The following is a 288,358-nucleotide window of genomic DNA, read 5'->3' on the forward strand; positions in this document are numbered from 1 at the left end:
GGAAAGCTAGAATAAGATTGAAAAATGAAATTTAAAATTTCTTAAATTGGATTAAAGGCAACCTAGAACTATGGACTGATGTAAGGACTGAGATTTTGAGTTTGAAGTAAAAAGATGTATTAGAATTGGAGTGAATCAATAATTAACTGAATGTTAATTAAATAAGACGACTTGTTTGTCCATAACATGTGAAATTTAAACTTTACTTAAAGGATTGAAATGATTTAAGGTTTGATATTAATTTATTAATTCAAAGAGATTGATTAAGTGAAGGATTAGATATCTATAGAATAGTTTGATAAATACATACATTTAGATGTGTCTAGGATAGATTAATATTTTTGTTTAAAAACGAGATATCTTTCTTTATAAGGGATTAAAGACAATTTAGAATACTAGGAATGTTCCTTTTAGAATGTTAGGTTTATTTCTATGAAAATAATGATGTAATGGAATGACGAAAATTGAAGAGATGTTTCAGATTTGAAGTGAACTAATAGTCAATAGAAATTTAATAAGATGATATGATTTTCTGATGATATGGACGTAATTAGTCATGATAATTAATTGGAGATTTGAATTTTGTTTAATAGAATGACATGATTTAAGACATGATATTATTTTTTTTAGCTTGAAGAGATAGATCAATTGATAGATTTGATAGGTATAGGATAGATTAATATTCTACTCTAAATAAGGGAGAGTAATGGAAGAAGAAACAAATAAGATTTTGATAAAATTAAGGAAGTAGAACATATGTGGAAGGGATATTTGAATTGAAAATGTTTTTATTTAAAGTTAATTTGATTATGGTAGAAATTGATGAAGCTTAAAAACAGGTTCAGGTTGAATAAATTTAAGCTAGAATTGGATATTCTAAATATATTATGCTATCCGAGGGAAAAAGAGATGGAATATTGGACATATTGATTATATTATGTATATATGTCTTGTTTTAAGAAGTTTGATTACCCCAACACCACGGTGTGTCCTGAACATGTTGCTTTAAGAACTTAAAAAAACAATAAAAATTTGTTTTTTAAAAAAGGCTGTTCTTATGCTCATATTCTGCCTATGAGCTTCCAATTGGCATTGATTAGCCACAGTAGGAACCAAGTGTTGAACTAGGAAGGCCTTGATCTGGTCTCCACCTGATCATGAAGTACACTGAATGAGACTGCCCAGCCATTCCCTAATCACTTAATCAATCTTACAAGATGTTTGGAATGAGATAAAGTGTGCAAAGAGTCCTTGCATATGCCACTTTGAACTCCCAGAGGAAATGTGGGATACAAATATAGTAAAATAAATAAATAAACAGAAGCTCAGAATCTATTTTGAGATGCAAAGGATTTGAGGCTGATTTTTCATTTAACAATGTTTTGCAGAATAAAAAATAATGTCTTAGAGTATGAAGATAACATGAGAAGAAGACGTTGTATTAGACTTACAACATCATCTTTTCATGTTATCTTTTGACACTAAGTATTAATGGCTTTCCTTTAGGAGAAGAAAATATTAAAGTGGTTTTCCTTTTTTCCTTTAAAAAAAGGACATTTGTTCTAAAATGTAAAGCCATGTATGTTTAAAAATAGCAAGCAGTCAGCTGAATATAATATTTTAGGAGAGAAAGTAAAAGAAATGCTTAGTTTAGAATCTATGGCAGTCTTGCAATAGATGGGTCAAAAACAGACCATGTTTTACAAAATCAAGCTGATCATGCGATTCTGCTCTGATATCAGATGGATTAAAGTGCCCTTCACACTCCAGTAGCTAACAGTGCAACAACCAGTTCAGAAGCAACAACTAGTTCAGTACCCTATCATTTTTCAATCATCTAGCTGCAGATTAACTATGCATATAATCAATATATGTGAACACTCCTTTAGAATGCAAATACTATGGTGCCACAGGCTGTTAATTCTTCCCTCTACTGAAATTATGATAAAGTCCTAGAGAGGCCTATGAAAGCATGGCCAGTTTGAGACCATGTCTCTATGGTTGGTTTGGTGCATAAGAGGTGCATAGGTGAAAAAGAAACAGTGACCTGGATAAGATCATCCCAGAGCAGACTATTATACACTGAAGTGGGCCAGGAGATGGCATTAGTTGAAATTGGTGGGACAATGTAAAAATATCCACAATAGTAGAAATTCAGACAGTTGTGTGCAGATGGTACATGGTGGTAAAATCAACTGTCTAAAAAAAGTATATGATTAAGTCATTTGTATTTGTATTGTAGTAATATGACCAACGTGGATTTTACAAATCTGATATCTCCTGGCAAGAAATGATGCCATACCCCTATACCAGTGATGGCGAACCTTTTAGAGACTAAGTGCCCAAACTGCAACCCAAAACCCACTTATGTATCGTTAGGTGCCAGCTGGGTGTGGCCCATTGGGTGGGCATGGCCCATTGGGTGGGTGTGGTTGTGGTGGTTACGGCAGACTGGGTGGGACTAAAAAGTTTAATCAATCAATTCCAACTTTGTGAGATCTTTTTTTTCCCATGAGAAGTTGGAATTGATTGATCGATTGAACCTTTTTTTTTTTTTTTTTGCACACGGTGGCAGAGACTTAAAATGAAAAGGTTTTATAAAACCCAACTGAAGGCCTAGGACTGGGGCGATGGCGCATGTGCCCACAGAGAGGGCTCTGCATGTCACCTGTGGCACGCGTGCCATAGGTTCGCCACCATGGCCCTATACCCTTCATTGATCATTTAGTTGAAGCCCTTCGTGGCATGGTTCCAGGTTACTTGAGGGACTGCCTCACCCCACTGGGATTGGCCCATACCACTTATACCGGCAGAGGAGGCATACTGCGGGTCTCATCAGCCCCATTATTCTGGCTGGCAGGGTCTAGGAGGAGGGCCTTCTCTGCTGTTGCTCCTACCCACTGGAACATCCTGTCCCCCAATGTGGGGTTAGTCCCAATCCTCCTATCTTTTTGTAAGGGCATAAGACCTGGCTTTGCCAGTCAGCTTGGGACCCCAACCTCCCCCCCCACTCCATGCCGCCCTCCCCATGTGTCTTTGGTTTTAAGGTTTGATTTTAACATTTTATGTTTTAACTAAGATGTAACCATAAGCCACCCAGAGTTAGCCTATGGTAAGATGGGTGGCCAATAAATTTTATAAATAAATAAATAAATTTGCTAGTTTCAGGGAACATGAAAGTTCCAAGTCATAATAATGATTACAAAGATAAACATCCAATCTACTTGGTTCAGCATTTTGTTTTATTCATCATTCAGCCAAAGCCAGTCTATCTGAGAACTGCAATACATTGGTCAAAACTTAGCATAGGTTAATCTACAATAGACAAAGCTATTATATAAACTGACTTGTATTTCACTATAGGTGATGGTGAGAATTACTTACTCACCTTGATATCCTTTGGAATTTCCAATCAATCTAGTTTCCTGGCAAAAAAATCAGCCGTCACTTCACCATAAGCAGCTCCATTATCGACACAACTCTCTGAATACTCAGATATAATTTGGAGTTTTGTCAATCAACCTTCCATTTGTTCAGTTCCAGATCATAGAGCAAGAAGGATTTAATCTGGGTCGTATACTCACCTGGTGCAAATTGAAGAAGTTATACAGATAAGCTTTACAGAATAGGAAAAAAAATGGCCTCTGTTAAGTGCCCAGCATGCTTAGATTTATTATAGGGGAGCACCTTATCTAATTCTCTTCTCCTCTCTCCTTATTAGTGACGGGCATTTCTGAAGTGCAAGCCAGCTGCTACAGGACAATGTGGATAATCTGGTTTCCTTGTATAATGTGCAGAAAGCTGAAGGGAGCATGAAGACATGATTCTCCTTTTCAACCTAACAGAGAAAAATCTTTTCATGTCAGGTTCTGTAATCACTTGCAAAGACAGGGAAGCAAGGAATATTTTGCCTGACTGATCCTAAATGTGTTCTACAAACTAAATAAACAGATTCAAGCATCACCTTAATACATTCCTAGGTACTAAAAACATTTAAATCACAGAAACAAAATTATAGTTGGAAACACTCTCTAGGCCATGGAGTCCAATTCTCTGCTCAGTGCAGGAATTAAAGCATACTGGAAGACAGATGGCTTTCCATTTATTTATTTAAACAATTTATATAGCTACCCGTCCCACCACAGTGACTCTAGGTGGTGCACAGAAGTTTAGAACCTACAATATAATTTATAAAATAGACATCCAAAATAATAGTATAACACTTCCTTGGGGTCTAAACATTATTTCATTTTCAAATAGTAAAGACAAGAACAAGACAGACCTAACTTTCAGGTCAAATGTAGAGGAAAATCTAAGTCTTTAATACCTCATGAAAACTGAAGAGGGTCAGGACCATCTAGATTTTCATGAGGATAGTGTTCCATAGAGCAAGACTATATCAGAGAAGAAATGACTCCTAGGTCCCACAAGGTGATATTTGTTAATAGAGGGATTTGGAAAAGCCAACCATACTGGTTCTGGTGATACAAGCAGAAACAAATGATGACAAATATATAGTTCCACAAATAACCTGGCCTTGTGTCATGTATATGACAGCCAACACCTGGAAGCTAGCACAGATGTGTTACTTTGGTGTGTTGTGGAACACCCAAAACTATCCACATTGCTTCATTCTGGAGCAGATGCAACTTCAGTATGTTCTCTAAGGGCAGCTTGATTTACATTACATTATAGCACTCCAGCCAAGAGGTGATTAAAGAATAAATTACTGTGAGAAGGACTCCTCAGTCTAGAAATACGCACAAGATAAATCTATACTAAAGCTTTCCTAGCCACCATCATGGTTGTTACTTTACATGAGTTTAGTAAAGTCTACAAACTGCGCACCAGTTCCGTCTTGGAAGTATCACCTTAATTAAAGATAAAGGTGTTTATTTGTTTATAAAACTGCCCACTTCTCAAATATGACTTTGGATGGAAAATTTACAGATCCAGTTGATCTCAAAACCCATGGACCCTTGAAGTTGATCTAAAAACTTTTCTTCCCCATCCAGACCCTCATAGCTTTCTGACACTCTGGCAGAATGAGTATTACTTAGTTGGTATGGGACAAAGAGGGATAGTTTGACATCACCAGAATACCTTGCTACATGTTGATAGAAGACTTCCCCAGAGGTTTCATGGAGGTGTTAAATAGGAGCTTGGAAAGACGAGAGACCTAAAGGACTTTGCAAAGCTGGGGTCTAGCCTTAATTTCTCTGCCTTTATCAACACCAAGTAGAACTGGCAGAAGGAGAGTCAACACCAAGTATCTGAAATGTGCTATCATATTTTCTCTCAAAGACAAAATTATTCTGTTCCCTCAATTGTTCCTTGTTTCCAATCCCTGTTGAACTGGGGAGAGCTGTTCAGGTAAAGATCCACATTGAATGGTTTTTGAACACTGATTGTTTTGTATTAGATTTATATCCCAGTTCCCTGAGCTGGTCTAAAAGGATATCCTGTGTCAACGCTGCTAACATTGGATGTTCCTGCTTTGACAACAGATGGAAATGTAGCCATCTTTTCTCTATCGCTTTTAGAGTTCATTGATGCTGGGAGGGGGAATGTGGATGAGAGTCTGGATAGTCATAACATTAATAATTCAGCTGTGAGAATCCAAGGTTATTGCGCCCAGAGTTGATAAAGATTTGGTGGGCTGGAGAGCTGGGGAGAAAGCCCGTGCTTCAAGCTAATTGGGAAATGTGATTTATGACTGTTAATTGGAGGAGGGAATTGTGCTTTACTACTTTGTGCCGAGGGGAGGGGAATTCAGTTTTTGACTTTAATTATGTAGTGCTGATACTTTGTTTCTCAAATAAAAGATTCTTTAAGGTAAACAATGCCTCGAAGTTCTTTTGAAGAGCTTCATCTGTCAGAACCATGACATTCTGATTGAAAGGCATTTAGAGGTCAAGGACTGCCAGAATGGACTCATTAACCCCAGAGTAATTGATCAATGCTATCTAACTATATGTGAATTTGCACCAAAAAGGATCCAGATAATCTATTTCTTCTCCTAAATAGGGAAGGTTGAAAACGGGATAAAATTGTCCAGTTCCATTGGGTCCAATGATGGTCTATTGAGGAGACTGCAGATAATAGGAGGCATCACCTCCTCTTATTAATATCACATGGATTGAATCACCTAGAGCAGTGGTGGCGAAACTTTTAGAGACCGAGTGCCCAAACTGCAACCCCAAACCCACTTATGTATAGCCAGGTGCCGGGTGGGCATGGCCCACTGGGTGGGTGTGGCCCACTGGGTGGGCATGGCTACGGTGGTCATGGCATATTGGATGGGTGTGGCCAGGGTGGGCGTGGCCAGCTCGATGTTGCTCCTGGGAAGGGATGACTGCTGGGGCCAGGCAGGGTTGGGGGAGATCCAGTGGGTCTCTGGCAGGTGGGGCAGTGGGCAGGAGGATGTCTTGCTCAACTGATGGCTTGAGGGGGAATGGGGCAGCTACACCCCTCCCAAAAGCAGGATGAAAACTCCAAAAAGCGAGAAGGAAAAAAACGTTAAAACAGAAGAGTGTCTTGCGATGGTTTTCTTCCCTGGGTGGGTGGGGGGCATGGGGAAGGCTCCTGAGTCCCTCAGATCTTCTGAAGGGGGGAGGAGGAGAGTGGGGAGGGGCTGTGCTGGGATTGGGGCTCCTCATGCCTTCGCTGCCCACCTGCACTCTTCTGCTGCAGATGCCATGAATCCACTTGCCTGGCAAGGCGGGGGCATGCTCACACTCAGGGATGCATGTGGGGCTGCTGTCTCACTTGCTGTACTGGGGCTGGACTGGGCTGAGCACAGAGCCTCCTCACTGCTTCTTCCCCCGTGGACATTGGCAGCGCCCATCTCGCCTACTGCTCATCTCGGGGCAGCTGCCACTGTCTGGCACTCTGCAGCCCATCACTGGCCAGCCAGGTGTGCCGAGCTCCAGCCTCGGGTGGATGGAGGTTGGAGGGGAGCGAGAGCCATGACTCCCACCTGTGATCTTCTGCCGCAGATGCCGCAGCTCCGCTTGCTTGGCAGGAAGGATGACAGCTGGCTGGGAACGGGCGCAGCGGTGCCCAAGGGGGAATCTGACCAGCCCCAGCCTGGAGGGGGGGAGAGGCTGAGGGAGCCTGAAAGGAGGCAGGTGTGGTGCTCGGAGGTAGCTGCCCCCTCCCCCCACACTCCCGCAGAAGGGCTGGCTGGCTTCAATGTCACCTGGGCAGGCCTGGCTGCCCATCTGCCCAGCAGTGCTGGTGGGCCTGGTCTTCCTTCCTTCCTTCCTTCCTTCCTTCCTTCCTTCCTTCCTTCCTTCCTTCCTTCCTTCCTTCCTTCCTTCCTCCCCTCCTTCCTTTCTCTCTCTCTCTCTCTCTCTCTCTCTCTCTCTCTCTGTCTCCCTTTCTCCAAAGTCCAAACTTCCCCCACTAGCCTTCTGCAAACAGACACCGCACCCTATTTGTCTTCTCCAAACCCACGCCCACCATTGCTTCCAAAGGCCGTCTGCTCGCTCACTTGCTCTCTCGCTGCACTTCTGCCAAAACCTGCTTTTATAGGTTCCCCTCTACCCACCTAGCTCTCACAGCTGTTCCCGCAAGAGCACTGCTAGATTTGGTTTCCCTGCCCTCTCCAGTTCCCACTAGTCAGGCGCACATGGGGAGGGGGAGGGGAGCATCCATCTGGTGCGCGTGCTGACAGAAAGGGCTCTGTGTGCCCACTCTGGCATGCATGCCATAGGTTCGCCACCATGGACCTAGAGCAGGCATGTCAAACTTGCGACATCACCAATTGTTCCTTGTCCTATCCCTGTTGGGCCTGGGGATTGCTGCAGGCGAAGACCCACATCTAAGAGGATTTTGAATACTTACTTTTTGTATTAGTTTTCTATTCAGTAAGACCCAACCTTCTCTCTGCCCAATGTTCCATTGACCCATTCTGAGGCACACTGCCAAGTTTTCATGTTTCATTTCTAGGGAATTCATTGCTTCCCCTCCCAGCCATGATTACAGTCTGAAATTGTGGAGTAATGCAATGCATCATTATTGGAACCTGCTATTTATCTCCATTTGTTATTATCTACTTTTTCCATGAATAATGGATGTTTTAAAAATTAGAGTGTTTAAATAACTGGTCCATACTTTTAAGTTTTAAGAAAGGTAAAATTACTGGATTAGACTACTTAGCACAGCTTATATCTATATTAACTGGGAACAAAGCCTCTCATTTTTAGCATATTTTTTTTTAAAAAAAGTTTTGTTAAAAGAAGGTATTTACTAAACTGGAAGAAGAGGGGGGATTAAGTATAACATAGCTAATGATAAAATCCAGGTACTGAATACTTAAAATAACATCTTCTTTAAGTCAAACCTGACTTCCAATGATTTCATGGTTATAGTCACATAATTTTCTTGGCAGCAACGTGGGAATGGTTGCCATTCCTTTCTTCTGAGAGCTTCCCAGTCTAGCATTCAGCCCTGATATTTCCGGGAAATTTCCCATCCAAGGACTACTGTAGTCCTGATTCTACTTAATTTCTGAGCTCAGATAAATCTGGTCAGATATTGCAGCAGCTGAGATATTAGTATATTCAAATATGCATTAAAACACCTACCTTTTTTAAAAAAATGAATGATGTGCAAACAAGTACTACACAACCGAAACATAGATATGCAATAAGATAGACTGCAAAACAGCAACCTTTGGGTACACAGAAGATTTCAGACAGGTTAGTGTTATTAGATTAGATTAACATTGGCTTTTCTAGTTCACTCAATCATTGTTAATACCACCAACTGTGGTATTTGGATATGATGAGTACTTCTGAACAGTGATTCTGCTCAATTGTTGAGAAAGAATGGCTAAAACAGGAATGAGGAACTTGTAGGTCTTCAAAGTTTGTCAGATTACAATTCTAATAATTACTCATTGCTAATAATATTGACTGGGCCTGACATCCAACAATATCTGGAGTACTATTAGTCCCTCAATTCTAAATCTGAGGAATATTGTTGCACTCCATGGAAATTAATCTGTACAATAATGCTAAGTCCCAATTTGTTCTGAATTGTAACACCAAATAATATTTTTTAAGGATTTGGCTGACATTGTTCCAGGCCATATCTTCTTTGAGACTGATTCCAGAAGATGGTGCAGGGGAAATCTTACTAGACACATAAATGGCATAGGTCAGTGATGGCGAACCTTTTAGAGACTGAGTGCCAAACTGCAACCCCAAACCCACTTATTTATTGCTGGGTGCCGGATGGGCGTGGCTGTGGTGGTCATGGCAGACTGAGTGGGTGTGGCCAAGATGGGCATGGTCACCTCGATGTTTGCCCGTGGGGAGGGATGCCTGTGGGGGCTGGGCAGGGTTGGGAGAAATACAGGGGGTCTCTGGCAGGTGGGGCAGTGGGCAGGAGGCTTGTCCTGCAGGGTGAGGCAAGGCGAGGCAGGGCGGGGGTGCCATTGTTGCAGGGCAAGGTGAAGCAGGGGCCTGGGTGGCTGCTGCCTGATACCATCAGCCCCCTCACACAGAGGCCAGCGAGGGCATGGGGGCCAACAGTGTCCATCAGCAGCCACAGCCTGCCGGCCCCGCGACCAGCGCACTCTGGGGCTCCACAGCACATCACCAGCAGTTCAGAGAAGCCGTCTCTGAGCTGGACGGCTGGCCAACAGCTGAGGAGGCAATGCAGTAGGTCGTGCCTGGGAAAATGAGAGCATGCGAGGCCAGAAGGGATGGGACGGGAGGGAGGGAAACCAGCCATGGTGGGATGTATCCGGCCACGTGGGACCTCGGTGAGTAAGTGGGCGGTTGATTGAAGAGGGATGGTTGCCATCTCTGGGGCATGGTGCGTGTGCCCACAGAGAGGGCTCTGAGTGCCACCTCTGGCATGCGTGCCATAGGTTTGCCACCACTGGAATAGGTGAATTATTGCAGCCAATTTCCTTTTCACCCTTCAGAATATTCTTAAGGGAATGAATGGAGCCAAGACCAGATGGATTACACCCCAGAGTTCTCAAGGAACTGGCAGATGTGATATCGGAGCCACTGAACTATATTTTTCAAAGATCCTGGAACACAGGGGAACTACAAGAGGACTGGAAAAGAGCGGATGTAGTTCCCATCCTCAAAAAAGGAAAAAAAATGGATCCAGGAAATTACAGACCTATCAGCCTGACCTCAATACCTGGGAAGATCCTGGAAAAGATAATCAAACAACGAATCAACGAACACCTAGAGGCAAACAAAGTCATTACTAAAAGCCAACATGGGTTTGTCAAAAATAGATCATGCCAGACAAATCTTATTGCATTCTTTGACCAAGTGACAAAATTAGTGGATCAGAGGAATGCTGTGGACATAATTTACTTGGACTTCAGTAAGGCATTTGATAAAGTAGATCACAACCTACTACTTGACAAGATAGAAAAATGTGGGGTAGACAGAACCACCACCAGATGGATCCGTAGCTGGCTGACCGGCCGTACTCAGCGAGTGGTCCTCAATGGAACTGCATCTATATGGAGGGAAGTGTGTAGTGGGGTGCCCCAGGGCTCTGTTCTGGGCCCAGTACTCTTCAACATCTTCATCAACGATTTGGATGAAGGGATAGATGGGGAACTCATCAAATTTGCAGACGACACCAAGCTGGCAGGAATAGCCAACACTCCAGAAGACAGGCTTAAGATACAGAAGGATCTGGACAGACTTGAACACTGGGCACTAACTAACAAAATGAAATTCAATGATGAAAAAAGCAAGGTTCTACATTTAGGCAAGAAAAACCAAATGCACAAGTACAGCATAGGTGGCACCATGCTCAATAGTAGTAACTGTGAGAGGGACCTCGGAGTCCTAGTAGACAATCACCTAAATATGAGCCAGCAGTGTGCTGCAGCTGCCAAAAAGGCCAACACAGTGCTAGGCTGCATTAACAGAGGGATAGAATCAAGATCACGTGAAGTATTAATACCACTCTTCAATGCCTTGGTAAGGCCACACTTGGAATACTGCATCCAGTTTTGGTCACCACGATGTAAAAAAGATGTTGAGACTCTAGAAAGAGTACAGAGAAGAGCAACAAAGATGATTAGGGGACTGGAGGCTAAAACATATAAGGAACGGTTGCTAGAATTGGGTATGTCTAGTTTAACGAAGAGAAGGACAAGGGGGGACATGATAGCAGTATTCCAATATCTCAGGGGCTGCCATAAAGAAGAGGGAATTAAGCTATTTTCCAAAGCACCTGAAGGCAGGACAAGAAGCAACGGGTGGAAACTAATCAAGGAGAGAAGCAACCTAGAACTAAGGAGAAACTTCCTGACAGTGAGAACAATTAATCAGTGGAACAGCTTGCCTCCAGAAGCAGTAAATGCTCCAACACTGGAAGTTTTTAAGAAGAGACTGGACAGCCATTTGTCCGAAATGGTGTAGGGTTTCCTGCCCGAGCAGGGGGTTGGACTAGATGACCTCCAGGGTCCCTTCCAACTTTACTACTACTACTACTACTACTACTACTACTACTACTACTACTACTACTACTATTATTATTATTATTATTATTATTATTATTAAGACCTCTTGCTGATTTTTTTTTAAAAACAAAACACATTTTTTTTGCAGTTGGGGATAGTTAAAAGGCAAAACAAGTGCCTTTAAGCTTCTGCAAGGAACCATACTATAGTATAAGTAATTTCTCTGGCAAATGATGTTCTACTGAGATTATAATTTGGAACGCATTGATATTAGTTTGAATGATACTCCCCTCAGTTATCTTTTTCATGCAATAGGAAAGAACCAATTACGGATATAAATGGTAATAGGTTAGGTGAGCACTCATTGCATTTGAAATTAATCCAAGGGAGACAGATTATGGTTTTGGGATTAAACCTTTTTTAAATGGAGCTGTATTTGCTTTGAAAAAATCAGGCTTGCATTTTGGACTTGCTCTGGGATGTAACTTTGTACTTGGAGTTTACCTGTGCTTAGGTAACAGCAACAACCAAGCCTGATTTTGCTCAATTTTGACTACTGTATTCTTCACCCCTGCTCCTGAGATGGTCAGATCTGGATACAATGTCCATACACAATGGAAGCACTGAACCAAGTTGACTGCTGCCCTTGTGTTTCTCCATATTGCTGCAGGGTTTCTCGTGGGCCTACCCGCTGAGCTTATTAAGTTCAGAAATTAATTGGCTTGGATACTGTTCTGAAGGAGATGAAGCAAAACAGCCTTTTTTGGAGTGGGGGTGGTGGGGAGATAGCTGTAGCTTCTTCTTTTGACAGGAATTTAGGAATTCTTATGAAATGAACATGCTATGATACTTTGCTATTCTTCTCTGGTGTTCTTGGTTACCACGATAGGCAGCTTTGCGATGTGTTTGCATGTTGACATTTGCTTTTTGTTAGTTTCCTTTTAATCAGAAGGGGGGGGGGGGCAGAATACTGGTTAGGTTTCATTTTTAGCACTCCCCCGCTGGCCAGCTAGAGAGAGCAATGATGATTCAGGGAAAAGGGGAGGAATTAACAGAGCAAGCCCAGCAGCATGCAAATGTTGCTAACTGTTGGGTTTGCATGTGAATCTGATGGCCATGTGGAAAGCTTTAATTACATTTTAAAAAGGGACTACTGAACTAAAAAAAATAGAATACACTCTATATGGGGGCATTTTACAAAAAGAGATTTCAGAAGTTACTTATTACAGTGTAACAACAAAACTGATATTCGGCTGACTCCCATGGGGTCATGTTCCAGCTTTTCTGCAATGTCTACATGGTCTACCATTTGCTTCTGGGCAAAGTTCAGAGTGTTGGCAGTTACTATTAAAATCCTAAATATCTTTTTCTAGGGACTTGGGAAATTACTCCTTCCTAGCACTACCTACACTACTAAAATAGTAGATGGAGCACTGCAGTGTCATCCCTACTCCTTTTGAACATGCTCAAGAGCTATGGTGGTGCAATAGTTAGAATGCAGAATTGCTGGCTAATTCTGTCAACTGCCAGGAATTTGATCCTGACTGGCTCAAGGTTGAATCAACCTTCCATCCTTCCCAGGTCGGTAAAATGAGGACCCAGACTGTTGGGGGCCAAATGCTGACTCTGTTAACTGCTTAGAGAGGACTGTAAAAGCACTATGAACTGGTATATACTGTAAGTCTAAGTGCTCTGTTGCTGATTTTGCTTCCTCTTCTATTAAAATACATGTATTTTTTTCCTCAGCCATGGGCTACTTACACCATTTAAAAGTGTTCCATCTAGGGTGGATGTTGGATAAAAGTGACAAGAAGGGACTCCATAGATCCTGTGAAAAGCTTTTCTGTCTTCCAACTAGTCTTTTTAACTGGTGAGGCCACTTTTATTCTGTCAGACTTCTGACGCTTTATTGAAATCTAGGTATTCATCTATGTTTTACTGATATTATTTTTTTACTCTTTTTATATTTTGGAATTTGACCAATGTGTGGTTTTCTGCTGCCTAAAGTTTTTCAATTATTGTATCTTTTTTGAGTAGTGCAGAGGAACTAGAACTAAAATAAAATAAAGTACACATTGTTAAATATATCATAGAATCATAAAATTAGAGAGTTGGGAAGGACTGTTTAGGTCACTAAATCGAACTCTGCCCATTGCAGGAATCCAAACTAAAACTAAACTAAAACATTCATGATTGATGGTTGGTTGGTTGGCTGGCCTTTACTGAGGGCCGGAAACCCATCACCACTCAGTAATTGCTTCCATTGCTTTCACCCTCTTCCCATAACCCATAGCAGAGGAAAAGGTGATATGGGAGTAAACATTACTGAATAGGAAGAGGGTGAAAGGATTCCTACGAATCTAAGAACTAATATTGAGAGGACAAGCAGGAGTATTCGAAAGAGTGATATAAGAGGGCTGAGTGCAAACGCCACAGAAACGACCAGAACACAGATTAATCGGCTAGGACCAATGATGCGTTCTAGGAGCCGGGCGCAAGCGTTAGCTAACCTTATTTAAGGCGTTTTCTCTAACTGGCTTTTAACCCTGACGATGTTGGGAGTGCCCAACGAAAGCTTGGTTTTATTAAAGTATTTTCTTACTTGGATCCTCCTGGTGGTCGTAAGTTATTTATATTTTTATTATACTTATATTTGTAAGCTACCACTAGATGTCAGCAGAGGACACCATTTAATTATATGTATACTGGCAGCCTGTCAGCTTCCCTAATTTTAAGAGCCAGAAAAAAACTGCTTGCGGTGTTATTTAGTATATTTTTAAATGAATAAATGCAACAATAAATTAACAGAAGCAATACATTTAAAAAGTATAAAATTAAAAAAATCCATAAAATTATGGGTACGTTGTTAATTGTAATATACTCAAGGTGCTTACTTGGAAACTAGATAGCCCACACTTGGTTGGGTCATCATTTCAGAGATATTACCTTATCCAGACAGAGAAAAAGAATGACAATGGATGGGCAAAAAAGCAGTGAGAGTAGAAGCAGCTTCTGACTTCTTCACTGCTTCCCCTTTGGATTTCCTTGTGAGAAGCTGGTAGAGATCATCAGAAATCTTCCTTCCTTCCTTCCTTCCTTCCTTCCTTCCTTCCTTCCTTCCTTCCTTCCTTCCTTCCTTCCTTCCTTCCTTCCTTCCTTCCTTCCTTCCTTCCTCCCCCCTCCCCCCTCCCTCCCTCCCTGTCATCTTTGCAAGGAGAAACCTGTGGGAAGCCAGCAGGAAGTTGCAAGTCCAAGGCCATGGACAGGCAAGCAACTGCTGCTGGGTGGGGGAGGGAGTGAGGAGATATGCAAGTCAGTGTGAGAGACGTCACATGGGTCAGGTCAGGGAGAGTATGCTGCTGTGTGCAAGAGAAACTGGGCAGGTTGAGGGCATGTGGGTGGACAGCAGAGATTCAGAAGAATGCCTGGGGATGTTTGGGAGTGCATAAGTGGTGTCATATTGGTCAAGGAAGGTGTGCAGAGGGCAGTGTGGATTGGGAAAAGTATGTGAAGTACATAGGACGTGCTGTGCAGGTTGGGAAAGTTGCATGGGTGTGTGTGACATGGATTGGGGAAGATGCATGAGGTGTGGTGCTGTGTGGGTTGGGGAAGGCGTGTTGGGGGGATATGGGTTACATGGGGCAAGGAGGGTGTACGGGGTATGCAAGAGGTGCTGTGAGAGGTAAACATGAAAGGAACAAACACAGACATCTGCGAGTACCAAAACTCTGTGAAAGGAGGTGCAAGAGGATGCTTATATAGACCACTTCAGGAGACCTCCATTATGAAAACTTTTCAAGGTATCTGCAGAAGAACTTCTGCTCAGCATGATCATATCTCTGCCCTGAAGCTGGGGATGGGCAGGTCTTGATCTGAATGTTCACATGTTGAGATTCTGCAGATGACTTTTAAATAGAGAACTTTTCTGTGGTGGCCCCCAAATCACAGTTATTGAAAAATCTTCTGGCACAAAGTTTCTCTCGAGCTATTATACCTTAAAATTAGAATACTTTGTAAGGTTCAGATGTCTCAAATTCTTTCCTTTTAATCTCTCTTTAATCTCTCTTTAATCTCTCTCTCTCTCTCTCTCTCTCTCTCTGTAAGCTTTATGTTTTAAAGCTCCGTTTTGAAATTGTCAATTACTTTGCTTCCTCATTGCGCATCTTTTCCTTTTAAAATATTACTGTTTTTATATTTGATTGTTTGATTTTAAATGATGTTACTGCTTTATTATTAATATATTCTTTTTTGTTATGTAGAGTGCTTTCAAAGCTTTGCAACAGGCAAATTCATTATTGAAATAAAGGAAGAAATACATAAATGAATTTTGTTACTAGAGGTTGCTCTGTTATAAAAATGATTTAATTGTGCTCTCTGCCTCATGTTCCTCATTTCCCCAATCTGCCAGAGAGTACTATAACTAATCACTGACCTAGCCTTCCAGCTTAATGTGCTTAATGCCCTTAGCTTTTATCACAGTTCCAGAAACCCTGGGAACTGTTTTATTTCTACTTCTAAACCAGAACTGCCAAGTTCACATATAGTGACCTCTCCTGGTAAATTTGCAAAGTGAGCACAACTGCTGAAGGGAGGGAGTTGCTTTTCTTTGCCTTTCCATAAGCAGGCCAGCATAAGCAACGATTCCCTTCATTAATGCACAAGGCCACCCAAGTGATCAGTTGTGGTGGCTTTTGCTGAAAGAGGTTTGATAGTCTTTGATTGGCTGGAGTGCTCCAGTCAAGGTGACCCTCTCTTTAGCTCGTTTTTTTGCTATGTGTCACAGTGAATGCACCCCAGAATATCTCAAGGCATTAGTTTCAGTGACTTCCTCTATGTACTCCCATGATACTTTAATCTTTAGAAGTGTACCTAACTTAAGTGATGATTTGATATAGCTGTACTTTCTAGCCCTGAATACAGCTAGGATGGGAGGCTGCTTGGGAATACCAAACATGTAATTACTTTATATATTTTCCCAAACTTGCCATCTTTTTTCAGTTTCATCCTTCAGGTTTTAAACTGGAAATTTGGATACTCATGACTGTGTTTAATTTCAGGATATATATATATATATATATATATATATATATATATATAAGCATCTTACATTTGTTTGCATTGCTTGCATGTTTGCATTTGACAAAGACTATAATGTGAATTGTCAGAAAATTGCCAACTGCTAAATCGCTGAATGTTATTTATCAAGAGTGCTGTATATTAAGGACATAATAATAATAGTAGTAGTAGTAGTAGTAGTAAAGTTGGAAGGGACCTTGGAGGTCATCTAGTCCAACCCCCTGCTCAGGCAGGAAACCCTATACCATTTTGGACAAATGGCTGTCCAGTCTCTTCTTAAAAACTTCCAGTGTTGGAGCATTTACTGCTTCTGGAGGCAGGTTGTTCCACTGATTAATTGTTCTCACTGTCAGGAAGTTTCTCCTTAGTTCTAGGTTGCTTCTCTCCTTGATTAGTTTCCACCAGTTGCTTCTTGTCCTGCCTTCAGACGCTTTGGAAAATAGCTTGATTCCCTCTTCTTTGTGGCAGCCCCTGAGATATTGGAATACTGCTATCATGTCCCCCCTCGTCCTTCTCTTCATTAAACTAGACATACCCAATTCCAGCAACTGTTCCTTATATGTTTTAGCCTCCAGTCCCCTAATCATCTTTGTTGCTCTTCTCTGTACTCTTTCTAGAGTCTCAACATGTTTTTTACATTGTGGTGACCAAAACTGGATGCAGTATTCCAAGTGTGACCTTACCAAGGCATGACTGCATAGCAGCTATATTACATTCCATATGTAATTAGCCATGGCTTTCCAACCATCAAATATAGTTAAATGTGATACATCAAGTGGAATTCAATCTGTTTTCTAAAAAAAAAAACAAAAAAACCCTGGGTTCTTCCAAAGCTTATCATAATGATAGAATTGTACTGTAGGAGGAGTGAGAACTAAATCTGGACCAAACACCAAATATAGTTCATTCCTTGTACTGGCAGACCTGATAACACCAGAAAGGACAGTTTAACATAGGGGAGCTCTGCCCGCCCATCCATTTCTCTGTGTGGGAAGAAGCCGGGAGATGTCACTCTTGAGGTCTTCCTACAAGGAAAAGAAAGACAGTACAATTCATCCTTACAGGGAACAGTTGCAGCAATTGAAAGAAACAGGCAAGTGTTCAATTCATATTGTGCCCTGAGATTGAAAAAAAGGCAGTCAAGAATGAGCTGCTTTATCTAGCAAAACAACTCAGTCTTGGATGAGTCTTTGGAACTGTCACTGAAAGAGACGACTGGCGGTGATTATTCGGATTGCACTAAACTACATGTTTTAGTGGCATTATGTATCTCTTTTGATCTTTTTGGAATGTTGTAAATGATCAAGAGTCTGTCGGGATATGATACTTTACAAGGTACTATAGATCAGGGGTCCCCAACCCTGGACCATGGCCCAATGCCAGGCCACAGAAGTGGTGGGCAAGTACGTGTGTGTGTGTGTGTGTGTGCGTGCGTGCGCACAGCTGCATTTGTAAAACCGGTGTGCACAGGCAAAACCATCCCCTCTCCCCTCCCTGCTGCTGCCGGTCCACCAAACTGGAAAGTTGGAGACTGCTGCTATAGATATATACATGCAGTATATACAGTATATAAAGTACCTTGCAAAGTATATACAGTATATAAAGTATATAAAGTACCTTGCAAAGAGTCTTTCAGACTCTTGGTCTTGGCAAAGCCAAGGATACAACATGGAAAAGGTTGCACATTAGATAAACAGCTTTAAAAACTGCATATTTTTTTTTCCTGAAAAAAGAAAGCAAATGGCAGAGAGGGAGGGAATGTGCAAAACTGACCTTGCAAGAGTTTGTCCTGGATGCATTTTCCAGAACGGGCTACTATGCTCAGTATTAGCCTGAATAAAATGAATGGATATATAAATAAATAAATGAACCAATAAAAATTAAATCAGCAGAAAAATATAGCTAGGTTAGTAGCAGTGAACCAGAGAAAGAATTTTTAGAAGAAGGGATATTGCTTTAACCCCTGCAGGATGTAAAGACTGGCCTGGCATCCTAGATTAATTCCATGACACAAAGGTTCTAAATCCTTGGGAAAAACAGCACTATAATAGCATATAATGAGTAGAGAAAAGGATGCAAGAAGATTCTTAATATGAAGCCAACAGTGGATGTTTTAGTAACTCAGGGGTTCTCAACCTTGGCAACTTTAAGACTTGTGGACTTCAACTCCCAGAATTCCTCAGCCAGCTTTGTTTTAGTTCTTCCTACCTATGAGGATCCAGTTTTTTTCTTTTAATAATCCTGTAATCACTTGCTTTGGGGTGGGGTTAGGGTGACTGAATGGAGCTGAGCGTTTACTGGATTCCTTTCCTATGCCTCTGCAGTGTTTGCAGCAGATATTTTCTCTTTGCACCCTGATAGAGAAACATCTGTCACTGCCTAGGATTGAACTCTCAACCTTCCGAGGGGGAAATGAGCGTCTTCACCTCTAGACCACTGTGCCTTTCACCTATGAGGACAATAACTTAGATAAAATAGATGCAAAAGTTCAGACTAGGTCCAGAAGGATTCAGCTGTGTTGGCAGGTGTGCAACTGTCTGCCTACAAATGTGAATTTGAGACATACACAAACCAAACACAACAATTTGTACAAACAAAATGACATGTGATAGAAGAATGTAAGGCTGAACATTAGTATATAAGGAGAAAGGTAGATGGAAGTATTGTACATGTGAATATCCATGTTATTGTACTGTATAAATAATCGATACAGAAATGAATGTAAGATTTACAGAGGTGGCATTAACATCTCAAAAGAGATAAGATGTAGGAAAATATCTATGTAACTTGTGGAATTGTTGAGATGTAGAAGGGAGTCTTTGTCTCCATGGAGATGAAGATCAGGGGAGGCTTAGAAAAAAAATTCACAGTACTTAAAAAACAGCAGTGACAGGGAAACAGAAAACACAACCTTGCATTATTGCTCAACATCTATTTAGCTATGATACCCTGGAGCCTGACGCAAAAAGTAGTTGTGTCAGGGGCATTATACTTTAGATCTCTGTCTCCCAACTGGATTCTGTATACAAAATGAGTCTTGCATTGTTGAGAAAATTAGTTTATGTTTTGCTCATCTTGACAAAGGTATTCATAAGACTTTCATCTCTACTTCTCCAGTAGGCTTTAGCAGAGTGAAGAGAGAAAATAACTGTTTACTTAACATTCAGTTGACTGCTTCTAAGGACTGTGTATGTAGAGGAGCAGTTTAACAGTTTCACAACATAATAATAAACATGTCTATTCTGCATTCAGTGGGTGTGCATAAAACTCATTAAAATTAATGGATTTACACACACACACACACACACACACACACACACACAGAGAGAGAGAGAGAGAGAGAGAAAGAGAGAGAGAGAGAGAGAGAGAGAGAGAGAGAGAGATCAGTCCAAATCAGTTTATTACAGAGTAAAGGCTTCTTCATTGAGTAGTCCTGGCCTACATGGAATTGTACTCTGAAACTTCTGGAATGTGCTAATTGCCGAGTGTGTGTGTGTGTGTGTGTGTGTGTGTGTGTGCATCTCTAATGTATCATCTGTCTATCAACTATCTCCATGTTTATATAAAATTAACATTCAATTTCTAGAAAACTTGTGTAAACGTTAATTATGAATACAATTTTTTAGTTTGGACATAGGTTGCACTCAGTGAGATTATGTTTCAGATTGATTGCATACTAAGACAAAGGTGGGAAACAATCCCTCCAATATTTGTTTCATGCTAATCCCATCCACACAAAACGTTGCCACTATCATTCTGGTAATACATAAAAGGAAGGGAATAATGCTGAACCATTTTGTGAAGGATTAAGTTGGAAATGATCATTTTCTGCTTATCCTGGATGGATGACTGCTCTGCATGCAGGATGGAGAATACTGGGGTTTTTTTTGTCTCTTCCTCTATGGAGGAATTGTAGTCTATGGGGACAGAATAGGAATCCATGTTCTCATGTATGGAAAACTTCAGTTACAATATAATTCCTGATTAGGGTCAAAGCAGAAGAATCCATTCCAATGGTGATGTTTCAATTAAGGAGAAATCTGCATTTCAGTTGTTGCAAATTTATGGATGAAGGTTTCTTTTCTGCTTCCAATCAATTTAATTTTAGACACAAGTCAAAGTTGCTGTTTTGTTACCTACAATGCTCCAAATGCCATATCTTAATAGGTTGCCTGTAATTTATTCATTGATAAGAAATTCACTTGAGAGTCTCCTCTGGGTATCTTTCTTTCAAAAAATATAGAAGTGGATAGCAATAGCAATAGCAAGATAGCAAGACCTTGGTGGCACAGTGATTAGAATGCACTACTGTAGGCTACTTCTGCTGACTGCTGGCTGCCAGCAGTTTGGCAGTTCAAGTCTCACCAGCTCAGCGTTGACTCAGCCTTCCATCCTTCCAAGGTTGGTAATATGAGTACCCAGATAGTTGGCGGCAATATGCTGACTCTGTAAACCGCTTACAGAGGGCTGTAAAGCACTGTGAAGCGGTATATAAGTCTATGTGCTATTGCTAATATTAACAGAACAGAATAATAGAACAACAGAGTTACAAGGGGACCTTGGAGGTCTTCTAGTCCAACCCCTACTTGAGCAGGAGATCCTATACCATTTCAGATAAGTGACTGTCCGGTCTCTTAAAAGCGTCCCGTGATGGAGCACCTACAACACCTGAAGGAAAGCCGTTCCACTGATTAAATGTTCTCACTGTCAGGAAATTTCTCCTTAGTTCTAGGTTGCTTCTCTCCCTTTGGAAAGGAAAGTCCATTATTACTAGGAATCATTGAATTACATGGGTAGAATAAAAAAAATAATTCTGTTTTACCAGATAGTACTATTTGTATAGAGTTATACAAATATCTCTATGGACACTTACAACCATAACATGACATTTTGCTAATAGATATGCTCAATGCAACCACAATACTACTGCCTCTCATTGTTATTTCTTCAGGGTTTCCTTTACATTTTGCTTTAGAAAATGACAGGGTAAATGTGGATGGGGAGGGGCACAATGTAATGTTCAAACTTTGGAGAGCCAAAGTCCATCCAATTACATAGTTCCATCACCAGAAAGAGTGTAGGGCCTTTTGGGGGAGGTAGGGCTGAAACACATAATGACTTGAAATGTGATCATTTTCCTACTGAATTTTAATGGTGTTATCTTCGGGATATTACAAATGGGTCTCTTGAACTCTATACGTGACTCATCATGTGCTTTTTGGAACTTCCCTTGAGGAGTATCTGGAAGCTGCAGCTGGCTCAAAATGCAGCAGTACAGGCAGGTGTGTGTGCTCCTTGACCTCTTCATTGTATAACTCTGCTCCATAAACTGCATTGGTTTCCCCTGTGCTTTCAGGTCTAATAATCACCTATAAAGCTCTACACGGCATGGGCTGGGTTATTTAAAGGCTATATTTCCCCAGTTGTGTCTATCTGCCCCAGAGTCAGATGGCAAGGCCTGTCGCATTTCTGAACCATTTGAGAGAGCCATCTGGTGGAACATGTTGATGTTGGATTTTGAAGTTTCTTTATAGTTTTATCTTGGTGCCAGTTATGTGTTTACTGTTAGATTGTATTTTTTTAATTGTTGTTACCTGTCCAGAATATCAACAATGAGACAAGGCTCACTCAAATTGAAATGAATAAATGAATAAATAAATATGCTGAGAACTGCCTGCATTTGACTTTTTTAAAATAACCATTGACATTTTACAATCTGTAAGTATTCTGCTTTCTTTATTCAAGACATTCCTAACCAGTATAAAAAGCATTCATTACCATCACTGTTATCAGATATAAAGCATTTTTAAAATTCCATTAGCTGAAACATTCAACGTGAAAGGCTTGCAAGGGTGATAGTTGGGATTAATCATATACAAAACCATACAAGGAAAAACTAAGTGAAAAAACAAACGCTAACTAATGTCAAAAATACAACATGGTAGGTACCTTCTAAATACCAGAAAAGATTGTTAATATATTCAAAATGATAATGATATTTATTTAATATTATTCTCAAACTATAAGCCACATTTTTAAAAAAAATTAGCATTATACATTTCTAACAATTTAAATCGCCCTGGCAATCATTCCTAAATAGATATAGTAATGTTGTCTAGAATTCATCAAATGATATTTACCATGATAACATTTAAATATGACTTTATCCATGCCCACAGTGATTATCTGTATTCATTGGTTGCAGTACAACATTTTTGCAAAACAGATTTCAGAAACCGAAGGCTTGATTCAGATTAAAATCATTGTCTCTGTGTTAAGGTGGCACATATGAACAGATAGGATCTAGTCTGATAACCATATTCATCCAGGCAAATGGGGAATGATTGTTTTAGGCAGCTTCACAGTTGCTGCAAAGAGAGCTTGAAAGTTTCGGTTCCCTTGGTTTTTTTTTTAAACCAACAAACAAAAGAGCCAAACAGACAAACATTGGCTTGACTTGAGTTACTGTGGACAGAGTCAAGAAATGGCTTCATCTCTTTCTGAAGTTACTGTACTTGCAACACAACGAGAGAGAACAACTTTTATTATTTTTCAATCCTTCATATGATGAGATTCCCATGGAGTAATTGTGAACAGGTCAAGTTTTTGTGTGTGTGTGTGTGTGTGTGTGGTGAATGCGCGCATGCATCTGCATATATGCCAAGGACTAAAGACAACCTCCTTTCCCATTTTAAGTATGAATCTGATTTAAGGCTGGAACTGTCTATTTATCAAAAAAAGAATTAGAGCAGTGTTTTATCGTGTTTTATGCCTTTGAGTCAGTGTTGACTCCTGGCAGCTATCCGGATCAGCCCCTGCAGATTTCTTGGCAAGGTTTTGCAGAAGTGGTTTGCCATTCTCCCCTGCTAAGAGAAAGTGTTTCATGCAGTGCATTGTGCCTAAGGCAGAACTAAAACTTACAATCTCCCAGTTCCTAGCTTGATGCCTTAACCACTACACCAAAGTGGCTCAGAAATATACAGTTTAAGAAATATGAAATTCAACTTCAAGGCACAAAAACTGTGTTCAGTTTTTTGAGTGAAGCAAAGACCTAGCATAGGTTAGTTTTTACCTTGTTGTGATGATAGTGTTTCACCTTCAAAGGAGTAGCCACATTTTTTGCTTCCTGGCAGCATCTCAAGTGCATGTAGGGTGAAGTCAAGATGGGAGAACCTTGGATAAACATTTGTTCAATTATCTATGTGGCTCAAGAGAATTGAAAGGATTACTGAATAACTTGACAACAGTGGCAGAAATTGCGAGAGTGCTGCATTCAGATACCAGGTGTCAAAGTATAGAATTAACTATGGTGGGTAAAATTTCACATTTTCCCCATGCTATAAAATCTAACAAGTCATTAAAATGTGTTCATATTACTCCCCAAACTGTACTGTAATCCTGATGACAATTTTTGTTCACTACACAGATCTAGCTGTGCAATGTTTTCATTTTCACCCATCCATAGCAGTTGGAATCGCAACCCCAATATTGCTTTAATGGATCTTAAGAGGGCTGTAAGGAGAAGGAAAAGAGAAAAAAAAAACCTACTTTGAATTTCAATCAGACTACCTACAGTAGAGGCATAACATTAACAAAAGATGCTTAAACAGCACTCTGCAAAGATGTTAAGAAAATATTTGTAGTGATTCACACACACCTATAGACAAAAACAGTTCTTGTTGCTGTTGAAGCAACAACACAGCACAGCCTTAATTAAAGCATCGTCTGACCTGTTTTTTTTTATGCTACAGTTGCAGAATCCTGTTAAAAGAAAAAAGGATTAATTACAGATGGGCTGTGTGTCATGATAATTAACAATTGCCGCTTCTCCTATTTGTCACATTCTGAAACTTTTTTTTCTGCTTTAGTTAGGTAAAGGGAATCAGAATTTTTATCACATTCTATGCCCGCAATCCCTGAAGGAATTGTCACCCATAAATTTGCAGAGCATATACAAAATATTGCGCCATCAGCATTATTGCACCATCAGTGTTTTTCACAGGAGAGTGTGCCCGTATATTGCCCTGCGTGAAGTGGTAAACACAATGATGGGGATAGCTAAATATGAATTAATAAAAATTAATACATGGCACTGAATACACCATTATTGACTATGCTATTGAACTGCTATATAAATACCAGCTAATAGAATTAAAATTATCCATTCATCCTGCTCTTTCCCTCCCATTTTTTATGATCATTAGATTAGCAGCCTGTTTCCCCCCCCATGCGTACCAAAAAGTCAAATAGTGGATTATATAAATATATTATATTGCAAAACAGCAGGAATCATCCCAATCCATTTCTAATTATTGGAAGTGAAGATTCACTGGTTCCTTCTTTCTTTAGCCAGAAAACTTACTATATGCAGGATGTCACTGTGACATGTCTTTTAACATCTTCTATATATTCCATTTTATATTTATTTAATTTAGAACAATAGATTATGGAGAAATGGAAATTAAGTTGCAATGGCTTTAAGACGGCGGTGTCAAACTTGCAACGTGTGATATGTCATGACGTATCGCAACTTTTTTTCCATTGCCAGCAATGGGGTGGGTGCAGTTTCGTCATGATACATACAGCTCGAAGACCAGCAGTTTGACACCCCTGCTTTAAGGCAATATACCGGTGAAGAGCTGAAAAATCCCAGGAGCTATTGTGTATTTTGCTCAGTTGTCTGGTTCTCTAGTCTAGCTCATCAACTATGTCGGGCACTCGTCTCAACTTTTAAGCAAAAGCTACATTTGTGATGTTGGAGGCTACACTAATAAACTTCTTCAGGCTCTAAAAAGAAACAGCTAATATTCCTTTCTGTATTTCTTTTATATCTGCTAAGCTTTCCCATAGTTCTTTAATCATAGCCATTATATTCTTCTTACCTAGCTTCTGAATGTTATCTCTGGTGCTGTTCAGGAAGGACTAAGAAAAGAGGATTGCTTGAATCTTTTTGGACATATACTTGAGTTTAATGAGACTTAAGAGAATTCTATTCAGACTGAAACAATTTGGCAACAGTTTTAAGATATTTAGTTTGGACTGTAGGCCTTAGGACAGTTCTCCTGCAACCATGCCCTGTCATCTTTCTGTTCCGTGAAACCAATGGTCAACCACTTTCCTTCCTATAGGTAGGACTACCTATTGAGAGATAGTGTAGTGTGTATGTGTATGCACCTCTCTTTCTCTCTCTCTCCCTCTCCTTCTCTCTTTCTCTGTATATGTGTGTGGGTGTACATGTGTGGCTGAGGAATTCTGGGAGTTGAAGTCCACAAGTCTTAAAGTTACCAAGGTTGGAGACCCCTGTGTAGACGACTTAAGATTGAGGAACCTACCACCCTTATGAATGAAAAGAGAATACACACACACACACACACACACACACACACACACACACACAGGTTTAAAGTGTTAAAATACAGAAATATGAAGGTACAACAAGCAATTTTAAAAAGCAACAATAAAATTCTTCTTTCATAATTCTACAACCATTATGATTTTTCATAAGAGGCTAGGTTTTTTAAAAATAAGTCCAGGTTTTTACTATCATTTTTCCAAACACTTGTGGTTAGAAGGATTTCATCCTTAGTTCCAAATAGCCTAAAACAAACGTATGAATTTTCCAGTATGGATTTGTACTGGACTTTCTAGTGCCTTCTGGACATTAAAAAAAAAAAGCTCCGGAGAAAAATAATCTTCTCCAGAAAAGAAACAAGTAAATATTTCTGCCAGCTTTCAAATTGAGAACTTCTGCTACACCAAACAAAGATTTTAACCACTGTGTCCCTCATTCTGGATAAATGAAAGGATAGAGTGCATGATAAACATTGGCTCAGTTGAAAAATGCTCAAAGTAGCCAAATTTTAGCATTAACCTACAGCAAACTTAAGTGAATAGGCAGTGGCACTTGAAGTGTCATAACAGAATAAAATTACTTTGGAAATGGAACAGAAGGTCCGTGAGGTTGATTTGAAGGTAAGTGATAGATTAATGTCATCCACTTTTGCACTGTCATTTCTGGCAGTGGATCAATTGGACAATGCAGGCGAACTCTCTATCTAGCATTTCTATAATGGCATAAACTCCCAGCAGTATCTAAGAGGGTTAAGGTTTAGTAGTTTCTCCTGCTCCAAAGCCTTTGCTACTGTAATCAGTATTTCATTTTATGGGGACTTTTGGTCAGAATTTCTAATTGATATTGATTGACAAAGCTTTGGCCATCGGAGTATAAATCAATTTCTGCTTCCCAACTGAAATCACAAATAGTCAACATAGTACAAGCCATTGATCACTTTTTGAGTGCAGGAATGGATGATATCCTCCTCCTTTCTCCTCAGTTCATTGCAAATGTACTCACATCTGTGTTTTGCAGTTTTGATTTAAAAATGCTACTTTCCAAGGCGAGTTGACTTAAGCTCTTCAGAACAGTTAATCAATACTTTGGTTTGTTATAGTGCCTGCCTGAGCACCATTTGGCTTGTTATTGCCCTGGGCAGCCATTTTATCTTTGTTACTGAACTGCTATGTTCTATGCTGGTCAGCATTTGGAAGGGCCTATAACAATCATCTAGTTCTATTATATGCAAGAAAATCAATCAAACCACAGTTGGAAGATGGTTGTCCAATCCAGGTGTTCCCAATCTTGGCAACTTTAAGATGCATGGACTTCAACTCTCAGAATTTCCCAGCCAGCAATGTTTTTATGGTTTTTCTATCAACAGTGCTGGCTGGGGAATTTTGGGAGTTTCCACACATCTTAAAGTTGTCAAGCTCTCAGCCTTAACAACTTTAAGATGGGTGGACTTCAACTCCCAGAATTCTCCAGCCAGCCAGCCAGCCTAACTCTAACCCTTGCCAGTTGGCAAATTCTGGGAATGGAAGTCCACCCATCTTAAAGTTGCCAAGGTTAACAAACACTGCGCTACTACATTTTGGTAGTCTTCCATGTTCTAAAGAGGAGAAAGAAATCTTCCACATTTGACTAAAAACTAAGCATGTCTATCATATTAACAAATTAAACTGACAAGGTAAAGTCATATAATTACACAACTTCATCATTCTGATAGGCTTACTTCAGTTTACAGTAATCTGACCATCCACTCAGAACCTTGAAGATGACTTGGTTTCATCTGTTCTGGCACTTTGACTGTATATTAATTAATGATGTGACCTCTGAACAGACACTGAGGCTTTCAGCATATGCTAACTAGCAGCTTAAAAAAAAAAACTGTCTCCTCATCAACACTCCTTCAGTTTTCTACTTCCGTAACTTTCCCAAGCATTTTTTGAATGACACCTTCAAGGATTCCTTTTCCTTCACCCGCTGAACTTTGCTTTCATTGGAACTTGCAGTGACAGCAAGACTGAATAATTAGCAGCCTTTTGTCATTGTTGATATCTCCTCAAAGCTTTTGTTGATGACTTCTTGGAACTTAGGGCAGAATGGCAAAGGGTTCTGGGAGGCATTACGGTCTCCAGCTGGATTGGCAGCAGGAGGGTGTGGAAGTGTTGCAAGCACTAAATACAAGAGGCTCAATATTGATGAAAATTACAGACCTCAAGTTGTCACATATCAGAATGGATCTGGACTGGGCTTTTTAATTTGATTTGATTTAGTTTATTGAATTATGTTATATGCTTCTAATATGCAATCAAAGTTCTGTGCTGCATTTTTAAAAAACAGTAAAACAATGAGAATCAAGAAAATCTTAATAAATAGCAAAAATTTAAAAAGATATATAAACATGGATTTATTTATTTATTTATTTATTTATTTACATACATTATATCTCACCACAATCTTACATCTCTTTGTGCTTTACAAGATGTTCAAAAATAAAATTAAAAAGATCCAAAGAACAATGAAGACAAAAAGAAACTAAATCATTAAATCATAAAACTCTCTCTCTCTCTCTCTCTCTCTCTCTCTCTCTCTCTCTCTCTCTCTCATACATCTGTCTGTCATCTATTTAGAACGGCACTTAAATCAAGTAAAGATTTTTTGAACATGACTGGGAGAAATAGAACAAGATAGCCCAAAGACATAAATACTGGCATGGTTTCCATAGAAGAATGTACCATAACTGGGACTTGACAGCTGTTTCTTTTAGTCATCTGCCTCATTTCACTTAGTAACAACACCTGGAAGACTGTCACAAAGGATGACTCTGGGCTGGTAGATAAGGAAACAGTTTAGCAGATGTCTACTCAAGTTTGTGACCACCTTGTAACCAGCTAAGAAATGCTACATAAGCATACCCTTGGATTCTATTTAAGTTACAGTTTTGCTTGATTCATAGGTTTGGGGATTTTTTCCCCGAGGAAGATCTAAACCCTTTTTTGCACAGAAATAAAAGGGCTTCTATCTACTGTAAAAGAGTGAGGTCATGTGAGGTCTACATATTGGTATTTATACACTGATTACTATTATAACATTGGCTTGATTCATTTCCTGTTGCAGCATTTGGAATAATTGCTAACTCTGGGCAAATGAGAGGTGGAGAGACAATAAAAGCTACCTGCCACAATGCAGTTTATAGGTGTCCCCCCCTCAATTGCAGGACAAGCATCACTTCTGGCCTGTGTTTCAGCCTCATTGCCTTTCCTTTTTAATTTGTTTCTTCATGTGTATGTCAACAATGAAAGAATGAAGTACCCATGCCAACTTCTTTTTTTCTGTAATATATTAAATCCAGATTGTTAATTTCTGTAATAGTGAAAGAACAGAGAAACAGTGAAACGTCACTAATATACTATCAATATATTCAGCTATTTATATGATTGAAATTATTTTTTTCCACTGGCAAGAGGAAGCAAATATGTTTTATGTCATTAAACATTTGATCTTGATGAAAACCAGTCCTTTAAATCAGGAATCCTCAACCTCCGGTCTGTGGACAGGCACTGGGCTGCGGCATGCCAGAAACTAGGCTGCGCAAACAAGTGAAGCCCCATCTGTGGGATGCAGGCAGTATGCAAAACCACATCCCCTCTGGTCCGCGGAAAAACCTCTCCCCAGGAAACCAGTCCCTGGTGTCCAAAAAGTTGGGGGCCACTTGCTTAAATGATAGAATATAATGGAATAGAGCTTATGGGTTTTTTTGTATGTTATTTTCCCATTCTGCCCTTTATTGTTGCTTTTGTTATTATATAGTTTTGTTACTATATACATAACTATGTGAAATCATAGTTTCTTTACCGGGTGTTGGCTTTCATATGCATTTAGTTCTTCCCAAGAATCTAGAATGTCGTAATGTATCAGCAAAGTATATGTGTGGATCCAAGAAGTGTGGTCTTTTCCAATTGACAGATTGAAATTTTGTTAATGTGCAGATTTTCTAAGTGCCATCTGATAGTTGTTTAAAATGGTAGCCAGTGTGCTGATAACCACAGGGACCACCACTCTCAGTTAGCAGGACTTTTTCAACTTTCATTTTCAGATTTTGATATTTTGTGATCTTCTCCAATTCTTTGTCTTCTATTCTACTATTCCTTGGGATGCCACATCAATTTCCCCCCACTTTCTTGTTTTCAACCAAAGTTAAATCTGGTATATTATATGCTTAAGACTTTATCAGTTTGTATTCAGAAATCCCACAATATTTTAGCCTGCTGATTTTCAACTACTTTTTAAACTCTATATCCCCACCAATTTTTCCTTACTGGCACATAGGTTTTACAGATGTTCCAGTGAATTATTTTGATGACTGTGTTATGTCATTGTTTACAGTTAAATTTATTAAATTTGTGTAATCTTCTTGCACAAACTGCATATATGATCTACTGTTTATTTTGCCTCTGCACAATCCACACTTTGAATGATTTGATGATTTTTCAATTTTACATTTAATTGCATTAATTTGAATAGTTTGCTCTTTAGCAGCCAAAATCAACCCTTCAGTTTCTTTTTTAATGTTCCAGTTATAAGCCATTGCCATTTGCCCCTCAATCTTTTGTAGAAATTGACCATGTAATGCTTTTCCTTGCCAGCATTTATTCTTGTTTTTATTACATTATTTTGAGGTTTATATTAAGTTTCCTGCTCATTCAGTAAGTTCCAGTTTTGCATCAATGCTTCTTCATGTCTGTCTTTTATGTAATTAGCCCAATGCATGCTTTTCTTCTTTGACAGTTTGTCTGCTTCCATTTCTGAGGAACAGGTAAACTATTTCTATCACTGTGAGGATGTAATGCATTGTCAATAGTCATTAACTTTCTTGGGTTTTTTTGGTGCAAACTGTTCAGTTTAACTTGTATCCAATTAATAATGCCAATACTTCAATATATTGCATCAGAGGTATGGCCCAGGTAGTGATGGCTTTAGCAATTTTCTCATTCTTAGGATATATTCTTTTACTAATCACAGTTTAATTTCTCCATGTTTGATGTTAACCAGCTGTAAAATGCTCAACATGTACAGCCTGCTAATAGAGTGAGCTGGTCAAAGAAAAATATGGAGGCTGCCTTTGTGAAGACCTGGAAGCTCCTTACAATGTTCTCACCCCAAGTCCAACATCCAGAGATTGTACACCAGTTGGAAAGAGAACAGACAGGATCTGGCAAATGTCAAAGCCACTATCCAGGACAAAATCCAGGAGTTCATCAGTAAAATCAGCAGACATGGGAGGAAGATGAACCAAAGGAAGTGCTTTGGCAAGACAAGATTCTTCATGGGCGGTATTATCAATAAATAGCTGAGATGGCAGACATTGGGAAATCCTACTAGTGGCTGGAAAGGGCTGGACTAAAAGACAGCAATGAGGCACTGATCATAGCAGACAAGAACAGTCACTAAGCTCCAGATCATATGACACTAGACAAGACCCAATGTGCAGACTTTGCAGAGAGGCCTCAGGGACAATCCAACACATAGTGGCAGAGTGCAAGATGTAGGAGAATAACAGGGAGAAGACCTTTTGGGACTTCCAAGTTTAGAAGGATAGGCAGGTACTGGCCAATCAACCAGACATCTTGGTAGTAGACAAAGACCAAAAGGCAGCAATGGTGATAGATGTAATGGTGCCAAGTGACAGCCATACAGGAAGGAGTATGAGAAGCTGGTACCAGGACCTGAAGGACAGTTTCAAGGGAATTTGGAAAATAAAGGCCAAAGTGATCCCAGTGGTGGTAGGAGCTCTCAGGACTGTGATTCCTAAGCTAGGAGAGTGACTCCAACATATCCAAGGAACAATATCAGAGCTCCCTGTCCAAAAGAGTGCAATGTTAGGAACAACCAAAATATTGCACAGAACCACTCAAACTCCCAGGTATCCACCCATCGGGGTGAGAAGGGAATTTTTATTCAATTCTATGCATATTCATATTCACCTTAAGGCAGCTGACATACTTAATACTTATGCCTCCTATTTAACCCACAACAGCCCTATGAGTTGAGTTGGACTTAGAGAGAATGACTGCCTGAAAATCACCCACCCAGCTTTTGTGCCAATCTGAAAAATCACAATCTCCTGATTTCCAGGCCAGCACCTAACTACTACACTAAGCTGGTTCTCATTCAATTTATTTATTTATTTAGACATTTAAATTGCCTCCATTATTATCTCCCACCACAATATAAAGAGCACAACACCTGTTCAGAAACCCATGCCAGAAAACTTAGCTTCTTCATTCCTCATTAAATTTTTTTTGTTAAAGCAATGTTTGGATCTGAGAGAGTAAGTTTCATGAAAACATTTAGATAGCTAAATGATTTAACTTTTAGCCAAATCACTTACTCAAATAACAACTTTAAGCATGCAAAGCAGGAAATGTTCAGAAAAAGAAAAGAATGATTAATTTTTCTCAATTTGACAAACTCTTATGTGCTGAAAGAAACAAATAAATAAATGTCAGAAGACTGTATTGTACCACATGCCCATTTTCCCACTGTCATCATTGCTGGAGATAGCACAAGTTTGACAAATAATAACTCTTCAAGTGTTAAGTGAATCTAAAATTGTTTTTTATCTCTCTACTCACCACACTAAAATATTTTGCTGTTTTCATTGCTAGTTATGTTACATGGATGAACTGATTTTCCATTTTTTGTATTATATAACTGGCCAAAGTTAATGAACTAGAAACTGTTCTCAGAGTACCTTAATTTAATACAGCCTAGCATATTTTGGACAAGGGACTTTTTCCTCCAAGCCATTTGGCAATCTGTAAATAACTTGGCAGTTATCTGATTTATAATAAGAAATCTAAAGAGTTTCATTTTTACAGGTTTGCCAGATGCCTTTGAAACTGGAATGGAAAATGATCTGGTACAGTTTTCTTCTGCTTCAGAGGATTTCCTTTTGGAAATTGTTCTTCTTGCTCTAAAATGTGGAAACAGGGTGGGTCTTTGACAAAAGCTCTTTTTATAATTTAGAAAACCACTATTCTAAAGTTTTATTTTCATTCAAATTTAATTTCATTAAAGTACAGATAGGGCTCGACTTACAACCATTTGTTCATAGCATGTCATTTTCCCATTTATTTCTATCAATAAAATAAATTTTAAAAAGTTAAAAATCCATTGAGGAAGCCTAGCCAGGATCAAGGTTGGTTAAGCATATCTGTGAACTCTGTTAACTAGGGACCTTGAGTCTAACAGGATGACTAACAAATGCAAAGCAATTTTTTTCATGGGCTACAGATTAAATATACAGTAAAGTGGGACTTATGCCAAACTATGCACTATGTATACACATAGATACTCTGTTGGGGAATATCCATCTAAATGTATGCCATTCAGATCTAACTAGGACATGCAGCATTATTAGGACAGCAGAAACAATTCAACTTACTGTGTTTGGTTTATTCATTAATAGATGCATGAAAAATACTTTAGTTGCATGATATCCTGCATCAACAAATTTGATTGTTAATTAACCAGATTCATACCTACCTTTCCTTAGGAGCTCAAGGTGGCCTGCTATCACTAAGTATATTTAAAGACAAATTCAGTCCCAGCCCAAGATTCTTTGAAAGTGCCCCAGCCCATCCATTCAAGAGATGGTGTATCTTATACATGACCAAATGATCATGTCGTCAAAAGCAACACTTTCCTAATTTGACTTTCTTAGTTATGAAAACATTAATCCACTGAAGAGCTCACAGTTTGCTACTTTTTCAAAATATGCCAAAGGAAGGGCTTGGATCAGCCATTTCACTCTAAAGGAGTGAGTTATGTGTTATCAGGTTGATCCACTGAAGCAGCTGATGATTTGAGCAATGACCAAGGAGACAGAATATTGTCTAGGCAACAGAGCATGACAAGAATTTGTTTAATTGCTTCCTTTTTTTTTTTTTAAAAAAAAAATCTAGCTGAAACTAGATCCAAGCTCAATACATCTTGTCTTCTACCAATAGAATGGATATAAGCATGTAGGACACCTTCCATGATTCAAGGAAAGCCCTTGGCTATAGATTTGGTAATTGTTTTCTATAGTGTTCACCTTTCTGGCATCTAGGCAAATATGTAATTGTTGATACTATTTTTAATTCACCTTCTCTTTCAAATGATTGCCCAATTAACTACTTCAATATGTTTTGAAATACCTAACTTAAGAATATCAACAGCACAACATTTGGTACAGATATTTTGATTTGAGCAGTAGCTGGTAGTGGTAATACAATAATAATTGCTCAGTCATTTATGGACTATTTAGCTCGTGCAGTGAGCCAGAGGAGAACAGCTAATGAGCACAGCTTCTTGCTGTAATTAGAAGAATAATCCTGGCTCACAGATGATTTACAATTTGGGATAAAATATCTATATAGTGACTTTGAGCACCTATATACTAAAGTCCAGAGGGACACATTTGTCCCATGTGATTCATCTTTCTTCTTTGGAGGGCTTGTTCTAGCATTCATACTAAAGACAAAATTTAGCCAGCAGTAATGGAAATACAATGCCTTTAACAAATGATTCAGTTTTCCTTGGAGAAGAAGGTTGCATACTTTAAATTAAGGATTGCATACTTCGATTTCCCTCCATATAATATGGGAGTTTTGACATGTTGTTAATGAAAAATGCAACTAAATAGGGGCACAAGGCCTGGTAGTACTGTTGAGAATTTGCTATTTATCTCTTCCTGCCTCTCCACCCTGGCTACTGTTATGGAACAGGAGTGATGCTATAGAGAGGAGAAAAACAAAAATATTTCATCCCTGTTTTGAGAAAACTATGAAGCAATCATGGGATGGAAATAGGCTCTGTCTAAGAAAATGGATGGTGGTATGCCAATGTCAAAGTTGCCTAAAGTAACACACAAATTCAGTTTGTCCCAGTATCATGTAGACATCATTAACACCAACATCCTTATCTCTGATATTCACACATTCTTCAGGAATTCTACCAATGATGGCATCGAAACATGACTTGTTTTACTTTTGTTGTTTATCTAGCTGTATTGAAATATTAATTAAATATTTGTCATGAGTGCATTTAAGGCAACAAGATTGTTACTAAAAAAAATAAAATAGAAACATAAGAAATGTATCTTTGTTTGTGTGATGGGTCAGAGTTAGCATAGTTATTTGAATAGATTGAAAAACAATCCAGAACATGTCTGGTCCTACACTTTTATGAATGAACCCTTAGTGATTTCTTTTCCCACTGAGTGATCTTTCCTGGGTCTGTTGGACTAAAACTCAGTAGGGAGTCTCTGCCTTTTATTTGTTGGGCAATGCTTTAATTTTAAGATACATTAGGAATAAGGTAATAATACTTTTAAGTAAGTGATGAACCTCTGGGAGAAAAAGAGAGATGTTCAGTTAAGCTATTTTTGTTAGCTATACAGATTCCAAAAATATTTCTAGAGAATAAGCAAAAGTCACCACATTCATGCAAGTAAATGTGCAACTAGAGCCACCAAAGGCAACATTAATCCTTGGTGACAACTACCCTTTCCCCAACTCTAGAGAAACCATTCATTTCTGTCTGTGTTTTATTGAAGCCATATTGGCTAGCTGTTCTGTCCAACAGATAAACTCAGGTGAGAGATGTCCACATGTCAGTTGTAGAAAGACAAGGATGGTTAAAGACGAGCCTGGGAATAAAATAAATAAATATAAGATTTATACCCTAAATTGAGAGAATCAGCTACAGCACATAGTCAAGGGACAGGTTGATAGTCAAAACTAGGAAAATGACTGGGATGAAAAAGTATTGTTTCCAGAACTCTACTGATTTCTGAGTGAAGGTGTATCTTTTTAAGAAGAAATGATTATAAATCACTCAGATGCATATGATAGCACAGGTTTCCCAAGAGCACTGAGAAGCCATTACACCCAAGGAATTTAGTCTTGAAGTTTTCCAGTCTTGTGCTGTTGTTTTGCTCTTCCTCTTCCTGGCAGTTCTCTCTCATGGACTTGAAAGCTATAATACTAGTCCAAAGTCAAAGTCCTAAGTTGTAAGGTTTGAAAAGGCAAAGGGAATTGACTCCATCCATGACTTAACACAATTAAATTTGACCTATCAGGTGAGAGAGATAAATTGCTCTCTTCAAGTAGAAGGACTCAATCAGAGGTACCACGATACCAGTAGTCATGGACCATTTCTCTTCCCTTTCTTTCCCTCATAGCAACTTTTTTTTTTAAAGTTTAAACTTGAGAATGATGATGATGGAAGAAAAAGGATGATGGGGCAAAAAAATCCTCATGGTTTTCCTCAGGTTATTTCTCCTTAGATGTGAAAGTCATAAAATAGTGAGTCCACAGAGACATGACAATTAATCCTAATAGAAGTCAGGATTCTTCATATGTACTTTATTCAATTTGAAAAGCACACCTATCACATCATTGACAATTTATCTTTTTCTTAATGGGGGGAAGTAATCAAATTCTTTCCTCTCAAATTGAATGAGATTGGCAAAAATGTAGCAGAGTTTTTTTGCCAGAGTGGTAACTACTGTCACTCTTCATAGAGAAGGATTAAAATTTCTCTGAGTGCTTTTGAATCTACTCTTATACATTAATAAACATTAACAATTGTTCTGCAAAAGATGAGGTTTCCTGTTTTTCTTGAAACTCCATTTATTTATGTTACATACTGTTTTGAAAAGTATTTTGATAGCTGATAGTATTCCTGCTTTGCGCACAAATCTTCCAGTGTATGAGAGAGATAGATTCCGTTAAGGAATCCTACATCGCCAGCATTGGTGTGTTGAGTGTAATTGGGGGCCCTTGTGCGCTCTTTCAAAAGCAGCTGGGGTCATGCAGTGTCCCCCTCTTTCCCTCAGGCATTCATTCATTCTCTCAGAAGAACTGTGTTCATAGGCATTCAACCTGGATTTGAAGCTGCCTGCCTTGTGTTTTCTTGTGTTTTCAAGGACATGTTAATGTCCAGAGGGAGCTTCACTCCACCCAATCTTTTGGACTTACAAAAGTGAATACTAAGTGTGTGTGTGTGTGTGTGTGTGTGTGTGTGTGTGTGTGTGTGTAAAGCAAGAAAGCAAATGGCTTACAGATGCGGAAGTGAAGGTGATATCTGGAGATTGGCATCTGTTACAACTAACAAGAGGACTTTCATTCAACTACCAGGACCACAGTAGATCCTGATGGGAGCCCAATAGCAACTAGAAGAGGAACAACTACACTGAAAGTAACTCATCACAACTAATGCAAGAACATTTGAAAAAGGCAAAAGTTATGTGTTAAAGACTTTGAGACTTTCAACTGACTTACAACAATAAGTATTAAGGACTAAGTATTAAAAACATATTTATCTGACAACATCATCTTGCAAAACCTAGAAGGGTGGAGTTGACCCAACAGCAATATTTTTGGGGAAGGTATGATTTGCAATATAGGTAGTTCTCGACTTACAACAGTTCATTTAGTGACCATTCCAAGTTATAATGGCACTGAAAAAAGTAACTTATGACTGTTTTTCACACTTATGACTGTTGCAGCATCTCCATGGGTAAATGATCAAAATTCTAGATGCTTAGCAACTAATATTTATGATGGTGACAGTGTCCTGAGGTTATGTGATCCCCTTTTGTGACCTTCTGACAAAGGAAGACAAGATTCACTTAACAACCATGTTATTAATTTAACAACTGCAGTGATTCACTTAAGAAAGCAAGAAAGGTCATAAAATGTGGCAAAATTCACTTAACAAATGTCTCACTTAGCAACAAAAAATATGGGATCAATTGTGGTCAGAAATCAAGGTCTACCTCTACAGTGTTTTGTACAGATTTACTATGCTGTAGCATGATCAGTCCTTGAAGAGCAAAGAATCCTCACAAGGTGTTTTTCAGAATAAACCTCCTCAGAGACCTCAATAATTTATTATTATTCATCAGAAGCAACATTTTATATCTTTCTTCCTTTTTTTTAGCACACTACCATTATATCAACACACAATGTATACCAGTCATCTGAATCACCTATTTGACCAGTTAGGTTTTCTTTACTGTAGGCTGTTAGATGTTTGAGTAATTTATTTCTATTTTTCCACTTTTTATTTTGAGCCAAGTTTCCTTTTTCATAAATATTTATATTTACTGACCTATTTAATGCCTTTTTCTTTTTTACACTTGCCTATTTCTGGGTCCATTTCTGTTGCGAAAAAGTTATTGAATTTGCTGTCAGAGAGAGGTAGTCATAATAACAAGAGTCCATCATACTGTTGAATTAAATTCTCAAAGCTTCAAAGAGAAAATACAATATTACTAACAGGATTGCACAGGTTCATCATAATTATATATATTATTTACATAGAAGTAGCCACAGCAAACAAAACTTTAAACAGTTAATTAGAATGTTTGGGCCTTTGACAGTTGCATACTGAAATAAACCAAATGCAATCATGCAAAGCATTTAAAGTACTGTGTAATTCCATGTGTGCAGAATTAAATGCAAATAGGTTGCATTTATGTTTTATTGTTTTCCCAGCCTTCGGCTTCTCTCATCATCTGCTTTGTATTTTTATTGTGGATTGGCTTGGAGTTATATTCCGAAACTGTGTGAAAACAATCAGATCAAATCAAAATTTGTCAACAATAGTGGCAGTTGAATTTGGTAGTTTGAAAAATATGCCAAAGAAATTAAACCAATGGTGATAACAATAGAAATATTCCCAAACAAATAATTTTCGCAATTTTAGAATATAGAAACAAAGCTAGCTGTTCTGCTTTTTGGGATTTCCAAAATAAAAGTACGACAACAATTTAATTTAGGAAGACCTGAGTTTTGCAGGCACATTGCTGATCAGTTGTTTAGTGGCAATGGAATACAACTAATTTTGTTTTTACTCGGAAACCACTTTTGGATTGTGTGCTTGAGGTGGAAAAAAATGAAATCTTATTTTAGGTTTTGCTGATTAGATAGATTTGTTGTTATAGAACTGGCTAGTATATATAATTATATAAAAGTAAAAACTGAGCTTTTATGCTTTCACCCAATTCTACTGCACCAAAAGGAGTTGAAAATCAATGCCTTTTTTTTCTTATTCCCTCTGCCCTACATTTCTTCCCCCTTCCCTTTTCCCTCCCTTTTTTCTATTCTTTTCTCTTGTATTTTTATATTTTATATTATATTTGAATAAACTAATACAATTTTGATCACCCAAAATTTTGCGTACTAGACTTTTTTTTTTTTAATGCAGAGCAGCAACAGCAGCAATGGATCTGGAGAGATTTCCCAGATGGCAGAGATGATAATGGTATTAAGATCTGAGCTGCAATTGGGTCTTTGAGGAGTAGCAGGATCACAGAAACAGCTGAAGGAGGCTTGGGGAGCTGATTTCCAGCTATTAATGTGGTAGCCGTAAGAAGGAAGCTTTTGAATGGAAGTAGCCTGCATCCTGTGGCTGCTATTGGACCACACTGAACAGTGGCTATTTTGAGGGATCCTTGATGCTCTCCGAGTTTGCTTGTTTTCTTGCAGACATTTTGTTACCCTAAGTAGTAACATCATCAGTGCTGTTTTGTAAGTCACAGCTCTTCCACTAGTTTCCTCCATTTTGGTTCAGCAAGTAGGCCTCTGAACTTTTATTTTAGCCATCTCTAAAGTGATCCTCCTAGGCATCTGGAGGAGTTGTGATTGTGGACGTTGGACTTTAGAACTTTGAATTGAGGAGTTTTGATGGGAGTTGCTGGGGGCTTTTTTTCTGGGCTGCTGCTGCCGTTTCTTCTTGGGTAAGAGACAAGGTAGTGGGAACAGACCTTAGGTTACCCCTGCCTGTGGATTGGTGTGGCTTTCCCTTACCTGGGTGAGAGAAGAATAGGTTATAGTGGGGCACATAAATGGAATGGATTGCAAGTTGATGTGAAGAGAGTGGTGGAGTAACTGGTGTCTGAACTAATGAATTCTGAGTGAAAGACATATTGGCTTGTGACAATCTCTGTTGGTATGGTTGGTATGTTGGAGCTTTTTGGCATGAGAATGGAACAGCTAGGGTTGGGAAGATTGTAAGGGCTGAGGAGGGAGGAACAGGTGGGGCTACTAGGCTGGTAACGGGCAGAGGGAGATATGATAGGAAATAGAGTGGGATGTTTTGGGGGAAAGTGATCCCCAAGTTTAATATTGGTATTGCCTTCCAGAATTGCTTATCCTTGTGTTGTACCTCAAGACAGTACCTAGGGCTGCAGAAATCCTGGTTTCTGGTTGCTGCTGTTTAATGTATAGTCAGCCTGTAATAAAGGTGATCTCATCCACAATTTAACTGTGGTATAACTATTAAATCAACTTAAATTGCACCTGTACTCACATTTCTGGCTGAATCTGAAACTCAGCGGAAGTGTTGATGATGCTCTACTTCAGCCTTTTGTCTCTGATTGAATTATTGTGGTAGAACAGAGCCAGAATAACTCCATCATTAAAACAAGAAAGTCCATTTAGGAGACCTGACATTTTGAACATTGCACACTGCCAACTGGTCTGCAAATTATGTTTGTTCTCTGAACTGTTTATTTATAAGATAAAGTGTTGTAATAAATTGCAGAGAGATATTATTTTTTCCCTAGGCACAACAGGTTAAAATGAAATTTCAAAGTTCACTTCTGGTGTGTAATCAATTCTAGTTCCAACAGAATCTGAATCCCACTGAATATATTTATCATGTTACTAAACACACCTTTTGTCATTTTTATAATACAAAGAAATCCTTAAGGATACTGTCTGTCTGTCTGTCTGTCTGTCTGTCTGTCTGTCTGTCTGTCTGTCTATCTATCTATCTATCTTTTTTAATGACAATATATGACAATATATGTAAGCCTGTTTATAAATTAAATAAAGACTTAAGATTCCAGTCTTCATTTTGACACACATCAAATTGGCTCTCTTCTTCTTCTTTTCAATATAAGCATATAAAAATTCTTACATGTTAGAAAAGCTAAACTCAGTAATTGCATATTTGTTTTAAATTAACTGCTGCTCTCTCTGACCTCTTGGTCCTTGTTTTCCAAAGACATAAATCTTTAAAACTCATGGTTTTGTTAATCAGTACTCAAATTATGAGAGGAAAGGTATGGGGCCTTTTATGAATTCTACAAACTGATTTCTCCCAATTTTGCTAAATCATATTCAATCTTGGCTGTCTTTCTAAAAACACATCTCTTAGAGCACTAACACAAAAAACATAAGGAATCATTCTTTCTGGTGCAATGCAAGAACTTGCCTTCTGAGTTATACTTATTAGAACAATTTGTCCATAACCTCTACTTAACTCCACATTATATATGGCAATAACCATAATGTTCAAATTATCAGATATATATCACTATTAATATAGACTAATGGAAAACCCATTTTTTGGTTTTTAGAGAATACTTTTTCACTTCTAGAGTTACTTGGAAAACATATCATGACTGGGCAGGTTTGTACTATCTCTTTGGCAATACATGTAAGCCAATAGTAATTTAACTAATAACAATGGTTATTTCCTCACAATAAATAAATTTTTGTAGGGCTAAGAGGAAAAGTCTTAGTTATTGATATTCAGAATCTCTTGGTCCATCTATCCCTATTTTAATAAAGACTCTCTTTCATTAATTACTTGAATTAATGTTTCTGATTAACTAAGCACGTTTTCATAGCCTCCAAGGTCACTTCCAACTTTATTGTGTCGTTATTATTATTAAATGCTTTGTTTTTAGTAATATTTAACTTTTTGTTTTTCCAGAACATTGAAATAATGAAAAATTAAAAAATGTTGAAAAAGGGAAAATATTTTTGTCAGATTCTAGTTTGTGATGCACGTATTGATAATACTCCTAGTGAAATATTTAGAACATGGGTTCTAAATGAACCCATATTTAGAACATATTCAGTCTATGGACATTTCAAAAAAGTATAAATTCTAGCTGCTAGAATGGCACCAAGATTCTTAGCAAAACTATGCATTTCAAAAAAAAAAAAACCCCAATCTATTGTATATTGCATAATGATACATTCACATAATTATCCTACAACCAGCCTACAAACCCTTCAGAATCCAAATCAACTGCACACTCAGCCAGAGAAGGCACTGACCCTCAACCAACCCACGCAAGCCATCCCACCAATGGTTCACCTGCCAATGACCTTGACCTGATATAACCTTCCCTTCACAAGACCCATCATAAGACCCTCACTCGACACAACCACACCTGAAACCCTTATAACTAGAATAACAATGACACTAACATCCCCTAAACTCTGTTAAAGATGTTACCTAGCCTGCTAATGAAACATTTGGAAACCAACCCACAACTTTGGAGAATGAACCTTCACCCCCATCCCACACCCGAGTTACAGATATTTGCCACTCTTGCAAACATTCACAGAATTATTAAATTTACCTCTGATTTGTGTTGTTGAGTAAGATATGAATAAGAAAGTCAGTGGCCCTATATGATATATATGGCAGAAAAATCCAAGATGGCAGTAGGAAAAATCTTGATCCAAGAATTCAAAGATATTGGATGGAATAAATTCTTTTAAATATAAAGTCCAAAATGGACATCAGGAGTATGCTTTCCAAAGCTACTTGGGATGCAGCAATTAGTGGTAACATTAAACCAGTTACTACTGACATCCATGTCCTTCTTTTGCCACCTATACTGAGATATTAGGAAAAGATAGTAATAGTAGTAAAGTTGGAAGGGACCTTGGAGGTCATCTAGTCCAACCCCCTGCTCAGGGAGGAAATCCTACACCATTTCGGACAAATGGCTGTCCAGTCTCTTCTTAAAAACTTCCAGTGTTGGAGCATTTACTGCTTCTGGAGGCAGGCTGTTCCACTGATTAATTGTTCTCACTGTCAGGAAGTTTCTCCTTAGTTCTAGGTTGCTTCTCTCCTTGATTAGTTTCCACCCGTTGCTTCTTGTCCTGCCTTCAGGTGCTTTGGAAAATAGCTTAATTCCCTCTTCTTTATGGCAGCCCCTGAGATATTGGAATACTGCTATCATGTCCCCCCTTGTCCTTCTCTTCGTTAAACTAGACATACCCAATTCTAGCAACCGTTCCTTATATGTTTTAGCCTCCAGTCCCCTTATCATCTTTGTTGCTCTTCTCTGTACTCTTTCTAGAGTCTCAACATCTTTTTTACATCGAGTGATTCCTAATGTAGTAGATTCAGTCCTGACACTTCCACTCATTGTTTGTCCATGTTTGTTTTCATTTCCTGGAATGGATGAAATAGACAAGATGACTGAAACACACTATTTCTTTTAAGAAAGCAAATGGCATAAGTGAAGATTTAACTTTTATATTGTTCTTCCAGGACAACAGGCCGAGCCCAAAAAAATATCCTTTTTGAAGGAATTTTTAATTGAAAACATATTTAAATCTAAATAGACAATTGGTACATCTAAGAATACAGTAAATGGACTGAATAAAAGTCTCATTTGGCAGGACATTCAGAACTGGAATATTTCTGGACTTCTGGAATGAGTAAAATGTACATACAATGTTTTCTCAACTGTTGTGTATTATGCTTTTAAGACTCTACGTGAATACAAATGACTTCAAGTCATAAGCATAAGAAAACAAAAGATAAATAATAGGATACAAAATCACATCTCTTACTGTGATAGTAATTATTTGTATTTCTTTTCTTTTCTTTTTTTTTTTTTGCTTCAGTGAATCTTCCCTTTTAGCCTGAGACATATGAACAGACCAAACAATTAGAGAAATAATTGATGATCAATGCCTTCAAACCTTGCAGTGGCCTAATGTATCTTTAAGAGTAAAATAATGAGCCAATTTTTTCATTGCTGATGAGTATGTTGTGGTGGGATTCTCAGACAGAGGTTGGGCGATACATCTGGATCAGATGAAATATATTTTTTTTCTAAATTTCTTTTCAGATAGTTAGCCTTTAATGAACTGAACTATTGCCCCTTGCTGGTTTAAGATTCTAATTAAACTTGTTTGAGGAGCAGGCAAAATAATTACATACATAGACAGTCTTCCAGTTGTTTCCCGATGGGACTAAATTTCAGTTGAAGATTATCTATTGCAATGTTAAAAAAAAATAGGAATCTAGGTTAGATACCCTGTTTTTCTGTAACTTGCATGTTAATCAGATAATTAGTCTGAATGTATACTAAGTGTTGGAATTGCCAGTGATTGAATTCTGAATGTAGGGATCCACAAAATCTTATTTTAAAGACTACAATGGTACACTTAGTTCAGTTCTATCTGTGCACATTGATTGTGGCTCTCTAGGGCAGGGATGTCAAACTCACAATGTCACGTGACATATGGCGACATATCGCAACTTTTTTTCCATTGCCGGCAAGGGGGTGGTGCAGTTTTGGCATGATGCATCCAGCCCATGGGCCAACAGTTTGACACGCCTGCTCTAGGGTTTCCAGATAATCACATTTCCATTCAATGTCTTACTCTCATCTGATTAACATCCAGGTGAAGAGTGTTATTGTCTTGCTGACATATTTATATTATTTTTATATAATACCAGTGATACAATATTATCTCCCCTCTTCTGTTTAAATACCATACTGTATCAAGAAAGTAAAAATAAATAAATAAAACCAAACCTAGATTAAAGGAAGGATTAGATTTTCCCACTTCTAATACATCCTGTTCCAGTCCAAGCCAGGTCACTCTATGCCTAATTACTTAAGGTTGGGAGTGTGGGTTCAATTCAGAGTGATTACATTACCATCTATTTCTGTTTCTATTAATGTTCTTACAAGACATTTTTGCAAATACCTAGATTCCTCCATTCACATTATCTATTGTCTTTTCCTTCCTATTAATTTAAATAATTTATGTGGTCACCCATCACATAGCAGTGACTCTGAGCAGTATACAAAGATTAAAAACTAACTGTTACAAACAATAGACCATGATGTCCAAGGTAAATAATACATCCTGATCATAAAAATCACATCAGCCATACAGCTTGCCTAACCTTCTGATCCAAAATTCTGGGGAATCAGCCAAGTCTTCAGAGCTTTATGAAAGGTTAACCTCAGCTTTGACAAGTATTAGAGTACTTCATCTGTTTTACAAACCCCCAAAATATGAGGTTTTTTTTTTTTGCTGTTCACTGGAGTATCCATTTTTATTTGGTCCAGGATTTATTGGTTCTTCTTGCAGACCAAGATACTTATATATAACTATCTCCAAATCCATCGTTCAAAAGTGTCTATCTTCTTTCTTTTGCTTTTCTACAGTCAGATTACCATTGGAAATACTTTTGTAGTGTTTACTGTTTATGAAGCTATATGTCTATATTATAAGCAAATCATTGTGTTTATTAAGAGAATTATGTGGTCATTAAGTGTATCTGGTTTCCCCCATTGACTTTGCTTGTTGGAAGCCAGTTGGGAAATGATGATCATATGAACCAGGATGCTGCAATCATTGTAAATGCATGCTGATTGCCAGGTAATTTTGTTCATGTGACCTTGGGGTTGCTCGTGTGAGGACTGGCATACTGGTCACTTTTTTCAGCGCAATCGTAACTTTGAACAGTTGCTAAATGAATGGTTGTAAATTGAGACCACCTGTAAGTGATATAGTGCTTTAATTGTTGCAGTGAATGATAATGAGGGCACTAAAATCAGCCATTTAGAGTAGGAGTCCATCACCATTATACATTTTTTTTTCTTAAAAATGACTCTACAACATCAGTATGGAATCTTGGCATTTTGGTCACTTCCTAGAGCAGTGGTTCTCAACCTGTGGGTCGGGACCCCATTTGGGGTCGAATGACCATTTCACGGGGGTCGCCAAACCACGCTGTCCGCCATTTTTTCCCCTTTTCCCTAGCTGTCCTACTCCCTCTTATTGGTGGCCACACCCACTTGGGGGTCACCACAACATGGGGAACTGTATTATGGGGTCATGGCATTAGAAAGGTTGAGAACCACTGTCCTAGAGAAAGGTAGTTGCCTAGGGGAGTATGTTGAGTAGCCTTTCATATGTTGCATTCATTCACAGTTGTTATAGTGCAAGTAAATTCCAAGCCACAAAATGCAACTTCTGGCTGAACAATTCTGGGGTTGCTAAAATGTGGCTAAAAATTCAGCAATCTCCTTTTGGAACAATCTGATCTCCATCAAATCACACCATTTATGGGCAAAAACTCTCAATGATCATTAACTTAATCTGCTTTGGTAAATCCTGATCTGGATAACTCTTTTATATGCCATTTAAAACAGGAGTTAATTTGGGAACCTGGACAATGGATCTTGCAATTTGATCAGCTTGTAGGAGTGGGAGCTAAAAGAGAAATTCAAACAATGGTGGCATAACAAATCCTAATGGCTAATGTGGCAGACAACCCACAACTTCAGTATTAGCTATTGTTCTTTCTGCTTTTAAGCAAGGATATAATTATAAACAATAAACAAATACTCATACATGCATTCAAAGTGGTGGTATTAAAGATATGGGGTTGACATTAGAAATGATTCCCCAAAGGGCTTTGTGATCAGTAGGAATTCTAAAGGCATGTCCATAAAGATAGTTGTAGAAGTGCCTGATGCCGTCTCTCTTACCTGTGTATAATTCTGTCAGCAGAAGTCCTAGCCTAGAACAGTGAGCTATAGGTGTCTCTGTCCCATCCTGCAACTTGCGGCTAAGCATAGCCCCAGTGCTATTAGAAGAACTATCAGTCGTATATACAAGCACAGAGTCAGAAATTAATAATTTCTTCTAAGAAGTCTCAAATTTTGAGAGATATTAACGACTATATAATATAAACAAAAATGCTTTCTTTTTAAGGTGTCCAGGAGCAACCATTTTAACACTGGATCTGTTCGAGTTTCCAATCTGGAGTTTATTTGTGACCAAATCTACTTAAGAAAAAGACCAAATTTCTTTCAGCTCTAAAGAAAACCCCTTTTGTTGCCCAACACTCTTGTGTTGAGAGCTATCACATCCAGGCCTAAAACAACTGATCTTTATTGTTATAACATAGGAGCAACAGAAGGCCAGCGCAAGAGATCAGCTCTCAACTGCATAAGTCGTAGCAAACAGAAAAACAATAAGAAATAATAAAACAACAAACAAGAGCAGAGATCTATTTTGCAAATGCAGGATGCAAAATGATTTCTATGTTCTGCTGCTTCTTCTGTTTTCTACCGCTTTCAGATTACTGGTAGTTGATTTTTGGACCAGAATGCCAGTGATTTTTTTGGAAATAACTTTCTGTATTCTGGGTTTCATTTCTGTCTTAGCCAAATTCTCATTTAAAACTAATCAGCCTTTTTTAATTAGCACTGGTGTAGAGAATACCAACGGAAGCTGATTTTGAACTAATCTGGACTGACCTATTGCCCTGTGATCTGGATGGCAACCATTTATGGAGGGCTAAAATGGACAAAGTTGTCTTCTAGCAATCCTTCACTCACTTTCAAGCAACTTCCATGTTTTTCTGCTTCAGTTCAAAAGTTCATTTTTCCTCCCTAGGAATTCAAGTGGTCCTGTCCATTTGGGCTGGAATGCTTCAGTTTGTTGCAGATGAACCTGTACAGAATATGGAGATGACTTTGAGGAAAATATTTGTAACATAAGCTGTAACAAAAGCAAGAAGTGCAGAAACATTCCTGGGAAAGGATATAGAAGAGATTCAGACTGACTCTTCCTCAACATACTGGGGTATAAGAGGGAAGGGAAGAAAAGTGTATTCAGACTTACCATTAAAGTAGACTAGACTGTCTCAACAAAGCTTACTACTAGTGCCATCTATCTACAGTGCTGACCCTTAACCTTGAAAATATAAATTAAATTTAACTCTCTCTCTCTCTCTCTCTCCCTCCCTCCCTCCTTCCTTCCCTCCCTCCCTCCCTCCCTCTCTCTCCCTCTCTCCCTTTCCCACTCCCTCTCTCCCTTTTCCACTCTCTTTCTTCTTTCCCTCTGCATTTAGAAGAAAAACATATAAGGAAATACTCCATTTGGGTTTTTTCGTACTTCTGAAGAAAGCTAGATCAGTTCTGGAAATTAATCTTTAACACTACTACCAAGACTGAAGAAATTGATGTTGCTTTTTTAGACTATTTATATCTTTTGTACAGAAGCTTTAGAGAACAGAAGACAGTGAAAACCATTTCTTTGGGTCCATAGGGAGAGGTGCTCAGAAGGGAATATTGTCTCCATGTCTTGCTTCTTTATATGGTCTTCTGAACATCTAGAGAGCTAGCTACTATTGGAAGCAAGGGATTTCTTCCAACAAAATAGGGTATGATCTTTATGGACATTTTTGTTATTTTAACAAACCAGTTACATTAGACATGAAAGTCACAGAAGTGTAAATATAGCTGTTTTCTGCTTTTCTATTAAATTGTGAATGTCACAGGCTTTTTTTGTGATTTTGTTTGCAGGCTTTTGAAAATCTGTTTGTTTTCTGCAGATTTTATCTAGAATTAAGCATTTTGGTTGACAACATGTTTAATTTACCAACTCAAACAACACAACACTGCCAAACAAAAACAAACCTGTACTATAAAGCTGTATAAAATTATTTCAAACTCCAAAGCTCAATTTTCAAGAACAACGACAGTATTTTGGAGAAAAAAATAAGATTTATCTTCCTCCTTTAAAGTTCTTTTTTATTTTCTGATTTGACTACCTCTTTCAATTCAGAACTCCCATGGCTTCAGTCTTTGCTCTATCACATAAAGACATGATACCATTTCCTATTCCTGAAGAAAAATGTGCCTTTGTTTTTCTTTGTTTTCAAAAACAGCTCTGCATATAGATTAAATCACATTACTGAATCTAGAACAGTGGTTCTCAACCTTTTTAATGCTGCGACCCCAACCGGTCGTAAGTCGAGGACTACCCAACTGGTTGTAAGTCGAGGACTTTCCCTGCCTGGGAGCGCCGCGCATGCGTGGCGCTGCCCCCTGCGCTGGCCGAGGCATAGCTGGCAAGGGGCAGCGATGGCGCAGGGTGACCACCGGCTGGGCACCAGCTGGCCCAACCCAAGGGAGGTAAGGCACCTACCAGGCCCCACGCGTGCCAGCAACCCTCCCTCCACCCGCCGGCCTCCCACCTCATACCCCTGGCCTTCTTTTACTTACATTTTTAGTAGTTGCTCAGCAGGAAGGGGTGGAAGCTTCCAGACAGCTCGCCTTCGCTGCAGACAACTTGCAGCACCGTTTGCAGACTTGGGCTTTTGGTGGGCTCAGCAGGGCAGAGACAGCCTGGACAATTCCTATTGGCTTTTGAAAGCCAATAGAATTAGACTCTATTCAAGAGAGCCTATTCTATTGGCTTTCAAAAGCCAATAGAATAAAAGGGAGTAGCACAGCTAAGGAAAAGGGGAAAAAATGGCAGACTGTGTTGTTTGGTGACCCCCGTGAAATGGTCGTTCGACCCCAAATGGGGTCGTGACCCATAGGTTGAGAACCGCTGATCTAGAAAATGCATGTGAAAGTTTCACCAGATCCTTATTTTTCTTCTTCAGCAGAGTAACTGCTGGTGTGCCAACAAAAACTGTGATAACAAAGAAACCACATCTATTTCTCCTTTGTGGAGTTATGGCAATTATGCAACATTATCCTTTAGAGAGTATAGTGTAAACAATAGCTTGTTCTACATCACTTCAAGCAACATCCTGCTCTTAAAAGCTACAGAATCACATAGAGCTGGAGGTATGTCTCTTTTCTAATCTTCTGTTAACTCTGTGCTTTTATAAACCTTGTTTTAATCTTTGCATAGATGCTAGGAAATCAGAATTATTTTTATGTACTGTAATTTATGGTGGCAGTTTTACATTTCTGTGCTGTTCCAAGCAGGCATCTTCTGTGAATGGAATCATGTTATACTGTAATATTGGCCCAAGGCTTTCCTTGTACTGGAGTTGCTGGGTTTTCCTTTTTAAGGACCAAGGAATTAAAACAAGGTTTTCATTATCAAATGGCAAAATGATAAGTGACATGGCAACAGTAGTAGTACAACTTCATTTTAATTCCTTAGCTTAAACAGCTTTGATAAGAGTAGTAAATACTGTGGCAATCTTCTAAAAGGGTTATTTCCAAGTTCCCATAATGTTGAAAAATAACTGTGCAGATCAGGTTTTAACAGGAAACAAACTCAGACACTTCATCCACAAGGTGATCTAAGGTATATGAAAAACAAATAGCTGTCACAGTTTAACAACTCAAAATGGCCTTCACGCTGTGAATGTGTTATGTGACTTTTCCCTCTGAATCTGGAATGGCATCTCTATATTAACTTTTTTTCCTCCAAGATATTATCTAGCTAAAATTACTGTTGCTTTTCCAACAAAATGTTTCAGTTGAAATAAATAGCAACTCAAGTAGGTCCCCATTTTTGAAAAACAATTTAAACAACCATGCCAAATGCTTTGTTCTTGCTTTGTCAAGAACTGGTATTATACAACACATTTTCAGGTAGAAATAATGAATCTCAAGTGACATGTTTTTCCTTTTATAAAATCCAGTTTTATTATGTCATCCTAGTCACTACTGCTGAATATTCAAAGTGAACAAAGTTAATTGCTGGAGAAATGAGGGTCACTACAGACTGAGCAAAAAGGAAGATACTTAACAGAAATCCATCATTTTATGACAAGATGTAATTTATTCACACTTCATAATAGGCATTGACAGGTCTCAACCCTGTCTTTGTCTTTGTGGGAAATTGCAATTATAATAATATATAGTGACATTTGACCTTAAAGGTTACAGCCTTATTTCACTACTCATGAAAGATTTTTAACTCTCAGGAAATTCTTAGCAACTGCAGATTGAAGAAAAAAAGACTTATGACTCTCAGTTGTATTTGTTCATCATCTCACATGTCTAGATGAGTTGTTAGTATGCACTGTTTCCTAAGCTTATTGATGTTATTGTGAAAAGGAATGACATTATATTGTAGTCAAATGTTGATATGCACAACACCAAACATTCAAATACGGGGAGGACTGGAAAACCTGTATATTGGATGTTGTGCCCATATATGTTGGATTATATATTTTATTTGCACAAGTAAGTTGGCGCTAAAAACGTAGACAAGTGTCCTGCCAATTGTATGTGTTTGTGTGTGTAGGTCTGTGTGCATATGTGTGCATCCACATGTACAATTAAATACATAAAATGTAACATCCATTCTCAATGGCAGTACCTTCATGAACCTATTTATGTGGTCTAGCTAAGCCACATAAAAGCAGATTGCTACTCCCTACCTTCCGCTTGTTCTTCTTGACTTTCTAATCTGCCATTGGAATTCCTTCATGAGGTTCCTGGTGCTAAGTTGGCTTCATCTTAGCTTCCAAGCCCAGCCATGGCAAACTAGGCTCTATTATCTGCAGAAACATATTGCCTGTTTCTCATTTGAATGCTGCTTCAATTTATGAAGCTGTTATTTATTTATATAATTTGCATCCCATTCTTTTTTCCTCCGAAAGAAGCTTGGTCAAGCAAGCTGTCTTCTCTATTACTCTTGCATTGAATCAATTTCATCCTATGATAAATTGATAATCGCACCGAAGGCAACCTAATAAAATTAAGGTCTCCTTGACTTCTGGGATATGTTTGTTGATATTCAACTATATGCATGATATTTAACAATGTGCCTTCTGTATGAACAGGGATTAATTTGTTGATCTGCCATATTGCCATGTGTTTAGTTTGGATTTTTTTTTAAGGTTCATGCGCTTATTTTGTTTTACATTTTTTAAAATGTGCATTATTTATTTTCTGGAATATAAATTTATAGTTGTTTATGTAATAGTGATACTGTAAAATAAGAATTAAAAAGGAATTAAGGAATTATGAATTAATTGGAAAAACCCATAAACCTATAAAAACCTATAAAACTCATTTTGTGTGCTATTACTTCCTTATTCCACAAGCCATACCCTTTATATTTAAGACTTTTGAAACTGATTAAATGAGTTGGGGATTTGCCATTTCTTGATCTGGGTTTATTTATTGGATACTGGATGCATTTGAAATATGAAACAGAATTGTGTAAAAAATAGCAATTGTTCAACTATTGACTGATGTAGCTTCTACTAAAAAAAAAAAAAGAATTTTCCCACAACTCTCAGTCATATGCTCCTGATTCACCCCATCCCATTTCTTAATTTTCTCTATCTGTAGCTTTCTTCTCAAAAGTTGGAATTAAGATTGCCGGGAGAAATATCAACAACCTAAGATATGCAGATGATACCACTCTAATGGCAGAAAGTGAAGAGGAACTAAAGAGCCTCTTGATGCGGGTGAAGAAGGAGAGTGCAAAAGTTGGCTTGAAACTCAACATTAAGAAAACCAAAATCATGGCATACGGCCCTCTCAATTCCTGGCAAATAGATGGGGAAGAAATGGAGGTAGTGACAGATTTTATTTTTCTGGGCTCCAAGATCACCTCAGATGGGGACTGCAGCCAAGAAATTAAAAGACGCTTGCTCCTGGGGAGGAAAGCTATGGCAAATCTAGACAGCATACTAAAAAGCAGAGACATCACCCTGCCAACAAAAGTGCGTATAGTCCAGGCCATGGTTTTCCCAGTTGCAATGTATGGCTGTGAAAGTTGGACCATAAGAAAGGCTGAGCGCCAAAGAATTGAGGCCTTTGAACTATGGTGCTGGAGAAGACTCCTGCGAGTCCCTTGGACTGCAAGGCGTTCAAACCGGTCAGTCCTAGAAGAGATCAACCCCGACTGCTCTTTAGAAGGCCAGATCCTGAAGTTGAAACTCAAATACTTTGGCCACCTAATGAGAAGGAAGGACTCACTGGAGAAGGGCCTAATGCTGGGAAAGATTGAGGGCAATAGAAGAATGGGATGACAGAGAATGAGATGGCTGGATGGAGTCACTGAAGCAGTAGGTGTGAATTTAAATGGACTCCAGAAGATGGAAGAGGACAGGAAGACCTGGAGGAACGTTGTCCATGGGGTCGCGATGGGTCGGACACGACTTTGCAATTAACAACAACAAAGCTTTCTTCTCTATGTGGAATGAGAAGTCAAAAAGCCTATCATGTATCTAATTCCATATGGTCCCAAAAATCAGACTCTAGCCATGAATGTAAGCTCATTTTTAATGTTTACATTACTTTAGATAGAATAATGATGTTAGTTTAGATCACCTAAGTTATTGAGAACTATCAAGATAGAACAGTATTATGCAGGCTTTTTGCTCTTCAAGATAATATTATCATATTACCTCCATAGTGTCCATATATACTCAAATTCTAATTGGCATGAGACTGAATCCCATGTGACCAGAGAATATTCAGTGAGGGATGGAGGCAATCTGGTTTCCTTAGCGCCGATGGAAAAAAAAATGACTTAATGGAATCTGACCCATTATTACTAAACCTTATTGTCCTCCACCACAAAACTTATTGGATTGGTCAAGGTGTCCTATTTTTTTTTTTTTTTTTTTTTGCTTTTGCTGGTTGCCGTTCAGACAACCAGCAAATGATGGTTTTCATGATGGTTTTCCTTTGCCAATTTTATAGTTTTCCTCCTTAAATCTTCCTTACCCCTCACCAGCCTTGCTCAGTATTTTGACACCTCATTCCCAAGAGTAGAGTGCAGCTGAACAAGGAACCAGCTACCTGTTCATCAGACCACCCGTTTTGCTTTTCTTGATAAGCAAAAGCTGGGTTTGCTGGCATGGTAAATGTCTTTGGTTGCCTCCATACTCTCCCAACAAGGGTTCCCTCCTGTGATTTAGCAATCTGTGAAGGTTTTTTTTTTTTTTTGCCAGAGATCAGATTAGATTAGAAGCCCATGATTGAATTTTTCATTCAGCATCACTTTATCCAATTAGTATTATAAATGAATAATTTCTTTCTTCTTTATTCATCCTTAACAAAGGAGATGCTCCTTTTGTCTCTGATCAGTTCTCAGATTTTTATTCATCTCTCCTTTGTTTACTGGGGGTGAAGAACCCTCACATACTCAATGAATTAGTCAGCTGTTTTCCTTTGTAATTTCATATAGTCTTTTTCCATAGTTATAAACTTTGTGAAATAGATTCTTAACAGGATAAGATTCATTATGAATTTGGGTGGTCTCTTTACATAATTGATACATTACTTCTTGTTCCCAAAGCTCTAGGTCCTGCAAAAATTGCTATCGTATTTTAATTTTTAATGTCAAAAGGATACAGTTATTAACATGGATAGAGAATAACTACATAAACTATGTTTAATTTTAATTCAATGTACACGTAATGTTTCCCACTCCTTTTTTGAAGTGCGGTCTCAGAAGATCTTTTAAACATAGCAAGGCTCTTGGCAAGAGAAAGATTACGTCGTAAGTAACCTGATCACTGTAATGATTAAACAACATTTTGTGAGTGTGAAAGACTGGAGAACAGCAATTTAATTCCAAACTTTTTAAAACTAAGTTTCCAGACATCTCAGGAATTAGCCAATGCTTTCAGTGCATCTTATGAATCTGTTCCATTTTCCAGCTAAATGACGTAAGTCTGAGAAGAGTTCATTTTATTTTGTTGCAGTCTGTCTGAACACCTCTAATAAAAAAGGCTCCTTTTCCCAAGACTGTCTTTTCATTAGGGCAGAAAGCAAAGGCCTTGAAAGTGATAGAAAAACATGGTGTAATAACTAAGGAACCATTATCCTGTCCCTAGTAACCATTAAGTGTAAGCTTTCCAAAGCCAGGAGAGTAAATTACTCATTTATTGTTACTTGAGCTGTCTATGGGAGATTGAAATCTGGACTATTAATGATTTTTCATTCTGTTTTGAAGAGACTCTGTGAGAGTTCGTGTGCAACTTCGGATTCTGACTGTCTACATTTTCTTCGGATGTGCAATAAAATAGAGTGTCATCTCTTCGGTATGAAAAACCCTTGTCTCTTAGAGTCGCTCAAATAATTTTTTTAAAGTGTAATTCCATAGCAACTCAGAAAAATATTAGCCTGCTTGAAGTCTTATGTTTTCTCAGAGCAAAAAGATATTACTAGAGTTTATAAATGATGAGAACATTTAATTTATGCTTGCCTTTTATTGGCTTTTCAGTGCATAATTTGTAATGACAATAAGTTTTATCTGAAACAGTCTTTTTTCTGGTACCACATGACCAATATCCTACTGATTAGTGCACAAGAAAATAACCTGAAACAGTAACTAAATTAATTATATTCAAAAGCTTTGAAATTTATGATTAAACACAAAATATCTTATTTGGACAAGACTAGTAGTACCAGGTATGATAAGTGTAGTATTTTCTGTCTTTTTTTTTTTTTAAATCACTTTTCTGGTAGCATTGCTTCCACTGTTTTATTTGTAGTAAACAATCCACCAATCCAACCAGGCAGATTCAAACAAACAAGGTTGGGAAAAACTGCAATGTAATTTACACCACAAGTTAAAGTATAAATATGAAATAAATTTGTTAGTCAGAGAACACAATTAATTACCATCCCATCAAAATGCAAGAAACAACTCACTAGAAACAAAATGTTCTGGGGAAACAAATAAGATAAAATTGAAAAGTAAAACATATGGCAGATTAGTTTCCTTCGGGAAAACATTCCAGAGGCAGGGAATTACCAGAGAAAAGTTTTACTTTTTTTTGTCCCTTCATAATGCATCTCTGTTGGAAAATGGCTCTGACATTCATTCTTTGAAATGAATGTGTGTTAGCCCAGGGCTTTTCAACTTTTTCACCCATTGTACCAATTTTAGGATATGGCAATATCCAAGTACTGCCAGTCGCCTAGCAAGGTGTCAAAAACTTGATGATCAAAAAAAAAAAAAAAAAAAAAAAAAGGAAAGGAAAAAAGTGATGAAGTACAGATAGTCCTCAATTTACAACAGTTCACTTAGTGACTATTTGAAGTCACAATGGCACTGAGAAAGTGCCCCCCAAGCCACAGCCAAGCAAGACACTTGCCTGCCCGCCCGGCCGTGCTCTTCCTCCTGTCCGAGGTTTTCATTGTTGTGAGCATTTCTGTTGAGGATTGGCAGCGAGGGTGGGGTGGGGGGAGTGTTTGGTTTTTATTCCTCCCCCATTTTCTGGGTGGTTGCAGCAGGTTTTGGTCACTTCACATGACCCTGGGACACTGTAACCATCATAAATATGAATCAGTTCCCAAGCATCTGAATGTAAATCACAAGAGCCTGGAGATGATGCAACATTCGAGTTGATCGGTGCTTCTTCTGGGCTCAGCAGAAGCGCCAGGATCAGTGCCGAGCTCCAGCTGGAGCCTGGTGCTGATCCTGGCACTTCCTCTGAGCCCTGACAGCCCTGCAGCTCCAGCCATCTCTCGCTCAGGCTTGTGCGGTGCTGCCACCGGTTCAACTCATTCCCCTCCCCGCTACCACTTTTTGAGGATGGTCACATACCACCTGCCAATGTACCACATGTGGTACCCGTACCACTGTTTGAAAAGCCTTGTGTTAGCCATTGGAAATGATAGCAGAATCTTCAAAAGACAGCTTTTAGCCTGCAGCTGCTGTTTTCTGTTTATCCGACCATTTGGATCAGTTTCCCAACTTCACCAACTTTAGGATGGGTGGATTTCAGCTCCCAAAATTACCCCAGTCAGTGTATTCTGGGACTTAAAGTCTGCACATCTTAATATTGCTAAGACTCTAGACCAGTGGTTTTCAACCTTTTTAATGCCGCGACCCCCAACCGGTCGTAAGTTGAGGACTACCCAACAGGTCGTAAGTTGAGGACTACCCAACCGGTCATAAGTCAAGGACTTTCCCTTCCTGGGAGCGCCACGCATGCGTGGTGCCACCCCCTCCGCCGGCCGAGGTGTAGCTGGCAAGCGGCAGAGACGGAGCAGGCCGACCACTGGCTGGGCCACCAGCTGGCCCAGCCCAAGGGAGGTAAGGCACCCGCTGGGCCCCCCGCATGCCAGCAACACTTCCTGCACCCACCGGCCTCCCACCTCCCACCCCTGGCCTTACATTTTTAATAGTTGCTCAGCAGGAAGGGTTGGAAACTTCCAGACAGCTCGCCTTCGCTGCAGACAACTTGCAGCACTGTTTGCAGAATGGGACTTTTGGTGGGCTCAGCAGGGCAGAGATAGCCTGGACAATTCCTATTGGCTTTTGAAAGCCAATAGAATTAGACTCTATTCAAGAGAGTCTATTCTATTGGCTTTCAAAAGCCAATAGAATAAAAGGGAGTAGCATAGCTAAGGAAAAGGGGGAAAAATGGCAGACTGCATTGTTTGGCGACCCCTGTGAAATGGTCGTTCGACCCCAAATGGGGTCCCGACCCACAGGTTGAGAACCACTGCTCTAGACTCTTCAGCAGAAGACAATAAGCTACAGTAGAAATGTCATTTCACTCATCCCTCCTCTCCAATATTCCAAAATGACACCTTGTAACCAATTCACAAGCTTGACTTACTGTTACTCACTTTTTACCCATTGCCAGACAATTCATCAGAATCTTATATTTTCTTGCCCTATCTTTACTCTTTTGTTTGTCAGATCTTAAAGCAACAAATATCTTCTGGAATAGTATGTCCTGTAGGACAGAGATCCCCAGCCTTTTGGGTACCAGAGATCGGTTACGTGGAGAGAGGTTTTTCTGCGGACCAGAGGCAGCATGGTTTTGTGTGCTTCCTGCATCCCACGGATGGGGCTTTGCTTCTTTTGCGGACTGGTTGATGTCATGCCGCGGCCTGATACCGGTCCATGGACAGGGGGTTGGGGACCCCTGCTGTAGGACATTTTAGGAAAGATGATCATGATATCATAGTAATAGTTAAAGAAGGGTCTTGATTACTTATGGGTAGATAAGACATATGAGAGCCAGTTTGGTCCAGTGATTAAGGCACCAGGCAACAAACTAGGAGACTGTGAGTTCTGGTTCCACCTTAGATATAAAAAATGGCTGGGTAATTTTGAGCCAATCACTTTCTCTTAGCCCAACCTACCTCACAAGATTGTTGTTGGGGCAAATAGGAGGAGGAAGGAGCATTAGATATGTTTATCTCTTTGAGTTAGTTATAAACATAATAAATATGGGATAAATTTGTACATATGTTGTGGTGTAATGAGGAATTATGGTCTGATAAAATGTGTACTTACCTTCTGTGAACTTCCTGTATTATGTTGCATATCCTACAGAGCTTTACATGTTACAAAGGCTGCCCTGGCAACTTTCCACTTATGATGTAGTATAGTCCTGTGTCCTTAGGTGGTTGAATTCTGACTATAAGATAGCACCATGAGATTGCAATGTAGCACAAGTTTTCATAAAAAAGAGTGTTGATTTTGACTGATTTTTCAGAGTAACCATGTCAAGAAATTAGGCAGAATGTACTGTTATTATTGGGTCTAGTGGAATTTCTATGGTTTTTCATGATGAGAGCTTGACAAAGATGGAATCCAAGTGTGTTACTTTTGTCAGGTGCACTTCTACTTGGGGAACAAATCACAAAGTCTTAGGAATTTTATGATTTTTAAAGGATTTTATTTTGCCTCCTCTGCTATTCAAGTTCTGCATGTAATGTGGGAGGACTGCTCAACGGATTTAAGTTGTTAATCTTCAGGAAGCTAGATGGCAGTGTGCTAGGCAAGGAGGGTCACAGGACCATGGATGGAGAGCTGCCAAAGGGCCACCAAAGTCTTTCCTTGCAGCTCCTTTCTGAGGAGTGTTTGTCAGTTCAAGGCAAAATGTACTGAATGCAAAGTAGTGTGATGTTCTAGAGCTTTATATAAATGTTGAACGTTCTCTTTGTTTTTAGTACACTGCGTTTGCCTTTTAAAAGAGGCATATTCAGACTTAAATGACATGGGGCTTCAGTGCAAAGCTCTGAGGATCTGACCCAAGAATCACTTCTGCAGAGGAATTATACTGGCAAGGAAGAGAAGAGGTCTGGGATGGTTATATCAATAGGGCTATACTGGAAGAACACGTCAAAATAATTACACCTTGCTAATATTTTACAAGCTGCAGCATTTTAAAAGACAAAATAAATACAGGGAACATCATTTGCTCTTCTTTTTTTACCTGACTTTGGTGGGTGTGTGGATGGCTGTGTTCAAAATGAAACCAGATTTCAGGAATTCTACAAGGTTGAGCAAATTCCTCCCTCCCATTATAAGCTTGGGTTTAAATTTTATTTTCTAATTTCCAATTAAACAGATATATTTGACTAAAGCATAGATTTATATTATTGCTTGATCTGATTTCTCTCTTTTGAATGGATAAAAATAAGCAGTATATTATTTTATTGCCTAACTCTAGCCCCAAATAAATCATTTATTTTATGAAATTCATAAATTCATTTAACATTTCATATTAAGGAGGGGCTGGGACAGATAGTCCTGGGCTTATGACCACAGTTCAGTCCAAAATTTCCCTTTCCAAACAGTGAAGTTTGTCCCATTTTTCAAACTTTCTTGCCATTGTTGTTAAGTGACTCATTGCAGTTATAAAGCTAGTAACACAATTGTTAAGTGAATCTGGCTTCCCCATTGACTGCTTGTCAGAACGTCGCAAAAGGAGACTGAAACTGTCGTAAGTACAGGCCAGTTGCCAAGTGTCTGAATTTTGATCACGTGACCATAGGGACGCTGTGACAGTCGTGTGAAAAACCATCATAAAACACTTTTTTCAGTGCCATTATAACTTTGGTGACTAAATGAAGGGTTGTAAATAGAAGACTAGCTGTATTGCAAAGTTCAAGATTCTTATTTCTTATTTCAGATTCTTAGTTTTCATACTTTTCTTGAACAGTTGATCATTTGTGAATGTAAATTACGAAAAGGGGTTTAAACCTTCAATTGGGCATAAGAACAATAAGGGAAAATAGAAGCACCTCAGTGGATCCGATCAAAAACATATTGAGTCCAACTCCTTTTGTTTGCAGAAACTGACTTGCTGGAGTGCCTGACTGCAGTTTCCAGAACAGTATATTCCCAGATGTAATTCAGCTGCTTAATTATTTAGATGTAAGTAAATTTAAACTACACAGGATTACTGACTTTCTTGCATAGGAGTTTGTCTATTTGTGTTTTCATTGAAACTGTTCTTTCATACACTATTATCACTGACACATCTCAGTTAGCTAGGTATAGCAAGTGTAACCTCTGTTGTTCTTAAAATTACAGTGAGTTATGCTTTCACTTTCTTTTATTTCTGTTATTCTTTTTTACTTCATGATTTTTGAAATGCCCTATGAGCTCATGTAAAAATGAAAGGCAGGTCTATACGTATTTTTACATTTCAATAATGATGATTAAGATCTCAATCTCCACAGGCATTAAGATCTTAATAATGATAAAGATTTTAGGCTGTATTGTAATTAAAAACAGTTGGACTGCTGGCTACAATAAATTAATTACAAACATTTAAAGATCACAGATGTTTGCTTGAATGCACTGTCCTTCTCTTTCCAGTAGATGGCAGATACAGTTCTTGCAATATTAAAAAAAAGAGGAAGAAAATATTTGATTTGTTAAGAACGTATTATATACTTTTACAGTGAGGAGCTGCAAATTTTGTTGCCATTATATAACATATAACAATGTATAAAATACATTAAAGGAAAAAAATAAATTTATTGCTAGAAAAACATAAAATTAAAACACTAAAAATGGAAAATAAATATGCATGTTGAGAAGCAGCTTCATGATTAAAATCCAAACAAAAATTACACTCTATATTATTGTATATTTATTCAATACACAGTCTCACCATGTTTGACAGGACATAAGTAAATGTAAATTTGGGAGTCTATATCCAAATTACACTTGGTGGGATTTAGTGGGCGTATCTTTTAATTGTCTAAGGTAGTAGAGTATACCTGTGGTATCTCAAGATTAAAATACTGGTAAAACTAAACCTTTCTGCTAATATGACAGCAGCAGTGTAATAGAAAATTGGATTTTATTCTATAAACATACTCAACAGGGGAACAAGGCGATTACAGATCTAAACTGGTGCCTACTGCTTGGTAAGTTAGAAAAAGATGGAATAGACAACATCACCACGAGATGGATGGCTGACAAACCATACTCAACAAGTAATCCTCACTGGTACTACATCTGCATGGAGAGAAGTAAGCAGTGGGGTACCACAAGGCTCCGTCTTAGGCCCAGTACTCTTCAATATCTTCATCAATGACTTAGATGAGGGAATAAAAGGGGAACTGATCAAATTTGCAGATGACACCAAACTGGCAGGAGTAGCCAACAACCCAGAAGACAAACTCAGGATCCAAAAAGATCTTGACAAACTTGAACAATGGGCCCTATCCAACAAAATGAGTTTCAATGTGGAGAAAAGCAAAGACTTACATTTAGGTTGGGAAAATCAAAGGTACAAGAACAGATTAGGCGAGACCTGCCACAAAGAAAAGTAGGGATCTTGGAGCTCTAGTGGATGATCAGTTGAATATGAGCCAGCAGTGTGCAGCAGCAGCCAAAAAAGCTAATACAATCCTGGGTTGTATAAACAGAGGCATAGAATCAAGATCATGCAAAGTATTAGTACCGCTTTATAAAACCCTAGTGAGACCACACCTGGAATACTGCAACCTATTTTGGTCACCATACCACAAAAAAATGTTGAAACTTTGGAAAAAGTTCAGAGAAGAGCAACTAAAATGATCAAAGGCCCGGAGACTAAAATGTATGAAGAATGACTGCAGGACTTGGGTTTGGCTAATCTAAAGAAAAAAAGAAATAGGGGTGACATGATAGCAGCATTTCAGTATTTGAGGGGCTGCCACAAAGAAGAAAGAGTCAAATGATTCTCCAAAGTACCCAAAGGCAGGACAAGAAACAATGGTTGGAAACTGATAAAAGAGAGAAGCAACCTGGAATTAAGGAGAAACTTCCTAACAGTGAGGACAATTAAAAAGTGGAACAGCTTGCCTTAAAGAATTTTGGGTGCTCCATCACTGGAGATTTTTAAGAAAAGCCCAGATAGTCCCTTGTCTGAAATGATATAGGTTCAACTGCTTGGGCAGAGGGCTGGACTAGAAGACCTCCAAAGTCTATCCTATCCTATCCTATCCTATCCTATCCTATCCTATCCTATCCTATCCTATCCTATTCTAAATTTTCCCTAATATATATATTCCAATTTCATTCATTGCTATGTATAGTGTGTGTGTGTGTGTGTGTGTGTGTGTGTATAAACACACACACACACACTGTACATAGCTAGCAATGAATGGAATTGGAATATGTCAAGTTCAAATGAACCATACACAAAGATTTTCCCCTTCTTTCCAAGTAGAATACAAACAAGTTTTAAAAAAACCAAGATTATAACCAATGGAAAGATTGCTGATTATTTAATGTAGTTATTATTTTCTAATTTTAGCACAATCAATGTGCTTTCCAATTATGTAACTTACAACTGGTATAAAGAAAGACCAGTTGCCCATTTTAAACATGTTACATGGTTGGAAACACTGATCTTTGAATATACAGTAGCAATGAATGTGTACAATCCAAAATGCTGGGAGAAAGATGATCTCGATGGAGGTAGCACCAAACCTACGATCTATTGCTAAATTTGATTTCTCAAAGCTCAAGATGTAAAGAGTAATAAGACACTATTATATTTGCATTCAAAACCATTATATTCTACACAGTTGGTACATGAATCCAGTCAATGCATCTATAAAGCTCATGGGAGTATGAGATAGAAGTAGAATGCTGTAATCTAGAGCAGATTTTGTTCCTTTGAGCTGCTTTGTTTTTTAAAGAGAGAAACAGAGCCTGGGAAAGAGATAGACATTATAGTACTGAAGGGTTCAATTTGATACCAGGCCTTGTCAGAGAAAATTGACACTTTTTTCGTTATACTTTATGGACTTGGATGTGACATCCAGGACAAGTCACTAGATGGAAAATTGGAGAAAACCCCAAATTACTACCAATCACCTGAGAAAAAAATGGAAAGCATTTGAGGTAGAAGAGGATCAAAACACTTGAATCAGATTATTGGCACATTTATCTTCTCAGTAACATTATCTTATTTCAACTGTATATATCTCTTTATGCAGCTCTTTTACTGTGATACTACAGCTCAAGATTAAATCAAGGTCTTCTCGTACACTAACAATGTGCCCTGCCACTGATTAATGATCAACATAGATTGTCTTCAACAGAGGCTTTGTACCCACATTTGATGCTGGAGAGACGGCGTGGCACTCCCTGTGCCCTTTTGAGATGAAATCTCTCTTCATGTCTCTCTCCTTGGTCATAGAGTTGAACAAGAGGTTGTCTGAGTTGTAGCAGTGCTGTGTTACTCTTTTCCCATGCAAATTTCTTGATTGTATTAATATACTTGACATGAGGTGATAGTGGTTTATATTTTTCCACTGAAGGCTCATTTAGGATTTTGAAAAACTATAATGGAATCTTTTATAAAATGGCTGCCATTTCTTAAAAGGTACAGTAAGCAGGTGAACCAAGCTAAAATTAAAACCTGAACTTTAGAATGCAAAATCTTTTGTCTGAATGTAATTTACTGTTTCAGCACAGGCAGCCACAGTTCAAAGACAATAACCTACCCTAGAAATCAAACTCAAGGCAGGCATAATATCTGAGCCTATGTGTCAAACTACATATCTGGCCACATTAAACCCAGAATGCCAATTTTACAGAAAACCAATTTTGATACTTAGAATAAAGTATGTTTGACACATACTAAAAGAGTCACTCTTGAGCTTATTGATTCAAAAGTGGATTTTGCTCTGAAATGATTACATGATATCATTTTCATGATAGGACTCAAACCTGTTTAATCCTTAATTTTCAACATATTGCTTGTTCCTGTTGAACAAATAAATCTTTTTTCTCCATATCATTTTTCTAACACTCACTCTCCATGATGGCCCTTACTAGAACTATTTCTACTTATAACATGATGGTCCTTACTAGAATTGCAGTATTTCTAGTTATAGTAGACTTTTGTTTATGATGTGACCAGTAGTTTAATGATCGTTCAAAGTTATGGTGGTCTAGGAAAGGATGCTTTATGGCCCTTAAAGCACTTGTAGCCATCATAAAATGTCATGCCGCCCAACCCCTGGTCACATTACTGCATTTCTGGCAGACAACCAGTTCACATTTATGTCTGGTCGCAACATGTTCTAATTGTCACATGACTGCGATTTGAAATATTTTCTGCTGGTTTCAGACAGAAAATCCAGGAAAATGGGTTTACATGATTTGCTCAATGATTGCATAATTTGGACCTATGACTGTATGATTTGTTTAAGGCCTGATGTAAAAATGGTGGCAAAATCAGGTGCAGACATGTGGGTGCCTCAACTTACAATCATCATTACTTACAACCAAAATTCCAATGTGTAAGTCAAGGACTAAATGTACACCACAATGGTCTTTACTAGAACTACTGTATGTATCAAGGAGTTAACTCTTTTCTACTTCTATCAAGTCAAGGCTGGTAACTAGAGTTCATTGCCAATTTCAGAAATTTCTTCAAGGTGACTACAATCTTGCAAATCTCTATTCCTCTTTTCCTCTGCCAGCCTATTTCTTACACTCATTCTCGTTCCTTTCTTTTGTCCAAGCACAATGCTAAACCATTAGAACATTTTTTAATATGATCAATCAATTAAAAAGATAACTGAAGGAAACTAAATCCATTAAAGATCTCTCATTGTGTTAAGGAAAGGGTTACAGAAATGTCCTTCAGTAACCTCTCAGCTAACTGCACATAAAGAAAGCCTTATTTCAGAAAAAAGTTGTGCACGTAAACTCCTCCTGCTGTTGATTTCTCATTAGACCTTTTTTTACCCACATTCCCTTGCTCTCATTTTTTTTTTGAATTTCTAACTGCAGATTTGGGTATAAGAAAGAAAAAGCACAAGATTTACATCAAATCTCTTGCTGTTCTATAACTGTGGGTGGACTTGAGGGAAGCAAGTAGGATAAGCAATATCATTTGAAACCATTTTGTAGGCTTTTAGAAAATAGAATATAATTCTAATGCGTCTTTAAAATACCCAGTGTTTTTAAGGAGTGATTTTATCATATAAATTATACCTTAAGATAATACATACATAACACCTACATTATTTCCATCTTCTATTTATTTAAGAACAAAAGAAAGTACTGGGATGGTCTACAATGCAGCTCTTTTTTTAATTCACCCTTTTAAAATTTATAACAGTTAACCACCTTCAGGAAGGAGAAAAATATTTATCATCTCCAGATTAAAGAAATGCAGGAAAATGAAGCATCAAACTGGGCAGCAAAGGTCATCTGAGAAATGACAGGACAATGTTTCTCAATTCTTCATCAATTCCAAATATCTATTTTCATTTTTCAATAATGATTGATCACAAATATGTTTCTCTGTCTTTTCTGATTGGTGGTATCCCTATGAATGCACGTATGGTACAAGGTGTTTTTATATTCCTCCAGTCAAATGTAAATAGGCTGCTTGGTTTAAGGAATTTTTACTCTGAAATACTGAAATATGATCCATGTGACTTAGAGTTTAGACTTCATTCTTCTTAAGCTTGGCTTCTGATGGGAAGGAAACACAAAGTGAAGCTAGACCTATGCAAATTAAAAAAAAAAAAGATGTATTCAAGCAAAGTTCATCGCACCATAGCCAAAAATGTTCAGTATGGAAATACTTTTTACACTTAATACTATCTTTCAGAACTGAACTGAAATGCAAAACTGAGTAAAAGATCCATTGAAACAATGATATGTATTGGGTTGTAAATATCATTGCAACTTCAAATTAAGGACTGTGGACTATATTCCCAAAGGCTTTAATAATGGTAATGCTACTGACAAGTGGATAAAGAAACCTTGGCTACCTGCAGTTTGAGGACTTCTTCTATTGAATATTTCTACTTTTAAGCTCTTTGTATTCCTGTTCTATAAGATTTATATCCTTATATATCATTCCTGTTTGTTACAACAGTAGAAACAGAAGTGAATCTGGATAATGTCTAACATCATAGAGCAGCTCTTTAACTGGCAGACAGTACTAATCTTGAGATAAAGGGGGGAAAATCTACCCCAGCAATTTTGTTATAAAATTGCATGTTTAGCTCAGCTAAATTGCAGCACCCTGGTGCAAAAGTAACTTGAGTTAAAGAGCTCTAACTCTTAAGCAAGAATTTTAAATTCCCTAATCTTAAATTTGGAAAGAACAGGTGCATAGAATTCTGTGTAATGATTCATGTCGTAGAAATTGTTATAGTTCTTGAATAGATCAGTTGTTTATTTTGGGATATTCAAAGGTCTTCATAGACATACTGTAATCATCCTGGACATAGAGGGCTAGATTCATTTCTTCTATTACTGGAACCATTTTTAAACTGAATTCCTTTAAGATTTCTGTTTAAAAAGAGAAGTGAACATGTGCATATTTGGTAAGGAGCAAGAGATCAATTATGTAGTGATTGATTAAAAGCCCGATTGCAATTTAGTTTAAAATTTTATAAAGGTCAGGGAATGAACAATTTTTTTCTTTTGAAGAATCAAATATTTAAATAGATATTATATGAAGTTTAAGCATAACACTTTAAAAGTATTGTATACTGTACCTGTTGATTCTGACCCAAGCCCCTTTCAGTTTAAAATAACCTCTTCTCAGATTTGAGTGACGGAAAAGATGTGAATCAATAAAAAAAACTAGGATGGATGATCTCAGGGGCTTACCTCCTATCACAAGGAACTTTTTCAGCTTGATGCACTTCAACTCTTACATGTTCTCAGTTCAGGGCAAATCACCTCCTGATAAATATAAAGTGAAGTTTTCTTTATAAGAATATTTAATTCTAATGCATTCTGAATGTATTGTATTCCCAATTTCAATTTTCATCCTACTTTCCCACCATTTGTCAGGGGATTTGCAGTGGAATTCAATGGCATATACTGCCTTTTTGCACCTATAAAGCTATTGACCATAAGGTCCAGCAGATATAGAGAATGTTAACAGATGGACTCTGCATTTTATTTAGTTTCCTTGTCTAGGAAACTTATTTTACATTTTCCTTCGCAACATGTGTCCTATTGATTAGACAGATATTCTGTCAGTTCATTTTTCTTTCTCTTCAGACACTGACCTATGCAGTCCAGACTTGCACTCTCTCCATAAAAGGACAGAATGCATTATAGGCTCTTAGCTAGGCAGAATTACCATTTTCTATTACCATGTTTTCTCCTAAATAAAGCTTATCATTGTTTCCTTTCATATAAGCACCAATCTTCTTACAAAAGTTGCACTCCTAATTTTAGTGTGTCTCTCTCCATGCATTGTCAGCTGCATAAAACTTTTGATTATCCAAGAATTTAAAAACTTGAATAGCAACTAAAAATATCAATTTATTATACTTAGTGACTGGAATGATTCATGCAAAGGCAAATAGTTAAATGCTAAACCATTTGGGACTTTAACAGTTGAAGCAATACCCTGATCCCCGCCCCTCCAAAGCAATAGATAACTATTTCAGGTTTTTCTATTGTTACTAGAAGAACTCAACTATTGTATTTTATACCAGTTGACATCTCTGGACACCTTTCAAGATAGCCACATGTGCAGGATGCTTCAGTATTTTAACCATGATAAAACACATCAAATTGTTCCTACCTGATTTGAGGAAGATGCTGCTCAGAAGAAGAAGGGCCATATAATCCTACTAAATCCTGTGTAGCAGGATCTAGGCCAAGATCAGTTTCCTGTAACTAAGAATTTTCTACTCTGACTCTGATATAGCCTAAACAATATGCTTTCACATCAGGATATAAAGGATTATACAGTAAATATAGGTAGGCAGAGAGATGCTGAATGCTTTTTTGCAGGGGAGAGACACTACAGGGATGAGCTCTTTGGGAACAAACGTCTATTCAAGAAAAGCTCAATATTCCTAGATGGCCTTGCCGTCTAGATCAAAGAGTAATGGCTGGATAGCAGCAGCCTTTAGTAGAAAGCTTTCTGAGAGCAATGCTATTTTTATTATTTGTGAGGCCATGTGACCAATTATCCTTGAGCCTTGAATACTTGTCTGTCTGTCAGATTTTTCTAATGTTTGATAGCTAATGCTATACGTCTGGGTCACAACTTTGGATCTCGTCTTCATCCTTCTTCTTCTTCTTGTGCCATATATGTTATTGGACGTTGGCGATCATGTTGGCGATCCTGTTTTTATCAGCGCAAAAAAGTGCTGCTGAGTTTTGTCCAAACCAATCCCTTAGATTTTGAAGTCACGATGTTTTTCTTCCACTGGAACCTAAAGAAGGACCCAAACATTTATAGACATTGTAGGTCTATCTTATTGACTACACATTTATGTGTCATTTTGACCACAAGTAATCATTGTTTGAATGAAACCTCATACGTTAGGCTCCAGGGCAGAACACTCAGAATACATAGGTAAAGCAGGTTTACTTTCTCTATGTACAGTACATATATTTTTCTGTTATATCTTCTGTACTGTATACTTTTACTGCCCAGAATCGCTTTGAATAGTAAGATGGGGGAGGGGAACATATAAATAAATTAAATAAATATTTAATATATACAATTGAATGATATAATACAGAAGAGTATAATAATATCATACCATGCTAGTGTTTATTTCAATTTGAATAGACTTCTCTGGATACCTGGAAGTAATATATGAAATGCCAAATATTCTTCTAATGTAACAATGAAGCTGAATTGAGTAATAAATTAAGCATGGGATGGAACTGGGTCCTAGCCAAATTTCAGACAGAAAGAATAATTGAAGTGATATATTTTTCCCTCCTCCTTCTTCTCCCTTTTAAAAGTACCGTACTGATGCATCAGATTCATTTCGCTTCTCATTGTCTAGTAATGATTTGCAACTGCATCTACAGTATCCCTATTCAGAACTGGGTTTGAATTGACAACAGGAGATATGGAAGTTCCATGCTTCTCAGTTTATTTGTGGTGGCTCATTTATATGTGAAAAACACAACTCCAATAATCAAGATGCTTAAATAAATTAACTGACAATTTTTCATAGTTCAGAAAATTATGGGAAAATAAACAGAACTCGCTACTTGAAACTCCAAAATTAGCAATCCCAAAAGTACTTGTTAGAGTTGTATTTCTTAACATAGCACCTTCAAATTATGTTAGAATGGACTACAACATGGAATGATAGTCCAACTCATTTGGATGATGCTATCTAACTTATCAATGCATATGATAAAGCAAGCATTGCTAGTATAAAGTTAAATTTAAGGTTTAATTCTAAAAATAATCCTTCAAAAATCAGTCTACTTTTCTCCTGAAATTCTTATATTGCTACTGAAAAATATCTGGAAATTGGTAAATGCACTTATATTTTTTGCAGAAGAAACTAGAAGCTTTTTGTGATCCCCATAAACTGTCTATATCTTGTGTTTTGAACTGAAATCAGACTAGTTACTGTAAAGTAGAAATAATGACTATATTTATGACTCCCTAACCTAACCTTGTTTAAAAAGATATGAAGCCCTTTTCTTAGTGTACATGTGAATAATGAGAAGAATAGAATCAGAATTCTAAGTATGATGAAAAACTGCTGAATTTTATGTGGAGGTTACTCTGTTTACCATTTTGAGTAGGCCGTATCCAAGTGTAATGCTGGCTTATTGGCTTGATTTCCTCCATCCTACATTTGCCAGAAGAGGTGACAGGGAAAAATAAAGTATTGTTAACATGCATTGGGTTTTGTGATTGAATTAGTTGATTACTTTTGTGGAAATGTGGAAAAAATATCTTATAAATTTGAATCCTTTTTATTTTTATCAAGCTAAAAAAATACATCCCTTTTTCTCAAAAAAAAAAGCCCAAGTCATACTTGCTCCAGAAAGTCTGGTGAAACAATTTCTGAAGGGTCTAAGATTCAGAACAGTTTAATTTGCTGTGCCTTTCAAAAGAGTTATTTTGTTTTGAAGTGGTGTTTATTTCAGAATAATTACATAGTGACTGTCCCACTCACACTGTATCATTTAAGAGTAGTGCAGGCTTCTTATATTACTTTCTCCATTTCACTTAAGTTTCTGTACAAACCTCTTTATAGCTATGACTTTGATGATTGGCTCTTTCCTGAAGAAAAAGTACTGGGAGAAATGTGAAAGTGTTTAGGATAACCACATTTCTAGTTCTTTTGAAAGAATGGGAGAATAAGTTCAGTTGTCTTCTGGTAGCTTTTCTTTTATCCGAACCCCAAAGGATTTAAACCCAGTTTTAGGTACTATACTTGATGTGCTCTTTTGGAGGTAGTTCATGCTGATTGGGGCTTCAAGGGGTTGCCATTCAAAATCACCAGACTGTTCACTCTATATTATGAGAACTGGAGATGAATGGGGCAATGGAAAAATAATAAGGATTATGAAATTTCCTAAATTCAGCTAAGCTGATGACAACATATTCTAAGTACAATATAACACAATATATCCTAAGCTGTGTGGCCATATCCTCTCATTTGGGGAAACATTACTCATCTGTTAGCCATAAGTCATGTCAATTCTACCGGAGAATTGCTTAACAGAAGTAAACTGACAGCAATTTATAAACCTGAAATTTAGACATGCATACTAGACTATCCTTTTTATCATCTGTCATTTGGTATTTAGGGAATGCAAATTATTTTGCATAGGCATGGGGGAGGGGCAGAGCAATTCTCAGAGTTGAAAAGTGATGACTTCAAACTGTTCTGACACTAATTTGGTGTATTTTCATTCTGTAAGTCACCTAAAGATGTCTGAAGTAATCCATTGGTGATTAAATACTACAGATAATGATCAAGAGAAATCAACCACCCATGACCTTGTGGAATGGAAAAGTGTTTACATTTTATGCAGTCTGGTATAAAGTCATTTGCCTGATATCAGAACTGTTTCAAATTAGATCCTAAATGATGATATACAGAAGGCAATAATCTTTTGATAGAGAGCACTATCTATCAGTTAGATAGCTAGTTTCCTAAGTGGCATGATTAGCACAACTATAAATACTGGGATCTAACCCAACCAATATTTTTGATCCAGCATTTGGTGCAAAGCTGCCTTGATAGAACAGGAAAAGATACTTAGTCTACTCTAAATTTCATATTTGAAAGAAAACATGACTTGCTTTCACAGAAGCCTATACAAGATGAGGAGAAGGATAAGAGATGCTATATATGGACTGGATGTTTCTGCCTAATCATGCCCAAGAGTTCTTCAGATGGAAGTGGAGGGAAAGTCCTCGGTCATAGATGCTTTAGTGGATCATGCATAGAACAGGTGATTAGAATAGATAACCCTAAACTATGATCCAGCTTTGTGATTCTATGAAGATCCTTGGAATAAATTGTGCAAAAGAGATGTATCTTTATGTACTTCTCAAGCTTTTGCATAATATATATATAGCCATCTGTTATGTTGTCTAGAAAAGGCTACAAATTGAGAAATGGGAAGCAAAAAAACCACATAACTCTGAAAAGTTGTAATTTACTCTTGCTATTACTTTTTAATATCACAGTTCAGTTGTTCCCGTAATTGTAATTAAAATAGAGCTGGAGGAGAGCAGGCTGGAGAGTTGGGGAGAAAGCCCACACTTGAAGCTAATTGGGAAATGTGATTTATGACTGTTTATTGGGGGTGGGAATTGTACTTTGTTACTTTGTATCCAGGGGAGGGGAATTTAGTTTTTGGGTTCAACTATGTAGTGCCGATACTTTGTATGCTGATATCCTTTCTGCCTCATGGCAAAAAGAAAATAAAAGTACTCTAAAATATTACAATACACATTCAAAACAAAATACAAGGCACTAAAAAGCATTGCAAGCATTAAATGTGTTTGCAGTTACAAACTTCCCACCAAAATGTACGCAATTTCTCCAGATGTTTAAGTCTATAAAAATATTTTGGTATTCTAAAAAGAAAACCACATTTTTAATCTAATATTTGCAGAAACAATTTGAAGTGTGAAATGTCAGGTGGGGCTGGATGAAGCATATCCTGTTTTTTTCCACTTTCTCTTAAAATACTTCTCACAAATAACTAGCACAGCTAGATTGCCACTACCTGACATCTTGGAATGCAAGCACCGAGTGTGGGCTAGACCAGATAGTTTCTTGGACCTGGGTAAAATAAGTTTGAAAGTCTGTTTAGTTCAAATTATTGCCTAATCTTTTCTCCCAGACATATTCCTAAGAGGTTTTCCAGCAATCTTTAGAGAAAGCATGGGATGCAAGTGTGCTAAACAAATGACAGTGTTTTATCCTCCCTTTATTGTTTGAAAGACAGGAATACATGCAGAAGTAGGCTTGTATTTGTTCCAATGATGGAAAGATAAACTCCTCCTTCTTAGTAGATGAAGGGCTTCTGCTCAGAAAATGACAATCACTAGATAGGATGTTTCCCTCACTTCATGTTTGGTAAATAGAAAAATGACAGGTGGTGGGTGGGATTCTTGCTAGTTGTTCTTCTGTCACAAATGAAGGGGGAGGTGGAGCAGCAGCAGCAGCTGAAATAAAGGACAGTCCCTAGAGCCTCAACTCTGTAGTGACAGCACACTCTTTTTCCTCTCTGCATGTGACTGCCTCTTGGTGGGGGTAATGGCATCACTCGCTGCTGTTCTGCTGGATGGGAGACAACTGGAAGGAATTAGCTGACAGGTTTAAGCTCCTGCTTACATGAAAATTGTAACCCAGCTCAGAAGCAGCCTCAAAGCAGGAGGTTTCAGAATTTTCTCTGGTTCTCTCTGCTAGTAGAGCTGTTGTTACCTTTCACTAATACAAGAGCATCAACTGTGGAAGAACCATTAGCAGCCAGGATGAAGGCAGCTTTGAAGGTACTGACTGAATCAAAGGGAACTTGGAGGATGTAACATTCTCTCTCTGGATCAACCCTTTTCAACTTGGTAGCCTGTCATCCTCAGCAAATGTGCCATGCGGGTTTGGGAAGATGGAAATTGTAGTTCCCCTCCCCTTTGGAAAGCACCTGGCTGGGAAAGACGCAATTACTGAAAAACCAAAGCTAAGTTGGGAGTTTTCTAAAAACAGAAAGGCTTCATAGGTAGCCTAGCAAAGAGCTAGGGCATACAGGGCAGGGCATAGGAGTTAGGGGAGTTTAAACAAAGTTAGGATTGGAAGAAAGGGTTGCCAACTTGCTTTTCCAAATCAGGCTTCTGTATCTTTCCTAGCTATGAAATAAGCAGAAGTACCCAGGTGACTCTTTCTCTCCAGCCAGAGTTGGACTAAACTTCACCTACTGCTCAGCTGTTCAGCGCACAAGAGTCTCACCAAGATACAGGCCAGGGCAACCGGCCCTGACCCCCAGTTAGGCCAAGGTCGCGTCCAGGAGCGCTGGTCGGGAACAAAGCAGGTCGACGCTTCCTTAAGGCACCGGAGCAAATTTGGAAGTCAACTCAGCGCCCAGCGGAGCGCAGCCGGAGCGGGGAGGGGGGCAAGAGGGGTGAGGCCAAGGGAAAAAAAGAGGGACTTGTTTGGGCTACCTGAAGGGGAGGTCCGCCTTCTTTGGATTTGGGTCACTGCCCCGCCACTTGGGCGCCTCAGAGCTGCTGTTGCTACTCAAGGCCGCCGGGTGGTGACTCCGGCGCCTACGCTTGCTTTCCCGCCCTTCCTCTTACTCTCGCAAAACGCGCTTGACCGCCCAGTGGCCGCCGCTACCGCCTCCTCCTCTTCCTCCAGTGAGTGCTGGGAGACGCGGCGGCTGGAGGCTACCCCCTCGAGGCTCGCCTTCCTCTCCAAGGGTAGCTGAGTTCCGCTCGGCGTCCTTTGCCGTCGCCTCTTCGTTGCCAGCCGAGTGGCATCAGGAAGTTTGCAAAAGCCCCACTTTATCTGGCAAACTCCACCTTACTAAGCCGCTCTCTCTCTCTCTCTCTCTCTCTGCCACATCTTTCTTGCTGCGGGAAGTTGTCGATGAGTGCTCCGCCGGTCATCCGGCCGCCCAGTCCTTCGCAGCCCGGCGGCGGCGGCGGCGGCGGCGGCATCTCTTTCCACCTTCAGATCGGCCTCAGCCGGGAGCCGGTGCTCTTGCTGCAAGACTCCTCGGGGGAGTTCAGCCTGACCCATGTCCGGGAAATGGCTTGTTCCATCGTCGATCAAAAGGTAAGGCGCCTCCGTCTCCGGCTTGATTTTTGGGAGCGGGCGACGTCAGACTCTCCGATTGTACCGTAGAGAGAGCATCTGGCCTTCCCAGCTAGGTAACTACCGCCGCCTCTTCTGCCATCCCGGCTGCCGCGGCCCCCGCTTCCTCGCCTCGTTTGGGAAAAGTCTGCCAAGAGAGCTGGGCGGGGGGTGGTGGTGAAGGCACCGCTTCAGGAAAGTTTAAATCCCGGCCCGGGATTCATTTTAGTTAATAAAAGCGAATTCCTTTTGACTGCAACGTCCTCGGACTAGAATATAATGTAGTGAAGTTGTGGTGCGTCTTTTCTTTGTTCCTTCCAACCGAATTCCCTGCTTTCCTCGCGTTATACTTTCCTTAGTGGCTAGTTGTATTTATTTGTTGCCTCTCGGCAGAGTTTGATTGCCACGCGCGGAAAAAAAACTTTACTTCTTCCTTCTCTCTCTCTCTCGCTCCCTCCCTCCCTCCCTCCCTCCCCCGTCCGTCTCCACCCGCGGGGCTTTCTCCTGTGTCCAAGAATGAGTTTAGTAGGAGGGGTTGGAAAGAAACCGAGAGATAGGGGCGCACTGGCAGCTGTCAAAATAATCCCTCGACCCTGCATTATGCCCGCTGGGGAAATAAAAGTTTCCACTTTGCAAGCCAGAAAGCAAAACAAGCCGGCACGCTTGGCAGCCTGTGCTCAGGCGAGTAATCCGATGCCTGCAAGCCGGTAGGATCTGGGACATGTGGAATGCCGGCTCTGACCTTACAGATGGAATCCGACTGCCAGCGCAGGAAAGAAGACTTCTGGGCTGAAATGTGAGGATTTCCATAAATCCGATTTTTTTTTTTTAAATATGTGATTTCCCAAAAGTATGCAGAGGATACAAAAGTGGCATTTTGCAATGCAACCCTAACAGCTAAACTCTGCTGAGTCAAATCCTGGATTAATTGTTCAAATTTCCCCAAAGTAGTAATCTTTGGATATGTCAGGAACTCTTAGAACATTGGGACATCTCCTGCAACAGAAGTAAACAAATTTGGGGAGCACCACCTGTGAATAAAAGTATAGCCCTGAGCCCTATGCCTATTTCACTGAAAAGATATACAGTACTGTATTTTTATGGATAAATGTGCATTTTGCAGCAGCCTTGTTTGCTCATCTATGGAACTGTCAACAACTATACCAAATTTTAAAAGTTATTTTGACTCCTTTTCTCACAGTTTCCCTATCATTTCCTTTAGCCCCATTCCTTCACTTTGAGAGTGGTATTACATTTCCCCCTTCTTTGCTACATCAATACATGCATTGATTTGGTGAACATGGGAATGAATGAATGCACGTGGCTAAGGAAAATAGGGTAATTCAAACCCCAGATTTGCTGACAGGATGTTATTTGTGCCATTTTCACCCAAGAGCACTATCTACCCCATGTGGTTCCCAGGAGTTTCCATCTTAGTTTGGAAGGTGGTAAAATTGCAGGGGCTATTATTTGGGGACATATTGCACCTTCCTCTTTGAAAGTGGTAATGTTCAGTTCCGAACATCTGGTGATTTCACAGAAAGCCTTTTAAGATATGAAGAAGTACTTTGTACTACTTTATAGACGAACTGGCTTGTTATGGAATGGGCTTTTCAAGAAACAGCCAATTTTCACAGATGCATAAAATGGATTTAGAAAGTAGTCCCTGATGACAGTTGATTAGATTTCTATTTATCCATATACCATTTGTTTCCCACAAGATTCAACTTCCTGTTTACTGAATGTTTTTTTTTTGCTCTCTCTCTTTTGTTTGTTTGTGTGTGAGAAGATAATAATGTCGTATTAATGAGAAATTAAGGCTTAAGGTATAAAGATGGTGTCCGTAAGGAAATCTTTTAATACTTCTTATGGGAGTGTAAAGTGATTTGCAAAGAAATAAACAAAAATCTTTTGTAATCGAGTACCCTAATCTACTTTCCTAATCAAGGAACCTTGGGTTTGCAGCTGAGGGTCAGAAAAGGTTTGCCTAATACTTTCTTACATATGTCTGTTCTACCTGTTTAAGAAGGAATGTTGACAAAATCAGAAGGCAGGTGTAGCCTGTGAAATGTCAATACCGTAGAAGACAATATATGCAGCTCAGGGTTGAACTATGGAGGCCTTGGTGCTCCCTGAGCTTGGTTGTTTACTTGCAGACGTTTCATTACCTGACTAGGTAACATCATCAGCACTGAATGATGTTACCTAGTTACGTAATGAAATGTCTGCAAGCAAGCAGCCAAGCTCAGAGAACACCAAAGCCTCCATAGAGTCCTTTATTCTTAGTTACTCTTTTTACTGACATCTTAACGTATTGTTGTTTTTGTATTATCAATGTGGTTTTGCATTGATTATGCATTAAGCTGCAATATACCCAATTTTTATTTGCTTTATTAGAGACTGAATAGACTGTGGAAGTTCATGAGAGTGATGATCTGCAATTCTGTGATGCCTTGTAGCTTTTTGACACCATCAAGCAACCTTCATGGTTGAGTGACTATTCAAACAGGGGTTTTCCACATTAAAACTCAACACACTGACTAATCACTGCACCATACTAAGTAGTTGGGGATGAGAATTGTATTGTTGCTGCTGGTGTTGTTTTATGGTGATTATAGTTTGCATAGATCTAATCCTTTTGTTTGTTTGTTTATGAACAAAGATGGATAATTTAAAAAGGTTTATTACAGCAAACAAATACATTCTTTCCCAGAAAACAATAAAACTGATATAGTATTGCATGATTCAGGTGGGATATAGTGAGGAAAGAGTGATGTTCACTGCTAGTAATTTTGTTTTTATTTAATTTTCCTAGTGGTAAAATGTTGTGATTTGAAGCATTGGTAACATACAAAATTGCAGTATCAGAAAGGTGTTAATAGTTGGAAACAAGAAAAAGTTGGTAGTTAAACTATAACGTGAAAATCTGTAAGGTACCAAAGTACTTTGTATTAGAACAGTGGTTCTCAACCTTTCTAATGCCGCGACCCCATAATACAGTTCCCCATGTTGTGGTGACCCCCGACCACTTATACATCACTGGGTGCCAGGGGCGTGGCCAAAGAAAAGGGGGAAAAATGGCGGACAGCCTTGTTTGGCGACCCCCGTGAAATGGTCATTCGACCCCAAATGGGGTCCTGACCCACAGGTTGAGAACCACTGTATTAGAAAATAATGAAGAGTGCACAAAAGCTATTAGAAATCGATTACATGCCCTAAAAATATCAAATCTTGTGAGCATAAGGACAGAAGTCTCAAACTGTTGCAGCCAAGAACTTGATAATAGGAGCCACAAATACTTTTGGATTTTACCTTTTATACTGGGGACTTCCTTAACTATATTACAGATATTTTTAACTCCTTGTTAAAAGAAATACCGTAGCAGAGGCTAAGACTTCTTAGGCACTGAAGGAAAAATGACAGGTGTATGTACAGTATCTGAAATAACAAAGTCTTATTTTCTAACACCTGTATTGTGCTCAGTGAACTTTTAGGTCCTTAAGGAAAGGTTTATGTTTGGTAACAAACTGAATTTGGTGCAAATGATTGGGATAAGTATGTCAGGGCTTTTTGTTCAGGACAAAAATATGATGTCAGAGTGGATAGGAACCTTTTAAAAGCATTGGTGCTGAATTTCAGCTGGGGGAATTTCCAGGTGACCTTTTTACATAATAAACTTTGAAAGGAGAACCTGATCACTGATCTATGGTTGCAAAGAGTTAGTGCTTTTTGTAAAAAAAAAAAAAAATCCATCAAAGAGATGCAGAAACCACTAACTCTTTGCAACCATCCAGTGATGGTTTAGATTTTTGCAGCCCAAATCTTTGAGATGAAAATATATGCTTCTCTCATATTCTTTCCATATTATTGACTCATTATTGATGGGGAAAGTTTGCAATAAAATCAGAATCAGAGCCAGTTAAATGCATCTTAGACTGTAGATAAAGTGATGGGATCAATTGTCCTTCAACCTTTTAAAAAATAAACAAGCATGCTTTATTTTTTTCATTGCCGCTTGTGTAGTAATAGAAGGAAAGTGACATAGGGTAGGAAGTATTAGGTTCTTAGTCTAAACAAGAAAAAATATGTCACCCCAGCCTAGGTGCAATCGTTTCCTTTTATATATTGGTGGTCCATTAAGGTGATTATATTTTCTGGGGGAGAAGATATCAGGGATTTTTGTCTTGTGGGAATAGAGTAATGACTGCAGGATTATGGGCCTTGTGCAAATCTGGATCCTTTCTATCAATGACATCTTGATGAGCGTTGGAGCTATGCCTTCTCAGTTACAGTGGCTCCCCTGTGGAACAGCAGCCCTCTGGAGATTCAGATGGCCCCAGCCCTGTTAGCTTTTCACGAAGCATGTTGTGGCTGTTTCCTCAGGCATTAGGGCTAGGATGTAGATGAACTCTGTTGTGGCTGATGTGTTTTTTGGTGAGTGGTGTTATTGTTTATCCTTGGTTGCCAGGTACTATATGTTGCGATTTTTCTATGTTCAATCTTTGTAAGTCACCCAGAGTCACTTGTGTGAGATGGGCAGCTTTATAAATTATATAAAATAAATACACTTGTATAGATTATTTAGATAAAACTTTTTGGGTTCTCAATGGGCTTAGAGCAATTTTGATTAAATCTAATACTTCAATTTTGTTTAGAATATTATAGGAAGAAAATGTGGATTCCATAGCACTGTTATAACATGTTTCCAAGGATAGCATTTTGAATTTTATCTTTCCTCTATTTTAATTTATTTATATCTATTATTACATAGGTTTTATGCCTTGCAAGACTGTAAGAAGCCTGCTCATTAAACCTGTGTCTATCCACAATATTTGGTGGAGCTGTTTCCATTATATTTGCTTGCATTTATATTTTAAAACCACATTATAGACAGTGGTTACAAACTTAACCTTTTCTGACAGCTTTAAAAAATAAAATATAACAGAATATAATCAAAAGCATTAGGACTGAAATTTTAAAACACCATATCCCATTTTCAGTGTGTTAGGATTAACCCATAGCAAGCTTTTCAATTACATCCAAATATGATACAAACACTTTTTATTAGTTTTAGTAGCTTAAATCCTTCACAATATAGAAGTATCTATTTGGACTTTATGGTTAAAGAGTAAGTATAAGAAATGTAGTTAGGGTCTGATTTTATTGGATGATCTTGTGTACTGACTTCCAATCTGACTTTTAATTTCTTGGAAGTTTTCTTTCCTTGAGGAAGTATCTTTGGTTTTGTATCTTAATATCAGAATGCTTTACCTTTTTTCCTGGTTTTTAAATTTGTTTATTATTTCAAAATGTGAAGAATGTTGATTTTTGTGCTATTATATGTCTTCCCCAATTCTGCTTATATCCTTCATGTTTTCTGATCTAGGAAAAAAATATATTGGGGGAAATCAGATGAAGCATAAGAAGTTGGAGATGCTATATATTTCTGGTGATGTGATTATGTAATGAATCAAATACTGTATAACTCTTTAGCTGAAATAAAGCAAGGAGTATCTTTGGCTATATTCCTCCTGCCAAAACAGGACTAAAACTTCAGCTGCAAGATCCTATACCACATCAATAGAAAGGTCACTGAAACTTCCTTAGTTTGTGAGCAAACTGCTATCTGCTTTTTTTTTTTTATTCAGTTACATTGAATGACTGACTATAAAAATCTAGAATACATTTCTTTACAGCATTCATTCCAACATAAGTTCCCTGGCAGCGTTTGTTTTTCTGAGAGAAAAAAGGTACTGCATTTTGCCCCTTAAAGAAAGGGTACCAGACTTATGCCTTGTGAAATTGTTCTGCAATTCCTCTCTCCCTGTATTCAGACGGAGTTGACACCCGTAAAGGAAAAAGCATCAAACTATATGCATTGAGTTCCTATGATTCTGTTATTAAGTATTAAACACTTCTACACATGCTAAGAAATGATTGGTAGCTTTTATATGAAAGAAACATGATTTCTTCATACACCTCTTACTTAGAAGCTATGTTAAGTGAGCCCAACATTTTATTTAAAGAAGAATGGACACCAAAGAGAGTATAAAATAAACAATTCCAGTAATTATTTTCAAACTTTAGGAACATGTAATCCTTCCCGCTAAAATCCAGGCCATTGCCTCCCACTCCTGCTAGTTAATTTAAATAGCATATAAATAGTTGAAAGCTAAATTGAGCTAGAGCTTTCTTATAGAACTAGAGCTGTGGTGGTGCAGTGGTTACAAAGCAGTATTGTAGTCTGACTGCCTACTGCTGGCTCAAGGTTGATTCAGCTTTCCATCCTTCTGAAGTCAGTAAAATGAGGACTCAGATTGTTGGGGGCAATATGCTGATCCTATAAACCACTTAGAGAGGACTGTAAAAGCACTATGAAGTGGTATATAATTCTAAGTGCTAAGTGCTATTATATTTATTATAACTGCATTCAAAATATGTATTCTAATAATTTCTGCTATGTAGAAATAATCGTAGCGAAGCTCTGTTTATGCCTGGAGGTGGAGTGTCTTCCTAGTTTGCAGACGAAAATGGGATTTCATTAGTCATTAGCTAGACAAGGTGAAGTTCATGTTGTTATTTTGTTTAGAAATGCATTAAGAAGCAAAAATCTACTATAGCAATATTTTCTTTAGCTTCACTTAGAACCTACAGAAAAATTTGGATATTGCTGAAATTTTTACATTATTATGGATCATCGCACACTCAGCCAGATGTTCAGACTGGATTTGGCATTTTGTCTACCTATCGAGTCCTTACCCAGGACCTGGGATAGGCAGATGTGAATGTTTGATGATATTACAGATATGGTCGCAGGATGGAAGCAGTTCCTAGTAAGACCGCCTTTTGCAACTGACTAATAGCGAATTTGTCAATGCCAATGATGTTCAAGTGGTGCTCCAATTGTTTTGGGATTGCACCCAAGCCTCCTATTACTATTGGTACTACCCTTGCTTGCTTTTGCCACAGTCTTTCTATTTCTATTTGTAGGTCTTTGTATTTTGTTATCTTCTCCAGTTCTTTCTCATCATTCTACTGTCTCCAGGCACTGCCACGTCCACTATCCAGACTTTTTTCATCTAATACCTACAGAAAAATTTGGATATTGCTGAAATTTTTACATTATTATTATTATTATTATTATTATTATTATTATTATTATTATTATTATTATTCTCTTAAAACTTCTGGAAAGCTGGCAGAGGATAATGTTAAATTATCCTTCTGTGTGTTTTTTGCTCTGATGTATCAGTTTAGGTAACCAAGTCAAATTTGTTCAATTATCATGAAGAAATTAACTTTGGTGTTTGGTTAGATAAGAAGTAAAGTCTAAAACTTTCAAGTATGCTTTAATGTCTAATTTATTATAAAGGAAAAAGGCTATTTTTTTCTCAGCTTCAGAGGCAACAGTCTTTTCTGTCTTTTCAGGAAAAAGGATGACTAAGTGGGAAGTCCTGTGAAGTTTAGACTAAGAAACAATGAGATTTTCCCCTTTATATTGGAGTTGTTGTGTGGGAAAGGGGGGGGGGGGAAGAAGAGAGAGTGAGTGATAGCTGGCTGCATCCCAACTAGAGTCTTTACCTAACTTGCTCTGCAGGCTTTCCTCCTGCTTCCTGAATTTGATGAACCAAAACACACACGGTGATGCAATTATCCATAGTTGTATGTCACTTCTTTCTTCTGCATTTAATCAAGGAGTGTATACCTTAATCCATAAGTTGTTGGTAATGAACAGAAAACAGATACAAATTAGAAGAAAAAAGAAAACTTTGGGGGCATGTATATGTACATCATGTGTAAGCCACAGGAGATGTGAGTTTGTGATTACACACCTACACTTTGGTTGTTCATGTGGACAAGGTGTTACTAGTTGGCTTCCTGGTGCACTCCACTGTTTTTGCATTTGGATATTTAGTGACAGGCTACTGATTCTATTTTCAGTTCCCCAGTGCTTGAGAATTTGAGTGCTGACAGCAGGGTGCATTTGGCACTTTTATTGGAACCATATAGAGCCATTTGCTCTGCCTACCCTGACTGCGATGCCCATTATTATATACTTACAATGTAAAATTCTTTATTATACATTCAAGTGAGTGTGAGGAAAAATATATGGTTTTTACTGAAGATAAAGCTGAAGTTTGAACTTTTTAGTGAATTTTTGCTGTAGGACAGCGATGGCGAACCTTTTAGAGACTTGAGTGCCCAAACTGCAACCCAAAACCCACTTATGTATCGTTGGGTGCTGGGTGCGTGTGGCCCATTGGGTGGGTGTGGCTCATTGGATGGGCATGGCCCATTGGGTCGGCATGGCCCATTGGGTGGGCATGGATGAGGTGGTAATGGCAGACTGGGTGGGACTAAAAAGTTCAATCAATTCCAACTTTGCGAGATCTTTTTTTCCCCCGCAAGAACTTGAAATTGATTGATTGAACCTTTTTTTTTGCACACGGAGGCGGAGGCCTAAAGTGAAAAGGTTTCATAAAACCCAGCTGAAGGCCTAGGACTGGGGCAATTGCACGTGTGCCCACAGAGAGGACTCTGCATGCTACCTGTGGCACGTGTGCCATAGGTTCGCCACCACGGCCATAAGATATACATCTGGGGAAGGTGACCAAATGAATCTGGAAGTTCTTTGAAGAGTCAGGGAATTCGTATTTACAATCAGAGTTGCGGTACATATGTAAAAGAGAGTCACTGATAGTCATGGAGCTGGCACATTTATAAAGGGTCTATGATAATTCGCTGTGGTCAACTCACCAAGGCCAATTCACCATGGGACAATTTGCTGAGGGACAAGTGTTCTAAAATCAAAGAAATGCTGGAATAGAATCATTAAAGGATGCAAAAAGGGATAGAATGAAATGTGAATGACAAATTTTTTTATTTAAAATAAATTTAATTATTAAATTGTCCAGTGGCATGTTTTCTTGTGGTAAGTTGTCCAATTCTGTTTATTGAGGCACTGTATGTATAGTATGTGTGCAGTGTACAATGTAATGACACTTACACTGATAAAAATTTTTGTATCACTTTTTCTATCATATTTTCATTCAGTGCTATTAACTATCTATGATATTTCAAATAGACACTTTCTAGTACCACTAAGGAATTGCGTAGCTTTTCTTTTTTCTATACACCTCTGTTTCTTTTTTTCTGGTAATAAGTAAGACAGAACATAGGAAGGCTCCAAGGGGGGGGTGTCGCTGGGGGTGGGGTTGGCCAGCAAAAGCCAAAGTGGCCATTATATTTCTGTGATTGAAGCCCCACCCTGTTTTACATGGCTCAACATGATCCATATTCCTTCTAAAATTCAGTCCAGCTAGTGTTCAGATGATACATTAGTGAATATTTTTAGAATACAAATTTTCTGCTGCTTTCTTGTTTTAATCCTTAGTCTTTTGATGCATAATTCACCAGGATGTTTAATCTAGCTATATTATGTTATTTTGAATGTGTGAATATACGTATATTTGTGAAAGAGAGATGGAAGAGGAACTGACAAGAAAATTTTACTTGCCTTCCTTGAGATCAGGTAGTTTCATCTTCCATTAAATGTCTTGGAAGAGCCAAGATTGGTATGTAGCACCACCAGTATCATGTCACTCATAATTTCTTCAGATAGCATCCATGGGATTCCCTCAAAAGTGTGAATATGTGTATTTCAGAGCAATTGTGCCCTAAGATTTCAAGAGAAGATCCTATGAGATTTGATAGTGATCATGTATTGCCATATTTTGTTTGGTGATAACAACACTATAGATGAGAAAGCACTGAACTTGTAATAGGTTCTTTAGCCATTCTACAAATAGAAGTGGCTAAAATAATCCACTTTGCACTTTTCAAATTTGAATCATTTTATGCATCCCTAATTCAAAGCATTATGCAAAAGTAGGTGACAGTGCCTGACATCTGACAGCTTATATGTGGGGTGGGGGGAAGATGGAAGAACTTCTAGCTACTGAAAAGTTTATTTCAGTTAGTGGATTCCAATTCACAAACTTGAATCTTAATTAAATCTCAGATTGCCTAGCTCATGGGAACACTTATGGTTTTAGACAGAAGCAAAAGACAGAAAGAGGAGTGCACATTTGTGCGAAGAGGCATGTAGCAGGAATAGCTCTGCTTCTTAAGTAGCATGTGGGCTTGAAGTGCCAGGCCTTGTAATTAGGTCTGATAGGCACCAACTGTGCTTGGCAGAAGCTGAGAGAGTGTGTATTTAAGGCTTTACTCAAGTACTGTTAAGTGTTGAAATAGTTTTCTGTTACAGCTCAGACTGTGTTGATTGACTTCTGGATTCTTGGGTTCTGCTTTACATAACTATGTTTCTGCCTTGTCTAGTGAACCTTGGCATCCAAGCTGTTACCTGTATACCTGGTCTCTCTCTCCCCCCCTCTCCTTCCCTCCCTCCCTCCCTCCCTCCCTCCCTCCCTCCCTCCCTCTCTCTCTCTCTCTCTCTCTCTCTCTCTCTCTCTCTCTCTCTCTCTCTTTGTCTGTGTGTTCTTCACCCTGACAATGAAATCTGCTTTTCTTCTGAATCTGGTTTGCTGTTAGAAATTCTATGTTTTGAAGTAGACTTGTATTTCAAATTAAGGGCTTCCTTAATTTATAACCTGCTGAAAGATTGTAGGCTAGGGCAGTTCTTTGAATCTTACCTCACTCTAATGATATAAAAAGAGATTCTACCTGTTATGTGAAATGTCAGGGACATGGGCCTAAGAAAAATCTAGAGTGACCCAAAGCATTTATTTCTATTTATCAGTGTGGAAATATTTACGAGGTCCTGTTTTATACAAAGTTGGGTCATGACTGAAGTTGCTTCTTCTATTATTGTTTTTAATGGGAACTTGGGTGTGCCAATCAAACTGCATATGGCAATGTATAGTTGACAATGACTGATCATAGGTAGGGTCTATTCCTGTTAGATGGGAAGTGAACAGGAAATCACTAGGTTATAGATTATAGGCCAGGTCGCCATCCAGATTACATGCTATGAATGAATGACAACAAGTATGTTTTGATTCTGATAATTATTAAAGCATATGGGTAGATGTAGAAAACTCAAATGCCAAACAATAGAGATAAATGCTTTATATTAATCACTACTGTAATATTTTAACTATAACAAATCTTTCATGTTTTCCAGAAGTTATTTTTGAAAAGGTTTTAAAAGTTTCAAATGTTTGCAATAGTTGGTATTCATTTTCTTTCATCACCTTAAGTGTAGCAAATCATCTAAGTGTAGGTGAAAAGGATTTAAAAGTCAACAAGTGACTTTATTAGCACTGGAAAAAATATCTCTCCAAGAGAGCGATCATATTGCAGTATGTAAATGTTATCCATAGCAGTCTATTAGTTTGAAATGTTAGTTTTTTACTGATGTAAGCAACAGAATGACTACTTCAAGTTAAAGATTAATGAAAAAAAACCAACATGACAAGACTTGTTGGCCAGATTAGGGAAAAAAATGAATTTTCACATTTTTAGCTCCAACTTTCATTTGTTTTCAGATAATCATTGCCCTGTTTCTTTAGTGACATCATCATAATGCAGTGAAAAAGATATTCACTTCAGGCAAGCTGACTTATTCTCTCCATCTGGTATCCTTCTAGTGGCAAATTCCCAAGAAAAACTAGTGCTGGATTACATGCTGGTAATTACTGGTTTTGAAAAACTTTTTACTGGCAGTTATTTGGGAATGGAGAAATGAAATAAATAATAGGTTCATCAACATTATATGAAAATTAGCAATCTCGCTTTTATTTGTCCTTCAGTACAATTTCTGTTAATGCCAATATTCTGCTACTCTCACAAATCCACACTGTTGTGTCCTGAGCCTTCAAAAGCAGGCTCGGGACGTTGCTATGGTCCCAGACTGTTGCAAGCTGCCCGAGACCAGACTAAGCGGCGCCAGCCTGCGCACATGCGCAAGGCGTGAAAGCGCGCCATTTCTCTTTGTAACCTTTTTTGCCCGGGGAATCTATTTAATGAGAAAGAGGCCTGTGAGCCTCTGAGTTGTGTTGGAGTGAGCAGAAGAAGAATAAAGGATTATTGATTACAGAATGCGTGCTCTTCTTTCGCCATTAACTCGAGGATTTAACACTGGCGACGAAGGTGGGATGGTTTGCAAGCTGAAAGAAGAAAAGTTGTAAGACTTACCCAAGGAGTCCTTGAGGAAAAGGAAGACGACGTTAAATTCAGCATCTGGCCTGCCAGTACAGTGTCGCTGGAGGTAAGCTTGGCTGATAGACCCCTTCCTAGACAGAGAAGCAAGGATGGCGAAGATAGAGCGTTTGTCCGAATTTGACATTGCTCACCCAGAGAAATGGGAGTCCCATGTTGCTAGAGTAGAAAATTACTTTAGAGTAAATCAAGTTAGAGAAGATGGCTTGAAGACTGCAACTCTGTTGTGTGTCTGTGGTCAGGACGCATTTGAAACTGCGGAAAATTTGGCGGCCCCTGTTCCTCTAGAGTCTGTAACATACACAGACTTAAAGAAGCTATTAAAAGAACATTTCCAGCCCAAGATGTCCGTCATTGCGTGGAGACACACGTTTGAATAGAGGGATCAGAGAGCAGATGAATCAGCCAAAGAATTCATTGCAGCTTTGAGAAGAGCAGCCAAACCATGCGAATTTAAAGATTTAGAAGAGAGGCTGAGAGACCGTTTTGTATGCAGTTTAAAGAACAGAGACTTGCAACAGAGACTCTTTGCAAAAGAAGATATTTCTTTCCAAGATGCTTTGAGAGAGGTAACGGCTGAGGAGGCAGCAGGTGGAGCAGTCAAGAACATGCGGCCCATCAGGAACAACCCAGAAGCAGTTTCCGTGCACCATGAAAGAGTCCAAGAAGGCTCGTAGGAAGATCCTGAAGAAGAGGTGGATTGTCTTTACCCGTCTACGGAAAGAAAACAGAAGGAAAGCAAAGAAAAAGCTCCAGCTGCGTCCAAATGCTTCGGGTGTGGAGGTCGCCATAAGAGAGCCGACTGCAGATTCCATTCTGCCATCTGCAGAGCATGTGGCAGGCAAGGCCACATAGCATCTGTCTGTCTGGGTCGCCAGAAGGTACAACCTCGAGAAGAATTGCGTCTGAAAGGTACCAGGGTCCCCAGCCAAAACAGGGTGGGTTTCTGCGCGTCATGCAGAAATATTTGCAGAACAGGCACACACAAACCACTTAAAAAGAAGCTGTCACTTAAGATGAGGTTGCAAGGAGTCCCTTTGGTTATGGAGCTAGACACTGGGTCCGTTCTTTCAATCATTTCCATTCATACATTTAGGAAGATTTGCATCAGCAGTGGGTTCCAGGCCAAACTTAGGCCATCCAACATAATTTTAACAGACTTTCAAAATTCCAAGGTGTGTGTAAAGGGGGAGCACAAGGATTTTGAACAAGTCTTATCGGACTCAATTGGTTTGAGGCCTTGGGAATCCAGGTTACTGGGCTGTAATATTTGCAAATGCTGGGCCTAACAGAAGTTTTCAAGGAGTTTGCAGATGTGTTAAGTCCACAGCTTGGGTCCTACAAGGGGCCTCCAGTCTCATTAAGTCTTGACCCTAACATCACACCCATTAGGATTAAAGCTAGGAGAGTATCTTTTGCACTAAAAGGTAAAATTGATGCTGAGCTGGATAAATTGATCCAGCAAGGTATTTTAGAGCCTGTAGATTCAAGTCCATGGGAAACCCCCATAGTCACACCTCTTAAGGCTAATGGGGACATATGCATATGCGCAGACTACAAGTGCACAATAAACAAGGCACTGTAACAGCATGTGTACCCTGTACCAGTAGTCAGCCATATTTTGGCCTTCCTCAAAGGGGGGTGAGTTTTTGCAAAGCTCGATCTGGCACAGGCATATCAACAGTTACCTGTTGATGAAGCAGCTGCTGAAGCACAGACCATTGTAACGCATAGGAGTGCATTCAAGGTCAATAGACTGCAATTTGGGGTAAATGTAGCCCCTGGCATATTCCAAAGTGTCATGGAGAGCACACTTAGGGGTATCCCTGGAATTTGCCCCTATTTTGATGATGTCCTTATTGCTGGAGAATCTACTCAGAACTTAGCAGAGAGATTGAGGGCTGTTTTGCTTCGTTTCCGAAGAGCATTCCAAAGAGCTAAAACTAAAAAAAGACAAGTGTAAGATAGGAGTCACTTCTATAGATTTCTTGGGATTCAGAATAAATGCCCAAGGTATTCACCCTGCTGAATCTAAATTGAAGGCTATACAGCAGGCTCCTAGCCCTAAGTCTAAAAGTGAATTGCAGGCTTTCTTAGGTCTCTTGAATTTTTACAACGTTTTCCTACCTCACAAGGCTGCTGTAGCAGAACCACTACATAGGCTTTTATACAGTTTAGCAGTGGACCAAAGTCCACGAAAAGAGCTTCAATGAGGTCAAGGCCTTGCTAACGTCTAATAATGTGCTTGCTCATTTCAATGAAAAATTACCTGTCTGCATCGCCTGTGATGCATCCCCCTATGGGGTGGGAACTGTACTTAGCCATTTGAGGGCTGATGGAACTCAGGTTCCTGTAGCATATTACTCCAGGACTCTATCTTCTGCTGAGCATAATTACGCTCAAATAGACAGGGAAGCATTGGCCATAGTAGCGGGAGTTAAGAAATTCCATGATTTTTTATATGGCTGGCATTTCACAGTCTACACAGACCATAAGCCTCTGCTGGGGTTGTTTACAACCAACAAACAAACACCTCATATTATTTCCCCTAGAATGCTGAGGTGGTCTATTTTTTTGTCAGCATATGATTATTCACTAATTCACAAACCTGGAAAGGAAATGGGCCACGCTGATGGCCTAAGCAGACTACCTCTGAAGCTGGTAGAAGCAGCTCCTGCCATCAATATTCTCTCCATTCAGGAGTTGCCTGAATCTCCCCTCAGTGCCAAGGATGTGGCTGCAGAAACAGCCACAGATCTCACACTTATACGTGTGCTTTCATGGGTTTTGTCTGGATGGCCTGACAGAAGTCCAGGTACTGAGTTCCAAAGCTTTTGGCTCAAGAAGCATGAGTTATCCACTTTTAAAGGTTGCCTGTTGTGGGGCAGCAGGGTAGTTATTCCTGCCTCATTGAGACCGAGAATCTTGGTCTCTCTCCATGAAGGTCATCCTGGCATTGTCAGGATGAAAGCACTTGCGTGCAGCCATCTATGGTGGTCTGGGCTAGACAAGGCTATAGAGGCCCAGGTGCACGGGTGTCACTTGTGCCAACACTCATGGCCAGAAATGTCTCAGGCCCCTGTGCATAGGTGGGAGGAAACATAATCACCTTGGTCCAGAGTGCATATAGATTATGCTGGGTCCTTTCAGGGGCAATTTTTCTTGGTCCTTGTTGATAGCCATTCAAAGTGGCTAGAGGTTGTTCCTGTTTTCTCCACTACTACTGCCAGGACCATCCAGGTGTTAAGAGGAATTTTTGCAGCACACGGCCTTCCAGATGTTCTAGTTTCAGATAACGGTCCTCAATTCACTTCTTCTGAGTTCCAGGCTTTCCTGCAGGCCAACATGATCCGTCATGCGACTTTGGCCCCTTTCCACCCTTCCACCAACGGTATGGCTGAATGAATGGTGCGCATCACTAAGGATGCCCTCAAGAAACTGACTTACAGTGACTGGCATCACAGGTTGGCAGATTTTCTTCTTGCACACCGCACCATACCTTGTACTTCCACTGGGAAGAACCCAGCAGAACTCCGCTGGGGTCGCAGACTGATAACTAAACTTGACAGGTTGCACCCTGACAGGATGGCGCCTCTGGTTTCACAGCCAAGGGCACCAAGGTGTTTGCAAGTGGGCGGTCCAGTTTGGACCTGGAACTACGGGCCCGGTCATCTTTGGATTCCAGCTATGGTCTGCAAGGTCACTGGTCTGTTGTCCTATGAGGTGTCCTTGGACGATGGCAGTGTTCTACGGTGGCACATTGACCAGCTGCGTTCACGACTGGACTCTTCCTCTTCTGCTCCTGGTTTTTCTCTGGGGGGGAGGAGGGTTATAGTGTGCAGAGGGAAGGTTGCTGTCAGCAGTCAAAGGCAAATGAAGAGGCAGGGGAAGGCCCCTCCCAAGGTTCCGCAAGTGTGCACAACAGGAATTCATGGGGACAAGGAACAGTGCACACACCACTACTTACTCCAGCCAGGGAGTCACCCAGGGGGTACCCGCACTATTCACAAACTCAATACAGCACTCCAGACAGGGAGAATAACCGGGAGTATCCAAACAATCCAAAACCTACAAGAGAACTGGCATCTACTCAAAGAAACTGGCCAAATGCTGCAATTGCTTCCAGAAGGAAATCAGTAAAAAAGGGGGTAGTCAGAGAGGCGAATCCTGATTCTGGTACCTCCAGCACAGAATGGGGGGCAATAAGGTATTGGGGCACCGCAGATACCCCGGACAACCCTGCTACTGGGCTTGGGAGTGCGGGACTGTGTTCCCAAGATAGGTCCATTGTGGACCTGGAGAATACCACAAATCCACAAAATACTGGGTGGGACTCAGAGGGTCCAGACAGCCTACACTCAGGCAGATCAACCAGGTATGGGGAGGAGCAAAGTCCTGGTCTGCCAAGCCCGGTGGGCGAGCAAGCGGACCAGACAACAGAACCCAGGTCACGGGGACCACCAGGGCATCAAAGAGGGGGCAACTCAACCCCCGTACTTGCAGAAGGAAACCAAGGAGGTTCCCAAGGTCTGAGGAGGTTGCAAAGGGTTAAACACCCACCCAAACACCTTAAGGAGTTTGTGACATTGCTGTCAAGTCATGGAAAAGACAAAGCAACTATACTATAACTGGATGGTGTAGTTGGAATTGGGAGTGTAAGGTAACATAATTCCAAAATGATAGCACGGTACCATACAAAAGGGTGATCCTGGAATAACATCCACAGTCCATGCATTTCAATGTTGGATTAGGATACCACGTCCTTTCAGAGAGGTCGCATGTATGTATAGAGTAAGCTTTATCTGGGGGGAAGAGGTGTTGTATCCCGAGCCTGCAAAAGCAGGCTTGGGATCTTGCTATGGTCCCGGACTGTTGCAAGCTGCCCGGGACCAGACTATGCGGCGCCAGCCTGCGCACATGCGCAAAGCGTGAAAGCGTGCCATTTCTCTTTGTAACCTTTTTGCCCGGGGAATCTTTTTAATGAGAAAGAGGCCTGCGAGCCTCTGAGTTGTGTTGGAGTGAGCAGAAGAAGAATAAAGGATTATTAACTACAGAATGCGTGCTCTTCTTTCACCATTAACTCGAGGACTTAACACACACGTTGCTTAATTCAACTGGAAACAGCTAAACTGGTGGATGAATGTCTTATCCTATGTGCTTGTTTCTATATTGTGATTTCTAGACAAACCTGTATTGTAGATAGTTTCTAGTCTTTGCAGATTTCCTGGGCTTAAGTGTGCAGGATTCCCCTTGTATCCTTTCATTGGTGCTATTTTTACTTATTGTTTGTATAATTCCCCTAAATGTAATCCTATAGGGGGGGGAATTATGCATTCTTTTCATTCTTTTAAACAAGGTCTTGTTTTTCAGTCTAATAGACAAGGACTTTGATATTCAGAAGGCCTAGGAGAAAAATTAAGGATAATAATTTATAAGAAAGAATGTGAAAACAACAAACAATAGTTGTCATTAATTTATACTGTTGGCTAGAAGTGAGTGATTCCTTAAAAATAGAATTCTGAGTCAGTTTTCATTAGTCGTCATCTATATTATGTTTACACTCAAAGTTATATGGATACACGCATTGGGTTTTACACTATTAATTTATTGCTGTTAGCTTGCAATAAGCAAAACAGTCTACTTGGTATTGATGGCAGTTTTATTTTGGGCTAGGAAGTGTTTCTGGAGGCCCTTTGCCCTGGAGAACGAGAAAGGAGCCACAGTTTGACTCCCTATAAAATTCTATGTTTCCATTTTAACAAATAATATATAAGAACTGAATATTTTGTGAGGGTTTTTTTAATTACAGATGGGCAGATCTGTGCAAGTATTAAGAACTGATGGACTAAATCACAAATTGTTGCAAGCTAGGGTTTTTTTTAACAAAAATATGCTTATTTTAAACTAAAATAGGTATGTCCAGAAACGCCTTCAAAAATTCCTATTTTAAATGTACTGTAACATCGATTAGTTTTCTGTCTAGTTTCAACTATTTGTTTTTTGCTGCTTGAGAGCTATAGGACATTTTTGTTTTCTTTCTTAATATATACCAGGAGTGATAATGCCTAGGTAGTGGTTTTCTTATTTTATGTAAAGATATTCCAACTTTATGGTCTCAGGAGAACAGCTTGAGAGTTTGCAGATCTGGAGCTTTCCCCAAATCCAGAAAACACACTGTAAGGCAGCTTCTTTTGTTCTATATTCAACAATGATTAGTAAATTCCTCTATCTGAATGATTTGAAAACTGTTTTTTCAGGAATATGCATCCAGATGGACAGTTTTTTCTATGAAAATCTGTCAATTCCTTATACTAATAGCTCTATATCAGTGGTTCTCAACCTGTGGGTCGGGACCCCATTTGGGGTCGAATGACCATTTCACGGGGGTCGCCAAACCACGCTGTCCGCCATTTTTTTCCCTTTTCCCTAGCTGTCCTCCTCCCTCTTATTGGTGGCCACACCCACTTGGGGGTCACCACAACATGGGGAACTGTATTATGGGGTCACGGCAGTAGAAAGGTTGAGAACCACTGCTCTATATGATGGTTTTAAAAAATATAGCATTTTTATTTCCATGAATAATGTAATGCATGAGCATACAGAAAGTTATCTGAAAACATCTTTCTTCCTTTCTAATATTTAATCATTCCTGGCATTATATATGTATGTGTTGACTTTTTGCTCCCGTGCTTACTTAGACTGATAGCCAATGCTAAGGCAAAATTAGGCTAAAGTAGTTTCTAATCATTAGAACCTCTGAACCTATGTGCTGTATGCATATATATATGTTTGTGTATGTATGCATTTGTGTACATACATAGAAAGCGAGAGAGGCAAAAGAGAGTATTAGGATTGGGTTATTATTATTATTGGTCGATTAAGCATGCCTGTGATCTAGTAATGTTGTTTGATTACTTCAGCTGCCTATGTATGTTGTAGTTCTTACAGATTCACTGGAGATATATTTTTCCCCAGAAATTCAAGTAAAGCACACAACAGAAAAATTTAGTCCTTACTGAAGTGTCTTTTATAAAATCATTATAAAAGGCACAGAAATAGTTATGTAGGTGTGATTGGAAAAAAAAGACTCTTAAGCCTAGCTTTATCTCTAGAGAAAGAAAAGACAGACTATGAAATAGAGGAAGAATTCTGTTGAAACAATGAGTTAATACAGAGAAAAAGAGCACAGTGTGGTGGCTGACTTTATTGGGAAGATTAATGGATTTGACAATGTTACAGATCCCTGGATGTTATAAACAGGGAGCCTTAATTCTTTTTTGGCAAAGAAAATACTTGCTGATGGGATAGTGTGGCTGGGGATCATCTGGCTTCAATTGAAGCTTGATAACACTGAGTGGCTTTGGGCTTTGAGCCCAACTGGTTCTAGGATTTTATCATTTTTGATCCTGGATGGGGTTGCACTGCCCAACAGACCCTCTGTGCAATCTGGGGGTCTTCCTGGAGTCAAGACTCCTGCCAAAAGAGCAGGTAGCAGTCCTGATTAGAAGGGCCTTTGCATAACTTCATATTGTGCACCAGTTGTGCTTCTTTCTAGATCCAGGAGATCTACTCATGGTCACTTATGCCCTAGATACCTCCTTGTTAGACTACTGCAATTCACTTTATGTGAGGCTACCTTGAAGAGTACCTGAAAACTTCAGCTGGTGCAAAATGCAGCATCTGAACATTTACTTGTGTTTTTGGTAGACCACACATTATACTTTTCCTTCATGAACTGCATTGGTTACCATTTTTCCAGGTTTAATTAATCTTTCAAAGTATAGAACATAAATCTTAGTCTTCAATGATTTAATTTTATTTGGTTATGTAAGTGTAAATAGCATAGAAAGCACTGCCAGTAGGACGAAGAACAGCTAAAAGGTCCCAATGGCACAACCTGATAGCTGCTGCCCAGGATGATGGACACTGCAAAATCATCCAACTGGGTCTCTGGCTTGACCCTGTTGCTTCCTTATGTTACACAGTTGCCCTAGTATTCTGGCACCACTGAACCACAGAAGAAGAAATATTTAGCACTAGTAGAGAATCACTTGCTGCCTTCAGTCTATAACCCAACATCAAACGTTGATGGTTTGCACCTCCATGCAAGTAGGCACAACCATTCAACAGCTGATTGGTGACATCTGTGTTTCTGCTCCTTTCTCCAAACTTGACGGAATTGCTCTCTGACTGTAGCATTTTCTTCAGCTCCTGGACAAGTTCCGGATGATATTAAAGAGGTTGAAAAACCTGTTCTTTGAAGTATATCTTCCCAGAGGTGCCTTTGTTTTGATTCACAGTACTGCAGTTACCAAAGTTTACAAAAGCTGTTGACAGACTCAACAGAACCAATAATATTGTGTAAGAGGTAGTATATTTGTATTGTGGAAGAGGTAGTATATTGGATTGTTATTCCTATTGGTTAAGTTCAGGGCTTTTTTTGTCATAGAATGCCCAGAACGGAGATCTGGCACCTTTTTTGGATGGAACCTTGTAGGGAAGGCAAGGCGGGTTGTATGACGTGTGTGTTCACCCCCCCTTTTTTTTTTTTTTTACAAAAAAAGCACTGGTTAAGTTTACCTGCCATCTAATAGTGTTGTTGATTGCCCTGGAGTGCCTGTTTTATTTATTTAAAAGATTTGTATCACTGTCCACAGTGGCTCACAACAGTAATATGTCTTGTAATTCTTGCAAACTTAAGTGTTTTTATGAAAGTTTTAGTAATACAAGCAATAGAAAATTTATCTCACTTTGAAGTGATTTTGATCATTAGAAAAAAATGTAACATATATAAAGCTAATGCTCTGCATTTTCAGGATGAGTTAATTCACACTAAAATACTATATCTTTGAATAAATATATCAACCTTTGTAGTTGATATCTTGCAAACAGAAGAGCTTTTTGTGGTTTTGATTATTTTATTTCAAGGTGAACTGATATTTTTAAAGTCTTCAAAAATAGCCCAATCTGAGACATACTGTGCATATCTTCTTTTCCTTCCCACTCCATTTTTTCCCTGACATCTGCAGGTCATGTGACTAAATATTTGATTTGCTGAAGTGAACGTTTTGTATCTAACTGTCATTGCTCTGATATTACTGACATCTTACAAATGCCTTGCAGCATAGGAGCAATTGTCTCCAATTCCCAGCATCACATTTTAAGATATTAGTATGCATGAATGCATGTGACACAGAACTGCAGCTGAAGGGTGTATGTGTGTGCGCTCATCACACTCTGCAAACTAATCTTGGTTTTTATTTGTTTCATGGATTGAATGGAATGTGGAAAGAATTCAAACTAGGGTTATTATCAGTTTTGATTGTACCCATTTTCTATTTCAGTTTTGGGGAAAAATGAGCATCCATTTTTTAAGGCAAAATAGTACAATGACAGGAGTGGGAAATGAGTTCTGTAAAGCAACTTATGGAATAAGCAAGAATACATACTTTTATACTGCAAAAGGAAAATATTTTTAGTGTAAAATAGATTTGATTCCCTAAGGATGTAATAGATGGAAAAAAATGAAAAAGCAGACGGAAAATGAAAGCAAAAAAGTTGGTAATTTCAAGACTGAATTTAATATCTGAAATTGCTACTGACTCATAAAACTGAAGGGAACAACAATGACACCCATTTTTAAAAAATATTGTATTTTTGGATAGGACCTACCATTAGATAGAGAAAACCAAAATCATGGCATCCGGCCCTCTCAATTCCTGGCAAATAGATGGGGAAGAAATGGAGGTAGTGACAGATTTTATTTTTCTGGGCTCCAAGATCACCTCAGATGGGGACTGCAGCCAAGAAATTAAAAGACGCTTGCTCCTGGGGAGGAAAGCTATGGCAAATCTAGGCAGCATTCTAAAAAGCAGAGACATCACCCTGCCAACAAAAGTGCGTATAGTCCAGGCCATGGTTTTCCCAGTTGCAATGTATGGCTGTGAAAGTTGGACAAACTCTGACTTTGACCGATCTGGAAAAACAGAGCAGGATCAAGTCTGGTTAGTAACTGGATGGGAAACTACTAGAAAATCCCAGGCTGTAGAAGAGATCACAAATTGGAAAAATATGCTGGATATGTGTGTCCATGAAGTTATCAGGAGCTAAAGTGAACTTGAGGGAGTATTTATTTTGATAAGTAAATTATATTTGCAGTTGGTAGCTTCAGAACCTATTCAGAGCAGAGTGAGAGTATTTTGCTCCATACAAAGCAGTTCTGGCTCCTCCATAATATGAACTGCTTGTTATAGAAAGGGAGATTATTTGGAAGAAGGACTTTTTTCTGGATGTTTTCCAGTCATATTATTTACTAAAGATAAGGGTAATCAACAGTGGGGATGGAGGGAGAAAATTGAATAAAACTGCCTAAAAATTTAGGAGCATTGTAAAAGGATTTTTTGAGATGATGTTCGGAAAACATTTGTGAATTCATTTCAGAATTGGCCATTGAAGAGACAGATGATTTTATATCTCTGTGCCTCATATTGTGCTCTTATTACTGCAGCTGTATCATGCATATATGCTTGAGCTTATTACCCTTTATTTGTCACCCTTCAGTAGCATTGGACTACAATTACCGTATTTTCCAGCGTATAAGACGACTGGGCATATAAGATGACCCCCGACTTTTGAAAAGATTTTCATGAAAGTCGTCTTATACGCTGGAAAATATGAGTACTTTAACTTTATATTTCATTGTTTGTTCCTGATCTGCTGAAGACAAATGTAGCTGGGTAACATCCCATAATACGCATGGGGGTGCACTTGTGAAGCTTTGCAGTATATGAGGAACTGCCTCACCCCAATGGGACTAGCTGGCCCCTCTCATTCTAGTGGAAGCTTGCCAGACCGCTTCCGGGACGACCCCGCGGGTGGATCGCTCTGTCATCTGCGCAGCGAGAGCACCAGCCATGGCGGCAGGTTGCCAAAGAAGCGGCCGAGCATGGAGGGGGAAACGCTGAGCGTCCATCCGTCAGGGTCCCAGGGCTTTTGGCGCTCAGCGCAATGACACCTGGTGCGGTCAACCCCAAGGAAGCGGCACCCTCTGTGCAGCCCGCCGGCTCCCACCAGCTGCTCCTGCTGCCCACCCGAGCAGAAGCTGGTGGCAGGGGGGTTTCCCCAGGGGAGGAAAAGCCCCTCTCGCACTGCCTCCCTCCACTGCCCTAGACTGGGAGGGGCAAGATCCCTGCCCGAGCGGCGGATGCTTCTGCGAAATCGTTGGCTTTCTGCGAGTGCTGAGCAGCACTTCAGCAGCAAGGGGGCGGGAGCACTTCTTCTCAGGAAGCCCCCGCCGCTGACCCAACACGGGCATTATTACTCAGCTGGCTCTCTGCCAGTGCTCCTCTCCCGCCATTGGGCTGCCAACGCTCCAACCTCGCCCCTTCCTCCCGGCTGTTTCCCGGAGGGACACTTTTCTAGGGCTATTTGGCTGCGTGGGTCACTTAAAACTCTTATCCCGACAGCCAATCCCCATGCCAAGGGATGAGGAACATGTGGCGCAGGATATGGGGGAGCTTGCTTTGATGTACCCGTATTTTCCGGCGTATAAGATGACTGAGCGTATAAGACGACCCCCAACTTTTGAGAAGATTTTCATGGTTTAGAAAGTTGTCTTATATGCCGGAAAATACGGTAGTCCAACATGTAGGGAGTTGCATAATATATAGTAGTATGATTCATTTGAACTAATAGCTATTAGTTCCTCAGATCTACTTTTGGATCTTTGCTTGCTTTTCTCCTGTTCATTTCTTTCCTCACATGTCAAGGCTGTTTGATTTGAATACTGTAGATCAGTGGTGGCAAATCTATGGCATGGGTGCCAGAGGCGGCACTCAGAACCCTCTCTGTGGGCACATGCATCATCGCCCCAGTCCTAGGCCTTCAGCTGGGTTTTATAAAACCTTTTTTGCTTTAGGCCTCTGCTGCTGTGTGCAAAAAAAAAGAAAAAAAGGTTCAATCAGTCAAATTCAACTTCTCGCAGGGAAAAAAAAAGGTCTTGCAAAGTTGGAATTGATTGATTGAACTTTTTAGTCCCACCCAGTTTGCCGTTACCACCGCAGCCACGCCCAGGCAATGGGCCATACCCAGGCAATGGGCCACACCCACCCGGCACCCAATGATGCATAAATGGGTTTTGGGTTGCAGTTTGGGCACTCTGTCTCTAAGAGGTTTGCTATCACTGCTATAGATACTATGATGCCAGTAATTTCTTTTTGCAGTACTTCAAAGTACTAAAAATAGATAAGGTTCCCATTTCAATATGGATTTGTTGATATGATCATGGATTTTCAATACAGTTATTTTTACTTTGCATACAATTTCAGATGTATCACTTAGGCTTCTGGGGTTTTTTAAGCATCATTTTGGGCTTTAAAATTGGTTCAAATGTTGCTTTATAATGCTCATTATGTGAATGAAAATACAGAAGATAAGTTGGTACAACATAGTTTTATAGCACAAAATTATATTTATTTAGTAAGTAAGTCTATCTTGGGGTCACAAGAGGACTACAAGGAGATTCAAATCAGCACAAAAGCCCTTGAACCAGACATTATGCTTTTTAGTCCATCATAATAAAAACATAGATCTGTATGCAATCCTGTAATGAGATAGCATTATTTGTATGGTGCCTATTGATTTTAGTTTTGTATGAACAATCAGAATTATATATTGTTGGCTGATGTTCTGCAATTACAGCAGAACAGAGTTAACATAATTGAAACAATATACCAGCTGATTTCAGTAAATTGCATAACCTTGTCATGTCAACAGTTTTACAATATTTGTTTTAATATCATTTGTTTTTATTTTAATACATTTGTTTCCCTTTTCAGCTATTCAAAACAACATACACTTAAAACTGTAAAATTCAAAATTCATTATAGAAATTGTAGGGTCAAGGATAAACAGAAACTCATGATAGTTAAAAGCTCCTTCAGTTAAGAAAGGCTTAGAAGAAAAGTTTTTATCTCTTACCTAAAGGATAACAAAGTAAACCTCCATAGAGAGAGTTTAATGAAATGGCTCTTTATTTTTGTACTGAGTTAGGGAGCAGTGATTTAAATCTATCACCTTGAACTTCCACCATAACTATAAAGCCTTTCTAGTCTATGCACTATTTATGCATTGTCCCTGTGCTCTATTGCTGCTGTGATTTTATTCTGGACTTTTATTTTGGCGTGGTGGTGATGCTATGCAGTGCACTTGCTTTTAAACTACACCATTGCTGATTTCTATGGTTCATTCCCTAAATGTAAGAACTATATAAGAAAAACTTAATTTACAATATTCTGAAAAGAAGCCTGTGTCAATGGTTTCCTGTACCAGGCCTTTCTCTAGATGCTACATTTTTATTATTACAACTTTACAATAAAACATGCATACACAGTCTATGTTTGCTGTATATTAATTCCTGTATTCCTTTATTAGGAAATTTTCTGACAAGGATGCTTCTAAATATTTATAAGTAATTAAAATTTTCTAATGACTTTTAACATGGAAGACAGAAATTTTGGATGATTAATTAAGTAACTATGCAAGAATCTAACATTATTGAGTAAGTTAAATTTAGTGAGAGAATTGAAGCTCTAAAATTGTGGGCATTACTTACTGTAACATAACTTTCTTTGATTCCTCGGGTTGTTGAAGAAATAATTGTTGTATTCCTTTGTTCACAAAGGAGATAAAACATGATTATATAGCAAAATTAAGGGGGATTAAGTATGAGCAACCTAAAGTGTAACAAAGCATTTCAGCTGAGGCAACTCTTAAGCCTCTTGAAAAATAATGGTTCATAATATATTAACTGACAATGGTTTTATAGGATCCATTTGTTGAAATGTCCCTTATAAAGAGCATTGTCTTTTAGCCCTGCAAGTTTGTAAAGGCTTCGTGAGATTGGTAATACATTCCTCAGGCAAATTATTACTTTAGAAAAATGAATAAGAAAATTAGTCTCACTGGGAGATCTCAGCTAATCCTGATTTTGGCGCCCCAGCTGTTTAGTGAACTGTATCCACTAGCATAGATAAAATACATTTTTTTTCTTTAAGGAATCTATTTATTCTTTTGTAAGGAAATACTCATAAAATCAGATCCAAATACTCTTCGATTGTTCAGTGTAAAATGTTACTTCTGAAACTGAAGGAGAAATTACAGGGGAAATTTGAATCGTGAGTTTTTCAAAGAATGTTCATCAATCTCTCTGAAGCTCCAATAGGATTTAGAAAGGCTGAAAATGATAAAACAAATACATTTGAGAGTAAGAATTTTACTTTGAAATTTATGATTTAAATTGTGAGGAAGATATGTCATCAGTTCTAAGAAGATGACAAGTTCTAAAAAAAATCATATTTTTAAATAAAGTTTGTAAAAAAATAGGGGTTTATTTCCATGTGTAAATTTGTTATTTGTAATTGCATTTTTATTGTTATCCCCCTGAAAGCATATATTTGTTAAATTAATCAAATTATAATGGTTTTTAACTTTGTTGTTAGTTGCGAAGTCGTGTCCGATCCATCGCGACCCCATGGACAACATTCCTTCAGGCCTTCCTGTCCTCTACCATCTTCTGGAGTCCATTTAAGCTCACTCATATGGCTTCAGTGACTCCATCCAGCCACCTCATTCTCTGTCGTCCCTTTCTTCTATTGCCCTCAATCTTTCTCAGCATTAGGCTCTTCTCCAGTGAGTCCTTCCTTCTCATTAGGTGGCCAAAGTACTTGAGTTTCAACTTCAGGATCTGGCCTTCTAAAGAGCAGTCAGGGTTGATCTCCTCTAGGACTGACCTGTTTGATCGCCTTGCAGTCCAGGGTTTTTAACTTACAACAACATTAATATTGAGTGTTAAACAGTATATTTTTGTTCTTCCTGGCAGCAACACTTGAAATCATATGCCAGCAGAAGAAAGAGAATTTCTGCCCAATGCTATTTTATAAGCCATCTAGATCTTGTTGAGCTACAATCAAGCCAGCATTGCCACTGATGCAGGATTTTGGGAATTAATCAACAGCAACATCTAGATGGCGAAAAGTTCCCCATCATTGCTCTAGACAGAAGTCCGTTGATCTGAATGGATAAACTTGCAGATATGTAGTCATGTCTCTAATGATGTTGGTACAAAATGCTACCATTTTAATTAAAATAATTTTCCTATTTATTTATTTTAAATTCAGTTTGAGATGCTATTTCATTGGACTAAAACATTTTGGGGATTAAATGGAATGTAGAATTAGCAACTAAACAGAGACATCCATATTGGGAAGTACCATTGATATCCATCAATTAATTTAACATGTAAGCAGAAGATATTATTAGGTGAATAGAACATGAAATTTGATTCAGATCTCCGTTCTCTGAACCATTCTTCTCCATCTCCTTCCAACAATCTGGAAAAAGAGTTCATTTCTTGTTGGACTGCATCTTGAGGAGCTTATTCAGAATCCTCTTGAGGAAAAAAGGTAAGAAAAGAAGGAAGAAGGAAAAGAAAATGAAGTTTATTTATTTATTTATTTATTTTTATTTATGAGACTTATATACCGCTTTAAGTGCAAGCACTCTCTAAGCGGTGTACATCAGTAAGCAATGTATATATATATTTACATTGCCCCCAACAATCTGGGTCCTCATTTTACCTACCTCGGAAGGATGGAAGGCTGAGTCAACCTTGAGCCGGTGAGATTTGAACCGCTGACCTGCTGAACACAGTCAGCTAAAGTGGCCTGCAGTACTGCACTCTAACTGCTGCGCCACCAAGTTGATTATAACACATCTTTTTTAGAAAGTGAAAAGACTGTTGGACATGTCTTTGGGACATTTCAGCAGCAATGCAGTTTTGGTGAATAAAAAGTTAAACTCTTTGCACAAATGAGTTTATATGCTCAGGAAGTCTTGAATTTTCCATGAAAATATGATCATAAGTACTGTGTTCTTATTTCTGTAAATAGGTATAAAATTCCTCATCGCATGAAAACATTCAACATTGACTACCACAGTGATATTCAATGGCACTGGCAACAGGGTGTTACAAGGTTTCTCTAATATTGATATGATGGAAGGAAGAAAACTAAAGCTCTCAATTTATGAGATTATAACATCTACAAGCCTGTTTAATATATGCAGGAAGGCAGATGTTGAAGAGGAGAAAGAGCAGAATATTGGATTGCTTCAAATATTTCTAACAGTTTGATACCAGAATTCCCACTGTGGCATTCTAAGATCTCCAAAGTACCTTGCAACATTCTGATTACCACTAGTCAGGTTCTATGCCTCCTCAGTATATGTGTGTGAATGATCAGCCTACATCAATCCACTGCAGAATGAATTTCTCACCACTGAAGATTATACTATAGATTGTACGGTAAATCTGCAATGCTGCCAATTATGGCTGGTGGATAGATTTTTTTCAAACTTCCCAATCTAGAGCTGAGAGAGAGTGTCACTGACTCAATGTCATCCAGCCAGCTTTTGTAGCTAAGAGAGGATTAGAATTTGGATGTTCCTGCTTTTTAGTCCAGCACCATTACACCACTATGCACATAAAGAGAGCCAGTTTCTTGTAGTGGTTAAAGAAACTGGATTAGAAACTGGGGGACTATGAGTTGTAGTGCAGCCTTAGGCGTGAAGCCAGGCGGGGCACTCATATTTTCTGTCTCTAGGAAGAAGGCAGTGGTGAAGCACTTCCAAAAATGTTGCCAAGAAAACTGCAGGAATGTGTCCACTCACCAGGAGTTGAATGCACAAAAGAAAGGTAAATAAGGCAGCTACTTAGTGAGAAGGTTTCATGAAGAAAAATGGCTATAAGTGGCATTCAGAAAACTTGCACAGGTTAAAGCAGGGTAACTGATGTATTATAGGACTTAAACATATAAACAAGACAATGAATACAAATGTCCCGAGGTCTTAACAGGATCTCTAAATAGTTTGTAGGTGAAATAACAAAACTCTTGATTACTGTATAACATCATAATGCTACTTTTGCAATGTTAAAGTCAAATTAGTCATACAAGATGATTCAATAGTTTTATCCATATTCCTTTTAAATAAAATATTTTTAGATTGACAGCTAATGTTTGCAGGTTGCTAAATAATACAAGCAAATACACAAGTTTCTACATGCAGCTCACTACCATGACTTTAAATAAATTTGAGATTACCCTTATTATCTAATGATATGTTTAGAAAGAAGAGGTCTTTGAGATTTTAGTTTTCCAGATGCTTAGACAATGTGCTTTAACTACTGCATTCAGAGGCCAGTCTTGTAACACATAAGAACTGCTATTTTAAGATTTGTATAGTGAATAATATGCACAGGATTCAAATACCATCACATCATTAGTACTTACAAATCTGGATAGCCTGAATTAGCAGTACTATCTTCAATTCTACGTTCTCTGAAAATTTGGATTTTTAGGTATGTGCATTTAAAATTTTAGCTTTGTAATATTGCTGAATTAATATTATCTGATCAATCATTCAACAAACATATCAAATATGTGTCTATATCATATTTTACCATAATTGAAATGTAGATAATTACTGTAAACAATAATATAAACTTCAGACAGTTCAGTCTTCTTAAGAGTTCAAAGCTGTTAATTGATTTGTAAACCAAATGCACACATTTTTTTATTTTGCCAAAACTTTTGCTTTCAATTTATTCTTATTCTTCTTATTATTTAATAAGTCATTGAAGATCTGAGTATGAAATAAACTAAGAATCAAACCCTTAAATATGTGTGTTGATTCACATTTTATATCTAAAAAACAATATAGGGGTTATATCTTGTAGGTAGAGTTCTAGAAATCAAGTTTCAGTAACCTTTGAGTGACCAAAGTAAGAAATAGAATGAAAATGAAAATATTTCAATCTTCTAGTTCATATATGCATCACAGGTGGTATTTTTCAAGCTGTCTGAAACATACTCAAAGACCTGTAATCATCAAGATACCATTGATTATCCTGATTACAATGAATGGTTGGATGGGTGAATATATCTTGGATTTGAGAGAACTTTGTTTAATCATTAGCTTGACACAGCTGATCCTTGCTATATTGGTCTATCTACTTGAAAGTACTGCATGTTTTCTATCTACTTGAAAATACTGCATGTTTTCTATCCTACACCTACCTGGACATTACAGTACTTTGTGCTGTTTAAATTTAGAAACCAGAAATAATACAATCATTTATAATATGATACTAGCAAATTCATTCATATATTTGTACCACAACTCCTAACACAGTCACTTCCATGAGATTCATGAAGGGCCTCCTTCCATTCAGTTTATACATAACCTCCTTAATTGACCTCTCAGAAATGTGGTATAAACATTTCGTACCATACAGTCAATTATCAAGTTGAAAAATTAATGTACTTTCTGTGCAATTTGATTTGCATCATACTCTTGTAAAGCTGTATCTCTGCTGAAAATTAATGCCAATAAAAATCACATCCATTTGTATTCTCCTGACAGAGAACGGAAAAACGAAGGTGCAAAATAAATCTGCCATATCCAGATTTATCCAGGTTAATTGATTATTTTTGAAGTGACCTGGACTGGATTTGGACATTTCTGAAGCTCTAGATTGGTTCTCTGAACCAGATGAATATTCTCCAGGCTGTTTTAATGAACATTACTTTCTTTCCAGATATGTTTTTATTTTGGTTAATTAAACATAATTACTAATTTTATACTTGTTTGTTTAAAGCCATAGTGGAAATCTATGATTCTTCAGATGTTACTGAACTATATAGTTCCTAACGGTTCTTGCTTATATGAATAATGGAGAAGTAATCTGAAAGCTGCAATTTAGCAATAATTGGAAGGCCACATGTTCACCAATACTGCTTTAAGTTGATTGCATTCCAGGTTTAGTTGTTCATCTGTGGCTTCCTGAAGGCCTGTTTTCAAAAGACAACACACATTTTATTTCTTATTTGATTTACACATTGTTTAAAACCCACCACTTTCTGATAGTTAGATTTTATTTTTGGATACACGGTTTCTCTAATATGAAACCAAGGAATAGTTTTGACAGTTGCAGTCAATGGTTTAAACCTGACCTGAAGCATTTTTCAAGGCTGATTTTGTTGTTGCTGAAATAAAAGGTGACACAGACCTTGCGTTGATCTGGATGACATTTTTTTGGAAGATTTATGTTGTAAAATATGTTGTGCAGAAAAAAGCCAGCTCAGCTCTGAAGACAATACAGTTTATTTATTTATTTATTTTTTAATTTTTTTAACCAATAAAACAAAGCAAAACATAACACACACACACACACAGAGTATATACTCCTCTCCCTTTTTTTAACAACGATTACGTAACAGTAATCTTCTATTATTTACATTTCCCCCCTTATTCTTCTTTAGAATATTTGTCCTTATTGCCCCATTGTTTCTTATTTACATTTTTCTTCCTTCATATTCTACTTCTTACTAAGAATAATTCATATTATTATTATTATACATTATTATACACATATTTTCACTTTTGACCTTTCCATATTTATTCTCCTCTATTATTTCTAGTCTCTAACCAGTCATACCACTTGTTCCTTATTATATAGTACTCTATGTCTTCCTTTTCTTTTATCTCTTTTGTTAATTTGTCCATCTCAGCAAAGCCAATACAGTTTAATGGCTAATATGAAATGAACCATGCTGGATTGGATTCAGAGGAAATGAGTCAAACTGGAATTCTATTGATTTTAACTGAAGAAAAACATAAATGTTACCTTTATATTCTTTGATGTACACTCTTTCAGTGTAGAACATAGACAAATTTTCCTGAAGAAAGCAATGACAAATCTTTCTATATTATTCCTGAGAAAACTATATAGCTGTGTCTGTGAAATCACCAGGACCTGACTCACTTTAAATTACCATAGTCTTAAAGTGGCAGAATGCTCTCCAGGATTTTGGGTCTAGCCTTATTATATTGGATGTTCACAAATAATATTTTATTAGTGTTTGGACAAATACAGTATGCTTTTTTTGGACAATAACATTCAATAAGTCATCCAATATTTGAAACTGGAGAATATAAAGGCAAGATTGGTATGTAACATTTTGTTCTACAGTTGGGTAAATTTATGAACAGGATTATAGTTTCCTGTTTGTGGGGTGTTTGGTGCTTTCTGAGCTTGGCGGTTTTCTTGCAGATGTGCCCTTATTTGCACTTATGATGTCACCTAGTTTGGTAATAAAACACCTGCAAGAAAGCCACCAAGCTCAGAGAGCACCAAAAAACCCCAGAGATAAATTCTGGGCTACAAAAAATTTCTTCTATCAGTTCACAGTGTCTCTTGCTTACAGTATCTATAAAAGACTTGTGGAATGAATTTGATGAATAAGCAGTTAAAAGGACATTGTAGTAACACATAGCCTATTTTATATAATTGAATTTGATCACATGATTAATTTTCTGTATCTATTAATACATGGCTGATTGAAGATATGCTATAAGTTTGGGCTAAAAGCTAGATGATTTTCAGTTATTGTAGATTTCAACTACCAACTATCCAGCTAGCATTGCCAAGGACCAAGATATATGGGTCATCTAAAGTCCTGGTAGCTCCCCATAAATAGGAAAATAATCAGGGAGACTTCAGGTAACACCTTGCCAGAATTGAATTTTTCTATCTAGTGTGGTTGTGTAATGGTTCAGGTGAAACTTTCTGCCCCTTGTAGGATTTACAAGGTGTGGATGAGATGCCAGCTTTCATAGCTTCACCATATGGAATTCTCCCCACAGATCTCACTTTCCCATAATACAGGTGTATTCCAGTGTGTTTTAGTCCCAGTGACTGGGAACAGTTGAATTATTGCTGCTAAACTTGTTTCGTTATTGGAGGTTTTTATTCTTCGTGATGCTGTTCTGGGTTCAGTTTTTTTACATGGCTTCTTTTTTTTGGATTTTTTTTTTTGATGTTGTATGCCACTCACACTTACTTGGAATTGGTGTGGATTACACATATTGCAAAATAATAAATGTTTACCAAGTAGATAAATGTGTTGTGCAGAATATTGGAATTTGTTTTTCCTAAAACCTGGAACAAATAATAAGCACAAAATTTCAATATAGTTTAAAGTTAAGAATTTACATAATAATAGGAAAATATCTCAAGTAAAATAGGGTCTTAATATTAGTGAATTTATTTTCAAAACATAATATGCCATTTATAATTGGGAGCTAGGCTTGAATACATTGATTAAATCCAAAGGTAAAGTATCTTAATTTTATTAGTATCGGTAACTTTCTTTTTGGGGGGGGGGAGAAATCAGAAAAGAATCCTGAAGGATAACAGTAGCATTTCCATATTGTTGCCAAGAAAATGACTTGGGCATATCCACTGAATCATCTGGGTCAAGGACATAACCTGCTCTTACTTAGCCAAACCCAAAATTTAATCCCATAATTATAGGATTAGAATGTGTATATATCTTGTGTGTGTGTTTATTTCTGATTTGGTAGCAATCTTGTAACCAGAAATTACCTTTTAACATTTAGTAGATACAGTCTTGAAACAATTTTGTTGCTGGGAAAAACTATACATTTATTTTGCACTGCTTTTAGGTTTTTCAGTATAACAGTCTAGATTCAACTGTTTCATGCAGTTAGTGAAAACTGGGGAATATTAATCATATTAATATTAATCTATTAATAATTTGGGTAAATTCTAATTGGTTAATATTTCTGAAATTATGCGTACATATGTACAAGAGTCTAATATTTATAATTCAGAATCTTTAGAACTTCAATTTAATTTTATATTATGCAAACTTAAAATGATATGTTAAATGTATTGTGTTGTCATCATTTTAAATTTATAAAAGCTGCCTATTGGCTTGTTTCCTTTTTTTAATGTAGCTATTTTGGAAGTGTAACAGCACCATCAATCAATCCTTATTTAAATCAATATTAACATAATTGCTACTTTAAGGCTTCAAACTTCTCAGTTTCACTTTTTTTTATTATTTGCATAGGGATTTTCAACTAAAACTATATTTTCTTTTCCAAAATTAGTTTCCTTCAGTTGTTAAGAAAGTTGGAATATAAACTTATTTAAATTTATCAAAATAAAGTGTTGCTTTTTCATAAGTAATTTTGGAAGTTTGTTGGCAAAGATTTCATTTTTATGGTTGTTTGCTTCAGTACATACCTGGAACAAGTATTAATAAAGTAAAAATATGAAATAAGTTTTCTAGATGTTAATGAGTGGTAGTTATTAAAGCTAAAGTTCAAGTTAACTTTTGTTTTTGATCAAATTTATGCTTTCGTTTTCTCTGCCGAACTCTTGAACCACATACTTTTTATGTAAATAATATAAATAATTTTATATTTGATTCTTCCACATTGCAAATTGTACCATTCAGACAACCTGATGTTTTTTTTCTCTTAATATATTTTTTTCTGTAGTGATTATATTATATATACAGATATTCAAAAAATGCAATAGTAACTCAGGTATTTTCAAAGCAGCAACTGTTTAGTGATGCTGTCTTGCAAATTTAACAGAATTTACAAGAAATGTTGCAACTTAGAATTATGAGAGCTTGGAACATTTAATAATGTTGAAGTTGAATTATGGATATGTCATTTTCTTTTTCAATAGCAAGTTCAAGTTCGTATTGATTTTTTTTAAAAGGGAACTGTCATACTGATTGCTTCATCTACAATCTGCCATTCTAAACTGTCACCAGAATTAATTGAGCGGTAATCTGAGTAATTCAGGCAACAGTGCAGTTTATTAAATCTGTAGTGCTAATTTGAAAAAAAGTAACTGCATTAAAAAGAGAGAATTGCATAATTTGCATTAAGATAAATTTCTACTTTATTTTTTTTGTAATTTAATGCTTATTGAAAGATATTGAGATTCTTCACAAGAAAAAGATCCCCTCACCATTTCCTAGTTTATGTATAATGATCGTTTAAAAAGCTTTCATTTCCTAATTTCCTTCCCACACTTTTTCTGTCTTCCTTTTCCTTCATGGAGACAAATACATTGTTTAATGCTTGCATATGCAATAGGTTTTAATTTCTGCTATTCTGTAGTTTGCTGAGTATTATTTAGAGTAGCAAAAAAGTAAAGATGACACCCAGCACTGATATTATAATGATAACCATTATGCAAGATTTTGAATAATACAAAGTTTTAATCAGTGGTGGGATTCAGCCAGTTTGCACCAGTTTGGCAGAACCAGTAGCTAATTTTTTGTTGCCCAGGCCCAGAACGGACTTCTGGAAGCAGCATCCACACAGAGAACCAGTTGTTTACGTATTTAAATCCCACCACTGGTTTTAATGTATTATTGGAAATCCACACACGTCCTATTTTCTGTGTAGCTGAAAGTATTTTGTGAGAAATCTGAATTTTTGTTTGTGTTCTTATGCGTTTTCAAGATTAAAAACCATTGTCATGCAAGTGTTTTGGCTAACATCTAGAATCAATTACTATTAATGGATAATTAAAGAAAGAAGATTAAATGAACAATAAAACTCTATTGTCAGATTTGCCGTCACGCTGCTATGGCCCTCCTTTGCTTTGATGGCAGTCTGCCATAAATGTGGGAGGGGAAAAAAGAAGGATATGGGGAATGGGAGGAGGTGACAGGAATCAGAAATGTGAACCAGAGACTCTGGTTGAACAATCTAAGGACATAGGCCTGGGAACGGAATGCGAACGCCTACCAGAAAGACCAAAACAACTAATTTGAACTCTATTGGACATTTGCAAAATGACCAAAGTGAGGAGGGCAAGGGAGAAGGGAAAACTATCAGCTTTATGTGGGAATATTCAGATCTGGCCTCTTTTTTTTACACTGTAACCACTTGGCTTTTGTAAAAGTATATCTTTTGCTACAAATCAAGTCAAAGGTCTTTTTTTCCTAAATGCCCAAGCTAGGACAGGCCTGACATCTATGATTATAGTAAAGCCCTATGGTTACAGATATAGTAAGACTATTCAAGATGGTGACTATGGCTCCCTATATATGCAGATATGCCATTTCAAATCTCAGCAGTGGGGGAAAATAGGGACATTTATCTGTGATAACTGTAGTTAAAGGAGAATAAGATTCAGCACAATTTAAATTCTCTGTCTCTTTTCATTTAAGATTAAATTGAGAAAAGCCCAGAATATCTATAAGAACATCTGTTGTTTTGCATACATTACAGTCCCTGTTTTTAATATGTAGCAGTTTTTTATGCAAAATATGTTATCTTTTTTGATAGTCTTACCTAATTAAAGATCCATTTAATTATTTAATAATGTCACTGTGTACAGAATCACGGGCTAGCCCGAAAGAGAGATTATTTCTCTTTTGGAGAAAGAATGAAGTTTTGTATAAAATGCAGATGAGGAGACCTGATTGATAATTTATCACAGAGTGTACAGTATCTATATATCTAGGTAAGAATCAAAAGGTGATTTGGTTGCTTCAGAGCATAATACAAAAATATGGAGGTGTTAGATATAAAAAGCTGTTTAGCACAAAATAATCCACACTGCTAAAATATCATTAGCCATTATACACTAAGATAGAAGCAATGGATGGAAAGTAATCAAGGAGAGAACCAATACAGAACCAGGGAGATATTTCCTGATAGTTAAAATAATTAATCAGTGGAACGACTTGCCTCCAGAATTTGTGGGAAGAGATTGGACAACCATTTGTTTGAAATGGTATAGCAGGGGTGTCAAACTGCTGGCCTGCGGGCCGGATGCGTCATGCCATTCCCGGCAATGGAAAAAAAGTCGCGATACATTGTGACACGTCATGTGACATTGCGAGTTTGACACCCCTGTGGTATAGAATTTCCTACTTGAGCAAGAGGTGGACTAGAAGACCTCCAAGGTCCCTTCCAACTTTGTTATTCTGTTATAGTTGTTGTCATCAAATTTATTCCCCATGGCTGATAACCAAGATACTTGGAACTTGGGAAGTAAATATGAACTTAATCAATTATCCTTTATTAAATCATGGCTAAACTTTTGTTTAGCAATTCGATAATTTTTAACTATGCTAGCAATTGGTTTTGAACACTGGTATTCTGTTCTATGCTGGTCCAAAATGGTTCATTAGAATACATTCCTGGTTAAAGCTAAGGAATGCTTTGCAATCACAGAAGTAAATTTAGAGGTGATATTTTATAATTATAATAATATAATTGTTATGATACTTAAGGTTAACATAGTAATGCAAACAATTGATACTAACAGATAATGAACAGATGGGAATCACTAATACTTCTCTTGGATGTAAGGTAACATGAGTTGATTCATGTAGTGCTAGTTTAAAAAAGAAATCTGTAGATCTCTGTAGGTTTCAAATGTATGCTTTGTATATGAGATGAGAGAAGGAGAATTAAAATGATATAACTACAAGTAATGGGTGATAATTTCACATAATATTGGCATTTATAAATCTACCTAACATAATAATACCATAAATAAGAGCTTCCGGGTAGTTTTGTTAAGTAAATTATGATTACAGATATTTTAAGATTCCATTATGCATTAAAACTCATTTCACAAATTCATATAATATAATGTAAATTTGATAATATAATGTAAATTTAAATTTGGTACTTACAGAGTATGAACTAGAGCTTCACTTCATTCAAACAGTGGTCCTGCTGAGAGCTTATAGTTCTGAAAGTTCCCCTAATAGAGTAGATCATAAGAACTGTAATTCTAAGAAATTGTATAAGTTTAGTTTTTTCTTTTTCTCTTCTTCTCATTCCATCCCTTTCTCTTTGTCTTTATGACACCATGATAGTAAAACTCATATGTAGAAACTCTTATTTTAAAATCAAATGTTTTCCAATGTATGAGTTGACCATTATAGGTAATCTTTGATTTATGATAGCAGTTAGGACTGGAATTTCCACTCCTAAGCAACATGATTATATAATGCAACATCATGTGACCATGTTGCTTAGTGGCAGAAATTCTGATATTCTGGTTGCCATTGTTAAGTGAATCATCTCAGGTTAAGCAAGGACATCAGAGGGTTGCAAACGGTAGTCACATGACCACAGGCACTTCAAACCAATATACTATGAGGATTGGTTTTAGCTAGTACCACCTGTTTAACACTGTTGCAAGTTTGAATGCTCACTGAATGAGGGGTCATTAAATGAGGATCATCTGTATATTTAAAAACAACCATTCATTTTGATGTATGTCGATTGGTGTACATTCAAAGTGACAATAAAGTTGTTGTTGTTGTTAATGTAGGCATATCAACTACAAAGCGGCTGTCTATATATGTATAGTTATCATTCAAATATAGTATTTATAATATATGTTTTTCAGATAATATCAAATCACAGTTTTACAAAATCCCAGATTACCTTTCCAACTAGGTGTTTATTACAGTTATAACAATATTACACAAGAAATTCAGATTAAAATGCATCCTGAAAACCCATAGCTACTAATTGCTTTACTGATATTGCTTAAGGAACACTGTGAGTCCATTAGTTGTGGAAGATATGCTATAATACCAATGTACTTGCAGGAAATTCAATATATTTTTCAGTATGAAGTCTTATTTTTGTTCCACTGCTTTATTCTATAGTGAGTATTGCATTGCATGGCATTATATTGTACTGTATTGTATTGCATGGGTGGTCTTTGTTCAGTGACCTCTTGTTCAGCAACTGTTCAAAGTTATAACAGTGTTGAATGAGGACACTTATAAGCAATTGTCATAGTTGTAGCACAGTGCCCCCATGTCACATGATGGTGATTCAGGTGTTTGGCAACCAGTTTGCAATTATGATGTAACAGAATCCCCTTGCTTCCAACAAGCAAAGCCAATGAGGAGCTAGCAGGAAGTCACAGATGGTGACCATGTGATGGCATACCTATTGACCACAAGGAATTTGCCTAATGATGGCAACTGGCACTGTCATAATTTGACATGGCCACAAGATACAAACCTGTCAATAAGGAACCCTGGTCCCAGTTATCATGATTAACTACGTATATTATGTTTCAATTTAAAATGGGATTGCTTGTCAGGGACTGTTCATTCATTTAGCTTTCTTGTCTCTAAAAAGGAATGGCGATTGCTCTTTATATGGACATTGCAATATCAAAGATCAGTTTTAGGATATCATATAAAAGAAGTCAAGGATGGGATCTAAAGAGCAGCTTAGGAGATTTATGCAATTCTAGCAGAATGTTTTAATTTTCCTCTTCTTCTTTAGATGGATGACTTTCTTGCGGTGTTTGAAAATATTTTTGAAAACTGCCATCTGTTTCAAAATCAATCTGTGCTACTACTATGGCTACTGTGCAAGAAAAAAACAACTACTTTATGGTTCTTTGGATACTAAAAATTGACAGCTGCATTCTCATACCTACCCACTATAAGAACACAAATACAATTATTCAGAAATTAATAATTACTATTCTAGTAATAGCCTTTAAAAAACTATTTCAGATAGAACAGATTAAAAAAAGGTAATTATTTGGCACATTTCTTGTTTCCAGTCCATTTAGAATTTTTCTCCTTCTTCATACACAATGCACTTATCTAGAATTCTACTATGACATAATTGTTCATTAAAATATTTCACATTAAAATGTTCAGAATTTCCATTGAAATGTAGATAATGTACAGGTGTCCTCATTTAATGATCCTTCATTCAGTGACCATTCAAGCTTACAGAGGCGTAACCAAGTGGTAGTTGTGACTGGTCTGCATCTGTATGGCAGGTGCAGTATTCTGCACTCATGTGATCATCATTTGCAACCTTCCCTGCTGGCTTCTGAAAAGCAAAATCAATGGGAAAGCCAGCAGGAATTCGGAAGTTACCATTACATGAGGTCTTTGCTTAATGATCTGCTCTGTCCTTGCTAAACAATGGCAGCAAGGACTGCTGGAATTGCCTTCTCTAAGTTGCATGGTCAGGTGGATTTTTTGACTTAATGAAATAACTTCTGGTCCCAATTTAGTGTCATTAATTGAGGACTACCTGTATATAAATATATACCTATTTCATGCATTGTATTTGACAACCATATAAAAGATAAATATTGTTAAATTATACAGGTGTATTTTGAGAAAGTAGCTTTAAGTGGCTTTTGAACATCTGTTGAATGCACACTTGGTGGAAAACTAAGTTTGCCTTTCTATAATATATAAAATTTAACCACTTCATGCACATTAAAACTTAAATATTCTACTGAAAGAAGTGTAATATAAAATTGATCTTTAGAATCAAATTATTTATTTACATGTGTGCCCTATCTTGCCTAAATAGTGTTTGGTTTGATATATTTAACACAAATCCAAGAGCATTTTAATATTAAAACTATCACACTTAAATGATATTTTCTTTTGATGTGACCTTATTCTGACTTTGATGGGTTGCTTATCAAGACAATAACCTTTTATTTCTGCAGTAGGGACTGGAACAAGAAATTTCTCATGGGTAAACTTTTAGAAATATTTTCTAAACATTTTATTGTATCCAACTATGGCTTTGAAACTGTTGAATGGCACTGGTCAAACTGAATATGTGGCATAGATTCGTACAAAATATCACTAGTTGCTACTTTTTTTTGAGCACAGTTCATACTAGTTTTAATCTTTTGAGCTTCATATTACCTGGGATTTTTGCATCTGAAGAAGCATATTAGGCTGTCTTGAAGATATTTACAGTCTTAAAAATGCTAACAATTAGACAGTGCAATTCCCCCAAGTTTGATTTACATTTTTTCTTCTTTGATATAATAGAATGAAATGGAAATCAGTCTAAAGGAAGATTGATTCCAACCATTGACCTAGATTTTGGGTAGGTGTGTGTGTGGGGGGAGAAGCTTACCAGTGTTGCAGAAGTTTATTCTTTAACAAAGAGAGAATTTTGATTAACATATTAAGAGCAATTAATGCTTGGTAAAATGAGCAGTCATCCATTTTCTAAGTTCCATTTGATGAGTTGCATTAAAACCTTCAGTATTTGTGTGTGTCTTACCCAGGCAGATGGGGTCAGACTGATTGCAGGACCCTGGATAGCTCCAAGCTGAAAATATCCTGAAAAATATCCTCTTCAGTCATTATTAAAGTATGTAACCTCTATTAGGTTTCGGCAGGTGTCAACACTTACTGTAGCTGACTTTGTTTGGCTTGAAGTTAAGCAAGATCCACTCCACTGAGTACTTAGATTGGAGATCACCATGGAAGGCTAGGAGAGCAGGCTTGACTGGGAAGTTGAAAAAAAATTTCAGAAAAATATTAGCAAATCTTTTCGCATGATTGTACACTGCACTACAATCACTGCACTGCATGTTTGTGTTGATATCATTATCAGAGGTGGAGTTTAATTTGAAGGAGTCTATACTTTTAAAGCAGGAGAATAGGATTTATATACAGAATGCATATAGACTATATACAAAGTCTTAATAGCAGAGACAATTTTATCTACTACCTTTTAATCTTAATTTTTTTAAATGTTGCTTATATAGACATCAGGTAGTACAGAGTTTAATGGCCTTACCACAAAGATAGAAGTTGCTCGTAAAACTTTGGAATCTCTAGCCAAGAAGTACCAATTTGTGTTTTTACCACATAACTAATAACATGACTCTTCTATTTCCCTCAGGAAAAAACAGTTCAAATTATCACTTTTAATGAAACTAAAAACTTCATCATTTTTAATGAAACCAGTAGAGGTACACCTCATTCAATTCAGTGTATCCTTTCTGGAGGACAGCTCACTTTTTGTGCAAAATGATGGATAATATAAAAAGGAACTTCTGACTTGCCAAGAATATCATGTAATGACTTTGGACATTCTAAATAAAGCAAGATATTTTGGTCTTACCTCTGAAATTACTAGTTTAAGTTATTTCTGAATTCTTACACTATTGGAAAGATGATGCACTATATTCTGAAAAGATATAACTTGGTGCTACTTGTATAGAATGATTGATATTTGCTAATTGTAGTAGTATATACTTGGGTATTTATATGTATATGCTATATATATTTGTATAAATACATAAATATTACTAGGCATAATAGTTTTATTATTTCTTTAGAACTTTGAATCATAAAATTTCAATATATGTTAAAATAAAAACTTAGTACAGGTTTTATAATTTGATTGATTTTTTAAAAAAATACGGTTTTCCTTTTATTTGCATGAATTGTTATGCATTGTTATGCAAATTTCTGAAAGCTTTAAAGAGAGCTTGATATTCTGAAGCCTTCTTGAAAAATGACTGTTATATTTATAGTAGAGAAACGTATGGCTTTATCAGCTCTATTTTGTTCAAAAGTAACACCTACTAGTTGGCTAAAATTATAGTGCTCTCACAATGGAGAAAAAATCCCATGCTTTTTTGTTAAGTTTACATATTTTTGCATGTTTTATATTATCCCAAAGGATCTTTTCTTATTCTTGGCAGAACATTTTATTTTTTAATATTTCAGAATTGAAAATGTTTTGCTTTTTAAAAAGGGCATTGGTATAATTTAACTCGTTATATACTCTTCCTATATAAGTATAGCTTCTGTTCTTTTATCTCAGTCCTGAATTTTTGGGTCTCTCTGTATAAATATAAATAAGGCTGATTCAAAATTCATGGTGCATTTAGAATTTCATGGTTTTGATTTGGGCACTAAAACTGCATTGCCTATCTTGTGAGTGACCTTTTCTGACCAAGGAAATAACATAATTTGAGACTATATCATATTGAATCTTTTAAACATATTCTTGGAAATTTTGTATGTGTTGAATATGGGCTATATAGCAGTTTTGATGCATTTTCTTGAATTTGCAGGTATAATACAGGTGAATTTCTGTTCAATATTGTGCTAACTTTGAGATCCTTAACAGTTCTATTTAACCTCTCACATTAGTTAACATTTGTGTGAAACTGATGTGTAAGGCAATCTGGAAATTAGGGCTGAATTCACATTTTATGTTAAACCAAACATAGTTCCTCAAGTAAGGCACAATAGATTGATTGACAAATAATGCCAAAATAGAACTCAATAATCTTTTTTAGTATCAGGCCTGACATCTCATGAGAACAATGAAATTTCATTAGATTTTCCAATGTTGCAAGATTTTGTTCTTAAAATAATTAAAACATAACGAACATCATGGTTACCATAGGTGTTAGATTGTTAACTAAGTACTTGACTATAAAATACACTTTTTAAATTACAGTGGTTAATAACTTATTTACCCAGTAAGAACCAACCAAACCAAACCAAACCAAAACAAAATTTTCACATGGTGGTGAATCCAATTGTGAATGTCATTATGATGGGCTCAGGTTCTCCAGAAGTGAGATTTACATAACAGAGGGATGCAGAGATCTCCTGGTTCCACTTTTGTACTCAGACAATCATGAAGTGAAGTAGGAAGTAAGAACATTATAAGGAGATGTGACTTTATCTGATATAATTATTTCAAAATACCAGCTCTGGCCTGACACGTGTGCTGAATAAATTAACACAAGTTAAGGCCTAGGACCTTAAAATACATGGAGCATTTTAAGCTGGCGTAATGATTAACAATCACACATCCTTCTGAAAAAGCATTAGCTTAAAAAGAATGCCATCTAACATGTGAGGTTACATATTTCTTGCCTGCTACATTATGATAATGTACAACAGCAAGCTTTCTGGTCAAAAATTAACTCAATTGCAAAGCAAGTAGAAAGAAACTGTTTCGACAGAGTAATGGGACATAATGGTGGACTGATGCTGAGCCAACAAGTGTAGTGGAAAGATGACCTGGTGAATGGATAATGAACATGTTAAGGTTCTTTGACTACAGCAGAGGCACCAGGGACCAGTTCCATGAAGAAAAGTTTTTCTGTGGACCAGAGGGGGGCATGGTTTTACATGCTGCCTGCATTCCACGAATGGGGCTTCGCTTGTTTGCGTGGCCCAATTTCTGGCATGTGTGGCCTGATGCTGGTCCACGGACCAGAGGTTGGGGACCCCTGGACTACAGGGAACCAGAACGAAATAAAGTTCATAATTAAAGAAATAGAGACCCATTAATACAGAATGGAGCAACATTATTTCAGTGTAAAAGAATTCAAGGATATTTGGGAACAATACAGTTAGAAATTAATCTTAAGATTGACTGCTATTATAAAAATGGATCCAAATGAAGCTATGGAAGAGGAACAGATTTTACTGGATAAAACAGAATGAGGCTGATTCAAATGTGGATTTGAATATAGTTTTAAATATATCAGAATAAGATTAATTTGGGAAAAAATGACTTGCTGGATTTAAACTAGTTGAAGTCTTGATAATTAAAGAAGATATAGAAATAAATCGGAAGAGTGACTTGGATTGCTTTCTCTTGGATTTACAAAAGGGAAGACTTTTGTAAACTAGTGAAGGAATTTTTGAGAGGAGATAAAGAGAAAATGATAAGTAATCAACTTGTGAGAAACTCTTTGTAGGGAGTAAAATTCAAAATTCTTAAAAGTAATGGAATGAATACAAAGTGAGTTTATTTCATATATATATATATATATATATATATATATATATATATATATATAAATAAAACTATATATATATATAAAACTATATATATATATATATAAAACTATATATATATATATATATAAAACTATATATATATATATAAAACTATATATATATATATATAAAACTATATATATATATAAAACTAGTTCTTCACCAATTCTTCTTGACTAGGTTAAATGGCGAGGCTTAAATATTTCTTTATAGATAAGATATAGGATATAATCACGGTTGCTGTTTGTACTCATTTATTATATGGATGTTTTCATTGTTTTAATTATAATTTAATTTTATGTTTATAAAATCTTAGAATTGTAAGCCACCTAGTTAAGTTGGGTGGGTATAGAAATTGAATTTTGAAAAATTCAAACAAAAAATTTAAAATCTAAGATGTCTGAGATCCTGCTAAGGAAGAATGTACCTGACTCATCTTAGTATAAATTACTAACCTCTTGCCTTAATCCTATGAACATTCATGTTCAAATTAGTGAATCATGCAGAGTGTTACAGACAATTCTTTTTGTTAACTCCAAAAGTGTTACAAACCATTCTTTTTGTTAACTCCAATCCCAATTTTATTTAAGAAAGAATAAGACATAGGCAAGAATTATAATTAAATAAAGTGCATAAATTATTTGAGGTGGTCTCCCATGGAGAATGAGACACACACACAGGTATCTTGGGATGGGAGCCCAGAGCTGACTTCAGCACCCTCTTTTATTGTTACTCAGGTTTTTACATCACACAGCGTAATCAAAAGACGTATATAGGGGTGGTTACAATATATCAAATAACAGACACTCTCCAGATGCAAGGCTACGCAGGTGTTCTTATCAGAGTCTGTCCAAAAGGCTGATGTATGCATCCTGTGTTTGGAGCAGTCCGCCCGCTATCTCAAGGCCCTTGTGGGAGATGCCCATGGACATATTTGTGCAATTAATCCCACATCTCCTTTTCTGTTTTTTCAATGTTACTCACTTCCAGTTTCAGAAGGGATCTTGATTCACTAATTAAGGCGTCCTTCCTAGTGGAGGGCGTAACATTTTTGCACATTTGCAGGAGGGAGGGAATACATTGAATGCAACAACATAGCAATACAAATAATATCAAAATGGTTACTATAATAGAAATCAAAGATTGTAGCCAGGATCCATCCGGTAGCCAGGACCAAAGGGCACCCCAAATATCCATGGTGCCTGATCCATCACTGCATAAGGGATTATTTTGGAGCATAAATTCCATTTTCCTAGCTGTAGCAGAAATATTAGGTTGAAAATCATGTATATACATACAACAATGAGAATGAATTAAGGCACATACACCGCCTTTTGCTGCTAAAATAATATCTAAAGCATACCGATTTTGCAAAACTACTTCCCTTATTTCCCCCATTTCTTGATTAATCATTTTAATGCTGTTGATTGTTTCATTAAACATATTAACAGTCCAATTGTTAAGCAAATGAAGGTCCCTATAGTTCATGGCAACTCCTAGATTGGGTAGAATCCCTCTGCTGATTTGAGTCTCTAAACTACCACCCAATGTTAGGGGTGGATCCGAGGAACCAGTATCACGTTTGTTCCGCAGGCGTCCATCAGGGAGATGAGGCAAGGCATATACAGCAGGGGTCAAAAGGCCCAGTGTACAGGTGCCTTTCCAATGGATAGGCGATAGGCTCTACGGCCACATAGTAGCCACATATCGGGTAACTCATAATAACCCTGGTGAGACTCATTAGCAAATGTTATTATGGATTCCATGTCAAGGCAAGCCATGTAGGTACTGATGTTTGTCCATTGATTGCTTCGATAAGTGTCATTTATCTTAGTAAGGTTGCTTTTGATGATATGCATTTCTTTGCTGAATTCCATATAATAACTTGTTGACAATTACTATAAGTTCCCAAATAAATGGCAGTATGGAATAGTCCTGTGCTATAAAAACAAAATCTGGCAGGTTCCATTATACGAGCGCCCACAGCATATGTCATATTCAATGTCTCTGTAGTTATGTCCCACAGCTGCTTCCATCCTGTTTCATTGAACGGGATGGCATGGAAAATAAGGCCACCACGACTGTCACCAGGAATTTGCATGCAAATCCAATAGTTCGTGACGTTAAGTGTAAGAGCAGTGTGCCTGGCATACCGTACAAAAGCATTAAAAGCCCACAGTCCCTGATCCTCATATGCCTGGCTGAGGTGGTGTATGTTGAGCCATATAAGGATGAACACAATGAGCTGGAATCCAAATGATCTCGCCATGGTTGTCTATTGCAGCATAGCCTCGACCCCAGGTAATGAGGGAGGCAGGCCCTTTCCAGGTGGGATCAGGCAAACGTCGATAGTATACCTGGGGGCGTGAAGAATCTGTGGGAGAAGCAGAAAATTGCCTGCTTGCGGCAGTTGAGCCAGGGGTGCCAGAAACATTCAAAAAGTTTAAGGTAAAAAGTACAAGATTAAGAGTGTTTTGTATCCCAGGCAAGCTGGGGGTATTTTCCCCTTTCTTTTTTGCATGCATAATTTCTTTTGGATTGCCCAGGATAGAAAAGGTACGAATACAATGATTAATAACATGTTTAGCAGACTCACCCCTTTGGGGGGTGGCCATAATAAAACCTGAATAGGTGTCAATGGAAACATGCAAATATTTCCATGGGGCAAATGGCAAATATTGAGTAACATCCATTTGCCAAAGTTGACAGCTCTGCGTCCCTCTTGGGTTGACCCCTTGAGGAACAGAGTGTGCTTGGAGGCTGCAGGTGGGACATTGTTGTATGATAGCCGCAGCCTCCGTAGCTGTTAAAGAAAATTGTTTCATTAAAGCCTTCTTATTTTGATGAAAATCTGAATGGCTGTCCCATGGGGTTATGGGAGATAAAACAAGGACAGAAACATCCTGGTGAGTCGAGGCGGCCGAAGCGGCAGCATCCGCCTTGGCATTGCCTTCGGAGATAATACCAGGGAAAGGTTGGTGACTTCTAATATGAGCAGGAAAAAAACAAGTAGAGCGGGAATGAAGAAGGGATTGGAGTGTGAGAAATAGACTGAGGAGAGAATCATCCAGTGAGGGTGACACATATGAGTCAGATAAAGAGGTGAGAACTTTATATATATAAAGACTATCTAAAATAAGATTAAAAGGTTCAGAAGAAAAAGTTTGTAAGGCCAGAATTGTAGCGGCAAGTTCAGCACGCTGAGCAGAAGTTTGAGGAGGAGTAATTTTTGTGTGCCATTGTTCACCCTCCTTCCATACACATGAACCATAAGTCTTGCTGCCATCAACATACAGGGTGACAGCGTTAGGAATGGGAGAGGAGGAAAATGGGAGAATGCAGAGAAATTGAAACATTATTAAGGAGTTGGAAGCGAGGGTCAGAGGGAATATGACAGGAAACAGATCCTGCCCAGTCAGCAAGAGAAAGTTGCAATACATCTGAAGAGTACAATTGAAGCAAGTGCCTTGGGGTTGATTCCCCTTTTGGATTGCAGCTGCAAGAGTGTCCATTTGAAAAGCATTGGTTCCCACAATGCGGCAGGCTTTAAGAAAGTCTGCCAGGGTGGTCGTGGGACTGGAAACAAGTGGTTTAAGAATGGACTGGCAGTCTGCATTTGCATGTTCATAAGCCAATTTTATGAGGATTTCATTTGCTGCATCTCTGTTTGAAATTTGACGCTCAATGGCAACTTGCAGGCGATTCACAAAGTCTGCATAGGATTCAGTTGCAGTTTGGCGAATGGCAGAAAAAGATTGAATCGGGGTGCCAGACTCATCAACACGAGCCATGGCAGAAATAACACAAGTATTAATAATTGAAAATGCAAAGGGAGTAAAAGTTTGAGCCTGAGCATTAAGGGTAGCAAAATTGCCTTCTCCAAAGAGTTGTTCTGCTGTCCATTGTGAACCTGGGTGATTAGCTCTGCTTTGTGCCTCTCTTTTATATTCAGATTCAAAAACTACGTATTGCGTTCCGTTAAGAAGCATGCGGAACAGATCTTTCCAATCTTGAGGCAACATTTGATATGCACTAGCAATTGAATGTATTAGTCCTCTAGTATAGGGACTGGTTATGCCATAATCTTTTGTAGCCTTTTTCAATTCTCTGATCATAGCCAAGGGAAGTGCTTCCCAATCAACTACTAAGCCTGCCGCAGTCTGTTGGTAAGTAACAGGGAACAACTCTGTCTCGGATAGTTCAGAAATGCTTAAATCACCATTGTTTAAAGCCTTTTGAAAAGCACCACGGATGATTCCGGGCCGGGAGAGAGGCGGCAACGTGGCAGGAACAGGAGAGGCTGTTTGTTGTTTATCAGGATCCATAAAATTTGCAGGGGCAGAAGGAGGGTTAAAACCTGCTCCAGGGGGCAAAGGAGTGGCCAACATAACAGATGGATTTTTATACGGTGGAGGGTCTAATAAAGGCTGATGAGGCGAGTCAGCATGGGTTTGAATCAGGGTATAGGCAATTTTCCAAAGGCATAAAATCTCTGTGGGGGCTCTCGGAGACTGATGGAGAACAGCGCCGATTTTCCTCCATGTATCTACTTTTAAAGATCCAGACTCCGGATAGGATGAGCAGTTAGCCCATACGTAAGCAAGCAATTTAACAGCCTCAGATTTAGAAAGGTGACGGGTTTATTTCTGTTCCTGATCAGTAAGATATTTTTTCCTGCCAAGTAGCCTCAGCTCTTCCACATGCTGCTTTTGAGCGTGAGACATTCCACCCCCCATACTTACGAAGAGGAGTCAGTTGCCAGCAACTTCGTCGGGTGCACCAAGCCTATTCCAGGCGATAAGTAAAGGGTCGGCAGGGACGTATCCCTCAGTGGATCACGTCGGGGTCACGAGATGAGGTGGTCTCCCATGGAGAATGAGACACGCACACAGGTATGGGAGCCCAGAGCTGACTCCAGCACCCTCTTTTATTGTTACTCAGGTTTTTACATCACACAGCGTAATCAAAAGACGTATATAGGGGTGGTTACAATATATCAAATAACAGACACTCTCCGGATGCAAGGCTACGCAGGTGTTCTTATCAGAGTCTGTCCAAAAGGCTGATGTATGCATCCTGTGTTTGGAGCAGTCCGCCTGCTATCTCAAGGCCCTTGTGGGAGATGCCCATGGACATATTTGTGCAATTAATCCCACAATTATTACGTAAAATCTCTGCAGAATGAAGCTATTTGGGGTGTTAGGCTAAAGTGTGTATTAGTGAATACTAAAATACAGTCATTCAAAATTAACTGCCTGAACTTATTTATTACAGACAATTTTAAAGATTCATAGCATGATTCACAAACAGTACGATTTGAATTTTGTTGTCAACTATTCTGAAGTCAGTGACGATTGACTGGGGGTGGCTGTGTTTCCACCCATTACCAAACTGAGTATAATATGTCAACAGTTTTATTGTATGAAATGACTCCATAGTCCTGGGGAGGAAAGGAAGACAAAAATTAAGTATTTGCAAGCCCCAAGAAAACACTGAAGGGCAGAAAAGAATGTGGCATGAATGTGCTGTTTTTGTAAAAGAAAAAGAATCTACATTATACCAAAAGAATGTGCTTCTATTCTTTTTGATAATCAGCTAAGAATAATAATTTCAACTGAATGCAGATGTGTAGGCTTGAATCTGTTCATTTCAGAATATTTACTACAAAGCAGCTCTTTAAAGGACTTTTCAATACAGTCTAAAGTTTAAAAACAAAACAAAAACTCTTAACAAAGGTGGTGACTAACGTAATATACATTTTGTTTCACAAGCCTGTATGAACACTTATATGGTGCCACCTCTCCATTCTTCAAGACTTTTCCAAATCAACTTCTCCTATGTAATTTCGGTCTTTTCCTTTTAAACTCTAGTTTCTACTGTTTCAAGCTTTAAATAGAGAGATCTATAAATAGAGATATAGATGGCCATGTTATTTCCTTTTTCTTAGTGTTGCTTCCTCATAGGTAGATTGTATCCTTGGAATCCTGGGAAGCAAGGATTTGTCTGTTCAGATTGAATGCACCAGTAGTCACATGATTAGAGAGGTTTAAAAGTCAAATAAACAAAACCCTCTTCCTCTTCAATTTCTTCTATAAAATATATTGGCTTGGTTTAAATCCAGAGTGAGTACAGGTGAGTACCTACAACAGTTCATTTACTGACCGTTTAAAGTCACAACAACACTGAAAAAAGTGACCATTTTTCACACTTATGACCATTGCAGCATCCCCAGGGTCACATGATTTACATTCAGATGCTTGACAACTGGTTCATATTTATGATAGCTGCAGTGTCCTGGAGTCATATGATCATCTTTTGCAACCTTCTGACAAAGTCAATGGGGAAGTCAGATTCACTTAGGAACCATGTTACTAATTTAACAACTGCAGTGATTCACTTAACAAATGTGGCAAGAAAAGTTGTAAAATGGGGCAAAACTCACTTAACAAATTTCTCACTTAAATTCTGGGCTCAGTTGTGGTTGTAAATCGAGCAGCACCTATAATCCTTTTTCCCTGTGGAAACCACACTGCCAAAGTGAGAGAGAGGTCAAGGTTAGGTACTGTGTGGGACCTCTTACAGTTCCTTTCCCAACCTCTTCTACAGCTCCTAAAGTTTCTTCTGCAGTTCTTCCCAGGATTCGGCCCTGATATTTGGTAGCAAACTGTGATTTCATGATTTTCAGTGCTTTCAAATCATTGCACTTGAGTGCAATTAAGTCTGGTTTTTTTTTAAGTGCAGGTAGTCCTTTAATCCCAATGGTGCAAATTAATGACATCATCTGCAAAAGTCAGCTCAGGCCTTTATTTGAACTTATTTGAACTATCGCACCACCCCCATGGTCACATGATTGAAATTCAGGCACTTGGCAGCAAACTCACATTTATGACTGGTTGCAGCATCTGCGGATGTGTGATTGCGATTTGCAATGTCTTTTGCTGGTCTCTAGCAACACCTGCCATTGGTTAATCTGGAGTCACACTTGCAACTGCATTACTTAACTTATGACCATGTGACTCGACTTATGACTGTTGTAAAAATGGTCTCAAAATTGGGTCTGGTCATGTGATGACTTGATTTATGACTGCAATGACTTACAGCAAGAGGGAAATCCTAGTCCCAATTGTGGTCATTAGTTGAGGACAACCTGTGTTTTATTTGGAGAGAGAGCATGAATTTGTTTTGTGTATAGTCTCAGTCTTGCAAAATGTTGTGGCTCTTAGCTGTATAAATCACCTTCCTCCTAATTCTAAAAAGCATGTGGAACAAAAAAGGGGTTTTACAGAAACTACTTCCACTTTTTAGAATCAGTCTTCTGTGTAGGAATAAAGTTGTTTCATCTCTGTTGGGCCATAAGGTAAAATAAGCCTACCAGTGATTTTCATATGGGATGCCTTTATTAGTCCAACCCATGTTATTTATGGGAGAGGAATTTATGACTAAAGTATAATTATTATCACTTTTGTCAATGGTGGCTTTTGTTAAGTATGATAATGTTTTTTAGGAATGTGGAATTGCCTTCTTTCTCAAAGAGGTTTTATTTGTTACCTGGAGCCACTTATTATTATTTTTTAGGTATGATAAATCACAATGCTCAGCTATTTTTTCAAGCATTTTGTCTATATTCTTAGGTTTACAGCATCTGAAATTTATTTCATGGTCTAGGACAGCGGTTCTCAACCTGTGGGTCGGGACCCCATTTGGGGTCAAACGACCATTTCACGGGGGTCACCAAACAACGCAGTCCGCATTTTTTCCCCTTTTCCTTAGCCGTGGTACTCCCTTTTATTCTATTGGCTTTTGAAAGCCAATAGAATAGACTCTCTTGAATAGAGTCTAATTCTATTGGCTTTCAAAAGCCAATAGGAAATGTCCAGGCTGTCTCTGCCCTGCTGAGCCCGCCAAAAGTCCCATTCTGCAAACGGTGCTGCAAGTTGTCTGCAGCGAAGGCGAGCTGTCTGGAAGTTTCCACACCTCCCTGCTGAGCAACTACTAAAAATGTAAGTAAAAGAGGGCCAGGGGTGGGAGGTGGGAGGCCAGCGGGCGCAGGGAGGATTGCTGGCACGTGTAGGGCCCGGCGGGTGCCTTACCTCCCTTGGGCTGGGCCAGCTGGTGGCCCAGCCGGTGGTCGGCCTGTGCCGTGTCTGCCACTTGCCACCTACGCCTCAGCCGGCGCAGGGGGTGGCACCACACATGCGCGGTGCTCCCGGGCAGGGAAAGTCCTCAACTTACGACCGGTTGGGTAGTCCTCGACTTACGATCGGTTGGGTAGTCCTTGACTTACAACTGGTTGGGGGTCGCGGCATTAAAAAGGTTGAGAACCACTGGTCTAGGATCATATGGTACTCTGGACTCATACTAAGTGCTCCAGCTATAATATAAAGGGTCTTGTTATTTGCAACCCTGACATTTGCTAACAGGTTTTCACCTCTTGTACTGTTGTTTTCCTGTTCTTGTCTGTTAAATAATCAGCACTTTGTTGATTGCTTTAATCCTCTATTCACAACATTATTTTATTCTTGTTTGTTGCACTTCTGCCAATCTTACATTTATGTAAATCATATGGTTACTTTGATACTTTTCTTTTTCTGTGCGAATAACATTGAGAAATACATATAGTTATCATAAAATATATGATTTTCATGTGACCTTATTGATCATCCAGAGAACCATTCCTGATAACTAGTCCTATAGTCCCTGTTTGAAAACTTCAAGTGGGGAGGTAATCCACCACTACTAGGCATATTGTCCCACTGCCTAATAGATCTTACTGTCAGGCAATTCCTTCTGAATGGATCCTTTCTGCATGTGATACCTTTTTAGATTCTCCCCCTTTACAAGATATACATGACTCATTACACCTCTTCATAAAGCTTGTTTTCCAGACATTGTACCAAATTGGCTGTTCTCTGAAATCATTATAGTTTCTCTATGCCCCTTTAAAGCATGATGTTCTTCATCTGGACACAATACCCTAAATCAGAAAGATCTGGTAGTACCTTTTCTAACTAACAAATTTAATTAAAAGCCTTAAACATTTGTGAGCTGCAGCTCATTTCATCAGATGCTTAGAGCAGGCATCTTCAAACCTGGCCCTTTTATGACTGGCTGCCTGGCTGAGGAATTCTGGGAGTTGAAATCCACAAGTCATAAAAGGGTCAAGTTTGAAGACCCCTGACTTAGAGTAGTATTTTAATGAGAGGGAAGGGAAAAAAATATTGGTTATGCAGATGTGGGTTACTTGTGAGACAGATTAGAAGTACCTTCTTCTTCTTCTTCTTGTGCCATATCTGTTATCGGACATTGGCGATCATGTTGGCAATCCTGTTTTTATCAGCAGCCACACAAAAAAGTGCTGCTGAGTTTTGTCCAAACCAGTCGCTTAGATTTTGAAGCCATGATGTTCTTTTTTTGTCTGGACCTCGTTTGCCTTCAGTCTTTCCCTGGAGGAAAGTACCTTATCAATTAACAATTCTACTATGTTAAAAAATAACATTGTATCTGTTGTGACCTTTTGATGAAATGTGTTAGTTAGAAAAGGTACTACCAGACCAGGGGTAGGCAACCTTGGCTCTTTTATGACATGTGGACTTCAACTGCTCGCTCAGGAATTCTGGGAGTTGAAGTTCATGAGTCATAAAAGAACCAGGTTGCCTACCTCTGTACCAGACCCTAGATTTTTTGCTACTATGGACTAACATAGCTTTCCTTCTAAGATTTCAAATATGGAGTTATCAGTACCAAGTACACTGGAACTATTTTAATTCTAATCTGAGTGCAGTTTTTTCCAGTACCTTGCCCAGTACAAATATTAACCAGGTGGTAGTTTTCCTTCTCCTTTCCCTTTTTAAATATTGAAACTCTGTTTGCTATTTTTTAGTCTTTCAGTGTTGATAGGCCAAGCTGTGGAATGTCCTTAAAAAAAAGAGAATCCCAAAATATTCAATTATCCTTATGCAAAACTGATACTTATAGACCTACAAAGAAAGGAAACCACAGTAAAAAATGGAAAACGAGGAAAAAGATTAGCTCTAAATCAGTAAAGGAAGGAGAAGAGATTAATGGTCTCATTATTTATTCAGTTTATATGCTAAACAGATATTGAGGGTAGCTTGGAAAAATGTTTTTAAAATTGGAGGAACAAACATCAATAAACTGCATTATGTAGATGAAACAACTCTGAAAACTGAAAACGCAAATGATCTGCAAACTCTGCTAATGAAAGTGAAGGAGAACTGTGAAAAAATGGGACTAAAATTAAAAAGGGACAGATAACAGAAATCAGCCATAGAACTGACAATTAAGAAATTGAAATAATTGACACTGAAGGTATTGAAATAGTGGATAAACTCCGCAATGTAACTAGCAGCTAAGAAATATGCCACAGACTAACATTTGGTGGACTAGCCACAAAAGTATTGAAAATGATGTTTAGGTGTCATGACATGCCTATCTCTACAAAGATCACAATTGTGCAGTTAATAATTTTTCCCATGACAATCAATGTAAAGAAGGAGCCAATTTGGAGAAAGACTATCCTGAAAAACACTGACAGAGTAAGCTACTGTATTAAACAGAGGGCTACCCTCCATTCTAGTATTGAAGATATTACCTAGTCTGGTAATGAAATGTCTACATGAAAATAACCAAGCTCAGAAAGCACCAAGGATTCCACAGACCAACCAAATGTTTCCAATAACTGTATGTGTACTGTCTCTATATATGTAGGTATGCATATTTGAAGTTAGAGAGGTTGTACTTATTTACATCTATTTACAATTATCTAAACTGAATAACGTTTACACTTGTCATTCATTTTAAAGAAATCCTTCTGGAGCCGTCCCAAACTTTTTGGTCGCTTTTTTTGATGTTCATTGGGCATGTCCATACATACACATACCTAGAAGATTTTGAGATGCCTCCCAAGAAACAAATCATACTTTTGAGTTTTGCATCTTTAGTAAGTGGAATGGTCTGCACAATCCTCTAATTTGTACATTTTTAATCAAAGGAGTTCATATAGAAATCGATACACATTTTGTACTTATTTTTCCTAATATGAGTGTTTTTGTTTTAATTCTTTGCTTAATAGATATATTTTCTAAGCAATAGAAAATTTGTATATATCAGTTTTATATATATCAGTTTCACTAACATAAATTTGTATGGCAATTCTCTTCAATATAAACATTTTTGAAGATATTTTTTGTTAGAGAATTGCATTTCAAAGCTCAGAAGAAAGTATAAATACTAAATAATTATTTAATTTACTGTTAAGAAGAGTGTACTCTTTCTCTGTAAGAATGAGTTTGCTATCAGCATCAGATATCGTTATGTGTTGTCTTCTATATTGTTTTATTACATTGTCTATAATTCAATTAACTGAAATTCTTTAAAGGAAAACACACGTACATTTTCTATTGAGTCTTTTCAAGTAATGTGTTTGGTCTGCTTTCAAGTGATGTGTTTGTTTGTTCTGCTTATAAATGTTTAATATTTTACAAAGCCTTTGCTTTGGTTTCCATGGTAACGAAAGGATGATTGGAAATCCACTGTCAGAATGACTTATCCACCTTCCACTTTATTACCATGAAACTTCTGAAAATTAAGGTAGACTAAATGGAATTGGAATTGTTATGAATGAATAGAGAACAGCTTTCAGCCAGGCCTGAATAGCAGAGAAACACTCTTATTTTTGAGTTTCTATATTTTCTATGAGGGTTTTCTGGAAGGTATGTCCCAGAGCACTGTTGCAACAGGATCCAGAGTGGGTAATAATAGCAATAGCACTTAGACTTATATACCACTTCATAGTGCTTTATAGAACTCGCTAAGCTTGCATTGAAGTAACACAGGGACAGAGTTGCAGACTTTAGCAAATAAAGGCAAAGACTAGGAAGCAGAAGGTTTTTAGAGAATAGATGAGAATAAATTCAGAAAAGACAGACTGAATTGGCATATTTCATTAACCTAGGTACGTGGAGCAAAAGTAATCTTACATAATGATAGGCTGCTGGAATAAGCAATATTTTTAAGACTGATATGCAATGCCACAGTGAAAGGGGAAACGTGAGCTGGGAGTTTTAGAATAGAATAGAATAGAATAGAATAGAATAGAATAGAATAGAATAGAATAGAATAGAATAGAATAGGAATTGGAAGGGACCTTGGAAATCTTCTAGTCCAGCCCCCTGTTCAAGCACATCTCAGACAAATGACTGTCCAGCCTCTTGTTAAAAATCTCCAGTGATGGAGTGCCCACAATTTCTGGAGGCAAGCTGTTTCACTGGTTAATTGTCCTCACTGTCAGGAAGTTTCTCCTTAATTCCAGGTTGCTTCTCTCTTTGATCAGTTTCCAACCATTGTTTCTTGTCCTGCCCTCTGGTGCTTTGGTGGCAGCCCCTCAAATACTGGATTACTGCTATCATGTGACCCCTATTTCTTCTTTTCTTTAGACTAGCCAAACCCAAGTTCTGCAGCTGTTCTTTGTATTTTTTAGTCTCCAGGCTTTTAATCATCTTAGTTGCTCTTCTCTGAATTTTTTCCAAACTCTCAACATCTTTTTTATGATATGGTGACCAAAATTGGCTGCAGTATTCCAAGTGTGGTCTTACTAGGGTTTTATAAAGTGGTACTAATACTTAATGTGATCTTGATTCTATGCCTCTGTTTATACAACCCAGGATTGTTTTAGCTTTTTTGGCTGCTGCTGCACACTGCTGGCTCATAGTCAAGTGATCGTCCGCTAGGACTCCAAGGTCCCTCTCACAATTACTGTTTTTAAACCAGGTCTCACCCAATCTATACTTGTACCTTTGATTTTTCCTACCTAAATGTAAATTTTGCTTTTCTGCACATTAAAACTAATTTTGTTGGATAGGGCCCATTGTTCAAGTTTGTCAAGATCTTTTTGTATCCTGAGTTTGTCTTCTGGAGTGTTGGCTACTCCTGCCAGTTTGGTGTCATCTGCAAATTTGATGTGTTCCATTTCAATTCTCTCATCTAAGTCATTGATGAAGATATTGAAGAGTACTGGGCCTAAGACGAAACCTTGTGGTACCCCACTACTTACTTCTCTCCATGTGGATGTAGTACTATTGAGGACTACTCATTGAGTACTGTTTGCCAGCCAGCCACAGATCCATCTGTTGGTGATGTTGTCTATTCCATCTTTTTCTAGCTTACCAAGGAGTAGGTTGTGATCTACTTTATCAAATGAAATCTACGTATACTATATTCATAGCATTTCGCTGATCTACTAGTTTAGTCACTTTATCAAAGAATGAAATAAGATTGGTTTGGCATGATCTGTTTTTAACAAACCTGTGCTGGCTACTAGTTATAAATTTGTTTGCTTCTAGTTGTTCACAGATCTGTTTTTTGATTATCTTTTCTAGGATCTTCCCAGGTACTGGTGTTAAATTGATCGATCTGTAGTTTCCAGGGTCCGTTATTTTTTCATTTTTTGAAGATGGGAACCACATCAACCCTTTTCCAATTCTCAGGTACTTCCCCGGTGCTCCAGGATTTATGAAAGATGAGGTACAATGGTTCTGAGATAACATCTGCTAGCTCCTTCAGAACTCTGGGATGTAATCTGTTGGGTTCCGGTGATTTGTACTCGTCAAGGTCAGATAGGTATTCTCTTACCATTTTCTTGCTTATTTTGATTTTTGTTTCTAGTTTGTCTTTTGTAGTGATTTTTTTTTAGTATGTTGAGCTATAGTTTCTTTTTGTGTGAAGACTGGTGCAAAGTATGAGTTAAGTAGCTCTGCTTTCTCCCTGTTGCTTGTTATTTCCTTGCCATTTTCTCTCTTTAATGGACCTACAGTTCCTTGACTTTTTTCTTGTTGTTAATATTTTGGAAGAAACTTTTTTTTATTATCCTTGATTTCTGTTGCAAGTTTTTCTTCATTCTGAGCCTTTGTTTTCCTGACTTCATCTTTGCATGTCCTGGCTGTCTGCTGATAATCAGCATTAGTTATGTGCCCCTCTTTCCATTTTTTGTATTTGTCCTTTTTGTCTTTCAGTTTGTCAGAGAGATCTTAGTGCAGCCATGTTGGTTTCTTCTTGAATTTCTTGTTTTTCTTTTTTAGTGGTATTGTGCTGGTCTGGATTTTTATGATCACATTTTTCAGAGTTTACCATGCTTCTTGGGTTGTTTTCCCCTTTAGAATTTTTCATCCATGGGATCTTTCCTAGGTTCTCTCTGAGTTTGTTAAAGTCAGCTCTTTTGAAGTTTAAGACACTAGTTGGGTTGTTTTCTATTGCTAGTGTTTGCATTATATTAAATTCCAGTATGACGTGGTCACTTTCACCCAAGGTTCCGGCAACTTCGACTCTCTCTATCACTTCTTCTCTATTAGTTGGTTAGGAATCTGTATGATCTCCCACTGCTGCAGAGTTTGTCTCCCAGTTGATATCTGGATAGTTGAAGTCTCCCATTACTACTGTAATAGTACTGCAAAGTACTATTGTACTTTAGGTAATTTGCAATATATGGATTAACCATTCAAATCATATTTAGAAATGTCCAGTGGAAATGAAGTCGTTGTACTTTAGTGATTGGATATCTTTTTTTACTTTAAAGCTGCTTCTTGTGCTTTACTAGTGTAAGAACTTCTGTTAATATTTTCTGTACTAGTCAGGTCATGACACAATATTGTGAAATCACAAGATCATTGCAAGAAATTAAAGCACAAAATGGTAGCTGAGTATGAAAATCCAATGTTGGTATTCAAGCTTAATTCTCTTTATGTGATTGCTCTGGGAAGTACCCTGACTTAAAAAGTTTGTATGAGTGAAGTGTTGCTGTGCTTTAAACACACTTGAGGCATTTTTAGTGTTAAAGTGAGAGAGAGAAGGCTTCTTTGCCACCTTATGCATTTAACAGTGTGAAAATAACCTTTCTTGCCACCTCTGCAATGTTTTAAAAAGAAATTCTTCCTTCTCTGGAAAAAAAAGGCAGTAAAAAACAATGTATTTTACAGAACCAAAGATTTGCCTGAAAGTAGGTGGCAAAATTTGTCACAGCACTATATAGAACAAAAGCTTTTCATTTTAACAAGCCAAATTCATCCTTGTCCTACCAAAAGAAAGAATTTAAAGGCTGAAAGAAAAGAGGTTGCAGGTTTTTGGCCTGCTAAGAGTGAAAGAAAAGCTATAACAGGCTTTGGCTCTGAAAGATTCCAAGGGAAGAAAGAAATTGAAAGGAAAAGAACCAATCAACAGATAATTTAAAATTTATGGAGGGGGGAACCCTTAAAACAAAGGAAGTACTATACCATCAAAGTATGAAGAATGACGAGAATTATGAAGCTTTCATGAAAACAGGGCAACAGCAGAACTCAGTGAGAGTAATTAACTTTAGAAAACTGAATGAAATCAGCAGGGAACTAATAAGCTAAGGTAGGTGGAAAAAGAAGAGGTAGAGAAAATTTGTAAGGCCAGCTGAACAGTAAAAATGAGTGATGGAATGCAGTATAGAATACTATCGCTGAAATCCCAGCAATGCCATATAAAATTGTAATGATGGGAAATCCTGTTGTTCTTCTGCAGGAAAAGAGCTGATCACTTATCCTAAAAGAGAGAACAAATTTTGTAAAGCCTTCCTGTCTTCTTACAGAAGGGAGATGTAGTTTCTATATGCACGCAAAATGAGGGGCCATTTACACTCTAAGTAATACACAGTGTCTAAGAAAACAAAAACTATGAAATCATGTCTCATTTTGAGTTGGGGGGAGTTTTCCATGTAAGTTCTCAGTTGCTTTTTGAAAAACCTTCATTGTATAATTCCATGCTAAAATATACTCCATTGAAAGTTGGAAGTTAATATTTTTAGAAATCAAATCTGTGTATATCATATCATAATGGAATCAACATAGACAGTATTTCAATTTTGATGACCGGAGGTTCACAAAATGCACTTTATATCTTTGAGCCACTGTTCGTAAATACATTTATGTGTGCATATCTATGCATTATTATTTGATTGTGTGATGATTAAAAAAAAAACCTTGAACCCCGGGCCTATTTACTTGGAAATAAATCTTAGAGTTCTTAATGGAATCTGCTTCAGTGTTGTTAATTTACTGTTTTTTTCAGGAGCTTTTTCCAAAAAGCAACTGGAATTTTTTCCCCCCTTTTTCCCCCTTTGAAAATGTTTTGCTTCTCAACAAAGAAGCTTCTTCAGTTCAGAAGCTTCTTGGATGAGAAGTGAAATGTTTTTAAAGGAAAAAAAAAAAGTCCAGTTGCCTTTTGGAAAAAGCACCTTTGATTGAAAATCTCCATAGATTGGTCTTTCAGGAGTGTTGTATGTTGCCCAGAGTCACTTTCTGTCACATGGGCAGCCATATAAATTTAATAGAGATACATGTACAATATCAAATCTAAAGGGTGTTTATTATCTTCTGTCATTTACTAATTAGCTTTTAAAGTATTTAATTTATTATTAGACCAATCATGAACCCTCTTTTTGTCATGATTCTAAAATATTTACCCGCAGGACTAGGCTTATAGACTCCATTCAAGGAGTGCAGAGTAAATTGTGTTCAAGGATAAAGTTTTGACAAATCTATTTTTAGATTAAAGCTTAGCAAAATAGTACCTATAGTCCCAAAAATTAAATTATATATTTTTAAAAGAATTAAATGACAAAAAACATAGAGGACTGTCATATTTTTTGATATTCAGACTTTTCATGATTCACACAATTTTATGAATGCCAAAATCATTGATTTATTTTCTAATATTGTGTGATGTAGAGCAATTTGGGATTGTGGGAGAATTAAGACACTTGGGGCTAGAGGTTACCAGGTTCTGGATGTAGAATAATTGGAAGATTTTTTATTTGTTTATTAAACAAATGTTTTGATGCAAAGATTTCTTGACAGATGTCTTTTGGGGATAAATTCAAGATCATATGTTATACTATGAACATTTAAGATATCTGTTTTGGCATGGGAAGTTCATTTACCACTTTGTGGATTTAGGATGAAGCCCCATAGATAACTGGGAAGAAAAAAATTACTACAAGGGAAAGCTCTTCCCTTTGCATATGTTCACTCTATTTCTGCCAGAAGACAATTATTACCATAATACAACTGGCTCTGGACTAGTTGCCAGTTTAACATATTATTATTCTTTTGGTCAGTATAAGGAAGTATCCCCATAATCTTTAAGACCTATCATTTATTTTTTGAAAAATTATGGAAGAAACACAAAATAGCTTCTAGATGGAAGTTTATTTGGCATAAAAGTATGAGTGTCAGCTCATTTAGCTGAAATGGAGAAAGTAGAATAAAAGGGATGAAATTAACAAATAACCCTCTTTACTCAACAAACATATTCTTCTCCTTAATTGCCATCCTTTACTCATGATTAACTATTTTATGTTACAACTTCTTAAGTTGGCAAGAAACTCAGTGACAACATCCTTCAAGGACTGTATTATTTTTCTATCAATTTGTATCTGCCAAAATTAGAGGTGGACTCTGCAGATGTGATTGTACATGGAAGGGAAATATGTTTCAGTGCTACTAGGAGTGATCCAGAATGCTACTATAGCAGATTTGAGAAAATACTGGAAAATACAGGGTGGAGAAGAGGAAAAGAAAGGACAAGGTGTACTGTGCAAATAAAATTTATGTGACTTTTAATGCATTCTGTAATATTTAAGATTAATAATTGAGAAGGGCTGTCAAGAAATAGATGGATCTATTGTCTGACAAAATATTACAGCTTCTTGTCTATGGAAATTCTCAGTCATCCAGATCATAGTTGTTTCCAAAGATGCTTTTTCAAGAGGCAACTGGATTTTCTTGTTTTTCTTTGAAGACGTTTCGCTTCTCATCCAAGAAGCTTCTTCAGCTCAGAGAAAGAAAAAACAAAAAAAGAAAAACAAGAAAGTCCAGTTGCATCTTTGGGATTACACCTTCTTTTTTTTTAATTAAAAAGTTTTACAAAAATTACAAAATATAACCCAAAACCCACCCACCCTACCCCCCTCCCCTCCCCCTCCCCCCACTTCCAAGAGCTGAATACAGGGTAACAAATATAATAATCATAATCTAACTAACATTAACCAACTATATAGATAAACAAATATAATGCGCTTTAACTCCCCTTTAACACAGAATAAACAATTTGCATATAAACTTAATCATTTGAACAAATTAAAATCCTAATTCATAAACAATACAATATAATAAAAATTTCACTATAATAAACGATTAATAATAATAATAACAGTAATAATATTCTAAAATTTATTCATAAAGTAGATGGAAGTTTCTAGTCCCATATTTATTCTGAATATAATCTATCCATCTTCTCCAAACCGAAATGTATCTTTCTTGTGAATAATCCTTCAAATAAGCAGAAATCTTAGCCATTTCTGCTAAATTTGATACTTTAAGCGTCTATTCTTCTATAGTCGGCAAACAATCCTTTTCCCAATATTGCCCTACCAACAGCCTTGCTGCTATTATTAAATTCAACATCAAATTAGTTTCCTTAACATCAAAATCTACAATAATACCCAACAAAAATAATTGAGGAGTAAACTTTATCTTTCTTTTAAAAATATTTTGAATGTTCCACCAAATTTTAATCCAAAAAGCTTTTATATTTCTACAAGTTATAGATGCATGCAAAGACAAGAAAGGATTTTCTAAATCTTCCAATCATGCTAAATTATCTAAAGTTTTTTTTTTGATTTGAAGGAGGACTTGGAACTCAGAGATATTTGGAGAGAAAGGAATATGGAAGACAGAGACTACAGTTTTTTCTCAGACAGGCATCAATCATTTTCTAGAATTGATTTTTTAAATTACCACTAATCTTTTTTCTAGGGTTAAGAATGCTAAGATTTTTCCTAGGACATTGTTGGATCACAGTCCTGTATGGTTGGAGTTACGTGCTGAAGAGGGGAATAGAAGACCTTGGAGGTTGAATGAGAACTTATTTAGATATGAGGGGATTTCGCAGAAATGTAGAGAATATTTGAAGGAATTTTTTGTTTTAATATGTATAAGGGTACTTCAATGGCTACGGTCTGGGATGCTAGTAAACCGTACATGAGGGGGGTCTTGATCCATTTGAATAATGCATATAGGTGCAAACAGGCGAAAAAACGTGAAGAGTTGGAAGAAGAGATTAAAGTGAAAGAGAAGGCTTTTATTTTGAATCCATTGGATAATAGGTTAAAGGTTTCTATAAATATGCTTAAGGAGCAATTTAATATGTTAATGGCAGATCAGACTGCACTTAATTTAAGTTATATGAAACATAATACATTTTGCAATGCAAGTAAGCCTGGTAGGTGGCTGGCTTACCAATTATGGAAGAAACAGAAGTCAAGGGTTATAGAGAAAATAGATTATAAAGGTAAAGAAGTTTATCAACACAATTTGATTAAAAGGAGTTTTTTAGATTTTTATACAAAGTTATATGCTAGTGAAAATATACAAGTTTTAGACATAGATAAATACTTACAAACAGCAAACTTTCCTATACTTTCAAATGACCAACGAGCTGAGATGAATGGCTTAATTACTTCTGAGGAAATTATTTTAGCAATCAAACAATTGAAGGTTGGTAAAGCTCCTGGTACAGATGGACTAACAGCAATTTATTATAAAATGTTATCTGAAGAAATGATAGAACCATTAAAGGAACTTTTTAATAGTATTTTGTCGGGAGCAGCAGTACTTCCATCTTGGAGAAGGGCTTTTATATTGTTGATTCCAAAGGAGGATCAAGAATTATAGACCTATATCTCTTTTGAATACAGATTATAAGATTTTTTTCGAAGATATTGGCAAATAGATTAATGCTTGTTTTGAAACAAGTGATTCATAGTGATCAATCTGGATTTATAACTGGAAGATATATGAAATAAATCAAATTGTTAATTTAATTGATATTTGGATAAGAATAATCAAATCTCTGCAGCTTTGATAGTCTTAGATGCTGAAAAAGCCTTTGATCAGTTAAATTGGCAATTTTTATTGAGAGTTGTAGAGAAAATGAACTTTGGGGATAAATTTTTATATGCTCTTAAGGCTATATATCAACAGCAATCGGCTCAAATTATAGTCAATGGGGGATTAACAGAGGTATTTAAAATTGAAAAGGGTATAAGACAGAGGTGTCCATTATCCCCATTGTTATTTGTTTTAACAATGGAAATTTTATTAATTAAAATTAACTATAATAAAGGGAATAAAAATAAACAAAAATGATTATAGTTTGAGAGCTTTTGCTGATGATCTGGTTGTAGCCTTATCTCAACCGACTCAGTCGGTTATGGATTTAGTAGAAATTATAACTCAATATGGGAAAGTTTCTGGTTTTAAGGTAAATAATAAGACTAAAATAATAACGAAAAATATGACTATGATGGAAAAGGAAATGCTAACTAAGTTAACAGGTTTTGAAATAGTGAAAAAAGTTAAATATTTGGGAGTATATATTACAGCTTCTAATGTAAAATTGTATAAGAATAATTATGAGACATTATGGGCAAAAGTGCAAAAGGACTTAAATGATTGGAAAAAGTTACAATTATCTTTGCTGGGGAGAATTTCAGTGATTAAAATGAATGTTCTACCAAAATTTCTTTTTTTGTTTCAAATGATACCTATTTTTTTAAAAGATGCTAATTTAGATGAATGGCAGAAGGGTATTAACAAATTTATTTGGGCAGGGAAAAAACCAAGAGTTAAGTTTAAGATTATACAAGATGCACGTGAAAGAGGAGAATTTAAGGTGCCTAATCTAAAATTGTATTATGATGTGGTGGCCTTAACATTGGTTAGTGATTGGCTTAATTTAACAAATAAGAATATACTTTTTCTTGAGGAATGGGATTTATTATATGGATGGCATGCATATTTAATTTATAATAAAAAAGTAGATCAGGTTTTTAAATCTCATATTTTGAGAAATGCCTTATTACGTGTCTGGAAGAAGTATTATTATAGGTTAAATTATAAAATTCCAATTTGGGAGATTCCTGGACACGTGATTGAAGGGGTATCTAGGGGTGTGAATCTGGATTGGATTTCTTATAAGGAATTATTCAATCTGGTAGGGAAGGATTGGCAATTAAAATCTTTAGCTGAGTTGAAGCAAGAAAATATTGTTTACTCTTGGTTTCAGTAGAATCAATTGCTAGTTAGGTGGAGTCTAGATCAACTTTAGATGACGTGAATTTGGTAAAACAGATTAAAGATCAAACTCGAGCCCATATAAAGAGAATTTATAATGTTTTAATAGAATTGGATTCTGAAATGGAGTTAGTTAAAGATTGTATGGTAAAATGGGCACAAAATATTCAAGAGCCGATTCTATTGGACACATGGGAGACAATTTGGGTTAGAAATGTAAAATTTACTCAAGCTCAAAATTTGAGAGAAAATTTTTATAAAATGTTTTATAGGTGGCATTTGGACCCCCAAAAGTTGTCCTGTATGTATCCTAATTTGCAGCCCAAATGTTGGAGATGTGGTAGTTTGGACGCAACTTACTTTCATATTTGGTGGACTTCGGATTACAGCTTCTTATATATCATAGTTTTATTTCACATTGAAATGACTTGTTGGATCTACTGAGACTGAACGACCTAATGTATAAGAGAACAAATATGTATCTGAGATAGAAAATACTTCTGGATTTTATGAGGAATATATGTGGTTGGGAAAGTGCTTTCATGTTTTTTTTAAAAAAATATTTAAGAGTATATTTCCATGATGAATATATAGGAATTGTGCTGTCTAAAATGTCTATCTGAAAATTGTAGAAATTATATTTGCAGCTTTATGGAAAGAGATACTTCATTGTTGAGCATCTCAAGTAATGATTGTATTACTTTTGATTTTTCTAGGTTAAAACTAATAATTAATAAAAATATAATATTTAAATACTGTTTATAATTGAGATAAAGTCTCGATACTATCCATTTACAGTTTCCTGAATGTGGCTTCTATGGGATGTATGATAAAATCCTGCTTTTTCGTCATGACCCAACTACTGAAAATATACTCCAGCTGGTGAAGTCAGCTGTTGATATCCAAGAGGGTGATCTGGTTGAAGTTGTCTTATCAGGTAAAATACTTATTTGTATTCTTTTTTCCTAAAAACTTTAAATATATATTCAATGACTACTAACTATGTGAGGGATAAAAGAGGGCAGCTAGGTGGTATTCTGCCCTTTCCTGCAGTGCAAGAACAAGTAAGAATATAAATCCTAAGTTGGAAATATTTATTTGAAATGTACTATAACAAATGCACGGCCATGTTAAAAAGAAAAGAACAATTTAGAAAGAGGTGACTGCATGTAGCAACCAACATTTCTAATAATGGAAAACATTTAGCCAATTTGATTTCAATTCTTTCTATAAGAAAAGATCATTTCTTTTAAAATTAGAATTAGAAGCTAAATATCCAGAAATAACCTTTTCATATAAATGCATATTGCAAAAGGCTCTATATGGGGCTGCTCTTAAAGACCACCTAGAAACTTCGATTGGTTCCAAATGCAGTGGCATGAGCAGCAATGGGTATGCCTCAGTATGCCTATGTCATACCTTCACCTTAGTGGTTGTTGCCTATAAAATTGACATGGCCTAGGCCTAGTTACCTGAGAGACTGCTTATCTCTCATATATCTGCCAGGTCAATTCAATTCATCCCGCAATATTAGTGCATACTGGGTTTCTGATTAAACAAGGTCCTAAAAGTGATCAAGATCCTAAAAGTGCACATTCTGTGTAACAACCCTTGCCCTCGGTTCTCCCAGCATTTAGATGACTTTGATTCTGTGTTATTTAGAAGAGTCGTGAAGACCTGGCTCTTCACCTGGACATTTGACAAGGGGGGGTATGAGACCCCTTGCTTCATTCCATCTGTCTGCCATGCTTGCCATCTTTTATCTTTGGTTGATTTTATTGCAATTTCTTTGAGGGCTGTAAGCTACCCAGAGTCATTGGGAGTTGGGTATGATGCAGCTTTAATAAATTATTAAATTATTATTAGGTGAGTCATATGAAGATTGTAAATTAATGAATATTGATATGATGAGGAAAATTCACCAACAATCATGACTAAAATGCTAAATCTAATAGGGGACCATTGTGGGCTTTATGCTAGGACAGAGAGTTAGCTGAAGAAGGTTGCTTAATTGTTCTTCAACCAAAATGATGTGATAAGTATTGGATGCCAGGGACAATGTCTTGCTGTAGAACCACATGAGAAGTAAAATTCTAATTACCTTTCTCTCACAATTTGCACAAGTCAAGAGTTTAATTAATGCACAATATATGATTGTACTATAGCCAGTCCTTCAATATCTGCTCCATAAGTTTATTTGAGCTTAGTTGAGTTATTTCCAGATAAATCTGTTTATTATTGTATTTTGAGTGTAATTGTTTGCAACGTAATGAAATGTAGTCAAAATCTAGGTAAGCCATTTGCCTATATATTTTCTTCTTTCCCTTAATCATTTTTGAGCATATTGTCTGGTGAAATTTAAGCTATAAATTTAGGAAAGTTGGTTCTATTTGTGTTAATGATATAGAATGTGATGTAAGACATTAAGACATTCAAATAATATGAAAATATGTTATTTTAAAATATCCATATTTTGATGTAGAGGTTATCTTTTCTTTCCCTACCAAACATTCTACTATGTGAAAGATTTTTATATCCTGAATTTGACAGATCCCACAGGGATAAGCATCTTCTTCTTTTCGAAGAGACAAAGAATAGCATGCTCTATATTTAGTAGCACATTTTAGTAAAGCTGGATCAGAACTCATGTGTTTCTTCATACATCTGTTCTTTTTTGTTCAGAAAGGAAAAGTACATTTAAAACGATGGTCTCTAAATCTGAATAGGCATTCAATTTGAGATGATGTCTTCCCTGGCATGTAAAATTACAGGTTTCTTATATAATGTAAAAAAATAGAATGCTGGAGATATTTTCACAAGTTTGTTCCTTCAGGCATTAATAGATTAAAACTTTTTTAAAAAGTTAGATAGATGCCACCTGCCAATGAAATTCACAGCATCACATAATTGAAAGAAATGAAAACTATTATATAATAGTTTTATCTGAAATATTAAATTTTATACCAGCACTGATTCAATATAAAATTACATTTTACAGATTTATCCTTGAAGACACATGAGAATCATTGCATATCAACTTAATGTAATCAGAGAGAAAATGAGATATTTCATACAGGCATTTTTTTTAAAGAAAAGAAACTGGTTAGAAGGAGTTATTGAGGTTTTGCACACAATTCCAACAGGGGCTCTTTTTTTTTAACCCAATGATGGAATATGATTTTTTTTTTTAGTCCTTTTCAGCATCTGAGCACTAGATTGGACCATATGAAATAACATTGCACTAGTAACTGCCTAGAAGTAAGCTTAAAAATCTAAACTGTTCAAACTATATCCCTCTAATGAGCAAATCTAATCTCAGATTAGAAATGGAAAATAGTAATTTGGTAGTTTTTTAGGGTTAGTAAGCATACCATTTACAACCTATGTATAGTCACTGTACAACAAATCATATACAGGATTACTTTTTATAAGCTTTCCTATGATGTTATTCTGTGGTGTCTAACAAATTGGTTATTTTTCTATGCATCTCGTTTTAAAAAAAAACCATTCTTCCATATACTGCCAAGAATGTACAGTAGTAATCGTTCTTATATGGAGGAAATGTAGCATTGATTATTGTATGGAAGAAAAAGTAAGAAATTATCCACCCAAATTCACATTTTGACTCAAATATAAGGGCATGTATCTGCTGACAGTTTTAAAAAGATCATTTTATTAATTCTATCTCTGTATCAGTTTGTGATTCATACTTATGTCAAACTTCTATGAACCAGAGATAGACTGGCAGGTAATTAGATGATATTCTTTTATTTCTTGGTAGAAAATAGTTTGTTGTGCAGAAGTTTTCAAAAAACCATTATACCAAAGTGGAAAGCATATTTATTGTGTAGCACATTAAAAAAAATCAAATTCAATGTGATGTAATCAGTCTTTTTATGATACCTATGTTTATATAGCATGCTTTTTGATGATCAATTTAAATATGGTCTCTTCAAATTATCATATTTTTTCTAATTTCACATGTTGTTCTGAGCCACAGGCTACAAACTATATACAACCTGATAGGCTATAAACTATATTTTGTTGGTTTGTGGTTCATTGTGTCATGTGAAAACAATTGATGTGTCCAGTTGAAAGTTCTTAGTATATTTTGGATTCTGACATAGCAGTTTAACTAGATTTGATAGACTGTGAAGGATAACAAGCTAGGAATCTTACTGCAAGTCTGACAGCCAGTTGTGGCAAACTTCATTTATTCATGATTATTCATCATCAGTTGATATTTCTGAACTTAGCCATAATGGTTGATGGCTGTGATTAACTAGGATGCACATTCCAATGAGGCCAACTGAAATGGATTGTTAGTGTGATATGAGCAAGGAATTAGTACATTATAGATATAGAGGATATTGCCAGCAAGAGAAAAAAGAAAAAATATTTTTGTTGTCAGGGAGTGCTTAGATCTCCAGAAGTATTTCACATGCAAGAATACTTGCAACTTCACATTTTTTATTTTCTTTAAAATGTCCTGTCCCTCTCATATTTTGTGATGATATATTGCTTTCAAAATTTTATAGAGCTCCTGATTTACTTAAGAGCACCTAGACCTTACATCTGTAGGAACAATATGTCTTACCACTTACTTTGGAACAGAACAAAATATTATCAATCAAACAAATCACAGAGAAACAAGGAGAAACAGGGTGGGTGAGTTACATCTGGCAAGTTTGCATTGAAAATGATCTTAATTCAAGGCTGATTTCAGTTCACCTCTTTTCAGACAGGGACTTTGATAGAGGAAAATGGTATAAGAAATATAATGGCTTTCAGTCAATAAAGTAATAAAATTATTTCTCAAATAAGGATTCAGGATATGCTCCCTCTTTAGATAAAATTAGACAGCCCATGATCTGTTGGGTCATCATTTCAGACATATTTCCTTACCTAAAGAATGAAACAGAATTTGATGTCCTGGCTTTCCTAGGACCCCTTCAGGAGCCAGACACAGCTCCTAGGGAAGAATTGCTTCTGCAAGTTCTAACAGCAAGGCAGCAGAAAACAGCAGTCAGATGTAGATAAAGACTTAGGTGAGAAATGTGAATTCCAAGTCAGCAGTCCAAAGACAAGCAGATGATTTACGGGGCAAGCCAGGGTGTAAATAACTGGATATCATGAGTATGGCATGGTATGTAAGCCAGATACTGGAGTTGCTTCTAGCAAGAGAATAATGTTTCAATGAAACTTAGCTCCTTTCTCTGCTGAATATGCACAACTGTTGTCATACTTTGCTAATGAGTGCAGTGTTTTGCTGCTTGTTCCTGAGTTATACACTTTGGAGAGATGCAGAGATCCTAGAAGGAATTGCTTGGGGAGGGGGGATGTAAGTGCCTGGAGCAGCCCATGTTGCAGCTAAATCAGACCATAGTGGGCAAATATGCATTGGGAGTGGGAATGGTTCCTGCTGACTTCCTGCTGGCTTCCCTATTGACTTTGCTTGTGGGAAGCTGACAGGGAATGTTGGAAATGTTCCTCCCTTCTTCACTTCCAGGGAGTGAAGGAATGTACAGATAGTTGATGCAGTACAAACATTGAAGGAATGGCAGAAATTACACAGGTGGGGAAAACTTACTTGTGACCTTCCCTGCCAGATTCCCATTGACTTACTCCCCCAAGCACTAATTTTGCTAGTGGGAAGGTAGAAAGGAGCATCATATTAGTTCCTTCTGGCTTCTGTATCAACTTCTGGGAAGCTGTCAGGAAATGTTGAAAACGAGAATAATCTGACTGCAGTTGACCATGGCAGTGCAGTGGTGGCACTGAACAGCAGTAACACAGTGGCATTGAAGTGGCAACAACTGTCCCAGATTTCATTCCCATGGGAATCATGGGTTCCAGCATTCTGTAAGTTAACATATTTGGATTTCCTTAGTTAAATAATTGTTGTCCTGCACCTTCCATTTTCACCCAATTTAAGGTTACATACAAACATGAAGTCTTTAATAGTATATAGATTCAGTGGCATAATCCTTCCAAACAATTGATTGTGGGGCATATGTTAATTAAACAAATTACTCAGTAACACACTATAGTGGAGTATTGGTAATGTTTTTAAGGTTTATATTTTATCCACATGCTGAAGGTAAAGCAACTAAAAATGTTAAAGGAAAAGTAGTGATTTACTGGAGTTTAGCATTCAAATGAAAGGGAAAAACAATTGCACTGCAATCCTATATATATGTTTCTAATCAAATTCAAAGAGCTTAGTGAGGCTTAATACTAATGAGGATACATTTATAGAATTAGTATTCTGCTGGTGTGAATTACACTGGTATGATTTAAACTAGAGATTTGGGATTCAAGAAGGGTCTTATTTAAATTTATAATTCAGGAATAAAATACTTTTTTTAAAAAAAAGATCCATAGGCTGTGATAAGGAAGCGTCAAAGCACCTGCAACTGCTTCATCTCTTGAAAGAGTAGGATGAGAATAGCTAGAGCAGTGAACTTGTTAGATGAAATTGGCCCTGCACTGTGGCATTGGATGTCTTCCCATTTTCCTTTTTAGTTTTTAAAAATATTCTATCTGCATCTCTTTTCAGGTAGGGATGTGAAGGATAGTATGACAACCTTTGAATTGTGCAGCAAAGAACCTAAATTATCCTGAACTAATGCAATGAGTTGTACCCCAACTGAATACTAAACCCTTTCAAAAACTGTTTAAAAGGTAATTTTCCCATTTTCTTTTCTAGGATACCTGACTTAACTTTGTGTGGTAGTGTAGTTTTGCTGCCTCTGAATGGTGACTTTTCTGGGCATGGCTTAGCTACCTGGTAAGGTTGGGCCCTCTGAGGGAGATCCTTCATCAGTGACAGGGTCAGGCTTGTGCCTTACTGACATTACTATATACAAATGTCCCCATGTTCATGAATGCGCTTCCCTGGAGTGATTTGATGGAAGCTTTTGGGAATCAAAGCAGTCCCCTTACAGCTTTGCACATCCCTTGAAAGCATACATTCAAGTATGACAAACTCCTTTTAAATATTCACCCTGGAATATTGCTGAGAAATTTTAGAACTACATTTTTGTTAAACAAAGCTAGGTTAAATTATCAAATGCATAGTTTGCATTACAAAAATATATAGGGCTAGTTAACATAAAAAAAACCTGATCTTTGTGTGATTCTTAATTGCTCTTAGATTATAAGGAATAATATTTCATAGATACGTTTCCACTGCAATTTCTCTGTGGTACTACATTTTTTTTGTCCTGTGACAATTAAAATTGCATTACAGGTATTTATGGATTATTGGTTTACATAGTTCACTTCTAAATGAATTTGTGTATTCATCATTTGTGCTCAGATTATTTTATCATTTGTGCTCAAATTATTTTAAATGTAACAAAAGCTGATTTATAGATATCATAAGTATTCTTTTGTCTTCATCCTGTTTTAATGCTGGTGTGTATTGCTCATTTGTGAGGAAGAATCACTCTGCATGCCTTCCAATGTACTGTTATTTTTATTTTTTTTGTCTTCACATGCTGCAGCTGAAAAAAAAAGCTATATTCATCTTGAAGTCCTACTTATTACACACCCTACTTAATGAGATAAATTAATAGGAAACATGTTTGATTGATTTAACATTTTTTTGAGTTGTCATTTTTGTTTGGGTTTAGTCTCAAGTCTGTTTACTCATTCTTATTTTATGTCAAGGATATGAGTTGTGATTTATTTATTTATTTATTTATGAGACTTATATACCGCTTTAAGTACAAGCACTCTCTAAGCGGTGTACACCAGTAAGCAATGTATATATATATTTACATTGCCCCCAACAATCTGGGTCCTCATTTTACCTACCTCAGAAGGATGGAAGGCTGAGTCAAACTTGAGCCGGTGAGATTTGAACCACTGACCTGCTGAACACAGTCAGCTAAAGTGGCCTGCAGTACTGCACTCTAACTGCTGCGCCACCTCGGCTCAATTAATAATCCCACAATTAATTTGCAGAGAGCTTTGCTGGACAAACAGTGGTTTTAATAAGATATATGTCAGTTATTTCCCCATCAACTGACTTGGAATATTAGGATGAAGGCTGTATAATAAAATTGTTATAGTAACAGAGGCTGCAGTATTGGGAGTTATTCCTATTTATGTTTACTTGTGAGTAAGCGTACATGGGATTGTGTGCCTATCATGAACAGAACAGTTTAATTTGAATCTCTGGTGCCTTAACACAGTGATGGCGAACCTTTTAGAGACTGAGTGCCCAAAAACCGGCCTCCTGCTCTGCCTGCTCCATCCTTGCCTGCCCCGCCTGCCCACAGGGCCACGCACCGCCTTCATGGCCCACTGCAGCAGATTGCCCAGGCAGCCCTGCAGCGCCATGGCAACCACGCCCTCTGCCCACACCCCGCAGCATTATCTGCATGCTATGGGGCACAAGGGCGGTGTCTTGTCCCTGATGCCCGGCTGCCATGTCCTTGGCTGTACTGCTCCGTGCGGACTCTCCTCCAGGGCGGCTCCTGGTGAGGAGGGGGCTGTGGGGGGAGGGGGGACTGGGGTGACAGCACACATGCCATAGGTTCGCCATCACTGCCTTAACATATTTGGAGTACACAGGTAGTTCTCACTGACCTCAATTGGGGCAGGCAACTCTGTTGCTCAGTAAACAGGTCATAAAGTGAAATGTCATGTACCACACCCAACTCATGTTACTTCCAATCATTAAGTGAATCACTGTGAGTCATTAAGTGTAGCATCACGTGACTGCAGCTTGCAGTTAGTTTCCACATGGACATGGAAATCAGCCGTGAAGATTGCAAATGGTAATTATGCTGTAATGGTTGCAACTGTGAGGATCATTGTAAGTCTCCTTTTTCAGTGCAATTGTGTCTCCAAGTGGTTGTTCAACAAATGATAGGAAAGTGAGGATCACCTGCATACCCTGTATAGTAGATTTGATACATCACGGAAGCACACAAACCAATATCTAAACCAAACCAAAACAAAACAATACTTTAATCAAGGAATTATCAAGGAGAAAACCACACCCCCAACCAATACTGGTAGGGCAACCTACTGCAAATAACAGGGGACAAACCTGATACTCACTAATGAAGTTACCTTAGTGGATAACCAGTTTGCATTTGTTTTCTGAGAAGACATCTAACATATATATTATTTCTGAGCCCTTCAATTTATTCACACTATCTTCCATTTAGTGGTTGACCTAAACATTTTTTATTCCATTAGGCTACCAAGTTTGTGTTGGTAGCCTAATATCAGTCAGGGATAAAATGCTGCTTTTCCCACCTTTTTAGCTATAAAGAATTAATCCTTCCATCTTCATTGGGACATATATTTCTCTATTCTTTCTTAATTTCTGGAACTAAGTAGGAAGACAAGGAGCCATGCCTTTGTTACTGGATTGAGAAAAAGCTTCCCTGTTAAATCGGAGTCCTGGATTTCTTAAACCTTTCTTATCCATTTTCCTTCGCTGCCATATCTTTTAGATTATAAATTTGAGGGAAGTAATAATATTTAAAATATTCTTTAGGAGCATGTTTAGCTAAAATGCTTTTAATAAATAATCTTTAAAAAGATTTCTATAGATGCAGAACTCATGCAAATGATTTGATGACCACTTTGGAAACTCTAAGTAAATTGTTTTGCATGCTCCACTCATTATTACTATCCTCCTAAAACTTTCATATTTCTGTTTAACAAAAGTCTTCAAATGTATACTCCTTTGGCAGAATGACTCAAGTATTCAGTTGTTTAGATGAGCAATAAACAGTGATAAAATATATGTAGCTCTTAAATCACCATCTTTTAAAATCTTCAATTATCTTTTATTTCACCAGCTTCTGCAACTTTTGAAGACTTTCAGATTCGGCCACATGCTTTGTTTGTCCATTCTTACAGAGCACCAGCCTTCTGTGACCACTGTGGAGAAATGCTGTGGGGGCTTGTACGTCAAGGACTTAAATGTGAAGGCAAGTGAAAGATCTACCTTTACGTATTTGGCATGCTTCAGAATGATATAATTTTGGAGCATATTATGGTTGCACATACCATAAGGCCTACCCCAAAATAAGCCCTAGTTTTGGGGTTAAGCACATGCCTAAAAATCAAGCTGGGGTGGGGGCGTGGAGCTACCCCACCCCGCACTCACTTACCACACAGCCAGGCCTCTCCTCGCCGGCCTTCTATTGCGGTGTCTTCTGCAGCCAGGCCTGCATTTCGCAGTCAGAGGCCTTTCTGGAAGGCCACTGCAGCCAAGAACCAAACTATGATTGAATCCATAGCTTGGTACACGGCTGCAGAGGCCTTCCAGAAAAGCCTGACTGCAAAATGCAGGTCAGAATGCAGCTGCAGAAGAAGTGGACCAGCTGGGTGGGGCTGTCGGTGCTGGAGGTGAGTATAAAAGACATCCCCCGAAAATAAAATCTGTGCTCTTTTGGAGGCAAAAAAAAAAAAAAAAAGACCCAGTCTTATTTTCGGGTATGGAGAAAAGACTTACTTTACTATTAAATATGATTATTGAGAAAGTAAGATGAGGGTGAGGAATTCCAAGTTGAAATAAAAAAAAGTTTTTATTTGGCCCAACATGTTTTGAAAAGGGTATTCCTTTTTCACTAGAATGACTTGCAACTTATATATAACAATATTTCTAAAAATGGTCAGTGTTCTTTATGTACATTCAAAATAAGTCAATAAAGGTCTAAAACAGAATAGCGTCATGTTACAAATGCAAGTCATTTATATAAAAAAGAATAAGGTATCTGCTTGCTGAGCTTAGCTTTTAAAGATAGGAATGTTGCTGTAACAAGTACAAGAACAGTTATCTACAAGTAACACAAACATTCTTAGAACATGTACCAAGCATTTACTTCTATTGTGAATAAAAAAAAAGACTCCCACAAACACAAAATTAAGCACAGGATTGTTTTAACTTCTGGAATGTCCATGAGCTTAATTGACTGGTGTGCTCTATAAAACTGACTGATGTTGATAGCAGTTGTGGCTGTTTGTAGTGCAAAGGAGACCAATGAGCTGCAAGGGCAAACTTTTAAAGAGGAATATGTTTAAATAAAAAGGTACTGAATGTTTACCTTCTGTAGTTAGGATTGTTCAGTACTAAAATATATTTGTTATTTTTTAAATATAACTGTCATATAAGCTCAATAGGGTTTTATTGCCCCAAAGTTAAATATGAGTGCAATTATTTTTCCTAGAAGGATTCAAATTTTGTGTTTGTTATGATGCCCAAATCATCTCTAATTTTGGCTTTGAGAATTCCAGTTGTTTGTCCACATAAAGTTCAGGCCACGGGCACTCTATGGCAAATACTATGTGAGCTGGAACTTGTAGCAAGCATAAGTCAATTAATAAAATACATTGAAAAGGTTGCTTTCTGTGTGCTTGCAGAGTATGAGGAATTCTTGTTTACACAACATGGTCATTGCAGGACTTGCTGTTTCTCAGGCCCATTTTCCTTGTGGTCAGTGCTTTTATTACAAGGATACCCCTCCCCATCTTTTTCATCAACCCTCTGCATGTACAAAGACACTCCATGCAAGGGACCACTAAATATGCAAACCTTGCTTGTTAGCTGGTTTCCTATAAACAACAGCTGTGGTTTTTCATGCTAGTTCACAGAAGTCCACAGAAACAGGTTGAAGGGTAGATTTTGATGGTGATCAATAAGTTAGCCAGACTCTGTGATGGTAAAAACAATTTTATAACCACAGATACTACAAACAGAACACTTTTTTAAATACATCGATAAAGCACTAAGAAAGATTAAAGAAGAAGAAAAAGGATATTAGGAGCCGTGATGGCACAGTGGTTAGAATGCAGTATTGTAGGCTGACTCTGCCGACCTCCAGCAGTTTGCTCCTGACATGGCTCAAGGTTGACTCAGCTTTCCATCCTTCTGTTGGATGAGGAGCCAGATTGTTGGGGGCAATAAGCTGACTCTGTAAAACTGCTTAGAGAGGGCTGCAAAGCACTGTAAAGTGGTATATAAGTCTAAGTGCTATTGCTTTATTTGTTGAAAAGCTGCATATTTATTTTACTTACTAAATATGGATTTGAATTTAGATCATTTCAGAAAGAAAAAAAATCTAGTTTCTATAAGGGAAACTAATAAAAGATGTGTTAGATAATCCCTAAGTGAAGAATCTTTTTTCAAATCTAATTGCTTTTTAATGCATGCTCTTGACAGCATAAATGGGATTCATATATTAGAGCTTCGTTAGTATGTTCTGGAGTATGAAAATTTGCTTTCATGAGAAGGACTGTTACAGAAACAAACCATGGAACGTTGGTGAACCTGTACATTTTTTTTCTTGATTATTTAAAAATGTAAACTTAAAAAAGATAGTAGTCTTTTTTATAAAGGTCTAGTATTCATTGTGCTTGATTTCAATTTTTCCATCATATTGTAATATGGCATAATACTTTTTTATGTTCTTCTCAGGGTGTGGCTTAAACTATCATAAGAGATGTGCATTTAAAATCCCTAACAACTGCAGTTGTGTCCGGAAGAGACGATTATCAAATGTTTCATTAACAGGACTTGGTAATATCAGAACAATGTCTGCTGAACTTTCGTTTACACCTGCAGATGAAGGACTCCAGGTACAGAATATCTAAATGTTAAAAATAGGCCAAGGAATGAATATTTTTGAATATTTTTTTTCTAGTGTAGATGAGCTTTTCACATGTGTGTCCCAACTGTTCCATAACTGCTTTTGGAATCCCATAACCAAACTCATTGTAGAAACAGCACAACAGTTATGGGGAAAAAAAATCTTAGTTACTTCTTATTTCTTCAGTATGGGAGACTTTTCCAAATTTTTGTATCAAACTGTTTCAGCAAGATAAACATGTTTGGGATCAAAAACATTCCTTAGCTTTTTTAGGCATGTGGAGCCTTCTACTCCAATCTACTTCCATTCTTTTCTTTTAAACTTTGAGAAGTTACAGTACTTCATTTCTGGTATTAAAGTTCAAATTGTAAATTACACAACTAAAACTTAATGTTTTTTAAAAAATAGCAAACAACATCCAACTTTGCGTGAGCAGAATTAATTTTCACAGAAGAATTATCTCTTTCTCTCTCTTTTATTGCAAGAAGCAGCAAGAAAAATAAGGAAATCTTTGTTGTTAGTTACTTTGTTGGCAGATGAGTTCAATTGGGGGCAATCCTGAACTTGATCAATAAATTTTATAGCATCTGTACACATTTTAAAAATGACCAACTGGGTAATGAGGAAGCCCATATTAAATAATTTCATGCAAGTTTCAGTTTTTTACTTTTTGTTCTAAACTTTATATTTACTTTCTAAATAATATTGCTCTACATTTTCTTTTTCCTTGTTCTGAATGTGGTCTTCATTTTCTAGATTCCTGCAAGCCCCAGTTTTGAGGTGGGTTTTTGTTTTTTTCTCTTCTCTCTCTAAAGTGTCATATCAAAAGACATCTGGAATTTGGCCTTTTTAGTTTTGCTGTAAATTTCATGTAAGATTACAGATAAATCATGATTCCTTAGTTCTATTCAACTGGAGGTTGTAATAATAATAACAGTATGATTAAAATATATATTCTCAGCGCAGAAATAAAACATTGAGAAACTCTTGTATCATTCCAGATGCATTATGCTGCATTATTTTAAGTGGAAAAGGCATATTTTAGCATGTATCAGCCAGAAGTAGGGATATGGATAATGTGTCAAGACTTCATTATGCTATATCATAACATAGCTAATTCCAGAAGACAAGGCTGGTAATGGAAAATATCGATGTTTTAAGAGATGGTATATTGCAGCCTAATTCTTCCAAAACTTTCATTTTCATTATCAGATATTATTTTATGTATGTATTTATTAAATTGAAACAAATCTTGTAGAAAATGATTTATACCTCTAGTGCTTGGAGAAAAAGATTTAGCTAAATGGAGAGAAAAATGAACTTGTGATAAATGGGATTGGAGATTAGGGTAGTTTATAGAAAGAAGGAAATTATAGTAATTTAGGGCAAAATTTAAATGTATAACTGTTGTCAAGAAAATTGGAAGCCACTAATATATATTTTTTTCTTTCTATTTCTTTTTTATCTTTTACTCTTTTCTTTATTTTATTTTATTTTTTTTTACTTTGTTAAAAATTTATTCAATAAAATTTAGTTTAAAAAAGTTTTAAAGAAGAAAATGCAATGCAAGAGGAAAAAGATGAAGCTCTGTGCTAAAAGGACTAAAATGCTTTGGGCATTAGAGGTTTTGCAAACAAATAGGATCAGTGGCAGTAAACAGAAAGCATCTGAAAGCAGATGTGTTGACAGAAATAGAAATTTGGAGAAAACTCTTTGGGAAGGTTATTAGTTTTGGGATTTCAGGTGACATTTCAGCTTTCATATCTTAAAACAAAACAAAAATATACTATGTCAAACTCTCTCTCTCTCTCTCTCTCTCACACACACACACACACACACATACACACACAACACGGATATGTGTGTGTCTGTATGTCTGTGTTTACTGAAATCCTTTGTATACCTTCATGAAATGTGGTTCCACAATAATAAAATGAAAATTCCAAGGAACAGAAAAGCCACATAATTAGAATAGTTAGCAAATAAAAGATGTAAAAAGTATTTTTTAAAACATTACTTTGAAACCCCAAAGAACTAGAAGAGTTTGTTAGGGCTCCAAAAAGAACACACAGTTTGTGCCCAGCATGTTTAGTCAGATATGGATGAAGCCACCATGACCAAAAAGGTTGCTTGTTTAGCTCTCTATTGTTTCATTTTAAACAAGACATCAGAAAACAACAGAGATCAGAGCAAATGGTGTGCTGCTGCTGCTGCTACTACTACTACTACTACTACTACTACTACTACTACTACTACTACTACTAAAGTTGGAAGGGACCTTGGAGGTCATCTAGTCCAACCCCTGCTCAGGCAGGAAACCCTATGGTGAGACGGTTTCAAACATTTAGGTTTCAAGACATTAGGTCAGTGATGGCAAACCTTTTAGAGACTGAGTGCCCAAACTACAACCCAAAAACCCACTTATTTATCGCCGGGTGCCAGGTGGGCATGGCCCACTGGATGGGTGTGGCTGTGGTGGTCATGATAGATTGGGTGGATGTGGCCAAGGTGGGCATGATCACCTCAATGTTGCTCATGGGGAGGGATGCTTGGGGGGGGCGGGCAGGGTTGGGGGAGATCCAGGGGATCTCTGGCAGGTGGGGCGGTAGGCAGGAGGCTCGTCCTGTGGGGTGAGCTGAGGCAAGGTGAGGCAGGGCGGGGGTTCCATAGTCACAGGGCAAGGTGAGGCAGAGGCCGGGGTGGTTGCTGCCTGATACCATCGGCCCTGCACACAGAGGCCAGCGAGTGCATGGGTGCTGGGATGCATCCAGCCATGTGGGACCTTGGCGAGTTAGCGGGCAGCTGGTTGAAGAGGGACGGTTGCCATCTCCGGGGCATGGCGTGCATGCCCACAGAGAGGGCTCTGAGTGCCGCCTCTGGCATGCGTGCTATAGGTTCGCCACCACTGCATTAGGTCAAGGGTGGATCCACAGCTTAACTCTTTTAAGGATTCATTTCTGAAAAAAAAACAACCCCAGCAATATTAAACATTGCCAGTTTGCATTATGGCACCGTTCTGAGAGCTTTGGGAGCCCAAAAGTGGTGATGGGAAGGCCACAGATAACTCAGAGGCCTAAGACTGCCTGTTCAGATTTAGCAGTTTCCACCATTTATTTTTCCTTTTGTGGCTGACAATCCTGTATTTGGGAGATGAAGATCTATGGATATTTTTATTTCACAACTTTGATTATAGTTGGCCAAAGCTGAACTGCTACATAGTGAAGTTTTGCTGTTGAAATGATAGTTTAGATTTGATCAATTTTTCTAAAACATTTGGCAATGTGGCACTTGTAGCATTTGCACATGTATGCAACCTCCACGGTATTTACAAAAGGTTCTTGAAGTATTTCAAGGATATTATTGCCCAGACTCAATATACCGTGCTGCAAATTAATGGAAGCAATTTGCTTATTGCCTGACAAACAGCTGGCTTCTGTAGTTTCCATAGTGTAATCTGAGCAATTGCTTCCTGGTCAGAATCCAAGCTTCCCAAGTCAGGAATTCTGGCTAGCTACCCCGGGGAGGCAGGCCAAAGAAATCTGTAGCTAACCAAAACATACTGGATTTAAAAAAAAAATCCCCTATGACTTTGATACAAGAAACCTGAGCTTTAGCAGATATTTCTGCAACATAACATAATTTTTTGTTGAAAACTTCAGACCTAGTGCTACCATTCATGTTAATGAAACATTTCTAATTTTATTTCATTTTGGGGAATTCGTGTTTGTTGCCCTGAAGAAAAAGATGTATTTATAAAAATAGGGACTTATATATAACATTTGGGCTCTGTGAAAATTTGGGTTCAAAAACAAAATGTATTATGTTGAAGGCGTGAATCTAGCACCTGTCTGCAGCTCCTGCATGCCCTGAACGTAGATTTCTAGAGCTTGAAAGGTTGAGAGAATAAAGGTAGTCTTGGACTTAGACCACACTGAGCCCAAAATTTTGGTGCTAAGCAAGATAGTTGTTAAGTGAATTTTGTTCCATTTTAAGACCTTGCTTGACACAGTTCTTAAGCGAATCACTTTCCATTGTTAAGTTAGCAACATGGTTGATGAGTGAATCTAGGTCTTTCATTGACTTTGCTTGTCAGAAGGTCACAAAAAATGGTTCACATGACCCCAGAACACTGCGACCATCATAAATATCAATGAGTTGCCAAGCATCCAGATTTTGATCACATGACCATGGGGATTCTGCAATATTGATAAGTGTGAAAAATGGTCATAAGTCACTTTTTTCAGTGCCGTTGTAACTTTGAATGGTCACTAAATGAATGGTGGTAAGTCAAGGACTACCTGTTGAAAGAATTAAGGCATTCCTTCATTTTCTTATGGAACATGTCTGCTTTTCATTCATAGAAAACATTGGCAGGGAGCAGTGGTGGGATTCAAATATGTGAACAACCAGTTCTTTGTGTGGATGCCGCTTCCAGAAGTCCATTCTGGGCCTAAGCAACAAAAAACTAGCAATTGGTTTTGCCGAACTGGTGCAAACTGGTTGAATCCCACCACTGACAGGGAGTATTCTAGAACTGCCTGATATATGTTACTGAGCTATTTGAAGGTGGATTTTCCTAAATGACATAAGGAAGCAGTGCCTATAAGTTATAACACATTAATTATGTTGGACTAAACTGTCCCAATATGTAAGAATACATTCAAAAATCATTCTAAATATTTCTATTTGATTAAACAAATTGATAAATTAAATAAAATGCAGAAATGTTACAGGTTTGAAGTTTAATTCCATTTTTCTTTTCAACTCATCTAGTCAGTTCTAAACAATGACTTAAGGATATCACTGTTCTGTATTTAAAAGTATACAGTTTTCTTATGCATGTATTCTATTGTATTTTATTCACACACACACACACATATATATTCATATTTACTAAATAATATGCTGGAAAAGTGATTGGATTTAAAATTAATCACATTTTTAAAATTGAACATGGAAGCCATAGGTCATTTGGTTAAGTGTAGAATTTTTATGTGTAGAAGTCTCAATTGATAATCCATTTCTGATGTTCTTTAGGGCTGCTTCACTACAAATGCTTTGTGGGTAAGGGAGAAAATGCAAGAAGGAATTCAGTAAAGAGCCTAAGAGACTAGAGTATTGATTTAAATTTATATATATATATATATATATATATATATATATATATATGGTTATTCGGGTTTTCGACGTTTCGACGAAGTCCCATTCGTCATCTTCAGGCTGGTGTTTTCAGCTTCGTGTTTTGAGGAGCACGAAGCTGAAAACACTAGCCTGAAGATGACGAATGGGACTTCGTCGAAACGTCGCCAAGACACTTCCAATTTTATGCAGGAGAAAACCCGAATAACCAAAGACCTACATACAAACACCCACGAAAACCTCAGAATATATATATATATATATATATATATATATATATATATATATATATATATATATATGTAGGTCTTTGGTTGTTCGGGTTTTCTTGGCGACGTTTTGACGAAGTCCCATTCGTCATCTTCAGGCTGGTGTTTTCAGCTTCGTGCTTCGAAGCTGAAGCTGAAAACACCAGCCTGAAGATGACGAATGGGACTTCGTCGAAACGTCGCCAAGACACTTCCAATTTTACGCGGGAGAAAACCCGAACAACCAAAGACCTACATACAAACACCATGCAAAAAATACCTTCCATACTAAAATGACTTTATGTATCTTATTGACCTATTGTAGCAGAAAACACCACCTGATTTTTCATTTGGAAGAGAGAAGAGGTCTAATTCGCAATCACACATTGGGCGACCTATTCAGCTTGACAAGATTTTGCTTTCCAAGGTTAAAGTGCCTCATACTTTTGTCATTCACTCATATACAAGGCCAACAGTTTGTCAGTACTGCAAAAAGCTACTTAAAGGACTTTTTAGACAAGGCTTACAGTGCAAAGGTAAGCAATTTAGAACTAAAACAAATATGTTACCCACTTGCAAGTATGATAATAATGCATTTGTTTAAAAAAAATTAAAACATTTTAATATTTTATTTGTTACTACTGTGTCCTGAATTATATGCTGATACAGTATATTTTCTAGCTGATGGGATACAGACAACAGAAAGATAGTATTTTGGAGAGCAAAGTCTTAATTGATTTGTTTGCAGCTGTGTTGAACTCTTCAACTGTTCTTATCATTAGCTTGGAATATTAGAGATATAGTAGCTTGCACTAAATGTCTCCAGTGTCTCTCCCATTTATTATACTTATCTAATGTATAAAGCTGAATAAAGCTAGTCTATACATTGTCTACGTTATTAAAAGCTGCTAGGTGAAGGCTTTGATTGGCCTATATTATAGCTGATGGATGGAAAATTAATATTGATGTGCCTATCCATTGATAACCATGTATGGAAGATTATGATGAATAAATGCTAAAATTATAAATTAGTTAATCAAATAAAATCAAATAGTTATGCTGTATGTTTGCCAAACTAAAAGGATGGTATATTTGAGTGAAAGTAGTCTGATTTTGTGCAATGGAGCTATGAAGAATGGTTGTGTATAAAAGTTTGGCTATAAAGTTATAGGTTGAATTATGAATCAAAGTGCTAATAGGTGAAATGATAATGATGTTAATAGTGATAATAAAAGGATGGAAGCTAAACTGTGTTTGTAGGAGAATTCATGGGGAAAACTCATTTTGCTAGATGTCATTAATGGATGGGGGCATAGTAAGACAGAGTGCAGAAAAAGAAATATAGGGGCCTTTGGGAGAGTCAATAAAACAGGAATAGTGATGGATTAATACCTTCTTAAGAAAAAAAAATATGTTTAAAGTGCATAGTTTAAACAATCTATCAGTGCATAGACATGTAAAAAGAATGAATTGACAAGCCTGATCTGAGTATGATAAAAGACTGACACAGTGAAAGATACAAAGATAATGAAAAGTTCTGAACAGGGACAGAGCATCATTTGATTGAAAGAATTGTAATAGTAAAGAGGTGTATAAAAATGCATATAAAAGAATGGAAATTAGGATAGAAGAATGATATATTATAATGTGCATAGAGGGGGAAAGATAGTTGCAAAAATGCAGTTAAGGACAGTAAAGAACAGTAAAAATATGTAAAAAATGTGGAGGAGCTTTGTTAAAAATAACAAAAGACTAAACAAGGGGCTTTCAGTATGGAATTAAAAATGGAAGTAATGAAATAATCTGGGATGAAATTCTAGTGAGGGGATGTAGAAGGAATATTTTAAAGAGATATATAGAGAAATCGTATATAGAGAAATATTTGAAACAGTAAAATTGAAATAAATCCTATAAAAGTTCATTTCATAAATTTCTAAAATGAAAGTTATTGTTATTCAAGACTGAAGGCGTAGATGTGGAAAATGGAGAAATAATAAAAAGCAGATGTATGTGTTTATGAAGTGATTGTAAGACTTTGACTGATATGTCAATCTGTTCCTACACAGGAAAAGGGTTTCCCCCATGCAAAGATGTTAGTACATCAACCAGGATTAGTATAACTGTGCCTAGAAAAATAATGGCAGAATTTGGAATAAAATGGTATGGTTAGAATGCAGTATTGGAAGCTGACTCTGCCTATTGCCAGCAGTTTGATCTTGACAGGGCTCAAAGTTGACTCAGCCTTCCATCCTTCTGAAGTCGGTAAAATGAAGACCCAGATTGTTGGGGACAATATGCTGACTCTGTAAATTGCTTAGAGAGTGCTGTAAAGCTCTATGAAGCGCTATATAAATCTAAGTGTTCTTGCTCTTGTTGTTTGGAAGTTGTTGTTGTTAATTGCGAAGTCGTGTCCGACCCATCGCGACCCCATGGACAACGTTCCTCCAGGTCTTCCTGTCCTCTACCATCTTCTGGAGTCCATTTAAATTCACACCTACTGCTTCAGTGACTCCATCCAGCCATCTCATTCTCTGTCGTCCCCTTCTTCTATTGCCCTCAATCTTTCCCAGCATTAGGCTCTTCTCCAGTGATCCTTCCTTCTCATTAGGTGGCCAAAGTACTTGAGTTTCAACTTCAGGATCTGGCCTTCTAAGGAGCAGTCGGGGTTGATCTCTTCTAGGACTGACCGGTTTGAACGCCTTGCAGTCCAAGGGACTCGCAGGAGTCTTCTCCAGCACCATAGTTCAAAGGCCTCAATTCTTTTGCGCTCAGCCTTTCTTATGGTCCAACTTTCACAGCCATACATTGCAACTGGGAAAACCATGGCCTGGACTATACGCACTTTTGTTGGCAGGGTGATGTCTCTGCTTTTTAGAATGCTGCCTAGATTTGCCATAGCTTTCCTCCCCAGGAGCAAGCGTCTTTTAATTTCTTGGCTGCAGTCCCCATCTGAGGTGATCTTGGAGCCCAGAAAAATAAAATCTGTCACTACCTCCATTTCTTCCCCATCTATTTGCCAGGAATTGAGAGGGCCGGATGCCATGATTTTGGTTTTCTTAATGTTGAGTTTCAAGCCAACTTTTGCACTCTCCTTCTTCACCCGCATCAAGAGGCTCTTTAGTTCCTCTTCACTTTCTGCCATTAGAGTGGTATCATCTGCATATCTTAGGTTGTTGATATTTCTCCCGGCAATCTTAATTCCAACTTTTGATTCATCTAGCCCTGCCTTTCTCATGATGTGCTCTGCATATAAGTTAAATAGGCAGGGCGACAGTATACAGCCTTGCCGGACTCCTTTTCCAATTTTGAACCAATCAGTGGTTCCGTGTTTGGTTCTCACTGTTGCTTCTTGACCCACATATAGGTTTCTCAAGAGACAAATGAGATGGTCTGGTACTCCCATCTCTTTAAGGACTTGCCACAATTTGTTGTGATCCACACAATCAAAGGCTTTTGCATAGTCAATGAAGCAGAAGTAGATGTTTTTCTGGAACTCCCTAGCTTTCTCCATGATCCAGCGTATGTTGGCAATTTGATCTCTAGTTCCTCTGCCTCTTCGAAATCCTGCCTGTACTTCTGGTAGTTCTTGATCCACATACTGCTGGAGTCTAGCTTGTAGGATTTTAAGCATAACTTTACTAGCATGTGAAATGAGTGCAATGGTGCGATAGTTTGAACATTCTTTGGCATTGCCTTTCTTTGGAATTGGAATGTAAACTGACCTTTTCCAATCCTGTGGCCACTGTTGAGTTTTCCAAATTTGCTGGCAAATTGAGTGTAGCACTTTTACTGCATCGTCTTTTAAGATTTTGAATAGCTCAGCTGGAATACTGTCACCTCCACTAGCTTTGTTGTTGCTCAGATTTTCTAAGGCCCATTTCACTTCACATTCTAGGATGTCTGGTTCGAGGTCAATGACCATCTCATTGTGGTTACCTGGGATGTTAAGCTCATTCTTGTATAATTCTTCTGTGTAGTTTTGCCATCTCTTCTTAATCTCTTCTGTCTCTGTTAGGTCTCTGCCATTTTGGTCCTTTATCATGCCCATCTTTGCATGAAACGTTCCCTTCATATCTCCAATTTTCTTGAAGAGATCTCTGGTCCTCCCTATTCTGTTGTTTTCTTCTATTTCTTTGCACTGTTCATTTAAGAAGGCATTCTTATCTCTTCTAGCTACTCTCTGGAATTCTGCATTCAATTGGGTGTATCTTTCTCTTTCTCCTTTGCCTTTCGCTTCCCTTCTTTCCTCAGCTATTTGCAAAGCTTCCTCAGACAGCCATTTTGCTTTCTTGCATTTCTTTTTCTTTGGGATGGTTTTAGTTGCTACCTCTTGTACAATGTTGCGAACTTCCATCCATAGTTCTTCAGGCACTCTGTCTATCAGATCCAGTTCCTTAAATCTATTTGTCACCTCTACTGTATATTCATCAGGAATATGATTTAGTTCATACCTGAGTGGCCTAGTGCTTTTCCTTACTTTTTTCAATTTAAGCCTAAATTTTGCAACGAGAAGCTCATGATCTGAGCCACAGTCAGCTCCTGGTCTTGTTTTTACTGACTGTATAGAGCTTCTCCATCTTTGGCTGCAGAGCACATAGTCAATCTGATTTCTATGTTGACCGTCTGGTGATGTCCATGTGTAGAGCCGTCTCTTGGGTTGTTGGAAAAGAGTGTTTGTTATGACCATCGTATTCTCTTGACAAAATTCTATTAGCCTGTGCCCTGCTTCATTTTGTACTCCAAGGCCAAACTTGCCTGTTATTCCGGTTATCTTTTGGCTTCCTACCTTAGCATTCCAATCCCCCATGATGATAAGGACATCATTTTTTGGTGTTAATTCTATAAGGTGCTGTAGGGCTTCATAGAACCGGTCAATTTCATCCTCTTCAGCACCAGTGGTTGGGGCATAGATTTGGACTACTGTGATATTGAATGGTTTGCCTTGGATTCGAATTGAGATCATTCTGTCATTTTGAGGATTGTATCCCAGTATTGCTTTTCCTATTCTTTTATTGACTATGAAGGCTACTCCATTTCTTCTGAGGGATTCTTGCCCACAGTAGTATACCTGATGGTCATCTGAGTTAAATTCACCCATTCCTGTCCATTTTAGTTCGCTGATTCCTAAGATGTCGATGTTCAGTCTTGTCATCTCTTTTTTGACTACGTCTAGCTTGCCTTGATTCATGGATCTTACATTCCAGGTTCCTATGGAGAATAAATCTTTACAGCATTGGACTTTCCTTTCACCACCAGATATATCCACAGCTGAGCGTCCTTTCGGCTTTGGCCCAGTCGCTTCATTCTTTCTGGCACTACTAGTACTAGCCCTCTGCTCTTCCCCAGTAGCATATTGGACACCTTCCGACCTGAGGGGCTCATCTTCCAGCGTCATATCTTTTTGCCTTTTAGTACTGTCCATGGGGTTTTCATGGCAAAGATACTGGAGTGGTTTGCCATTTCCTTCTCCAGTGGATCACATTTTGTCAGAACTCTCTGCTATAACCTGTCCGTCTTGGGTGGCCCTGCACGGCATAGCTTATAGCTTCATTGAGTTACGCAAGCCCCTTCGCCACGACAAGGCAGTAATCCATAAAGGGTGTTTGGAAGTACAGTACAGCATGTGCAAATAACAGCAGGTCTTTAAGTAATGTGTGATTACGGGGGAAAAAAAAAAATTCTACAATTGATGGCTTACTGCACCATACAGTGAATAGGCTTGAATCTTCAAACAAGTTTTCAGAAATATGTTACTGAAAGATAGTTAGCTATTTTTGCTTTGATGCTTTAATGTGTCCCTGAATGTATTTCTGTTGCTTATGAAACTTTCATATGCTGTAGTGGAGTGAAGAATAAGATTTCTCGTAATTAGACTGAAATCCTACTGTGTTCATCATAGTAACTTTCTGTAACTGTATAGCAAAATTGGAATAAAAGTTACAAAATATTGAAGGAGTCTGAATATAAGATGCAAAAAGTATGCTACAAATATACAAATAGAATGCAGATTTTCTTAGTGCATGATTCTTGCTAGGATTGAGATAAAGCAAAGCTTTTTTAAGATGTGAAATGTCATTATTTAGATCTATTTTGTCATTTCCTTCTAAAGATAGGCTTACAAATATATTTTATATGATCCTATATTGTGAAGCAGCCACTTGATTGAACTGCATGGAATAGCTGGCAGGGAAGTATTTCCAGGGAGAGGAGGAAATATCTGGAACTCATTCCCAGTTTTTCCCCATAGGATCAGACCTTGGTTTGTTTGAATTGAGATGTGTTGTCTGAATCAAGAACCACTGTCTCATAGCCAGCTTTAACAATGTTCTTTGTATCTGAAACTGTCACATTATAACCAAGCAATTTGTGCAAATTATGCATCTTTTCTTTTAAAAGATTGTAGATTCAACTGTCACAAACGCTGTGCACCTAAAGTACCAAATAATTGCCTTGGAGAAGTGGCCATTAACGGAGGTAAGTTGCATCAAGGATATTAGTGTTCTGCATTCTAAACATTATTTGAAAAAAACCCAGCAGTCATTTATTACTGAGATGAAGAAAGAAAACATATGTAAAAAAGATATTGAGACTCTAGAAAGAGTGCAGAGAAGAGCAACTAAGATGATTAAGGGACTGGAGGCTAAAACATATAAAGAACGGTTGCTGAAATTGGGTATGTCTAGGTTAATGAAGAGAAGGACGAGGGGGGACATGATAGCAGTGTTCCAATATCTCAGGGGCTGCCACAAAGAAGAGGGAGTCAAGCTATTCTGCAAGGTACCTGAAGGTAGGACAAGAAGCAATGGATAGAAACTAAGGAGAGAAGCAACCTAGAACTAAGGAGAAATTTCCTGACAGAAAAATTAATCAGTGAAACAACCTGCCTCCAGAAGTTGTGATTGCTCCAAAACTGGAAGTTTTTAAGAAGAGATTGGACAACCATTTGGACTAGAATACCTCCAAGGTCTCTTTCAACTCTGTTCTGCTATTCTGCTTAGATCATAGTGTGTCAAAGAATGCGTATGTCAATAAGCCTTGGGATAAACACTTAAAATACTGAGAATAAGATATTAATACACTTGTTGTAAATGCAATTATCTAGTCTTTAATCATTCTAGTCCATAAATAATAAATAAGACAATTGAAGTTTGAATATGAATATATAATTTTATTTAAAAGTAAAATAAATCTTCCTGTTATATGTAATTTTTAATGCTTCAACATAAATGAATTTCATATTGGAGAGAAGAAAGCAGCTCTCGGATGTTCTTCTGCAGACCAACTCTGTGATTATTGACAAGCCAAAGCCATTTCTTGATTTGTGTCTGCCCAGTTTTGGAATACAACTTCTGGCATACAGTATTATTCAACAGTTTTGGAATGAGCTTCTGTCTGAAAAATGTTGTCTACAACTGATCAAAAAAATAAATGAGACATTTAATTATTATACATGCTAGGGTCAGTGCAATCAAGGTCTATCATGAAGTTGAGAATTAAGAACCCCAGACTTCCCAATAAAGAGTTCTGATTTTACAGTTTCTATTGACAGATTTTTAAAAATATATTTATATTCCAATAATAATAATTGATCAATGTTGTACTTATAAAAGACTTTTTTTCAGTAGTGCAGTTTTTCAGTATTTAGAAGCAGCCTTTCCTGTGGAGAATCTCCCCAAAATGAATCAATTTATAGGCAAACCGTATTTGCTTCTGCAATTGTTATGTCTGCCAAAGGGGAATGACTTTCAGGAAATTACACAAGGATGTTTGCCATCCTTAAATAACCAGCGAAGGATAAGAAAAATGTTTATTGAAAATTCATTCCAGAGAGAGAAGCAAGATAACAGTACTGGTATTTACAGCATTATATTATTCTAACTAAAGATAATTAAAAAAAACAATTTGTTTCTGGCACAAAACATGTAAGCTTACAGAAAAAGATGCTAGAAGAATGGCCAATTCCCCTAGTGTGTTTTCAATATTGAATAAAGCTGGTAAGAAATTACTGTGAAATATTTAATTGTAATATTTTAGATTTATTTTCAGTGTTTAGAAAATGAATACAGTATCTAAGATATGTGTGACAAAGATTTGAGTTTTATATGTTGCCATTGATTTGATAAAATATTATTTGTTGTAATCTGTGGATATTTTTCTAAAATGTGTATGTATTCTTACATATTTACAGGCTTAGCTCTTATATTGTATTGCACTATTTTATTCATTGTGGGCTACAGTACTAAGCTGCTAAAATTTTGTTTAATTTTGTCAATAGTTCTATTCATCATCATTTGCTCTCCTCTCCTTCATAACACCTGGTGATTTGCTCCTTCATCAATGACTTTGGCTTTATTTTTTTAATATATTTTCTTCCCCTTTTCTCCTTTTTTGAACAGTTTCTATGAAGATTTTGACTTAATCTGGTTTTGTAATTTATACAATTAGATAAACTGAGATTAAAAACTAGTTACATCTAACTACATGACATGTTACTTATTATTCATACTTTTCACTCACTTGTGTTGCTTTCACCTATGTACATCTGATTACAGCAGATGGAAGCCAATATTAGATGATCTTAAAAAGCTAAAAAAATAGATATGAACAAAAAGATGAACAAAAGATGAACAAAAAAATAGAGAGTGTTATATTAGGCAAAGAAATTGAAAAATATTGAAGGCAATCAATACCCTTGGCCATAGCAAACTATTTTTATATTGTTGCCAAGAACAATATATGTGCATCTGTGGAATAGTTTATCTTTATATTATATTCATCAGGCAACCCACGAATATACTAAGGTAGAAGCTTGTCCACCCCATGGTTAAAATACCCAGACACAAACTGAGCAATGTGGTATATGCAGTACAATGCCATAAGCCATGTGCAGATCTGTACATTGGGGAAACAAAACAACCAGTTCATAAATGCATGGCACAACATAGGAGAACAAACTCATCAGGACAAGATTCAGTGGCCCATCTGCATTTTAAAAGACAAAGGATACTCTTTCGAAGACAGCAGAATCCACATTTTGGATAGAGAGGACTGCTGGTTTGAAAGAGGGGTCAAAGAGGCCATCTATGTCAAAATTGAACAGCCTTCTCTCAACAGAGGAAGGATATGACATCATCTATCTCCAGTCTACAACACAGTCCTTTCAGTACTTCCAAGAAGGCTTCACACCCATTTGCATTAGTCAGGTGACCCTGATAACACAGATAAACCTCCAAGTGACATCAACAGCTCTCTAAAACAGGGGTGTAAACTTGCCATGTCACATGATGTATCACGACATATCATGACTTTTTTGGCGTTACCGGAGCTGGGGTGGACACGGCCTCTGCATGATGCAACCATCCCACAGGCTGGCAGTTTGAAACCCCTGCTCTAAAAGAATGCAAATGACCAGCTGTCTGCAAGGAATATAAATCCTTCACATTCCCCACCATCCAGTCAGAGCTGAAGAAGCTTCTTGGATGAGAAGCAAAATGTCTGCAAAGAAAAACAAGAAAGTCCAGTTGCCTTGTGAAAAAGCACTTTTGGGACAAGCTTTAGGACCTTTTTCATCCCACAGATACAATGGCTCATTACATATTCCTATATTGTATATAAAATTTGTTGCGCTGTTTCTTGTTTATTAATAGGAAAAATGCTTGGCATTGGCTAATATACTAATTCATGGTCACAAGCACAAGATAGTATTTTTATAGAAATTAAAGAATATTCTTGATGTAGTTTCACTTTTGATTTTCTACATTTAATTTAAACATAAAGGTAGATATAGATATAATATTCTGTTCAATTAGATTCATCCAATGACTAAATTTGTATTTATCAAAGAAAAAGGAAATTTTATTCTTCCTTCCCTCAACTAAAAGATCTGCTCCAAAGGTAAAGAGCCCTCCAAAGCAGATTTAGAGACTTGAGGATGAGATGAGGTTTACTTATGTGATGTGAGATAATGTAGCCAATTCAATTTGAACTATTTTTCCAGACTGCTATACCAATGTAGTTTTTTAAACATTCCAGACTTGCTTAGCCCAGGAACCGAGACTGATATAGTGATGGAAGAAGGAAGTGATGACAACGACAGTGAAAGAAACAGTGGCCTCCTAGATGAAATGGAAGATTCTATGATGCCTGATGCTGAGATGGTGACAGTGAATCCAGGTGACAGCGGAGACATGCAGGACACTGATCTTGACCAGGATGAAAGTAACAGAATGATCAGGTGAATTTAGCATAGTGAGAGAACCAGTTTGATCTGGTGGTTAAGATACAGCTAGATAGCTGGAGGCTGAGTCCTGCCTTAGCCATGAAAGCCAGCTGGGTGACCTTGGGCCAGTTACACTTTCTCAGGCCAACTCACCTCACAGGGTTGTTGTGGAGAAAGGAGGAGGAAGGTCTTTTGGATATGTTTGCCACCTTGAGTTTCTTGGTTCTTTTCTCCGAGTAATATCATACTGAATAAAATGATATGTGTCTAAATTTAAAGTTCCATGTTAGTTTTATTGTAATATATTTTAATGTACTATTTTACTGAATGAGTCATTTAGATATAAGATTTCTTATATACGATCTAGATCAGGGGTGTCATGCCGAAACCGCACTCACCCCATTGCCGACAATGGAAAAAAAGTTGCGATACATTGCGATACATCACGTGACATTGCGAGTTTGATACCCCTGATCTAGAGCAATCTTCTGCATTATGCAAAAATCAATTAGATTATATCAAACAAGTAGCCATGTAACTCCTTTCAAAACCTTCTGGTGACATTTCTGTGTTGGGGTGGGGCTATGTAAGTTCATAAATGTAACAAATGAATGCAATTCTAGATATTATTATACTGCAATAAATAGCTGTTCAGAATTACTTGAGTGGAACAAGTAACCCTTTAAATTGTCCCTCTTTGAAAACTTCATTCAAATAATGTTATTTGGTTTACTGTTTTTTTTTTAAGCCCTTCAACAAGCAATAATATCCCATTAATGAGAGTGGTACAATCTGTCAAACATGCAAAAAGGAGAAGTAGTACAGTAATAAAAGAAGGATGGATGGTACACTACACAAGCAAAGACAGTTTGGTAAGGAAGTAATTAGCTGAACCTTTTATTTAACACTGAAATAAAGAACATTCTTTAGGTTACTTTGCAGAAGTCTTGTTCATGATTACATTGTGTATGCTATAGTTTAATTTCCATGTATACAAAGTGCTTCAGGAGTCACACAAAAAGCAAACAACCTGGGATGGTATTCAAAGAACTTAGGTAGTGTACAAAGGGACACTCAGGTGTTCCCACAAAATAGGTTTCCTATTGTATGTATTGGAATAACATCTAACATCTGTAACATTTCATTTAAGAGTTGGTTATAAAGGGAGCTTTCTCTGTACTGAGTAATCTTTTCTCATTGATGTCTATAAGAATAGATATTTTCCACCACATATTTCATGGTTCCTTTCTGTTATCTTATGTTGGTTAGTATGAAGTCAAGAACAGGAGTCCTCAATCCCCTGATGCTGGCCTGTGGCCTGTTGGGAACTGGACCATACAAGCAGTGAGCACGTTTGCGAAGCTGCATCCATTCCCCCTTTTCCCCCCACCGCCACCAGAGGTCCACAGAGCTGGAAAGGTTGGGGACTGCTGGTCAAGAACATCTTGATTGCCTGACACCTTGGATTTATAAACAGGCAGTGTTATTTAATAGATCCTAGTTTTTTGCTTTGAATAGTACCCTGTGTATAATTAGAAAACAATATATAAATTTAATAAATAAATAAATATCCTTTTTCTAACACTTCAAGATTTCACATATAATACCAGTTTTGACTCAAAATGTTGTATGTTAATCAGTTTGTATCTGATCAATTAATGCAAAACGATAAATAGAAACTTTGTATAAATTTTGGCAAACAAAATGTTATTTTATAGATAAATATTTCTAAGGGAAGTTAAAGAAAACATTTGACAAATGTTACCCAGTGGAAAATGCAATCTTCAGAAAATAACATAACAAAACATGCAGAGAAACATGTGGCACTATTGGAGATTGGATTTAACATACTACTTTTAGGCAATATAAAATGATGTTCAGAAGCACTTCTTTGTATTAACTTATTAGTATAAATCTGCATCATTGCATTATTTTATTTTATTTCATTATTGCTGCATTCTTTACTATAATGAAAGTATTTTAATTTTCTATTTCCATACAGAGGAAGCGGCACTACTGGAGATTGGATAGCAAATGTATCACTTTGTTTCAAAATGAAACTGAAAGCAAATATTACAAGGTAAAATGGTTTCAGGTTCAAGACGAAGTTTAATTACATACTTACTGATTTGGACTTGGATGCTGCCTGACTCCAATTGACTCTGGATGGGCACAATATGAAAATAAAACAACAAATATATAATAATAATTCAGCCTATAATACTACTGAGAGTTGTCCTCTGAAGAAGGTTATCTAGTTGCTAGGATTGGGAACAGTCCTTTCCTCTTTCACATGTTAATTCTAGGAAAGAAACTTGGTTTAGTTTTCCCATTAGTACAGTGATTTTGGAGAATCTGATTTCAGCTCCAGTTTGAATCTGAGCAAGAAAATACATTTTTAATATACTTAGTGTGGAAATTGTGGGTTTCCAAACCTCAAATTAAACTTGATCTTACCAAGTTTCTCCAATGTTTCTAGTAAGCCTGAGCAAATTATCTGATGAGTCTTTACTGATGAATTAAACATCCCTCTGGATCTGCTTCTCAAAGCCATGAAGCAGCTGCAGCTGCTTTGAAAGCTCAGAGCAACTGCTTCCAGGTCCTCCTGAGATCTTTTGGACATGCATCTGCATGCCCAGAAGACATTTCCAGTGGGGTAGTTAGCAAATCAGCTCATCAAATGATTTGTAAAAACCAAGTGTCTAATACATCACTATTGATGCCAATATTTATCATTTAATTACTAAACATAATTATAATATTTAAATCGGCAGATGCCATGCAAAATACTGGAGGTAATACTTAAACCTAACCTTTCTCTGAGCTTTTTTTTTTTTAATTGGAGTTTCTAAGAAGAAAAGGTAAAGAAAACTCTCTGCAATTATCTTTTCATTTATTCTAATATTAACCATGGTTTTGGCTAAAAGTACTATCTGGATTCTAGCAGAATATTTGTGAGTCTCTCTGTGAGGGAGATGGGTTGTTTTAAAATGTGAAAGTAAAAAACTTTAGTGATATGTAGATTGTTAGGAACAAGGTGTGAGGGGGATAGGATCGAGCTGTTGCTATTTAGAACAGGGTTTTGCAAACTGTGAGGTATATCTTCCTCAGGGAGATATAGATCATGTCCAGAGGAAGTGGAGTACCACATGACAGGATGAGCTCCTTGCCCCAGCTCCTGCCAACCTAGCAATTTGAAAGCATGCAAATGAAAGTAGATAAATAGGTACCACTTTGGTGGGAGGGTAACAGTGTTCCATGTTCGGCATACAGACATGCTGGCCATGTGACCTTATCATAAATCTTACCATAAATCTACCGTTCCCAAAGTTTCATTGTGTTGTTTTCATTGTTCATTTGTATTCACTTTGTATTTGGATTTTTAAAGGAAGCGTGACATTAAGATTAAGGGGAGCTATCATGGCAAAAAGTTTAGGAACCCTTGATTTAGAGGTTAGTTTGTTAAGAGGAAGATCAGTTTAAGCTCATGATTCTCAAAGTTTGACCCTGTAAAGAACATTTAGCTTCCTCCCCAGATGGAGTACCAAGATGCAAGGACCAGAAAATTATAGAAGAGATAGAACTTCATGAGCTGAGAACTGGATTTCACTAAGTTCTCAAAAGTTGGGAACAAATCAGCTTTTAGATATATAAAATAAACAGAGCACCAATCCTGCAAAGAATAAACAAACTTTGGAAAAGAGGTCTTGGAATAACGTGAATAACCGTTCTTCACAGGAAATTCCATTGTCTGAAATACTATCCCTGGAAGCTGCAAAAAATATGAGTTTTTTACCAGAAGAAGCAAATCCCCACTGCTTTGAAATAACTACAGCTAATGTGGTTTATTATGTTGGGGAAAACATTGAAAACCTACCAAGTCCTTCAGCTAATAACAGCGTTCTCACAAATGGTTGTGGCCCAGATGTGGCGAGAATGTGGGAGATGGCAATCCAGCATGCCCTGATGCCTGTCATTTCCAAAGGAACATCCACTGCTTCAGGACCAAGTTTGCACAGTAAGTCTGAGGTCTCTGATCCCTATTCAGGTATACCACAGAAACATCCCAGACCAGTTAAAGGCTCAGTTGACATCTCCACAACACTGAAGTGGCTCATAACAACAACAGACATTTATTAGAAACAATTTGTTGGGTAGTGAACTAATGTTTAAAAAGTATAGTAGATATACTACTGCAAAGAATGAAATGGATCTCTCCATTTTACCCCAGCACCTAGGTCCATACTAATAGGCAAAGGTTCAAGTCAGTGCTATCAGGTGAGCAGAATCAGAAGAGGCAAAAATCTAAATATATTTTCATTGCAATTTGATTCTAATTTACTTTGGTTACATAGAAATAATATATTATTCCTTACTCTTATTCCTGTTTTCTTCTTTGCATGTGGCAAGTTCTCACAAATGCATGCATGACTACCTGCTGTTATAGTTTACAGTACTGTAATATTCTTTTATTTTATATTACATGTTATAAAATAATGATTGGATCTTTTCTTTCTAGGAAATATATCCATAAGCATTTCTGTATCCAATTGCGAAGTCCAAGAAAATGTGGTAATTCATTAGTTATTTCCATATTTTATTGTGGCAGTATGATCCCCCCCCCTTATTTACCTGCATTTAAGAATAGTTAAACAAATGAAGACATTTTCAGATCAAATCTAATTCCATTCACAGTGACATATGTATTTAAGTATCTTAGTTATGCTAATCTCAGAAACTATAGAAGACATTAAATGAACCTAACAAGAGAAAGCTCCTTCCTTAGGCTGATGTTTTCACTTTTGTTACTGTACCTGCCTTCCTGCTGCATAGCAACCTCCCTGCCTGGATTTCTAGACTTCATTTCCAGATGGGTGGTAGAGTTCATACCCAGAACTGTGTCCATAACACTGACACCATACTTGAAATCAGACTGGACAATTGAATCTCCTTGACCAAAATTGATTTAAACCTCCTTTAACAAAATTTAGGATACTGCCTTTGTACAGAATTCAATGGTGTGTTTGTTTGCTGTTTGTTTTAATTTAAGTTTCAAGAAATTAATTCAAGATGCAAAAATTTGTATCCACAGGATATCAGTGCAGTGTATCAAATATTTCCAGATGAAGTTTTAGGATCTGGACAGTTTGGAATTGTTTACGGAGGTAAGACTCTTTACCTATACATTGGGGAAATGAAATGAAATGTAAATGCAGGATTTCTAGGAATTTAGATTTTATATTATATAAATAGGAAGTTATGCGAAATTTAATTGCATGGAAAACAGAAGACAGAATAATTATTTAGTCATTTTTAACAAGTGGCACAAGATTGTTTATTCTGAGAAATATTGTTCATGATTATAGGATTCTGAAAGCACTTTGCACTACTTTTTTTTTGCATTTTTATTTCTTTGAATTTGAATTCAGAGAAATTTACTTCCCTGTCAGGATTACTGTGCTGCTTTTTTAAAAGTAAAATCTTGCTATGTTCATTTGAGGGCAAGAGGTCAGGCTGCTGATTTCTGGACAAAACTGGCTTCTCTTGAGAGTTCGCCTCATATTCATCCAATTCTTTTTCTATAATAGCTTATGGGAAACGTGTGCACACACTGGACTATGACTAGTGGCACTTTCTTTCAAGTGCTATGATTTGCATGGCAAAATTATGGACTATGTTATCTATAGTTCTTAGAAAAGTTTCATAATTTCTTGACATTTTACAAAACATAGAAGCAGAATTTGCAAACGAAACTCTGTTATGTAGTTTGGGTAGATTCATAGCCCTTTGCTCTTCTAAATGTATATACAAATTATTGTGCAGAGCAAGAAAGAAAGAATGGCTCATAACCTTTGTTCTTATCCTGTTCTCTTCTGTAATTCTCATGTACTGTTTTTGCTCTCTCAGAAATGTTTAAAAAGATTTAAATGTGAAAATATATTGCCTTTCCTCTTTATACTTGATGTGAAAAATGTAGTTGTGAATGATGGGTATTGTTATCCTAGAATATGCTAAGGTCTCTAGTTGGGGAAACCTGCCTTGGGTTAATCGTTAATTGGACAAGAAAAAAATTCCATTGTAAAAGGAAAAACTTAGATTTTAATAAAAGAAAAAGGTGAATTTTAAGAAGGCTCTGCTTCTTAGAACCGATCGTGTTAATTGGCATATTTTTCATCAAACAGGAAAACATCGGAAAACAGGAAGAGATGTAGCAATTAAAATCATTGACAAACTGAGATTTCCAACTAAGCAAGAAAGCCAACTTCGTAATGAGGTTGCAATTTTACAGGTATCTTTTATTTAATTACCAATTATATCCTGTATGTATTTAATTTAGAGCAGGGCAATAAAACTTGCTGAGAAAAGCTCCAGCAGGAAAAATCTATGGAACTAATTTTATGCTGAATCACCAGATAAAGTTCTTAAGTAATGCCTCTTTATTAGATAATTTCTAATCTATTTTAAATACAGGAATTTGGAAATCAAAATGACCAGTATTTATAGCAGTTAATATTAATTTGTAAGATAATTATAATTCAGATATATATCAGTGCATATTAAGGTTCTGTTTCTCCTTGTAAATGTAACAATGTAAGATTAACCCATATCAGTCATTTTAAAAAAGGGAGGGGTTTGTTGAATGTTTGTGTGTGTGTTTGTATGTATGAGAGAGAGAGAGAGAGAGAGAGAGAGAGAGAGAGAGAGAGAGGGAGAGAGAGAAAGAAAGAAAGAGAGAGAAAGAAAGAAAGAAAGAAAGAAAGAAAGAAAGAAAGAAAAAAAGAAAGAAAGAGAAAAATGAGTTTCTCCCTTGAACTTAGGCAGATCACATCTTATGTTCAAAATTATCTACATTTTTAGCAGCAGTGTTTACAGTAAGAAAGCCTTCCTGTATCTGGATCTAGATGTGAACACTCAACTAAACACTAAATGAAGCAGTGTACGTGGTTTTACAGTTAGATGCTAATGGCATAGGTTTTACATCATAGATGCTAAAGACAAGCTCTTTTTCCAAATGTTAATAAATCAGAGGCACTCATGGCAAATTCATAGAATTTTATATGATAGATGCTAATGGGGAACATGTTCTCCACTGTCAATACTAATTCATCATAGTTCACTTTACAGAAACATTTTAGTTTGTCTTTAGGCCTGGTTCTTAACTGGAGATTGTACTGATCACTACATATCTCTGGAGTAAATATTAAAGAGCAGGTATGGTGACCCAGGGCATGGCACAAAGGCAACACAGTCAACTGGCAGTTCAAACCGCCCCTTTATTGCTCCAAATGTTCCCCAAATGCTCCCATGTTTCTGGCAAGTCCCAGAACAAGTAATCACACACACACACACACACACACACACACACACACCCCCTTTCAACAGCCTATGGCTGCAAGTAGTTTCAAAAGTTTTTAGATTAAAACAGCAATTTACTCAAGGCCAAATAGATAACAAAGAAAGGAACATATATCCAAATCTTATGAGTCTGTGGAAATACATGCTTGCCTGAGTAGTTTCAGAAGAGAAGCCAAAATTCAATCTGAGGTTTGGAGCACCAAATCAAGTTTGTCAGCCAATCCAATGGTCAAAGTTTCAGGGTTTACAAGGGAAAAATCACAACACAGAACAAGAGATCAGAGAATTGTTTCCAACCTCGGCAACGGTACACAAACCTCCAATAATTCAGCATTTGTTCCCGACAAATGCCCCTCGCCACAGCGTCTCCTTAAGTCTCAGTCCCCAGGTCTGCCTTGTGAAAAGGGGTGGGGTGCTCTCCTCCTGAGTTTTCGGGCCTGCCTGTGTTGTTCCCTCCTTCTCTCTACTCTCCATGTTCCAGGATCAAGAGGGGGTGGCCCTTGCTCATCGCCTGAGCTCTGTCTCTCATGTTCATCCTGCTCCTGTTCCTCCCTGCCTTCAAGCCATCCCAATCCTGAAAGGCCCTGCCCTGCCTCGGCCTACTCCTCCCCATATTCCTCCAAAGCCAACTATGCCTCTCCCTCAATCTCCATGGCTCCAGTTCCAGCTCATCTTCCTCAGCAGATTCAGGCTCCGATGGGGACATGACAGTAGGGAACATTACTTTGTAAATTATAAAATACAGGCAGTCCTTGACTTAAGACCACAATTGAGCCCAAAATATCTGTTGCTAAGTGGGACATTTGTTAATTTTGCCCCATTTTATGACCTTTCTTGCCATAGTGGTTAAGTGAATCACTGCAGTTGTTAAATTAGTAACACATTGTTAAGTGAATCGGGCTTCCCCATTGACTTTGTTTGTCAGAAGGTCTCAAAAGCTGATCATATGACCCCAGGACACTGCAACCGTTGTAAATATGAGCCAATTGCCAAGCATTCAAATTTTGATCACATGATCATGGGGATGCTGCAGTGGTCATAAATGTGAAAAACAGCCATAAGTCACTTTTTTCAATGCTGTTGTAATTTTGAATGGTCACTAAATGAACTGTTGTAAGCCAAGCACAACCTGTAGTTTGATTAAAACAAAACAGTCAAGTTCCCTATCTAGAGAAAAATGTTAATGTGTCAGACCAAATTTTTAACATGTTCTAAGCAGATTTGTGCTATCCTGGGTACTTAATTAGCACAGCATTACTAATGTATTTTCTTCCTGCCTTGTTATACTTAACGCTGGTGCCAAAGGACTTGAAAAATGAATGGCTGCACAATAACCTAATATTTCATGAAACTTGTTATTGGATGGAGACAAATTGGCTCATTTAAATAGTGTTTATCTTTTATTATAGAATCTGCATCACCTAGGTGTTGTAAATCTGGAATGCATGTTCGAGACACCAGAAAGAGTATTTGTTGTTATGGAGAAGCTCCATGGAGATATGTTGGAGATGATTTTGTCAAGTGAAAAAGGAAGGTTGCCAGAGCGGATAACCAAGTTTTTAATTACACAGGTAAGAGCCTATTAGGATGGACATCAAATATGATGCTAAATTTCATGTAAAATTCAATTCTATAAATAAAATATATTTTTTAAAAAAAATATGTATAAAAGAGGTCATTTAGAGATGAATGTAGAAGCCAATTTTAGCTTTGTTTGGCTTGTAGTATTTTCAGTTTTGTCCTATTTCTACATTACTTTGCAGTTTCTTTTTTTTAAAAAAAAAGTCTACAAGGATATTTCATGTGTGTTTCTCCTAATTTACACATTTTGCATGCATTTTTGCATCATCAACACATTTTTTTACAAGCAGTTTCCTTTATAGTATTTCACCAATATACATATTTTTATTTGGAAAAGTGCTGTGCAAAACTCTTAAGAAGTGTGAATACCAAAAATGACTGTGGCATTGTTCATATATTGATTCAGAAGGTGTGAATTGGTAATTGGATATTAAAATGCAAACTGAACAAATTCTCCAGTGCAATTCAGGTTAAGCAAAGAATTTGCTGAACTGCTTTTTCCTGAATTAGTCTGACAGTATGTGCGAGCCAATGTTTTTGTAGAGTCAGTAATAGCAATAGAGTATTGGTGATGTTTTACAGAAACTTAATATGTTCTTCTCAATTTGTAAATTGTTTCTCCAATTTGGAAAAGGATCATAAAATAAAATTTTTAAAATCAGCTCAGTTAAATCACCATCTTTGTGTTTGTTGATGTTATGTCACATTTCTAGGAATGCATTAATATATAAATAAATATTGAATGGTTTTTCTATGTTACAGCACAGTTAACTTGTTTCTTTACAGATTCTTGTTGCTTTGAGGCATCTTCATTTTAAAAACATTGTTCATTGTGATCTCAAGCCAGAGAATGTATTGTTAGCATCAGCTGACCCTTTTCCACAGGCAAGTCAGAGTATTTTTCTTTGCAGTAATATAATTCAATCCTTTATTAAAACAAATTACGAGTTACTGAAACTGATTTATTGAAAATTTTTAAAATTTTTACAGATAGGGAAAAGAAAAGACAAAAAACAAAAAACAACCCTACCCAACCACCCCAACCCTCCCACTCCATCCCCCCAACCTTCCCAGAGCTGAATATAGGCTTAATTAAAATTTCTAAAAATCTTAAAAAAAGATTTAAAAAGTATAAACCATAAATATATCTAAATACATTACATAAACTTATAAGATAATTAACAATAATATATATGTAAAAAAGCATAAATATTAAAAAAAAATGCTTAAAAAGAAAAAGAATAAAAAAGAAAAGAAAGAAGAAAAGATCTATATATATATAAAAAAAGAAGTAAAATAAGATAAAATAAAAATAAGAAATATAAGGAAAGAGAAGAAAAAAAAATACAATCTATAAAATATTAAGATTTATATATAAGTTATTAAAAAACTAAGTAATATTTTTTATATCCAACTTATGTTGTATAAAATCTATCCATTTTTCCCATACCGCAAAAAACTTCTCTTGCGATTGATCCTTTAAAAAAGCTGAAATCTTTGCCATTTCCGCCAAATAAGAAACTTTAAAAAACCATTCTTGCAAGGTAGGCAAAGATTCCTTCTTCCAGTATTGCCCTACTAACAACCTTGCGGCTGTGATTAAATTTAACATCAGTATAACCTCCTTAGCATCACAATCAGTAATGATACCCAACAAAAACAATTGTGGGGTAAATTTTACCCTCCTTCTAAAAATTCTTTGAATATTCCACCATATCTTAATCCAAAAAGCTTTTATATTTTTACACGACCACCAAATATGATAATAAGTAGCATCCAAACAACCACATCTCCAACATTTAGGCTGTAAGTCAGGATACATACGAGACATTTTTTGTGGATCAAGGTGCCATCTATAAAACATTTTGTAAAAATTCTCCCTTAAGTTCTGGGCTTGTGTAAATTTAACATTCCTCACCCAGATGGTTTCCCAGGTATCTAGTAGAACTGGTTCACCAAAATTTTGTGCCCATTTAATCATACATTCTTTAATTAGTTCTGGTTCTGAATCCAGTTCTACTAGCATCCCATAAATTCTCTTAATATGAGTTCGCCTTTGGTCTTTTACTTGTTTAAAAAGATCTTCATCTTCTCTAAGCAAACCCATATTACGATCTATCTTCCATCTATCCACTATTTGTCTATACTGGAACCATGAATATGTAATATTTTCATGTGCTAAATCTTCCAAAGATTTTAACTGCCAATTTTTACCATCCCATCTGAGTAATTGTGTATAAGAAACACTATCCATCTTAACTCCTCTCCTTATCCCCTATATCGCATGCCAAGGTATAGTCCATAATGGTATTTTAAAATCACTTTTATAATATTTCCTCCAAACCCGAAGTAAAGAAATCTTTATAATATGAGATTTAAAAACCCGATCAACTTTTTTATTAAAAGTTAAATAGGCATGCCATCCAAAAAGTAAATCCCAACCCTCCAAGTGAAGTATTTCTACATTTGTTAAATTAACCCAGTCATTAAGTAATGTTAAAGCCACAGCATCATAATACAATTTCAAATTCGGTACCTTCAGTCCACCTCTCTCACGAATATCTTGCATAATTTTAAGCTTTACTCTTGGTTTTTTCCCTGCCCAAATAAATTTATTGATACCTTTCTGCCATTCATTTAAGTTAACCTCATTCTTTAAGATAGGTATCATTTGAAATAAAAAGAGAAACTTTGGCAGGACATTCATTTTAATCACCGCAATTCTTCCCATAAGGGATAATTGCAACTTCTCCCAATTTTTCAAATCTCTTTGTACCCTGACCCACAACCTTTCATAATTATTTTTATACAATTTTACATTAGAAACAGATAAAGTGACCCCCAAATATTTTATCTTATCAACAACTTCAAAGTCTGTCAAGTTAACCAGAGTCTGCTTATCCAAATTAGTCATATTTTTGGGTAATATTTTAGTCTTATTATTATTAATTTTAAAACCCGAAACCCGTCCATATTGGTAAATCAATTGTAACAACTCTACTACAGAATAGGTAGGTTGAGACAAGGTAACCACCAAGTCATCTGCAAAAGCTCTTAGTTTATATTCTTTTTTATTAACTTCTATTCCTTTTATTTCCTGGGATTCTCGAATTTTAATCAGCAGAATTTCCAAAGTTAAAACAAACAGTAGTGGTGACAATGGGCATCCCTGTCTTGTCCCTTTTTCTATTGTGAAAACCTCTGACAAACCCCCATTGACTATAAGTTGTGCCGTTTGTTTTTGATATATAGCACCAAGAGCTTGTAAAATTTTTTCTCCAAAGTTCATATCCTCAATTAATCTTAACATAAACTGCCAATTCAATTGGTCAAAAGCTTTTTCAGCATCTAAAAATATCAGTCCTGCAGAAACTTGGTTATTCTTATCTAAATATTCTAGTAACTTAATAATTTGTCTAACGTTAGAGTTACTGAAACTGATTTATGACACTCAAGCTTTACTCGCTTTTTACTGAAATATAAAATTATTTTTAAGAAAATGATGTAAGAAAACATATTTCATTTTCTTGAAGCTACGCTCCTCAAAGTATGATTTAATTCTTTGTTCCAATAATGCTTTCCATGACCATAGTCCACTAACATAACTAAGGAACCAGTAACATTTATCATTTTATACTTCTTTAAATTCCAAGATGTGAAACAATGCATCTTGATTTTAATATGAATTATATGAATATAAATTAAATTATATGTGAAAACTCTCATGAGATTTTCTAGATTTTCTTTGTGTGTATCTATACATAAGTTAATTAGCTATAATGGGGAATTCTGACATTATCATTGCCTCTTATAATAATAAACTTTAATATACATGAAGTTACATGAAGATGAATTCCAGATTGTACCATGTTTCCCCAAAAATAAGACCTGGTCTTATTTTTTTTCCTCCAAAAGAGGCATCAGGTCTTATTTTTTTGGGGGGGTATCTTTTCCACTCACTTCACGATGGCAGCACCAACAGCCCCGCCCAGCCCGCCCATTTCTTCTGTGGCTGAAGGAACAACTTCATTCTGCAGCTGAGAATAGAGCTCTGGCCTGCATTTCTCGGTCAGAGGCCCTTCCAGAAAGGCTTCTGACTGCTAAATGCAAGCTGGGGGACGCCGTAGAAGAAGTGGGCTGGTGAGGACAGGGAGGTGTCAATTCATGGGAGGTCTGGTAAGTGGGTGCAGGGCATATGGGGCAGCTCCACCCCCCACCCCCAATCTAGTTTGATTTTTAGGCATGCACCTTGCCCCCAAACTAGGGCTTATTTTGGGGGATATGGCTTATATTAGGCCCATCCCCAAAAATCAAGCTAGGTCTTATTTTTGGGGTAAGCCTTAAGTGAAATATATTAGAGCATCTAAATCTGCATAATACTTCATGAACTATGAAGTATAGTACACTTGCAAATATAGCGACTGAGCACAGATGAAACATGTTCTTTCTGGTGGTGGTCAAAGCCAAAGTCCTAGTGGCTACTGGTTGATTTCTTAGGATGATAAAGCAGTATCCTCCTTTTCTCCTGGAATAGTTTGCTTAATTTTAAAGCAGTGCCTCTGTCTCTATGTGACTTTTGAATAACAAAGAACAATTAATTAAGTCAGAAAATATACATACCTGCCTTTATTTTTATTTTTAAAAGCTTTTTTAAAGCATAGAGCAATCAACTAAATATTTGTATTACAAATATATGAGGAACTAATATATTTATATTGCTAGGGAAATGTATGGTCTGATATTAGTTACATCATATACATTCTATAAGAAACTGTATTTACTACTCCTTTCCTCCATTCTCTCTCTAGCTCTACAATTGTTGCTTATATAGTAAGGCTCTGAATGTAAAGTTATTTCAATACTATTACTACTAATAATAATAACTTCAGAATTCTAATAGACAGACCAAATAACATGATAAGAAAGACAAAAAAAAAGTTTGGATAGTGGACATGACAGCACCTGGAGCTAGCAGAATAGAACAGAAGGAATTGGAGAGGATAACAAAATACAAACACCTGCCACTAGAAATAGAATGACTATGGCAAAAGAAAGCAAAAGTAGAACCACTAATAATAGGTGCCTTGGGTGCAATCTCAGAAGAACTGGAGCACACTTGAATGCTATCAGCATTGGCAAAATCACAGTCAATTGCAAAGTGCAGCTTTACTCAGAACAGCTTACCTCCTATGATGATACCTCTAACACCATAAAACATCAACATCTGCCTGTCCCAGGTCCTTGAGAGGACTTGATCGGTAGACAAAAATGCCAAATCCAGTCTGAACACCTGGCTGACTGTGTGATGAACCATTATGAATTATAATAATTTCACTCTTAAGTGTGATTTTAAAGAAAGGATTCTATGTGTTTTGTATGTATTTAGTACAATTTATGAGAATGCACCAGTGATATAAAGAAGCCTAGTAAGTTACTATTAAAATGCTACAGTACTAATATGCACAACGCTAACACAAATCAAATATTCTCTGTACTAAATTCCCATCTTGAAAGCTGCTAAACTGATACTCTTGTGCATAGTTTATTGCTTTTTTGAAGCTATAAATATATAGAGATTTTAGCTCCAACTATTTTTGTCCACTAGCAAAATTGATATTACGCCAAGTACTGACCTGCCACTTTCCCCCAGTAGGTGAGAGTATCTTTTACAACAAATAAGTGGGATGTATGTGGGAAGGAGGGGGCACATCCTATTATATAAGTAAAAATTAATTTATCTGATATTGGATATAGCCCTTCTTCATAAAAGTTATCTCATCAATTTTTGTACCCAATAGGTGAAGCTTTGTGATTTTGGTTTTGCCCGGATTATTGGAGAGAAGTCATTCAGACGTTCACTTGTGGGTACACCAGCCTATCTTGCTCCTGAAGTTCTGAGAAACAAAGGATATAACAGATCACTTGATATGTGGTCTGTTGGAGTCATTATTTATGTTAGTCTCAGTGGTACATTTCCATTCAATGAAGATGAGGATATTCATGATCAAATCCAGAATGCTGCTTTTATGTACCCACCTAATCCCTGGAAGGAAATCTCTCATGGAGGTATTTATTTATTTATATTTGTACTTATATATCTATTAATTAAACAATATATTCTGCCTTTTCATAGATGATGTCAAAATATAATTACAGGTTGTCCTTAACGTACCTTAATTTATTGACTGTTCAGAGTTACAATGGCACTGAAAAAAGTGACTTATGACGTTTTTCACACTTAAGACTATTGCAACATGCCCATGGTCATGTGAACAAAATTCATATGCTTGGCAACTGACTCATACTTATGACAGTTGCAGTGTCCTGAAGTCATGTGATCACCTTTTGTGACCTTCTGACAAGTAAACTCAATGGGGAAGCCAGATTCACTTAACAACTCTGTTCCTAACTTAGCAACTGTCATGATTCACTTAATAAATGTGGCAAGAAAGGTCATAAACTGGGACAAAATTCACTTAACAAACATCTCACTTAACAATAGAAATTTTGTGCTTGGTTGTGATCATAAGTTAAAGCAATGGTTCTTAAACTTTTTGAAAGAATCGCCCCCTTGAGCCAATGAGAAAGTTGTCATCGCCCCTCCTACCCCAACATAACTTCTCAATCACAACATAGGAAATAATTCTTCAATTTATGCAAACACTTTTTTATTTTCTTTAAAATTGTCATCAGGACATATCTATGCAAATAATTTATTTCCAGTCTTTTTCCCACATCTCAACTGTTTGAAAAATTTTGGTGCCACCTGTCACTTTATTCCCAAACTTCGTGATACATGTATTTCATTATTATCTTATTTATTCAAGACACTTAAATGTAATGACCACTGAAAACAAAATTCAATTGCAAGAAAGTAAAATGCCCAAAAAGAAAAACAGTAACATTTAGTGATTGAATTACATGTGAAATTTAAGACGCAAAAAGAAATATAAAAAGGGTAGAGGCTGCTGTGCAACGCGCATGAAGATAAGCAATGCGCATTCACATATGTATGGCGTTCTGTACTGAAGCTAGCTGGAGGAACATTTGAAAACACAATTCAATCCACTAATAGCGAGCAATCTGATGTTTTTGTATGACAGATATGCAGCCATTCACTGTATGAAAAAGTCTCAAAAGTGTCCCCAAAACGTCTCGCTCTATCGCCCCCATATCGCCCCCTTTTTGTTCCTTCACCCCCGCATCGCCCCTTTTTGTTCTATCGCCCCCCTGAAAAGTGAAATCGCCCCCTGGGGGGCAATATCGCCCAGGTTAAGAACCACTGAGTTAAAGGATACTTATATCTCTTATCCATTAATAAGAGCCATAATTATCCATATATACAAATATTAAAAAGATACAATTAAAACCTTAAAGAGAACATTGTGGCTGACATTCAATTTATTATTTTATTGTTATATTTTAAATAGAAAGTGCGTGAATTCTTTCTTCCTTCCTTTTTATCAAAAATCAAAACAAAACATTCAAGAAGTTACTTGACTGCACACTTCTTCCGCTTATGTACCTGGAGACAAAAGGCCCCTGGAGAGAGACTTCATGATGTATAATAATTTATCCTTTAAGGGAACTAATAGAATCCTGTGTTGCATTCTGTACTCTCATTTAGATTTATCACTGAAAATATTTAATCACATCTCATTGAATTACATCAATTTATTAGCACTTCAGATTTGCTTCACAAAAATTGTTTCTGAGAGCCCTGGAACACAAAGAGAATGTGTCTGCCATGCCCTAAAGCAGTCTAACCTTTTTCTAAGACTGCTCTCCAAAGAATTTTTGGATACTGAATCTGAAGCTTCAACCAACATACTAGTGAACGTTGATTTATGACCAACATCATAAAGACGTTGACCAGAGATGGAATCTTTCTATGTTTGAATCTCTCTGTATGTACATCATGTTATGTATCAGCTGGATATCTTCTTTTAATAATGTAGCATAAGAACACTGAGACATTTGAAAACTGGGATCCTTGGTGTTTTCTGAGCTTGCTGGTTTTCTTGCAGACATTTCATTACCAAATTGGTAATATCAGCAGTGCTCTATTGGTATATTTGAAAAGAACCAGAACTGGATTATTTCTTAAAATAGAGGTGGAAAAAATGGTATTCTCTAGAAGTTGATAACTAAAACTATTTTTATATAATTCTATGATGGTTGCAGGTCTATAGAATACCTCTCTTGAGTTATAGGATGAAACAATCCAGCTTTTAAAAACTATTTTATATATGTTATGCTGGAAATTAACATCAAGCTCATTAGAACCTACTTTCCTAGGACTAATACCATGCTTAAATAGGTAGGCTTATAATTTATGGTTTTCAAGTGACTTGTTAAGCCAGCTCTCAAGCTAGGAATTTCAGAAAATATACATGGGAATTAGCAATTACTGATAGCAATAGCAATAGCACTTAGACTTATATATCACTTCACAGTGCTTTACAGCACTTTGTAAGTGGTTTACAGAGTCAGCATATTGCCCCCAACAATCTGGTTCCACTTTTTATTGACCTCAGAAGGATGGAAGGCTGGGTCAATCTTGAGATGGTCCAGATCGAACTCCTGGCAGTGAGCAGAGTTAGCCTGCAAGACTACATTCTAATCACTGCGCCACCAATTGCTTGTCACTTGAAAAAAGGCTATAGAAAATAGTAAAATAGAATGATGCAATCTAATAATTTCAATGAACAAAAAAGAATTATTAACAGTATAACATGCATTTTCTGTGCCTAGGATATTTCTTATTTGTTGCAATCTCATTCTTTTTAACTATCAATACTCTTGATCTGGCTTCTGAATAATCAGTAAAAATTATTCATGGTAGACACATATCCCTCAGCATTTTGTGACATTGTTTAATGTGACCCTTACAATCATGTAATAGTCTTGATAAATATTGTCTTAAGTATTTTATTCACAATATTATGATGCTTTTGCATGGATAATATGAAACATACTTTCAAACAAGCAATAGACAGTAGAAAACTGTACTGATCTCAATAATGATTTATTATTTATATTTCATATTTCTAAACCACCCATCTTCAAAGAAAGGCTTGGGCAGTGTGTAATATAGTATAACAAATAAATATAACAAAAGATTAAAATTAAATTAGGATCAAAACATTTAGAATGATAGAATAATGACAATTCAACATCAAAAAGGGGAAAAGAAAAAAAATCCTAAGAAAGCCATTTAATCATGGCTATTACAGCCTGGGGGGGGTGGTGGTGGTTCTCATGGGAGTTGCTAGCCTCACAGCTGAGTGGTCTTCTGGATCCCCTCCACAAGGCCGCAGAACCAAGTTTTGACCCCTTTGAGAAGACTAAGAGATTGGGGCTTTCCCCACCTCTGGGGGCAGCATGTTTCATAAAGCAGGGCAGAGAAGGCTCTCTTCTTAGACTGCTGGTTGAAATTCTTTGACTAACAGTTCTGCAGCATGCCTTCCCTGCCTGATTGAGTGAGACAGGCTGATGAGATAGGACAAAGCCGGTTCTGTATGTAACCTGGTTTTATGCCATGTAGACCTTTATAGATGATGACCAACATTTTGAATTGGACTCAGAAACAAACTGGTACCCAGTTCAGTTCATGAAGCAAAGGTGTTACATGTGCTCTTCTTGGGCCACCCACTATGACCACACACACATGGTGCAATCAGAAGCTTCCAGATACTTTTTGGGGATTGCCCCATGTAAAATGCATTGCAATAGTCCAATCCAGAAATGACCAGGACATGAGTGACCAAGGAAAGAGCCTCCCTACCAGCAAAGGACATAGAATTATTATTGATTATCCCAGTTAAATTAATTATCCTGATTAACGATTCCTGAGGGTGCTAATATGCATATGGACCTTCTAAGAATTGTTGACAGCTTCTGTATGACAAACTTGATTATCCACTCAATATAAAGATAACTATTTGAAAAGACATCAAATGTATGGTTTTCAGTTGTGCTTTAATATTTTATTTCATTTCCAAATGCGATAAACCCACAGTGGCCAAATATTCCTTGCCATTTCATTACTTCTGAAGTGGAAATTTAATATAAAACTTCAGACAAATTATGGTAAAGACACATTTTTGATTCTGTTATTGAGAATAGCAAATTATATTTAACCAAGAAAAATTAAATTGAAGAATGCACGGATGTGCAATTTTTCCAGCTGGAACTAAGTGTTCATGGGAGCAATATATTACAAGCCACCTTCATGTATTTCCAGATATAAAGAGGAATCATGTAATGACTGGACAACATTTCTATGTCCCTGGAAGTGATTTGGTATTGGCTGTTTTAGCTTTAATGGGTATGTGTTGAGAGTGGATATCTGGAAAAGAATACCTAATATATGACAGCTCTTTCCCTTAAACTAAATCTATGCAATGCACGGAGGTCAGTTACGTTTAGCCAATGTTCACACTCATTTACTTTATCGTAAGGGTAACCAATGAAATCCTTTGGAACTTTTCCAGTTGTAATTGTCTTCCTACCTAAAACACTACAATATTGTCTTAGGAGAATGGAATAGCCAGAGAATAAGTTTCTTTAAAAAGCCCTATGTTGAATTATAATATCATATTCTATATATAAAGCCATCTTTTATCATCTCCTAGCTAGTATAAATGCTAACATAATCATATTGATTTGTCTGTAGAGAATAGATATATCAACACACGAGAAGACTTTATTTCACTTTTTACCACCACAGTTTTCCAGCCAAACAGCTTGCCTGGAAATGAAAACTGCACAGAGAAAAGCAAAAATGAGAAGTTATATATTGTACGTTAAGGTCCTGCCCATTAAACTGTTGAATCAAATGTCAAAATAAGACTGATGTAATTGTCTTTCTGTTCAATTGAATTTCTCTGCTTAACATATTTAAGCTACATTTTTTGGTCAGAATGGATGACAAAAACTGAATTGTTTGGCTTTCCTTCCTTTTGACTTTGTTGTAGCATGATACTCGAGCATATTTTAGAGAATGTGTCATCTGAAATTGTATTTTGTTTTCTCTCTAGCTATTGATCTCATAAATAATTTGTTGCAAGTTAAAATGAGAAAACGTTACAGTGTGGACAAGACATTAAGCCACCCTTGGCTGCAGGTAATGCTATAAATTTCATACCTTTTACCTTTTTTTTATTTGTAGTTAAGATAACAGTTTACCACAATTGCTACAAATGTAAGCACAATTACCTGGACATTTGAAAAACAAGGGGCTGGTTAAAATGCTAATAGCCTCCTGTCCAGGCGGGTCCACTATATGATGAGCTTTCCAGAATCCAAGTGTAATTCTACCTGAATTATACACAGTGTTGCCTAGATGACGAGAAGTTATGATGCACTACATACTTTACTGTCCTGGGGTTCAGAACTGCCAGAATCCTGGAAGACTGTTGCCATTTAATGTACACCATCTTTCCCCAAATTGGCATCTCTGACATGATTGGATTTCAAATCCTACCCCCAAGCCTCGGTGACCTAGGAATCCTGGAACATAGATTAAACTGAAATAGTTGAACTAATGGTCCATCTGCATATTGAACATTTAATCTTTATCTGAACATTTAAAAAGTAAGGGGCACCATATCTCTTATTACTAAGAATGTGAAGCGTTTACTATATTGTTTATACACTCAGTGTTTTTTTTTAATATTAATTAAGATTGTTATTTTGTATTACAGGATTACCAAACCTGGCTAGATTTACGAGAACTTGAATTCAAAATAGGTGAGCGTTATATCACCCATGAAAGTGATGATTCCCGGTGGGAACAATATGCAGGAGACAATAGTTTGCAGTATCCAGCACACCTTATGAGTCAGAGCCTTAAACACAATGAAAATCCTGAACTAGAAGAAGCAGAGTTGAAAGCGCTCAGTGAGCGTGTCAGCATCCTTTGAATCACAATCTGTCAAAACCACTGTGGAATTTAATAAATACATACGGTCATGTTTAACTTTTGCTTTGTAGAACATGCCATTAATTTTTGTCTGATGGGAACAAAGCTGTTATGCTGTTGCCACCATTGATGTATGGGAGTTGCCAAGTCAAATCAACAGATTATTACTATTGTTATTATTATTATTTGTGAACAAATGTGTTATATTAACAAAAAAAAAAGTTCCCAGGAATAATTCACCTGTTGTTGTGAATGATTTCTATTATACGTTAAGCATCCAGACCTGTTTCCACTGTGCCTTTTCAGGTGAAGATTTTCTCTTAATCAAACTTTTCTGTCTCAGATGGAACTGGCTGTTCTTTGGTTTTATGTGCAGCATGGATGAGCATTGTGTGCAAACTCTTGAAGAGTAGATTACTACCACTGTTCTGTGAACAACTTTTTACTGTTTTTTTTAAAATAAAGTTAAGGACTTGCGATTTTTGTTCTTGCCATGAAACCGTGTATTGGCATCCTGATACCAGGAAGCATGAATAGAAATTGTACAGTTGCATAGTAAGGGTGCAGCCAATTTTCAAGCATGGACACCTTATAATGGAAACTGCACCCTCTTCTTAGTAGCTTATTTCCTTGTTCTTATACAGTCTGCTGTAAATTGTACATTTAGAAGCTGAGCAAAATGATATTTTCATGAATGTTTTGAATAAAATTCTGCTTAAAGCACTCAAAACTTTGAATTACTTTGCCAGGGTCAATGGTTGCCAGGCTTAACCCAAGAGCATTTGTTGAATAATAATTATAAAGACTCTGCAAAATTACTTTCTAACCCAAAACTTTGTTGCCTCTTGCAAAATAGGTTTTTGCTTTTTTTTTTTTTTTTCCTCCGGGTGCTTCAGAACTATTTCTGGTAATATTTGAAATTATTTTATTGTTGATTGATGATGCAGAATGTGATTGCTGTGCTTACAGAGAGTCTATAGAACACTGAAAATATAGTTGTATAATAAGGCAGGACATTCATACATATCCCTTAGCCATCTTATAACTAAAATAAAGGCCTGAGTCTGGCAGTCCTTTCATCAGAACGTATTTTACATCAGACTAAAGGAAAGAAATGTGGGAAATTGTTGGCACAGCACTAGATTATTTATTCTCTTCAACGTAATCACAAACCAGTGTTGTGATTCTGAAGATAATTATGCTGAAGATATTATTCAGATCTGATCAATTTTGGAATTACTTGCAATGCTTTTATATATATATATAAAACCAGCTTTAGCAACCAGCTTTAGCAATCAGCTTGTTGTCTTTTCAATGCAGGCATGGTTGAGATTCAGTGGCCATTAATGGGGTTGTCTCTTTGGATAAATGAATTTGCAAAGATCAATGACAGTCACTTTTAGTAAAAATTTGTAGTTATTTCTAGGGGAATGAGAGTAGGAGGTAGAATACATCCATTGTACATTTAATTCATCTTACTTTCAGGTTGTAGAACTTACATACCAGGATAAAAGGATCAGTAGCAGATGTCATTGACAGAAGAAAATGCTGATTGAGATGTAATACTTATATCCAGAAGAAATGACCTTACAGTCCCAGAACAAAATCCATTTTTAAGATGTGCAAAAACGATCAGGTGCTCTCAGCATACCAACCCAAGCAATTTACTATTCCATTAGTAATTCTTCAAAGCTAACTTTTTATAATGCATTTTAACTTCCTTTGAGTAATAGTTGCTAGACCTTATTTAATGGTGAATCTGTTACTTATTTTTAAAGTGTATTTATAAATACTGCCCATCTGTGTCCGCAAACCAGTCAGCAAAACAAAAGGACAAAAGATTCTTTTTTACAACAAGCAGAAGATCAGCAAATGTCTGAGAAAACTGCAGCTATTACTGGGTCTTGCAAAGTTAGTAGTGATGGAAGCAACAAGAATTGTCTAAGGAAAGAGTGTTAGAAATAAATTGGTACAGAAATGACACTCTTTTGTATATTTATAACTCTTGCTTCTAATTCAATTTGTGCCTTAAAGTCTGTGATGACTCCTGGTGACCATCTGGACTAGTCTCTGTAGTTTTCTTGGCAGGTTTTTGGAAGTGCTTTGCCATTGCCTTGTCCCTAGGCTGAGACAAATTGACTGGCCCAAAGTCACTGGAATGACTTTGTGCCTAAGGTGAGCCTAAAACTCAAGGTTGCCCAGTTTCTAGCCCAGTCGCTACTATACCAGACTGGCTCAAAGCATATTAACAGAGTTAATTCTAAAGCACTTCACAAAAGAAGGCAATGTATAACCTCGCCACGAACTGTTTCTTTATATATTAAAGGAAACACTTCATACCATGCTTGTAAACAATCTGGAAATGTGATCTTGATTCAGGAGCAGTGCTGTACATTCATTTCAAAGGACACAAGAAATGCATTGCAGTATTTTAAGGGATTGTATTTAAGGCATAAATAGCTAGTTTGATGTAGTGGTAAAGCCACCAGAAAGAAATAAATCAAAAGGGCATGACTTCTAGTTCTGCCTAGACAACTTTCAGCCAGCTGTAACCTCTTAGCCTTAGGAAGAGGCAAAAGCAAGCCACCTCCAAAAATATTGTCAAGAAGACTCCAGGAATTAACGAATGTTAATGTTAAAAAACTGACTTGAAAAAAACCCAAAATAACAGTAAATAAAACATGAACAATTATGATCAGATAAGCTCTTACCAAATAATCCCAATGGTGCCCTTAATCAGATTGTATCCTGAATTATCTACATTTTCACATGCTAAGATGCTTAGAAAAGCTTATAGTGGTTGACCATGACAAACATGAATTTGGATCTTCAGAAAGAACACAATACCATTCAAAAGAGAAATCACAGTATTTTAATCACAAAATGAGAGAGGTCAGATAGAAGTGAATTTTATCTTTAATTTTCAAATTTGTGATGTATTGTTGTCATTTCTAAATAATGAAGAAAAACTATTTGGTGCAAGATAAAAAATGGCGAGTTTTTATTTGGCCAAGTTTTATTCCTCACGCTGAAAGTAACTTTAAGGGCTCAATCTTGGAAAAATGTTAAACAACTTAAATGTTGAATGTAATATACAATGAAAATCTTTTCATGGTAATATTTTGGAATTTATATAATCATTTAAAAAATGTAGAAAATTATTTTATGAAATAGCATTCAACAGTTTATGCTCATCATAGCATATTTGTAATGCATGATGCCTATAGGTAGTCCTCAACTTACAACCATAATTGAGCCCAAAATTTCTGTTGCTAAGTAAGACATTTGTTAAGTGAATTTTGCCCCATTTTATGAACTTTCTTGCCACATTTGTTAGGTGAATCACTTCAATTGTTAATTTAGTAACATGGTTAAGTGAATCTGGCTTTCCCATTGACTTTGCTTGTCAGAAGGTTGCAAAAGATGATCACCTGACCCTGGGAATGCTGGAATGGTGTGAAAAACGGTCATATATCACTTTTTGAGTGTTGTTGTAATTTTGAATGGTCACTAAATGAACTGTTGTAAGTCAAGGACTACCTGTATCTATGCAGACTTTTATGTACTCAGAACAACAGAGAAAAGAAGTGAGGATACAATACATTCATCTCTTGAACAAGGAGCATAGCCAATTTAAATGTTCTTTTCTTCTCAGCAGTTAAATTTCCACTGCATATTTCTCAGTTGTTAGACAAAGAATGCGATAGAATTGAAATGTTTGTGGCATCAGCCCTTCAGCTACAAAACTGAAGTTCTACTCTCACCTCATAAAATTATCCAAATGAAAAATGAAGAAAATACCACCACACAATCAATTTATCAAATTATTAACCAATTTATCAAATTATTAAGAAAAAATCTGAAATGGAACCATAAGTGACACAGCAACTTGACAACTCCAGAAAAGTCCTACTCATCAAATTAATTAATTTTTAGAACTCTACAACTCCATCTACTACTACTGTCATTGTCATAGCTCTCTGCTACTAGCAGCAAGCTGACAGGCCCTAGCCTAGTCCCTGCTATGAAGATATTCCAATAAAATGTCAGATGTACAGCCATTTTCTTGGACTGATCAGCTTTTTAGTACTGAGACATCCTCATCTCAAATTTGCAATGAGAAGAAGCCATTGTAGAGATTGCTGTCCCAGTATACCATGTGATATAAGTGGTGCAGCAGATCCCCTGGACTGCCTTGTCTGGGTGTGGAAGCATGTCCTTTTGCTATTCCAAGAAAGAGCCAGCCAAGCTCAATAAGCTGATGTCTCACCCATAGTAGCACTCTAAGCAGGGTCCATGAGTCTATCATTCTAATTTACCCTTGTCAGAGCAACACTGCAAGCTGCAGAAAAACATATGTGACCTGCAAGCTTACATAAAAGATGTCTGCTGAAAAAGAAGTTGGAGTAGAACTGAGTTCATAGGTTGCTTTCGTTAGTGAAATTTCTTTCTGTGAGTCCCTGAATTGTGAAATTCTGGAGTATCTTCTGAGGTAACCAATGGTGTTAAGGTAAGACTGATTTAGAATTTTGCCTCTGCCAGTAAGAATCACCATTGGCTTAGAATCTTTTCTGTGAATGAAAGGAGCTGTTTTGTACATCACAAGCCATTTCAGGATACAAGCTGCTAAGTTTACCTGCTGACACTGTTGTGAAACCATAGAGGAAAATGCACAGCATGCTTCCTTGAGCTCAGAAGATACATGTTTCTGTCACAGCTGAGAAGAAATACAGTAGGCAACTTGGTGTCCTGTAGATGTTTTGGACTTCTAATTCACTTAATCCCAAGGCATTAGGTCCAATGCTGAAACAGCATCAGTTGCCTTCTCCCAAGCTCAAAGATAGAAAAAAACATTATCTAGAACTCCTATATAAAAGTCAGTTCTAGGGTGGTTTAAGCTTCACTTGCTTCTATTTTATTTTCATCAAAGAATATTAAGCTACTTTATTTGTTCTCAGAAGAAGATAACTTTTGAACTGGGCAATCCAATAAAAAAATTCATATTCAATATCCTTGCAAATATTTTCAAAACAAATCAGCTATGCTTTGTTGTGTCTAAATGCAGTGGAATATAAAGAAAACATAAAGCCAACTGAAAAACCAACAACTTCCTCTGATGTGGCACAAACTGTCTCATTATCTTCTATTGTATTGTTTTCAGTTAAAATTCTTTTAATCATAGAATGCCAACTGAATCATTACTCTACACAAACATACACACACACACACACAAACAAACAATAATGGTCTCCAAGAGAACTTGCCTTTGAAAATGTGTCAAAATTGGAGATACATGCAAGAAAACACCACAAATATGGCTTTTGTATAGCTGAATTTTTCACAATTATTATAATTAAGTTAAATTTTCTCTGACAATAGCAGGATACATGAAATCTGCAAAGTATTTAACTTTCATTGTATTTGAAAACTTACCAAACCTGTTTGTTGTTGGAAGTTATACCTAGAGATTAAAACTGATAGAAAAGAGGATGCAAATTAGTATAATCTTTCAAAAGGCTGCATTTTGAATGAGATGTTTGCTTTCCAACTCAGAAACTGGATCATATTTCATGACCAAAGCTTGCTTTGAATTATACCCTTGAAAGTGCAAGAGAAGGAGTTGGCAAGGGTAGAGGAAATGAGGTGACTATTGTGCTGAAATGAACATGTTGTTATTTGTGTGTTTGAGTTATGTAGCCTAACTTTTTTTAGGAATAGAAAAGGGTGTGATTAAAAACAAATATATACATGGAACATCTATATGAAACTAGAGTTTTGTACCCACAGTATGACTCGCTAAAACAATTTCAATCTAAATATGCTCTTGTTCTTTTTTTAACTTCTTGATTCAAGTGTTGCAGACTGCAAATCATCTTACAGTAAGTTTTTGTTTGCTGTGCTTGAGATTTCCCATCATGGAATTCCATGCTTTCCCATTGTTTTAATCACTGACTGCTTGTTTCAGCCTTTCTTCAGGCACCAGCTGTCCAGTCTGCCCCATATGCAAAATGAGTTGAATGCAAACTATGTTAACCTCAGAACAGCCATTGCAAAGTTTTGAGCTCAAAACAAAATACATGCATTGTGAGACTTCATTTAAAGGTCAGAGCAAAAGTCGGTGATTGTGTATAGCACAGTGTTTCAAATGTTCTGGTTATAGAAACACTGAATTGGGATGTTTGAAACTTTGAGGGCTATTTCATTACTTCAAATTTGAAAGAGTATGCAATCTTCATTTTACACATTCATCTATTATTGCTTTGGGGAGGCATAACCTGCCCTAATACAGAAAAATTGCCTGCCTGCCTGCCTGCCTGCCTCTCTGTCTGTCTGTCTGTCTGTCTGTCTATCTGTCTGTCTGCCTGCCTGTCTCTTTCCCATCTAGCTATCATCTCATCACATTACATAAAGTCTTAATGCAAGACAGTCTTAAGACAGCTTTAGAAAAACTTTCTTCACATATTTGCCAGATGAATTGGAAAACATAGCTAGGAATTTCCAGAAAGCATTTGATCACTGTCAACATTTTTGGTCAGCATTTTGACTTTATGGGAGCTGTAATTTAACGAAGATATAGTTTGATCTAGTGACTAAAATGCTAGATTACATGCTTGAATAGGAGTGAGATAAGCTCCTTTCTATCAGCTCCAGGCAGAAAGCAACAGTGAACCACTTCTAAAAAATTTGCTTAGAAAACTGTCTGGACCTCTCCATGTGGTTACCAGGAGAGAGATCCTCAGGGTACCTGACTCAGGACCACCCTCCCCCACTTCCTCTAAGAAAGACCACCCTCACTAGTCTGGTGCCCTTGATGTGTTACCTATCTAGAATGGCCCCATATTATGAAGTCCATCACATCTAGAGGCTGCAGCTAAAGAAAGGTGCCATTATAATGTCATGAGCTATCTTATAGCCCATTTGTATAGCCCAAGCTTTTCCAGAATAGTGTATAAGGATATATTGGATTTTATCTGAGGAAGCCATTTATATTGCTCTAATTTTGAGGGTGTCTGAGGTCTTTCACATCACCTTTCATTTAAAATAGCAGCGATGGCACTATGGAAGATCTGCACACTAAGCTATTTCAACAGTTCTTTCTAGTACCTTATAACAATCTCTGCTTCTCATTTTCTTTGGCCATTGGCATCCCTCCATGCTATTTCATTTTTTCCAAATGCAAGCCATAATCCTCTATTTCACAGGCTGAAGAAAATGTATGCTTGAGACAGATTCTATTAATTCCTTAGTTTTGCTGAATAAATAGATGAAGATCAAGAGAATTATTTCTCTGATGAAAATTAGAAAGAGAGAGAGAGATGGATACTGACTTAATATATACTTTTCCACAAATGTTTATTATTCATTAAACTATAACAAAGTGGGCATTTTCTCAATAAATCAATACTTTCTTCTCTGCAAACCTTTTCATACCAAATATTAGAAAACTTATAAAATATTTTTATACTAGCATGCATCATTATTAATCAACAGAATAAATCTCATTTTTCTTCATAGCTAAACAAAAAAGCCTGTTTGGTGAAATCAGAACAGTTGGCAAATCAGTTGGGCAGGTATGCAGACAAATCCTTAAAATAACCAGTCTTGTCTAAATTACTATTAAAAAATACCATTTCAGTGGGCTAGATCAATATTCTGTTCCTTTTAATAATCAGCTTTAAAATGTATTATTATATATGTTGAAATCAGTCCCGAATGATTCCTCAATATTGGAAATCTCTGTCTACCTTAATTGTAGCTGCAGAGAGCAATTTAAATTATTGCTTCACCTCATCTTTGAGGAATGAATATTATGAATTACCTGAAAAGATGTAATGCTAACACCACAGGAAATTTTTAAAAGAATATCCAACAACGTATAAGATATCCAGGAACCCCCTTTCTACTATACTTCCAAAAACTTTTAAATAACACAATAGCTGAAATTCAACAACTTAAAAAATTCATGCAAAATTATTACTACCAACTTCTTCTTTATGAGTGTGTTAATTTAGATATTCTTGGAAAGGAGTATAAATCTCTCTCTCTCTCTCTCTCTCTCTCTCTCTCTCTCTCTCTCTCTCTCTCTCTCTCTCTCTCTCTTGCTCTTTCTCTCTCTTGCTTGCTGGAGTTAGTGTATTTGTGTACCTTGCCACCTTGTGGCTATTTTAGATATTTGCATAAGTCTATTAGCAGTTTCCAACAGTAAGTACAGTGGACAAGATTTTATTAATGAAATCAGTATCTGGCAAATATTTGAATATCATTTTGTACTTGCACTAGATTTCATTGCACCTATATTTTTTATATTTAGGAAAGAATATTTTGCATATATACGTTATAATACTAAGAAGCACAGTTATTTGATTCTCTCTTTCTATACACATAGACATGCACACACCACACACACACATGGACACACACACACATACACACACTGGATGTACTGTTGCTATACATAAATGGTACACCTTCCTGGATTGCTTCTTGTTAGCATGATCACATATCATGAAATGACAGGAATCAGCACACCAGCCTTTGTTTTTTTTTTTTTTTTTTTTTATTGAAATTTTTCAAAAGTTTTACAAATAAAAATCCACCCCCCCCTCCCCAACCACCCCACCCCCCCCCCGACTTCCCAGAACTGAATATAGGATTATTTAACAAATATTTTAAAAATAACACTTGCAATTTATAAAATAATTAATAATAATAATAAAAATCACAGTAATAATATATATAGAAATAATATACATAACATAAACTTTAAAATGAATAATATATACTAAAAAAGAAAAAAAAATAAAAAATAAAAAGAGAAGAGAGAGAGAGAAAGAAGAAAGAAGAAAGTAGACGAAAAATAAAGCATATATATATATAAAAAAAAAAAAATATATGAATAATAATACATTAAAAATGTATATATATAAAAAAGAAAAAGAAGAAAGAAAGAAAGAAAAAACAATCATTACAAATTATAAAAAGGCTAAATAATATTTTTCCATATCCAAATTATGTTGTATAAAATTTATCCATTTTTCCCATACCGCAAAAAATTTTTCTTGAGATTGCTCCTTTAAGAAAGCCGAAATCTTTGCCATTTCTGCCAAATACGAAACTTTATGAAACCATTCTTGTAAAGTAGGCAAAGATTCCTTCTTCCAATATTGTCCTATTAACAACCTAGCGGCTGTAATCAAATTTAACATCAATATAACCTCCTTAGCATCACAGTCAATAACAATACCTAGTAAAAATAATTGCGGAGTAAATTTTACCCTTCTTTTAAAAATTCTTTGAATATTCCACCATATCTTAATCCAAAAAGCTTTTATATGCTTACACGTCCACCAAATATGGTAATAGGTAGCATCCAAATATCCACATCTCCAGCATTTCGGCTGTAGATTAGGGTACATAATGGACATTTTCTTTGGGTCAAGGTGCCATCTATAAAACATCTTATAAAAATTCTCTCTTAAATTTTGCGCTTGTGTGAATTTAACATTTCTTATCCAAATAAGTTCCCAAGTATCCATTGAAATCGTTTCACCAATATTCTGTGCCCATTTAATCATACAATCTTTAACTAGTTCAAGTTCTGAATCTAATTCCACTAAAACCCCATAAACTCTCTTAATATGGGTTGGCCTTTGATCTCTTACTTGTTTTAAAAAAATTCCATCTTCTCTAAGCCAGCCCATTTTACAATCCATCTTCCATCTATCCACTATTTGTCTATATTGGAACCATGAATAAGTTAAGTTTTCATGTGTTAATTCTTCCAAAGATTTTAACTGCCAGTCTTGGCCATCCCATCTTAATAACTGTACGTAAGAGACCTTGTCCATATTTACCCCTTTCCTTATACCTTCTATGGCATGCCGAGGTATAGCCCATAATGGTATTTTGAAGTCACTTTTATAATACTTTCTCCACACTCTTAGCAAAGAGTTTCTTATAATATGAGACTTAAAAACCCAATCCACTTTTTTATTAAATATTAAATAGGCATGCCATCCAAAAAATAGGTCCCAGCCTTCCAAATGAAGTATTTCTGTATTTGTTAAATTCACCCAGTCGCTAATCAATGTCAATACTACAGCATCATAATACAATTTCATATTTGGTACCTTGAGTCCACCTCTCTCACGAAAATCTTGCATTATTTTAAGTTTCACCCTTGGTTTTTTCCCTGCCCAAACAAATTTATTAATACCTTTTTGCCATTCATCTAAATTACGTTCGTTCTTTAAGATAGGTAACATTTGGAACAAAAAAATAAACTTTGGCAGGACATTCATTTTAATAACTGCAATTCTGCCCATAAGGGATAACTGTAAATTATTCCAGTTTTTTAAATCCTTCTGTACCTCCATCCACAGCTTTTCATAATTATTTTTATACAATTTTACATTAGAAGCAGATAATGTAACCCCCAAATATTTTACCTTATCAACAATTTCAAAGTCTGTTAAGTTAACTAGAGCCTGTTTATCACCATTAGTCATGTTTTTAGCTAATATTTTGGTCTTATTATTATTAATTTTAAAGCCAGAAACACGTCCATATTGTTGAATCAATTGTAATAATTTCACCACCGAAGAAACAGGTTGAGACAAAGTAACAACCAAGTCATCTGCAAAGGCTCTTAATTTATATTCTTTTTTATTAATTTCTATTCCTTTTATTTCTTGAGACTCCCGAATTTTAATCAACAAAATTTCCAGTGTTAAAACAAACAATAACGGAGACAACGGGCATCCCTGTCTTGTTCCTTTTTCTATTACAAAAGCCTCTGACAAACCCCCATTTACAATAATTTGAGCAGTCTGTTTTTGATATATATTGGATAATACTTGTAATATATTTTGTCCAAAATTCATCTCCTTGATTAAACACAGCATAAACTGCCAATTCACTTGATCAAAGGCTTTTTCAGCATCCAAAAATATCAAGCCTGCAGAGACTTGGTTATTCTTTTCTAAATACTCTAATAAATTAATAATTTGTCTAACGTTATTCTTCATATACCTTCCAGTTATAAAACCCGATTGATCCCTATGTATAAACTGCTGCAAGATCCCCATAAGCCTGTTAGCTAAAATTTTTGCAAAAATTTTATAATCCACATTTAAAAGAGATATAGGCCTATAATTTTTAGGCAAAGTAAGATCTTGACTATCTTTTGGAATCAATGATATAAATGCATTACGCCAGGATGGAGGGATCTCTAACCCCTGTAATAAATTATTAAACAGTTCACACAACGGTTGGATCATCTCTTCTACTAAAGCTTTATAATAAATAGATGTCAACCCATCCGTACCCGGCGCTTTGCCCAATTTCAATTGTTTAATAGCTGTAACAATTTCTTCCTTAGTAATTAAACCGTTAATCTTTTTTTCCTGATCTTCTGTTAATTTAGGAAAGTTGACTTTGCCTAAATAATTATTTATATCTGTAATTTGAATATTGGTACCCTTATATAATTTTTGATAGTATTCTAAAAAAGATTTCTTAATCAATTCTTTCTGATAAACCAATTTACCATTATAATTTATTTTATCTATATTCCTCTGTTTCTGTTTTTTTCTTAACTGATAAGCCAACCATCTCCCTGGTTTATTAGCATTACAAAATGTATTTTGTTTCATAAATAGCAAATTAGTTGCAGCTTGATCAGCCATCAGCATGTTAAATTGTGTTTTTAACAATTTTAAAGCTCCTTTAATCTTTTCATCTAAGGGATTTGAAATTAAAAGTTTCTCTTTTAATTTAATCTCCTCTTCCAAGTCTTTCCGTTTCTGAATCTGTTTCTGTCTATGCAAATTATTCATTTTTATCAAAATACCACGCATAAAAGCTTTACTTGCATCCCAGACCATTGACATTGATGTTCCCTTGTTCATATTTAAAGTAAAATATTCCTTTAAACATTCCTTTAATTTATGAACATTTTTTTCTTGTTTAAATAAATTCTCATTCACCCTCCAGGATCTCCTATCTTCCTTCTCTACAAACAGTTCCATCCAAACTGGACTATGATCGGACAATGTCCTAGGAAAAATTTTTACATTCTTCACCCTGTTGTATAAATCTGTTGTGATCAAAAAGAAATCAATTCTTGAGAAAGATTGGTGTCTATCTGAGAAAAACGTAAAATCCTTTTCTTCTTGATTACGTTCACGCCAATAGTCTCTCAATTCCCAATCTTCTTTCATGTCAAAAAAGGCTTTAGGTAATTTAGCCTGTTTAAAAAAGGTAGAAGAGCCTTTTTTGTCCATTTGTATATCTAAGACACCATTCCAGTCTCCCATTAAAATCACGGATCTATAGTCCAACAAAGTTATTTTCTGATGTAGTAACCTATAAAATTGCTCCTGTTGCTGGTTTGGTGCATACAACCCCACAATAAGAATTTTCTTGCCATATAAACCAAGTTCAAGCATAACATATCTTCCATAAGGATCTGATTCTAACAAGGTAGCAGATAAATTCTGTTTAACATAGATTACCACACCCCCTTTCTTCCCAGGGGCGGGAGATACAAAATGAGATCCCAAGCGAGGATTATTTAAATATTTTTGATCTTTAGCTGTAATATGAGTTTCTTGCAAGCAAATAATATCATTGTTGTGTTGTTTCAAATAGTGGTAAATTTTTTTTCTCTTTTGAGGAATGTTTAATCCATTAACATTCCAGGACAGGAGCTTTGCCATCTCCCTTGGCCTTCAGCCTGGAGAAGATCCGCTCAAATTCTGCTGCTGATGAATATGTAGCAGAGCTTTTGGGTCTTGCTCCTCCCACCGGCACTGAAGCAATTTGCTGAGTAGATTCTTCAATTTCTTTTTCTTTTTCTTTTTTCTGTTGTTCTTTTTCTTTACGTTTATGTGCTGCACGGGTCATTCTCTGTTCTTTAACCTCTGGTTGAGACATCCATACCACCTGTCCAGCAGTCATCATCCCTGTACCTTCAGATTTCTGTTCCATCTCTTTGTCACTCAAGACTTTATGCATCATGGGCAAAGGAGAGCCTGCTCCCAGGACCGTTTTATAAAATTCCTTAGCTTTAGCAACTGTATTAAGTCTATAACGTGTCCCCGCATGGCTCAAAACAATGCCCATCGGAATCTCCCATCTAAATGGCATTTGTCTTGCTTTAAGTTCATTTACTAAAAAAGCAAAATCTTTTCTGCTTCTTAAAATTTTAGGTGGAATTTCCTTTAAAATAATAATATCTTGGGCAGCAATCTGAAATCTTTTATTATAAAAAGTTTGTAGAATCTGATTTCGCAAAGACTTCTTAGCAAAATATATCACCACATCTCTAGGCAAATTCCTCTGTTTTGCAATCCAAGAATTAACTCTATAAATTCTTTCCACATCCCCACGTAACTCTTCTTTATCAATATTCAAAATAACAGCCAAGTCATTAATCACCATTTCCATCAAATCTTGAGTTTTATCTTCTTTCAGACCCCTTATTCTCAAAGCATATTCCATCTGTCTATACTGGAACATAAGAATATCATCTTGTGAAGTCTCCACTTTTTTCTCCATATCTTGAAATTTATAATCCAAAAGTTCAACTGTTTCTTCAATTTCCTCTACTCTGGAGTCCAGCTTCACAACCACTGAGGCCATTCCAGATAGAGCTAAAAGTATATCATCCCTCAAAATAGCATTATTCTGTTCTAAAAGCTCCTTCATCTCTTTCTTCATTTCCTCCTTAGTTTCAGATTTATTCTGATCCAAAAGTTGTTTCATTTCCTCCCTAAACTGTGAGACAGCACTTACCATTATTTCTTTAATGTCTTGTGCTGATGTGCCAGATGGGGGAGGTGAAGGTGGAGTAGATTTAGGTTGCTGCACTGAGGGTATTATTTTAAGTTGTTGTTGCACAGTAGAAGTAGCAGGAGAAGAAGTTACTTTAGAAGCTGCAGTAGCTGGTTGTCGTTTTGAAGCCATTTTAATTTATCTTCCTTTCTTCTTAAAAATACCAATAAAAATAAATAATCCAAAAAAAAATTAAAAATAAGATAAAATAGAATAAGATAAGATCAATCTAAAAGTCCCCAAGAATAAAAAAGTAAAAAAAGTAAAAAAAAAGCAATATTAAACAACAATTCAGCCGATCCGTCTTTTAAAGGAAAAAAAAACTTTCAAAACGCCATTTTACTTTCACTCTCACTTTTCCGCCCAAAAAAAAAAGAGAAAGCTCAAAAAAATAAAAAAAAAATCAGCAGATACTAAATAAACTAAATAAACTAAAAAAAATAAAATAAAGCTAAACTATAAATAAAATCCTTTAAACAGTTCTGTCCGGTTTAAGATTACTCACGGTTTCTTTAAGTACGGAGATGGTAGCGGCGTCTCGCTTTGTTTCCGAAGAAACAAAGACAGCTGAGAGGCGGAGAAGGCAATGAACTCCGAGGGAACCCTCTTTCTACCCCCCTAAAAATAAAAATCCAGGGAGAGTTAAGAGGTTCTACCTCTATTCATGCGATCTCTACCCCGTCCCTTCGCCCGGGAAGGGGATTGCGAGCCGCGGGCCAGCTGATAAACGCTGTGCTCCGCGGATCTGACACCTTCTCAGGAGGACGGCTACAAAGTAGCCGCCATCTCCACCGCTTTGACCACCGGAAGTCCACACCAGCCTTTGTTGATAAGAAAGGATTTTCTCTTAAGCGACATATCCTTGACCACATACTTAACTTATACTTAACCTGAGGTTTTTATTAATTTGGATCAATTCTGGAAACAGCAAAGCTAAGAAATGAACAGGCACAGCCATGACAAATCATATTGGTCATCTTGCTTTGGTTTTGCCCTAGTTACTTGTAGCATGGTGACCAGTATGGTTTGTCATGACCTCACTTCTTAGCTTTTATTTTCTTTTTTCTATAGCACTTATTATCTAGGAATCCTTGCAAGAGGTTTGCTGTAGGACATTGCCTTAGGATTCTCTGGATCCCTTGGCATCTCACTAAGCACTAAATGGCTCACTTAATGTTTTTACCTAGACATTCAGGTAGACATTCAGGTAGTTATCTGCTCTCCCTTAAGAAAATATGTTCCTTTGATCAGGGACCTAGTTGCTACATTCCTGGATGGCAATTCATTGTAAACTATTTTTATTTCTTAGCAATATAACATCATATGATTTTCTTATTTTGGTGTTAGTTTTCATTTATGTAACTCAAAACTCAGCAAGGGTGTTATTTAAAGCAAGCAAGATGTGGTCCCAACAATTTGCCACATATCTTCAAAATGAGAAAGATTAGTGTAGTTAATAATAGTCATTTTTGTAGAACATGTAGTGAATCATAACTACAACAACAAAACAGAGTTTTTCAAACTTGGTGGTGCCTGACCTATAAAATCCTGATATTATAAATTCAGGAATCTACTCAAAATAATACAATTTAACTAAATATAAATTGAAACCTGTGAGAAATGCAGCAGTTTTGGAATGTAAGAGTGACAGGGAAAAATAATCTTCCATATAAATAATTTTCTTTGAGCTGGATGGTGTTTCTTGATAATAAAGGATTTTTAAAAATTGGTCTTGATACTTTATTTAGAGAACTGAAGAAATAATTTGATATTCTTCTTGAATATGGATGATAGAAATATGAGTGCTTAGATATATTTTCTTATTAGGTCTTCTCTTTCTAATTCCTTTTTAATATTTCTGATATTATTCTCTGTTAGATCAAAAAATAGTTTTAAAGGCTTTACTAGCTAAGAGGCATCAGCTGCAGTCTGCACATGCTAGATAAGTGGTTGAGGTAAGATGATTTTATGCGCAGAATCTTACTGAACTAAATAAGCATTCATGTACATGAAAAATTAGGATACACATTCATTCTTAAAATCACAATAATGTGCATCAAGTTGTATTAAAAAGGAAACATTATTTATATACTTTCTCAAATTTCAGTATTTTCAATACAGTTAGAGCTATTAGTACTATTAAGTTTATTGAATCAATCACCAGAAAAATTTTAAAATATACAACACAATAGTAAGGTGAGGTAAAATGCTAACATAACAAGAATTCTCTATAATAAATATGATATAGAGATAAGATAACCTTTATTGTCATTTTTTTTTTTTTTACTGTGGGCACAACGGCACACATCAAAAATGAAATTTAGTTGCCCGCTCTCAAAGTGCTACCATAATGGCATGTTAATTACCGTATTTTCCGGTGTATAAGACAATTTTCTAAACCATGAAAATCTTCTCAAAGGTTGGGGGTCGTCTTATACGCCCAGTCGTCTTATACGCCAGAAAATACGGGAAACGAAAGAGGTTGGCCACAAACGATTCAGGTATAAGAACTGGATTTGCAATCAAGAATTTTGCAAGTGGGGCCATTAGAGGAACAAAAAAAAGTAATATGGCGTTTTGCTTAAAAGTCCAGAGGTAAAAAGCCCTACCTTAGCATATCAAAAAACAACCCCAGAAATTATTTCATTTTAAGCGCAGCAGCCCTTCGCGCCGCAGAGCGGAGGTTTTCGCCAGAAACAGAGAAATATTTCCCAGGGCGGAATGGGACGAAGTAATCCGGCTGCCTTTACGTGCCCAGTTCTTCTCGGGCACCTTACTGTGGCTCACCCCAGGCCGGCCTTCTAGCTCCTCCTTTTTATCCCTGGCTTTTTCCAGGGCTATTTGGCTGCAGGGGACATTTAAACAAGCATCCAGGCTGCCAATTTGCAAGGCAACACATAGGCCACCTCGGACACAGGAAGGTGAGCCAGGAGGGAAAGGGAAAAGGAGGAAGGCGAGGTTCTGGCCAGCAAAAGTGTGGGGAATGGAGAGCATCACAGATGGAGCAAGCAAACTTACAAAAAGGGGAGCTCTCCCTCTCTCTCACACACACATAAACACACACACACACACATGTTTTCCCTCCCTTCTCTCTCTCTCTCCAAAGGCACCAGAACGAAGTACGTGGGGGAGGGGGTGCAACCATGCAGTGAAGCCTGATTGGATTGTTATTAACTATGTCATTGTGGGGGCAGGGGTGGCAGCCCCCCTCGACTGCTTACAAGTACATCAAAGCAAGCTCCCCTGTGTCCTGAACCCCATGCTCCTCACCCCTTGGCATGGGGATTGGCTGTCTGGATGAAAGTTTAAGTGTCCCACGCCAATATGCCAATAAAACAAGGCTTCTGTTGCCCTGGAAACACTTTCACCCCCCACCAGGGAATCCAGGTATCCAGGCCACCATTGCTCTTCTGCCTGACGGGGAATCCCACAAAGGAGCTGCGGGGTGTGTGTGAGATGCCTGGCTGTCCCTGTCCTCCCTGCGGCAGGACAGGGACAGAAGTTGTGAAGTACCCACAACTTCTGGAGGCAAGTTTAGCAATAGGCATTGCTGTGGTAGAACCATTAAATATAGTTCCAATTCAGCATGCAGTTTTTTTTCCCTGTCACTTTTAAGATTAAATGCAAATAAAAGGGGCAACACAAGATGATATTAAAAAAACTATACAAAACCTGTGTCAAAAAGTCCCCATTTTTGGAAAATATTAATTTTTTTTAACTGGGATTTTGTGGTTACCTTGTTTCCTTTTTCCTAAAAAGCATTAATTGCATTAGAAATTGAAACTATGGTGAAAAAGTATATTTCAAAATTCCAAAAAGATAATAGCTATAATACAATTGCATGGCTGGTGGTCAGTATATCCCTTTTAAATTACTGTATTTTCCGGCGTATAAGGTGACTTTCTAAACCATGAAAATCTTCTCAAAAGTTGGGGGTCGTCTTACACACCCAGTCTTCTTATACGCTGGAAAATACGGTAACTATGCAAGTATAAAGTATAAATGCAAGTATAAATCTGAAACATTACAATCCGTAAAGTAAAAAATACAGGTCACCTTAAACAAACAAGATAACACAATAAGTCTGATGTGATGAATAAAACAGAATTGGTCATTCTTGTCACTAGTTATGCCTTATTTCCTCATGGTGACAGAATCTAGTTATTTTACAAGCAATGAAGGGGTTTGGATCCTCTAGAACAGGGATGTCAAACTGGTGGCCCACGGGCCGGATGCGTCACTCACAGACCATGCCCACCCCAGCTCTGCAAAGGCAAAAAAATGTGATAATATGTCACAATATGTCACGTCATGTGATCGAGTTTGACACCCGTGTTCTAGAACAATCTTCAGAATATTCAACCTTGGCAACTTTAAGGTGTGTGGACTTCAACTCCCAGAATTCTCCAGCAAAAGTTCAGAATTTTCTCTTTTGGGAGTGGGATGTGACAATTTAACAACTGGCTGTCATAAACTGGACCAATTGCTATTGAATAGCCTTGCTAGTGAGACATTTCTATGAAGATCTCTCTCTGCATTGGGACTACTGGAGGCTTTATAGGCCTTTAAAAATCAATTTGTTTGGAATTCCAGGACTGTTAGTAAAGACCTATCCTATATTCAATGTCCTTCCCTTCCCGGTTGTGATCTTCATCGCTGTAGCTGCAATCTGAAAATCACTTTCTTGTCTGTTATTAGCAACAATAGTTTAGATAATGTCAAGACTGGATGTTCAAATCAAAAAAGAATTTTGTGGCGAGCAGGAGCAAGAATATGCACATAAATATATATACAAGCAAGTAGGATAATTTAGAATAATTTAAATATAAATAAAGTTTTCCCCTACCCAGTTATATCTAACTCTGGAGGGCAGAATCTCTGTTTCTTAGTCAAGAGAGCCAGCATTGTCTGAAGACCCTTTCTGTGCTCCTGTGGCCAGCATGACTATACACCAAGGTGAAGGGAACGCAGTTACCTTCCCATCAAAATGATATCTATTTATTTACTCACATTTTCTTGCTTTCGAACTGCTAGGTTGTCAGGAGCTGTGGCAAGCAACAGGAGCTCATCCCATCGCAGGGTGCTCAGGTCTCAAATTCGCACTGTCATCTTCCCAGCTGACAAGCTGAGCATGTTTAACTGCTGAGCCATTGCACCCTCATTTCAAATAATTTGTGTTTACATCCAAATGGAGTTAAATGAAAATTTATGAATTGCCATGCATCCATAGTTAAGTTTAAATGCTCAGTTTTATGCATTTCATATGTGAAGACAATACTTGGCAGGAGAGTAGGAACTAATAGATGAAGCTCCTTGGAGCTTATAATTCCAGTTTGAAGGTAAGAGTGTAGTTTAGATGATAAATATTGTAAAGACGGTGTTTTTTTAATCTTCATTTCCTATAGATTTTAAAAAGCAAGATAGGAAAACTGGCCCTCCCTATGGTAGAAATTCACAGTGTCTAGGACTAAGGACTGCATTTGAGAAGCAGTTGCTCTAAAAAGTAAGTGGGCCTAGAAGAAAAAAAACTAAATAATTTAATATATTTTATGCATCAATATTATAATTAAGTAATTAGTTTGATTATTCTCTATGTATTTAATATTTTGCCACTTTTCAATAACATTCTGGGAAGTGTATTTAAGACTTTTTAATGGTTAGGATCAGATATGGCCCTCAATTTCAGATTGTGATCTCCTATTTTAGAGTCTACTAAACACGCACACACACTTTTTTTTTTTACTGTCAGGAACTGATTGATTGATTATTTGCCATAAAGTCATTGTTGACTGCAGGATCCAATCTGCATCTCTCTATCATAATGTGACACGCAGAGAAGTTCCCTGAGGATTGGCTCTTGCATGAGTCTGAAAGTTCAGAAGACTAAACCTCTGATCCTGGTGACTGACCTAGATTGGATCCTGCAACATTATCCTGGGACACGTATATTTGCCTTCATTGTTGACACTTAGCAATCACATAGACATATTTTCTCCATGATGATGTGTCCCTAATATGGCCTTTCAATCTTCCAACCATACACTCATCACTTAACTGACTCCACTTATCTTGTTGCTGATTGTCCCCTTCTTTCATTCCATCTTTCTCTTTGGTGGAGTCTTCTCTAGAGAGCTAGACAATCTCATATTGTGTCTGAAGTAGGAAACTTTGCACCTGGTCAGTGAGAACTCTGGGCTGGGTTAGTTCATTTGATGATTCATTAGTTTGTTTTCTTGGCTGTTTGTAGCATTCTCAGGAGTCTTCTCCAACACCAAAGATAAAAAGTGATTATCAAGAATAATATAATGTAATTTGAAATTGGCTAATTATCATAAATTTAAAGTATGAAACTCAGGATATATTGATTGACAAATTCTTAATAGAAAGCTGTCCTTCCTTCCTTCCTTCCTTCCTTCCTTCCTTCCTTCCTTCCTTCCTTCCTTCCTTCCTTCCTTCCTTCCTTCCTTCCTTCCTTCCTTCCTTCCTTCCTTCCTTCCTTCCTTCCTTCCTTCCTTCCTGGATCAGAATGGTGCTTTAAAGCCTCCATCTCAATCTAGATAAAATCTCTACCAAGAATCTTAGGTTGTAAATGTTTTTTTTTTCAAAATCCTGTTATTTGTTTTAACTAAACAATTAGTTTAGCACTTAGCAGGAACATTTAGTGATTTTTAAGTATATCTTCAAACTTCCCGCAGGTCTTGTATCTCTCTGGAGTCCTAGATATTTGGAATTTACTTTTTAAATAAATCTCTGAAGATAAAAGATTGTTGTCTCTCTTTTTACTAAAATGGTCGCTGAAATGTTATTCATAACTCTACTGAATTAGCAAACTCAAATCACTAATACATTTTTATATCTTGGCTGGAAAAGCATGATTAGTTATGATTCACTTGAATTATACAGCAGTCAGAAGCAACTGAGCTTTCCATTTGGGAAAAAGTGGCTTCAGCATTACTTCAATTTACTAAATCCATATCCTTCTTTTATTTTGTACAGCTCAAGGTGGAAAACATAATGCTCTCTTTTCATTTTTTTCTCTACAACAGCAACCCCATAAACAGGGTTGGGTTGTGGCAGAATGATTGGCCCAAGGTTTCCCAACTAGGTTTTGTGCCTAACAAAAACTTGAGCTCACCATCTAGTCCAGCAGTTTAACCACAACACCAAGATGGCTTCTGCTTCCACTTCTATATAGCTTTAAAACTATTAACTTAATAGTTCATGTCTCATGCTTGAACCTATTTATGAGCAGATTACCTGAGATAACAGTCCTTTTCAACTTTGATTTCCTCTGATAATCTGCTACCAGATAAAAGGTATAATAAGGAACACAGGCTATTTTCTATTTGATTATTATTACCCTGTTGCTTTGTATATACATTGATAACTTCTGCACTGGAAACATTGATAACTTCTGCACTGGAAACAAATTCCTTTTGTTTCTTATCACACTTGGCCAAATAAAGTATTGTTTCCTATCCTATCCTATCCTATCCTATCCTATCCTATCCTATCCTGTTAGTTAGCTTTTAAATCAGGTTGCGCCTGACTCACCATGTTGAGGCTTGGAAGCTATGTAATGTTGCACTTAGCTATTATTTTGGTGCTAGACTGCAAGACAATATCAGAGGTTTAGATTTTGCTGGAAAGTTAAAGAACATCCTGGAAGAAATCAACAGCAAACAGCATCCAAGTTATTATTAAGGAAACTGCATGGATGTATCCATAAAGACTCTGGAAATCTAACTCCACTTGAAGGATATTTCATTTTCATTTTTACCCAGGAGTCTTTTCTTCACTTTTCTGGTCTTTGTAGTCCTTTTTATTGCAGATATTATGCATTTTATTCACTAATTATTCTCACCTAAAGTGAGTTGAGCAGGGGGTATTTTTCTAACATAAATGGCATTGGAAATATTTGTTACAATTGTACTTTGTCATGCAGATAATAGCAACATCCAAAAGTGCCATATGTTTATTTCTAAGAAAGGATTCCCAATCAGATCATTCCTGTCATTTGCTCACTGGCATGATAAATTTTACATTACTTGTTTCTCCCAAAGACACTCATGGTTATAATTCATTAGGACAGACTTTTCAACTCATTGACGTCTTCATGAAGTTTCAAATTGTTCAAATGCTGCCTCTGCAAAATATCCGAAGAAATAGTGGACCAGTTACTGTTCACTGATGTGGTGATTTTTTTTTAAATCCTACCCAACTCCATATGGAACTTTGGAAAATGGAAAGTGCATTTTATGACAGGCAATATGGTGGTGTGATTATTATGTCAGACTTGAACAAATGCAATAAAAGTTCAAATTCTTATTTATCAATGATAGTTATTTGATAATTTTGTGCCAAAAATATTCTACTTTAGAGAATTTGGAGAGGATAGAATGTGGAAGATAGAGGGAATGTTATTCATTTCCAGCTGTTGCAAGATCATACACAGAATGATCACCAACAATGGCATGACAAAGTAGCAACAACGGTTCATTGGAAGATCTGCAAGAAATATCATTTGCCTGCAAGCAAGAACTGATGGAACCACAAAATAGAGAAAGTCATAAAAAATGAAGAAGCTAAATTGCTCTGGGATTGTAGAATTCAAACAGATAAGCACCTGCCTCATATCACAGCAGACTTAACAATTGTTGATAACAAAGAGAGTCATATCTGGATAGTGGACATTGCAGTACCTAGAGACAGCAGAATAGAAGAGAAAAAACTGGAGAAAATCACAGCATAAAATGATTATAGAAAAAGAAAGTAAAGTTAGTATCAATAGTAACAGGCATCATGGATGCAATCTGAAAACAACTGGAGAACCACTTGAACACCATTGGCATTGACCAAATCAGAAGTCAATTACAAAAGGCAGCTTTACTTGGAACAGCTTGCATCTGTGATGATTATCTTTAATACATTCACATTTGCCTATTCCAGGTCCTTGAGAAGGACTTGAATATGGACAAAAATGCCAAATCCAGTCTAAACATCTGGCTGACTGTGTGATGAACCATAATAATAATGGATAGTCGTGTTAACTCTTGGAGGTTGATATTGACCCTGGATTAGTGGAATATAGCCTTACTCATTTTTTATGTCTGTATATGGGCTCAGCTTTTGGACCACAGTCTGACAAGGAAATTCTCTTCATATTTTTCTCTAGCAATTCTCATGCAAATTTGCTTTAGAAATTCTTCCAAAGAGCATATATGTAGAGCATTATGTGTTTGCAATTATTTAGTTAGAAGGTTTTATTTTTGTTTAGCACATGGCAGATGTTAAGCAATCACTGAAGTACAACACTAATAAAACACATTATACATACAAACACAAATATAAGTTTAAGCAGAACATTATTTTATATAATATATAAAATATGTGGACAATACAATATACGAGATAAAAATTTAAATTAAGATAAATTCCTGATAAAATCATCCTAATATGGTGCCATAGAGTAACCAAGAGGCATCTATTTCCTATCTTTCAAAGTACAATTATTTCTCCAGTGATTTGCAGCTTCCCTGGCTTCCTATGCTTTGATCAAATCACAGTGAAAAACTTAAGAAACAATTCTTGCCATTGTTCATTTGTGATATGTCACTACTAGGGGACCTTCTGCCCTGAGGAAATTGTATAAATTGTATAGAAGAATTTGTTCAGATCTGGTTTAAAAATATCATCTACATAATTTCTCTGTTCACAGATGCGGTGGTGTGGTGGATTTTTTTTTTATTCTCCCCAATTCCAAATGAAACTTTGAAAAATGGAAAGTGCATTTTATGACAGGTAATGTGGTGGTATGATTATTATATCAGGGTCAGACAAATGTAATAAAAGTTCAAATTCTTATTGATCAGTGAAGGTTATTTGATACCTTTGTGCCAGAAATATTCTATTTCAGAGAATTTGGAGAGGATAGAATGCGGAAAATAGAGAGGATACTATGCATATTATTATGGATCTCTTGATGAAAGGTAAAATAGTCATAAAGAAATACTATAAAGGGGTAAAATGAAGTTCTTTACCTCTATTGGTTTTATTGATGCATAAATATTCACTAAGGAGGAGGAGACAGATTTGTGCTTGCAGTTGCTGATTCTTTGCGTGTTTGAGCCCCTGGTTGGTATTACGTGAATAGTAACAGCAATAGCACTTAGACGTATATATCTCTTCATAGTGCTTTACAGTCCTCTTTAAGTTGTTTACAAAGTCCGCAGTTTGGTTCCTCTTTTTACCAACTTCAGAAGTATGGAAGGCTGAGTCAACCTTGAGCCGGTCAGGATCGAACTGGCAATCAGCAGAGTTAGTCTGCAATACTGCATTCTGATCATTGTACCACCAAGGCTCTTTGTGCCAAAAAGAAGAACGGGAGGAAGCATTCCTATACAAGTGCAATTGCATCCACATGAAGACTTTTATTATTATTATTATTATTCTTTGTAAAGGTGGTTGTTTAAATGATTGTCAAAAGTTGTGACACTAAAAATCAAATTTTTGTAATTGTTAGAGATTAATAGATAAAGTCCAAATCTTAATGAATGACCATATTTTAAATGCAGCAGCTTCTAACTCATCAACTTTTCCCAGATCAATGAAAAACTCCTACAAATTATCCATTTTTATCTGAGTAGTGGTTTTTAAATTGTCCTAAATCTTGTGAGAGGCTACTGGATGGCCATTCTTTCTTAAAACCTTATGGGATTTTGACCATCTGCAACAAAATCTTGTGAAATTTGAGAGGGGAATTCCCAAATTGTAGATGGCTTGGTGAATTCAAAAGATTTCAACCACTATTTTTTATTTACCATATTGTTATTTAACTTTAGGATCTACATATACCATCTGAGACAAGACATATGGGCCAGGATGCTGAGAGACTATACTGCCATTCTTTGTTTCTGATTATATCATGGTCCAAGCCCAGTCAAAAAGAAAATTAAGTTTGATGTCAAGTTTCTGTAGCCATGACTGAATCCAGAGCTAGGGTTGCAGACATAGGTGAATAGTTGAATAGATCATGCTACATTTTCTGTCCTGATACTGTATTTCAGTCAATCAAGTTTGAATCCTTATAAGGAAAAAAATGATGTAACAATTTTCTATTAAATTAATCAAACATATTTTGCCCAAGATATCTGTGGCTAGCCCTTCTGTCACAAGTTATCTTCTCTAAAATGTTCACTGAAGATAAATACATAAAGTATTTCAGCTAAAAGTGACTAAAATTGAAAAAGGGGGAAAAAGATAAACACATTTGCTGAAACCTATTTTTCCTAAAAGAATCTAATTATACAAAGAGCTATTGAATGATGCTTTTCAATGATCTTTCGACACTATTACTACTGTGAACAACAACAGCAATAACCAAACCACCTTAGCAGTTGCATATGAGAAAATAAAAATGTCAAAGCAACTAGATTAAGCTAGTTCTCTTCTTGTAAAATTTGCAATTTTAGCGTAATGTCAATAAATATTAGCGGGGATTCAGAGGCAAAAGCATTTTGGAGATAATTCTTAGCAATTATCTACCAGGAGATGGCACCATTGACAAAATAATTTTGATAACCACAAACAAGCTCCTTGCAGCCATCTGTTTATCTGAATATATTGACAGCCCCAGGTGTTCATCATGGGCCCAATCCTGTCAATTAGTATTCACTCCAGCAGTCTTTCATATAAGCTTTAATGTTCTGGTAGTAAGGGCAGGTAGGCAGCAATGGATGGTTTGAGTCAGATCAGCAGCAACTTGTGAAATGAAAAAAGCTGTTGGGAGGGAGGGAGGAAGGTTTCTTTTATTGAAAGATTATCTCTGTTGTCTCTTTCTCAAACTGCAATCCTGTGCATTTACCTCAGAATAAACCCAACCAAACACAGTAAGGCTTCCTTATAGATAAGCACGGAATGAATCAGACTGTATTTTAATAAACTGTCTTTCATCAAAAGGTATCTAGGGAAGGCATAATAAATACCAAAAAAAGTCATGAAGTCATGAAATGAAATACGAACAATAAAATGCCAACATAAAAGAGCATTGGCAAGTACAAATACAATAAATAGAACAGGCTGGCCAACTTAAAATGTTTCAGAAAACTGATGATGTAAACGAATTGGTTTCTAGAAAAGATTATTTTTTTTCTTTTGAAAAGGAATTTTTGTCTTAAGTAGAAAAGACAGTTCTAGATATTATTATTTTATATAGGTAGGCTAGAGTGGTAAAAAGCCAACACTCAACTTTCTTAGCACCTGTTTTATTGGTATGAGCCACTGAACTTTTTTTTCTTAAAAAAACCCCCAAATGATAATTGATACCAGGTCATCTTGGGGATGGTGATCAAGGAGAACAATCTGAAATGATTGCAATCCAATGGATGGAATGTTGTTATTCTGAAATTTTCATTGGACATATCAGAAGTGTTGGTGTTGAAGATTGTGTCCTTAGAGTCCTATGTCAGATTAAAACCTGGTCTGAGGAAGTTTAGTGGGGAGATTGGATAACAATGGTGAGCATGGCTTGGTATCCTGGGAAAGGAAAGTGAATGCTTATTGCACTTGATGGAGATGCCTAGAGTGCTTGATGACATTACTCTAGATAAGCCTCTTCCTGTTCATAGATCCTGGATAAAAAGGACTTGATTTGCTGAGAAACACTGGCAGATGAAGTAGCAGAGGAATCTCCCAAAGTATTGTGGGAGGAAGAGAGCAGGAGGTAAACTATACAACATATGGTTAAGAGTTCACATTCAGTTATAAGTTGTATTGATAAGAGTAGTGAAGCAAAATTAATCCTCTGCTGTCCATGCATTAGTGGCTTGAGTTCTGGCAGTCATTTTCTGAATGACATGCATCTATTGGGGGATAAGGCGTAAGAAGGTCTCTTGAGTGCTGCTGTGAGAACTTCATGCAACATTTAAGACAAGATGATAAGACATAAGATGTAAGATATAAGGCAAGGCAAGGCAAGGCAAGGCAAGGCAAGGCAAGGCAAGGCAAGACAAGACAAGACAAGACAAGACAAGACAAGATATTTATCTTTATTGCCATTTTTTACTGTGAGCACACTGGCCCACATTAAAAATGAAATTCTGTTGCCTGCTTGCTTTTCATTTCTCTGAAAATCACTCATGATTCAACATGAGCAGGGTCAAAGGTGAATGGAATAAAGTTTTGCAAAGTTATCTGGAATGAAATTCAGTTTGTTAATTCTGAGGAACTGAAAAAAGTGATTTGCGATGTGAATTTGCCACCCATGGGTTAGATCCATGTCCAAGCTTCATGAAGCTGCAGACCCAAAAGTGCTGGTCATTGTCTGAATCTGGGAAGTGAAGCAGAGGAAAAGTGACCATGACCACTCCCACTTTAAGGAGATTCTAGGTAGATCTGGCCAACTTAGATAGTGATTGTCTTATCTTTTCAGAAAAGATTATCATTACTATGGTGAGGCTAAAATGACAGAATGCCCTAGAGAACATAGATTATCTGGTTCCATTTCAGTCAGGCTTAATAAATGGATATGAGATAAAAACAACATGTCGACCATCCAACTGGCGAATTCAAAACTGAAGAAACTCTACAGCCTTAAGGTGCCATAAGAGATAATCTTTACTGAATACACATACCGGCATAGAAGAAGCAAAATCAACTCTAATTTTCCTACACAAAATTCTGGTTAGTTAACAATGGCTTTTCATAACCTAAACCCACCATGTGTTCACATTGCCCAATCACATCCTTTCTGTTTGTAATGGGAAGTGTCTACTTCTCCATCAGACACCTGCTTTTGATGACCTTGGGTCTCACGGTCAATGGACGGCTTCTTGAAACTCCCATTTTTTCCCAGGCTTTCCCTCCTCCCTGTTTCTATGGCAGGTTGAGTAGCGACAGAGGTTAGCAAGCATCTTAGCAAATTCAACCTTGATGCAGCAATGATAACTGTAAAAACTTTGTTGAGCTCTGGATGGAAGAAGTGGGCTCAACTTTGTTCTTTTGAATCTCCCAATGGCTTTCAATATTTTTCCTGAACCAAAGGTCCAGGAAAAAGCTGAAGTTGCATAGAAATCATCTATTTTTTCTCTCTGCTCCAAATATTACCCTACTGTAGGTAGCCAAGGTAAGCATTTTTCCTAAAGATGCAGGTCTGTGACTTGGAAGACTTCCTACACTCTCAGCTATTGTGAAAGAGACAGGTGGATGCTATGATTTTTGCCCAACTTTATCTGGCCACCAGTTGTAGCCCAAGCTGGTAGGAAGATTTTGGTCTCCCTTACACATACCCTTGTTAATTCCATGATGACCTATTAATGTGCTCTGATGAAGCTGCCCTTGAACACTATTCAGAAACTGCAAGCAGTTCAAAATACAGTAATTAGCTTGCTGAGGAGTATAAGCTGTCAAGATCACATAATACAGGAGTTGGCTGTTAGTAGATTTCAGAGTACAGTTCATACCAGTAGTATGGGTCATTACCTATAAGGAATTATATAGTCTCACTCCTAGGTATTGTCAGGATTACTTGCTTTGAATGTAATTGATCCATCAAGATATGTTTCCAGATTAGAAAGGGGGCATACTCTTATTGAAAAAAAATAGTTAAGAATATTAAGTCACAATTCACAATCATAAAGAAAGACTGAATGGACATTTTGGCGTAAAATTGTTCTTTCAGGAATGTTGATGGCATCAACAAAGATAATAATGAAAGAAAAAAACCTATACAGAAGTTACTGGGAAGATCACTTCTCACAGTTCTACTATGGTTGATGAAGTTGACTAATGGTTGACATTCAGGAGGTTATTTTTTTTTTAAAGAAAAAATGAATATTCACCTACATTTTCTTTCTAAGACTTCATGCAATTATTGATGCAACATCAGAATTTGATTCAATGTTCCATAAAAGGATCTGTCTCAATCAACTCAGCCCAATTCTAAGGGGCTGCCACAAAGAAATCTATTTTCTAAAGCACCAGAAGGCAAGACAAGAAGTAATGGACGGAAAATAATAGAGAACCAATATAGAACTAAGGAGAAATTTCCTGACAATTAGAACAATGAATCAGCGGAACAACTTTCCTGCACAAATTGTGGGTGCTCCAATACTGGAGGTTTTTAAGATAAGATTAGACAACCATTTGTCTGAAATGGTATAGGACAGGGGTAGGCAACCTTGGCTCTTTTATGACTCGTGGACTTCAACTCCCAGAAAGCTGGCTCAGGAATTCTGGGAGTTGAAGTCCACGAGTCATAAAAGAGCCAAGGTTGCCTACCCCTGGTATAGGGTTTCTGCTTGAACAAGTGCTTGGACTAGAAGACCTCTAAGGTCTCTTCCAAGTCTGTTATTCTGTTATTTTGGTCATATACTGCATAATTAATTAAAAAAGTGTAGTAAAGTTTATTTCAAATACTATAATGTATACTAATTTTTAACTGTATACGTTTTACATTATTTTATTTTTGCTATATTACATTATAATTTAAAATAAAAAATATTGGAAAAAAAACAGTAACTAATTTAAATTTTGATAAAATGAATTTGGGATGATTTGGGGGATCTGCTTCCTTCTCATTGTTTTCCTTATAAAGCAATCAACTCTTAGAGATCTTCCTCATTTAAGATCTGAGGATGGGCTAACTGACTCACTTGCATGCCTTTAAATCTCTTACCTACCACTTGATCTAAAGCAACTATCTGGTTAACCACGTCAGCAACAGCAGAGTATCAATTATCAATTTCTTCCTCCAACTGTCAACTTTAAAAATGAGCATGGCTGTGGCCCTCTTCCTTATTCATTTTTGGTTGACACATTGAAAGGAGGGACGGAGGGTTGCCAGGTGCTTCGCTATGGAACCATTGATGTATTTGATACAACCATTTCATCATAGTCAGTACAGGAGCAATTGTGTTTGCTTTCCTGCACCATTTCAAGACAGATTTTGGTTGTAGTTGATAGTAGAGGCAGTCCTCTATTTACGACCATTCGTTCAGTTAACCATTGAAATTATGATGGTGCTAAATAAAGGGAGTTATAATCTCTGCCTGAAATTATGGCTATTACAGTACCTGCATAATCACGTTATCAAAATTTGAGTGCTTATGACTTGCCACAGGGATGCTGCAACCACCATCTGTCCATCATCCCCCCATCTATGTACTTAAATGTCAGGGAAGCTCCAACAGGTCAGCATGAATCAGCCCCCACAACAAAGGGCCAAAAACCTAGGAAGCATTCACAGCAATTGCCCCATGGGAAGTTTTATATACCTCAGAGGCCCCAGAGGCATGCTGCGGTATGAAGTCTTAATAAGGAAAAGTAGGCAGCATTCACTCTTTCTTGAAAAAAAAACCCCTCCTGCACCTCAACTATCCAGCAGTGAGTCTATGGCAATGACACTTAGACTTGTATACCACTTCATAGTGCTTTATAGCTCCCTCTAAGTCATTTACAGAGTCAGCATATTGCCCTCAACAATCTGGGTCCTCATTTTCCTGACGTCAGAGGGATGGAAGGCTGAGTCAATCTTGAGCCTGTCAGGGTCGAACTCTTGGCAGTGGCAGAGTCAGCCAGCAATATTGCATTCTAACTACTGTTGGAAAACATCCAACAATATGTCCAATGTTAAAATATTATGTTTCATTCTGTAATTGTAAAAAAAAAGTATGTGTTCTCCTTTAATTCTACCCTTCTATCTTATTACTTTTTTTTACTTAAAAAATATTTTTCCTACCAGAATGGTTCTTTATAATGAATTCCAAAATCTTATTTCAAATTTATCCAGACTCTTAGCTTATTTGTAACTTTCTAAAATCAAAGTTTTAATCATTTTTGCTGTTTATTCCCATATTTAAAGTTCTTGAACTTGTAGTTAATTTTTTTTGCTAAGGATTGAAGGAAACTCATCTTATGTTTTTAAACTTGTCCATCCAAAGGCTTCTAATAGCTGAAAAGCAATTACCAAGCAATTTCTGAAAATGATTAGAAAAGGAACCATGTAAACTTAGCGTAAGATACTTTTTATTATGGTCACAGACCAACATTAAACTTAATGTCCTTTCAAAGGTGCTGACCAAGGTTTGAGTAAGATGGCTATTCCCTCATCTCCTAGAGCTCTAAACCTATTGCAGACCACCATTTTGCAGACTCCTCATGAGGAACAGCTGCCAGGAGCACTTGTAGACAATCTCAAGTCCCTTGACGCATATGTGTCTGGAGAGATTTTGAAGAGCTGGTTTACTCACTGGTTCTTCATTTTGCTGCTTTATGTGGAGCCATCTTCAGTCCACCATTTCTTTCTCCAGAAGCGGCTTTTCTATTCTTTTTCCAGAAAAAGTGAAAATGAATCTTGTTTTTACACTAAAATGTCCTAAACCCTAATCCTACAACATCCATGAATAGAACCATTGCATCAACTGTCATGTGTGAAAAACTAGGTCTACACATGAAGGTTCAAATGAATTGATTTATTGCTAAAAACCTATGTAAAGGAAACTTCTCAACTAACAATCAGCATCAGGTTAGATTTAGATACAGTATGTCAATGACATTCAAAGGTGGGGATGAGAGTGGATTGTTCTTTTGTGGCTACATAAGGACTCTAAATTGATGCCTTGTTTAACTCCTCCCCCTAGCTTTGCCAATCACTCTCCTACATCAGCATACCTTGGTAGATTTAGGAGGTCAAGCAAACCAATTTGTTATATAGAAATGTCATGTTGGTAATCAAATTTACATATAATAAACCCATATATGGTGAGGACTTATTGTGCTTCACACACCACATTGCACTTCACAGACTCTTCTGTTTTTGTCCCAGAAAGTAACTTGGTTGTCATTCATAGCACCTGCTATAGAATTCAATAGAGTACAGCTGCTACCTTTGGAGTTCAAACTCCCAGATGACCTTTAGATAACAGTCAAAGTCAAACACCTTATCTGTTACACTACACTGACTATTCACTGAAGTACTGCAGGAGATTGGTGGTAGCACTTTGCTAATATTATTTGGCTAATTCTAGGCAAAAATAATTAGCTATAAAATACAGAGTCCTGTTTATTATTGTGGCATAAAGTTACATAATGGTACCACAGGCTAATCAGAGAGCACAGAGCCTTGTTTCTGATAAATAATACTCATGAGAAATATGTTAGATGATTTCATAAATGAAGGTGCCCAAATCCCAAGATTTAGGAAAGAAATAAAAATCCAGGGGAGAACATGTTTTCATAGTAACATTTATTTACCTAAAGAGTTTTTATTCCACATTTAATATTTCTAATTAGGGATACACATAGTTCATATCAATATTGCAAATATTTTTCAATCCTATTACTGTTTCTTTTGCAATTAACAATAGGGAAATCCATATTATGAAATGTTTCCTAATATGTGGAGTTTTGACTACAACTACTCCTAACATGTTTGATTTCTTTTTTTAAAAACAAGTTTTATTGTTTTTTTCATTTTACAAACAAGTGCTTAAGAAACAACGTAGTGGCTGGACAATCAATTGTCCACAAAACAAAGTCATACTCATAAAGTTCAGATTAAGTCATTAAAAACCTCCTCTCTTTTCCGTCTAATGACATATTATATTCAAACTGATATATTTCAGTACAACTAAATCAATCATAACAATCCTCAATAATCTTTCATCTAAAAAAATCCACAAATCCAGATCCTGTGTTAAGTTTGACTATTTCACTTACTATGTTCCATATTTCTAATCTAAATACCTAGTTAACACTTCAGGAGTCTCCCCATAATCTTTTTTCTTAACATATTCAATAAACATTTATTAATATCATTTCTTCTTTTTTCCTATTCCTCTTCCATTACAAAATAACTATCAGTTCTAATAAGAAAAGAAAATATTGGTTCAAATCAGAAAGGAAAAAAAAGAACAAAGAAGAAAAAACAGAAACAAAGCAAAAAGAAAAAAGAAAAGAAAAGAGAAAAAATACCTTTCTATTTCTATTGTTCTTTATAATCTAACAATCAATCCTTCAATATCTGTATCAAGTTTCTTTAACGTCCTCCCAAAGTTACTGTATCCAAAACATATTAATACATAGACAAAACAACTTGTTATTAAGTTCAAACCTTTAATTAATTTTTATTCAATCTAACCTCTTATTTAACTGTCTTAAGCCATAAATCAATCCATATCTAATAAGCCCTTTAAACCCATTACATAAAACCTTAAGTCACATTCTTAAATCTTATTTTAGCTTTCCTTTTATGCCAAACCGGTTTCCATAACAAGGCCTCTATATCAATGAACAAGTCACTGTTTATGCCTTGTAGTATCCTTTGAATCAAACAAAGACGTCCTCTTTTCTGTTTTAGAGACCTAGCTCCTTTGTAAGTAATCCCTTGTTGTTTTGAAAAGTCAAATCTCCACATTTGAAACTGTTGAATAACCGACTCAATTATGTCCAACTTTGTAGGTGATAGTTGTTTATCCAAGCTACCATAGTTCTCAGTTCGTTGGGCTTGTCTGTCCATTTCTGTTGGTTTTAAGGTTGTAAGTGGTTTAATTGCAATCCTTTTTAGTTCCTCGGAGATCTCATCAGCATGCATATGAAATAGGATGGAATCTTCTTTACCTTTAGTTAATCCCGCTTCTGTTGTTTTTTGGTCTATAGAGTGCTCAGAAAAGGTCTGGGAGTCAATTTGTAGATTCAAAGCAGAATTTCTGTTTTTTATTTCCATAGTATATTCTTTTATTTGCGAACATATTTCATCAGTAGCTTCATAAAGTTTTTCCAGTATAAGTTTATAGTCAAGTTGAACCAAGGGTTGCTCCATTTCAAAAATAATTAGAAACAGTCTGTATCATTTAGTAGAGGCTATGTTCAGAAAACATTTAATCAATGTCCACCCTCATCAGTACAGCTGTTAATTTTCTCTGTATTTTCCCTTTTATGGTAATCTGAAAATCAAGGTCAGTCTGATCATCAGCAAAAAAGAGAAAGTTGCAATTTTGACTTTTTCCACAAGGTGTCCTCAGTACAATGTAAAATCTTTTCCCATAGACCAGGAATCTCATAAACAAGATCAGGAAACACAGGAAAAAGAAAAGGAGAATTCAAGTCCAATAGCAGATTCAATATTAAAAAGTTTTCTAAGACCCCAAAGTGAAGAAAAAAAAATAGAGAAAAAAAGTCACTTTAAATTAATTCAATCCATAGGCTTCTTTTTCCCACACTCACCAACGCCACCTTCTCAGAGTAGGGAAATGATTTCAAAAGTGCTTTTTACAGGCAAAAAAGAAAAAAAGAAAAAAGGAGAACCAAGAGAGGAAAGAGAAAAAGTCTCACCTGGCTCAGCCATGGTGGTTCCTGTGCTTAGATATTCTTCTGACTTCTGGTTACAGCGGCAAGGTGAACGGCCATTTTACTGGCCGTTCTTTCCACCGCCGGCCCAAAGGAGCAATCTCAGTCCTTGGAAGAAGCTGCCGCTCTCCCAAAGACGACGAGGACCTCCTCACTAGTAGCCGCCCCTCCAAGGCGGCTTTTCAACCCAATTAAGGGTCTACCGGCAGCGGAGAATCAGCTGGCGAAGAGAACAGTCTCCTCGCACAGCTGTGAGCTGCGAGCACTGCGATCCAGAACCGGAATTCTTTTGTAATTCTTTTGGGGATTAATATTTCTTGTATTTGTATTTACTTTGTTTTTTTTACTTTGCAAGCCACCCATAGTCAGTTAGAATTGACCTAAATTAAAACCAGACCAATCAAATCAGAACGTAAATATAATGACATAGAAATAAAGCTGGCATTATACAAGTGGCAAATGTAGCCTTGCCATGTAGCCTTACCGTATTTTAAGACTTAAAGAAGTTTGGAGCAGTGCCTGTAACTGTAAGCCTGGCACTTATTTATTCATTTTCAAGGGATGAAAAGTATCTCAGATTGCACAGAATAAAAACATAGCCCCATATTTAGCATGCTGAGAGTTGAAACTCAGTTGTGTTGGGAGGACCAACACAGAAGTGTAATATTCTATTAGGCCAAGCAAGAGCAAAGTTATACTTGTAGTTGGTCACATTAAAGAAGCTGAGAACTGAAGTAATATCAGCCCTGACACCAAAAATAACTCTGAATGGCAGAAAAATTAATGAGCTACTAAACTGATTGGCTAGCTACTCATCTTAATATGAAATAGCCCCTCACATCACCAAACTCTCCCTTAGCACTCTTCATATTTGGAACTGAAATTGCTATCAATCTGCAACATGCTCTAAAAGGCTTCGAAACACTTCAAAGTAACTACACTCAGTTCACTGCTTCACAGTACATCTCTGCTTCGATTTGTGAATCTGCTTTGATGGGATAATTTAACTAAAGCTTTGTCAAATCAAATCATCCTTCTCAGCTTTACATAGTCCTAGATGCCTTTGAACTATGGTGCTGGAGAAAATTGTTGGGAGTGTCTTGGACAGCAAGAGGAACAAGTCATTCAATACTAGATGAAGTGAAACTAGACAGCCCAGTAGATGCTCCAATAATAAAGCTAAAGCTTACATATTTTGGGTATGGAAAAAGAGAAGAGCATGTTGATTGGAAAAAAATCTATAGCAATAAAAAAGAAGCCAAAAGAAATAAGACAGATGGACACTATCTGACAAACACAAGCCTCAGTTTACAAGTATTCAAAGACACAGTTACTATCAGGCAATTGTGACAAATTACTGTCCAGCAGGTCATGAAGATTCAGAAATGACAAAACAATTGAAAAAACAATGGATAATTATAGGGGTAATGTGAGTTGGCTGTCTTTGATTGCTCAGTATTTGGAATCTCTCCTAAAACCATTGGGGCATTATGATTAAAGCAAACTTATCGTTTAGAAATTTCAATAAATAATTAAAAGAGATTCACACTTCTTCTCTTTGAATAATTTCAGAGTTTGGTAGACTAATGTATGTTTGAACATCAACTATCTATAATAGGATTTCTACAGCATCTCATTGGTAGAAGACCCATATAATGAGAGGAAAGCTCATTAGATGTTTCAATATGCCAAGAATGATTTTTTAAAAATTAAATAGTCCTCTTGTGAACATAACAAAAGACTCAGGCCTCAAGAAACAATTTGACGTTGTGGAAATGACATGAAGTAAAGTTGTCTTTGAAGTATAAATGCAAAAACCATTGATAATATCACATTTCAGGAAGAAGTCTATCAGAGCAAGGGGTTCAGCAAAATTAGTATGTCATTTCATTTATTATTTCCCAGCAAAGAGAGTCTCCCAGGATGATTAAAAAGTTTCAATTCCAAAGCTTGTGTGGATCTGGATTAAAATGTATCCAGCCAGCAATTAGAGCTCAAGGGTCACTAACTATTCAAGTTCTTGCTAAAATATTAGTATCTTGATAATAAAAAATCCAGTACAATTGGATCTCATAAAGATATACAATCAATGCATCCGATTCACTCAGGAAGTCTTCCCTTACCTGTTTAAATCAGAGTGAAGCACTCACATAGTTGCTTTCACAATATTAAGGATCATGTTAACATTTTCAAATTGCTTTAAATTAAATTAAATTAAAAGTGTGCACTGCATAGGGAGATATGACAAAGCAGAGGGTAAGAGTCAAGATAAAAAGACAAGTATCTGACCCTTTGTTATCTCCATCCCATCTTTCTTTTCTCAACTAACTGCAGCTTGGCATTCCACCTGTGCTGTTTTTTTTCTAATGCCCTTCCCTAGTTTTCATGATTTAAACAAGAAAGTATCAGGGTGCCTGACTATCTGAAACCATTAAGGAAAATACTGTATATTTTATTTTGTCCTAATTTTGTCCTAAGACAAAGGATGTTTGTTCTAAATAAAAAAAAAATGAAAATATTTGTTCCAAGATTTTACTATTCAGAATATTCAGAAACACTTTGTTCACTACTAAGATAATCATTTTTATCTCCATAATAATTCTTGTTGTTAAAAAACAATCAAGGCTCAATTCTGCTATATAAGGAGCATAACACATTTTGAGACAACTTTACAATTCCATGAAGACACTGAAGTCTTGAGTGATTCCTGATCAAATGGTCTCTAAATGGAAGGTGAATTCTCCCAGTACCTCACGTGCTGAGAGAATGCAGTAAATGAACTGAAGCATATTATGTACAAAATACGCATTTTAGAGAATGGTGCACAAAAAATATTAGAGAAAGGCCCATGAAACATTGCATTGTTGAATGCAACAAAAATTAATGAAATAGACCAATTATTGACTGCTTGCCAAAGTAGCACAAATCATACATAGAATGATTCAGAGTCACCTAAGCTTAAAACCATGCTCAAGAGCATTCTAGTACTCAGATAACTGAACTCCTGCATAGCGTATGGATGATACACACTGAGAATGCTTGTTGTGGCTTGGGTGCCTATCCTTAAGAACAAATCACTCAGTTCAGTCTTTCATATATATCAGGTGTGCTCCTGGATGTTCTCATTTACTGGTTTGCCAAACAAAAGAATTTGTTTACCTGGGGATTCACTAACCACCAAAATTATAGTATTTTATAGCAAGATAAATGAAAGGCTTCCAGGAAAGATATACTGAACTGAAGATGGGTCTTGAAAAGCAGAGCTGATAACTATGACAAAGATCAAGGAACTGATGAATAGACCAGTTTCTTGGAAACTGGATGAAGAGAAGATGGGAGATTGCTCACATATGCTTCAGGTGACTACTCCCTGCAAGGGGACTGTAGACAGCAGTTTTCCATGGATTTGAAGACCAGGACAAGACAGAATTAGCCATCTTGCTTGCAAGTCCAGCAGATACTTTTTAAGGACGCTAGGTTTGCAAACCTCACTTTCTAATCACTTTTGGAAATTGCTCAGTAACTTCTTCTTAGAAATTTTTAGAATGGTACATTTGAAAACGCTGGGTAAATCTGCTTTTAATCCTGAACAAAATAATAATTCAAACCTTTAAAATGTAAGAATCTGAAAAGCTAAATAGGATTTTGATCTTAGAAAGTTATAAACATACTAAGCAACCAAATAAAATTGAAATATTGAAATTTTTATAATAAGATTTTTGAATTAATTATAAAGTACCAACAACTTTTCCTGGAAAATAGACCCTTTTTATTTTTTCCCCAATAAATTACATGTAACAATCATTTCATGATTTCAAAACTGGATACTAGAAGGATTAAAGATTTTAGGTAAAAAAGGCATGCTTGCAGTATGATTATGACAATAAAAATACTGAACACAACTTGTGAAGAATAGAAGCAGGTAATAGTAGCCATAATATCAACAATGTCAGTACCAATGTCTGCTTCTATGAGTAGACTATGTCCCAAAAATGCTAATGAAGAAATATTAGATATAGAACAAATTTTAGCTGATAAGACAGATATAATATCAAAAGTGGACTTACAACTGACAGACCAAGGGAATGATTTAGAAAAGGCATATTTCATTGGATTTGCAAAACAAACTGGATGAGGTTTTGAATTTAAAAAGGGAAATACAATGACAAACCAAGAGATTGATCTGGATAACATTTTTCTACTGGATTTACAAAAGAGGTAGTTAAAAGCTTGAAGAACTCTATGTAATTGGATAAAGAAGGAATGAAGAGAAATCAAAATCCTACAACAAGATTTGAATGAACTAAAGAGTAAGAGGTAAAAGGTAGAAATATACAGTTGATTTATTTGATCAAGGTTAAAATAAAATACAGTGTTACTTTTGTTTACTCTTTTTGAACTTTCTGCTAACACCAGGACTTAAAGATGAGGCTTTATGGATTTAGTTTTAGATAAGAGATAGAATATGGGATGAAGAGATAAATTTTTATAACTTTAGTGATTGCTACTAAATTTGTTTATATTTGTGATGAAGGTTGGAAGTCACTTCTTTATATTTTTTTCTCTCTCTTTCTTCTATTCTTACCTTTTTCTTTCTTTTCTTTTTTCTTTTCCTTTTTTTCCATCCAGTTCATTGCTCTTCACTCTTTATCCCCCCTTTTTATTTATTATTCTTTTTAATTTCTTATTTCTAATGTTTTAAATAATTTGTAAATTGCCCAGAATCACTTATCATTTACCATAGCCAAAATTATTAGCTAAACAGGCAGCACAATGCACCCGGTCTTCATCCAGCCTGACCAAGTATTTTTTCCATGTTTGTAGATAGTACCAAGGGGGTACTAAGTGGGAAGTTGCTGATTTGATATCCATCATAGCCATAATTAGATTTTTGGGGGGGGAATGGGTGAAGGAAATAGAAGATGTTCAGGAAGCTCCTAACAAAGAACACAATTTCCACACTCTCTTTCTATCAGTGTAATTTGTTTTCTCCACTTTACCCTAAGAGCTAAAACTGAAGCTAGCTAATAAAACACATTAAAGTCAGAGGTTTGCTAACTGTGGTCATTAACATACCCAAAGTTGTTTCTCTCTCTTCTCCTCCCCCTACCTTCATGTATTAGCACCACCAAGGCAAACTGGATGTTTAGCAAAGAGCACCTGTCAAAACAAAAAGAAGAGCTTCACACTTCACCATTTTAAGCCCCAGGTAAGAAAGGCAGTCTTGTGGATCAGCAAAAGAGGAAGATGTTGCAACCTGAAACGAGAAGACTTGGAGCACAGTCAGTGAGATGCCTCTGGCTACTCAGGGGCTTTTGTTTGACAAGATTAAAATCCTTTTTGTTTCCTTACCAATTGAGGGCAAAAACAAACAGCCAGAGAAAGCTAAAGACCTTGGAGCATTTGGTAATGTTTTTTCCCTTCTTCCATCATCACAGTTGACACCTCTTTAGTGGACAAGCTTAGAGGAACTTAATAATTCCACTCAGATAAAACTGATGAGGCCTTCAGTGCAGGTGTACATGAAAAGCCTGAGACTTTTTTTTTAAAAAAAGAAAGCATGAACTACTTGTGTCAAGGACCTGATCAAACGATAAGCATGCTGGCTTCTTTTCCTTTCTAATTAATTTTCTCTTTGTGGAAAGAAACAGCTTCGATTTACATGATGCTGAAGAAGGTTTAGACTTCACACAAGGGGGAGGAACATTTTATCATAAGGGAGAAGAAAAAAAAAACCCACACAGAAATAACAGGCCCCTACTCTAGATGACATGGAACATAATTTGCATCAGGACTGCTGATTCTTGGATTTAAAAGCCAAACTTCTCCTTCAGAAAGCTTACTTTAATGTTATGGAACACTAACTCCTTCTGCCTAAACAAACAGAGAATATTGTCAGCTTCCGAGCTCTAGGAAACTGACAGAAGCTGAGGGTCATATGGATACACATTTTAATTATCTCGTTCAAATCAGGAACATCATTAAGCAACTATAATTGTCGTGCATATATCGTGAAATAATTAGTCTCTATAACAAATTCTGCAATGAGCAACATGTTTATTCAAAAGGAAGTCTCTCTGAGTTCAGTAAGAGTTACTTCCAGGAAAGTATTTGAACTTAGCCTGTCTTTATCTTCTGCTCATAAAGCTAAAAAGTCCTAATACCTAATAATAATAATAATAGTAGTAAAGTTGGAAGGGACCTTGGAGGTCATCTAGTCCAACCCCCTGCTCGGGCAGGAAACCCTACACCATTTCGGACAAATGGCTGTCCAGTCTCTTCTTAAAAACTTCCAGTGTTGGAGCATTTACTGCTTCTGGAGGCAAGCTGTTCCACTGATTAATTGTTCTCACTGTCAGGAAGTTTCTCCTTAGTTCTAGGTTGCTTCTCTCCTTGATTAGTTTCCACCCGTTGCTTCTTGTCCTGCCTTCAGGTGCTTTGGAAAATAGCTTAATTCCCTCTTCTTTATGGCAGCCCTGAGATATTGGAATACTGCTATCATGTCCCCCTTGTCCTTCTCTTCGTTAAACTAGACATACCCAATTCTCGCAACCGTTCCTTATATGTTTTAGCCTCCAGTCCCCTAATCATCTTTGTTGCTCTTCTCTGTACTCTTTCTAGAGTCTCAACATCTTTATTACATCGTGGTGACCAAAACTGGATGCAGTATTCCAAGTGTGGCCTTACCAAGGCATTGAAGAGTGGTATTAATACTTCACGTGATCTTGATTCTATCCCTCTGTTAATGCAGCCTAGCACTGTGTTGGCCTTTCTGGCAGCTGCAGCACACTGCTGGCTCATATTTAAGTGATTGTCTACTCGGACTCCGAGGTCCCTCTCACAGTTACTACTGTTGAGCAAGGTACCCCCTATACTATACCTGTACATTTGGTTTTTCTTGCCTAAATGTAGAACCTTACTTTTTTCACCATTGAATTTCATTTTGTTGGATAGCGCCCAGTGTTCAAGTCTGTCCAGATCCTCCTGTATCTTAAGCCTGTCTTCTGGAGTGTTGGCTATTCCTGCCAGCTTGGTGTCATCTGCAAATTTGATGAGTTCCCCATCTATCCCTTCATCCAAATCGTTGATGAAGATGTTGAAGAGTACTGGGCCCAGAACAGAGCCCTGGGGCACCCCACTACACACTTCCCTCCATATAGATGCAGTTCCATTGAGGACCACTCGCTGAGTACGGCCGGTCAGCCAGCTACGGATCCATCTGGTGGTGGTTCTGTCTACCCCACATTTTTCTATCTTGTCAAGTAGTAGGTTGTGATCTACTTCATCAAATGCCTTACTGAAGTCCAAGTAAATTATGTCCACAGCATTCCTCTGATCCACTAATTTTGTCACTTGGTCAAAGAATGCAATAAGATTTGTCTGGCATGATCTATTTTTGACAAACCCATGTTGGCTTTTAGTAATGACTTTGTTTGCCTCTAGGTGTTCATTGATTCGTTGTTTGATTATCTTTTCCAGGATCTTCCCAGGTATTGAGGTCAGGCTGATAGGTCTGTAATTTCCTGGATCCATTTTTTTTCCTTTTTTGAGGATGGGAACTACATCAGCTCTTTTCCAGTCCTCTGGTAGTTCCCCTGTGTTCCAGGATCTTTGAAAAATATAGTTCAGTGGCTCCGATATCACATCTGCCAGTTCCTTGAGAACTCTGGGGTGTAATCCATCTGGTCCTGGCGATTTGAACTCATCTAGGCTGGACAGGTGCTCACTAACCATTTTCTTGCCTATCTTAACTTGTGTTTCTGTTTTGTTTTTTATGGCACTATTTTTGATAGGTTGGTCTGTTTTTTCCCTTTGTGTAAAGACAGATGCAAAAAATGAGTTAAATAGTTCTGCTTTCTCCCTGTTGCTTGTCACCTTCTTGCCACTTCCACCCACTAATGGACCAATCATTTCCTTCACTTTTTTCTTGTTTTTTACATGTTAAAAGAAGCTTTTTTTGTTATTTTTGACTTTGGTCGCAAGCCTTAGTTCATTTTGAGCCTTGGCTTTCTTCACTTCATCTTTGCAGGCTCGGGCTATTTGCTGATATTCTGACTTAGTTATGTTCCCCTCTTTCCACTTTCTATACTTGTCCTTTTTATCTTTCAATTTGTCAGAGAGTTCTTTATGCAGCCATGCTGGTTTCTTTTGAGAGCTGTTATTTTTCCTCTTTGTTGGTATTGTGCTAGACTGTGCTTTTATTATCTCATTTTTCAAAATTTCCCAAGCTTCTTGAGTTGTTTTCCCCTTGAGGATTCTCATCCATGGAATCCTTCCCAAGCCCTCTCTAAGTTTATTGAAATTAGCTCTCTTGAAGTCCAAGACTCTAGTTTGACTGTGTTCTATTGGTTGTGCTTCTATAATGTTGAATTCTAATATTGCATGATCACTTCCTCCCAGGGTTCCTATGGCTTCAACACCGTCTATCATTTCATCTCTGTTAGTGAGAATTAGATCCAAAATGGCTAATCCCCTAGTTCCCTTCTCTACTTTTTGGGAGACAAAGTTGTCTGCTAGGTTTGCCAGGAACCTGTTTGATCTTCCACTTGGTGCGGAGTTTGTCTCCCAGTTGATGTCAGGGTAGTTAAAGTCCCCCATTACTATTGTGATGTGCTTCCTACATGGCTTAGTTAGCTGACTAGCAAAAAGTTCATCTATTTCCTCTGTTTGGTTGGGTGGTCTGTAGTATACACCTTAACTCATCACCATAACTCATCTTAAGATTTAATTCCATCTTCTGATTACCCTGTTCCATTATTTTTTCCATTTTCCCAATACACTAAAAAGTTTATTTGGCAAATGGCTACAATGCACCCTGTACTCCTCTCATTTAAATAGTATTTTTTGTTGCAAAAAGAACAGATGTGTTGTGCTAGCTATCTCTGACGATGTTTATGTACCTCTAACTGTATATATGAACACATGTACACTCGGGGGTATAACTAGCTCTTGTCTTTTAACTTGGGGGAGCTGCATTTGAGGCACATTTAGCACTTGGTGACTTGCTGAGTTCTGGCTTCCAAACTGCCATTAGGGTATTGTCTCTGCATGCTGACAGAATTCAGGAATATAGGTCTACTGAATGTGCTTGCTTTAACTCTTACTTGCAGAAATGGCCCAGAGTTTAAAGAAAATATGGGGAGGGGGGTGTATCTCAGAAGTAAAAACAAACATTGAAAATCAAAGATTCAATATTTTGCAAAACTGTTCCAAATTAAATTGAAGCCATATTATGGGAATCTGAAATCAAAATGATAAGAAGACGGAAATTTACCAGATGTTTAAATCTTGTCTTGTATAATGTAGCTTGCTTTTGGCTAAACATACAGTATGCATATTAATTATGGTTAGTTTAAATTTGAACTTGGACAACAAAACATGATTAAAAATCCAGACATAGCACTATGGATAATGGATAATCTTTCCCTTAGCATTTCCCTGAAGTTCACCAGGCCTCTACTCTCCTAGCTTTCCATAAAGTTTTGAAGGCCTGGCTTTTTTCCCCCACTGAGCCTTTACTTCTTGGTATGCTAAGTCATTGCCCTCAGATGTAGTAGGAGAACCTCTGTTGATTGTTGAACAACAACAATCTGTTGCTAAAATAAGAATTAGACAAATCCAAATCAATTTCTGCACAAGAATGTGGACAACAGCATCTCATCTTTTCCCCTGGCAATGAAAGTTCTTAGATTGCCCCGCAAAATGCATTTAAAAAAAATAGTTCTGAATAAGGTATGTATGCCCTACATGTGTTATTTGTTTTACATACAAATTCTGACTATGATGAAAATATGGGATTTTCATATTGTGGTTTTGATTTCCAGTGAAGGGATGGTGATCTAAACACATTTCATGGAAAGAAGAGATGTCTGTGAAGAGCAAAAAATGAATGAATGTTCTTTGGAATCTGTTTGGATAAGGAAGGGATGGGAATTGCTCACATTTGCTCCTGACAGCTGCTCCTCATGAAGAATCTCCAGCAGACCAGAGTCCAGCAGATGAAGGTAATAATAATCAAGCTCACATCTATGGCTGACACCTTTTCGAGGACACTAAGTTCATTAACTTTTCTTCTAATCACTTTTGGAAATTGCTTATTTAAATATCTTAAGATTATTAGAGGCCTTGGGAATGATAAATATGAAAAGTTACCATGTGAAAGTGTGAAAAGTAGCTGATTTCTGAACAAAATAAAAATTAACTCTAAGTTTAAGAATGTAAAGAACTTTAAATAAAAGACAAAATGCTAAATAAGATTTTGAAGTAATTTATAAAAAAATTAAGAATTCAGACAAATTTGAAATATCACAACTTTTACAATAAGATTTTGGAATTAACCATATTAAAAAACCAATAGCTTTTCATGAGAACAAGAATTATTATGATTACTGCAAATCATACAGAATGCAATTATAAATTTATCTTTAACTCTATGGCTATAATAATCATCAAACCCACAAATCATAAGTTAATGATTTTTCTGTTCTATGCAAAAAATTGATACGGGGTTTCTAGTCAGCAATAAATATAGATGGTGTCTTCTCTCCATCAAAGAAGTCAATCTAGCCATCTTAGCAAGTTCACCAGCCAGTCCTCTATGCCAGACATGTCACACTTGCGACGTCACATGATGGCGCACAATGTATCAGGACTGTTTTGCCATTGCCGGCAATTGGGTGGGCGCAGCTTCCACATGGCCTGTGGGCCAGCAGTTTGACACCCCTGCTCTATACTGAGTCTTTCCATCTTTGTGCATACCATAATCTTGCTGCAGTTTCCATGTTCAAAAATGAACTTCCATAACTGTTTTCTATTTGTCCAATCTCAAAACATGAACCTCTAGTCTCAATTGTAATTAATCTTTAAAATCCTCTGAACCAGTGTATATGTCTGAATCCAAAATTTTCTAGCTTTTTTACACCTCCACCAAACATGATAAAATGTCCCTCCATGTTCTTCACATTTCCAATATAAATGTGAAATGTCCTTATTTCTAATTTCTCTGCCAACAGTATATCATTGTATAAAAATTCTCTTTAAAATTATAATAAAATAAATTTCAGTCCGTTTAACTACATATTTTCCCACTGTTTTATTTATATATTATGAGCAAAATTTTAGCCCACTATCATACATTTTTTCATCTCTTCTGTTTCAATTTTCAATAAAATTTATACATTGTAATAATTTCATATTCATCATTTGTGCACAATTCAAATTCAGTCTTACAATATTTAAAACTGTAAACTTGTTTGTCAACTTTATTTTTTTTTAAAAAAACAGTATATAAGAAAACTATTGACAACTATATTCCTCTGCTACTAGTTCTTCTCTTCATTTTATTTTATATTCCCTTTGACAAAATTCTAATATCTCTTTGTATTTGCCTATTATGCAAATGCGTCTTATGCTGACAACCACAAAGGTATTTTCAAATACCTAGATTTGTAACTATTTCTTATTCATAATATGAATTTGTGTAGGTTTTGGAAGATCCTTTAAAGGAAATTGAAATGTTAATAGACAAATCAAAAGAATTTGGTGCATGAGCATGTTGAATAGAAGTTGAAAATGTTAAAAAATAGAAGATCAAATAGAATCAGGTTTTAAGACTGAGAAGAAGGTAAAATATCTGGGTATCAGTATGACAAATTGTACTATATGTTATTTCAAAATAACTGTGTTAAAATATAAAATGAAGTTTAAAAAGACATCTTCCCTGTCATTGCAGGGAAGAATTTCTATGATAAAAATGAATATCTTGCCTAGAATGATGTTTTTGTTTCAGACGATACCTGTTTAAACAACTGATATATTATTTAAACAGTGTCTGAAGGATATATCTAAATTTGTGTGGCAGAGGAAAACTATTACAAGTCATGCAGAGGCAAGAGATATTTACTTGATGCAAAAATAGGGAAATCAGAAATATTGGATAAAAAAATATGGTTTGCAAAATAGACAAGGCATTCAAACTAGAAATATAATGGGAAAATGTATGAATTACACTTACAGTACAGTACAGAAAAGATCTAAGAGAACCCTGATAAGGGCTTTTTACTGAATACACAAAAGAAGTTGGTTAAGGCTTTAGAAATCAAAGAGGAAATACAAAAGACAAATGGCAATGACCTGGATAATAACTTTCCATGGATTATAAAAGAGATCTATAAAGCTCTGAAGACATTTTGAAGAAGAAAGGCAGCATCTGAATGAATTAAAGATCAACATTGTTAGAAATAAAAGGAAGGAATATAAAATGGTTTGTTTGATCAAGCTTAAAATAGGACATGTTTTTATAAAGCTGTGGTAACTGTTTGTGAACTGAAAAGTTGATCTATGGTTTTGTACATGGAAGAAATGTGTTATGAGAAGAAGAAAGATTTATTTGTAACTTTTAGGGATCGTGAGTTATCAAATTTGCTCTTACTTGTGATGTAGATTAAAAGTAGCTTCTTTACATGTTTCTTTTCTTTTCCTTTATTCTACTTCTTTCCTTTCCTCCCTATTTTTATTTTTCTTTCTTTGCATTTTTTACTTTTTATATTTTTTTCTTTTTTCAGAGTTTAATATGTATTTGCTTGTACTATTGTATTTAAAATATTTAAAGATTTTGGAGTATAAGGGAATAAAACATTAATAACCTCTAATACCACATTATCTTCTGGAAAATAGTAGTAATAGAAGTAGTAGTGTGGACATGTGAATAGGTAGCAAATGAATCAAAGAAAAATACTTTAGAATAGGTTAGTTTAAAACCTAACCCTAACCCTGACTTTTCATAGCTCTTCCATCTCCCAAGAAAAGGTGAAGGAAAGAGGTAAAGATGTCCCCTGAAGGAAAAGTACCTTAGCTTATATATATTAGGCTCCTGCTATTGAGGAGCATGGGGGAATGGGGGGGGGCTAGTTGGATCTCAACTACTATGTGATGGGGTGAGCTCCCATTCTTGTCCCAGCTCCTGCCAACTTAGCAGTTCAAAAGCATGCAAATGCAAGAAGATAAATGGGTACCACTTCAGTGGGATGGTAACAGCATTCCATGTGTATAGTCATGCTAGCCACATGATAACAGAAATGGCTTTAGCTAATGCTAGCTCCCTTGGCTAGGAAATGGAGGTGAGAACTGGACATGACCAGACAGGGGAAATCTTTATCTTTTTTAAATTGCTGAACGTGAATTCAATCTATTAAGCAGAAAGTTTTTCTTTCTTTTAGCTGCTAGAGCCTCATGAGAAAGGACTCCCATGGCAGAGAGGGCTCTCAAGACCAAACCAACTATGTTTTAGCTGGAACCATCAAGAATTCTTCAAAAAATATAGTGACCCCAATAGTCTAATATCAAAGCACATTTTTCAAGCTTAATCTGGAGAGAATTGACACAAAACTGAACATAATGAAGATCGGAATCCTCAGAGTAAATCAGCAAATCATATAATAAATGTTCAAGAACTGAATCCTAAAATAATGGAAAATTTGGTCCATGAATCTTTGTAAGATTTCTAAAGGTAAAAAAGCATTACTGCATATTCAATTTTCTCACCGAATTATCAGATTTTATGAAGTATTCATGTCTTTTTCCATACAAAACAGATTGTAAGTTCCCCTAAGATCTAATTTTATAGAGATTCATAGTAACTACAACTATTCTAAGAGATGAGAATAAGGAGTGAGGATACTGTTCCCTAATGACCAGAGAGTTTAGAACTGGTAACAACAGAGAACCATACAGAGACATTATTTTGTCTTGATGGAAAAAAAATCTTTAATCAATAAATTCCTTTAGGAAGGTCAACTCTATATATGATATTTGATAAAGATGCTTCATTGGCATTTGGGATGTGAGTTTCAGCAATAAGGTTAGTAATGCAATCACCAGATCAACCGGGATCAAAGTCCCTTTCCAAATAGAGCTGCCTTTTCCTAAATATTTGGAAGGCAAGATTGGAGAGTTTACTTCTTTTGAAAATGTAACTAATGGGGGCCTCCCAGCAAGTTAAGATGATTTCATCATGTTGCTAATGAGTATGTTGATATGTGAGGTTATAGCCAGTCTATTCCCGGAATTACTGAAAAAAAGTAAGAGGGATGTTAAGTAAAGTTGTGGAAGTTCCTGATGGTGAACTATACATTGAACATCTGGTTATTGATAATCACAATCATAACAAGCGGACACTCAGAATGAGTAGGGAGAGCATAGTTGTTTACAATGGATAATTCAATGAAGTTGCCACACTTTAATATTAAAACCTTGTTTTTTTTCCCACCAGGTTGCCTTTTTTTCCCTGCTGTGCTAGCTTATAGTACACATTGTACTGAAGAAGTTATGATTTGAAAAGTATATTTGCTCAGCACAATTTATTTGTGTACTAGATAGCTTTTCGTCTTTTATCTTTATGATAATATGTGGAGGATGACTGGGGAGAAGAAATAGAAATAAAACAAAAACAAAATAAAAACAAAGCTGCAAGAGCAATACAATATTAATTTTGATCAAAGCCATTACTTTTAGAGAGAGGAATTCTGCGCTCCCATAAGGATTTCCCTCTTGATCCATTTTCTTTTCTGCATTTTCTTATTAAAAATAAAATTATATTCAGCTTAAAATACTCTGTTTCATATGATTTAACAATGCGATACACTGCTAATCCTACTTAATACACCAATGCAACCTTTCCTATTTCTCCCTCTCCCAAAGATGAACAGATATTTTGCCTTATATACCGATGTTCTTAGCTGACTGTTTTTATTGTAAGTTTGGAATTTTTGTTGTTTATGACCTCTGGCATTTATTATTTGGGATTGTTCTAATACAGGTGGTCCTCAATTTACAGCAGTCTGTTTAATGACCAAAGTTGCAATGGCACTGAAAAAAGTGACTTATGACTATTTTTCACACATACAACCTTTGCGGCATCTCAATGGTCATGTAATCAAAATTCAGACACTTGGCAACTGACTCATATTTATGACCGTTGCAGTGTCTGGGGAATCATGTGATTATCTTTTGCGACCTTCTGACAAGCAAAGTCAATGGAGAATCCAGATTCACTTAGGAACCTTACTAACTTAACAATTGCAGTGATTTACTTAACAACTGTGGCAAGAAAGGTTGTAAAATGGGGCAAAACTCACTGAGCAACTGTTTTCTTTCGCAACAGAAATTTTGGTCTCAATTATAGTCAACAGTTGAGGACAATCTGTAGTTGTTCCTCCTTCCTCTTAGATGTTATACAAGTCCTTTCCACCCCCATTAAATCTACATCTTTCTTAATTTTTCAATCCTTAAATAATTTCATTTCCTTCTTCCTTCAGTAAAAAGTCTACATAAGATTTCAAGTCTTTCAGAAAGTTTTTGTTATTTAATTCTCTGACCAAACAAGTAAGTTTTCTGAGTTCTTTTTCTGTGAATTCTGACATTTTCACAATCTATTCCTCCATGGTGGGTCTTTCATGTAATTTTAGCATGCAGTCCGCACTTAAAAATCCAAACATCCAAATGAGCACAAATAAACAATGAAAACAATACAATGACACTTTGAGAAAGGTGGATTTATTGTAAGAAGTGTAGCTAATTTTCTGGCATGCTTGAAGGTTAATTTTCAAGATCCTTTCAAGCAAATGACAGGCAACTATGAGATCTACCACCTATGACAGGTTGAGCATTCAATGCAGGAATATGCCACAGAGATTCAACTGCTAGTTCAAGATGTACAGAGGAATGAGATAGAATTAATTGATTGGTTCACTGTCAGACAAAATACAAGATGAGCTAATTTGTCAAGACACCTTAGATATAATGACTATTTTAATATGGGTGTGCTTGGGCACTGAAGGAAATCTCAAATAATTATAGGAGAATATAGATGGAAAGAGAAAGCACCATTATTAATTTTCATTCTTCAGCTTTGAAGTTCAAAGCTGAAACTAGAAGGTAGTACTTTCACTCATTTCCAAGAGATGTTATGCCTTTGCACCCATAACTTTATTGTGGCGAACTTAGATATGCCACACCTTCCAAAGCATTACTTAAGCATTATAACTTTGGAGAAACACATAATGATCCAAATCTACTTGATTGGGAAACAAGGTAATACCATCCCCCAAAGTTTCTAGAAGTAAGTGGAATCCATATCTGCAAAATTAAATATGAATATATTGACATTTCAGTTATACTCAAATAGGCATCAGAATGAATCTATAGGCCAGGGTTTCCAAAACTGTGAAATACAAACAGACAAAATCTAGTAGAGGGCAATCAAGCACTCCAGCACCTCAAATTAGGACTTTTCTGTAAATCTCCAATCCTGACTTTAGATGGTTTAACTAGTCTGGTTATTTCAAACTTCCAGAAACCTCCCAAGTGCTCAACACATCATGGCTACAAAAGAATATTTTATTTATTTGTTGAAAAGAATTATATGGATGCTCATCTTAAGCAACTCTGGGCAGCTCATAAAAAATGGTCTGTCCGTCTATCTATCTATCTATCTATCTATCTATCTGTCTGTCTGTCTGTCTGTCTGTCTGTCTGTCTGTCTGTCTGTCTGTCTGTCTGTCTGTCTATCTATCTATCTATCTATCGCATCCTAGCCTGAAGCCATATTAAAGAGTCATATCCTTTTGAGAGGTTGAAGGTGCAGTTCCCTCTTATACCATGGCATCCCCTCCCCCCACCTTTCAATTATTTCAGTGATTGCCATGCACATCATGAAGTTGAAGCCAAACAGTTGTTAGTTGTTGTCATAATGAACATCTCTGCCTTGAGAACCACTGACCTTTGGCAGATGTCTCATGGGCAGAAAGCTGAGATGGTCTGGAACTCTCTCAGATTATCTTCACACACTTGTGGTTGAAAAATAGGATGAGTGTACTTGATTTCCTTCTATGAGGTTGGAGACAGAATTTATGCAGATGCAATTCTATTGAAGACTCTTGTGAAGCACTATTATTTAATTAATAAAATGTTAAGTAAGAGATGTATCAAAAATGCACTTGGGCTTACTAGTTGTGGAACATTATTTCATGAAATAATTTATATTCAATAAGGATATCAGTTACTTAATTGTCATGGTTTCCCTGACAATTTATTTGTTATAACAATAACAAATAATAACAATGCTATTTTAGGGTCATGTCCAATTGTGCCAGTATGTTAATAGAATTATGTCTACTTGTGAAATGGATTCCTTTTTCCTTGTTGTACCTCTTGACATAAGCTTTGGGAGGTTGTGATTATTTCTGAGCAATTTTATGGAGGAGGAGAAAGGGTTTGTAATATTTGGCAACATTCAATGAGTAAAATATTGAATGTTGCCTAAAATCTGATGAATGTAAGAAATGTATTAACTGTACTAATTACTCTTCAACTCTGGAAATCCTAATGCTTCCTAAGAACAGAACATTTCTGTCATTTCTGTGACAAAAAAATAAAAAATAAAAAAGTAAAATCAGCTTGCAAAATGTTTCGCTACGTTGACATAACTGGTAAAGTGTATTACTTTAGAGAAGAAATAAAATGGAGAATAGTAAAAACTTGATGCTAGCAAACAGCAGGGGTATCTGCAGGGGGTAGTTCAAAAAATTCAAGATAGTTATAACTGCATGCCTGGCATCCTATCCCTTTTCAACACATGTCATTCTTTTTTTTTTGTCATGTGCACAATATTATTTACTCTAAAAGAGAACAAAATGGGAACTATGTCTGTATGTATAATAGGTGAAAAAAGCTACAGAACCACACGTGTACTCTAGAGGAATGTCTTACTTTTTTCTGCATCCCTTGACACTTGGAATGCCTCTACCAAGGTGTGTATAAGTGTGCAGGGACAGAGGACAATTGCGTGAGTATCCTCTTTGAACTACCCGATTCAGCTCTGAAACAGAAATAGCTCCCCTAATATTTAAGGGGAATCTTGAAAGGAATTGCTATAGAGGTGATTAACAGAGGTGTTCTCTTATCACCTTTAGAAGGTAAGTCAAGTTAATAAAGCTACCTGGTAGACTCACAAAGGAGATAGGTATTAATTTTTGTAGCTCTAATATTTTTAGATTTGCAGTGATATTGTCCTTTATGATTGCCACTTTGATCCTGTTCCTTAGAGCCAGTTTTGATAAAGAATAATATCAACATTTAATGCATTTGAAGAGATTCTGTTTGAATTATCTGATTACAATGTTTGCAAGCAACCAACTATGTAATATTTTTCTTTGTATTAAAAGGAATTATTGATCTGAATTCTCCCTCCTTCCTTCTCTCTCTTCTCAATAGATCACTGGTTCTAAATAAAAATAACTTATTTTAAAGCCAAAGAACCCACATAGAGACAAGGTATCTATGGGACTAGATGACCTCCTGCAGTATTATCCCAATTTTTGTGAGCAGGTACTTACCTGGAACCTTTCCCCTTTAACAAAGCCACATTTATAAGCAGACCCCTGAAAGCAGATCCAAGCAGCATGAATGATGCTGAGTAGATGACATGGAGACTTTACAATGTATGTAGGATGTTCCCTTTATACAATGGGAATACTATGTGAAAGGAGTTTTAAGTTCATTGCAATAAATGTAACCTAAAGTTAACAATTTATTCTGGACATATACATGAAGCTCTCAAAAGATTGGCTTTCCTTAATTTCAGTGGAGGGATCCAAACCGAATCCACACTCCCTTTGTCTTTGTAATAGCTCGTTCATTGAAATGAATTGGTTAGCCCTCCCCCTACACACACTGCTGTGATCTGTTTGTGTATCTTCACTCAAATAAATAATATTGGACAATATACAATAAACAATATGAGATAATTCAAAGAGTTGAAAAATTTCAGCTCATTGTTTCATTGTGTGTTATTTACAGCCTCATTACTTGTCAATAAAAGAAAATAAAAATAACCAAGAACTGTGGCTCATTTTTTTTTCATTAGTGCATTTTCCTTGATGAATATAGGCTTCATTATACTGTAAATGTTGAAGAATAGGGGAAAAATTAGTCCTTTTTTTAAAAAAAAAATCATTGAGTTTACAGTTGCCCAGGAACTCTTTCGAAACATCCACGTCACACATTATTTTAAGTGGAGTAATACATTATTTGCAATAAATAAATATTTATGTTCAATTTCTAACAAGTATCAAGTTTTGGAGGGGGGAGAGAGAAATGTAAAGTGAAGAAAAAGGAGTCTGTGTTAGCTGAATATTGTAGCTTTGAAGACAAATCACCTTCTTCTCAATATAAGTGAAAGAGTCTAATATACAAGTTTCCCCCCATTCCTGTTAGGATAGTTTGAACATTCTGACATTGCTACTGGTATGTTAATGAGAAGCTAGTGTTCCATTAAGAGTAAACCATATGCTCTACTGCATACTGTGAAAGAGAAAACATATAATGTGACTGTTGCCTTAGTAACACATTAATTCATTTTGTCAGTGTTGGCACAGATCATTTCATTTATAAGAAAACAAGTATAATAGTTTACCACATCTATAATATTTACAGTGTTTCTGTTACAAAACAGTGACAAAATGAGCTTAAAAAATAGAAATTGGGATAACAATCATTAAAAGATGGGTTGTGGGATTAAGAAAACAACAACTCTAGTACAAATTAAAACTCACATTGATGTAAAATCTCCTATCACATTTTAACACCAAACTCTTTCCTTCTTGTCACATAACCAAATTATATCAATGAAGTGCATTAAAAAAATGTAGCCCATAAAAAGTGTATTAACAGTCTTAATGAATGCTAAACAAAATATTTCATGCAACAGTTTTCTTAAAGCATTATAAATATAATCGTATGCTACTATGTTATTCCCAACAAGGCTAAACAATTATCTAGCATTATTTCTTTTTTTCCAGATATTTCTACTATTTTAACACTCTAAAAATATTTCATGTTAAAAATATGTATTGTTCCTCTCTTGACCATATTCCTTAATCTATTCACCAAACAGTGATTTGTTTGATATCTAAATAAATAAGAAACTTTAATAAACTTTGTGTCTTTCTGCTATTTTAAATCAAATGAAATAAATCAATAGCATGATAAATAAATTTAAAAAATTGATGGTAGATGCTAAAAAAGACAAGATGCTCTTAAATTAAAGACAGAAATAGTCCTCCCCAATCTCAGGTCATAATTTACTTTTCTGTAGCAAAATATTGCAGTGGTCCATGGCTCAGCCTTCCAAATGTAGATGCAACTGAGTAAGTGTTCTGAAATTTAAAAGAATCACAATACCAATTTTTTTTTTCAGGTGAGGAATAAATCATAGAATCATTATAATCCATATTTATTCATTTCTGCAAAATTCATGGACATTTTTTAAAAAATTCCTTTCCTTTCCTTTCCTTTCCAACTTATCCTCAATGTTCATTCCAAAATCCTTTCTACAAGTACTTTTACTCATCCTGTACCATTTCTCTACCGTCAAAATCATTTTAGATTTTCTGTCTATCTTTTTGGGAAAGGTTAGCTATATATCAAATTTGTTATCTGCAGATTTGCTGACATTTTCTCCATTTCATCAGCAAAGCCCATAATAAAAAATATCAAAAGCAGAAGATTCAGAAATGAGTCTTGTAGCAGCCCACAATACTTCTGTTTACTGTATGTTTCACTTCTATGTACTTTCATCTTCCTGAAACTCAGAGTGAATGTGATGATATCACAATTGTATTGTTGATATCTCAGCCTTGCCATTCAGATTTGACTATGTAGTTATGTCGCTAAAGGTAACTGAATGTGTGAACAATGTTCCTTGAATTAATCATATTAGTGATCTAACCAATTAGTAGTCTTTCAAAAGACAAAATGATGTCACTATGATACACAGCCCACTCAATATAGTGACAAGTGACATCACTGAGCACAAAAGGAATCAGTTAAGAGAGAGAACTAATATAGTTGTTTCCCAGTTAAATGAATAGGGAACCACTTTTAAAAACTCCTCAGAATGTAAATGAAATTTGAATATATACATGCATACATACATGAGTACATACATACACATATTGTCTCTTTTTATTCCACAGGTAAAAAAATACATTTGCATTTGAACTCTGCTCTACTGTTATATGTACTTTGCCGCACAGTATCTAATTCTCTGCCTGCCAATGGAACTCAAGTAGAGATTGACCAAGGTTAATTAATGTCAAAACTGATCAAAGAAGTCCTGAGTATCTCTTTGGATAGAAGCAGCATTTAGTTTCAATGAAGTTTGATGGGTACTCTTCATGACCCTTTAGCATCAGTGTCATACTCCTCCTTGTCTTCCTTGCCATCCAATAAAAAGATGCAGCAGTGATAACAGCCACTTTGTTTGCTGCTCACTCTTTCCCCTTTTGTGCACAAGGCTAAATCTGTTTGATCCATGTTGCCAAATGAAATGGCTGTAATGTATCTTCACAATCAGCAATAGAGCATTAGCAACACCACTAAGCTCTGCACAAATGCTCCAGGGAAAATAGCATCAAGTACCATCTTTCTGATCCCACCATACTAGAGCCCAAGGGCATGCTACACAACATAGTCAGTGGCGGTACCTGGATCTGATTCACTTAGAAATGCTTATACAGGATGTAAAAAAGCAAAGAAGAACAAAGCTTAGTAGTCTTAAGGAAAGATAACATCACAAGGTCTTGGCCTTTGTCTCAATGTGCTAGGACACTTCTTTTGCTTTGCCAAAACTGACATGCACCTGTATTTTAAATTAAAAACAAAAGGCAAACATGACCCATCTTAAGGATGTATGAAATCAAAATTTTAAATGGAAAAGATAGAGAAAAGGTAAAGTTTATTCTGCTCCACTCTCTTTTGTGACGTCCTGATGTGGATTTTGCTGAGGGGTATATATGTGAAATGAAGAAAAAACAAAAGTGCTGGAGCAACATAATAATATATATTTATGTATTGTGTAGCTTAGCTACAAAGTTTTTTAACTATTACTTGGATGATAACATAGAAAACTGAAGTAAATATTTTGCTGTTTGCTAATTTCTTGGAACTAATTATATAAACAAAACGGTGATGTTAAAATGGTATTGCTAATTCAATTTTCTTGGTCCTTGAGGCAACTACATAGGTTCAGGTCAGGCTTCCTTTCTGAACAGGTGTATTCTCCTTTATGTTGTCCAGTAGCATTATTATATATTGTTGTTGTTGTCAATTGCGAAGTCGTGTCCGAACCTTCGCGACCCCATGGACAACGTTCCTCCAGGTCTTCCTGTCCTCTACTATCTTCTGGAGTCCATTTAAGTTCACACCTACTGCTTCAGTGACTCCATCCAGCCATCTCATTCTCTGTCGTCCCCTTCTTCTATTGCCCTCAATCTTTCCCAGCATTAGGCCCTTCTCCAGTGAGTCCTTCCTTCTCATTAGGTGGCCAAAGTATTTGAGTTTCAACTTCAGGATCTGGCCTTCTAAAGAGCATTCGGGGTTGATCTCTTCTAGGACTGACCGGTTTGAACGCCTTGCAGTCCAAGGGACTCGCAGGAGTCTTCTCCAGCACCATAGTTCAAAGGCCTCAATTCTTTTGCACTCAGCCTTTCTTATGGTCCAACTTTCACAGCCATACATTGCAACTGGGAAAACCATGGCCTGGAATATACGCACTTTTGTTGGCAGGGTGATGTCTCTGCTTTTTAGTATGCTGTCTAGATTTGCCATAGCTTTCCTCCCCAGGAGCAAGTGTCTTTTAATTTCTTGGTGCAGTCCCCATCTGAGGTGATCTTTGAGCCCAGAAAAATAAAATCTGTCACTACCACCATTTCTTCCCCATCTATTTGCCAGGAATTGAGAGGGCCGGATGCCATGATTTTGGTTTATTATTATATATATTGTGGACCAAATCCCTAAATTAGTAACAGAAACTTATACAAATATAGGTACAGTGCAATCTTATGTAAACACTGCTTCAAAATAAATCTCAGTTCCATAGCATATGAAAGTCAAGGAATGAATTGGCTAGAATGGGATAATCCTATCTCTTTTTCAACCTTATTCTCCATAGGTAAGGTAAAGATAAAGATGTCCCCTGTCCAGTCATTTCCAATGCTCATCCTCATTTCTTAGTTGAGGGAACCAAAAACATTTCTGTGGTCATGTGGCCAGTGTAACAATATGTCAAGGTCAGTGGTGGGATTCAAATATGTGAACAACCAGTTCTCTGTGTGGATGCTGCTTCCAGAAGTCCATTGTGGGCCTGGGCAACAAAAAAATAGCTACCAAACTGGTCTGAATCGGCTGAATCCCACCACTGCCAAGATGCATGGAATCTTGCCACCAAAGTAGTACCTTTTTATATACATGTATTTAGAATAGAATAGAATCGATGAAGAAGTCTTCATCATGGTTCAGTCCAAGCTGGGAATAAACAACATGGCGACTGCTTTAGAAAGAAAGTTTCAGTTTATTGAAGAGAGAGCCAGATAGAAAGATGGCTCTCCTCTTTAATAAACTGCAACCTTATTTCTAAAGCAGTTGCGATGTTGTTTATTCCCGGCTTGGACTGAACCATGATGAAGACTTTTTCTTCAGCAGAATAGAACAGAACAGAACAGAATACAATAGAATAGAGCTGGAGGGACTTTGGAGGTCTTCTAGTCCAGCCGCCTGCTTGAGCAGGAGAACCTATACCATTTCAGACAAGTGATTGTCTAGTCTCTTCTTTAAAACCTCCTGTGTTGGAGTGCCCATGATTTCTGAAGGCAAACTGTTCCACTGGTTAATTGTCCTCACTGTTAGGAAGTTAATTCCAGGTTGCTTCGCTCTTTGGTCAGTTTCCAACCATTGTTTCTTGTCCTGCCCTCTGGTGCTTTGGAGAATAGTTTGCCTCCCTCTTCTTTGTGGCAGACCCTCAAATACTGGAATGCTGCTATCATGTCACCCATATTTCTTCTTTTCTTTAGACTAGCTAAACCCAAATCCTGCAGCCATTCTTCATATGTTTTAGTCTCCAGGCCTTTGATCATTTTAGTTGCTCTTCTCTGAACTTTGCAAGGTCTCAACATCTTGCAAACTAGTATGATAACCAAAATTGGTTGCAGTATTCCAGGTGTGGTCTTACTAGGGTTTCATAAAGTGGTTTTCGAACTGCTAGGTTGGCAAGAGTTGGGGCAAGTAATGGGAGCTCACCTTGTTGCATGGCATTCGGATCTTGAACCCAAGCTGTCAGCTTTCCAGCTGACAAGTTCAATGTTTTTAACCACTGAGCCACCATGCCTCTGGCACTTCCATAGGTATATTAGTGCAAACTGCACTGGTAGTGTGTGTGTGTGTTTTTGACTCAGTGTTGACTTCAAGTCCTGGTCATCATCTATAAACTCCCACATGGCATAGGAGTAGCTTATTTGCAAGACAAGTGGAAAAACAAACAAACAAACAAACAAACAAATAAATAAATAAGTAGGAAAGAAAGAAAGAAAGAAAGAAAGAAAGAAAGAAAGAAAGAAAGAGGAGGTATTTAGTAATTGCCTCATTTAGTGACTGTTTGAGGTTACATGATGATGAAGAAGTAACATTATGATGAACCTGGTAAAGCAAAGGAACACAGAAATGATACCATATGTATAGTCACAGTTCCACTTAGTAATTACTTCGCTTAACAACCAAGTTGCCAGTCCCAGTTGTGATTGCCAAACAGGACAACCTGCATTTCTTTTGTAAAATCAGAGGTTTGTATATGTGGACCAGCACAACAAATCTGCAAGTATAGATTTGTTGGTTAAACTTTCATCAGGCCATAGTTCAAAACATTTTTCTTGATCTCACACTTATTACTGGATGAACACATTAAGTTATGCTGTTATATAAGAGGCCTAAGAATGCTAATATTCTTTCAGGTGAAAATTACCATATGACCAGCTTCGATGAATTGTATAAATGCCAGGGATATTTCAACCTCTCTTTTAAAAAGAGAGGTTATTCTAAATTGTTGGTTGAGGAAAGCAAACAGAGGGGTCTACAATATTACAGGATTAATATTACCAGAATGCTGAAAGAAACAAATAATAACTTTTTAGTTGTGCCATAAGGATATTTAAAAGGTGTCATTTAAATTCCACAAAGAAAAGGCGATAGAGATATAAAGCCAAAAACAGAGCAAAATTCCTGGAAAATTGAACTTTCATAAGAATGACCTAATTTAGATTTTTTAAAAAAACTTAAGTAGTTCCAATAGGATCTAAGGCAGTGATGGTGAACCTTTTAGAGACCGAGTGCCCAAACTGCAACCCCAAACCCACATGTATTGTCTGGTGCCGGGTGGGTGTGGCCCATTGGGTGGGTGTGGCCCATTGGGTGGGCATGGCTGTGGTGATAATGGCAGACTGGGTGGGACTAAAAAGTTCAATCAATCAATTCCAACTTTGCGAGATCTTTTTTTTCCCATTGAGAAGTTGAAATTGATTGATTGAACCTTTTTTTTTGCACACAGCGGCGGAGGCCTAAAGCGAAAAGGTTTTATGAAACCCAGCTGAAGACCTAGGACTGGGGCGATGGCACGTTTGCCCACAGAGAGGGCTCTTAGTGTCACCTGTGGCATGCATGCCATAGGTTCGCCATCCCGGATCTAAGGTATTTATGTAAGTCTGTAATTTTTTTGAGACCTAGGATAGTCTACATTTATAGAAATAAATATCAAATGACAAACAGATCCCAGTTTGCTGCCATCCAGTGACTGTTCCTTTTTTTTTGCACCCTAGTTCTGAGAACAATACTACTGCTACAATACTATGTAGGGAGCACTGAAGTGCTTCCACACTGAAAGGATGAAACAGTGACATCATTGTTGCCTGGGGGATGCCCAGTGGGCTCCTTTCATGTCCCCATTAAGTTTCCCACTGAAGTGGTACCCATCTATCTATTTGCAGTCACTGTTTGGGTTGGCTAGAGCTGGAGCATGTGACAGGAGCAGCAGCAACTGGGTCTCGAACATGAGCTTGCCAGTTGTCAGCCCTCGTGAACTACTGTGTTTCTAAAAAATAGGGATATGAGGATCTGTTTAAATGTAATCCGTTTTATTATTAATAGTTACAAAGAAATTCTAACATCTCTTATATATTCATATTTTTCAAAAAAGCTATGTTAATAAAATCCACATTTACTTTTGTTCACAAAATAAAGCTTTTGAACACAGCTTCCATTAACATTAAACATTAAATTACACTCCCTGAGAAAACAATTAATTCAAATGTCCTAATATCCTCTGCAATGCACATTTTCTCACTGTAAGGTTTTTTATATCTATATTTTAAAATATGTTAATATATATTTCCAATATAAGTTCTTTTTAAAATTTAATTTTTATGCGCAATTTATCAAATTTTTCAGATGTTCTCTCACAAACAATCCTCTTGTAGGAAATGTTGTCAAAAGACAGATGCTTGAAAGATCACTGTCCGTGCATTTTAATGGGATTTCACAGATCTGCTCCCCGAAAATCTGTGTTGGAAGAGTTCAGCAGAAACTTTATCAGTTTCAGGTGGTTTTCAAAGACAGCTCCATGTGAAATATATTACAGTAACCCAACTCACCATAGTGTGAGTGACTGTCTGAAGGGCTTTCCTAATGGGAAATAGGGTTCAGGAATCTGTGGATAATTGAGCTTTTCAGTTTTAATTTGATTTCGATTTGTCTTTTTTAATGTTTTTTGGGAATGTTCTCAATGTTTAGTTTTCTTACGAATGTTTTTATCTTATGATTAATCTTCAAGACTGGGGTTCATGTAAATATACCACTGCATATTTCATTTCATTTCATTTAGAGCAAAATAACTCAAATTTAGTTTTTGCTCTATCCAGTCCATTTGACCTTCAGCCAAATTCACAACTTACATAATGCTTATATTTGTCCATTCACAGTGTACGTTTTGTGAAGTACACATAATTCTGAAGGCTGCTGCTAGAGTCACAAGGAAGCCCAAATGTGTTTTGTTTTCTTAATTATATGCTTCAGTAACAATTTGTACTTTGCAGCCATAATTTTATAAGCATTTTATGATGACTGTGAAGTGAAAAATTGTAGAACAAAAGAAAAGGTAGGATTTCCTTTCTTTTTAATAAATTGATTCGGACTTTTTAATAGAGAACTTTTGGTGGCCTAGGTAGAATGCTAACACCTGGCTTTTGACAACTTTTGCAGTTATGCCAGTGATATCACATGAGCACCTTGGATGGAATGTGACAGACGGATCACCAGAAGCATGCTTAATTTTAGAAGGTGTGGAGATGAAGCTTCAAAAGTAACAGAAAGATCAGCCAACCAACTTTGACTCTATATAATTATTCTGTCTGTCCGCTGGTCAACCTTATGTTCTAAAATGCAAATTAGATGAAGTGTGCAGACGTATAACCTAGGAAACATTCCAGATTTATCTAGGATAATATGGCTTTTGAGAGCCTTGTTTTATACAGAACTATTTTGTCTACAGAAATATAGCCAGCAATGTTTGAGAACGTGGCTTGATGAAAATGTAGATTTTATTCACTATGTGGGCATCTTGCCTATCTATCTTATAATTTTCAAATATCACATAACATATAAGAATTTATACTCTCCTTTCTGCAGTACAATAGTTGTCTTTGCAGCATTCATAACATGATAAGTTTATCTATATGGAGTGACTTGAATCTCTTCTATTTTTCAGAATTGTGTGATGAGTAGAATAAAACTGGCACCCTTTGTTTCAGATCGCACTAATATTGAGTATATTCAGCCATCTTAGTGTCTCCCAAAATTGCATTCCCATACAATCTCAAGTGACTCAGACATAATTTAGAAATGTAGTCTTTCTGAATTTATAATAAATGATCTTATTTATATTTAGCCACATGGACATTTGCTGTAGAACTCAACTACTTATCAAATTTGTTACTTTACAAGTGTTGCAGCATAGTTTGTAGAAATTTAAATGTATCAAAAGAGACAGATTATCAATGTATTCTAAAATATATTTCAAATTCTTTTTATTCAGTTGTGGCCTCCATTCAGACATTTGGTTTAATTCAAAATCTGATATTTTTATTCCTGGAATATGTATAATTTATCATAACTTTCAAAGGCATGGATAACTCACAACCCAATTCCTGGTGAAGTCACTGTGTGACTATGTGGCCATAATTAATTATTTAAAAGTAGGCACCGCTGGACTCCAAATTGTTTTTAGGTGGCTCACCTAAATAAATAAAATAAAAACACAATATAGACAAAATAGATAAGATGGGTTCTGGTCACTCAATACAAAAAGCCCCATATTCCACAAAGTGCTCCTGTTAGCCTAACCTAAGGTCTAGGAGAAAAAAAAACCCAAGTCTTCAATATCTTCTGAAACAGGTTACTAGGAAAAGGGTGGGGGTATGGGACTCCCATTCCAGCACAGTGGGAGTTACACAAATTTCAGGAAGGATTCCAAAATATAGGCACCATGGCAAAGAAGGCACAATTCCTGGGTCCTGATAGATGGCACTGTTTAATCAAAAGGATCTGGAGTGTGTCAACTTTTTGATTCATAAAACATGATAAACCATGACAGTAGGCAGTCTCTCAAAAGAAAACTGCCACTATGCTATGTAGGGCTTTATTGGTGATAACAAGCATTTTGAATTGTACCTGGAAATAAACTGGCCACCATTACAAATCACAAAGCATAAGTATCTGATAGGTACACCTAGGCATGCACATCATCGACCACTTCATTCTAAACAATTGAAGCTTCTAAGTGATTTTCAAGGGCAGCCTCATTAGCAGGGCATTGCAATAGTAAAGCTGTGAGCTGACTGAATGTCTGAAGGGAATCCCAATCCAGGAAGGAGAGAAACTGGTGCATGAGATGGAGTTGTGTAATGGCCCTCTTGGTTTTAACTGCCATTTGGTCTCTCAGCAGGACTCCTAGATTGAGCACCATGCTTGAATATGGAAGGGCTACTTTATCCCAGATTAAAAACAGAAAATCTCCAGATCTAGTGGACTATAATATTCACAGCTACTTGGTTTTTGTAGGATTGGCACAGGCACTGGGACAGAACCTTGACAGCCTTTACTAGACTGGCCTAGGATGATGATGATTAGCATATGGCATTGTTACATTAGCTAGGAGACTACAATGCAATTGTAGGGTAGTAATTTGGTTGCCAAGGTACCAGCTCACATGCTTCCCATGGTGCACTACAAGAAGGTAAACTGGCTTCACACCAGAAAGACAAGCAGCTCTTCTTGCAGTGTCATGCAAGACCCCCTCTTCCTCCCTGGATTCATCTTGCAAATGGGCACCACAAATGGAAAGGTTCTTAGGTACCTATTTTATCTACTTACATAGAACATACTTTCAAACTGTTAGGTGGACAGAAGATGAGATGAGTGACAGGAGCTCACCCTGCCACCCAGTCCTACAATTTGAACTACTGGAGCAGAAACCTTCTCCAGCGTCATTAAGACACTGAGCCACCATACCTCTTGGCCTAAGGTATAATTGGGTATCATCAGTATATTGAAAATACTAAACTCCAAATCAGCAGATGACTTCAACCAGCAATGTCATGTTAAACAGGAGGAGAGAATGTGTTGAGCCCTGTGGCATCTCACAAAGGTGGGAGCTAGGAAGGGACCTCCCTATCTTGTCAATACTGATTGGAACATGTCATCAAGGAAGAACGAGGACTACCAAAAATAGTATTCCCCTGGAGCTGATCCAGAGGGATATTGTGGTTGATAACTTTGAAAAATGCTGAGAAAGCAAGGAACACAAGGATGGATGCAACTTATTGATAAGCTTATACATATTTAGGAAATGGTGAGATGATCTTTTGATTTTTGGTCTTTTTCCATATTCTGGTGAAGAGCTTTTTGCCCTCTTTGTACCAGTTTGCTGAGGAAAATGGAAGAAGCAAGCTTCCTCCCATCTTGTCAGTAGTCATCCTGGACCAGAGACTGAATTCCTTGTGAGAATTCAGTGAGAGACGCAAACCTATTTTCTACATCAAGAGTAAGAAACTGAACAGGAGTTCAAAGCCAAAGGGAAAAAAGATATATTAAACAGCACAAAAGAAAAGAAGATTGGCATCTGCAAGGCTTATCCTAATGCTTGCTTCTCTTGTTAGGAATACATATATCTCACATGCACACATAGACACTCACAATGGGAGAGGGTGAGAAATAGAATGAACCTAACCACAATATAATGATTTTTTTAAAATCAATATAAAGGAAAATTGTGTCTTTCAGAGTAATTCTACTACATTCTAAACTAGTAAAAGAACTCAAACTACATGTGTGATCAATTGTATGGTTCAGACACAACATATAGGAAGTTATTTTTCCTGACTGCGGTAATGATCTCCCACTGGTTTGACTAGTCTCCTTACTTTTTGTTTCCACTTTGTGGAAATGGGGATAAAACACCTTGCCTCACTCTACTGAGTTTGGTATCTGTCATTTTTTGCTATAGAAAGAGGCATTTTTGCTTAACATTTCTTTATTTATTAAAGTTTACTTAAGGTATTTGATTGCCATGTCTTTCCAACTGGCGCCACAGCCAACTCGCAGCACAACAAATCCAAAAGTTAAATTAATTTTGTCGGACCATGGCCGAAAATAATAAAATAAGGAAAGTCAATCCAGAAATACAATAATTTCAACAAAATGTGGTTATCAATAGTAAAAGTAACTGAATGAAATGATTAATACAGCACCTAATTGTCCCAAGGTAAGTTGTCCTGCGGCAAGTTGGCCATGGTGACTTGGCCACAGAGAGTTGTCCTAGACCCTCCAGAGAACGCATAATGTTAAAGTATCTTTATACAATATAAAGTACAACATACAGTAAGATTAGTAAGATTTGCAAGATTTATGAAAGAGATCAGCCATTGGTCAACAATGGAACAGGCCCATCAAGGGATGTCATGTGCCAAATTCAATAATAAAAAAGAGTTCAAATTTATTTGTATCCCAGCTTTTTATTACTTTTACAAATAACTTTAAGGCAGAAAACATATCCAATACACTTTCCTCCTCCTATTTTCTCCACCACAATAACCCAATTAGGTAGGTTGGGCTGAGGGAGAGTGACTATCTGAAAGTCATGCAGCTGGCTTTCATGGTTAAGGCAGGACTTGAATTCACAGTCTTCTGCTTTCTGGCCTAATGCCTTAACCGCCAGATCAAACTGGCTCTCTGTGGCACATTGTTGCATACTTTAGGCCTATTGGGGAAGGTGGAAGATCAGTCTAATGTTGGAATTATTTTCCAAGATCAAAGGTCTCCTGCTGACTATTCCACTGATCCCAGGATGCTACACCATTATTTCCTAATATGCTTCAAGAAAATGTGGATTTCATATTAAGCATGTGTATTTATAAGCACCTTCTTAGGAAATTGTATCAAAATGTATTTTTATAGACATGAAATAATAATTTGTAGAAGCCTTTGGCTATAAGGTATAATGTTGTTATCCACAATGTATTCCAGCATGATACATACTGCCATTTGTCTATAGCATCTTAATTCCATTTACTGTAGGAGGACAGATCCAGTTTTTTAAAAAATAACATTTTCCAGGCCACTCTCTTACAGTCCTTGAGTCAAGAAATTCAACTTCAAAAGCAGAATTCATGATGAAGCAGTTGAATTAGAATTTATCAAGAAATTCAACTTTGTCTTCTAGCTTCAGCAGCAAAGACCTTTTATAATACTTCATGTGTCAATCAGTTCATCAATGCAAGGCTGCCTATGGGCAAGTCCTTGACTTACAACCATTCATTTAGTGACCATTCAAAGTCTTAACAGCCCTGCGAAAAGTGGCTTAAGACCATTTTTCACACTTACGATCATGGCAGCATCTCCATGGTCATGTGATCAGAATTTGAATGTGTGGTAACTGGCGTGCATTTATAACCTTTGCAACAGTGGCATGTATTTATAATGGGGTCATGTGATCCCCTTTTGTGACCTTCTGACCAGCAAAATCCATGGAGAAACCCAGGTTCACTTAACAACCATGTTACTAATTTAACTGATTTACTTAACCGCTCTGGCAAGAAACGGATAAAACGGATAAAACTCACTTAACAACTGTCTTTCCTCACCATTGTGATTGTACTACCTGTATTTCATATGTAACAATAGTTTTCTGAATGGCCACTTGCTTATACAATAACTATCTTCACCATTTCATTTTCCTTGAACTTCACTGTTTATAATCTCTGCTTATCAATCCAACAGATGCCTATAACTATCTCAGGTTAATACTATTGAATTTGATTTTCATTATGGCCAATGCGTTGGTCTTTGAGGTTCACAAATATATAGGTGTGACCCCTGCTTCCACCCAGCTACTGTGTGGCACAGAGATGTCATGGCAACATATTTTTATGCTTTGGTTTCAATTTTTATGTTAATATTTCTCTTATATTCTGGTACTATCCAAGGGCAGCTTCAAGGTGTACTTCCTCAGAGCCTTATTAATATGCATCCTCATCATTAAAAAAAGTAAATCAAAATAATTTGCACTGATTCCAAAATTGTGCCTCAACTCTTGGGTCAAAGAATGATTCTTTCCTTACATATTTAATGTAGGACAGTTTCAGGAGAGGGCTGGTTCCCTTTCCTCTTCCATTCAAGCTCATCTAATGGTGCAAAAAGAGAATCTCTAGTAATTCTCCTTAGCATGTGGTAGAGTTGGATAGGGAGACTCCAGGAACTCCCTCCCACTTTATCTCATACTCAGGTGAGATGTTCCTTTTGAATGAGCTATATAAAGGGAACCAGGGCTTTTTTTTTTGTCATAGAATGCCCAGAACGGAGTTCCGGCATCTTTTTTGGATGGAACCTTGTAGGGTAGGCAAGGTGGGTTGTATGACATGTGTGAGTTCTGGCACCTTTTTTTTTCCTTCAAAAAAAGCACTGAAAGGAATTAACATTTTTGTGTTTAATTTATTTTGGGGCTAAACCAAAATGGATGTTAAGGACTAGGATATGAATAGAATAAAGCTGGAAGGGACATTGGAGGTCTTCTAGTCCAGCCCCCCGCTCAAGCAGGAGAACCTATACCATTTCAGACAAGTGACTGTTTAGTCTCTTCTTAAAAACCTCTAGGGATGGAGTGCCCACGATTATGATTTTTGGTCCATTTTTGAATGCAGTAATATTGATCTCTTTTCTTCTGTCTGGCAGGAAGGGAATATTCAGGATAAACAAACAAACAAACAAAAATCCAAATAAAAGTAGAGAAGATGGCATGCATACATACATAGATACAAACATAGATACATATAAAGAAAAATAGACAATAAACATATTCCAAGACATGACTGCAGCAGCAGCACAATCATAGCAGTAGCCTGAAGCAGCCACAACTTCCTCAAATTTCATTCTGTCAGGAGTAATGGATCTTGGATTTTGGATGCATTCCATATATTAGCCCATTTGAGGTACCTTGGTTCAAAATGTGTTCTATGATGCACTGTTTTGCCCAGTTAATAGTAATTACAACCAGAGTTTTAGTAGTACATGAACCCTAGTGGCACAGTGGTTAAAGTGCAGTATTGCAGGCAAAACTCTGACCACAGCCTGAAGTTCGATCCTGATGGAGCTCAAGGTAGACTCAACCTTCCATCCTTCCAAGGTTGATAAAATGAGGACCCAGATTGTCGGGGGCAATATGCTAATAATGCTTCTACGGTGTAAACTGCCCAGATAGGGCTGTAAAACAATATGAGGCAGTATATAAGTCTAAATGCTATTGCTATTGCTAGTATATGGAAGCTAGATAATCAGCAACCAATGCAGCTCTTAGAGTAGAAGTGTCACATGGGAATACTTAGAATACTCATTGTATGGCCTAAAAAAAAGAAATGAAGCATAAGAATGACTTTTCAAGACAATTTTGCTGATGCATGCAGGATAATTGAGAAAGTCAAAGCACACCAAAAAGATTCAAATATGTACTTTATGGAAACTCCTTTGGTTATGTCTACTATGCCAGGCTATGAAATATTGTTAGAAAAATGCTTAGGAAAATGGGAATCCCCAAACTTCGCATTGTCTTCATGTAAAACCCAAATTTCAGGAAAAGAATCCACAATCCAAACAGAACATGATGAAACAGACTGGCTCCAAGTTGACAAAGTAATGAGACAAAACTTTATTCATTATTTATTTTATTTATATGGACTGGAAAATGAGTATGGTTTTAAAACTGGAGAAAGAAACATCAATAACCCACTTTATGCTGATGACACTAATTAAAAATGTAACTCATCTGCAAGTCTCCTAATGATACCGAGGAACACAGTGGAAAAAAGGGATTAAAATTAAATATAAAGAAGATGCAACAAATGAAAATAGATATAGCAACCAAGTCTTGGAACTGACAATGAAGGGGTGTAAAGCTTCTGCTTCTTATAATCAACTGTTAACAGTAAAGGAATGAGCAGTCAAGAAGACTACAGACTAGTCTTCGATTGGTTGACATAGTTGAGATGGTAGTTTAAACAACAGGTATTTGCATTAATTGCAAGTGTAGATTATTTTCCTGCCGACAAGAGGGCAACTGCTATTTATTAATTTAAAGTACAGAACAGGCAAGTTTGGCCTTGGAGTACAAAATGAAGCAGGGCACAGGCTAATAGAATTTTGTCAAGAGAATACAATGGTCATAACAAACACTCTTTTCCAACAACCCAAGAGACGGCTCTACAAATGGACATCACCAGGCGGTCAACATAGAAATCAGATTGACTATGTGCTCTGCAGCCAAAGATGGAGAAGCTCTATACAGTCAGTAAAAACAAGACCAGGAGCTGACTGTGGCTCAGATCATGAGCGTCTCGTTGCAAAATTTAGGCTTAAATTGAAAAAAGTAGGGAAAAGCACTAGGCCACTCAGGTATGAACTAAATCATATTCCTGATGAATATACAGTAGAGGTGACAAATAGATTTAAGGAACAGGATCTGATAGACAGAGTGCCTGAAGAACTATGGATGGAAGTTCGCAACATTGTACAAGAGGTAGCAACTAAAACCATCCCAAAGAAAAAGAAATGCAAGAAAGAAAAATGGCTGTCTGAGGAAGCTTTGCAAATAGCTGAGGAAAGAAGGGAAGCAAAAGGTAAAGGAGAAAGAGAAAGATACACCAACTGAATGCAGAATTCCAGAGAATAGCTAGAAGAGACAAGAATACCTTCTTAAATGAACAGTGCAAAGAAATAGAAGAAAACAACAGAATAGGGAGGACCAGAGATCTCTTCAAGAAAATTGGAGATATGAAGGGAACGTTTCATGCAAAGATGGGCATGATAAAGGAACAAAATGGCAGAGACCTAACAGAGGCAGAAAAGATTAAGAAGAGATGCCAAAACTACACAGAAGAACTATACAAGAATGAGCTTAACATCCCAGATAACCACAATGAGATGGTCATTGACCTCGAACCAGACATCCTAGAATGTGAAGTGAAATGGGCCTTAGAAAATCTGAGCAACAACAAAGCTAGTGGAGGTGACAGTATTCCAGCTGAGCTATTAAAAATCTTAAAAGACGATGCAGTAAAAGTGCTACACTCAATTTGCCAGCAAATTTGAAAAACTCAACAGTGGCCACAGGATTGGAAAAGGTCAGTTTACATTCCAATTCCAAAGAAAGGCAATGCCAAAGAATGTTCAAACTATCGCACCATTGCACTCATTTCACAAGCTAGTAAAGTTATGCTTAAAATACTACAAGCTAGACTCCAGCAGTATGTGGATCGAGAACTACCAGAAGTACAGGCAGGATTTCGAAGAGGCAGAGGAACTAGAGATCAAATTGCCAACATACGCTGGATCATGGAGAAAGCTAGGGAGTTCCAGAAAAAACATCTACTTCTGCTTCATTGACTATGCAAAAGCCTTTGATTGTGTGGATCACAACAAATTGTGGCAAGTTCTTAAAGAGATGGGAGTACCAGACCATCTCATTTGTCTCTTGAGAAACCTATATGCAGGTCAAGAAGCAACAGTGAGAACCAAACACGGAACCACTGATTGGTTCAAAATTGGAAAAGGAGTCTGGCAAGGCTGTATACTGTCGCCCTGCCTATTTAACTTATATGCAGAACACATCATGAGAAAGGCAGGGCTAGATGAATCAAAAGTTGGAATTAAGATTGCCGGGAGAAATATCAACAACCTAAGATATGCAGATGATACCACTATAATGGCAGAAAGTGAAGAGGAACTAAAGAGCCTCTTGATGCAGGTGAAGAAGGAGAGTGCAAAAGTTGGCTTGAAACTCAACATTAAGAAAACCAAAATCATGGCATCCGGGCCTCTCAATTCCTGGCAAATGGATGGGGAAGAAATGGATGTAGTGACAGATTTTATTTTCCTGGGCTCCAAGGTCACCTCAGATGGGGACTGCAGCCAAGAAATTAAAAGACGCTTGCTCCTGGGGAGGAAAGCTATGGCAAATCTAGACAGCATACTAAAAAGCAGAGACATCACCCTGCCAACAAAAGTGCGTATATTCCAGGCCATGGTTTTCCCAGTTGCAATGTATGGCTGTGAAAGTTGGACCATAAGAAAGGCTGAGCGCCAAAGAATTGAGGCCTTTGAACTATGGTGCTGGAGAAGACTCCTGCGAGTCCCTTGGACTGCAAGGCGTTCAAACCGATCAGTCCTAGAAGAGATCAACCCTGACTGCTCCTTAGAAGGCCAGATCCTGAAGTTGAAACTCAAGTACTTTGGCCACCTAATGAGAAGGAAAGATTCACTGGAGAAGAGCCTAATGCTGGGAAAGATTGAGGGCAATAGGAGAAGGGGACGACAGAGAATGAGATGGCTGGATGGAGTCACTGAAGCAGTAGGTGTGAATTTAAATGGACTCCAGAAGATGGTAGAGGACAGGAAGACCTGGAGGAATGTTGTCCATGGGGTCGCGATGGGTCGGACACGACTTCGCAATTAACAACAACAACAGAACAGGTAAGTAATGAATTTCAACTAAAATTATACAAGGAGCTAATCTACCAGATTCATATTGTTCTAATCTACTAGATTCATATTGTTCTTAACTATATAGGGTTTCTCATCGTCCAGATAACTTTTTAAAGGACAGATTGGACAAGCACCTTTTATAGGCAATAGATATCTATTTGTACAATGATGTAGGCATCAAACCCGATACAAACAAAAATAGCCAGAATTTTGCTAATCTGTGAAATTTGCAAGATTTGAGCAACCTCACCCATCAGTTCTTACAGGGTTTTGATTTGGTCACTCTTAAACTTAAAAATGTCTGCACTCTTGCTTGAAATCTCATAATAGTTAACTTTCTTAGGGAAACTATTGTGAGGCTAAAGTGTCTTGTTTGAAATTTGAAGAAATATCAGGTGAGAACATAAGCAACGGATATGTTGCAATATTTGAACTTTTTTTTCATTATCTTTAAATTATTGTTTGTGGTAGAGCCTTTAGACATCTCATGACTCTATGCTAATTAAAACAAACAAATTCTATATATTAAACCCATAAAACTTCTCTTAGTAAAAATTTTGATGAATTCTCCATAAATATGCAGTTTCCACCATCATCTCCGTTCAAGGCAATCGGGTTAAAACTATTCAAACCTATGCATTGCAAATTAATGGATGCATAAAACAGTTCATTTCATTATAGGGCATTTATTTTTCTTTCAGATTTATAAACATGTTTGAATTGTTATTATGCTTAGGCTGCATAAATATAATCAAAAGAAGTACTTGCATTTTTGGAGATTTGTCACCAGAGGGCATTTATGCACCAACAGAAGGCATCTCTTTTTGACAGGTACCAAAGAAACAGCAGGAAGCATTTTTAGCTATCCTATATAGTTATTTAAAATCCATGGCAGTTTTTTTAAAAATAACAATGTAAATTAAAAAATAGAAGCTACCAGAAAGACAAGTATATTTAGAAGTACTGTTCACAATAGATAAGCTGATTCATAGCTTTTGTGAATAAAACTACCTTCTAAAAATAAGAACCCAGTGGGTAAAATAAATATTTGTACACAGTTATCTGGTAATTTATTTCTGCAATTATATTCAGGAGGGGTTTTTTGGGATGGTATCATCTGTCCTTGAAGAAGAATGGCAAATAATCAGAAAAGCTGTTAAAATTAAGGAGTTTTAAGAATTCACAAGAATCTTGTGTCTTACAGGCGTTAGTTTTGAGAAAAAAATGTTCTTAATACATCTTAATCCTGATCATTCCCCTCAAGGCAAGGGAATCTATTTTGGTTTGGTTCAGTTTAACTGAATGAGCTACATTTTGAGTCATAGGATTTTAACCTGTACACAGAATTTTCCCACATTAGTCCTGGTTCTTTAAACCACTCCAGAATTTCAACTCTCTGAAGCATATGAAGGCCACACAGAGCCTATAAGAAGAAGTGAAGTTTATACTGTTGATGGATGTTATCTGTTAAGGTAATATATTATTTCTTTTGCTGTCAACATTATTTCTAGGCAGTTTTGCTAGTGCAAAATATATAAAGACATGGTTCGGATATCACCATGTAGGTTGTACAATTACAATTAATTAATATCTTTCAATTTCTTTGGGAGAAGAAAGAGTGGCATGTGGCCTAGTGGTGAAAATGCTCACCTCCCAGTTAGAAGGTTGAGGTAGCAGCAGATTTTTCTCTCTTAGGATGCAAAGACAAAATATCTGTTGTGGTGTCAGGAAGGGCATCTGGCCAGTAAACGCTCAGCTCCATCCAGTTGCCCCAACTGTTCTCCAAATTAAGGGATTACAGGGTCATAAAAAGGGGAGTTTGGGGAGAAAGAAATGAGAAAGCACTAGTAATGCAGTTATGCAGTAATGCCATAATTTGGTGCTCTTTAATATCTGGCTTATGAACATAGCAAGTTGTCTTATTTTGAGTGAGACCATTGGTTTGGCTAGCACAATCGAAAAGCCCCTGCCCACTTCACATCAGTGGTAGTAGACTAGATGAACTAATAATCTGACTCAGAGTAAGTTAGCTTTTTAATGTGACTTCATAATGCCATTTATCATAGTTAATGATACACAGACTCATGACAAAACAATAATAAAGCAACATAAAATACTGGCTCAGGAGATAAAATAAATATTTTCATCCTGGAAAATATTAATTTGCATTGCCAAATTATTAGAAAACTCTTCACACAGTGGCAGGAGACAGCTAAAGCAAATGAATATTGGAGGGAGCCTATGTATTCCACAGTCTAGATGTTATTTCCTAGAAGATCTTTTTTCATAGTGTTTTCCATTTTCCAAATCTGTTTTCACTCTAGCTGACTATTGAATAGAAATCTTAAAGAATAACTGAACTGAAACTAGAGAAGGAGTCTCTAAAATATCCAGAACCCAAATTGTCTAATTGTATAAAAGTAATCATCAATACCTTAAATTCTGTTTGGATTTAAATGGGTGACTGGTACAGATGGTTGCAGCTTATATACAATGGAATCTCGCAAGCAAATGTCTATGTCAGTATCCTTGCTATGTGATGCCACATTCTAGACTACATTCTGAGAAGCTTTACTGACATAATGCTAAGCAATATTTAGCATTCCATTTTAAACAGACTGCATTTTATGCCAGGAACAGAAGAAGAATCTTTGGTTGCTGAATTGCATGGATTCTACGATTATGAATTTGCTCTTCATTTGCTTTTGTTTTGTCTCCAAAAGGACTTTTGCCACTCCCAGCTGGATAGTGTATTATACATTGGTTTCCTATTTTATTTTATTTCTGTTTTTTTAAAACAACTTTTCCATTTAGGGATTTGTTACTCTTGTGAATAAATAACAGATTTGGAGCATATAGGAAACTTCTTTCGATGTTGATTGCTTTCCTGATTATATTGGCTGGATATTCAGCAGATACAGCAACACTTATCTTGAAAAGGCACTCCTTGCTATATATGTCTGATGATGAACATAAGGAGAATAAAATGAAAAATTTCTTTTGGCTAGACAAGGAGCATTGCCGGATTTGAATGATTTTAAGCCCTAAATCTGCTGCCAAGGATGAAAAAGATCCACCGTTTCTCCATCCATAAAGGCAGTAGTATCTTTTGGGGAAGGCAAGAGTGAAGGCAATGCCTCTGCGAATACATCTGAGTATGCCACAGAAGTATGCTCCTGAAGCCAAAAGTAGAAATGCTTCTAAAATGGGATTTATTTGTTTAATACAGTTTTAATTAAAGGAAATCCAAGAGCAAGACTTCATAGCATATTCAATTCTCATCTTCACCAATTCATTGTGCCGTTATAACAGGAGTTGGCAGTATCTGGTATATTTTTAGACTACAAATTCCATAAGCTAAGTTAGCTTGGGCAGTAATCAAAGGCTGTGAAAGATGAAAATAAAATGTCTGCCTGGAACCAGGATGGTTATTCCATCTTATTGCAAAAGCAGAACCATAACAACAATTTCTTTTATTCTTACCATAACAAAGGTAAGGACACATCATTTTATTTTAAACAAGTGGAATTTAGCTAATGCATATAAATAGGCCTGAAGACCTAATTGTTCTATCCTTTTATTTATTTTTATTTCCCCAAAGACTTCTGCAAAAATGGTAGTGCCTTTATCCTAAAATATAGCTGCTACTGAATTTCCCAAAGAGTTAATCAAAGGCTTCAGTTAGTAATTTGCTAGCCATCTCTCACGGTTATCAAAACCTATATCTTGTTTGCAATTTTTTCCTCTGGACATCTGTGCAGGGTAGACCAATTCCACATGATATCATTCTCCTTGTGGTTTGCTTTCAGGAGCAAAGGCATACATCAGAGCAGGCCAGGTGCAGGCACAGTGTATATCTGCATGCACAGCTTTAAAATCCAATGTCAAAAACACATCATGAATGTTCTTCTTTCAAAAGCAAGCAGCAAGAAGCCATCTGACTGGTTACAGTGTCCTTTGGTCACATGATGATAATTGGTTACTCTTTTGCTGGTTTTCAGCAAAAAGTAGCTCTTTGGAGAAGCTGGATTGCCTTAACAACTACACAACTCACTTTATGACTGTTGTAAAAATGGTCACAAAATGACCAAAATTTTGTTTCCAATTGTAATTGTAGTTGAGGACTACCTATATTAATTAGTATTGAGCTATCCTCAGCACTGAGGATCTGAATGACAGATCCTTATCAATGGGGAAAGATGGACATGTCATGGTTTGGGGAAAAGATGCAATAATGCATGTCTTCCCTTTGATCTGATGAGAATTGTTGGCAATGGAAGAGTTTGTTGCCATTACATAATGGTACACATCACAAATTTTCATACTAATGTCTGTAATTAATGATCACTATACAGTATATCAAATCATTTAGATATTTTTTTAGGAAGCAGAAAAAAAGATATTTAGGATTTTTGCCTAGAAGGGGAAACCAAAATATAACCATGATAATAGAATAAGACAAACCAGCATAACCGCAAAATGAGGACATTTTCAAAATTCATCTGAAATACTTTGTCAGTCCAATCCTGCTGAAAATGAATTGCCCTTGTTATACCACAATGATTCATACCTATAAGAACAAAACACCTAGATATATATAAATACATTTAAAATCACTTTGCCAATATGTAGACTTCTGAGAATTAATTATACTGTGTTTTAGCTTATAATAATTCATTCAGTTCTGTTTAACTATTCCATTATTTTTCTCTTTTTACCCAAAATGCAAATATGTTTTTGTGCAAATGCACCATATGTTTTCTGATTTATTAATATGCATCCACTCTAAAGTGTTTTGTTATCTGTTCTTTGGACACCATGACCCAGATCACCACATTCCAAGGCTAGACAAGGACAGCAGCCAATTAATTTTAAAAAATATAAGGGGAAAAAATACTAATAGCAATATCACAAAAGCAGACAGCTAAGCCTTCACTAATAAACACTGATATGTTTGCAGAGAAGTTAGGGTCCAATTAAAAAAGAGAGAGGAAAAGAGAGAGATATCATTAACATGCAACAATTATTATTGCAGTATCCGTGAAGGCCAGATGAAGAAATGGTTACAAATATTAGATATAAAATTCAATTACTTCTTCACTGAGCTCAGCACTATATAAACATTATGTCTGTGCTGATTTTTGAGGGGGGGGGTCATTTTGACAAAGGTTTAAGCAAAGCACCCCTTTAAAGCAATATGATGCTTTTTATTCATAGAGTGAAACAAAGGGACTGCATTGTTTTATGTTACCAGCAATTTTCTGTATAGTGACTTGGACCATTGGAAAAGATACGCAAGACACAGCCTCTTTTAGCTTTTACAAGGGTTGGGGAAGGCTGTGGAATGGCTTTAAGCACCCTGTGGAGGTAAACCATATGCTTCCCCCCTCCATCTGTGTGAATAGAAATGTATCAGTGTCACAGCACAATGCTCTTCATACAGATGTATGCAAGCTACTTTGCCCACTAACATGAATTATTTCAAAGTAAAGTTTCCTAATGTGTTCCAGATCTGTTCTTTATTGATCACTTATTGATGAGTACAAATGATTTAGTAGGATCATAATATGATTTTCATGCCAATAATATTATATTCAAAATAGTAGAGGTTAGAGAAAAGATCAAAATAAACTTGAGATTAAAGTATTGTTCACATTGGTTTGTCCTATTCAGTTAAAGGGACATTTTTGGAAAAGTTAGAAATTACCTCCAAGTGGGGCCCATAAATTATGTTGGACAATCCCAATTAAGACTTGCCTCCCTGTTTTGGATTAATGAAGCTTGCAAACCTATTTTTAGGGGCAGTTCAATAGTAATTATACAAACAGGAGTGTACTACAGTGTGAATAACTATGGCAGAACTGTCTTATTCAAATACAATTATAGATGATCTATCAGCCTGAGGATAAAAGGTATTCCAAGCCATCAAAGCAATCTGTACACCTACTAACAACAAGATAATAACATCTGCTACTTCTCTGCAGTAGACAAATTTGTAAGAAAGATATGGATTTCACCTGCACATCCATTTCACTTCCTAGATAATCTCTTCCAGAAAGTTCAAGTACATCTTGAAAACAGCAGAGATAAAGTAGCATCCTGAGGTATCCCATAGTGGAATTATTGATGGGTAATATTTCAGTATCACCTTCTGGAACCAGAAATCTATGGAGGCTTAGAATAATTTATTTTTCCCATACCCCAATAGAGACAATCTGTCCATTTGTCAGAATGAACATGGGAAAGAATTTTACTTGGCAGATGTTCTCTTGGCAAGCATAGACAAAGAATATATAGAAATGGAGTGGTGGTGGGGATTTTCTTTACAAAGAAAAAGCATTAAACTGGCTGTGGTTATGTATGATTGTACATAAGCAGTTTAAATATAAAAATAAATTGCATTCTATTGGTTCCTGAAATGTCTTTTAAGGTCAGTCATGACTAGATGAAAGTTCATTATAATAAAAATATAGTGAAGCCTCAATATAACGGATCATCATTTAGCAGATCTTGGATAAAATGGACCAAATTGTCATCCGGACATTCCACTTCCTAACATAATTAATTTGATGGTACTTTTGTCATTCATCATGATTTATGACAATAAGGATGTAAATGATATCATTGGCATAATGACATCACTAGAAAAATGACATAAATAACCAGGAATTATGTAGATTGTGATTTAACAGACATTAGTAGTTAACAGACATCTCCTTCTCCAGACTGGTCTGTTAAATCAGGGTTTCACTGTAGTCTATTTTGGAAATTACTATTCAAACAGGACATATACAAATGGCTGTAATTGTAGTGTTGAAGAACATTAAAGCCCAACCTAGTTTAGGATAACAGCATAGGATTAATTCTTTCTTAGACAACTATAAGGTCCTGAAATTTATTCTCCTTGGTAAAACAGGGAGGAGGAGGAGAAGATGTTGTTAGCATCAATAGGCCTGCAGAAGGATTCAAATAGTCTATCAAACCATTCCTTCCCATTGATTCCACCTTTGGCAAAACCATATTGAAGGGACCTAGTAAATTGTAAAAATCTTTGTCTTTCAGAGATGTGTGATTCCAAGTAGAACAAATACACTTTTCAGGTCCTTGAGTCCTTAAAATCAGACAATAATGTTACCCGGTTTGATTTTCAGTATGTTAATCTTCATTAAGTCACCTCATACCTACAGAAAGATTCACCTGCTATGTCTGGGTCTGATCACTGAGAAATTACAAAGAGATGCCTTATGGGAGACAAGTAATCCATGCATACTCAAGAACCAAAAGAACATATGAATATCTGTTAGAGAAAATGTTCTTTTTTCTCATCTGGATAAGAATGCAGAGCGATGTCCCCCACGCATGTTAAGAGCTGCCAGTTTTGTCTCTTCCAGAATTTAAGGGCAGAAAATCAAGTACATCGTTCTGCCTCATGCCAAGCACCATCCATGGAAATGTCACCTTTATGCAAATGGAACAAAAAACTAGTAGATTTTACCCTTTAAATGTGGAAGGAAAAAAAAATCATTGAAAATAAACAAAATGTTTTTCCTGCTAATTAAAACATGATTCAATAAATATTTTCAAAGTTTTTAAAAAATAATGTTCCACTCAAGCTGAGCTCCAGGCTTCTGGTTTCTGGCCAAAATAGAGTTTTTCTAATATAGTTACAAACAACTGATGAGAAGGGTAAAAAAACAGAAATACAAATACAACCTTAACAATAATTCAAACAGAATGGCAATTTGATTATTCTGTCTTCCTTTTATTCTACATGATAGTTATAGAGTTTTTATCAGAAAGGAAGTAATCCATTGATCATGTATACTATTTCACAGTATTAAAATAGTAAGGTCTTTTATCCTATCACTGTAGAGCAAGGGCCCTCAAGTTGTTTCATCTTTGATCATGAATTTCCCCTTCCTCCCCATACATATATAAGGTAGATATGATTGCATTTAATATCCTGGGTCCCATCAAATGATACTTTTAATCAATGAAGCCCAAAGCAGGTCAACCCTATGATTGTACAGGCTGGGCAGCAATTGCAGGAGATAGATGATCCTTGTAAGAAGGTTTGAGCTATCATATGGGGAAACACTTTGCACACAACATTTCAGATTATGTTGTTGATGGTGAGGATGATACAAATAAGAGCTTCACTGCTTGATTGTTGCAAATGATTCAACTAGTCTAGCATCCTGTACACATAACAACCTGCCAGATGCATCTGAGAAGCCCATGAGCCAGGGACAGACATAAAAAGCCTTTTGCAATGAATGGGAGGTTATATCACGTTTCTCCAAAAATAAGACCCAACCAGAAAATTAGCCCTAGTATGATTTTTAGGATGCTCATAATATAAGCACCCCCAAAATAAACCGGAGTTAAGATTATCAGTCAGACAGATACATTTAGTACCGTATTTTCCCAAATATAAGCCCTAATTGGAAAATAAGCCCTAATGTCTTTTGGAGCAAAAATTAATATAAGACTCTGTCTTATTTTGGGGAAAACACTATTTATCCATACATGGCTTTTATACATTGCCTTCAGTTTTTGAAATTTCTCATCTCTCCCTTTTTGAAAATTTCATAAATTCTACCCAACCTTTTCCTTTCCTCTCAGTCTGTTCATATATTTGTTTTCTGAGGTAATTCTGATTTCTTTCTTTACAATCCAAACATCTCAACTAAATTCTTCCATATTGGTCTTTAATTTTTACTTTCAATCCACACTCATTCAGCAACCATTCATTTTTAGCACTACCTCTTCTTTTTTTAAGTAACCCACCCAGACTGCATTCAACTTCTATGCCTCTTCTGATACATCCAGCTCTCACTTCCATATAACAAAGTATTCTGAGCCCATTATTGTACACAACTTTTTTCAACAGGCATTCATTTCTTGCAGCAGGCCACATACTATCCAGTATCTTTCAACCAGTATGTTACATCTTAAATATATCTCCATCTTTTTTAGATCTTTAGTAAACATTCTTTGAAGGTACATAAATTTATTTACTTTCTCTAGCTATTTACCACGGATGAATAATATGAAATAGTTTATTCCATTTTCTCTGTTAAACATAATGTTATAGATCTTCAGTGCATTATGTTTCAAATCTATATTGCTTTTTCTGCAGTGCATCATACAATCTATTTAACATTTACTGCAAAATATTCAAGTTCTTATTTAGTGATATGCATGTGAATTAAATGTGAATTAGAACAGAACAGAACAGAACAGAACAGAACAGAGCTGGAAGGGACTTGGAGGTTTTCTAGTCCAGCCCCCTGCTCAAGCAGGAGAATCTATACCATTTCAGACAAGTGACTGTCTAGTATCTTCTTAAAAATATCCAGTGATGGAGCGCTCACAATTTCTGAAGGCAAGCTGTTCCACTGGTTAATTGTCCTCACTATTAGAAAGTTTCTTCTTAATTCCAGGAGAGATCTTTGATCAGTTTCCAACCATTGTTTCTTGTCCTGCCCTCAGGTGCTTTGGAGAATAATTTGACCCCCTCTTCTTTGTGGCAGCCCCTCAAATATTGGAATAATGCTATCATATCACCTCTATTTCTTCTTTTCTTAGACTAGCCAAATGCAAGTCCTGTAGCTATTCTTCATATTTTAGTCTCCAGGCTTTTGATCATCTTAATTGCCTTCTCTGAATTTTTTCCAAAGTCTCAACATCTTTTTTCTAGTATGGTGACAAAAATTGGTTGCAGTATTCCAGGTGTGGTTTTATACATGATCTTGAAGTATTAAAGACTACACTTTCTACATTCCCAACCACTGCATCTTTAATGTCATCCTAAGTATGTCTTCATATTTTTCTATAAACAAATTAAAGAACCAAAGGGACTTCACACATCCTTGTCTTACTATCTGCTCAATGTGAAAATATTTATTCTCACGTGCATTCAGCAACCAATCTTCATGCAAAATATTCCACAGTCAAACCTATTCTCAGTATATTATATATTTTCTCTGAATCCACATATGTGAAGTAAGTTTTTCAACCATTAAACAAATGAATCCAGAGTTCTCACTCAAGATCCAAATGACCAGGCTCAAATGTTTGTATTTTTAATATATTTTGCAAGTCCATAATGCTTAGAAAGATGGATGGGAGGAAATAAAAGGAGAAGACAACGACCAGTGAGTGGATTCAATTGCAGCAACAATGGGTGCACTGTTGGGAGACCTGAAGAAGGTCAGGCTTGGGACAGATCATCTTCGAGATGATCTTGGGGACTAGGAGACAATGAACTGATGTTATCTATCTATTAATCGACCTCACATTTTATATGCTTATCAATAACGTGATGAACAGCAAATATTTGCATGATTTAAACCACCCAAATTCTCAAATTTTGTTTATTGTACTCTTTTAGCCAGAATACTGTCAAACTCTTTTCAGGCACATTTTACAAACTAATCCCACTGTAATTTCTGCATTCACTCTTGCTATATTTCTTTTTGTATAGAGAAATAATAATTGGATGGTTTAAATTATCAGGCATGAATACAGTCTTTACAAGCATGTTAAACAAGGAGCCATGGTGGCACAGGGGTTAGAATGCAGTATTGCAGGCTAACTCTGCCCACACCCTGGAGTTTGATCCTGACAAGCTCAAGATTGACTCAGCCCTCCATCCTTCTGAGGTTGGTAAAATGAGGACCCACACTGTTGGGGGCAATATGCTGATGTTGTAAACCACTCAAAGCACTGTGGAGAGGTAGGTAAGTCTAAGTGTTATTGCTATTAAACAGTCACACAGCCACATAAATAAACACAGCCATATTTCAACATTTTTCTAGTTATATCACATACACCTTTTCAATATTCTTATCACCTTTAGATCTTTCTTATCATTCCCCCCCCCCGAACAGTATCTTTTATAGACATTGTAGGAGGAGATAGACATTTCACTCTGTGATAGTAAAAGTAGAATCTGGTAGCACCTTTTCAACTAACCATTTTATAAAAGGCACAAAGGAGAGAAAGGCAGGCCATTTTGATGCAGATTACATATGAGACAGATTATCAATACTTTATCAATTAACAACTGTAATATGTGAAAAAAATCCATTGTGTTTGTTGAGACTTTTTATGATTCCTATCCTTCCCTCTGTCTCAACCCAAATGAAATGGTTTAGCAGTCTAGGCCAGTGTTTCCTCAGATTTGTCAACTTTAAGATGGACTTCAACTACCAGAATTTCCAGCTAGTGTTTTGGCCCCAGATTTTGTTATCCTTCACCAATCTTTCAATATTTCATCCTAAATAATCAAAGCAGTCACCTTGTTTGTTTCATTTCTTCTACATAAGACTTAAATCATATCTTTTTTTAAAAAAAGAACAATAGCCGAGGTGGCGCAGCAGTTAAGAGTGCAGTACTGCAGGCCACTTTAGCTGACTGTGTTCAGCAGGTCAGCGGTTCAAATCTCACCGGCTCAAGGTTGACTCAGCCTTCCATCCTTCCGGGGTAGGTAAAATGAGGACCCAGATTGTTGGGGGCAATGTAAATATATATATATACATTGCTTACTGGTGTACACCGCTTAGAGAGTGCTTGTACTTAAAGCGGTATATAAGTCTCATAAATAAATAAATAGACTTAACAAATAATCACTTCGTTAATTCCTTCCTTTTATTTTCACTCCAATATGTTTTTAAGAGTAGCATAATGGTCTGTCCTGCATTCAGAACTCTCTGATTATTTAACCATAACAAGCAGAGAGGAGTTGTTTATCTACTGGATTCAATCACATGTTCTTTCTGGCTTTTGCTGCAAGAGGTAAACAAACCAGGTTGCAGAAACGTCCCTGTGCCTTCTAATCCAATGGAAACCCCAGAGATCCTCCTGGTTCGAGGTACTTATTACTTGGACCAAAAAGAATGTGACATGATTTTCCATCTCTCATTATTTGTCAGCCCAACCAATCTTACAGAGTACATTTTATGAGAGAAAATTAGAAGGAAGAGAACGCTGCCTTTTGACAGAGGAAATATAAACCCTAATGGATAACAAGTAAGAGACAAAAATGTTCAGACTAATGAGGTTTTTAAATGTGCACAAAGCAGATTGGGTTATGCATATTGGCTGTATCTCTCCAAATCCATATGCGGACCTGCTCCCCACATTCCAAACAAAGGTCAAATTTGTAGGATATTTGGTAGACTGTAAGAACAAGGCCATTGTAGTTGGTTCCCTCCCTCTTATATAAGATGGAATATCTTGTTCAGTGTTAACACTTGAAAAGTGTCAGGGAAGTATATGGAATACAGGAAGCTCTTTTAAAAATTTTGACACATTGTTAATGTTTTGCCAGTCAGGTTGATATGTGTATTTTTAAAATGAATAACTTTCCATTCTAAAATCACTTCAGTCAATTCCCTTAATATTTGCTCTTTTGAGTGATAAGGAGGCATATCCCTTTTATCTTAATTATCCCCTTGTAGTCTGAAGTGTCCCACATTGTTGCTCGAACAAATGTTATGAACGTTCATGATATTACCCGAGGATGAAGTATTCAAAGATCATAATTCAGCTATGCTTTAAAAAAAATCTGCATTAAAAATTAGCAAGCTGCTTAGAATTGCTTCAGCAATCAATTAATTCTCAGGATAGCAAAAGTTCTGCTAAAGTATCTTTTGCCATTGATTATTCCATCCAGTGGCACTCATCCACAAAAGTAATTTCAAGAAAATGTAATCATGAGTTATTACTGTACAATATCTTTTGAAATGCTTCCTTACATTCTCTTGATAAAAGTTTTTAAACTTCTTAATCTTTTTCATATTTCTGATCTTTTTCTTTCAAAAATAATACCAAATTAAATCAATGTCATCAATTTGACTGCCTCTACCAAATCTCAAAAGGTTGTACCATATATATAATCAGTTAAAGGAGCTACAACTTTTAACATGAACATCTGGTGATATAATTTGACAGATTCTGCTATTGTTTTATACAATATAATAAACTGCAAAGTATTTTGACTTAGGGAATTTGAAAATAACCATTCAGCATGCTACAAGATAACTTGTGGAGGAAATTTGATTCTATAATCTGCTATGGAAGACACCAATAATTATCTTTAAGTTAAACACTGGAAAAAGACAGAAAATTATATAATGGAGATTATTTTGCAAACTGATTCCTTCCAATTCAACAGTTAGGCATGTGTTTCTTGGGACTTAGTTTCCTGAGATTAATGAATATGAAGGTGCTAAGTGCTGACAATTGGAATTCTCAACTCTCTTAGCACTCAAGTGCTAAATATTTTGAAAACTCTTGGTAAAATGTTGCACATTGATTTTTATTTACTATAAAATTCACTTTGATTTGTACATCTAGATTGAGATGCAGTAAAGTGGAAGTTGACACAAAGATGAATATTTATCCCCTAACATATTAATAAGTATAATTGACATACTATTAAGAAATATACATCTATTAAAGCACACTTCATTAAAACAGTTCAGATAAAATATGTTTATTTTTTAAAGTAAAAAAAGATAACTTAATATTACAGCAGTTAAAGCCAATTATGATCCATTTGTTTTGCTATGTTTTTTTTTATTTTTCAGGATGTCATAAAAACTTGCTATTTTTATTAAATTTTTATTTTTGCTGTTTTTGTGCCTTTGAGTCAGTGTTAATTCCTGGCAACTGCCTGGACAATCTGCATTTTTCCTGGCAAGATTTCAGAAGTGGCTTGTCATTGTTTCCTCCTTCCTAGGGCAGAGAGAGAGAGAGGGATTGGTCCAGTCACCCAAATCGGTTTGTGCTTAAGGTGGGATTAGAACTCAGAGTCTCCATGTCTCTAGCCTGATGCCTTAACCACTACACCAAACTGTCTGTCTTAATTTTTTCTAAATATGAATATGTAATCACAATTCCTTCCCTTCTCCTCCCTTTTCTCTCCCCTCCCCCCTTTTCCACCTTATTTCACACCAGATAAACAATAAAAAGAAATATTTCAAAAGTTCCTAAATCATTCTAAAAACCTATTTGGTGTAGTTTAAAACACTGAACTTTTCCATGCCACGTTAAAAGCATGTAAATTTATTGGGAAGGTTATCCATCTGTTCATTCACTGATGATACATAGTTATACATCTCTACCCAGAACTGAAGAGATATTATGAAAGTTGTCACTCAATATCTGAAGTCTATAAGGGTCTGGATGGAAAAAGATGTTGAGGTTAAAATGAAAACACCATTTGTCAATATTTGGGTGGCTCCTCTGTTCATCTTGAAAACATTACACTCTCCTCAAAAGAACAAGTCTGAAGTTTGGGATGGTCAGGATTTTGCAGTTTCACCTATATCAGTAGGTGGAAACTGTGCATTTGCTCCACTTCAGCTGGCTCATCCATTGCTGCTCCTACTCCAGACTGGATTATTTAGGGTGCCATTGAAGAATATCTGGAAAATGCAATTAATGCAAAATGCAGCAACCTGCATGGTGATGAATGCAAACCACTTTGGTAATTAAAGACTGCTGGGACTTTTTTCTCCATGTTGACTCTGGCCAGCCTGTCCATTCAGTTTGAGAGGGGATGCTCCAGCTTACCTCATTTTGGAAGCAAATGCTGTACATCCTCTGCCCTTTTGGGAATATGCTGCCCCCCCCCACAAGACTAAAGGCTCACTTTAGTTGCCTTTTTTTATTGAAAATTTTTTAAAATTTTACAAAAACAAAACAACCCTTCCCCAAACCTCCCCAACCCTCCCATTCCCTCCCCCAACCTTCCCAGAGCTGAATACAGGCTTAATTGAAATTTCTTCAAAAAATCTTAAAAAAGATATAAACCATGAATAAATCTAAATACATTAATTGAACAAATTATAAAATAATTAACAATAATATATATATAGAAAAACATAAATACCAAAAGAAAAATGCTTTAAAGAAAAAAAGAATAAAAAAAAGAAAAAAGAAAAAGATAAAAGAAAATATAATAAAAATAAAAATAAAAAAAGAATAGTCTATAAAATATTTTAAATTTTAAATATAAGTTATTGAAAAACTAAATAATATTTTTTTATATCCACCTTATATTGTATAAAATCTATCCATTTTTTCCATACCACAAAATACTACTCTTGCGATTGATCCTTCAAAAAAGCCGAAATCTTTGCCATTTCCACCAAATAAGAAACTTTAAAAAACCACTCTTGCAAAGTAGGCAAAGATTCCTTCTTCCAACATTGCCCTACTAACAACCTTGTGGCTGTAATTAAAGCTTTAGTTGCCTTTTGAAAAGTGGTTAAATATGACTTTTTGGCCAGTTCTTTGGAGATTAACATCAATGCTCTGCTTTCTACCAGATTGACAGTGGCTTCTTTTAAATTTACCACTGTTTTATAAAAGTTATTATATTTCCTATTGTTTTTATAATTTCATTTTGAGCCCCAAGAATGATGATGGTAAAAACACTGCAAATAAATAAAGAGAAAAATAAACAATACCAACTTCAATAATTTTAAATTCCAAATGCTATTTGTATCATTAGGAAATGCTAATACTGAGCTGTTGCAGTGGTGCTGACTCTCCTACATTAATGAAATGCTGCAGTTGGTATTTCTAACAGCATGAAAATATTTACACTTGAACAGGTGTGATGTGGGCGGAAGTGACATCATCACTGAAATGCCAGAAATTTAAAAGGCAGCTTCAGCATTTCTTGTGATAGCATGCATATGCATGGAGTAGCATACTTGTAAAATTTGGGAGGAAAGGTCACTGGGTGCCTATTCAGTAGGTGTAATGCTCCACTTGAGCATTACATACTTCTTCCTATTATACATGAATGTGTGAAAGAGCCAGAATAGATTTGATCAATTTCAATGGTCTATGAAGTGAAACAAATACAATTTCACAGCTGATAGGATTTTATATTGTCCTCAGAAGAGAAAAAAAAATGTTTTTTGAGTCTGTAGAAAAATATCATCAGACCTGGAAAAAGAATTTTGCAAAATGAAGTATTTAACCCTTAGGCCATCCTTCCCCGCTTTGCTGGAGGTGATGGTGGAGTTGAGGTGGTGAGAAATGCAACAAAGTGCCTTGTTTTGCTACCTCCATTAGTAAAGTCAGTTGAAAAAACACAGAGCAAAATCCTCAAGCACTCTGAAAATATGAGGGAAAAGCAAAGATCTCTTTCATGGGAGAAGAAATTTTTAGAAGCTGAAGAGAAATTTTGGCATAGTATTACTAACAAGCATCCATAAAGGACCTATATGTATATTTTCTGTGGATAATCCATGTTTATCTAGCATTCTTGATCTTTATCAAACAATTGCTCCTGATTATTAGAGGAAAATGCTGAATTCATGGCTTTCATTCTAATATATATCACCATCTGTTGTCCCCACAAGACTTCATTTCCAGGTTTATTTTTTTTTCTTATTCTATGAAATAAATAAAAGAGTAAAAAGAATATGAGCAGAGACAATAATGCTATGATGACAAGGACTTCTGATTGTAAAAGCTGCTGCTATGGAAAGTGATAAACAATATTTTGCAAAATAAAAAATAATTTAAAAATCACAATAAACCGCTAAGTTTTTAGTGCCTTTCCTCAATACTTTTTTTTTAAAGGAAATTGATATCCATTGGGATGAGTGTCATTTTGAACATCACTGGTATCTGTGTGTGTGTGTGTGTTTTAAAAAATCACAGTGGACTTTAAAAATGAAAAGAATAGAAAGTTATCTACTCAGCACTGAACATTATATAGTTCCCAGTTTGAAAGTCCTTTACAATCAGAGATCTCATCAAGACTGCCATTTTCCAAAAGCATTACATATCCTGCCTGTCAGTGAATAAAAAGCTGGGACAACAAGCAGAGAAGAAAGCTCCTCTTATCGTGTGTCTGTCTCCATGATATAGCCTAAATCAACCTTATTCATTTATATTCAGAGAACACTTAAGAATACTGATGTGATCACATGGAATTGTCAAAGAAGATCTAAGGTTTGGTAACTTGTTCAAGGTGACTTAGATGCTTTTGAAAGGTTTAAGGCAGAGACATTATATGTGAAATCGCCAGGTGTATTTTACAATCCCCAGCCCAATTTTGACTTTTTTATACAATGACAAATTACATAATAAACATTAAAGCCATTCCCTTATTCTCTAGGTAGAAGAAAGGGTACTTAAGGCCCAGCAAACCAATGGAACAATTAGTTATGACTGATATAAGTGGCTTTACTTTCAGTGGGATTCCCAAGCAGTGGACTCTCTCACACTTAAAGTCAAACTACCTCTTAGATTAAAATCAGATTGTAAATTCCTTTAAGGTAATCATTCTCTGAAACATTTTCAGTGCTAGGGATATGGTTCTCCATCCTCTTTCTGTATGTCTGCTTGAATCACTTGTGCTTCCTTGAATGTAGCTGATGAAGATCTAAACTGTGTCTTCTGAGGGTCACATGGAATTCATCAGTCCATAGCATTCAGAGGGTGAAGAGATCAAATGACAAAATATGTGTCACAAAAAATATGTGTCACAATGACACATTTCAAACTCTGTTACCTCAATGTATATGTGGCCATTTTGGAATCAGTGTGGTTAAGAATGGACACCTATGATCTCATTCTCAAGTTCTGGCAGAAAATCATGCTGACAGCTTGTCAAGACAACTATCCTGGAGATTCTGGACATTATACCACAACACTGAGAACAAATACATATTATTTATGATCTATCCATCCCAAACCCACTTAGTGGAAGCTAATATATATAACAGAAGATTTTCATTGAAATAAAATAGTTCATTAATAAAATTGCCAAAACTTTCCTTATAATTGGATGAACTTCTTCTTATAATAGTAGCAGGAATGTCAAAGCCAAAGGAAAAAGTGATAGGACCCAGAAATAAGAGAGGAAGGTGTTTTTTGTTTTTTTAAAAAAAACAACTTTTAAACTTTCTTTAATCAGTTGACTTTCAATAAATAAGCATAAAAAGAGATAATATCCATCCATATTTTTTTTTTAATATTACCTTTACATTTAGGATAGTGTGAAAAATATATGTCAGATATTTTATCCTTCCTCAGTGTAATATCCTCTTTTTCAACTTCTATTCAACATTCTGCCAGCTGAGCCAGCCTTTCACAGAGTTTTGAGAAAGCTTCTACTGTTAAACTATTAATTTTATAAATGACAACCAAAACTGAAATTGTCATATATCCCAGATAATTAAAACTTTAAAAACCAAAGAAAGGAAATGTAGCAAATCTACAATTTGAATCCAAAATTGCAGGAGAATATTATTAACCTCTGTGCCATGAAAGAAGCCATATGTATAGCGAGTCATAATATTTCATTGAGATAAATATATGGTGGACTTAAAAAAACATTTTTAGTTAAGAATACCTACTGGACAGTGGGCAAATTTGATCATGCTGCAACCTTAGCCACTAGTTTCTGACTGACCATTTTTCCTGTAAAATGAGGAGGATTGCAATCATACTCTCTTAAACTTGATTGTAAGAGTCCATTTGTGATTTGTTTATGTCTTATGGATGTCAGTAACTATGGGTTTTCATATTAGGAACAGCTATAAGGCTTTCAGGGTGAACTCTTGCACTTCAAAATGTACTGTTGCACTATTGCCATCAGAGTCTGTGGGGTGACAAGGGGCGAAGTGAAAAAAACATGTGTTATGACATTGGAATGCAAGTATGAAAGGTCAAAGCTAGCACATTTCATCATTTTGGCATCACTGTGGCTAATTGTAGATGTCTCTACATGGGCATCTGTGGGGGGACAAGAAAGGACAAGTGCTAAAAAAAGTGCAATAAATTTATCATGCAAATGCCACAACTTATGTATCTGTATCAGACATCAGGACTTGAGGACATCATCATGGCATTTATGTAATGGTGCCATTGTTTATGTGTGTGTGTCATTTTGGTGTCATCACAGTTTGCTGCAAATGTCAATGCATATTAAGAATCTGTGAAACAATTAAAATTGCATTACCAATCTGCCATAATCTACTTTGGAAGGAAATTCAAATATAAGGGATCAGCAGTTAAGGGGCTATCCACTTCAGCAGCCAAACCCTATTCAAATTATTCAGATAGACCATCAGAAGTCTGGGAAGAAAGAAAAGGTTTAAGGTGGGAAGAAAGGAAAAGTGAAATGTTGTGGATACTTAGACTTCAGCAAGGTATTCCACAAAGGAGACCACAACCTACTTACTGATAAACTAGAAAAATGTGGGATAGACAACATCATCACCAGATGGATTTGTAACTGGCTGACAAACCATACTCAACGAGTAGTCCTTAATGGTACTACAGCTACATCGAGGGAAGTTAGCAATGAGGTACCACAAGGTTCTGTTTTAGGCCCAGTATCTTCAATATCTTTATAAATGACTTAGATGAAGGAATAGAAGGGGAACTCATCAAATTTACAGATGACACTAAGCTGGCAGGAATAGCCAACGCCCCAGAAGACAAGCTGAGTATCCAAAAACATGTTAGACTTGAACAATGGGCCCTATGCAACAAAATGAAATTTAATGTGGAGAAAAGCAGGTTTTACACCTAGGCAGGAAAAACCAAAGGCACAAGTACAAAGTAGGTGAAACATTGCTCAAAAACAGTAACTAGAATCAAAATCACATGAAGTATTAGTACCACTTTATAAAGCCTTAGTAAGGCCACACCTGCATCCAGTTTTGGTCACCACATTACAAAAAAGATGTTGAGACTTTGGGAAAAAGTGCAAAGACGAGCAACTAAGATGATTAAGGGCCTGAAGACAAAAACTTATGAAGAATGGTTGCAAGAAGTGGGTATGGCCAGTCTATAAAAAAGAAGGAATAGAGATGACATGATAGCAGTATTCTATTATTTGAGGGGCTACAAAGGGGCTACAAAGAAGAGCAGTCAACTTATTTTCCAAAGCATCAGAGAGCAGTGGATGGAAACTAATCAAAGAGAGATGCAACCTGGAATTAAGGAGAAACTTCCTAACAGTGAGGACAATGAACCAGTGGAACAGCTTGCCTTCAGAAGTTGTAGGTGCTTTATCACTAGAGGTTTTTAAGAAGAGACTGGATAGCCACTTGTCTCAGACGGTATAGGGTCTCCTGCTTGAGCAGGTGTTTGGACTAGAAGACCTCTAAGGTCCCTTCCAGCTCTATTCTAATTGAAAACTGCCATAGAACATAGTATGAATTGGAAACAGGGGAGGTCTTGCGATACCAAACTCAGTCAGAATCCTAGGGAGGAAGTACAGCTATTTCTGGTGAGTCAACTGTGAGAAAGAAAAAGAATCTGACTTCACATCCATCATTGTTCCTATGAAGATTCTGATCTATTCCACTAAAATAGTAAATAACTAAATTAAAATGTAAATAATGCAATCAATAATTATTAAAAGACTGTTCAAAGGTGTATCTTAATAGATTTCTCAAAGTCCTAGAGAATTGGGCCAAATTCAGCTGCCAAAGAAGTGCATTTTATGACCTGAGAACATTGCAGAAGAAAAGCTTCTGTAATCTCCAGTAGGTGCACCTCTGAGAAAAGGACATCTTCAGAATGGCCATCCTACAAATCTAAACAAATCTTTAGACTTATCCTAACTTATTCTCCTCCCTGTAGTTGTATTTATGTGTGCCTTTGAGTCAGTTTTGACTTCTGGTAACTGCCTGGACAAGTTCTTGCAGTTATCTTGACAAGATTTTTGGGGGAAATGGTTTGCCATTGCCTCCTTCCTAGGGTGAGAGAGAGAGTGTACTTAGATCCAAGGTAATCCAGCTGGCTTCATATCTAAAATATGATTAAAACTCACAGCCTCCTGGTTTCTATTCTGATGCCTTAACCATTACACTGATTCTTCCCTATAGCTAGGGAGAATTAAAATATGTGGGGTAAGGGGAGGATGAGTATATATATTTATGAAAAAATGATGAAAAAGTTCATAGAGTTGCTGAGAAGATTAAAAAAAATATTATTAAAATCCAATAAAGGCTACCAAAGACAATAAATAACTATTTTAAACTTGATCAAATATTTTCTGTCCCTGTACTTTTTAACAATCTTGACTTTTAATCTCTTCATCTAATATTCTCAAACTTGATTTTTTTCTCATCTTTTCTTTCTTTCCTCCCTGAAAATCCTTAAAATTTTAATAGATCTCTTTTGTAAATTCAGTACAAAATGTTATCTGAATTGTTCTTCTGTTCTTCATACAAACACTTGTATATCCTTTTCCAATTACACGAGATTGATCAATTTTATACAATCATTTTTTTATATTATTCTTAAGGTTTCTTTAAGACATATTTAAATCCACATTTAAATTGATTTCAGTCTTATTTGATATATTTTGTTCTTTCTCTGCAACAACATTTGCACATGATATCTATAATATTAGGCATTCTTAAAATTAATTTCTATGTCCATAGTTTAGAAATCTTATAAAATCATCCACTGTTAAAGTGTTTTGCTCCATTTTATGTACTAGCGTGCCAATTATGACTATTGTTTTCCTTCAGTTGTGATCTTTAGTCTCATCTTATCATGTCCCCCTCCCCAAAAACAAACAAACAACAATAGTTTCCCATGGAAATGTCTCTTATAATTAATTTCAAGTTCTCATTTCAAATCTTTCTGGACCTTTACTCAATTTTTAACTTTCCAAAATCCTTTTTGAAAGAGAATTCCACATTCTTTTTCTATTTATTACAGAAAGTAATATTGTTTTGAAACCTAGGAACTCAAGGCTTCTTTTGCAGATGAGAATTCATCCAGTAAATATGATAAAAACTTGTAATTCTATTAGGTGCTTTTGCAGTCTTACGTTACTTATATAGCAGCAAAGGTGGGATAAAAATATAATAAATTCCAAATATGATTAAGAATGGAGCTTGGTTGAGGTTTTTTGTTCATGACTGTGAGCTTTAGAACTCTCATTTGCTTGATTTATAAGCTGATCACAAAACTCTCAGTTCCTGTGGTCTACTCATGAAGAACAGCTATCTGGAGTATGCATGAGCTATATCATACTCTCTTCTTTTTCTAGAGAGCTTTCATGATACAGAATCTGGCCAAAATCTCTGCCTTCCCACTCAGACAGGGAAGTCTAGCTCACCGTGACCTCACCAGATGTCCAGAATTATAGAAGAAAAGGTTGACACATTTACAAGCTTTCAGTGTTTTCATAGTTTCTGAACTGTTTTTTTGTTTTTAAAAGAAAAGATTAAAATAATTAATGTTAAATTATCTAAAATAAAATAATAATAACTCTAATAATATTAAATAGGGCATAGATTTTGATGGAAACTGAGTAATATTTTGGGGACAATATGATTACCTCAAGAGCCAGGCTGCAGACCCAGCCTGAATCTCATGGGATGCATGCAAGTGTGAAGAAGCTTTTTGCTACATTGGATAATTCATCTAACCACTCAGTATGCATAAGCAACTAAAGAAGAAATCAAACTGTCACCAATGATTAACACTATGGAGAAAGCATCAAGTTTGCTTTCTATGGCTACGTCTCTGCATTTTCCTTAATTACAGACTTCAAGAAAGTTTGTCACTTGCATTGCTTCATGTGTGGAACAGGAATTTATATTTATATTTTTCACCTCCAGCAAGGATGCAGCTTGATAATGAAAAGGCCTTCCCCCAACTCAGTTTAGCTTAAAAAGTTTCCTTTGGCACCAGTTTCAGTATTTACTTAGATAACCACTAGATAACAGCAAATAGATTCCTGTATCTCTTTTCTGCCATCTGGTGCTTGTTTAGGTGTTTGCAGCACCCAACCTTTTCCCCAGACTCCCAAACTAGACAAATAGGGTGGGACATTTATTTTGAACTGGGCTGGAGAGACAAGCTAAAATGCCCCCACCTGCTTGCTTGTATCAAGAGTTCAAACACTTCCAATACATTCAGCACAAATGCCAGGAATTTTCTTGGATAGTAATAATAAAATTGACTAAGAACATCTGCTTCCTCTCCTTGTGGACACTTCTTCCATTATCAAATATTTCTTCAACAAGTCTTTCCATGCCCTCTTCCTGAGGATAAACCTATGTGGCTACAATGGTATGGGGGAAAGGCCTTGAAAGATGGGGTAAAAAAAATGCTGCCTACAGATCGGCATGCAGCTAAGGGCTATGCCCTCTCTTATCTGACTGTTCTCTTGACAGAAAGTCTTTGCTGTATCTCTCAAGATCTTTCCACATACCATTACACCAGCAGACTGAAAGTTCATTTCTGTTGCATACTTAACATGGTCTATGAACACCTGCAAGGGACTGGGAAAGAAAGAAGCAGAGAGAATAGGCTACTGCAATTTTAATCCATTGTGGATCAGCTAAAATTCTAAATATTTGACAGAAGAGGGGTGTGTATGTGTTTGTACATGTTTGTATGTATGTATGCATGCATGTATATGTGCTCTTTGTTCACAGTTATATAGGAGTTGGACAGAAGACATCCATAAATCTTGTGCTTTGAATTATCTGAAATATAATGAATGTATTTATTGTTTATACAACCCTGTTTATTTCAATCACTGCTTTTTTCTTGAATTCTATTAATAATTGTCGACCTTGTAAAAGATTACTTTTTTAAAGAAAAAAATACCCCTGAGATGTTTAAATGTGCATATGAAACTGTAAAGTGTGAAAGCAACAAAGATGTCTTTAAAATACAGGTCCCTTTGCCAGAAAGATGTGATCCACTGTGCTATCTTTTCAAGTATGCAATTAGCAACACATAAAAACACTGCCAAGCTCATTCTTTATCTCAGTAACAATGTTTGAGTCTATGGCAAGTTGCATTTTTACTCTTTTTATAACAAAAGGTATTTATCCAAGTCAGAAACCACTTTTCTATTGATTTATTCATCCCACCCCATTTCAATATTCTTTATTAGACCACAAAGCAACTATCTGCCTGCAAGTTTTTCAGTATTGTGCTCCTCCCCTTTTCTTTTGGACATTCTTTTCCCATAATATCCAAAATGAGAAGCTCACCTTTAAGGACTTTCCATAGGATCTCTTCTGAATTTGTACAAAGCATTGTAAACCAATTGGGGGGAGGGGCAAAGCTCCCAGTCTGGGATCCATTTTGATTCACTTGGTGAATCAATAACAAATGCAGATTTCCTCACTTTTAAGGTGTGAAATTAGGGGAATGGGAAGCAAGCAAAGAACTATCATAGAGGCCATGAATTCTCCCCCCAGCTCAATAGAGGTCAATTTGTGTTACACTTAAAGTTTCATGTTACATATACAGGTAACATGAAACTATATCGCAATAATTCCCCCTGAGCAAAAGAGGCACAGGTAAACTCAGCTCAAAATCCTCTTTCCCTGCTATATTCCTGATTTGGATTAGAAGGCTTGTGGTTATACATTGAAGAGGCAAAAGGTTCCAGGAAGAACCCATGAAGCATATGGATTCTACCCCACTTTTTAATATAAATTGCAGACATCTGGGTAGGGAACACAAAGGAGGACAATATTTTATCCCATAGTCTAATCCTAATCTTAATCAGGTCTCCTGGTCTGTTTCTTACTGTTGAATAACAAAAGAAAAGAAAAGACCCAATGAAATGGCTACTTGCTGTACACAATGCTAGAAGCTCAAATATCTTTTGCTGCCATTTCATGATAACATTTACATTAATTTTGATTTTATTTATAAATTACCTTGGAAAGATCTGGATCCTTACATGCAAGGTATAGATAAAGTAAATGATAAACTATGTTAGCAACAGTAGTGCCCCTTTAAAATCTGTTGGGGGGATGAGAAATTCTGGGGGTATTTTCTTCTTCTTCTTCTCCTTTCCAAGGTTTGCAGTTTTTATGGCAAGTCTCAACTGGCTCTGATACCCTTGCTGCCCTGCAAATCTATCCGAAACATTGTTTATCCTGTTCTATTCCTTTATGAACCATCAATAGAATAAAAAAATGCACTGCCTCCCCCCAGGGTACATCTGCCACCCTTGATTGAAACAAGCACTTTACAAGGCACAAGGAACAGATTCAAGGTCAATTTAGAAGTTAACACAGACAATGTGTGGGAAGTGTTATACAGTTTTATTGCCACTGGGGTGCAATGATATCTATGATTGTTCTTGTTCTCAAAGCAGTAACACAAAGTCAGATACTGGCCAGATTATCATATGTTTCCAACTTGTTTGTATTTTAAAGTCAGTAGCAGAGGCCCTTCTCACTAAGCTTGATTCAGTTTCAGCAAGAGTTGCCAGTGGTTTCATCCTCATACATTTTTTGAAGGATGTATCTATAGAACCCAGAAGTGGGCATCTGCCCTCTGGAATGAGGTTCCCCATGAGATCTGGATTCCCCCCCCCCCAATTCTGCTGTTGTTTAGAAGAGCTGTGAATATGGAAATTCTTGCAGGTATTTCAATGCACCATTGATGCTATTTTGTCATATTGTTTGCAGTCAATCTGGGCAATCTTGCAGCAGCTAACTAGGTGGTCCACTTTCAGCTTCTTTGCAGAGGTACCAATTGCTGTTTTATTGTTGTCTTCTCAATTTTGTCTTCAGATGCATTTGTTCTTTAAAGCTTGATTTTGTGCAACTAAAGTCCCTTTGTGCCTTTCTTCCATTTTCCTGCCCTTAACCATTGCCAGGTCTTTGTTTTCTACTTTTTTGTGTACTGGCCATATAAAATGTTGCTTTACTATGCCTCTTTTCTATTCTTCATTTTTGTCTTTCTTGTAGTCCACTTTCTTGTAGTCAAGTCCTCTATTGCAGCGGTGTATCTAATGACTGGAACTGGCCAAATGCTAATGGCCATAAAGGTTGGACTTTAAGGCTAAAATCTCATGCTGTATTCACATCTAATTTTTTCCTTGATTCCGATGTGTTTGATATTCTTAGCTTAAAGAATGCCTGGGTGATTTTCTTTATCCAGATTCTTGAAGTTATTTCCTTAGGGCATCTTCCTTCAGTTTTTGCTATTTTATGGTAAGGAGGGGGGCATCTTTGTCCAGCCCAAGCTCCATTGTGATATCTTGACTGTATTTATGGACAATATTTAACAGTGATTCTATTTCAGATGCTGTTTTTCCAGATTATCCATGTAAAGGAGATGGCAAAGCCTGGCAGGTGTTTCTGATATTTAAAAGCGATGGTCTGACTTGTTTAGCATTGTTGACAGAAGAATCAGTGCAATGACAAAAAGTAATGGTGATAATCTCTTTGAAAGATTCTGCTCTTGATGTTAACCTTTCCCAATTATCATCATTGACCAGCAACTGTGTCTTCCATTGTGCCACTGGTCATTGCACAAAGTTTCTGATGTTTCTGCTGAGTCCTGTTATTTCTAGGCACTCAATTTTCCAACTATCTGGCAGGGAATCAAATACCTTCTTGTAATCAGTCCAAGGTACATTCAAGTTGGTTTCCCTTCTCTTGCAATTTTCCAAAATAATCTTTTCAATTAGAAGCTGATCCTTTGTTCTTTGCTGTTTGGGTGGTTTTCTTTCTTCTCAGGTAGAAAGAGTTTGTTTTCAACTCGATATTGTTGGACTGTATCATCTACAACAGGGGGCCCCAACCTTTTTGGCACTAGGGACCAGTTTTGTGGAAGATGATTTTTCCATGGACTGGGCAGGGGAGGAGGAGTGTGCAACCTAGATCCCACACATGTGCAGTTTTGCTCGCCTACTGCTCACCTTCAGTTGTGTGACCCAGTTGCTAACAGGCCATGGACTGATATCTGTCCACAGACCAGGTATTGTGGACCCCTGAGCTACAACACCAGTTAGCCAATTTGAAAGTTGTTGGTAATCAGATAATTGGTCTGCATTTGCCTGGTGCTGCCCCTTTTGCTGGATCTTTCATTGTCAGGTAGATTTTTCCAGTTTTCAAATTCACCTCCTTGTGGTTAAACTGCTTGGCAATCAGTGAGCCGAATGTTCCAACCAAGGAACATGCAGTTTATCTTTACCTTGTGCCTTTATCTTCCTTGACTTTTCTCCACTATTTCTGCTATTATTACAAGTTCTTTGATTTTGGCTTCTATTTTTATTCTTCTCTACTTTTAGTCAGGCTGCATTTTTGTTGTATTTCATTGGGTGTCCCATAGTTGTGTCCAGAACTTCACTGTTTTTTCTTTGTCAGGAGTTGACTGGTTCACCAAAGTCTCTCCATTAAAGGATTTGTAAAAATGTTTGTGATTCAATTAAAATTGAAAATTCTTCCTATAGTGTGGAGTTTAAGCTTCATAAATGCTGATTTTCTTGACTATAGCTGTTATTTGTTGCTTTATTATTTCCAGTGCTTCCTTAATCTTCCTTGTTTCAAGGTGATCTTTCTTGATCAAGTAATCTTTAATCTTATTGTTCTTCAGCTTCCTTTCTTTCACCTGCTTTAGTTTGCTTGCATCTGATCTTAGCACTCTGATTTTATTTTCCAAATTCCATTTTGGTGGATTTTTTTTCTTCTTTGTTGATTTTGCATCCCAGATATTCAATTATATTGAATACCTGGGATGTGCTATACATTAATTGGATTGTTTGTTGTAGTGAGTCAGTTTTTATATTTGATATTACTGTACTGGCATCTTTTACTACTTGTGCTAGCTAATACTTTGGAACAAATTTTAGTGCAGGAAACCTTATTCTGTTGGTTTTATGTTACTTATTTATTCATTGTTTCAATTCCTCTTTTTCAGTTAGATGGATTTGTTATTTCTGAGAAGAAGGAAGATAAGAGGATGCCTGATTTAAGAAAGAAAATGATTGGATAGCTATGTGGCTTCCTTTACTGCTGTTACTTCCAGCAAGGCTTTGATTTCTTTGCCTTTGGGTAGATCTTTGCAATTCTACCAATTCTGCTTCTGTGAATACTTTATTTTGTGTATAAATCAGTGTTGATCTGCTAGCCTCTGTTCTGTTGTTTCTGATTCTTTCTAAAACTGTGCATTCTTTTCAGATGTCCTCTTTTCATTGGACTTGATTTGTAATACCAGAATAGCATTTCTTTAAAATTATTTATATACTTGTACAGGTAAATACCTGTTGTTGTTGTTGTTGTTGTTGTTGTTGTTGTTGTTCTTCTTCTTCTTCTTCTTCTTCTTCTTCTTCTTCTTCTTCTTCTTCTTCTTCTTCTTCTTCTTCTTCTTCTTCTTCTTCTTCTTCTTCTTCTTCTTCTTCTTCTCTTTATTTGCCTCCTTTATTTTTACTTTTAGGTAAATAGGTTTGCTGGCATTATTTTA

The 288,358-nt window shown here is 36.8% G+C and overlaps 1 protein-coding gene and 1 long non-coding RNA gene across 8 annotated transcripts; one reads left to right on the forward strand and one right to left on the reverse strand.

Annotated features, from left to right (window-relative positions):
- Positions 1-64,956: 64,956 nt before the first annotated feature.
- Positions 64,957-73,350, reverse strand: LOC120311849. 3 transcript variants are annotated; one of them, XR_005557743.1, is made up of 3 exons: positions 73,150-73,350; positions 66,566-68,136; positions 64,957-65,446 (listed from the first exon to the last, which is right to left on the reverse strand). It is a non-coding gene; the product is annotated as an uncharacterized LOC120311849 (long non-coding RNA). The 3 variants fall into 3 exon arrangements; XR_005557742.1 differs by having other exon boundaries at positions 66,566-66,640; positions 67,497-73,350; XR_005557741.1 differs by having other exon boundaries at positions 66,566-73,350.
- A 178-nt stretch (positions 73,351-73,528) lies between these two features.
- On the forward strand, positions 73,529-189,697 carry PRKD1 (protein kinase D1). 5 transcript variants are annotated; one of them, XM_039351920.1, is made up of 19 exons: positions 73,531-73,977; positions 140,684-140,822; positions 149,713-149,844; positions 152,334-152,494; positions 153,262-153,285; positions 158,218-158,428; positions 164,289-164,366; positions 167,925-168,126; positions 168,860-168,983; positions 170,114-170,191; positions 171,850-172,129; positions 172,631-172,683; positions 173,204-173,276; positions 174,294-174,400; positions 176,877-177,038; positions 177,835-177,933; positions 182,847-183,114; positions 188,091-188,176; positions 188,757-189,697. In XM_039351920.1, exons 1-19 carry the CDS (start codon positions 73,789-73,791, stop codon positions 188,973-188,975), a joined length of 2,685 nt encoding a protein of 894 aa, XP_039207854.1. In that variant the 5' UTR covers positions 73,531-73,788; the 3' UTR covers positions 188,976-189,697. The 5 variants fall into 5 exon arrangements, with proteins under 5 accessions (XP_039207855.1, XP_039207854.1, XP_039207856.1 ...); XM_039351922.1 differs by lacking the exon at positions 73,531-73,977 and adding an exon at positions 74,542-74,791; XM_039351923.1 differs by lacking the exon at positions 73,531-73,977 and adding an exon at positions 146,445-146,569 and having other exon boundaries at positions 140,693-140,822.
- The last annotated feature ends 98,661 nt before the right edge of the window (positions 189,698-288,358 follow it).

Source organism: Crotalus tigris, unplaced genomic scaffold (genome assembly GCF_016545835.1).
Source record: "Crotalus tigris isolate CLP2741 ecotype Arizona unplaced genomic scaffold, ASM1654583v1 scf7180000018371.15429387391:27106975, whole genome shotgun sequence".
Classification (NCBI taxonomy): domain Eukaryota; kingdom Metazoa; phylum Chordata; class Lepidosauria; order Squamata; family Viperidae; genus Crotalus; species Crotalus tigris.

Bases quoted from the DNA above. Each gene is read 5' to 3' on its own strand.
- PRKD1 (XM_039351920.1), top strand. From the start codon at position 73,789: ATGAGTGCTCCGCCGGTCATCCGGCCGCCCAGTCCTTCGCAGCCCGGC. The intron at 170,192-171,849 runs GTAAAATGGTTT...CGTTCTTCACAG, and splicing joins CTGAAAGCAAATATTACAAG to GAAATTCCATTGTCTGAAAT. The intron at 188,177-188,756 runs GTAATGCTATAA...TTTGTATTACAG, and splicing joins TAAGCCACCCTTGGCTGCAG to GATTACCAAACCTGGCTAGA.